This window comes from Equus caballus, chromosome 7 (genome assembly GCF_041296265.1).
Source record: "Equus caballus isolate H_3958 breed thoroughbred chromosome 7, TB-T2T, whole genome shotgun sequence".
NCBI lineage: Eukaryota > Metazoa > Chordata > Mammalia > Perissodactyla > Equidae > Equus > Equus caballus.
Genome location: NC_091690.1, coordinates 79,273,249 through 79,479,422, shown reverse-complemented (window position 1 = coordinate 79,479,422; position 206,174 = coordinate 79,273,249). Strand labels below are relative to the sequence as shown.

At 46.0% G+C, this 206,174-nt stretch overlaps 3 protein-coding genes across 54 annotated transcripts; 1 reads left to right on the top strand and 2 right to left on the bottom strand.

Annotated features, from left to right (window-relative positions):
- The first annotated feature begins 15,001 nt into the window (after positions 1–15,001).
- On the top strand, positions 15,002–23,847 carry CYB5R2 (cytochrome b5 reductase 2). 3 transcript variants are annotated; one of them, XM_001500244.6, is made up of 9 exons: positions 15,002–15,183; positions 16,255–16,398; positions 16,652–16,724; positions 19,314–19,420; positions 19,686–19,815; positions 20,448–20,531; positions 21,209–21,294; positions 22,455–22,554; positions 23,395–23,847. In XM_001500244.6, the coding sequence occupies exons 1-9, from the start codon at positions 15,163–15,165 to the stop codon at positions 23,565–23,567; spliced, it is 918 nt and encodes a 305-aa protein (XP_001500294.3). In that variant the 5' UTR covers positions 15,002–15,162; the 3' UTR covers positions 23,568–23,847. The 3 variants fall into 3 exon arrangements, with proteins under 3 accessions (XP_001500294.3, XP_005612180.1, XP_070130771.1); XM_005612123.4 differs by lacking the exon at positions 15,002–15,183 and adding an exon at positions 15,386–15,681; XM_070274670.1 differs by lacking the exon at positions 15,002–15,183 and adding an exon at positions 15,411–15,621.
- PPFIBP2 (PPFIA binding protein 2) lies at positions 21,461–167,651 on the bottom strand. Of its 50 annotated transcripts, none has more exons than XM_005612125.4 (28): positions 167,274–167,592; positions 135,530–135,626; positions 123,638–123,852; positions 94,325–94,417; positions 89,936–90,049; positions 78,807–78,938; positions 69,316–69,498; positions 65,415–65,507; positions 60,624–60,735; positions 58,141–58,202; positions 56,910–56,985; positions 55,710–55,813; positions 53,812–53,879; positions 52,126–52,183; positions 51,034–51,075; positions 47,939–48,077; positions 46,712–46,744; positions 46,148–46,289; positions 45,388–45,516; positions 35,374–35,524; positions 34,986–35,097; positions 34,663–34,751; positions 34,227–34,349; positions 32,878–33,003; positions 31,997–32,185; positions 30,685–30,861; positions 28,386–28,451; positions 21,583–27,220 (listed from the first exon to the last, which is right to left on the bottom strand). In XM_005612125.4, the coding sequence occupies exons 1-28, from the start codon at positions 167,343–167,345 to the stop codon at positions 27,149–27,151; spliced, it is 3,069 nt and encodes a 1,022-aa protein (XP_005612182.1). In that variant the 5' UTR covers positions 167,346–167,592; the 3' UTR covers positions 21,583–27,148. The 50 variants fall into 50 exon arrangements, 46 of the variants coding, with proteins under 46 accessions (XP_070130731.1, XP_070130733.1, XP_070130740.1 ...); XM_001504712.7 differs by having other exon boundaries at positions 135,530–135,629; positions 167,274–167,450; XM_070274627.1 differs by lacking the exon at positions 167,274–167,592 and adding an exon at positions 145,912–146,088 and having other exon boundaries at positions 135,530–135,629.
- A 1,962-nt stretch (positions 167,652–169,613) lies between these two features.
- Positions 169,614–196,719, bottom strand: OLFML1 (olfactomedin like 1). The gene is made up of 3 exons (XM_001504711.5): positions 196,019–196,719; positions 192,462–192,750; positions 169,614–171,944 (listed from the first exon to the last, which is right to left on the bottom strand). The coding sequence occupies exons 1-3, from the start codon at positions 196,145–196,147 to the stop codon at positions 171,154–171,156; spliced, it is 1,209 nt and encodes a 402-aa protein (XP_001504761.1). The 5' UTR covers positions 196,148–196,719; the 3' UTR covers positions 169,614–171,153.
- Positions 196,720–206,174: the final 9,455 nt, after the last annotated feature.

The following is a 206,174-nucleotide window of genomic DNA, read 5'->3' as shown; positions in this document are numbered from 1 at the left end:
GGCTTTGCTTTCCCTCTGATCCCAGGGCTCCTTAGAGAGCCACTTTCTAACTTCACATATTTCAGTGAGGCCATATCTGAGATTCCTTTTCCTCTCACCTTCTGGGGATTAGCATGCAGCTGCTTGAGTGGTGAATGCAAGCGTCCATGAATTGGCCAAAGGTTCTCCCCAGGTAAGAGGCCCCTGAGCCTCCCTTCTCTCCAACTAGCCATGACTGCCACAGCCTGACTTGATTGTGTAATTCGCAGTGTTAGCTAGGGGTTGGTCATAGATGTTTCTGTCATGGGGTACAAAATTTGGACTGAATTTTTTTCTCTTTATAAGTAGAGACATGGGAGTGGGGTGATTCAAGAGCCACTTCCAAGTTTGTCCACTGTGTCTAGCTTCACAATGGAGGCCCTTTCTTCTCCAGAAACCTACCACTAAAGAATTGTCTGTGGGCCAGCCTTTCTTTGTTTCCAGCCCCAACAAGACTTAGAATGAGCAAAGGCCATTTAGGAAACTCTTCCTGAGGCCCACGTCCACCTGGTGCCATGCTGGGCACTTGCAATACAAGGGTGAGTCAGACACCATCCCACAGGGTCACCAGGTACCTCTTTTAGGGGAATTCAAGCACCCAAGCTCCATGTGCCTTCCTTCTTCAGGGGATCTATTTAATGCTCCTTTTGACTTATCAGACAAGGTCCATCAAGTGCATTATAATCCACCCTGCCTCCTACTGTGGCCTATGAGTTGGCACCATTGCAGCTGCCCATCTGCTTCAGTTCAATTGGCGTGTTCATTTGGCCTGGCTGCCTGATACAGGCCAAGGGCCGCCTGCTTCCAGGGTGTGCACAGTCACAGGATGGGGCCTGTCATCCAGGTCTGTGATCAGCTCTCACGCTGGTGGCCTTGAAACCTTACATCTCTGCAGCACTTCATAGACTCCTTACTTATACACTTGCCTCTCACATTGCCCCTGTGGGGTGAAAAGGTGAGGACACGCCATGTTCAAAAAAAATAAAAGAAACTGAGACTTCTGAAGTTGAAGTGACAGTGACACAACTGCTAGGTGAGACAGAGCCTGCACTAGATTCACCTTAAGTGCAGTAATCTTTCTGCTGCCCCCACATTACCTGTCTCAGAGAATGAGCCAATAATTCTACACCATTCTGACGCCATGTTGCCCTTCCCTACCCTATGATTAATCAATTGATTCATTCATTCTTTCAGATGATCACATGCAAGTCTTCACTGAGTACCATCTTCTTGCCAGACTATCTATTAGGCTCTTGGGCCACAGAAGCAAATAAAACTCAACCCCTGATTCCTAGCTTAGGATTTGAGAACTGAGTGCAGCTGCTCCCAGTAGAAGGTGATAAACTCTGTAACAGATGTAAGCAATAAGTTCAGAGGAAACGCTGAGAAGGGAGTGACGTCATAGGAATAGCAGAGAAGGGGTTACTAAGGATTAAGCATTTATGCTGTGTTTTAAAAGAATCGGAAGTTTTTCGGGTAAACAGAGGAGGGCAGGCATTCCATTCAGAGGAATTAGCATGAAGTAAGGATCAGAAAGTCTAGCAGAGGGATATTGAGGGCCAAGGGGGCAGTTCTGTGTGGCTGGTGCTTTGACAGGGAGAATGGAGGGGAAATTATTTAAAATTACAGCTTGGGTTCCAGTTGCGAAAGGCCTTATTTTGGTGCTAAAAAGGTTGGACCCTATCTTGCAGTCAAGTGATGGAAACTATTGCCGTTTGAGTGCAGAGGAGAAAAAAATTAATCAGACCTGTACTAAAGAAAAGTCAGTCTAGCAGAAGTCAAGAGGATGGCTGGATAGAGCGAGAGTGGAGGCAGGAAACAGTTGAGGGGATGCATAGATATAAGAGCCCAAATAAAATATGATGAGGACTACAAGAGTGACAATGAGGAGAAAGTAGGTTCACAGAATCAACAAGATTCAATGACAATTATGTTTTAAATGGAGGAAAGAAAAAGTCACATGCACACAAAAATGACTCCCAGGTGTCTAACTCCAGTGATTGCATAGCTAAAAGCTAATAGTAATAATAGCATTTATTATTTATTCTGGGCCAAATCCTTTACATGCATGATCTCATACAATCCTCTCAGTAAATGTGAGAAATAGGTACTATCCTTAACCCTAATTTTACAGATGAGGAAACTGAAGCTCAGTGATCAATTCCTTTGCCAAAACAACTGGCCTAACTGGGATTCAAACTCCGGAATGTCTGAAGTCAAAAGAAACTGGTGCTCCTAACCACTATACCATACTGCCTCTACTTCTACTGTTAAGCAAAAAAAAAAAAGAGACTATCACAGCAGTAGTAGATTTGGAGACGGTGTGAGAGGGTGAAGATGAATTCAGTTTGTATCTGTTCACTTTTTGAGGTACCCATGGGATTTCCAGCTACAGATGTCCAAGGGTTAAGAGTGTAGCTTGGGATGAGATGATCTAGGAGATAGCAGATACGAGTGAGAGTTGCAGCCTTGAAGAAGGCAATTTTCAGAGGAAAAGGAGTACAAGGACGAGAGGAGAACTCGAAGAAAGAGGCTGAAAGGAGCAAGTAGAAGGGGAGGAGGAGAACCAGGAGAGAACATGAAAGCTGAGGAGAGAGTTTAGGTTTCAAGAAGGAGAGAGGGTCAATACTGTAAAATGCTGGAAAAAAGCTACTAATATAAGAACAAAAAAAAAGAGGCCTTTTGATTTGGTCACTGGAAGGTTGCGGGTAATCTCAGTAAGTCAGGATTCCATGGTCTGATTGCTAAAAATGGAGAGTGGATGGGAGGAAGCAAAGAGGCAACAACAGAAATAGATTTCACTTTCAGGAAGAATGGTCCCCAGCACAACTGCAGCCTCGGGGCTCTGCCGCCTGATGCTGTTGGGCTTCAGGAGTCATGGATACAGGTACTAATATACTAGCATGCTTCCAATAACAATTTATTTCTCAGCCTTAGTCTTCAAAGGGACTATGTTTTCTCAAAGTCATGTAGTAGGCTCCTCTTTCTTATTCCCACAGCTATCATTTCTTATAAATGTTTCTGATAATATAATTTTCTTTGACAGCTTGCCCAGAAACATCACATACCTTTTAAACCACATAGTAGAATCCACTTTCCTCTTGTCTATGTGGATAACATACCCAAATATCCCCTGAAATAATATTCTGTTTTTGGTTTTCTTTATTGGACCTTAATTGACTTTAACAAAAGAGATGCCTTGCCTTCAAGGTGGAGAGAAGTCCAATAAGCTACTGCAGCGTAACATCGCATCCTTGCCTCTGATGCATGCCAGGAGTGCTGTGCATCCCTCTCTCTAGGGATGCTCCAGAGAGCACTGGGTGCTGACTCCCTTCCTGAGGGAGGTAAGGATTCCTGCTGAGAAAGCTCTCTACCCACCGTCTCTCTCCTCTCTCACAGTGCTTGTGGGGGACTAGGGAGCTGGCAGCCTGTGGGAAATATTCTGGTTATCACCTGGTGGCTTGACAAGAGGGCCTCTACTGGAGCTGCTTTGACAATGGGAGAGGCTAGAATCTTCAGGATCCTGAGGGGCCCAATATAGACAATTTTAAGAACCTTCTTTTGAGAATTGAATGGTTCTTAAAAAAAAAGCTTCCTTTGGTTGTTCAGAAACATTCTATTCCTACATAGAAATTAAGGAAAAAGGTCCTCCTTTTATATTTTCAGGATTTGTGTTTCCTTTCTCTTTGCATCCAGATTTGAATCACTATTGGTCATGGACTGAGGTAGGGCAGGCAACTCTACAGTTTCTAAAGATCTATCTCATCCTATTTGGGGAAGTGGACTACAGTTAATGTATCATACATTCTTTATTCCTCCTCAACCCTCACCACATTTATTATTAACATGCAGTTAAAGAAGTTATATCAGCAGACAAAGTCTATCACAAGATTAAATCTACAGTTTACATATCAAGACTGATGGCCCACAAACCCCTAACTGTGATCAGGGGTCCTTGTCAGTTTGCAGAGAGAAGGCTGTGGCATAATCAGCTGTTTCAAGGGTCCAACCATCCTGAACCCCAGCAGGAATACCCTCCTGTCCTTTCCCAGAACCTCTTTCTATTCTTTTTCTGGATCATCACCACCTGGTCCTATTTTTTCTCCCTTCACCATCTGAGGAGAGCTTGCGCATTTCACCATGGTGAGCACTAGTGCTGCTGCTTGATCAAGCCCTTTTCTATTCTAGAATGGCTCCAGGGGCCCCTAGGTCTGCCTCCTGGAAGTTTCTGGGCACTATGCCATCTTTGGGATAACCAACTAGAGCCTGGGCTATAGACTGATTCACCACCCAAATGCATCCATGAACATCTATGATTGGCTCTGCCTGCACCTCCATGACAATGGAACTTTAAAAGAATAAGTTTTCTGAGTTGATGAAACTCCTTCCCATAATGTTCTCCACAAAGATGGCACTGGCCTATCTCCCCACAGTTCTCAAAGGAAGCCTTGAAGACTACTGTCTCAAGGGACGCCATATAGAACTCATTTCTCTTCATATTAGCAAGGATGTTCAATACTTTGCAGACTGGGATCATGCTCAGTGTAGATAAATTTATTTGTGGGAATGAGAGTTCTTTTCCTCTGCTGTTTTGATAATTTTTAAAAATCTATCAGTATTTGCTTGTCCATCATGAGGAAATGGAAACTATCACATATTAAGTGACAATTGCTGTTATGGGTATTTTACATTCATTTTTTTCATCAAAACTTCTTTAAGAATAATATTGGCTAATACTAATCTATAACTTATTATGTATTAGGATTTATTTTAACATTTTACATTAACTTATATAATCATCATACAACCCTACGAGGTAAGCATTATTATCAGTATCATCCTCATTTTAAAGATGGAGAAACCAAGGCATGGAAATGTTCAGAAATAATTTCCAGTCAGATCATTCGTAAATTGGTTAGAGCAGGGATATGAACCTCAGCAGTCTGGTACCAGAGTCTGGCACAGCGCTATGCTGCCTCTCAGGTAGGCATTCTTGATGTAAGCATCCCCAACAAGCAGATGATGAATCTGAGTATGAGAATGGTTGGACCATACAATGAGGATCCACACTGACCTTTGTCTAAGAAATCCTGTTAGCAAGTAGGTCCCATGTTCAGTTCAGTTCAAAAGAATTATTTTTTGAATTAAGAGCTGGCCTTTGGGTCAATTTCCTTCTCCAAGGACACTCCAAGGAACCACTGAGACACCTTAGAGTTTCCTTCTTCATCTACATTGAGTATAATCGGAAAGCTAGCTCTGTAAAGGAAGCAATCAGCAAGTAATTACCAAACACCTGTGATATGCCCAGGCAAGCTGGATAAGTACAAGAGAAGGCAGAGATACATCCCTGCCTCAAGAGCTGCCCAGTTTCACTGGAGGCATAAGATAAATGGATCCTTTTATTGATAATAATATCAATTAATATCCTCAGGATAAATGTATCCTTTTATTGATAATTATTATTGATAAATGCAATAATCAGGGAATAATGGAAGACAGAGTATGGTCATGGGCAGGAGCTGTGCCTGGACATCTGGTGGGAGCTGTTCCAGAGCAGGTAGAAACAATGGATTGGAGTGATACAAAAATGCTGCATAGAGAGGGAAGGACTGGGTCTGCTGGACAACCTAAGGAAATTTTTCTGAAAATATGTTTGGTCGACGTACTTGTTAATATTTAACAAATTTATTATGCAAGTTAAAACTTTTTGTAGGTGTAGAAGGTAATTTGAGTTTCCCCAGGTCTCATCAGCCTACGGATAGAAACAGAACCACCTTAATAATAACACTCCATGTTCCACTTATTCCTGTTCCACCTGTTGTGAAGGATCTCAATCCTTGCAAAATGCCCTTCTAATGTCCTGTAGCCCTAAGAGGTGTCTCACATGTAGTTGGGAACAAGTCTGCTCCCATGCGGAAGTGCGGTTCTTCTACCTCCCACACTAGGTCCACCAGGAACTGCATTTCCCTGCTCAGCCCTCCTCAGGGCCTCCGCCACTACACTCCTCTGTGTGCCCCACTCTCCTCCCAGCTCCACCACTGAGTTACTGGATCCCTGGTGGAGTCAAAACTGTCATGTTCTTTGGTGAAATGAAGCAGAATGCTACCCTCCATGAGCACTGCTCAGGCCCTACTGTTTAATAGGGACTTTAGTGAAACACTTCTTTCAGTTTTGATTTAAAGACCTCACATTTCTTTCCTTGGGATGAGTCTGATATTTGTACACCCCTGTTCTCAGCAGCATTATTCCTAAGAGCTAAAAGATGAAAGCAACCCAAGTGTCCATCAATGGATGAATGGCTCACCAAAATGTGTATTGCAACAAAGATCAGGCATCATCCTCAGGAGCATCTCATCCAGGTATGAGAGAGACCTGTAGAAGCATTCTCCCCATCGCCTCTCCAGTAAGCAGAATGCTCATGACTGCTGGGCAGGGTAGCAAACACCAGCGTTGAGTCCTGCTCTCTGATTTCTCTTCTTTCAGGCTCCATGCTTATCTATGTCATGTTAACACTGTCTATCTTCAGAGTAGACTATACTACAATGGTTCAGACCATTGATTTCTTAACTATAGACACATGGTGGTGCCATCCACAGACTACTGCACCTAAACAATGTGATCAGACACAAGTATTCCTAATATACTTAATCATGTATTTATAACTAATGTCCTGGGTTGTTATAAGGCTATCCCAATGCCTGCACATAGTAGGCACTCAACCAATGGTTGCTAGTAAGGCCATACCTATCACAGAAAGCTAGTCTCATTCATTATGCTCTGATTCTTGGTCATACTCAAAAATTCTAGGGCCATGTGAGTTTGCCCCTATATACAATCAACACACATAGCAGACATTCTGTTTTTTGTAGAATAATGTGTTTATTTTGAACAAATTAACAAATGTGGCTTAGGGAGGATTTGAACTATTGATATATGACTATAGTAATCTCAAGTTTTCTCATCCGAAACCCATACTAACAAGACTGTGGTTCCAAATTGATTTAATTGAAACCAAATTGACTTGAAACAAGATTGTGAACATGACAATTTAGTTTAAATGACAAGTTTGGTCAAAAATGAGTGTTTCCAACCATTGCCTTTTATTGATCATTTTAATACACCCTAGAGCATTTTATATCTCTTTTTGCATCTTGAAAAAGTTTGGTCCATTTTCCCTAATTTAAGGCAGGGGAAGGGACTGACTTGCTTTTATGCAACTCATTTACGTCCAACACAGAATATAAATATCCAAAAATAAAACCTCTAGAAGGATGTATCCAAAGGGGCTAGTAAGGATTTTCTCTGGGTGGACAGGATATGGGTGTTCTTTAGGTTCTTATTAGGCTTATTTCTTCATTTATTCAGCAAACATTTGCAAGTGTCTCTATCTGCATCAGGCATCTAGGCACAAGGGATACTTCACTGAGCAAAATAGACAAAAGTCTAATTGGGGCAGGGAGAAAGATAATAAGCAAAGAAGTTAAAAATATAGCAATTGGTGATAAATGATACTGAGAAAAATAAGTCGGAGATGAGGGATAGTGAATGCTGGATAGGGGGGTATTAGCAATTTTAAAAAGTGACATTCAGGGGCCGGCCCTGTGGCCAAGTGGGTAAGTTCGTGCACTCCGCTTTGGCGGCCCAGGGTTTCGCCGGTTCAAATCCTGGGCGCAGACATGGCACTGCTCATCAAGCCATGCTGAGGCGGCTTCCCACATGCCATAACTAGAAGAACCCACAACTGAAATATATATATATATATACACACACACATACACAACTGTGTACTGAGAGGCTTTGGGGAGAAAAAGGAAAAAATAAAATAAAAAAAAAAGTGATGTTCAAGGAAGAGCTGTTAAGGAGACATCTGAGCAAAGATCTGAAGGGGGAGAGGGTGAAGGCTATGCGTATATCGGGGATTCGAGCATTCCAGGAACAGATAATATGAAGTGCAAAAGGCCCGAGGTGGGAGCGTGCCTGATGTGTACAAAAACCAGCCAAAGGTCAGTGTGTCTGGAGAGGCATGGACATCGGGGAATCAGAGAAGTTAGGTGCGAAGGGCAGCTTGTGCAGGACTTTATGGGCTAATGTAAAGACACTGGCTTTTACTCCAAGTGGAATGAGAAGACATTAAATGGAGAAACAGGACCTAAACTCATTTTAACAAGATCACTCTGGCTACTATATTGAAACTACTGTGGGAGAGGGCAAGGGAGGAAGCGGGGAGATCGCTTGGAGACTAGGGCATTACTCAAGGCAAGAAACTGACATCTGAATGGCAGCAGTGGACGGGGTGAGAAGTCAGATTCTGGATATACATTAAAGTCAGAGCCAACAGGATTTCCAAATAGATTGAATGTGAGGTGTGAAAGAGAAAAGTCAAAAATTATCCCAGTGGTTTGCCTAGAGCAACTGGAAGTATGATGTGCCATTTCCCGAAATTCGAATTTTTGAACCGTGTGAGTTAACAAATGTGGCACAGGAAGGCTTCGAACTATTCATTTAACTATATTAATCTCAGGTGTCCTCGTCCTGAGATGACTTCCTCAGATGACTAAGATTCCAGAATTCTGGGGGAAGATCAGGAGTTTGTATCTGATAATGTTAAGTTTGAATTGCCTGTGGCCATTCAAGAGGAGATGTCAAGTGGGTAGATGGATGTACGAATGTTGAGTTCAGGGGGAAAGATCCAGCCTGGTTATATAAACTTCAGAACCATCAGCATATTGTTGATATTTAAACTTGTGACACAGAACGAGATCATTAAAGAAGCTGTCTGAAATTTGAGCCATGGGGAGCTCCAACATTTACAGGGAGTGGAAGTGAGGAGGAATTGACTGAGAACTGACCATTACATTTAGCAGTGTGGGGTACTGGTGTCTCAACAAGGGCAGTTTTAAAGGAGTGGTGGCAGTGAAAGCTTTTCTGGAGTAGATGTGAGAGAATCTGATGGAAAGAATTGGAGACGGCAAGTATAGATAACTCTTTCAATAAATTTTATCATCGCTAGGAACAGAGAAATGGAATAGCACCGAGAGGTGGATATGGATGTCAAGAGAAGGCCTTTTTTTAACATGGGAAAAATTACAGCACATATGTATGCAGTAGGAGATATCAAGGAGAAAGAAGGAACTGATAATGAGAGAAAGAGAGAAGAATTGCTGGGGAAAGTTCTTTAGCAGGTAAGAGGGGACAAGAACTAGCACATACAGGAAGCATTTGGCTAGATGGGAACATGGCAGGTGAGACACAGTAACAGGACAGAGAAAAGAGGTGTATTCTCTCTATTTCTATACTTCCTGAATTCTCTTCCACCATGGAAGAAACTTACACTTGCTCTTCATCAAAATGCAGGCTGTGAAAGACTGACCCCTCAATACAATTGATCACACCCTTCCTCCAAAGCATCATTTCACATCTCTGGGCCTCAGCTTTGTTGGCTGAAAATGGAGCACTTCCTTAAATTTGAAGTCAGGAATTGAGTTTAATTTAGCGTGGCATCACAAACAAAATGTTTTGTATGCATTGACTGCACCACAGGTTGGCGTGGTCTAGGGGGAAGAACAGTAGGCTGGAGTCGGAAACATGGGCATGCGTCCTAGCCTTGCTATTTTCAAGCCCTGAGACCATAGACAAGGCATGGAATCTCTCTGACATTCTTTCTCCACATTAAAGTGGTTATAAAAGGATCACAACAATTTCAAAGGAATGTATTCCATTCCAGGAAATGCTTTATAAACTCCATAATTCTATGAAAATGAAAGTTTCATAATTACTCTCAGAATGGAGGCTTTAGTCCAGCTTGCTCTATCTTCACTTGTTCTTGCTTTCAAAAAAAAAAAAAAAAACAAGAGACAGAAATTGTCCCCACAAACAAAACTCTGTTCTGAAAAACTCCTGCTTTTGTCCCTATAAGAGACATGGAAACAGAGGCGGGGGCAAGTTAGTGAACACCCAAACTCTTAGCTGTGTTCCAATGAATGCTTCCTTTCATTTCTTTCTTTTGGACATTTTCCCCTTCTCCCTTCCTGGAGGCCGGCCTTTCTCCTATTATATGTCTGAGGCTCGCAGCCCCAGCCTGGCAGCCACACCCCATCTGTGAAGGTGGAACTCTCTCTCAGAAATTGAATTTGCTGCCCCTACTTACTCCCTATTGTCTCCACAGCCCAAGCTGTGAATTCACAATTCCTACCTTCTGGAGGCTCTAACCCAGACGGTGCCACAACAGATGCTGTTTGGGAAGAGTTGAAGCTACTGCTGTAAATATTGGTAGGAAACTTAACTAGCATAGTTGGTGTAGCTCTGCAGACATAACTGTTCAGAAAGGATTCCCCTGGGTGTGGGAAGGATGACAGGAATAGGACTTTGCAAGCTGTTCTTTTGACTCTTCCCAAACACACTGTTTCTGGCGAACTCTGGTCACTCGTGGTGTTTCCAGCCTCTTGCCTTACAGTCTTACTCCATCAGGCCTATGTCAGTCCCACATTGCCAGGAGCATGCAAGGTTTTACATGCTATATTTTTGTTGTGCAATTCAAGGTTGAAGACATTCCAAAAAGCAAAGTGTTACCATTGCTTTATGCCCATCTGCAGTGCTCAGTGAGGAATTCTGATCAGGCAGCATCAACATACTTTTGTTTAAAATCCCTGAAGAGGAAAACCAAGGAACTTCCAATTTAAGAAATCTTCTGCCTTGGGGCCAGCCCGGTGGCACAACGGTTAAGTGCGCACATTCTGCTTCTCGACAGCCTGGGGTTCGCCAGTTCGGATCCCAGGTGCGGACATGGCACTGCTTGGCACGCCATGCTGTGGTAGGCATCCCACGTATAAAGTAGAGGAAGATGGGCACGGATGTTAGCTCATGGCCAGGCTTCCTCAGCAAAAAGAGGAGGACTGGCAGTATTTAGCTCAGGGCTAATCTTCCTCAAAAAATAAAAAGAAAGAAAAAAGAAAAAAAAATCTTCTGCCTTGGCCATGGTGTTGAGTGCTTGGAGTGGGTTACGTGCTCCATCAATGTACTCTCATAAAGCTCACCCCAGGCAACCAGATTTGTCTGCTAAGATCCTTTGTTAAGGATGACATTTTCGCATAATACACAAAGGAAAGGCGAGAGTCAGAAGGAAGAGGAAGGGATGGAGTGGTCAGGCTGCTAGTGTGGCCTGGCAGAGACAAGCTGAAGACATGGCCAGGCAGCAGGAGGCTGCTGAGGGAGGTCATTCATGTTAAAAAACAAGACCCACAACTACAGCAAGGAGAGGATCAGAACCAGAGAGGAGGGCCACCTCCTGGCTTCTCTCATCCAGATCACAGGAAATGTAGTTTTGCAATAAATCCTGGGATAATTAAATAAGCCCTAAGAAACAAAAATACAAGCTCTTTTAGTGTAATAGTTTTCTATTGCTGCTGCAACAAATTACTACAAATTTGCTGGCTTTAAACAGCATAAATTTATTCTCCTATAGTTCTGGAATCCAGAATTATAAAATCAGTTCTCTGGGCTAAAGTCAACATAATCAACCAGGCGGATTCCTTCCAAAGGCTCTGAGGGGAAATCCTTTTCCTTTTCCTTGCCTTTTGCAGCTTCTGGTGGCCACCTGCATTCCTTAGTTTGTGGCCCCTTCTTCCATCTTCAAAGTTTGTCACTCCAGTTGCTGCTTCTATCTTTATATCATCTTCCTCTCTATCTTCTCCTGCATTCTTCTTATAAAGAATATTGTGATCACATTGGGCCCGCAGGACAATCAGGATAGTCTCCCCATCTCAAGATCTTTCACTTAATCACAGCTACAAAGCCCCTGTTGCCATGTAAGGCAGTATCCACAGGTTCCAGGATTTTGGAGGTGGGTATATTTGGGGGGCCATTATTCAACCTACCACAATTTGGGCTTAACAGTGAGGATCCCGTAGATGGTTATTTGTTCAGGGGGTAAAATGGAAACAAAGCATTTTCAAGGTTAAAAGCCGAAGAAAAGGCCACAACAGCCTAGAAATTGTTTAGAGAACAAACACTGAGGATCAACTTGGTCATGGCATCGGTTCCCCCAAGGGGAATCTCAGCAGTGAGGGAGGCTTGGTCCCCCACAGGAGAAGCTGTCCTGTGGGGGCAGAGTCTCATACAGGCACAAACAGTGACAACAGACGCTCATTCTTTCTTTTTTCAGCAAACACTTGCTGAGGCCCTACTCTTTGTCAGGCACTATGACCAAGCTGGGGATTTAGAGAGTGAGACCTGTGCTCACGGTCTATTTCAGGAGATTAGTAGAAGATGAGCCAAAACCCAGGCAGCACACGAGCATGTGAGGGACAGGTACAAAGTGTGCAGGAGTGCTGAGGAGAGAGGGGACTCATGCCCTCTCGAAATTACTGGGAGCCCAGTAAATGCCTGCCTTTTATCCTGTTCCAAGATTAATAAAGGAGAATATGCTGTCTGCCTTTCTAGTAACACAGAAGGACTGTGCAGGGAAAATAGGAGAACAGAGAGTAGAGGCAAGTACTAACAAAACCACAGGAAAAGGTGAGGCACCCTTAGATCCTAAAGCCAAAAATAAAGACTTTTGATTGAATCAAAAGAAGAAAATGAAGTTTATTCATTCATTCATGCATTCATGCAATAAATATTTATTGAGCATCTACAAATTGCCAGGCACTGTTCTAGGTCTGGGGTACAGCAGGAGTTAAAAGAGACAAAGCAATTCCTGTCCCCATGGAGTTTACATTCTGGTGGGGAGAGACAGACAGTAAGCAAGTAGGTAAATTATGTGATATGTCATCTGGTGATATCTCTTACGGAGACAAATTAAGCAAGGAAGGGGCATGGAGTACTGACAGCAAGGATCGTTCCTCTCTTCAGTATTTATGAAGCATTTACCATGTGCCAGGGAGTGTGCTAAATCCTGCAGGGCAGGGATGAATTCATTCATTCATTTGTTAAATATTTATTGAACGTCATCTATGTGACAGTCATTGTGCTAAGCCCTGGGGAAACAAGGTCTCTGCCATAATGGAACTTCCAGACTAATGTGAGAGTCAGCCATTTAACAATTAAATATTCAGGATGTATAATTACAAACTGAAATAAAAGCTATGAATAGAATGTAATGTGTACATCTACTTAAATAGGCAGACCGGAGAAGACATCTCTAAGGAAGTGATGTTTGAACTGACACCCAAAGAATGGATAAGAGTGAGAGATATAAACAGTTGTTATAAACTATTGTAATTAGAGCAGTGCGGTATTGCCACAGGATTTGGGCAACTAGATTAATAAAAGAGAACAGGGAGACCAGAACCAGATTCGTACATATATGAAAACTGACATATGACAGGGGTGGCATTGCAGGTGAGTGGCCTGCAGGTATGAGTAATTCAATAAATATCACCAAGACAACACGTTATCCATACAGAGAAAACGAAATTGGATCCCGGTTTCACATCATACACAGAAATCAGTTTCAGGTGTTGAGAGACTTAAATGTGAAAGGAAAAACTTGGTCTTGTCAGAGAAAATATGGAACACCTTTATGACCTTGGGTAGGAAAAGACAGGGGCCGGCCAGGTGGCAAGGCAGTTAAGTTCGCATGTTCCGCTTCTCAGCAGCTGGGGCTCCTCGGTTCAGATCCCGGGTGTGCACATGGCACCGCTTGGCAAACGCCATGCTGTGGTAGGCGTCCCACGTATAAAACAGAGGAAGATGGGCATGGATGTTAGCTCAGGGCCAGTCTTCCTCAGCAAAAAGAGGAAGATTGGCAGTAGTTAGCTCAGGGCTGATCTTCCTCAAAAAAAAAAAAAAAAAAAGGAAAAGACAAGTAACAAAAAGCACAAACCATAGAGGCAAAAGATTGAAGATTGATACATTTGACTACATTGCAATTACAAACTTCTATTCATCAAAGAAGAAAGGAAGTAAGGGAGGGAGGGAGGAAGGAAGAAAGGAAGGAAGGAGAAGGAAAGAAAGGTAGAATAAGTTGCATGCCGGGAGAAAACGTTTGTAACTGATATAATTGGCAAATAAGAGGTCTCTACAGTATATATATAAAAGACTCCTAAAGATCAGTAAGAAAAAGACAACTCAATAGAAAAACGGGGAAAAGTCAGGAGCAGGCATTTTTTTCAGAAAAGGAATCTCCATAGGAAATAAATATATGAAAGATATTCAACGTCTTTAGCAATTAGATAATGTAATTAGGTTCACAAGCCATCATTTTACACTCACTAGATTGTAAAAAATTAAGACACCTGACAATAATATTGTGGCACCTGCGAGTGCTAGGGGAGGTGTCCACCACGCATGTGCCCGCAGTGACGTGTATTTGGGGGATGGGGGTAGGTGGGAATCTCTTTCTCGTCTTCTCAGTCTCACTCAGGCCTAGCAGGCAGGGATTTACCTTTGCCACCGGTAATGGAAGAACTGATGGGGGAAGGCGAGGTTCTGAAATGTACTCTGAAGAACCCCCATAACCGTCTATGCCTGCCATTCTGCCTCCAATTGGTCTAGTGTTGGGTCTTGTCATCTCTCTCCCAAAAGAGAAGAAATGAATTAGCGCTTTGAATGACTGTCTTCTTTAGCCGGATTACACCCTCCCCACTCCCGCAAACACCTGGCCCTGGACCAGGCTCAGAGTGGGAACTCATATGTACGTCTAATGAATATATTTATACGCTCTTTGAGGGAGGCTGAATGCCCATTTCTTACACCAGCATCCCATTCCTCGCAGTCACTCGATCGCCCCTCCCTTCCTCCAGTTCTGCCACAATTTAAACAAGCTAAGGGGCGAGAGTCCTCCGCCACGGCTGCTCAGAGCGTTTGAGGAGACGACCAGGATGGAGAAGGGGCCACGTAATACCAAAGGATGTTTCACCAGGAGCGAGGACGCCCCTGCTGCACACGGGACCTCAGGCCGGCGGTGGGAGCCCCGGGCTTGCGCGCGGCGCTGGGGCAGGGCGGGAGCAGAGCCAGAGTCCCGCGAGAAACAACCTTCTGACCCTGGGCCCTCGCGGGTCGGGTCGGCGCAGGCGTGTCCGCCGCGCGTCCCCGCGGTCCTGCGCGCGCGTCGGCCGGCCGGTCTGCGAGGCTCTCCCGTCCGCCAGGCGGAGCTGCGGGGTGGGGAGACGCGCGTCGGCCTCCCGGCCGCCCCACTTCGACGACATGTTCGGCGTCTCGTTGCGGGTGGGTCCCCAGAGTCGGGACGGCCCGACGGGACGAAGCCCGAGATGCAGAGGCGGCGGGAGCCGGGAAAAGTCCAGAAGGGCCCCGTGGCGCCGGAATGGGGGACAAGGGAGAAAGAGGCCCGGGAGGCCGGCGTCGCGTCGGGTGCGGGCGGGCCGCGAGGGGCGGGGAGCGGGGCGGGGAGCGGGGCGGGGAGCGGGGCGGGGAGCGGGGCGGGGAGCGGGGCGGGCCCCGGGCGGAGCTGGAGGGGCGTGCTGTGGGGCCTGTTATCGCGGCGCCGGTTATCTCGGCGCCTGGTGTGAGAAGAGGGCTGGTGGACCTTTCCCGAATCCCGCCGAGTCTGGCTGGTGTCGGAAACGTGCAGGCCGCCTAGCGGGGCGGGGTGGCGGGGTGGCGGGCTTGGGGGCGGATACGGGAGGCTGGTCGAGCCGTGTGTAGGTGAGTTCACAGCGGTGAGTTCTTCTGCCTTGGAGGGTGTTGATGTCCCGAGGCGCTAAGGTATTGGAGCATCCCCTAGTGAGAGCTATTCACCCCACCCCAACCCCTGCCCTAGTCGGACCTAGATGGGGGAGTTGGGTGGTGGGCCCCATCCCTGGCCCAGCTTAAAGCCACAACCACCTCTGGGAGGACACGGTGTCCATCCCCCTCTCTAGTTCTGTCTTTGCGGGGTGGGGCCTTCATTCCAGATTGTGTTAGAAGCAATGCCATCACCCGCTCCACCTCAAGGAGGAGACTCCCAGGGCTTGCACCCTTGGCTTTAGCCAGGGTGGAGGCAGATGGGCAGGAAAAGCCTGGTGACATTAGTACTCCGAGGCCATCTGCCTGGACTGGTCCAGGAGACCTGCAGCATCCAGCCTTGTCTCACTGCAGCTGACCCTTCCCTACCCTTCAGGTCCACTATAGACTCAGCCTGCCTTCCCCTTAAGTACCTTTCCTTCTGCCTAGTTTCTTTGAGGCACAGCCGAGCTTCTTCTCTGCCTTCCGTGTGGGTTGGGTGACGCTGTGCTTGAGAGTTACCCTGCCTAGGGCAGTCAGGACCTGAGGTGCCCTGCTCACATTGTGTCTGGCTAGGACCCATCCCTGCTCCTTGCCATCACCGTTATCGGGGTTACAGTGCTCCTGTTCACCCTGAAGAGCATGAACTCAAGAAGGAGACGTCTTATCACCTTACAGAACCCTGAAACCAAGTACCCACTGCCCTTGATTGAGAAGGAGGTAATTGGTCAGCCCACCCCCTCCACTGTCAGTGGGTGAAAGAGAGGAAGGCAAGAGTGGTGGGGAATGTGGTCGCCAGGAAGGCTGGGCAGTGGGACAAGCATTTCATGGCCTCCAGTTTGCTCCCCACTCATTGTGTGTGTGTGTACACGCTGGGATAGCACTAAATGGAGTTCCTTTCCCAGGCATCTGAACTGCCCAACAAGACTTCTAGAAAGCTGACAGAGCCTGCCTCTGTTTTCTGTTTTATTAGCAAATCAGTCACAACACCCGGAGGTTCCGCTTTGGACTGCCCTCGCCAGATCACGTCTTAGGGCTTCCTGTAGGTGAGTGGGGTCTGGTGTCATCACCAGGACTGGGGCCTTGCAGGCACTCTGCTGCTACCAGAAACTCAGCTGGGGTGCGGGGGTTACCCTGATAACCTTTCCTGAGACACATGAACTCAGAGAACTAGGGAGATGGGCTTGGGGACAGTCCATTCCCTTTCTCATTGTTCAGTTAGGACTGATACAAAAGTGCTATCTCAATGAGCATTGAAAAGAAGTGAGTCTAGAGTAAGAGGGTCTAAGATCTCATTGCAGGCTCCTTGCTGGGCAATCTTAGGCAAGTCCTTCCTCTCTGAGCCTCAGGCTATGAAAGAGGGTTTCCCAGGCCTGCCTGCCATTTCAGTTTTTGTGAGGGTAAAGTGATTGAGGGATGTGAAGATTCAGAAACTGCAAAAGTACTGTGCACATTGGGAGGGATGGGAGGAACTGATGTTCCCCTACAGTCGGGAAAAGCCCAGAATGTGTGGAGAGGCAGGAGGGAATCAGGTGCCTCCCACCACCATCACCTGGATTCTCAGCAGGGGCCTCATATCCACATAAGAAGGGACCCATTGTGAATACCAGCCCTAGCATTCCTAGAGTTCTGAGTTATCTCGTTTCTAGTCTGCAACACCACAGATGGCTGAGTCAGTCTTAGTGAAGTAGTAAACCTCTGCTAGGTCCACAGCCTGGGGATCCAGAGCTTTGTACAAACTGCTAGTGTTACTCTCCTGCCTGGTGGAGATCCTAATCCATGGCCTACTTGTCCTGTGTGCATGGGACAAAACCTCGACCTTACCTCTAGCAGGTGATGAAATTACACACTAGGCAGCCAGCCTGGCCCCTGAGCCTCCTTGCTGCTTCCTCTGTCTTTCTCCATCCGTGAGAGCTGTGTCAGCCTGCCTTCCAGTCCTCTGCCTGACCTGTGGGACCAGTCCTGTTAGCAATGAGGCTAAAAGAAGGAAAACTTTGAGAAAAAGAATTTCTTAGAATCTGCCACTTAGACCCACTCTCTCCTCAGCCCTGGTGTAGGCAGTGCAAAGTTAGTGAGTCAAGGTAATTTAGAGGCATCTCGGCGAGGCTGCTTTGAGGACTCAGAGATTGCAGATGCTTCCCAGCTCTGCTGAAATGAAGCTGGTTAGAGGTGGGGCCTAAGGGACCGGCTGAGGCAGCCCCATTTTCTCTGGACACACTGCCACCCCAGGCCTAGGTTGGCTGCATCTAAAAGAGCCTTTCTAAGGTTTGCAGTTTCAGATTAGTTCTCACAGGGAAGCTGCCTCAGGCATTTATTCCTGAGTATCCCTGGTGCCTGTCAATGAGCCTGTCCTTTCTTAACCCAGAGTGTTTGCACCTCAGGCTTCAATGCGTCCTCAAAGGCAGGCTTGTGTTCCAGAAGCAACTGGAAGGGCTGGCCCCTTCAGCATTCTCCTCCCCCTCCCCAGCCCCCCAAATGTCTCACTTCTTTCTGCGTATCTTGTGCGTACACAGTTTCTACTCCCTCAGGTACTCTGGCGCAGAACTTCCTCTTGCTTCTGTCTCATAGCAGCTCTTGATTGCAGCTTCTGCCCTCACCACTAACTGCCTTAGTCACTGAAGGCTCCCATGTTAGATGCAACAGAAATCTGAGCGGCCCAGCCCATCATGTGACACTGGGATGTAGTCATGATCTGTAGTTCTCAGGCCATAGCTGATCCATTCATTTCTACCTTTGAGGGGCAGAATTACATGGTTCAAAACTTTCGGGGGTGGCCCCGTGGCCCAGTGGTTAAGTTCGCACACTCTGCTGCAGGCTGCCCAGTGTTTCGTTGGTTCGAATCCTGGGCGCAGACATGGCACTGCTCATCAAACCACGCTGAGGCAGTGTCCCACATACCACAACTAGAAGGACCTACAACGAAGAATATACAACTATGTACCTGGGGACTTTGGGGAGAAAAAGGAAAAAATAAAAATCTTAAAAATAAAAAAAAAATTAAAAAAAAAACAAACTTTACTGCTTTCCCTCAGCAGAGCCATCAGGTGAGGAAGAGACAATGTTCTTTCTAGAACTCCTGGTCCATGGGTGTCCAAATCCTGGGGGCCTGCATACCTGTGAGCCCAGGCCTGTTCTGTACCAGGCAGCAGGATACAGATGAGGGGGCTGTGACTCATTCATAGACCCCAGTGATACATCCGCTTTAGGAAGAAATGACTTTGTGAAGGCAATATATTTTGCTTTAAGAAGGAAACACTCCTTTCTGTAGTTTTTAATACTCAGGCTTCAACTTTAATTAGCCCTTCCTGCTCCACAACATACTTTGACACAGTAAGCACGTACGGGCAGTTGGTTTCCTGTACGTGAAACTCACAACTACGCTATGATGGAGGGAGGGCAGGTTTACCGTCCCCATTCACCGAGAGGTGAAGTGACTTGCCCAGGCTTGCACACAGTGACAAGGGCAGGCCTAGGACCCAGGCATCCTGAGTTTGGGTTCCTTCCCTACTTGGCCCTCCTCCCATGCACCTGCCACACTATGCACCCACCTCCCTGAAGCTCAGTCCTTTACGGGAATCCTGGGTCCTGTTTAGGCCGGCCATGCTTAGACTTAACATTTGATGCCGTTTCTGCAGGTAACTATGTCCATCTCTTAGCCACAATTGATGGTGTTATGGTGGTCAGGGCTTATACGCCTGTGTCCAGTGATGATGATCGAGGCTTTGTGGACTTAATTATAAAGGTAAATGATGCCCACCATGTCCAGCTGCCTCACCCTCACAAGCCAGTTAAGGGTGGTAGGGTGGAGAAAGGACATGTCCTGGACATGGCTTTCCAGCAGTGGCATTTAACAGTGAAGCTGTCAACCTGGTGATGTCTTTGGGGTTTGCTTACAGCAATTATGAGTGCAGAGGATTTTCTCTGCATAGCTCCAGTGTCAAACGCATTTTTGAGTCGTGTGCAGCTGTGGTCTGAGGGTGTGAAAACTGTGCTGCCTTATTTTTCAGATCTACTTCAAAAACGTACACCCCAATTATCCAGAAGGGGGGAAGATGACGCAGTACTTGGAGAACATGAAAATTGGAGACACCATCTTTTTTCGAGGGCCAACTGGGCGCCTGTTCTATCATGGGCTAGGTACGGGTGGGGGCGGTGGGGGGTTCATACTGGACCTCCATCTGGGGAGGAAGAACATTCCTGCAGTTCTTCCATTGTTCTAGAAAATTCCTCAGATTTGAGTCCCATCGACTTATCCTTAAAGTCTTCAACATTCATTCACACACCCACTTTACAAGATTGTAAGCCTCATTAAGGTAGGGGAGTGACTTGTTTTTCCCTCATCACTGTATTTCCAGCACAATGCTCGATATATAAAAGGTGCCTGCTAATGCTGAAAGATGGATGGATGGATGGATGGAGTCCATGCTCATTCATTTATTCACATATTCATCATTTACTCACTCATTGACTGCTGTGAGTGGGAGTGTTCTGTGAGGCTCTATATTAACTTCAGTGTGCTTCCCTCCCTCAGAAGGAAAGGGCCAGTGATTCCCCAAGGAGGTCCAGGCTCTATTCCCACTTTGTGCACTGGTACAACAGGGCTGGCAATGGAGGCTACCCTGGCCTGCTCCTCTGACCTAGAATGGTGGAGCCACTTCCTTAGGAGGAGTCCTTTCTCCTTTCCTGGGCGTCCCAAGGAAAGTCAGTGATCTTTTGCAGGCTCTCAGGCAAGAGCTGCAGAAGTCAGATGTATCCTCTTGTGTTTCCAGGGAAGTTTTCAATCAGACCACAGAAAACATGTGAGACTGAAAAAAAGCTGGCCCATCACCTGGGAATGATTGCTGGGGGCACAGGTAAGAGGCTTCTGGGGGCTTCATCCACAGGGTGAGCCCTGAGATGTTTCTGACTTTGGAGTCATTTGATCCTATAGGGTGTGATGTGAGAGATTCCTTCCCTGGCTGTTTGAGATGGGAACTCATGGGGAGCCTCGAAAGTCAGGCTGGGGAACATGGAAGAATCTGGGGACCAGACTGGGCAGGCCCACACATGGTCCCCAAGGGCTCCTGGATCCTGTTCAAGCCTGACTCCCCTTCCTTTGAAAATGAATGCCTGAAAGAAGAGAACAAACTTGTAAGGAGACCTACAACGTGCCAGGCACCATAATAGTCACTTTTAAAACTACCACATTTACTCTTCATTAATTCTGTTTTACAAGTGAGGGCACTGCAGAGCTCAGACGAGTACCTGACACACCCTGGTCAGACAGCAAGGGCACTGGGTGTGACATCCAGTTCAACTTCCAAAACCAGTGCTGCTTCCGTCTTGCCGCATGAAAATGAGAAAGGGCTTTTGATTTATTGTTGTGTTAGAAGGAAAGACCAAAATGAAGGGCAGTTCCTCACTTTGAGTTTTGGGGACAGAAGTGAGAAAGGTAGAATTGGGGCCAAGGAAAACATAAGCTGCTACAGACCAGGGACTGTGGGCGTCAGAAAGGGAGGGAAAGCTGGCCTGCCCCCTAACTGTGTTCCAGGGATTACCCCCATGCTGCAGCTCATTCGCCACATCACCAAGAACCCCAGTGACACGACCACGATGTCCCTCATCTTTGCCAACCAGGTCAGTTCTGCTGAGTCAGCCCTGCGCCAGGAGGGGCAGGATGGAATGTTTGCTGAGCATTCATTCCTTCCCACTGACGGAGCTCAGGCTGCTAGGGGCCTGCGGCCGTGCCAGGGCTTCATAGGCTCAGCTCAGGCAAGGCTGAATCCAGGCCTGTTTTTCCATGTTTTTGTTTTTTTTTAACTTTCTGTCTCCCCAGCTAACCCTATGCACTAAACTTTTCTTCCTTCCTTAATAGATCGTTCTGTGTTTTTCTGAGTATAAAATCATAGATGCCCTTGGTGGAAATTTTGGAAAATACAGAAGCATATATTTATTTTTTATCTTGTTTGTATACATGCTATATATTTACAGTTATATATATATATATTTGTTTTGTTTTGTTTTTTCACTCAACATTACCACATAGGCATTTTCTTCTCATTAAAACTCTATAAATATTTTCATCATAGTCTATCAAGTTGTACCATAATTTACTTAATCTTCTACATTTAGGTTGTTTTCAGTTTTCACAGTTATAAGTGATAGAGTGATGAATATTGTGCCTAGGCTTGATGACTTTTAGATTATTTTCTTAAACAGAATCCCAGAAGTGGAATTACTGGGACAAGCATTGTGAAGTTTTAAGATCCAGGTCTTCTGTGCACTATCTCTGAGCCTGTGACAAGTTCCTTTTGGCTTTGGCTCCCTTTTCCCCAATGAGGCTCCAGCCTTTGTTTTCCTCTCCTTTAACTTTCCAGCCGTTGTGTTCTATATTATACTATGTATGTCTGCCTTAGCCCCTCACATGCCCTGCAGAAGGTCCTGGGCCCTTACTAAGCCTGTTCCAGGGGGTCTGCCATGTCTGGTGCTCAGTATGGATGTAGGAGGTAGGGCTGGGACCTCTGAGTGAAGCCACCCCACCCTGTGGGCTCAGCCATGGCCTTCGAGCTGGAGGGCAGACACTGCAGCTCTGCGGGAGCCTCCCAACTCCTCCACCTAGAGGAGAGGGTTTGCTGTGCAGGAGCCACAGCAGAGCTCTCCTCTGTCCTGGGGGTCTGCAGCGAGCACTCGGCTAGAGTGATGGCAGCTTGGGCAGGAATGTGCTGACCTGTGTGCTCAGTCTGAGGAACAAGCAGGATGGCCCTGCAGGGGCTTTGCTCATGTTGCTTCTTTTCTAGACAGAGGAGGATATCTTGGTGAGGAAGGAGCTTGAAGAAGTTGCCAGAACTCATCCAGACCAGTTCAAACTGTGGTACACCCTGGATAGGCCTCCAGTTGGTACGATCCCCATTGTCCCCACTGTGGGTCAGCTCCAACCCTTGACCCACCTGAGAAACTAGTCCCTAGGTTTGTTGGTTTGCTTTTTAGGACTGAGCTTAGGGGCTGAGACCTTTGGCTCTGTCTCCCTGTGGGAAATGCAGGAATTTGAGGGAGAGAGGATTTGGGACAACCTGCTGGTAAGGGCAGTCTGGGGCAGGTGTCTGATATCTCAGCAGCACTCCACACACTGCAGTGAACATCAGGAGGGACACTGAAGCACTGGGTCCTGCAGAATAGCTATCCTACACTGCATTCTACACGGCATCCCACAGCCATCACACACACTGTCTAACACAGCCATGGACCCCTTCATCTGGACAGCCGTTCCTCACATGCTGAGCCCCAGTCAGCACCCAGCCACAACCATGCACACCACACCCCACATGGCCACCACCTTGTCAACCAGCCCACTGCCCAGCAGAGGGCACTGCCTGACTGAGCCAGTCCATAAACCCCACAGCACACGGCCCTGCACAGCTCCCGTTCACTGCCTTGATTCACACCACACCTCAGTACATCGCACCTCACTGTCATGATCCCCATCCTCGCCAGTGCTTACTGCAGGCAGACACCAGCAGTGAGCCTGGAATCTGAGGAGAACACTGAAGAGGGCTGCCTGGGCACCCCCATGTCCTCCACTTCCCAGCTTTCTGCAGGTAACAGCGGTGCCGACTTCTAAGCCATGGAGAGCAGCCTTGCCTCCCTCTCCCTGGTGTGAGGGAGGGTGGGAGGGAGGCCAGGGGTCAGGAACTTGCCCTTCCCCGCCCCCCAGCTTTTTCTGCTTCTGCTTAATCTCAGGCTGGAAGTACAGCTCAGGCTTCATTACTGCTGACATGATCAAGGAACACCTCCCTCCTCCTGGGAAGTCAACGTTCATCCTGGTGTGTGGGCCTCTAGCCCTGATCCAGACAGCTGCTCACCCTAACCTGGAGACACTGGGTTATACCAAGGACAGGATTTTCACCTACTAGCACCTCCCTCACTCTTTGCAAACTTGCCTGGTCTCTTTCATCTGTTTCAAAGTGAGTTCAGTTTCAGCATGTTAAACTGGCATGTGTTCAAAAGTGCCCTGTGATGTACCCTTGGGCACAGTAGCACTCCTCTCTGTTGGGTGAGGGCCTAAGAAGAAGGGTTCAAGGAGCTGGAGATAAAGTGGCTTCTGAGGCCTCCTTGCTTGGGAGGCTTGAAGGAACTCCATTTCAGTATCTTTTTCTCTAGTTTAGTGAAATAAACTTCAGTACAAAGCAGACAGCCCATGAGGTGTGGCTCTGTGGGGGACCGACTAGGCAGTTTGAAGGCCTGTCCTCCATATCAGTTGGCTTTTGTGTGTCCATGGGAGGTCAGAACTAGCAAAAGTGCCAGGGCAGAATTCCAGAAGAATCCAAGTGGGGTCACATCAACTCCCAGTAATCTCTCTTGAACCTCGCTCTCCAGAGTGTTCTGTTTTTAAGCCTACTAGAAGGCTTAGGCACCCTCCACGTGCGCTCTTCCTTCTCTTGTGGGAGGCCCTTGAAATGGGAATGGTGTTGAAAACACACACATCAGGGCAGTAGTAAAGCCATAGGGTAGTTGGGCTTCAAGAATCCTAGACTCCCTGTACCTTGCACAACAAATGGAGGCAAGGGGCACATTTTTTTTGTTTGTTTTCAGCATCCTCTAAATGCCAGGCCCCATTCTGGTATGCCAGGGTAGGGGTGGATACGTACAGAAGCTTCTGAACTTGCAAACAGAACTAGGTCCCAGAAGCTATTCATTAAATCCTTCATACCACTAAACCCGAGTGATACAGGTAACCACTATCGCCTCTGCCGTTCTTGGCCAGGATGATACGCTGCCGCTCTGTGTTACCTGTGAGTAGGTAGAACTGCTTTTACACTTTTGCGGTTTATTTCATATAATTCTCAGAAACCAGGGATTCTGTGGGGATTTTGTTCTGCAAGTTATAGATGAGGAAACTGAGGGTCAGAGATGAAGTTACTGTCCCCAAGTCATTCAGCTGGTAGGGAGCAGACCTGGGCCTGCTTAATTCCAAGTCATTCCCTTTTCACAAAAACTGGCATAGTAGCAGCATTGCTTGGATCTCTCTCTAAACGTGTATGTCTGTGTGTGTGTGTGGGGGGGGGGTACAGGAGAGAGAGAAGAACATGGCTCTAGAGAACTCTCTTACAGCCGTACAGTGTCCACAGGATGCCAAACCAGGGATGGCCTCACAGAGGGCCAGCAGAGTGGGGGTGCTGGGAGGCGGCTAGCCGCCATCCATCTGCTGGTGAGCTCATCCTCAGTGAATCCCCTACTTGGAGAAAGAGGCTCTGCTGGGCACCGCACACAAAGTAAGACCTTAATCCTCAGATATTTTTCATAAACACAAATCTTACCATGCTTATCCCCTTTCACTGCTTTTCACCCTGGTCCCCACCTGACCGACCGCCCATGTCTCCAGGACAAATTCCAGGAGGCTGGTTTACAAGGCACTTCTTGATCTGGCTACAGTTGACCTCACTAGATTTTTCCCTTCTCCAAGCCTCCCACTCTGACCCTATTCTCTGGCCCCATGCTTCTCAACTCAAGGTGATTTTGCCCCTCCCAGGAACAACTGGCAAAGTCTGGAGACATTTTTGGTTGTCACAGCTAGAGGAAGGGTGCTGTTGGCATCTAGAGGGAGAGGCCAAAGATGCTGCTAAATGTCCTACAGCCCATGAACAGCCCCCACCACCATAAATTATCCAGCCCAAATGACAACAGTGCTGAGGTTGAGAAACTTCGGTCCAATCACACCCACTTTGGGCACTTCCTAGGATGTGCCGGGATGTTTCAGGTCTGCCTCCTGGAGTGCCTTTCCCCCCGGCACCCTTGGGGAACCTGATTCATCTTTCAAAATGCAAGTATCACCTCATCACTGAAGCCTTTTCAGTCTCCGCCCCCAGCCCTCCATTAAAAATGACAACTTGCTGTTTTGAGCTGTGGAGACTTCTCCGGAGCATCTGTAACGTTCAGTGCACTCGTCTCCCCCACTAGACCATCACCAACTGTGTTTCTTGGCATCGTGCCTATATCTCTAGCCCTCCTTAGCCCAGCATGGAACATACTTAACCTGCGCATTTGAAGGAGTGAGTGGCTGGGAACATAGCAGCATGGGGACCAGTATTGGGTTTTACTCCTATCTGTATAGGAGCCCACTTGTGGCAGGTGCTTGCTGAGTGTGCATTGAAGGTGCATATGGTATGGGAGAAAGACGACACATTACTTCGAGGTGAGCTCGGGCTCAAGGGCAAATGGCACTGTAGGACACAGACCTGCAAATGAAACACCAGTGAAGGCTTCCTGAGAAGGTATGTCTTTTCTGGGCCTCAACAGACAGGATTTGGCCTTGTGACAGAGACGAGGAGGAAAAGACATCCCATAGTGAGGGAAAAGCAGGAGCAGAGGCTGGAGTGCAGGTTCATGAAGCCTGAAAGAGTCAGAAAGCCTCAGGTGCTGACTAAAGTTTTGAACTCTACTCTGGTAATTCTGGAACTGAGGAGTTCTCAGCAGAAAGCTAACAGGATTAAAACAGAGCTTTGGGAAGGTCAACTTTGGGGATGGGGTACTTTGTCTGGAGGAGACCAGCTGTGGAAATCAGATGAGGCCTAGGGCCAGAGCCTTCACAGGGAGGAAGAGGAAGGGGCTGGTCACTAAAGGGGAAGATTGGTTGAGAGGGGACTGTGTGGGCGACCCTCCCTGAGGGAGGTACCAGGCTTGTCTGGGAGATGGTGAGTTGTGGTGGAAATGACTTGGGTTGCCCAAGGGCCTTCCACAAGGGGGAGCTGTTTGATCATCTGAGGCTGATGGGGGGAAGGCTTTGGAGACTGTTCTCCATGTGTCAGCTATGGGGGAAGGAGAAGGCCCTGAGCGCGTGTTTGCTGGAGACGCCTCTGCTCAGATGCTGGAGGCCTACAGCACTGAGGAACCGGAGACACCCACTGTAGAGGAGGGTAGACTCAGGGCAGCCAGGACAGTGGGAAGGAGTCTCACTGCTCCTTCCCTCCTCTCACCCTAAACACCCTCACCTCAGCCAGGTTTCTGTGCACTTGGGAAATATGTGCTTCTGTATGGAAGCAGCACAGGAGGGGCTCCCTAGTATCATTCCACCCAGTTCAGTCACTACAGAACATTTTCTCAGAACCTTCTTCCAGCAGAGCTTTTATGAACTACTAGCCCTTCCCCTTTGGTGTAAGAGCCTTGTAGCTGTTACCAGGAACAGCACAAGCCATTGAGTCTGTGCTGATGTCACATTGCCCTTCCCACAAGAGTGGTCTGCAGTCCACGTATGAAAGTACAAAAGGTATAAAAGCTGTGGTGAGGAGCACAGCATGGTTGAAAACACATAGGGACACTGGGGCCCCCTCCTGGACGTCTGTTCCACAGCCCCGCTTCACTCCTGCCAACACCCATGTCCCAGATGCCCTGCCAGCCACAGCCTGGGCTCTGGAGGTGGCTGTGTTCCAGTTCCCCATTGAAGCAAAGGCTCAAGGCCCCCACACGTGCCTGTCTGGGCTCTCAGCCATGAAGAAAGTCATCTCCAGTCCTCACAGTTGGGAGCAACCAGGCGAGAGTCATTCAGCAGCTGGTCCTGGCTCAGCATAGTCTGAAAGGACACAGTCAAAGGGGCAGTTGAACAGGGTTTTGGTCAAGGCTGCCTACGTGGGAAGCCACGTGGGAAGCAGCAGGGCACTGGGTGTGGTCCCATCTGACAGTACCCTGTAAGTTCATGGTGTCCCAGGGACCCCACGTTTTGAGTCAGAATAGACGCTATCAAGATAAGGATAGATTGCTCATAGCTTAGAGGTAAAGTTGCTATGTCAGGGCCACCAAAGGTCTATTTGAGGTGATAAGGGCAAGGCTGGGTGGACTCATTTCAGTGTGTGAGCCAAGAAAAGAAAGTTGAATAAAAGTGATCCTGTTTGGATTAAGAGACCCCCCTGGTCTTGCCCTTGGATACAGCTTTCTTAATATGCCTCGATAGATCAACAAGCAAAGCACAGTGATGGGGGCCTCAATGGGGGCAGTCACTCCAGCCAGTGGGCTTAGTGATGGGGCAGTCCAGGAACTAATGCCCTTGGAAGGTATACCGCCTCAAAAATGTGAACCTTCTCTGTCACTGGCCTTTTACTGCCAGCTCTAGTCTGCCTGTGAGTCTTGCAAGGAGGATATTAGCCCTGCTTTTCAGATAACTAAGCCAGGGCTCAGAGAGAGGACTTGCCTGCATCCCAGGGCAGGGGCTTAAACAAGGTTGGCCTCACTCCAGAGTGGCTCCTCTCCCCCTGAGACCAAGCTGCCCCCCCATGGTATGGTCTGTCCTCAGTGGGGAAGCCAGGATGTGCTCACATTCCTGTGATATCCAAGGAGTCAGAGGCGTAATAGGAAATACGTGTGTCTCATTAACAGAGAGGGCAGAATAGTGTCCCCAGGCCAAAGATGACTAGGCAGGTGACCCAGAGCTGCTGATTTCCTTACCAGCTCTAAGCCTGGGAAGAGGACCTGAGATCTAGCTTCAGCTCAAGCCCCATGACCCCTCCCAATGCCCTTGGCAGCACAAGGCCCAACAATGTGCCAACAGAGGCCTCTGAGCCACTTTCTCTCTCAGGACTGGCCCCAGCACCAGCACCATCCTTTGCTCTACCCTAGCAGAAGTGCTGATGATATAGGCTCTGTAGTAGGGACAGGGCTGTCCCAGGCCTTGTGCACGACCACACCAACCAGGGTGCTTCCCTGACACCTGTCCTACTATGGAGAGAGGGTCAGAGTCCTACCGTGAGGCGGTGAATGTCTTGGGAGAGGAGCCCTATCTGCGTCACAGTGCCTTCTGAAGGAGCCATCTGTAAAATGGGCAGCAGCCCAGTCAGCACACACAGACTCAGCTTGTCATTTGCAGAGATGGCATGCAAGTTCTGTCCTGCTCAGGCATGCTTCCCTGGAGGAGTGGGCAAGGAATGGGCCAGGCCCTGAAGAATGACAGGTGAAGCACATGCTGCTTCTGCCCCTAGGGGAAAACAGCTTTTTCCCTAGGGGCACAGTATCCCACACTGCCATGCACACACACTCTGGGGGCCCCACTGCAGTACCTACACTAAGGATACACGGGGCAGGGCACAAACAGGCATATCAGAAACAGCCCTTTAGCATGTGTTCAGTGCTCCAGCTATTCCAGGAGTAGAGAGGAAGGGATGAAGGCCTTCAGGATGCTGAATACACTGGCAGTTTCTGGCACCAGCATGACTCCAGACCCTGATACCCTGGTATAGGTATAGGTGGGCATCCTCAGGGAGCTGCTCATGGAGCTTCCTCACTGCCAGGACCTGCCCTCACTCCCCTCCTCAGGTAATGCTGGCCTGCTCCTTCTTCCTTAAACCTATTTAGATTGTGTAGATTTGGAAGCATCCTCTGAGGGCATCAAGTATAACCATTTTACAGGCAGGAAAACTGACACAAAGGCCAAGAGGCCTTGCTTGAGACTGAACAAAGAATTAATGAGATAATTCCATTCAGAGCTGGAAAACCGGAGCATGCATGGATTCTCCCCAGGACACGATAAGAAATAAGGGACACAGCTGCCCTGATGGTGGCTCTACAACAGCAATGCCCAGGTGTCAGCCTTGAGGAGCACCTGTCATGCAGAGGTCCTGGGCACTGGGATCAAACACCGGCCAGCTTGTGTCCACATCTCACTACTGAACTTCAGGGAAGGCCAGGAGGCCATGGCCTGAGGTTACAGGCCACGTTTGAAGCTGCTGGTAGTTTAAGAAGCAAATCTTAGCATGGCCTCCATCTGGGACAGAGTCAGAGAGCCCTCTATGGGGTCATCAGGCCCTGCCCCAGCCGCCAGTTATGATGCTGCTATTATGCTTCGGCAGATAAGGCCCAGGAGGACCCAGTGGAGCCAAAAGCTGCCCTGGGACAAGCAGGAATCTGCTGAGCAGGAGCCCAGACTGCCAAGGTGTGTCTCTCCCTCCCTCCTCGGCCAGACAGGGCCCATCTGGAAGACCCATTATCAGTTAGTCAGCCTCTAAAGCAGGAGGACAGGTCTGTTCCGGCGCTGCCAACAGACCAACCCCCAAGGGTTATGGGCCAGCTAGTTCAATAACAGAGAAGCTGGCAAAACACATGGTAAGAAGAGGTCTTTCCAGCAAGGCCTCCTTCTTGTCTCCCACCACCCCCTTCACTAGGTGGCTCATGCCGCTGAAATGGAAACCAACTTTGGGGTCTGTACCGCAGATGTGATCTACAGTCAGGATGTGCGCGAGACATGAGGTTACCCTCGGCTTCACAGAGGGAGGTGGAGCCTGAAGTGGTGAGGCCAGAGACCTCTTGTGAAGGACCCGGAGGTCCCTCATTACTCCAAACCCTTGTCCACGACACTTGGCCAATCCTGCGTGTGCAGTGGCTCAGTGCTGTCGGCTCTCAAGCTGCACAGTGAGCAGGACTCCTCTCCAGCTGTGCCCAGCTGTCTTCCCCAACAAGATTAAAGATATGCTGCACTGTTTGCTTTCTACATAAATATTGTTTTTATTACCAGAAAGAAGTGACCACCTCTGTAGTAAGGCACAAGACAGTTACATTGTCACTGCAACAGAAATCCCTGCTGCTGTCCCTTGGGTCTCAGCCAAGACTCTGTGGCCACAGGCCTAAGGCACTTGAGATTGTCCCTTAACTGAAACACAGCGGAGGGGCCTGAGAGCTGAGCCTCTTGGGACCGTCCATGGTCTCTGGACCTGTGTCCAAGTCTGTGTGTTTCCACTGGTGCTGAAGACGGACATTAAGAATTACTAAAAATGTACGCGCATCTTTAAGTGTTTTTCCTCCTGAGTCCACCTTTGGCAACAGTCCCCAAAGCCTGGCCCCTTGGCAAAAGTGCAACTCCATACCCTGGCCACCCTCAGGGTTCAGAGAGAGACTGGCCCAGGGGTACACAATTGCTGGAATGTTCTCTGCGAGGCATGCACTTGTGCGGGGGGTGAGGTGCAGTTACATGGTGACACACATGGTGTTACTGTGAGCTCTCAGTGTGCACAGAGAGGACAGGTGACAAGGGCATCAGCTAATCTGTCCCACCTGGTCCAGCCCATCCAGTTCAGGGGCATCAAGGGGGCTGAGGCCCCGGTAGCCACTGTAGACCCTGTGACTGTCACCAGTACTGTCACTGGGCTCCATCGGGCAGATGTAGTCTGTCGATTCATCAAACTTCTTTTTTCTTATATTTCCAAAATGTGAAAATCCTAGTTTCCTTGGCTAAAACACAGCAAATGCAAGATCATGAGAAGGAGATTATCAAGCTGGTGTGCAGACATGACTGACAATACATTTAAGAGCAGCCCCATGAGGCAAACTGCTTCTAGAAAAACTCTGTTTAACAAAACAGAGCTCCTGAAGCAATTTCTATGCTGGGCAAAGATCAACAGATAAATAATCTTGAACAAGGAAAGCTGCTTTTCCAAGACTGTGTCTGAACCTCATGCCCTTCTGTCCCAACTGATCATGTTCCTATTTCCCCAAGGGGACGGGGAATTCCTAGAGGATGCCACATTAGAAGACCTGCCCCACCACAGCTGCTGCCACCACACGGGGGAGCACTCCCTTCCTTCCACTCATAGTGCCTCGTGCCCTCAGGAAGCCACACTGGACAGCCCTAGGTGGCCCTTCCTCCTTGCTGTAACTTCACCCAGCACTGTGTCTGTTTGTCTGCCCCAGACACGCTTCCTGTCCTGCTCGCCTGGGGAAGTCTGCATTCTAGCTGGACCTGAGGCATCACCATGCTGCTGAGGACAGGGCCAGTCTGGGCTCCAGAGATTCGTCAGTGGGCCTGCAGTCTGGGAAGGCCAGGGTCTGAGGATGGTGTGGCTCAGGCAGATTGAATGGGCTTTGTGGGATTCAGAGACCCCCAGTGAGTGGTGCTGGTACTTGATGACCTCAGGACCTCTGGACAGCTACAAAGCTACCAGGGCAGCTGGCAAGAGGATCACTGTCTGCGTTGGCAGGACAGCTTTGACAAAGATCCCCCAGGGCAGTGTGGCATGAAGATGGGCCTGATTGAAGAGAAGCAGACTCAAGAATTCATCTGCTTTGTAAGATAAGTCAAGGCAGTATTGGGGTAGAGGACAGACTCCTAGCTGCCTGAGAACAGATGCTTCCTACACATAGTTTCTGTGTAAAGAAACCTGCACTCTCTTAGGCTCAGGAGTGGCAGGGAGCTGGCCTGACAAAGATTAACAGACAATGAGAACAAGGTCCCAAGGAAGAAGCCAAGAGCCTCCTTGTCCAGGCAGCACACCCTGGTTTGGCTCTAGGTATTGGGTCAGCTGCTGCACAACATGAGCGCCAGAAGGGAGGCTTCTGTGACTACCCCAGAAAGGGTATGGCAACTCACCCGGACTTTGGCTGTGGTGGTCAGTGGTGTGTAAGCTGGTGAGGTCATTTTCTCACGCTTTTCCTGTTCAGCCTCAGGACCAATCAGGGCATTGAATTTGGTGGTTAGGTGGCGCCTGAGGAGCGTCTTTTGTGGTGGGATATTGAGAAGCATAGCCAAGGTGTCCCCAGTGAAGCGTGGCTCCAAGATCTAAGAAGAAACCACAGACAAAGCCACTCAGTGGTGACCTCAGATAGCTCCAGGTAGTGACACTGAGAAATGGGCCCCTGTGGGCCCGGGTATCCCTCCAGGGCAGGGCTGAAGCTCGTCCACTTATACTGTGTCCCACTCCTCTCTCTACCTGGCATAGGGTCTGGCTCTGAGGAGACACTAGCACATTTATTGACTGACTACCTCATTTTCACAGACCAGCAGCGAACTGTGACCTGGTGGATAAGGCTGTCTCCCAGGGTCCACTCTGGAGGACATCCAAGCCACCCCTTCCTCATTTCCCTGCTGACTCTGCCACTTGACAGATCTGAGTGACAGTACAGATCCTATCATGACAAGCAGGAAGTTATATTTTGGTGCCCCCCGGCCCCCACTTCCCCAGCCCTCATGTTCCTCTGGCAGCAGGCGGAGCTGCCTTGTTAAGGGTGGATTCTCATGCAACCCCTTTGTCCTGGAATCCTCTGGGTCTGCTGCCAGGGAAGTCCTTTCAGAAGCCATTGTGTGTCCATGAAGTCTGTTAATTCTTAACCACAAATTATCAAAATACTTTGAGACTTCAATTTATGCAAGGGTTTCAGATGAACTATCAGTGTTTTTTCTAGGATTTATGTCTAGCCCTTAAGACATCAGTTTGCACCAAGACAGATGGGCTAGTCCAAAGAGCCACTCACAATGAGACCTCCGTGGACACCACTCCCACGAAGGTTGGGCGCATACTCCGCCAGGTCCACGGATCGCAACCACTCCATCACCCTGTGGTTGGACCACTGCACAACTTCTGAAGGAGAAAGGTTACTCTGTGAGAGGGAGAAGGAGAGTGTAGATGTTAGGTCTAACAGGCCCTACCATGGTTCTCCGTGGAGACAGCCCCTGTGAATAAGCCTGCCCCAGATGCCTCGCCAGATGACCCTCACGTCAAATGACCCAGGCAGCCAGACCAGCTGCCTGAGAGCCTTCCAAGTTTCCAAGGAAAAAGAGCTCTCCAGTGAATCTTACAGGACCCTCTACACTGAGATATCTGATTCCAGAATCCTGTTATTCCCTAATTCTCTGGTTAACTTTGGAACTAATAGTCCCTAAAGGCATATAATCATTCATTCAATGATTCAACAGAACTATAAAGAGGACTATCAATTATGAGCTGAGTGTCTTATAGATAAAAGATCTTCCTGGTGTGGGCAAATATTTTAGGAGGGCATACATTAAGATCCTTGTGCCTAAGTGCCCTCAAGTGGCATCTGGGTCTTGAAAATGCCCAGCACTGTGCCTGATATATAGAAGGCATTCAAAATATATTTGTTGAATAGGGGAAAAAAAGGAGATGGAGGGCAGAGATATGAGATTTTAATCCCTCAGGAAGCTAAATTAATCTTACAGCAGGGTTAGACTTAGTTCCTTAGAATATAGGAGATGAGGTATGACTGATAACCCTTTAGCTTGAGGGCCCACCAAAAACTCCAGAGTTCCTGGAAAATATCAAGGATCCTCCAGGATCTGGGTTGCCATGTTTACCTACACTATTTCTTCTCTAGCAAAACCTGCTCATGGATACCCTGTGCACCTGGCACTGGAGGTTGGTTAATTTTATATCTACCAGTAGGGAGAACTACTCCAAAATGTCTGGCTCCGTATGGGCTCCTCCTTCCTCTCCTCTCCTCTGCCTACTTTGACACCCATCTTTCCATTTCGTCTTTCCCCTCCCTCTCCTTTGCACCATTTCCTCCTCTCCTTTCATCACTATGATGGCATTGAAAGACTCGCTGCTATGACCCTCTGAACCACAGCATGTGTCTGCCAAGGAAGGTGGGGGCTTGGAGGTCTAGTGGCTGTTGTGGGTCATATTGTACAGGGCACAGAGGTGTTTGGGGCACCTGGAAGCACTAGCAAATGAAAGAATCCCAAGCACTGTGGTCTGAAATGCAGCCATTTCATGATGATGTCATCCTTGTTTTCTCACACCCAATCTTACAGGTGTCCTGGCTCAGGGCTACCTGGATGGGTAGTAGTGTGCTGCCCTCACCTCATCAGCTGGCCTCCGGTGCAAGCAGTGGGGGTTGAACTTGTTGACATGGAGCACATGAATGGCACATTTGATGCTGAGATGATGTAGTTGGCTGGTGACTTTTAAAAAGAGTAAATCATTCTGGAAGAGGAAAGTTTTGGTTAATGAACCAGAGTTTCCAAAGTGACAAAAGACCCCTGAGGTTCCTTCCCAGACCAAACACAGACAAGTCTACCACATCTCAGGAAGGTGCACATGGACACACCAACAGCTTTTCTTAGCACAGGGGTTTGTACTCTGCTACTTGGGACCTCTTTATGTGGCAAACGATGCTATTTTAAGACCTTAAAAATATGAGGGAGGTGGTGGAATCAAGTTTAAAGTAACCACTATAGGGACACCTGAGCTGAATGCCCACAGGGACAAGTGAAATATTGAAAGGAGAAATCCTCACCACAGTTAAGTATTGCAGCATTCGTCCATCAACTCTGGATTCATGAAATTGGTCTTTGTATTGGGGTAAGCCAATATCATCGAGCCAACCTACAAAAACAGGAAGAAACAAGTGTGTTAAGATTCATGAGAATGGGAGAATGTGGATGCCAAAAAAAAAGAAGTCATCAAATTATCATTTTGAAGCTCCAGCTGTATTCCCCATAAGGTTTAATAATCCATCTGCCTTTCCCAAGAAGACAGCTGTCTTTGAAGTACTCATTCACAGGGAAACTCTGTCTACCCTGAGGAGCTGCCAGAAACCTAACATATGCCTGTCCTTACGTGTCACCCAAATGTGGTCTAGCAGTGCAGACTTCTCCTCCTGCTTGGTGTTGATGGCTTTCACTGCTAAAACCAGCTTCTTCCTGTGAAGAGGGTGCTTGATTCCTAGCTCCTGAAATTGGAATATGAAGACAGATGTGAAATTTTGGAAATCAATTTGGCCCCCAGAGGATGCCGTGTCTGAGTGTAGACATTCCACCTGGGTGGAGTGTGGCAAGGGACCTCTGCACAGCCCCCAGGGATGAACTTGGAGTGACAGAGGGAGTCTCTTGGGCTCCTCCATCCATTGTGTGTGTTGGGCAGGGGGTGGAGGAGCAGGGGGCCTCACCTCCCCAGGCATTGGTTTGGGGAGAAATGGGAGCTTTCTCACCCAGGGCTCAGCCCTTACCTTTTCCATATCCTGAGGGGTAGCTGTCAGTAAAGTGTGGCCAGAAGTCACCCACTGCCTGGCAAAGATCACGTACTGACCCAGGCCGAAGTCCTCCAGCCATGTGCACACCCGCTCTGTGCTCCACTGGGCGAAGGGGGCATTGGCGTCACTGGGAAGCAGGAGAACAGCATGTCCCTGTTAGTGGGAGGAGCTGAGGCTCGATCTGAACATAACAGATCCTCACAAAAAAGGGAAGTACATTTCAACAAACAACCCCCATCGTGGGATCTTGTTGAGCAAAATTCTGCTACAACACAATCAGTTGAGGTTTGACTCCATTTGACTCTGGAGTTTCCTGTGATAACGCCTGGCCTCAATTTCAAATCTGCAGCTGCTGAGAGCATGGGGCAGCTATATGATCCACATGAGGCTGTGTTTATGTGTGCTGTCAGTCCATGTGCACGTGCACATGTGCCACAAGCCCTGAGTCCTGGCCCATCAGGATGAAGATCCACAACTGAATCATGTTTTCAACAGGATTCAACACCATTTTTAGGAAAACACTTAGAAAATAGGAAAAGGTGTCAGTTCTCTAACATGTAAAAATAAATAAATAAAACCACCAATTAACATCAGCTAATACCTTATTTATTAATGAAACACTAGGGGCATTCACATTAAAGTCAATAAAAAGACAGTATTTTTTACCAGTACTAATAATACTGGTCTGAGAGTTGTAGCCAATATAAGAAGAGATGAAATAACACAAGCAGTATAGCTATTAGAAAGGGAGAAATAAAAGAAAGCCATTCTTTTCAGATGATATGACTGCCAACCTAGGAAACCCAAGAGAACTCAGTAAGGTAGCTACTGATATAATACTCACACACATAATATTTATGACATACACAAATCCACAACTTTCTTTCTTTCCTTTTTTGGTGAGGAAGATTGGCCCTGAGCTAACATCTGTGCCAATCTTCCCCTTTTTGCTTGAGGAAGATTGTCGCTGAGCTAACATCTGTGCCAGTCTTCCTCTGTTTTGCATGTGGGTTGCCACCACAGCATGGTTTGCTGAGCAGTGTCTAGGTCTGCGCCCAGGATCTGAACCTGTGAACCCTGGGCCACTGAAGTGGAGCACATGAACTTAACCACTATATCACCAGGCCGGTCCCACAAATCAATAACTTTCTATATACCATCAATGCAGAGATACTAGCTTTTCTTAAAATAACTTAAAAATCCCACTCATAGCAACGAAAATTATAAAATATCTAGGAGCTGCATTACATTACAAGGACTGTGTGGGTCTTGTGTAACTGTGTGTGGGGATTGGGGGGCGGGGGGTGGTAACTGTAATGCTTAACTGAGTGACATAAAGAAAGACATGAATAAGTGAAGAGCTAGATCACGTTCCTAGACAGGATGACTGGGTATCCCAAAGCCATCAATTCTTAAAGACATCAATTTTTCATTTAAAGTGTGAATATACTGGCACACTTAAAATCCCAATAGAGCCTTTGGGGGGGGGGAGTGATAAACCAACTTTATATTCATTTTTTAAAATAAACAGGGATTTATGGAATACAGAAGACTATTAGAATACTACTAATATAGAAGATATTTCAAAAGATTCCTTCCAGGAAAGTACCCCTAAAATGCTAGTTAAAAAAAATTTTTTTGAATGCCTAGTTGAGTTGTTCTTTAAGTGAGGAAATTCCTTAACGGGCCAGAATGACAAGAAAGCCTCCTTCTAGAACAGATGCTACAGATGACCTGTACCCTGGAGTAGGTGCTGGTCACTCATTGCCTGGAGTGAGGGTTTTCATGAGCCACGAATAGGTGTAGATACAGGTTTTGTGAGACCTAGAACTTATAAAATTTGGGGAGCCCTCTTTAAGAAAAGTATAAAACTTAAATATAAAATTAGGAACAAAGTGAATATTTAAAATGAAAAAACAAATCACAAAAAATTACAAATTGGATCAAATGGAAAAACATGATGAAATCCAGAAAAATGATATATTTATTAATTAACTCCTAGATATATCTCTAACTAGTTTTTTACCTTCATATTTTGGGTACATACACTTTCATTCTTTTCCATATGTCAACAACACTATAATATTTTCTATGAGAACAGGAGGTTACGTCTTTCTTCTAGCATGATTGATCAATATTTATTTGTTATTATGATAGTTTTTAAAAATTTTTCCATAATTTATAATTGGTATTGTCAAGTGAATTTTTAGAATCATCAAATTTAGGAAAACCTCTATCAAGTGTCTTTTAGATTTGAGCTGTAAAATTACATAGCATTCAAGTTTTCTAGTGCTCTTGGAAAATCTTAAATATTCTCTCAACCGATAACATTTATTTGATGTCCCTGTGGCTGTTGCATATTATGAGTTTCATGCGATGTTTGTTGATGTCAGTCTATTGTGCAAAATCAGCAAGAAATTTTAATCTTTTTTCAAATGTATTCATATGATTCACTCTATATGGACAACAATCTAGGAATCTATTCACTATTTTTGTTTGGAATTTATCTCTTGTTCTTAGTGAATTACTGCTTGTGGTATGATCTGTAATTTTTTTGTTTATATATTTTTTCTTAATGGCAGAATAATTTCTCTTAATTTTGATACTCATTTTCTCACTGTTATTTCATATTCTATTAGATTTATTTCATTCATTTTCTGATTTCTGGGAATTAGGAAAGACAAACATTCTCTCTATCATAGGGATAGTTCAGTTCTGAAAGGGAAATGTATTTTTGAGATCATAATTTGAAAACCTCTGTCCTGTAGACCTTTTCAAAACATCCCAGAGCTCTGATGCTCATCTTCAGCATCTTCCTATCTCCTACTTTGTGAACTACCTTCACCCTCCTAAGCCAGTGCTGTTCTCACAGCATCAGACCCAGCTTCTCCATCGCCTCAGGTTCTCTCTGTGACAGGGTCTCCCATACTCTCAGCCAGGGCCATGGCTGAACACACCATTAAGCAATTTAGAGATGAAAGAGAAGGTACCTTTCATGTACAGCCAAACCACTTGTTTTATTGACATGAACCAAAAGATCTTTCCAAATTTCAGTTAAAATGTGGCAACTGAGATTTATCAAATACACCTTTCCCGTGGTAGAGGGAGAATATATGGTGGATTTATCATTGTATACACTTCATTAGTTAGTGTATTTCTGACAAGGGAAAACTTCTGTTTTGATTAAGCATCCAAGAGAACCAAATCTGCTTAGGATTTTACAGATCTGAAGACTGGAAAGAATTTCCACAGACTAGCTTCTGGTTTGTACATTTCAAATGTTGTTTCTTTTCCACTACCCCATACTGCTGATACTGAGTGCCAGGGGACACGTTCATACTGGGACATGATCTCAGATTTTGCATCTTTGTATCACAATGCTGGGCAAAGTGGCACATTGGGAAATACATGTAATCCTGGAAGCCATTTTTACATAAGACAGCTAGTTAACTAAACCTAAGTAAACTTAACTAAAGATGAAGTGGCTGCAAACCACATACACATATCCTACTAAACCAAAGCTAAATGGATCCCCAACTCAATTTCTTCTTAGCCAGATCCTAAAAATACCATGGCCACTCCAACATCACATGACAGAAGAGAAGGTGTAGACCAAGGGAAAGTTGGAGTAAAGAGTCAGCAGACTTAAGACTGGTTGTGTTACTTAACCAACTCTTATGGGATGCAGTAAAAGTGGTTCTAAGAGGGAAATTCATAGCAATATAGGCCCACCTCAACAAACATGAAAAATCTCAAATAAGTAATCTTAAACTATACCTAAGAGAACGAGAAAAAGAAGAGCAAGCCCAAAGTCAGCGGAAGGAGAAAAATAATAAAAATTAGAGCAGAAATAAATGAAATAGAGACTAAAAAAAGCAGTAGAAAGGATCAATGAAACTAACAGCTGGTTCTTTGAGAAGATAAACAAAATAAACAAACCCTCAGCCAGACTCACTAAGAAAAAAAGAGAGAAGGCTCAAATAAATAAAATTAGAAACAAAGAGGAGAAATTACAACAGATACCACAGAAATAGGATTATAAGAGAATACTTTGAAAAACTATATGCCAACAAATTGGATAACCTAGAAGAAATGGATAAATTCTTAGACTTATACAACCTCCCAAAACTGAATCAAGAAGAAATAGAGAATCTGAATAAACTAATCACAAGGAAAGGGATTGAAACAGTAATCAACAACCTACTAAAAAATACAAGTCCAGGACCAGATGGCTTCTCTGGAGATTTCTATCAAACATTCAAAGAAGATTTAATACCTATCCTTCTCAAACTGTTCCAAAAAATTGAAGAAAGCATAATGCTTCCTAATTCATTCTATGAGGCCAACATCAGCCTGATACCAAAACCAGACAAAGACAATACAAAGAAGGAAAATTACAGACCAGTATCACTGATGAAAATAATAGATGCAAAAATCCTTAACAAAATATTGGCAAACCAACTACAGCAATGCATTAAAAGGATCATACACCATGATTAAGTGGGATTTATAACAGGGATGCAAGGATGGTTCAACATCAAAAAATCAATCAATGTGATACACCACATTAACAAAATGAGGAATAAAAAATCACATGATCATTTCGATAGTTACAGAGAAAGCATCTGACAAGATCCAACACCCATTTATGATAAAAACTCTGAATAAAATAGGTATAGAAGGAAAGGACCTCAACATAAAATATCTAGGAATAAATGTAACCAAGGACGTGAAAGACCTATACACTGAAAACTATGAGACAGTGAAAGAAATTGAAGAAGACAGAAAAAAACAGAAAGATATTCTATGCACATAGATTCGAAGACTAAACATAGTTAAAATGTCTATACTACCTAAAGCAATCTACAGATTCAATGCAATCCCAATCAGAGTCCCAATGACATTCTTCATGGACATAGAACAAAGAATCCTAAAATTTATATGGAACAACAAAAGACTATGAATAGCCAAAGCAATCCTGTGAAAAAAGAACAAAGCTGGAGGCATCACAATCCCTGACTTCAAAATATACTACAAAGCTATAGCAATCAGAACAGCATGGTACTGGCACAAAAACAGGCACACAGATCAATGGAACAGAATGGAAAGCCCAGAAAGGAAACCACACATCTATGGAGAGCTAATCTTTGACAAAGGAATCAAGAACATACAATGGAAAAGAAAACTCTCTTCAATAAATGGTGTTGGGAAAACTGGATAGCCACATGTAAAAGAAGGAATGTAGACCATTAACTTACACCATATACAAAAATTAACTGAAAATAGATTACAGACTTGAATGTAAGACCTAAAACCATAAAACTCCTAGAAGAAAATATAAGTAGTACATTCTTTGACATCGGTCTTAGTAGCATCTTTTCAAATACCGTGTCTACTCAGACATGGAAAACAAAAGAAAAAACAAACAAATGGGACTACATCAGGCTAAAAAGCTTCTGCAAGGCAAAGGAAACCATGAACAAAATGAAAAGACAACCCACCAACTGGGAGAAAATATCTACAAATCATATATCCAACAAGGAGTTAGTCTCCATAATATATATAAAGAACTCACACAACTGAACAACAACAACAAAAACAACCCAATCAAAAAATGGGCAGAGGATATGAACACACATTTTTTCCAAAGAAGATATATAGATGGCCAACAGGCACATGCACAGATCTTCAACATCACTAATTATTAGGGAAATGCAAATCAAAACTATAATGAGATATCACCTTACACCTGTCAGAATGGCTGTAATTAACAAGACAAAAAATAACAGCTGTTGGAGAGGATGTGGAGAAAAGGGAATGCTCATACACTGCTGGTGGGAATGCAAACTGGTGCAGCCACTATGGAAACAGTATGGAGAGTTCTCAAAAAACTAAAAATAGAAATACCATATGATCCAGCTATCCCACTACTGGGTATTTATCCAAAGAATTTGAAATCAACAATTCAAAGAGATTTATGCACCCCTATGTTCGTTACAGCATTATTCACAGTAGCCAAGATGTGGAAGCAACCCAAGTGCCCTTCTACAGATGAATGGATAAAGAACATGTGGTATATATATATATATATATACAATGGAATACTACTCAGCCATAAAAAAGACAAAATTGTCCCATTTGCAGCAACATGGATGGACCTTGAGGGTCTGATGTTAAGTGAAATAAGCAAGACAGGGAAAGACAAATACGGTATGATTTCACTGATATGTGCAAGATAAACAAACACATGGATAAAGAGAACAGATTAGTGGGTACCAGAGGGGAAAGGGCTTGGGGGTGAGCAAGAGAGGTAAAGGGGCACATATGTATGGTAACAGGTAAAAATTAGACTTTGGTGATGAGCACAATGCAGTCTATACAGAAATTAATAAACAATAATGTACACCTGAAATTATGTGATGTTATAAAGCTTTATGACCTCAATAAAATAATTGAAAATAAAGAAACAAAAAATACTTATGAAAAATTTTCAAAACACATGCCTTGTCAACACATTGATTGGACCCTCTCTGGACCCTGGAAGGGGCCCATGCAAGTAAGGGACCTTGCAGCTTAAGCTTCCTTACATTCATGATAAATGTGATGCTGACCATGAATATGGGAGAAAGGCAATAAAAAGGGGCCAGAGGCAGGGAAGCAGTCTGATTGGAGACTCTCAGAAAGCCCCCAAGGGCAATACACTCAGGAGACCAACTCTGACAATCCCTCCAACAAAGATGGGATCCCATCATGTGGCTTCAGTGTCTGCCTGATTTAAAGATTACATCTACTGCTTTTTCTTGAAACAAACAGAACTCCCATTACATATCAAAATAAATCCCCAAATAGATGATTTTAAAAGTTAAAACAGGGCCCTGTCCCATGACGTAGTGTTTAAGTCCAGTGTGCTCTGCTTTGGTGGCCCAGGTTCACAGGTTCGGATCCTGGGTGTGGACCTACACCATTTCTCAAGCCATGCTGTGGTGGCACCCCACATACAAAATAGAGGAAAATGGGCACAGATGTGAGCTCAGGGATAATCTTCCTCAGCAAAAAAAGAGGAAATTTGGCAACAAATGTTAGCTCCGAGTGAATCTTCCTCACCAAAAGCAAAAAAAAGTTTAAAACATTATTTTTTTAAACTCACAGTTCAAAATTGTAGTTTAAAAAGATCATTGAAAACTTGTAAAACAAAATAATGAAAGAAATTACACAGGAAAAGTTGATGAATCTCATTATACATAAATCTAAAAATTCCATATATCAAAGTAAAACTGCAACTTAAAAAATAACTTGTCACAATTATTAGACATGGCTTCATATCTTAATATATAGAGAACAGATAGAAACCTTTAAGAAAGACATTAAATAACTAAATAAAAGACATTCATAACTAAATAAAGATGGGCAAAAATGCAGACAATTCACAAAAGAAGAAATAAAATGACAAACATATGTAAACTAAATTAACAATAAAAATGTAGTTTTTGAAGGTCTATAAAACTGAGGAAGTTTAAACAAAGAAAACCTATAAAGACTTAATGCTAAGAACAAGGTTGTGGGTGTAACAGGCACTCGCTATACAGCAGTGCTGACTGGAATATAAATCAGTAAAACCTTACGTGGGGGAAAAAAGACAATAAAATTCATTTGTCTATAACCTGAGAGTTCGTTCCTACAAAATGTCATTATCAAATGTTAAATTTAAAAAACAACTGTTTCATTGGAAAAAAGAGGATTGGGCCTGGAGACTTTCAATAACAAAGTACTTTTGCTATAGGAATATTGGTGACAATATTTTCTTAAGGCTATATCTGAATATCTATAAATTATAAACACCAGAGGACATTAGCATATAATTATGTCAAATTTCTGCTTAAGAGTATATAAAGGCCTTTCTTTTCCACAAGCAAACTCATTTTGTTACCACAAGCACTGTTGTGATAAACATTACAATCTCCTCAGGACTTCTTCATTTTCATTCCCTTTATCATCCATTGTCATGGGTAACAAAGCACAAAGACGTCTAAACAAAGCAGCCCTGTGGCTGTAACTGCAGTTTTTCCATCTGGCAGAGAAAGTTGCTGACATCGGTTACCCGGTGCCAGAATGACTGGCAGAATGTAAAGGGCTCCCTAACCATGCAGTCCTGCTCTGAGAAAAAAGGCCCAAGGGTCTTAGAAAAGTTCTTCTATACTGACCAATCTTTCCCCTTCAAGAATCAGTCCCAAAGAAGTAGCCAGAATCGGAACAAAAATTAATTATTCAAGCTTTATTTTTTCATTTCGGAAAAATCAGAAACATTAATGTCGAAATTCTGAAAATTGCTAAGTAAATTTGAACATTGCTATCATAGAATATATAGGTCAGCTTTCTTTGGCTCACTTTCTAATGGCTCTGAGTTGGTCTCTGCCTTCTCAGACCTTCTCCTTAGATTCTCTTGCCTCTGAAAGCTGACAGTTACTGAGCAGTTCCATTTGTGCTGAGGAGAATGAACAGTGACTCCTTGATCCCAGGGGAGCAGGTGCAGGTACAGGTCTACACATCCTCACCTTTCTCTGCAAGGTATCTGGAGGATAGATCTGGGGACACCCATCAAAGCACAGACGGATCTAGAAAGGCTGTGTGTGTGTGTGTGTGTGTGTGTACAGGGGAGCACCTGGCAAAGCCTAGAAACCTGAGGGCGGCAGGGTGGGGAAGGGGGGCGTGCATCCACGTGCTCTCTTCCACGGTGCAGGTCTGTGAACAACAGGTGCACCAGGGACACACTCTTCTTCCTTCGTTGGGATCTAGACTGTATTGTTTCTGAGAATTAATATTTGAGTTGTGCAAATCTTGCTCAGCAATTACCTGCACTTGGCACTGGTGTATGGCAATCTCAAAGGGATGAAATTTAAGAGAATGAAACCTTACTTTTCACTGTTTGGTTAGATTTAAAATGTCACAATCCAACCCTGAGGAAGGCCCCCAGAAGCCTGATCTTGGCTGAGTGACTGAGACTTTAGGAGATATTCTGCTGGAGATGATGTATGGGAGGGATTATCCGAAGGGACCAGAGGACATGGAAAGGGAGTTCTCCAAAACACAGAAGTAAAGATTCGCCTTGGGCAGGTCTGAAGGGAGACGCTCTTCTCAGAACAGGGAGATCTAAGGAAAGGGGTTGAAACTAGGAACTGGATGGAGGGTGCCCGTCATGGCAATCTCTGGAAAAGTTTAATTCTTTTATCCTTTTTCATTAGGACATGATGAGACAGTCATGAGAAACTTCCCATTTTCATCCCTTTGCACCCTCTTCAGTCAACACACTTCAGGAAAGTTTGGTACAATGTATTATGAGGTACAACAGTAGGTGCTGCCTGCTCCAGCGACACCTTCTGTGGAGGTCTGTGTTGAGGAGGGCACTGACGCAGAGGCAGGAGAGAGGATGCTCTTTCCCAAATATACCGGAGGAAGGGGAACCTTGAATGGCTGACAGCTGCCCTTGGGGTTACACATGCAGTAGTTCATATAATCTTCATAAGAACTTTTACAACGTACTTGTTTTTGACCCCCTACTCCACAAATGAGGAAACTGGGGCATAGAGAACTAATGTAGCTTGGGTAACTTGGCTTAGGGCTCACTGCTAGGAAGTGGGTGAGACCTTAAGAACAGGTCTGTCGTTCCAGAATCTGTGTTCTCAGTGGCTGCACCAGAGCTTCTCAATCCAGCATGCAAAGGCACTGCTGAGAATGATAGAGATGTGCAGAGCTGCTGAGGTCCTCAGAGAAGGCAGAGGGTCCACCTCCACCCCAGCCACCTCTGATGTAGGGAGCCTCTTGTCTTTTTCTCAGTGTACCTACAAACATGATGGTACCTACTCATGTCAAACGGGAAAGGTTGAGAAGCTCTGCACTAGGGGCTCCTGCTTTCCATCTCTGGATGCTAGTACCCACTCCACCCTGGCCAGGATTTCATATAGATCTTTGTAGATGGACTGGAAGGAGCCTTACCTTTTCTGACCCTTGGAGTCTCTGGTCCTAGAGAGTCGTGGCCCTGCGGTTGCCCGGAGGCCACCTCGTCGAAACTCTGCCATCCCGGGTGCATCAGTGTTGAAATTTCCTGACTGAGTTCTTCGGATTCTGTGTGGAGAGGCATCCATGGAGACTGTCAGGGGACAGTCTGCAAGCACGAAGTCACCGCACCCCCTCCTACACAGGGCTACGCAAGACAGACCTAGAACTCTTGATGGCTCTGCCTCCTAGTGCCTCCCCAGAGGTCAAGGATCATGACCTGAGACAAGCTCCTTGGCCAGATCCAAGCCTCAATTCTAATCCTGCCTCTAGGATTTGGGCTACTCCCCATGGGCATCAAGGTTAAGGCTGATGCCTGGTAGGAGGCCCCAGTCTTCAAAGATTTCTCAAGACACAGACTGACCCCTAAGAAGGAAGAACTTGGTCTCATCCATGTGTCTGTCCTAAAGCACATGTGGTGTAAGCTGCAGAGAATGTGTTCAGGGTCTGAGGGATGGGTGGGATGGATGCCTGGAATGAATGACATGTAAGGCAAGAGGCTATATTTAATAGATGCCTTTCATAGTTCTCCTTCTCTGGGCCCTAAAAAATAACTTGAATTCTTCTCTCTAAACATGACAACTTTGTTTTCACTGCTGTCCCAACATTTAATTGAACAAGGGTTTATGCAGACTCTTTGGCCAGTCAAGAAGAAGAGTAATTCCCAGGAATATAATTATGATCATCACCACCAACTTACTTTCCCCAGAATTTCTTGATGCCTTTGGGACTCCGTTTACCATCTGGTGTCAGGGGAGACTGGGGGCCCGACTCAGTACCAGATGACGTGGATGAGAGGTCATTGGCCATGGCAGTGTCGTCCCAGCCACTTTCTGTGTCTCCTGAGATTGAAAGAATGTAATGATGTGTGAATGAGAGGAAGGGACATACCCTCTAGAAACCTTCTCCCCGAAGCCTAGGCCATCTTCCAGGGAGAGTTGGGAGGAGTCTGCCCAGCTCTGCCTTTAGGGCAGAACTTTACACCAAGACCTCAGTAGAGGCTCATGCACTGTCCAGGTTCTGGCTCTGAGGAATCAGTGAGCTTAAGGTTTCAAATCTTGGTGAGCTAATGTTTTCGAATTCTAAGGGTTTTGGGTCCCAGTACTGGTAGGTAACTCCAACAAGGAGCTTGCTCTCTTTTCCCCAGGGGAGATGCGGACATGCAGGCAGGAGGGGGACCTGCTGACTGTTTGGGAGGGGAGGGTGTCAGGGTAGGGAAGCAGGGGCTTTCTCACTCTCCACCTCACCTGGAAGGGTACAGTACCTAATACAGGGGCACTGACACTCCGGCCGCGATCTCCAGCCAACCAAGAAGCAGAGAAGCCACATGAAGAAGCAAGAGAGGCCAAAGTCCAGCCCACCAGAGTTATAGGGAGGCAAAGAAATAAACAAAAGAGTCATCGAGCAAGAGAGAAAAACTCAAACAGAAAGAAAAAAAAATCCCACGAGGAAGGATAGAGGGAAAGGTGACTGAGCTCGGCCCACAGGGTCAGCGCAGTGAGGAGGCCTCATGTGAGGGGACCAAATGCTCCTGGTGCCACTTCCTGGCAGGCTGAGGGATCCACATGCAGGGAGAGGGAGGGAGAGTAGCAGGGACTGAATATACTGGGCCACACGCAGCTCTTGTGCGGGTGCTGGGCTCACTTAGATCAGACTAGAATAGTCTGAAGCTGCTGCAAGTGCATAGTCTGAGTGTCACGAGGACATTCTCCATACTCATCCAAGGGCTTATCTGGAGTTCCTGCAGCCAAAGGCAGAACTGGCCAAGGGAAGAAGCCAACACCTGGGCTGGGACAGGGAAGAGCCAGGGATGAGAAGTCAGGGGTAGGAAGAGCTTTGCCTGGACCAGAACATTCCTTCCTGGGCCACACTGGTCTGCTGCTGTTCAGAAAAGATAGCCTATGATACATGAAAAGCAGCAAAACCCTCCATGGTTTCAGGTCCTAAACACCAAAAGGATCCCTGTGGACTGACATCCTTGCCCACTGGCCACTGCCTCCATTTCTCTAAGGAAATGCTCTCCCTTGGAAGAGTGCATAATATCATCCTACTGGTAATAGGGAGGCTGCAGAGAGGAAAGCAGAGACAGGAGAGAGAGGATCAGGACGACAGAGGAAGGAAGAATGAGGGACAGGAAGCAGGGAACAGGGTGTCTAAAGAGGAGAGAAAAGAGGAATGATGGGAAGACAGGAAGGGGTCAAGAAAGGAGAAATTGAAAAAGAAGGAAAAATAGAGTGGACTACTTGCAGCTGGAAAAAAACGAGGGTGGCCACACACCCTAGTTTGCTGGGGCTCTAAAGCGTTTACTGAAGGAAACAGAGCACCAGTCAGTGAGCCATCAACTCTGAAAGCAGGACGACTTGTCCCATCTACCCCACCCCCACCATTCTCTGATTGTGGGCTCAGTGGTGGGCACAGGGATCTTGTGCAATAATTGGAAATGCTAAGGCTGCTGCTCCGGGGCTGCCAGCGTAGGGGCCTGGACACTCACTCAGCTTCAGCAGGCTGCTCCCTGCCGGGTCAGGCTGGGAGGCAGTGGAAGTAGATTTGGCAGCCTCTCCATTGGGCGTGGCTCCTGAAAGCTTCCCAGGTAATGTGGGGTATTTGTGCTCTACCAGGAAAGGACTGTCCTATGGGAAGAGGAGAGAGAGAGAGATGCTGAATTAGCCGTCAGTCTCAGACCCATCCCAGTTAGGAAATCTTTGGATGCAGGAACCACTCCCTGTTCTCCAAGAGCCATTTTTCACTCAGGCCGACTCAAAGACCCCTCAAAGATCATTTAGTCTAGGACAGGAAAGGGGACCAGAGTTCCGAGAAAGGAAGAAACTTCCCCAAGGCCACACGGTGAGATAGGGACAGAGTCAAGCCTAAATCCAGAGCTGCCTGCAACTAGCCCTAAGCAGGAAGTGAGGCGTCTTGCAAAGGAAGACACTGCCATTTAGCCTGCTGCTCAGAAGCCCAATGAACTGACAGCCATGAACTACCCTTTGAGTTCTTTGAATATATAAATCAGAATTCTAATCAAACTATACCTATTGCTTCATTACATATTTATATTATATAATATTATACATTATATATTAATTTTATTTATGGATTATGATAATAGTTATTTTGAAAAATATCAGGTTAAGGCAAATTCAGAAGACATGCGCACTCTTGGGGAGATGACAACAGGAAACAGGCCAGAGAGCTACATGCTCACACAGAGGTCCCTTAGGAACTTGGGATCAGAGTTTGCATGCGGTTCAGCCCCAGTGCAAGGGGCCCTGTGCTCAGACCCTGGACGTGAAAGGGTCCCAAAGAAAGAAGTCGATGTAAAGGGGAAGAGGAACTGCACTTAATCGGTCAAGAAGGATATAATGGCCCCTCAACCCCAGTGGAATGCATTTGAGTGAAAATAAGAGAGAAATTGAAGTAGCATTACCGAGGGAATCAACTGCGGATCACTTGATTGGACCCAGAGGAAAAGTAACACGAAAGACAAAACCAATTTCAAAACTGACAAGTCAAAAAAGTCATAGGAGGTTTCAGTGACTGAGGTATCTTTTGAAGTCTCATTTAGTAAAGAGCCCAGTGCCCAATAAATTTCTGAATTCAGTTTGTTTATAAATGCCTGTCCTAGAAATTGTTTGAAATCCAACTCATTCGCTGAACACGGAGTACTAACCCCCTCTTAATAAGCTCAGAAAGGAGAGACATGGGAAAAGTAGACTAAATTCTCAAGGAATTCTGAAAAAACTGGCTAGTGAAGTAGAAATAATCAGATCCTTGAGAGATGGAGACTACACAGTTTTTAAGTTCATGATGACTCATGAGGTCAAGATTGGACCTGATCAGACATGTGGCTAAGAATTCCAAATGCTAGTCCATGCACCAGCTGCTTCATAATCACCTGGGACACTTACAAAAACCATATAAATTCCCAGGTTCCACCTGATCCCACAAATCAGCCCCCCTGGGAGTCTGTATTTTTATCAAGCATTTCAGATTACTCTGATGCACAGTCAGACCCAGGAATCACTGACTGTAGGGAAGGCAGCATTCAAAAAGCTAGAGAACTGAAGGGCATGACTCCACATTCGATGTTATACAGGAAGTACGGCAGAGAGGAAGGGCTCTCAAAAACAGATTTCCGGTTGAGTCATCCCACATGCCCACCTAAGACAGGGCAGAGACCACCAAGGCCACCGAAGTGGGCTGCCCTGGAAGCTCGCTGAGGAGCTGAGATGTAAACAGGGCAGTACCTAATCCAAGGATGGGCTTCAAAAGGTGGCCCAGACCTGTAAGAAAGACAGAACAGAAAAACAGAAGGAACTGAGGGCAACAGAAAGGGCTCTTCACTCTGTTCAGCCCAGAAGAAAAGCTGGAAAGGAAGGACTCACTGCCGGAGAAGGTCGTGCAATGTCAGGATGTGACACAGAGGAATCAGAAATGCTTGGATCCAGGTCTGCTTCTGCTTCCCCAAGAAGAATAAGCCTGGTTATAGGGAAATGGAAACCCCAGCCAGAGAGCAGCATGTAACTGATGACCCAGCTGCCCTAACTTAGCACAGAGAGAGTCAGCACAACAGAGTAGGAACAGCACAGGCTTTGCATCAGACGGATTGAGGCAAAACTCTTTCTCTTTAGCCTCTCAGAACCTCTGTATTATTGTTTCTAAATAGGGAACAACAATTCCTGCCTCAGGCCTAACACACGAGGACAGCACATAAATAGAGGCACAAAAAATATCCTGTGCCCAGGGCCTGGAGTGACAGCAATGACTACAAGAGCAGTCCCCAGATGAAAGAAGGCACAGGTCAGACCCCATCTAGAATGTCACATTCAAGTGTGGTCCAGGGCACAAGTTAGAGGAGACATTGAGAAACCAGTGCTGATCCTAAGGACCCTGGATAGAAACTGTAAAGGCTTGTGATCTGTGCACATGAGAAGAGGATGTTTAACTCAGAGAGGGCCAGAGAGACTTAAATTCTAGAGCTGGGAGGAGCAGGGCAGACTGACTTATTGCATGGGCTCCCGAGGGAGAGCCAGGATCAGCAGATGTACATTTTAGGGAAGTCCAGAGACGTATCGAATAGACAGAGCTGGAAAAGAATACAGGGGGGATCTTACAATGGAACGAGCTCTCAGGCCCACAAAGCAAGGGCCGGACACCAACGTTAGGGATGCTGCAGAAAGATTCTTGCACCTGTGGCTGAGTGCACTCCCGTGTTTTTTAAACACAACACATCAGCACAGAAAGGATGAGAGCTGTCATATTCCTCTAATTGTATGCTGAGATCATAATATCCCCCTTCCCAGCAATCAGATCTACACTGCCTTGTTAAAGATGAATTTCTCTGAGCCTATAAAATGGAGGAGATAAGAATAAATCCTACCCCACAGATAATGGAGGTGAAAGCACATTACACAGCTGGGTGCACATGTGAAGAAAATGGGAGAAGAAGTTTTGTCTTTCCTCTTGCTGTCTTACCCCCTACAGTTAACGTATTTTAAAGGTACAAAAGCTGTAACTCATCAAATGAAAACACTCTAGCAAACAATGTAACCACAAATACGTGACAGGGACATGCAGGTAATATACCTTGGGTTCTACCACTGGGGAGAGTTGGTTCCCATCGACAGACTGTGGAATGGCAAGAAGGATGTCAATTATGTGGAGAGAAAGAGACCTGTGTTAGTCACAAACAACAACTCAGGACCCCCTGCCTGCTTAAATCTACAAGGCTCATCCCCTCCCTCCCCATGTTTATGCCAGGGAACCAATATCCATGAAGGAAACACAGCCCACATCATGGACGGATGCCCAGGGCAGCTGCCAGCAGTCTAATGGGGGGAGCAAGAGGCACGTGACGATGGGAGCAAAGCCACTGAATGGGCCCGTGGCTCTGCCGGCTCCAGCCTTTATGGTGTTCCATTGTATCACGAGGGCTGGTGCACTGCTAGAGACCAGAGACTGTGCCGCAGGTCTCAGTGAAGGGGCTCTGTCAGGGCGGGACTCCTTGGTCTCCAACGACCTCACTCAAGACCCTGCGACCCTCCCTCCAGCACAGGGGTATTGACTGCTCTTGTAGTCATTACTGTCACTCCAGGCCCTGGGCACAGGATATTTTTTGTGCCTCTATTTATGTGCTGTCCTCGTGTGTTAGGCCTGAGGCAGCCATTGATCAATGGCTACCCCCTATAAGTGGCGACAAAGCCCTCCTCATATCTTTCTAGACTCTCAAAAAAGCTTCCTCTCTCCATCCTGTAAATCATTCCTTAACTCGCTCCTGTGATCATCTCCTGTATCCACATTACTTCCTCATTCAAAATCTCTGCAAGGCTTCCCAGTGCTCTGGGGATACAGGGCCGGTATTCAAGACCCTCTCAGGCTTGAACTGATTTCTGGCTCTGAACTTACCTCTTCCTGCTCCCCACCACTTCCCAAATCTGCCTGTGCCTGCCTCACCATCTTCTCTTGCCAGCTCCAGGCAGCATTTCCTGACTTGCCCTGCTCTGGGATGCCTTGGGCTGCACCTGACTGGTTTTCTCAAAATCTTCATGTAATTCCTGCCTCCCCATCAACTTTATAAAACCCTCTACAAAGTAGGGAGCAGGACCTCTCCTGTATATCCCAGCACTGCTGGGCACAAAGAAGTAACTCGGTAATCTTTACGGATAGACATGGGCTGACCTTATCCACAGATTCACTTCTCAGGTCTTCTAGACTACAAGAGAGTTTTTTCTGAGCCCTGGAAAAACACAAAAGAAAGTGAAGAAACAGTTACTAGAGAAGGAGGTATATGGTATCTATCGTTCATGCAGAGTTTATTCCAAATGTTTAACCAGGAGTCTCTTAAGTGGGCTTAGGGTCAAGGTCAGGAAAAAAACCACACTCTCCTCATAACTGTTACACATGAGATGAGGCTGGCCCATCTTGGGGGAATAGTCTGGTCTGACAATGTGTTGGCGAGGGCATGAGAGCATCGCTTAATTCCAAATCAGAAGTCCTTGGCATTCCTTGAAAATCTAGAATACACTCAATTCGAGCCTCAGTGGGAGCTGACTGTTGTGTGGTCGTAAAAGAAGACTCGCAGTCAAAAGAGAGGAAAGGTGCCAACACTGCCTTGTCTGTGAGCCTAAGAGTAATCCAGGGAGGAGGGAGCTGCGCCACCTCAGAGTGGAGATGAGCACATCAGCCTCCACAGCTCCAAAGCATCACCTGCGAGGATTCTCCAACCCTCTGCTCTGGCTCTGTACGCCCTGACTAATCTGCTCAGAGGGATTTACTTTCTCATGGGCTGTTTTGCAGAGAAGGGCACCAATTAGATAGAGAACAGGCAATATCACCAGTGGTCACAAGGGTTACCTTGCGATAAGTCTCCTTGGCAGTGATATTTCTCAGTTTATACGACTAAATCAGTATCTGGTAGTACATTAGTCTCTTGTGAGTCTGGTCAGTATGAGTTACTCAATGCTGACTTCCTCCTGAGTGAACGCATAAACCAAATTTCTTATTCTACAAAATTAACTGGGCAAGTGTTCTCTTGTACACTACCATACTTCTCTAGGGCTAAAGGCTCAGGGGAACAATGGCTCTCTGGAAAGTGGGGTTCTGAGAGTGTAGGAGCTCTAGAGACTCAGCACTATTCTGGGGAAGCTTCCATCATGCTTATGACCATCTTTTTCAGACACCTTGGCTGAAAGGCAGCCTGTTCCTGGCGGTGGGGCCTCCATATCTCCATTACAGGGGGCCTACCTTGGAAATGAGTTTGAAAATGCTGACATAGGGAACTAGAAATAGGTTCATTTTAGAGGGAACCAGTGGCAGCCAAATGACTCCATAGGCCGGCCCATTATAAGTTCATTGCCATGTGAAGCCTCCCCAACACAAATGGACCAACTTCCCTGTAGGAGAGATGACTCCCCTTAGATGGCCTGGATTGTCACAGGGCTAGAATCACCCTGAGACCAGGAAGCCTCCTTCCAGAGAGGCTGAGAGAAACAAGAGACACACGGCACAGGATGCTCTCAGCTCCAAGGAGCCACTGGAGGGCACAGACATGTTGCAGCCACCTCTACTTTGAGGCTGCAACCTCTGGCTAGATCTCTTCTCAGTGACTATGACCCAGACCCTCAGCCTGGGTCCCTGGAAGGGACTCTGCGGCCAGGGGAGGTAGGCATGGTTCATGAGTGCTCCATGGTTTGGGCCCCACTGTGGCCACTGCCGGGGCCTGGAGTGATGCCCTGACAATGGAAGGGTGGGTGTGCCCAGGACATGGTGGCCGTGCTCACCATGCACGGCCAGTCCCTGCCATGTCAGGACCCCGAGAGGAGCCTGAGGGCACAGTGGCTCCAGGGAAATGCTCGGGCCTCCTACCTGGTTTCCAGTGATTTCTGCGGTAGTGGAGGTGGCCCCACTGTGGGAGAACTACATCTCGGAGGCATCTGCACCAGAAACAAAGGAGTCACTGTAGAAGACGGTTACTGTGTGGAGACCCCCCACATCCTTTCCCCTTCTTTGGACGATTCCTCTTGAGGAGTTACATTTCTGCCCCTGGGTACAGTCATGGTGGCTATGTCAATAAAGGTGGTTTGCTCTTTCAAGATGCCAAGGAGGTGGGCATAGTGAACAACGTGGGCCAACCTGTCTCTCCTTCTTGGGCCTATGTTCACATCCTGGAAGTAGAGCCCTGAGACCGGAGTCCCTGGGGCTCTGGCCGCCCCTACCCTTTCTGAGCTTGGTTCTTCAGCTTGCCTTTCATTCAGTGAGCAACTGCACACCCTTTCAAAAACCTTCTTTTTTAGCGTAGGTTAGCCAGAGTAGTTTGCAATGAGCAACACTGTGATCGACATAGTCACTCAACAAACAGGAGCAAAATCTACTGCCTGCCAGATTCTGTGCTAGGTCTGGAGCAAGCACTTCCCACACCAGGAAGGCAGATAAATTAATTACGATAAAAGATCAATGTAACATGTGCTATGGCACTGATACCTAGAACATAATATGGGGATACAGGGGAGAGAGAATACTTCTCATTGGTGGGAAGGTTAGGAAGGCTTCAGAGGGGAGAGCACTCGAGCTGAATCTTGAGGAATGAGAAGGGCTTGGCAAAAAGGCAAGAAAGGCAAGAGCATTACAGGCGGAGTGAACACGAGCTAATGGTGGTATATAAGGACACAGTTTGGTGTCTTCAGCGTTGCACTAACTGCAAAGACCACCTCTTTTCTCTAGAGCCCAGTACCTTTTTGGGCCACTACAGGAAGAACCCTGGCATTATAATACAGTTGTTAAAAGCCTGGGCTTTTTGGTCAGATAGACCTGTGTTGAATTCCAGGTTCTGCTATCCACTTGCTACGTGACCAAGAGCAGATTACTTACCCTCTCTGAGCCTCAGCTTCACCACAATAAAATAAGGATCCCAATGGGGTGTCATGAGGTGTAAACGAAGTGAGCTATGAACAGTGCTCATCACAGTGCCCACGCAGAGGTACCGAGCGTCAGTTACTACTATTTTATTATTGTGAGTAATCTGGAATGCTTGTTCTGATGTGATAACGGGGTCACTTGGTGACACTTTTTCTCTCCCCTTGATTAAAAAGGTTGAGCTGGACCACAAAGATCCTTTTCAGTTTGACCATTCTGGAGTTTCACAAACCTTTTAGATTCTGGGCTGAAGCCCCTTCTGCACGTTAGATCTGTATCTACGAGTTTATTTGCTATTTGTATCTAGCCTACGTCCAGAGAGATGCAAATAATAGGATCAAATTTTAAACAAGCAAAAGAGAAAGAAAATCTGTATGCTGGTTACAGCGGCTGGAGGGGATGTCTGAGAACTAGGCGTGGACCACTTCAAGAGCTGCAGTGCTCTCTCTAATTGAGGAAGACACACTCATTCATTCAGCAAATATTTGTTGAATTCTACTGGGAATCAGGCATTATTGCAGACCCTGCAGAAATAGTGGTAAAAAAACGAACACCACCTTTGGTCTGTGCTTACATTCCAGAGAGGAAAGACAAAAAAAAATATAAGCAACTGTATTAAAAAAGAAAATTCCTATCCTTGAAAGGCCAGTATCCACTATGCTGTCCTTGTTGACCAGATGACAGGCCCTTTCCACCTCAATTCTCTCCCCAAGGCCTCTGGGGCAACTCTATTGATTTAACTTTTCACCTGTCAAGATTTATACCTGACAGGTACCTGCGAGATTCTCCCTCAGCCTCAGCATAAGCTCCTAGGGCCTCCTGAAACCCCACAGCATGGATGGAAACAGCACCTCTGGCTTAAATAAGTCTTCAGGGCCTTTATTTGCAGTGTTCCACTTTCTGAAACTTCCTTCCAGTTCTTCCTCATTGATTGAGAGAGTTCTTTCTGAAGGCCCTGAAAGCATCAATGCAGAGGATGATCACCACCATATGATCTGTTTAGAAACCTGTAATTGTACCACAAAACCCTAACATTGTTTCCCAAAAAAACACAAAAGGGACATTAAGAGTGTAATTCGGAACATTTTTCAGGGCAGTGGAGCAGGGACTGCCTTAAGGGTCATCTCAAGGTGAAAGCTCATGTGGAACAGAGAGACGGTACCCCCTAGTATTCCTCTCCAACCTTCTCATTCCTTGGCCACAGGCAATCAGGCTCCAACTTGACCCAAAGTATTAGAGAAAACATTGCTGCAATGTGTGTGTGTGAGGCCAGAAGTGGCCCTGGGTGGCGACCAGTCAGTCATAACCCAGGCTGGGACTCCGCTTCTCCCCAGGATGAGGCAGAAACTCAGCCAGAAGCCAGAAATCAGAGATTGCTGAATACCCTCAAAGCAGCCTTCTCCCGTGTAACATCTGCTTCCCGGAATCTGTGATGAGAGCCCAGGTCAATGGCCTGAACAAGGCAGGTAGCCTGGCATATGCCCCACCAGGCCCATAAGAAGACTAACGCTGCATGCGTGTTGCATCCAGTCTGGGCAGCAGACATAAACACATACGGTTCTCCCTGCCCTGTGACTTCCTGTGGGGAACCAGGTACCCAGAGACTCCAAGAAGATCTCAAAGCACTTGGAACCTACTGGGGGAGCTTGTAGATTCTCTGGGAGGCAGACAAGATCTAATCCCCAATGAGGGTACTGAACTGATTTGCAATCCAGGTTTGACCACACTGACTGAATCTGAGGGGTTTCCTGGGAAGATACAGAGAAAATCTTCAAGGGTAGGGATTCCCAAGGGCTCAAGTTGAAGGCTTTATTTTCTTGGTGATCTGGATAGTCCCTGGGAGTTCTGAACTGACTGCCATTTAAAATTTTTGGAAATCAACAGCTGCCAATTTGCCACTATCCAGAACACTCTAACCAGCTCCATTCTCCAGCAGAGAATCTTCTCCAAACGAAGATGAAGAATCTTCTGGCAGGACTGCCCCTAGATTTAATACAGCAGATGGAATGAATGTCTTTGGGAGAAAATGGTAGGCTCCCCCTTGCTCTTACCTTGAGTTACCATCACAATCTCCTTCACCCTTCGGTACTGGTTTAACAGCCCTGTAAGCTCCTCTATCCGACGGTCCTGTCACAGTGCGAGAAGCATATGTCAACACCACCACTGCCACCTCAGGTGATTTCATTTTGGGGCCCAGGCTATGTTCTGGGCACAGTGAGAAGAAATGCTGTGTGGAAAATGGAGTGTTCCAAAAGGAAACACAGTGTCCAGGCCCCTTCCTGGAGCCTGGGTTCTCAGTGGTCTGCTTCCTAGGCAGCTGCAGGCAGCACTCTTGCATCTACCTGAAGGCTATCAGTCCAGCTCTCAGCCATAAAACAATCCCTGCTGGACGTTGCCTTCAAGAGGCTTACACATTTCCAGAAGGAGGAAACTCACTGTCTCCCTACCCTCCTGAGGTAGCCATTGAAATTTGCCTCCTGATCTGGGCGTTGCCCTCTGGAGCTACACTCATAAAAAGACTCAGATAAAGCTGTTGTACATATTGCAATATCCTCACCTGTTCCTTAGGAGTCTGAGGTTTCTTCTACAACAGAGGAAATTCCTAGAGGGGATTATTTCCTTTAGCAAAGGCCTAGGGACTTGGGAGGCCACACAGATTTTCACGTTAGACAAAGTTAGGTGTGAATTTTGGCCCTGTCATCTACTGTCACCCAACCTTGGGCAAAATTACTTAAGCACTTTGAGTCTCAGTTTCCTCAATTAAAATGCAGGGTTGTGATCCTCACAGTTGATATGAGGTGCTCTATAGTCACAGAGGCAGCTGTTTTATGATTATGCAGGAAGAATGTCAATTATGCAAAGAATATATGAAGACACAGTAAACTGAAACACTGCATGCTGCCCAGTGTCTCTATGATGGGTCTATCACTAGATCGTGCACTTGGGAGATTGGTGGACTGTTCTTGAGTTTTTCCAGGAGTCTAAGCAGCAGCTATGACATTGGCAGTAACCACAGTGGTATTTTTTTCCTCACACCAGCACGGACAGGCACAGCCTTAATTTGCCTTTGGGAGATTCCATTTAGGCAAAGTTCCCAGGCATCAAAGCCAAAAACAAGTGGCTGAGCCAAGTCTCTGGTAGACAAAGGCTGTTCTTCTGACACATCCCTGAGCCACTGGCCTGATGGGCATGGCCCTGTCCAAAATATCAGAGACAAGCAGGGACCAAACAGAGCCAAGGATGTCAGCAGGGAAAGGACAGGGCTGCCAATGACCGTCTTACCTTATCTTCATTGGCAACAAGCAAAGTTTCCATCCCCATTTTCAGACGTTGAATTTCTTGGTCTAAAAGAATTTAGGTGTAGAAAGAATCACTTACATAAATGCAGACAACTATCCCCACATGCTAAGATGTGAAGACTTTCCATGTGAATAAACTGACATGGTCTCCTTTATGTCTTTAAAGAACCCATGATGGTGTCTGACATAGAGTCAGTCTCATGAAATATTTGTTGGAATACTCAGTGAAGGGAGCTAATATTTTGCCTTCTCTTTATAGACATTTGTGGGAAAAAATCAAAATGCCATTTGCTCAAAAGTGACACAGAAAAACCCCCAAATATTTCACAACCAACAGCTCACAAGAAAACAAACATTCATCCTTTATAACTTGAGTAGGCATATACCTGGGCTGCTAACTAGTTTTAGGGAAAATCATAAAGTCCCATGGATTGTAGCAGAGGAGAATTTAAAATAAGGGGAAAAAAGTCTACAGCTGAACACAGACTGGAAAAGTGACTATGTAAAAGGGTTGGATGCTTGGCCTAATTTAGAGGTATAGTCAGAATTGACTAACAAATCTTTAGATGCATCTATAAATATATTAAAACAAGCCCTACGGTTAAGGAAAACAATCTTATTTCATCATAAACCTAAAGAACTTCCCTATGGGATGAGGGATCTGTGTCAGTCTGTGGTGAACAACACATGGCATTCTCTCACTTTAGACTCAACAAGGACTCTCTTGACTTCTTCCCAAACTAGTCTAGTGAGTCAGGTCAAAGGCCAATGCCGAAAGGAGCTGGAGGTCATTCTACCAAATATTTGTAGGTCTAGAAATTGGCACATAGTTAAGTTTTCCCAAAAGGACCTACACCCATCCCCAAATTGGGTATTGCAAAAAGAGAATAAGATGCCTCGATAAAAAAGTACAGGAGAAAAGGGAACAGAAGTATAGGCACCCCATTTCCTTTTCGGATGCTTGCCACATCCAACAAGAATAGGAAGAACAGATTTATAGGCTTTGTGTGAATAGTTGTAGGGATTCATTTTCAGAGGAAAGTAAGGATCAGCTCTGCAGCCCAGTTTGGGGTTAGGGGGAAGCCGTAAGCTCCAGATGAAGACTGGCAAACCTTGATGCTTTGGGCAAGACCCAACTGAGCAGCAAATGACCAAAAAAAAAAAAACCCAAACAAACAAAAAACAGCTCAAGAGATGTCTGATGATGGAATGGCATAGAGCCTGGAAGGCTTAGACTGTAAGGAAGCATGGGGTGCTGTGGGAAGTCTGCCTGGCCCAGAAGTCATGGCCTGGAGTGCTCTCTGGCACAGAGAGGCTAGAGTATCTTAGGGAGACCCAACTTCCACATTAGGCCCTGGAAGGTAGATGACACACTCAATGACCTAGAAAGACACTGAGAAAGGCTGAGCGATGGGATGAGCATATTGGTCACTAATTTCTATCTCCAGCTTAAGCCATTGTTTCATGGCTACATGGTTTGCCATCTGAGTCAGGGATCCAAGCTAAGCAGTGCTGAAGCGAAGGCGAGACTCAGTAGTGGGGCCAACCCACAGGGCTACATAATCTCCCCCAGCTCTGCAGCCTGGTGGTAAGAGGAGAAGTTAGAAGGTGTGTCATCATTTTGTATACAAGGCAAATAGCTGTAAATATTAAATATGTGTTAAGAGTATTTGAGGATTTATCCTCTATTTTTAATCAGCAAGACTGGAACTCCTCAAGGACCATTCACTATTTTTTCATGTATTCAATAAATACTTCTTAGGAGCCTATCATGTGCCAAACACTGTGCTAGGCTCTGCAGATATGGTCTTAAACAAGACAGACACAGTTCCTGACCCAGAGTGAGGTCAGCAGTCTGTTCAAAGAGATCTCCCCAAATATAACACAGATAAATTATAAAAAGTGCTATGAAGGAAACAAAGAGTGCTCAGTTAGAGAAAAATAGGATTGGGGGCACCTACTTGAGGTAGGGTAGCCAGGAAAGGTCTTTCTGAGAGGTAACATTTAAGTTGAGATTCAAAGAATGAGAAATAACTGACTTGTTTCTGTAACCTTAGGGCCTTATACGAGTATCAGGCAGGGATCCATTAAATGACTGAATGAATTGCCACAGCCTCCCCTTTAGTGATGACACAAAAACAAATCCTTTCAATCAAGTGAAAGAGTAAAAACTCCAGAGGTGGCTGCACAGAGTTTCAATGATCAGACTGCATCTGAGAAAAGCCTTCGGAGCTGTCTTCTGGACAGGGCAGGGGTTCATGGCAATGATTCCGCAATAGAGCTGTGCTTTATGGGCCATTCACGCACACACATGCATGCATCCATTCACTTGGACACGTTCACATGCATACACATGTACATGCACATTAGCATGCCTACTCACACCGGCATACACATACTCAATCATAGACACACAGAAGAGAGGGCCCAGGGGCCACTGCATTCTGTCACAGTCAAGCTAGGTACCTTTTTCTGCATGGTTGCTGTGGAGAGCTGCAGTCCGGGAGAGCTGGCTGTGCAGACGCTCAATTTCTGCATCCTTCAGGGCCACCTGCTCTTGAAGCTGGGCTACCTCAGCCTGGAAGAACAACAGAGGATCCCTACTAACAGACCATGATAAAGTGCTTCAAATCAGAGCCCAGGACCAACGAGTCCTAGGACATGTTAGGAAGTTAGCAGCAGAGGTGCCAGAGGTCAGCAGTCAGAGGTGCTCACTACCCTCCCCACAAGGTGGAGCTCTGCCGAATGAACTCACTCTTCCTGGCCAATCTGGACCTGCCCATGGCGCTGGCCATCCACCTGCTTTTTCTCCTGCATCCTCTTACTTGACCAGGCTATTTCCCTGCCCTGCTCTCTGAAGCCCAAACACCACTGAGGTCCGAGGAGCTGCAATTGTGTGCTCCTCACACAATGGGAGGGCTGCCCTTGATCCAAAGATGGATATTCTCTTTCTGGACATGGTCTTCCTTCTCCCAAGATATTCCTGCAATGGCGTGTATGCACACTTGTAACAAGCGTCTGCATCTTTCATTTTTCCACCCCATACAGGAAACACAGTGGAAATCAAATCACCACCAACAGACAGAGTGAGGCAAGAGTCCCCTGCCTCAAACACTCTCCCAGCCTTTATGCATAGTCACTGCCTCTGCCCAACCTCCAGGGACCTGTGAACCCTCACCCACATGTAATTACATGCAAGCATTCAGATGGGTTGAGCATACATACTTTTATAAACAAAGCATGTAAATACAGCCACAGAAGTGCATACACACATTCATATATGTACACACATGGGGAGCTGCATTGGGTGGTTCCCACATCTCTACTAAGTACAACAGTTAAATTTCACACATAACAGGCATGGTTGTCCATCCCTTCCCATAGTCATTAGAAGATCAGAACTGTGGAGGTGCCATCCCAAAAGGCACACTGGCTTTGGGGGTCAAACTTGGATTCTCTCATTTCCCAGTTGGGTGACCTTGGGAAAGTGAATTAACACTTCTGAGTCTTGGATCGTGTATAAAATAGGAAAAATAGCATTTACCTCATGGCGCTGTAGTGAGGATTAAATAAGATAATGATCACAAACAACTTAGCCTAGTGTTTGCTAGGTAGTAAGTGCTCAATAAATGGTACTACTACTGCTGCTCTCATCTACTCCTTCTTCCCTTATAGATAATGAGCTAGTCCTCTGAGCAACAAATCAGACTAAGAAAGGGGGTGAGAACTGACCCCCAGCCAGTCAACCCCCTCCCCGTGTGGTAGCCCAATCTTGTCCCTCCTTCATCTCTCAGGGTTATGCAATGGGCTTGTCCTTTCCCACTGAGGCCCGAGTTAATCTCTGAACAACTCCAAGTAAGCAAATGAGCACAGGCCCTGCTGTTGGCTCCTCCACCAAACAGGCCTTGCATTCAGTTTTAGGACACACTGACGGAGCACCCACTCTCCATCGGCCCCTGTGCTCACTGCTTTCTTACATCAAACCTCAATCCTCATAGGAAACTACGGGAGGAAGCAACATCCCTGCATGTCACCGGGGAGAAAACAGGAGTGGTGCAGGACTCAAGTCCAAGTCACAGACCCTTTCAGTGCCCAGGCCAGGATGCAAACCCGCCTGCTCCAAAGCCAGGGCTCCACTCACCCTACCCCTTCTGCATCTGAGTTCAGAGCTCAGATGACAGCCACTCTTATAGGGCTTGGGCTCCCTGAGCCCACCTCGAGGGTTTCTGAATAAAGTTTCCCTGACATTCCCCAAAATGGGACAGAAATGACCACGTAAAGAAAAAAAAGATGGCAAGGGGTGAGGTTTCCTTACTCCAAAGTTCCCTGTGAGCCACTGCCTCTCTGCCCTGGTTTCCACCCACAAAGGCAAGAGCGCCAAGCCCAGCTGTGCCAAATTGCTTGCTGAGACTCGTAGGCAAGCAGCAGCTTTTCATAGCTCACTCTGGGCCTCAGTGCCCATGGGCTGACGATTAATGGCGTCAGTGGCTTCTGAGGTGCTTGGCCTTGGGACTCTCAATCCAAATGCCTTTCATTTCTACAAGGGCCAGACTATTCTTGGAAGATATTCTCGTAAACTTTCTTGCACCTTCCACACCCATTTCTCCCTTTCTTTGCAGACAGGGTGAGAGCTGGTCTCTGTTAGGAGCCTGGATGCCTGATGCTCATCCGCAGTGGATGCCAGTGATGAAGGCCTACGGAGGCGGAGCACAGAGCATGGCATGATGAGGTCTCTCTTCTCCCAGGCCTGCCTCTGGGTGAGGTCATCTATTTAAAATTCTACAGGCCAAGTGGCAAGGCCCAACCTTGTGTGTGCCAATTTCCACAGAATAGGCCAGAAATGACAGGTGTTCCGTTATCCTTAGAGTGGGAGCTGTCCCCATAGCTGGGAAGTCCACCACAGCCCAGAGGCTCTCTACCTGACCATGAGGGCAATGTGTGCTACTGCCAAGGCCACTGAGGCTAGGGCTGGGTGGCAAGAGATCTGAGACAAAGACATGCAGACTGGTGTCAGGCAGAGGTGGGCACTCTGGCTGCTGGGCCTCATTAAACCCAGGGACCACAACCCACTGTCGCTGCACCAGAAGATCAGCCACCTTTAGGGACCCAGAAGCTTTACACAGAAAACTAAAGAACTTTCAAACAGTACAGGTTTTTACTGCAGGGAATCAGGATGAGGTGGGGGAAAAAAATCATGAGTTTTAGAATGACACAGATCCAGATCTGAATCTCACCAGGGCCACTCTGAGCCTCAGTTTCCTTACCAGTAAAATGAGGATAATAAACCAATAAGCCTTGCTAGGTAGTTTTATGCATCAAATGGGAAGATGTGTGCAAAGGGGTTGATACACTCTGGCACATAGGAGGTGCTCCACACCTGGTGGTTATTAAATAACCCGCCGTATCTCGAAGATCTACATGCCAAGGCAAAGAGCTTAGGTGATTTAAAAAGAAAAGAGTTGTTTGCTTTTATAGGAGAAGGTGTATGCTAAACTTCAGGGGTTTCACCAAGACAGGACTCGCTTGAGTGGAGCACTCTGATAGAATGTTCTGAGCTATGTGAGGAAAACACTGCTCCTAATGGTGACTGTGAAGCATAGAATGTATAAGGGTACAGGTAAACAAAAACGGGGCTGTGGATAAATGTGTTTGGATTGCCTACGATTGGTGCTGACTAGCTGTAAGACCTTGGGAAAGTTACTTAACTGCTCTGTGCCTCAGTTTCCTCATCTGTAAAATGGTTAAGAAAATTATTTTATATTTATGTAATATTATATAGATATAAACATCATGTTCAGAATTTTCTTTTAGTAGTGTGATTTAAAACTGTATATAAATTATCAACACTGGAAATTAAGAGAGAGAGAGGGAGAGAGAGAGACTGACCACCCCCCCCCCCAATGAAATGCCTGGAAGGAAATATTAATAGTGGTAGCTCCTGGGTGGTATATGAGTGATTTTTATTCCTTTAATATTTTTATGGTTTAAAAATTCTCTATAATGAGTATTAACTTTTTATGATTATAAAAACAATAACTTGCAGAAAAAATAAAACTAAAAGTACAAACTAGAAGTTAATAAAACTCCAATAAGAAGTATGTTTAAAAACTCTAAGAAGCGAAAATGAGGGGCTGGCCCCGTGGCTGAGCGGTTAAGTTCGCGCGCTCCGCTGCAGGCAGCCCAGTGTTTCGTTGGTTCGGATCCTGGGCGCGGACATGGCACTGCTCATCGAGCCACACTGAGGCAGCGTCCCACATGCCACAGCTAGAAGGACCCACAACAAAAAAATATACAACTATGTACCGGGGAGCTTTGGGGAGAAAAAGGAAAAAATAAAATCTTTAAAAAAAAATAAAAAATAAAAAACTCTAAGAAGCGAAAATGAAAATGCCTACAGGGGCCACCAGGTAGCACCCATGGGTGGCGCTGCAGAGACCTTAGTGAAATGGCAGGTGTGCACCCCACCCAGAGGCAGCCCTGCCCAGGCTCCCTCAAGCTGAAATGCTGCTCCAGGATTGTTAGAGCTTCCTTCCCCACCCTACTTCCCCCGACCCCACCCCACCCCCCAGGGCAGCCTAACTCTATTTTAATGTGAAATTCTCTGAAGCTTAAGTGACAGCTAATTTGACACTTTTAAATACAATGTTCTGGCCAAAACAATAATTGTGTGGGCTGAATCATCTCATCTATTAGAGGAAATGAAGAAAGAAACAAAGGAGGGAGGGAAGATATTTATTGCACAAAAGAATTTATCGCTGGCATCCTTTAAATAGCAAGCTCCCCAGTTCCACAGAAAACATGATTTGGTTAAAAAATATTCAAAATATATATCATTTTTTAGAAATACATTCATTGCTAAAAATAAAGCATGCGTATTTTTAAAAATGGATTATTAGGGGGACTGCTAAATGTAAAATGATGCAGCCAATATAACACTGGCATTCTTCTGCCTTAGGACTCAGCACTCACTCACAGAGCCCCTTCTTGGCCCAACATGGGCCTGGTGGTGCCACGGGACACAGCAAGAGGAAAGAGACTCAGTTACTTCAGCAGCACATAATCTCACAGGCTTTCCCCATGAGAAGAGCCCTCCTGGATCAAATCTGTCTGCTGCACCATCTGCCCACTGTTGCGAGTGCACGCAGTAGGGTCAATTTGCAATTCTCAAGCTTAGGCTACTGCAAACCCAGAGCTTGATCACAGACTCTCCCCAATGGACATCAACACCGCTCCGTAAACAACAGAACAGATTTTTACCTTAGTGGCCTTCAGCTTCCACTCATACTGATTCCGTTCATTTTCCAACTCTTCCACCTTGATTTTGAGGTGCCTGAGCTCTTGCAGTAACTCCTAGAGGGATGAGAGAGAAAAACGAAGTTCTGATGGTTAAAGAGCAGCACATTCCCTGGATCTACAGCCCTGGTTAAGCTCATGCACAGAAGATGCCAGAGGCGGGAGCAACCACATCACGCTCCACAATGCAGCACAAATCTTGAAACATGGTTCTCATTTCAGGAAAAGCTGTGTGGCCGTTAAAGAACAAAGCCAGGGAGTTTCAGACATAAGAAAGAGAAAACTTTTTCTTATTTTTAGAACCTGTTCTGCCCACCCATCTCTGACATCTACCTCCTCTGCAGGGTGTGCCCAAATCATGCACATATGTGTAGGGGGCAGGACAGACAAGACTTGGGATCTGGAGGAACAGAGATGCTAAAGGAGGCAGTTTCTTACAAAGCAGCAGAAGAGGCTAGTTGGGAGCATCTCTCTGTGCTGGGGGTCAAGGAACCTAAAGAGGGTCCATGATCCTGGAAAGCTTCACAGAGGAAGTGACAGCCAGCAGGAAAGAAAGAAAACAGGAAGGGAAGAAATGCCAAGTATCAAATGCAGAGGCCAGTCTGGGAGTTCCATTCAGGGGAGGGGGTTGGTTTGAAGTAAGGAGGGAGGGAGCAGGCATCCAGGGAGACGGCAGAGGCAGGGGCCAAAGGGAATAGGCTGTCGGGCTGGAGCAGAGGATGAATGGCATGTGGTGGGATATGCGGCTGGGAGGAAGAGGGGCCCTACTGAAAAGGCTTTTAGAGGAGAACATCAGGAGTTCTGCTGCCATTCTTTGGACGGTAGGGAGCACTGAAGGTTGCTGAGTTGGGAAGTGATATTTAAACAACTTGCCCAGGGTGAAGCTGGAATTCAGGCCCATTTCTTCTGACTCCAGGGCCCCTGCTTTCTAAACTACCCCTTCAGTAAAGACAAAACCACTAAGCACCCTTGTCCCAAACCAAGATTCCTTTAACGGACAATTGGTCTTGCTAACTGGTTCCTACCAGAAAAGAATTAGCATAAAAGTGATTAGTTCCATAGACTTTCTGAACTCTAGACTCATATAACAAACTCCCTACTTAAGATCTCCACGTGGATGGCACATAGGCATCTCACAACTGTCATGGCCAGTGCAACTCTTAATTCCCCCTCTTAGACATCCCTGTTCCACTAAGTGGCATCTCCATCCGCCTCATCACCTGTGCCAGAAACCTGGGATCCACCGCTGACATCTCCTTCTCTTTCCCCTACATACACAATTCATCCCCAAGCCTTGTTAATTCTACCTCCAAGGAAATAACTTGAATCTCCATTTCTCTCCAACTCTACCACCACTTCTCTGATCTAGCAGTTAGTGTTGATAGCCTGAATGGTCTCTTCATTGGATGCTCCTTTATCGTCTTGCCCTTCTTGAATCCACTGACCACCACAGCATCCAGGGGACAATACAATTAAAACACAGATCTGATCCCAGCACTTCCCTGCTCCTCAAAGCTCATAAACTTGAACTCAGGACCAACACAGCCTGGGCTGACTCAGGCCCTGCCTGCCTCTTGTCTTTTTTTTTTTGAGGAAGATTAGCCCTGAGCTAACTGCTGCCAATCCTCCTCTTTTTGCTGAGGAAGCCTGGCCCTGAGCTAACGTCCATGCCCATCTTCCTCTACTTTATATGTGGGATGCCTACCACAGCATGGCATGCCGAGCGGTGCCATGTCCGCACCCGGGATCCGAACTAGTGAACCCCGGGCCGCGAGAAGCGGAACATGCGCACATAACCGCTATGCCACCAGGCCGGCCCCAGTGCCTGCCTCTTGTATTACTATCTCTCCCTGGTTATGCTCGAACCACACCGGATACTTTTTAGGCCCTTACAATTGCCACTCCCTCTGTCTGGAACCGTCTGCAGGTTTATTCCTGCCCATCCTTCAGGCCTCCCCTGAGCAAAGCTATCCCCACCTCCACATTCCATCAAGCTCCCCTGCTATACTCTCTCGTGGCATCCTGTATATCTTCTACATCATTTGCAATTAAACGTTAACTAGTATGACTGCCAGTGGCTAGTTCTCCTCCTATATTGTAAATTCCGTGAGGAGTTTTGCTAACTCCAAGTCCGTTTTGCTAACTTCTAGCTAGTAGGTCTGCATTATTTCTTGATGAATGCACACATGAAATTCAGGTCATCATTTAACATGCCTGGAGTCTTTGCATTCTGAGACAATCCATCAGGAAGTTACGCTGCTTACAACTGAATTTTGTAAGGTGATATATTAATATTTTCTTACAGCTGAGGTCAGTATTTGTTGATGCCCTTTTAAAAAAATGTCTTCTAGGGGCTGGCCCCGTGGCCGAGTAGTTAAGTTCGGGTGCTCCGCTGCAGGCGGCCCAGTGTTTCGTTGGTTCGAATCCTGGGCGCGGACATGGCACTGCTCATCAAACCACGCTGAGGCAGCATCCCACATGCCACAACTAGAAGGACCCACAACAAAGAATATAGAACTATGTACCAGGGAGCTTTGGGGAGAAAAAATAAAATCTTTAAAAAAAAAAAAATGTCTTCTAAGCTAAGGTTATTGCATCCAAGATCCGCAGCATTAGACTCTAAGGCCTGTTGTGACCTGCAGCAGATCCAAGGTCACTTTCTGAGAACATTTCTGGCCCTGCCTAAGGGAGCGCCAGGTCTGCTGAGGGCAGGACCGGAAATGTGCAGGTTATTGCCCAAGGGGCTGCCACTATGGGGACACAGAGCCTGATGATCTCCAGGGTCTTGTGACCTCTTTGGCACGTTCTCCTCCTAAGCTGTTTGTTGTCCATCATCAGCTCTAAAAACTGGTGTAAATTTTCACTTTTAGCAGTCTTTCTAGGTTACCCCACTCAACATGGGGCACACTCCAGCACCCTCTCAGGAGTTTCCTATCCAAATCTACACTTATATCTTGACTCTCACTTATTCCCCTTATCCTTTAACGTAGACAGAAATTTTCCCCACTGAGCCCCTCCCCTAATGCCTAAGTCTGGGTAGAGATCTTCAACATGTTCTATAGTTGAGTTTGGATCGTGGTAACTTCCGACAGAACCAAGGCAGACCCTCTGCAGTGCTCATGGCTACCATGACATTGACCTTCCCTTGGGCTTCTAAGTCCTGTTCGATGGCGGGCCTTGGAGGCGCAGGCTCATGTCTGTGTAGCTACCATCACCAGGCCTCAACCAGGTCACACAGGACCCAGTCACACCAGTGTGAGGGGACAAGTCCAGAATCCTAGTCAGATATAGCCCACAAGGCCCAGAGGTCATGAAATCCCTCTAGCATGTTTATGTAGGGGAATTTTTCATGGAAATTCAGAAGATGACTTAATTGTCACAGCAAATGGAAACTTGTGTTCTATTTTCTCACCAGAAATAAACCTCTTTAAAAATAAATTTGAAAGAATTCTTTCATGATGCTATTTTTTTCTTTAAAAAAAAAATCACGTGACATGAAACTTCATTTAATCTCCCAGCTCAGGGAGAAGAATCAGTGTCTGAATTGTACATAGGATGGGGAATTCTGAGGCTTCCTTTTGTATAAATGCCCATCACTCAGGGCACCTGACAACCTCACTCCCAGCCCAGAGTGAGATGAGAGCTGCCGCCTATCCGAGTGTTGGCCTCATTTGCTCAGACTTGGCTCGTGAGGGTCAGAGAGCTCAGCTCACGTCCTGAGAGGGTGAGTCCCAAGCTGTGCCCAGAGGTAACAACAGATCCATGTTAAGCCACGGCACTCTGTTCTGGTTAGGAGAAACCCCAGCCCCTCCACCAGTTAAATGCCCCACACACATGCTCTGATATACTTAAGTGTGGCTCCTACAGGTGACCCCTCCCCACAGGCATTGTCCTGGCTGCAGGGCTGGGGCTCGGCCGCACCATCACCAGCCACCACCTCCTCAGGGTTGTCCCTACTGAGTAAGAAGCGCTCTTGAATCTGCCTGTGGATGTCCAGCTGCAGCCTACACATCTGCTCCTGCAGCTCACTGATCACATTCAGAACCGACTGTAGGAAGGAGAGAAAGGAGAAAAAAAGCATTCAGGGTCAGTCAGCTCTCCGACACAGAACTCCTTAGGAGAGTAGCATGGAGGGGAGGAAGTGTGCAGAGAATGAGCGACAGGTGGCACCCTACAGTCACTGTCCATGACCACCTGGTTTCTTCACAGGAAACAAAAGCCATGGCATTTTTCCTGAGGCCTGCCCCATCCATAGGCCTGTCTTGTAGTTTGAACAAACCCCCAGCAGCTCCTTTATGCCATCCTGGGGGATCGTCCCTCATGTCAATCTCTGAGGCATGGAGTCTAGCAATAGCAGAGATGGGTGCACAGATGGACACATCCCCTCTACACATACGCCCATGCTACACATGCCAACTCCACCCTAAACATGTCAACATCCACACACAGGTGACATACACCACGCTCATGCATGCTAATATATCCCCAACCCCAAACTCTCCCTCACACCCTATAACAAACCTGACTCCTTCACTTCCCCCTCCAAACCTGACTTCTTTGTAGCCTCAAGAACATTTTGACCTTTTATGGCAACTTTGAAAAATAACTGCAACTCTTGGAATTCATACTTCCTCAATTCTGAGTTCCTTTCACTAGCAGCTCTACTGGGCTTTCCTTTGTCTACTCCATAGACACTTAGTGTCCCTCTGCAGAGACCCAATGGCTTTCACTGGTGAGTGAGGAGAGACACACAAATAACCACAACAAGGTGGAAGTGCTACAGCCAAGAATACCACAGTGCTCTCAGGGAGCAGTGAGTGACATTCTGCCTGGGTCAAGAGGAAGGGAGGGGGTGAGTCTAAGTGATGTCAAGTAGGCACATTCTAGACCCCCTGCCTGGGTGTGGGAATAAAGGAGATGAAGAGTCATGGGCCTGGGTAACAGGGTACATGATGGTGCTACTCATGGCAGCAAGGAACCTCAGAGGCTGGGGAAGACCATGGGCAGCCTGTGCGGCAGTGATATGACTTTAAGGGGGCAGTTGGCAATAGAGCAGAACAGAGCCATGGCTGGGTGGGGTGGCAGCCAATTAAACTCTTTAGCCCCTCCCTGCCCACCTTTACTGATACTCTAAGCTCTGCATCTCAGACTGAGAGGTCTGCCCACTGGTACCATGGGAACCACCCAGGCATGCTAGAAAGAGGTTTCTACCCCCAATAGTGACAGTGCTGTCTAAAAGAAGAAAAGGTCCTACCCCATGTCTTGATGTTTTGTGAACCTCCTTTTCCAATGTAGAAGGGAAATTGAGAGTCTGCATGGCAGCTTGGGGCTAAAAGGGCACTGGGATAAGGCCCGCATGCCAGTCTGCTCTCCTTTCTGGTGACACCATTCAGAGTGGGATAGCCGCTATGCAGTCATTGCTGTCATTAGCAGGTCCCTGGCCTTTCAGCCACTCTCCCCTTGAGCTGGCTCACATGAGTTAGCCCACAGACAGCCCCAGGTTGTCTTCCCCCAGGGTCATCTGCTAACAAGGTATTTCTCTACTGAGACCAGAGGATTGGTTTGAGAAATCAAGGTGATTCTTGTGAGCCTGAGTAAGTGCCCTGGACCTCAGATCTTCACCCAGCTGCACTGCTCCTGGTCCTGAACCCTGATGGGACACTGACCAATGGACTGGGACCATACCGGTCCTCTGGGTTCTCACCAGCAGTCCCAGTACAGACCCTGGGCTCTGACTTGGCCTTTGCTGTGTCCCTCTGGATTGTGAATCCCTGGCTGGCTTAGCTCAGATGCTGACAAGGGTAAAGGGTTCCTGCCTGACTGGCCCCAGGCACTAGGAGTCACAGCCTAGCTCTATCTCTGCTGCTCCTGGCTTGGCCATCACTGGGGGATGCCACATGAGAAAAAGACCAACTACATTTAGTTTGTTCATGCTTTTTCTTCTGAGAAGACTCAAAGTCTTTTAGTGCTTTAATTGTTTAGCAAGTAGGTCCCTAGGAATACTGACGAGGACTGAGAAGCTGGAGAAGAAGGAATTAAAGAGGGAGGAGAGAGCTGGAATCAGCAGCCTCAGGTGGAGGGATCAGCTAAGCACAGAAGTGAAAGCAAATTGCGGTCCAGGTAGGTTTCTAGATGAGAAACAGGAAGTTGAGGGAGATCCTCCCTAATGGGCTTGATCTTCTATGTAAGGGAAGAGACAAGGTTGCCTGGGAAAATGACACACCAGTGAGGCAAAAGCAGGTACAGATTTAGAATAGTGACTGTGAGCCATGACTGACGGTAAGACATGAAAAGAGGAAAGTTAGGGTGGAGAAAAGCAATATGAAGGGGAGGGGAGGATGCAGCCTAGGCTGGAAGTCAATTAGAACAAAGGTAATTTTTTTTTTTACATCTAACCTTCCAACCAAGAACCTGGGGCAAAAGGATGGTGGGTTAATCAAGGATGGAGTCAAAAGCAATTCCTCAAGGTAACAACTGACCATCATCTCCCCAAAGAGGGAGACGGCCTGTTAGAGGCATCTAAGCTATAATGGGCGACAGCATGATACAGGGAAAAGCGCATAGGCTTCAGACTCGTCCAGCTGCTGGGTTTCATTCCAGTCCTTCAATTTTTCGTATGTGACCTTGGACAAATTATGAAACTTTTTCAAAACTTGATTTTCAAATTAGTAGAATGAGGGTCTCACTACCTCACAGGGTTCTTGGGAGGATTAAATCAAGCGAGACTCAGGTAAAGCCCCTGGTGGGGTGCCTGGCACACAGGAGGCATCCCATAATGTGAGTTCACTTTCCTGCACTGCTTCTCCTTTTGCCATCAAGTGTTTGCTTCATAAGAAATAAAAGAAAGTGGAAGAACCACAGAAAACATCTGAAGCTCACGGGGCACAGTTAAGGCCTATGTGACGTTGATCACTGACAACAAAAGCCCAGCCCCTCCGCACAGCCCTGGCATGCTCTTATTGGTTGCTCTTTTCCTGAATCCCTAGTCTCTCCAACCCCACTGGCCCTGCCTGTCTTCAGGCCTGCTCTTCTCTCCTACGTAAGTTTCTAGAACTTCACTGCCCTCTCCCTTCTCTTGTTCCCTCCATCCTTAAACCTCTCAAATGAAGAGTCTAGACCTGCCATCCCTGATTTTCACCACCTCGTTCCCTGCCCTCGATCTCCAGGAAGAAAGCTCTGTCTCCACCATACGAGGGTACCATTCCTCCTCTGTGCCCCGCCCCTGGCCAAATCACAGGTAAGTTCTCTGTCCTCAAACTGCTTGGCTCCTTCTTGAAGTGTTTCATTCCTCACCTTCAGCAATTTTGCACTATTCAGGTTCTTCTGATGGCTCTTTCACTCTTTCTAATATCCTATGTATCACTCCAGTCTGTGTAGGTTTCTATCCATTCCAATGTCAACTGATCCATATAGTTTTTATTTGGCTTCCTGTTATCACAACGTCAAGGCCTTCTATATCAGCATCCAAATTAGGGACTAACTATGCTAAACAGGCAGGAGGGCTAAGAGCAGATTACTGCTGCCTTCTACAAAAAAATCTTCCTAGAGTTAGTCCTTAGGAACTATTCTTTATCATTTAGGTACCGATATACCCATTTTAGCATTCATCCTATATTCCTCCATCTTATCCACAAGACTATCCAAGCAACATTTTTACAATGCCTCGCTAAAGTGCAGGTTTACCAGTCTACCATGACGAGACGTATTCCTGGCCAAACCAATGAGGTCAATGTGACATAACTCACTCTTAATGGACACGGATCCCTACTTTGCCTTCCAGCTTCTCACAAACCATCATAGGGCTGACCCCAAACTCAACAGACTAAATATTATAGAATCCATCTTTCTTTCCCATTTTGGAAAAAAAAAAAAAAAGAAGAAGAAAATGGTTCACTTTCCAGTTTTCTAGCAACTCACTTGCTAGAATTTTCCTGATTCATTAAAATTCACTTACAGCAAGAAGTTTGGAGACTGCTGTCCTAACTTCTTTGCGCCTATCAGAGGCATCAGTGGAATTGAGCCCATTCTTTCTTTGATCTTCTTATTGAGAACGTAACTTTCTAAAAAGTCTTTCTATTGTCCTTAGTGTGTCCTTTTGTTTGGGGTTTGCCCTTCCTGATGCTGTTCATGCAGGTGCATTTTTATTTGTTCTTTCTATCTTTTGTACAAGCCCCTTTGAAAACTAGTTTCTCTCAAGGTACCTCTAAGCTCTTCCTTTTTACTGGTATTATTCGTGAAACTGTACAGTCAGACTTATATTGTTAAGTAGTTCAATATTCATGAGTCATCTTCTGTTTTATTTCTGAACTTTCAAAGTCATGATTTACCAAAGTCTACAGTGCGTGTCTATGAACTCTCCCCTCCCTCACTTTCATGAACTCTCAAACAACAATAACCACCCTCTTCAAGGGACCCATCACTTTTACTTCATAAACCAGTTTCTCCCTTTGCTTCACCATTAGAGCTACAGTGGCATTTTTCTCAGTTTCTTTCTCTACCCTCTCGCTAGAAGCTATAACAAGTGGGGAGTGGGGTGGGGGAGATTTTTAGGAGCTATCCAAATTGCTGCTCCCCTCTCTTGCTGCCCCTTGTCTGCCCCAGTCAATCTGGGGACCTGTATCAGGAGCTCATCTATTTTCCTCCTCTGCTCAGTGTGACTATGTGGTGCATCCCTACATTTCGGGGACACTCTCCTCTAATTCTCCCTATACATGTGGTGATGGTATTTTCCAGTCTGTCTATCCTCAGGCTCAGCATTTCAACTTACTTTTGTAATTCTTTTTCTCCAGGGCTAGCCCATCTCCCCTCTTAACAGGGCTGTTTCTCTTATGGGCAGAGCCTTTTGCAGCTGTGTTCCATTCTTGGGTGCCACACCATGAAGTCCAGGTGACATTTATGAAGTTCTAATTGCTGTTCTGTGTTGTAATCTCAGCCTGCTTTGTTTATTACTCCTGTTTTGCCGACCTTCACAGTTCTTTTTTATGGTTCTTTGCTATGTGAAACTTCTGGGCATCTCCCATAGTCACAGTCTTTCCCACCCCACATACCTGTTAAAATTGTTCACAATTTTACTTAGTTCTTTCTCTCCCTCTTCCTTCATGCTCAGTTTGACACTGTCCTTGCACTCTTACACATTGCGGGTGAGACTATAACCTCTATATTCCATAGGACAATTTGGAAATATCTATCAAAATTTCAAGTGCATGTACCCTTGATCCATCAATTCCACTTCAATATCCTCACACATGTACAAGATTATTCAAGCAGCATTATTTGTAATAGTAAACACTTGGAAACAACTTAAATGCCCATCAAAAGAGGACTGGTTAAATAAGGGCATAGTCAGAGAGTGGAATAATACGCAGACATAAATACAAATGAGGAGGCTTTTTTAATGTAATTGGTATGAAACAACTTCCAAGACTGCTAAGTTGAAAAAAAGAAAAGGTCTAGAATAGTGTGCATTTGTGCAAAAATGGGGGAAAGAATACTTATGTGTGTGTATGCGCGCACGCGCGTGCATGTGTCTCCACATAAAATTTGCTTGTCCATGCATAAGATACCTCTAGAAGGATACAAAAACTGATAACATTCGTTCCTGATTGCTGGCTGGGGGACAGGCGTGGAAGGAGACTCTGCTGTATACACCTTTTAGAACTCTTGATTTTTGAATTGTTGAAGTATACTTCCTATGCTAATAAAAATGAATAAATAAAATAAAATAAGAACACAAAATATAAAAACTCCCCTAGTCAGGCCAGCTCTCCTCTGAGCAAATACAATCTTTCCAGCCCTTGGTCTGTACTCCAAGTTTATCGTTCTGGTCGCCCCGGTTCAGAAATCAGAATCCCTCCCTTCCAATTCTTCCCTAACAATTGGAAGAAAGAAGGGATGATAACACTACCCGAGCTCTAAGATATTTTCTACCAGAAAATCCTAAAGATTCTTTCTGGTTCTCTTCATGTTTGTGTATTTCCCTGATCAATTAGGCTGACTTCACTTCCCAGCACATGCTGGATCGTTGCTGTCTCTTTACAGGCTGCTCTGGTGCTACGTGCGTGCGTGCCGAACCCTTTGGATCTCACAAAGGGATCCTGTCACAGGCTTTGCTGCATTCCCGGCGCTCAGGGAAGCCAGACTCCCTTCACCAAGGAAGAGCCCTCCTAGGGACACACCTTTGATATGGCACACCACTCAGAAGTTTTCCTTTGCCTCTGGATCTCTTTCTTTCATGTTCTATCCTCCTAATTCTGGTATTTACTTTCCATGTCAGTCACTCTTCTGCAGTCCTGCTTTTCAGTAGTAAACCTAAGTGAACCACTCTTGGGTCCCCTGAAATGACCCAGAACCACTGCAAAACACTCACAAGAGAAAGGTAAATAGGAAATCCAGTATTCACCATATCTCATTTGGGTGCCACTAACTGACTCCTGAGCAAGGCTGGCTGTCAGGATTGTCTCTATTTGACAAGAAATCTGCACGTTAAAGTCCTCAGGTTTATAGACAACCATCCGTAATCACTTCCACAACTTAGAACAAGCAGCAGGAGATTGGCTTAGCCTGAGATCAGAACCAGACAGAAAGAGCAGTCTGCATGCTCTTAACAGCATCCTTTTTTTATTGAAACATAAAATGGAATTTGAGGATAAAGCCTGAGCTACATGGAGGAAGTTTATTTCAGATTTGCCTACCTTAAAAAAAAAACAAAACAGGTCCTGCCTTTTCCAAACCACAAGGAATCAGGCCTCAGGCTAAACACATTCACTAGAAAAACCAGGAGCAGTGTAGAGGCAGCATTCCCTTTATTCATGGAGCTACAACCTCTAGTGACCTTAGCTAGCTAAATGTCTCCCTCAAAATAAACATCTCTGTGCACGTGAGAAAAGTGCAGCTTAAGCAGCACTCTGCGTGGTTTTAAGCCTCTGCTGCTCCAGATAGTTACAAACGGTGGTGGAGGCTCTGGGCATACCAGCAAAGATTATGTTCAATTACAAGCACGAGAAATTTGTTTCAGGTCATGTGGCTGTTCACTGATTATCACAGGTTTGAACAGTCTAAAAAATTCCTCTGCATGGAAACCTAATGTTTGTATTAGCAACTGGGAAGGGCTGTTATCTGGTAGGACTGAGGCTAGCAGCTCAGGGTCCATGTTGCCTCATGCATGAACAGCCTAATGGAAAACAAAAACCAAAAACTCAGATTGAAAAACAATCCTTCAGAAAAGACAGAAATAAAGCAAACAGCAAAATGACTGCTTTAGCTATACTTGGCCCAGAAGTGGGAGCTGTCCTTCCTTCTCATCTTTCCTAGAAAGAAACTGAGCTGCCCCAGCTTGGTACTAACGCTGCTCTCTTCCACAGATGGATTGACTTTCACACTCACACACCCACATGTGTGGTCCATGCTCCCTATAGTGACTGGTTCAGAACCAGGCACATGACCCAAATTGGCCCAATCAGACACAACCCTGGGGATTTTTCTGGAATCTTTGAGAAAGAGAAACTCTATCTCTCTGCAAGGGTTGCCAGGCTGGTAAAATCTAAAGCTAATGGCCATCTCTGTCACCAAAGGGGAGAACCTTCCTGAGAATAAGTCTAAAACAGAACCAAGTGATACACTGAGGCTGATTTCTAATGACATCGTGAGGTCACCTGGATCTAGTAATACTGGACTTTCAAAATCCTGGATTATTCAAGTTGTGTGATCTAATAACCCTCGATCCTTTTTTTTTTCTTTTAATTTAAGTGGTTTTGTGTTGTCACTATCACTTTAAGCCTTCTCACAGAGTTTACTGAATTCTGCCCACAAAGCCTTAATGTATGTTCACATGTAATCACACATCTTAAAACATTGGTAAAGTAACTCTAAACCTGGAGAAAATTCAATTGCTTCTTTCTCAACATTTAATAAGCAGAGTCTATTCAACTAATACTTCACACAGATAAGTTTTCAGTCTGCATGACCTTTGCTATATGCAAATAATGTATGTAAGTCTACATTTCCATTTCCAGCATGCTTAACAAGAAAGTATTACTATCTCCATTTTACAGAAGAAGAAACAGAGGTCTGGGAGGTTAAATTATTTGCCTAAGATCACAAAGCTACTGGGTAGCTGAGCTTGGATTACAGCCAGGAAATCTGATTCAAGAGCCTGCACTCTTAATAACTAGATGATATTGTCCTCTGTTTAATGGAGATACTTTCTTTTGGCAACGATACTTCTCACTAATGAACATGTTCTCAAAAGTAATGCAAGGCATATGGCCTACACATTAAAAATGCCTCAATCACCAGTGTTTACCCAGTAAACACAGAAATATGATAGGTTTCAGTACACAACGTTAGCACTTAATAGAAAGAAACAATACCCATCTTTAGATTTTGAAGATGCCTAAATGGAGGAAGGGAATGAAGATAAACCAAGTACCTACCAAATGCAGATACTATGATAGGGACTTAACTTTTGAATTTTATTTGGACTCTACCACACAGTTACCCATTTTATAGAGAAAGAAATTGAAGTCCAAAGAGATTAAGTAGCTAACTTGTTAAAGTTCAAAGAGCTATTAAGCAGTTAGGTCAATAATTGAGCAAAGCTGTTTGTCACCCTAAAGCCTATCTTCTTTCCACATCTCACATGGCCAGGTGCGAATACAGGGACTTGTAGGTAGAGGCACACGGAAGGTGGCTATCTAAGGTTAAAGCAGGGAGTTCTCTCTCAAATAAGGGACCTCTGAGCCTAAAATTCATCCAAATATTTATCCAAAAAAGAAGTCTGGCATGCTCTAGACAGATGGAAGGGCATATGGAACCTGAAAACAAAAACGATATAGGAAAACATTCTCTTAGAGAAGGCCTGTGCATGGGCTCAACCATATGGCCTATCAGGAGAAAAGAAACACATCATCTAAGGGTTCCATCTGGGTCAACGAAATGCATATCAAAGAATGTCTCCAAACTCCTTGGATATAGTGGCAGTGGCCTGCTGGGCAGCTGACTTCATCCAAGTACACCGTCCTTACCTTGGCTCTCACGGAAGACATCTTGTGTCCCTCCACATCTTGTCTGATGCTTCCCCCACTACTGATTCTCTTTCTATCCTTGTCAGCAGCTTGAGGGAGGATAAAGCTTTAGAGCCAAAACTGGGTGGTTTGGGTACTGCTGAAATCTGCAGCCACAGCAAAACCTGATAACTTGGTATTAACAGATCATTGCATCTCTACTACATGTTTCTGGCACCCAGCAGTTGCCAGGCTTAGCGTTGACCAGATGGCCCACGTCCACATTAGGGGAGTGTTGCCTGGTCTCAGCTTAGTATAGTATGGGTCCCTGGAGAATTTGGTACATCACACTCACCTCTGCCTTTCTCTGCTTCTCCTCCTGCTCTCTCTGTTCCTTCTCCATGCCAACTAGCTTGAGCTTCAGCTCAGACACTTCAGTCATCAGATCAAGCTTCTGGGTCTCAAGAGATGTACGACTTAGCAGCTCCTGCAAGCAAAAAACAGATATCAAAGTCATAAACCTCCATGGCAACAAGGACAATGCTAGCTCCAGCCACACAGCCTAAGGCAATCTCTAAGTTGTGTGTTGGACAACACAGAGTTGAGATTGCTGCATATGAGCCACAAGGCTATTAGGGACAGGCCTGGGCTGATACTGGGTCACTCATGGGTAGCACAGCCCCTGCTACTATCCACTGTGCTCTGAGAGACAATGGGAGCTACATTTCTCAAAAAACACATTTGTCCATAGAAACCATTATTCTTTATTTCCTAGCAGAGAAAAATGGAGGGGTCTAGTCAAAGAGCTAAATTTCTCCATCTCTATTTTTAAGGCAAAGCAGCAGGTGCTCTCCACCAGAACAAACAAAAAAACAAGCTTATGTTAACAGCATATTATGTTAACATAACATAATATATATCTTATATTACATGTTATGTTAACAATATATTTTTCAAAACCAAAATTTCCATATCACCTCCTGGGCTAAATCAGTGCTCAGCCCAGTCTTCAACACATCCCAGTGTAAGACCTCACTGCAATGAACCCAGAAGGGAGCTGGAGCATACAGTAGATATGCAATGAGTATTTACTGAATGATTATATTAGAATTCTGTTTATGTGATATGGATCTTTCCCGGCCACTATGGGATGTAAGCAAGAAATTATTCTTTCCTTACTGTGAGGACGGACCAGGAGAGGTCATTAGTAGTCCTGCCACCACTTGAACAGTAGTAGACCACAACCTGCCATTAATATATACACTTAATAAGACAAAAAATAAAGGTGAAAGGCAAAACACCTGCTCAGAACTACCAGGAATTATGAAAGACCTCAGAAACCAGGAGCATTTCCCAAAGTCCAGGGGCAACGTTTCTCCATTGGCAAAAGGCAATGTTCCATGAGCTCCAAAATCCTGACACATGGTAGACACTGGATACACAGATCCTAGCAAAGAGACTATAATATGGCAACTGGGAGAGTAATCAGGCAAATGAGCAGATAGAAAAGATACAATATCCTGCCATGGTCTGAACATTCTGTACCATCTTGGGCAACCCAACCCTAGCACAAGAGTGGTGGTCTCAACATTCTGACCCAATAGCTGTGATTTCACATATTCTGAGCAGTCTTCAGATCATAAACCAAACCAAGTAGGACAGAGATTTTAACTTGGAATACATGATTCCCCAGGCCAAAGACCCTCAGTACCTCAGAAATCCAGGCTACACACCGTCCATCTGCTAATCTGAGGGGATGAGTATCTAGAAGTCACCAGTTCAGCAAAATGAGCTCACTGAGCACTGGGCTGAGGAGGACAGCTCTTCCTGGGCCAGGCAGACTTGAAGCTGGCATAAAGAGCAGAGGCAGCAGCATTGCCAGCCAGAACTGTGGGCTACTTGGTCACGAGGAGTCAGCCAGATAAGTGTGTCCAATATAATGGAGAGGGGAGGACATCAATTCACCGAGCGCCTCCTCAGTGCCAGACACTGTGGGGTATTTTACCTACATCCTGTGAATAAACCCACTCAGTGATTCGATAGGAAATAGTTCTTCTCGATTTTACAAATGAGGAAACAGACACAGAGATTAGCCTGTCTTGGCCACAGACACATGTCAGTCAACAGCAGAGTTAGTTTTCAAACCAAGCTTTGTTTGATTCCAAAACTCATTTCTGTCTAATGCATCACATTGTTTTCCAAACAGAGGAAGAAGTCCCAACTTTAAGGGTAATCAAAAATACACGCCAAGAAAAGCCAATGAACAAATACTCACTGGGCCCAGGAAATAGCCACTCAAATGATCAAGATTTTGTTGAGCACATACTATCTACTAGGGCCTGGTCCTAAGGCTATGCAGATTATAAAAGACCCTAAAATGTTCTTCCTTGGGTGAAGAAGATAATTTCTGGGTCTTGAGTATCTTAAGATATAATCCCTGATACCACCCACTCATTCCCACCGCCTTCTTCCTCTTCCCCACCTTCCTCTCTGCCTCCACCACTTCATTCTATGTTTATCTCTCCATCCTTTCATCTACCTGCTTTGTTCCAAAAATGATCTGAGGAGGCAGTTTGCAAAATAGACAATTCAAGCTAAAAAACAAATCATAAAAACTAAAGCAGGTAGGAAAAGAAGTTGAAGCCAAAGTTCAGTTGGTATAAAACTCACACCCTAAAGTTCTATACACAGCTAGAGATAGACTACAATGTGTATGCGAGCTTCCCAGCCACCAGTGCAAAGGGAAAAAGGAGCAATTCTACAAATCAAGGTCCATGAGATAATAACAATTGCTTTGGAGTACTGAGAACTGAGAAGATATGCTTGCATGAGACTTCAATCATTTATTCAACAAATATGTTTTAAATATCTACCAGATGCCAAGGCCTAGGGATATGACAAAAACACAGCCCCTGTTGAGTGCCTGAGTATCTTAAGACAATATTCATGCAGTTTGTCTACAGACCAGCATTCAAGTCACTGCCTTCATGGGGTTCAAAAAAGCCTCAGAATCTATCCCTCCTGAAAGCTAAGAATCTACTCAACTTCCACTATTGCCAAAACCCCTCTAGCTGCTTTAACTGCTGGGCTATAATTGATCACACCATGTTGCAGCTGACCAGGATAATATTCTACTTGGTTGCACTAAAGTTCCAATAGCCATTCCAATCGGTCATGCCAGGGTTCCAATTGGTTACACTAATATTCCAAGTGGACATTCCAGTTGGACACACCAAAGTTTTAAGCTTAATTTCATATAGTCCACCGATAACAAAACTTTTACCTACTTTCTCCTAGCTTATATCTATTAGCATGTGCCTTTACATTTCATTATCATTACCCCTCATCCTTGTCATTAATAAGTACTGTCCTACTCCCTGAACTCAAAACCAGCCATCAACAAGATTACGCCAGTCCAGTTCCACTTTCCCATCCCCAGGCCTGGCATGGCCTCCAGCCAGTATTATGTACTGTAACCTCTATCATATGTGTCCTAGTGGGATTTAACTACCCTACATTCTCAACTGCTCCTTCTAATTCCAGCATAAACTGAATTTTGACTTTTGTATGATACAACACATCCTTCTCAGTCATCTCAAGTGGAGATCACTCTGCTCCAACAACCCAACTTACTCCAACAACAACTTACTACAGAACACCTTTCTCCCTGTTTCAAGATTGCTTCCAGACCATTATTTGTCCCTATTGATCGTCTACGTCTGCCCTCCTCATTCAGTTATATCACACTCTCCCCGAATATCCAGAACTCAAGACAGTCTCCCACTTTCCTTGAGGCTTTTGTCTTTTGGTCAACAGATTCTCTTCTTACTTTGGGTGCATTCCATCTCCTCAGTAGCTTCAACATCCTTGTTAATCAATGTTTCACTCAGTATCCACTCTGGCTTCATGTTTCTTGACCTCACCACCAACAGGCTTTGCTTCTACTTCATTTCAGCTTCTTCACAGGATGGCCATAACGTGGCCCTCATCTTTATCCAGAATGCATTTGCTCTTCTAAAATCTTCCACTCAAATTCTCTCCTCTGGCCACAATCCTCTCACTTTTCAACTGTCCCGTTTACTCACTCAAATAATCTTTAATTTCTTCTTCTGTGGTCACTAGTTACTTAATAAACCCCTATTTTCCTAGTTTATCAACTTCCTTTAAGCAATATTTGCCTCCTTATCCACTCAATACCTCGAGGTTAGTCATTTCAATTGTATCATATCTGCACCAGAAAATCCCTCATCCAACTCATCCCTGCCCTAGACCTAAAGTGCATTTGTTTTACCAGAGCCCAATCCATGCCAAACCTCAGTCTTTTCCCTATGTTTCTACTCCCCATGGCCCGAGAATTGCTGGTAAAAGTCACTTAATGATGCCAATTGGTTTCCATACAAATTTACGCTATCTAGTTACAGCTGATCTTCTAATACCGCCTGGCAAAACTTGCATCCATCTCTGGCTGGTTCCTTTCAGAGATTGTTCCAAATCTTTTCCATACTCCTCAAGTCTTAAATGCCACCCTATCCCTCTGCTCTCCTCAAATAACCTCACAGATTTACTGAAAAGATTTCTTTAAATCATCTGATCATTACTCGAAATTATATCCTTTCTATTTCATAGTTTTCCGGAATTGTCTCTCATTAATATCTCTGAAATCCACATCCGAGAGAAAGCAAGCCCACGTCTCCTTCCCAAGGTCAGTCTGACACAACTGCACATGGCCACCTTCTCTGTCAGGTTCTTTCCCCTTTAAGAACTGTTGCCTAGCCTGTTGCCTAGCCCAGTAAGTTTCCAGGTTGCACATAAAAAGCATACGTTAGAGAACACAGTGATTCTAGAGTTTGCTCCTGAATTGCCCCATCTGACTCACCTTCCTGTTGTTGACCATTTCTGTCTCTAGACTCTTCACGCCATCCTCACACAGCTTGATGAAACCTCAGGTTACCTCCCTGGTTAACCATTAGCGTTTAGCTTTGTTCTCTGAGTTCTGGTCCTGTTTCTCCCACTAACTGGTAACTCAATGACGCTTACTCACATGGTCCTAGGCTTTCCCTCACCTCTGTCCTGCCTTTGAGGAAGTTCCCACCGAGTCTGTGCTGCTTCAGGGGAGGACCATTAATCATCCACTCTGACAGGCATTTAATCTCTCCCTCACCATCAGCTCCCATTCCTCAGGCTATAAACATGATCAAATTTCTGACATTCTAAAGAACCTTCCCTCCTGACTTTGCCTGGGCCTCAAATGACCACCATCAACTCTCTGTGCTCTCACTAGGCAACTGCGTGCTCTGTGCATCGTGTGTGTGAATGCTGGCTCTCTCTATCCCCTCCTTTCCCCTCCACAGCCAAGCTCCAGACGGAATAATTGAACCCTGGTGCCTCTTCTTCCTTACCTTCCTGTCACTTCTCAACAAGACATCTGTATGTCTGCAACCCAGCTTCTAACTTCACCAGCCAGGGCACAGAAATAGCTCTAGGGACCAAAGTCCAAACATTCAGATGCAACTTACACTTCTCAGCTCTCAACCGACTCACCCTTCATCCACTCAGCAGTATAAGCTACTCCTTGCCACCCCATCTTGCCTTTCGGTTTTCCTGACCTTTCTTTTTTGTTTTCCATCTCCTTTGCTGGCTTCCTTTATTCTGTCTACCCTTAAGAAAAGCATTCTTGGATGCCTAGCTCTCATCACCAAGACTGGAGTTATCTCTGGATCCAGCCTGTTTATCTGGAGCACCAAGGCAAGGCTTGGCCCCTCCTCAGACCTGTAGGGAGGGATCCTGCTGGAATCTCTCGGAATTATACGGCTACCATAATATGTGGGGAGGCAGGGGGCTGGAGAAAAGCGGCAAAGGGTTCATAAAAGCATGAGAGCATAATAGCATAACTGCTGTCCCAAGTGTTTCAAGGTTGCCTATGCAAATGAGAGAGGGGAAGGGATTAGGAGAGGGTGGCATGGGAGGTGGGTGGTTTGTTTCTCTTACTATGAATGACCATGAAACTAGGTAATGAAAATTTAGGAAAAAAAACAATGAATAAAATTATCACTTACCCCTCTCACTTTACCACTACCAATAATCTCTTCCAGAAGGACAAATACATGAAAAAAAGCTTACGTCTGAGAGAGAACCATCATTTCCTTTTTCCAAAGCTCAGTCTCTGACTGGAGCCGATAAAAAGAATTTGCCTTTCAACTTATTCTCTCCTTAAAGGGCCACATCTTGAAGCAATTACCTCCATCTTTAAGTGTGGAACATAACCCAGGGAGTTACTGGCCAATGACAGAGGACCGGAGCCAGACTGGCAATCTGAAACCAGAATGAAAGAATGTGCCATGGAAAGACATGAAAGGAAAAATGTGTCCCTTTGCCCTTTGAAGTAAGAGGCCTAGGCCTTACTGCGAAGCCTCTTTCATGAATAACTCTTTGCAGACAGAGGGGCTTGTAATCAACCTGGGTTTGAGTCCAGACTCAGTCCCCATTAATAAATCATGTCTCTGAACCTCAGTCCCCTTATCTGTAAGAAGGGGAAAGCATGCTACTTCACAGTGTGGTCTGGAGATCCAACACCAAATGAGATACACTTGAGGAAAGAAGTTATTTCTGCCTTATAAATCTCCCAGGAGGAGTTTTAGGGAATAACTGACAAATCCCTGTTTTCTTCACTCATGACTCAAGTGTCTCGCCTCCTTAGACAGATCTGTGCTCCCACAGGACTGTGTGCATAGCTCTGTTTAATATTCTTTTTGAGACAGAAATACCTCCTTAAAGGTACTCTTGGGAAATTTATCAGCTGGGTGCTGATGACGCTCTGTCGAGTTCACACATCTGGGCCCATTGTTCCCTCACTCAACTCAGGGGCAGAAAGTGGGCCTGTGTCTTAGGTCTGTATCCTCCTGCTCAGTGTCTTGACTTACACTGGCCATTTGTGCAATAGTTCAATTTTAACCAAACTGGAATGAATGTACTACAGCTTTAAGAGGCGGGCAATGTAGAATCCACATTGTCATCTCTATTCTCTATAAAAAAGAACACAGGTTCATTGGCTTTCCCAGATCAACAGCAAGTAGTGAATCTATAGAAAGTCATGTCCACTGACTCCAAATCCCCTAAATTTGTCACTCTCCACACCTCAGCTAAAAGGTAGCCAAAAGAAGGAGGCTACCCAACAGCCGGAGCTCTAGGTCAGGTAGGAGGACTGAAATAGTACCTGGTGTCCTTCGAGGCTTCCCAAAAGCTGAGTTGTGTCCTCACAAGAAGGTTTGCATCTTGTCTACTCTTTGGCACTGAAGATTGTTTCTGCTGTTGACATTGATCACACTGTAAGTAACCAGTCTCTGGAAAGTGCTCCATTTGGCTGCCAGCCCTGTCTAAAACTCCTTATCCACTAAGAGCATCAGCTTCTTCCCTGAAACCGTCACCCTCTGGAGAAGGGTCAGTGATCAGGAGCAGAGGAGCTGGCTGTGCAGGAACCTACTAAACACCACAGAGCCCACGGAGGCCACTTTAGTAAAAGCCACCAGGGACTTCAAATACAGCAACAGACCATGGGGAACCTTCCCTGTGACAAGAGATTTTGTTGCCAACATGGTCTTAGCCAGTCACAACAAGGAGGATGCTGGTCCATGCCTGTGTTCCTGGGGTGCTATTCTAGGCCCTGGGCTTGGACAGCTTAGTGTGCAGCCCTCAAAGATGCAGCTGGGTAGCTGGGCAATGCCTTGATCTGCTTAAGGAACAAGGGGCAAGGCTCAGCCCTGTGAGCTCTAGACCCACATCAGTGGCTCAGACTATCCCAGACTAGTGAAAACTGACTCTGGCTCTGGCCCTTTGACGATCCACTTGTACATTACCTGGGAAATGTCTCTTCCTAATGGGGAAGGTTCCCTGGGGAATTCAGACATGCTCAGTGAGACTGAGACCATATCTGAGTAGGTGCTCCCATAGGCAGCCCCAAGAGATGCTCTTAGCTGCCCCTTCCCAACCTGCATCCTGCAGTGGGCTGCAGACAAGAAATATTTTGCCCTCAAATGTGTCCATAAACTATGGGCCACTCATATGGACCTACCTGCGTGCTGATTCTGTTTGGTTCTGGTTTTCCTGTCTACTCCAAGGGTCTTCATGCTCTCTCTTTCTAGAGACTGGATGGGTTAATATATAGAAGAAAACAGATGGAGCTGAGAGATCAGTGCTTAGCAGAGGCCGGGCGAAGCCAGGCTTGGGGGTGTGTGGCTCATGAGTTGGGTGGAGAACTAACTCCCTCCCTCTTGGGCTCCTGGAGGGAGGCCAACACTGGTCAGGAGAGCAGCTGGTGGGAGACACAGCTCAGTGGGGTTTGGAGCCCATGGAAGCACAGAGTTGGGCTATGCTGGTTGGGTTTGGGTTTCTTTCAGTCTCCCTAGCGCTATTCCAGCCACAGAGGGGCCGAGTATAGACTGGAGGCTGCAGATTAGAGGTCTGTGGACCAGGTTTGGCCTGAAGGTGTGTATCATGTGGGTCACACAGTATTTTTTTTTATTTAAATTAGTTGCCAACGTCTTTAAAAAAGAAAGACATCTTAAATCTGGATTTCTAGCTTCTTGCAAAAAATGGGAATATCTAGCAACACTGGGCCTACATGGGCAGTTAGCTAGAGTTGGTAGTGGCTGCCTCCTTTAGACAGCAGGCCTTCAGTGTACAGCGTCAGCAGGAGCAGCACACCCGAGGGAAGCAGTATCAATGGGCAGTCAGAAAGTCCTACGTTGAGACAGTGAAAGGACCTCTTCAGAGCTCCTCGAGCCTTTGAACAGGAGGCCAGGATTTTCTCAGGGCAAAAATGGTCTCTGAGAGCTGGTGGAAAGAAGCAATCCTTTGCCTCCATTTTCTGCCTCAAGGTCATGAGTCATTTTTACTCCCACCACGAGAAGCCAAGAGCCCTCAAGTCCAGGATATCACAGTGAAACCAGGCAAGTCTCTGCCTGCCCCCAGTTCAGAGGACACATACGTAATCCAAGCCACAGATAGCATCGCATGGACGCCGTGGTGCAAGAATTAAGTGTTTTTTCAAACATCATCAAGAAGATTTCAGGAAAGTATTAACATGGACAGCAGAAACATTCAACTTGGGATTTGGAGCTGGGAACCCAAAGATCTCAGGCTCAGACACCACCAAGCCCAGTAAACACATGAGTGGGAGCTGAGGATCAAATGCATCCTATGACATGATCTCTGAATTTGCCAAGACAGGAGTATTCCCCATGCCTTTCATTTTACCCGTGAAAGACTGAGAGAACACAGTGAAAGTTATGGGCATAAAAACAACTTGGTTAAGTTTAAGAAGATCTTTAAACTCCAGAGGTGGCAAATAAGAGCTACCACATTGCAAGGCCAAGGCATCCACCTCTATGGTACATGCAAACCACATGCCCGCTACCTCACCCAAAGCACATAAGAAAGAAGATTGAGAATAAACAAGATATAAAGGGTAACTGAGCTTAAGATTTTTTCAAAAGTCTAAAATCCAGTCCAAGGGATAATGCTCAGAAGGACAACACAGCCTCCCCCAGGTGGTGCTGGGAACCAACATCAGACTCCTTGGCACAGAGACTCTGAAAAGAGAGTGGAAACACTGCCATGGAGATGGGTCCAGGGCAGTCCCGGAAAAGCAGTCATGGTGGGTGGTCAGAGAACTCAGCACTACAACGCAGCCATTCTCTGACCTCTGATGACACGGTCACTCGCCAGGCACTGTCTTCCTGAAACATCAACTTTCTGACATTTTTCTGACTTGTTCCCTTCCACATGCAAATTTTCCTGGTCTCTTTCTCAGTTTTCTCGTAACACTCCATCATCTTCCCCCCTCACGCCCACCTCAAAACCACACCTCGTGCAGCCTTTAAAATACAGTCTAGTGGGCGTCCTATGCACTCCAGGTGAAAATGCTCTCCTCCTATTTGAGATTTTTTCCATCAGGCTAATTTCTTTCCTGGGTCTTCAAAAGGAAGATCAACTTTAATAAATAAATAAAAAGACAGACAGACTCAACTTCTATTGCAACTCCAGATTTTCAGGGCATACGATGAGCAAGAGAAATGGCACATGATTTAAATAGAAAATCAAACGGACCCAAGAAAGTGGTAACTTATTATTCAGCAGTGAAAAGATAATGAACTAATAACAGCTTCCGAGCTGTTGGAACTAGTTTTTATAAATATTTGCATAAAAATACTGGCTTACTTTTTTTTTTGTTCTTCAAATGCACTCAAACAAAACTAAGAAACACCTGGAAACTAAGGCATTTATTCTGAGACCAAAGGTCAAATTCAAAGCCTGTGTTCATTACTATTCTGTGGAGAAACAATCTGAATTTTACGTTGGATCACTGCAATAAAAAAAAGTTAGAGCTTGGGGGAAAGATGATAAGAAGTCATCTAATTGGACCCACTCATTTTTAAGGAACTAACTTGTTCCTAAATAGTGAGCACCTTTTCTGTGTCAAGTGCTGTACGAGGTGCTACAGAGCACACACACATCCACTTCAGTCACGGTTTATTTTTCAAAATAGCTGAAAATGCAAGAATGATGCAAGTAAAGGAAACCTATTAATTAGATATATATTAAAATAGATTTCATAAAATAAAATTTCTAATTAGCTTCTCAACAGATTCTAAAAAGACTTTTGATAAAAACTTGACACCCCTCCCTAAAAATTGCAGCTCATTATTTACAATAGGGTAAAATTGTTCAAGAGTAGAAGAGTCAATTATGATTCACTCAAAAAAAAATCTATAAATAAGAGTAAAGACAACTATACAGGAAAATTTAAAAATGAAAAAAACCTCACTCTCTGATGTTAAGCATACAAAATCTGAGGACTAAATTGTACCTCTGGTGTGAATAGAGCTTTGCAAATTATATGTACACATAACAAGGAAGACGGGAAGGAAAGAGCAGAAGACATTTAAGAGATTCTTTTTTTTTTTTTGAATGGTAGGAGAGCAGCTAGTTGTTTTTTCATTTTGATATGTATTAAATTATATTAAAATATTATTATGTAATAAGTTTTATCAAAGAAAATTACACAGAGTCAGAGGGGAAGAGTGAGAGGGAAGAAAGGGGCACAAAATAAGCTGATTGACTTTCTAAAACCCCAGATGCCACCCACAGTCAAACTGTGGTTCATGTGAGAAGATGAGGGTGACAGCGCCAGCAGAGCGCTCCTTCTCTGAGCCAGGCCTAGAGAAAGTGCCACCTGGGAATCTGTCTAACCAGCCCAACAGGTTATTCATCTCAGGTCTCAGGCCAGCCCTTCCCCACCCTCCCTGCTCTGTAACTCTCAATGTTCAGGCTGGTTTCACCTGCTGTATAAACAACACAGTGAGCAGTCAATCCTACCCCCAGGCGGAATGCGAAAGTAAGCAGTGAGAGCTGCCCTGGACGCAGAAACGGGCTTTAACGTATGAGCTGCTGTAGAACCCAAGGACCTGCAGCCCCACCAGGCCTTACCTGTTGAAGCATCTCTTCAGCAGCATTGAGTTTCACCTGGTGTCCTTCCAGACACACTTCCAGGTCCCGAATTTTCTCTCCTTGGGCTTCCACTTGGTCTGTGAGGACACTCACCTGTTCCAGGAAATAAAGCAATGGTGGAGGAGCAGGAATGGCTCCCCGCTGGAGGTGAGCCGTGAAACCACACCACTGATTCTCATAGAAGAAGAATGGCTTTTCTTTTTGGTGGGTAGCAGGTAGGGAAAGAGTCCTGGATGAAGGAAACTCCAGTTGTTTTCTTACCTTGCCAGGGAGTCTCAGTCACCGCCTTAATGACGTTGGTCACATTTCCTGCTCTTGACAGACTCAAGAGAAAAACACCCAACAGCCATGAGAGCTGCCTCCGGGCTGGACTCTTGCTCCTTATTCCTCTTCTACAGCTCAGTCAGGCAGCCCCGACCTCAAGGCATACCTCAGCTGGCTTGCCAGGGCTTCTGCCACCTCATGTGGAAGAGCAATCCAAACTTCTGTGGAAACTAACCAATGACCTTACCTCTCTCATAAGGCTGTGAGGACTGCTCACCTATCAGGCGAGTGTTCTGAAGCAATTAAGGAATGCGGGACGTAAAGGGCATGTATTAGCACTGACAAAACTTGGCTCCAGAAAGGTTTTTGTGCTTCACAGGCCAAAACATGACTCTAAGTCATAAACATACACAAGCCGCGTTGCACATACAGTGGCAGGAAGAAAGTCATCTTTCTGAAGAACTCTGAGGATATCTATTGGAATTATTAATAAAAATTCATTTACAATGTCATTTAAATTATACCCTAAATATATACTGAGAGGATTATCACAGCCTTCTGTATTAGCGAACTGTCTACGATCCTTTTTCTTTTTCTTTATTAAAGAAAAAGTAGGAAGATGAAGAAAGTAAATGGGTGGCCTCCAAAAAATAAAGAAATCAATGACTGGTAAATTGAGAGTCTCTGGACTCGGTTTTTAACCAATGGTTGAGTCATTGCCATTTAAATATAGATTATCATAAATTTTTTCTCAGTCTATAAAGGAATGATAGCTGGAGCATGAGTTAATATGAACTCAGCTATGAGTGTTTAAATAAACTTTATGAATTATAAAGCTCCCCTTTACAGAGGAACCAACCTAAATTAATATGGCTACTTTAAGCTTTCCATTTTTATGTTCTCATGTGATTAATGAACTATTGAAACATTCCCGGAGTTGATGCATGCTGTGCTAGCATTTCAATTATAATCTGAAAATGGACACCTGTTAACTAGGCCCATCTTGAACACAAACCTTTTATGGTTTTTCATTTTTTATTCCTTGTTGCCCAACACTATCAGCAGTACTAGCCTTTTCAACTACTAACTTTCCTTTCAAAAGGGCAGGATTCCGGGGGCAGCCATTGCTCCCCAGGTTCCCAAGTTTCTGTTTGGGAAGGATGTGTTATGGTTAATCCTATTATGAGGATTAACACTTGCATAGTCTGCACCACGCCTTGGGGCCACGCGCTGGCAGGACCCAGAGCAATAATATGTGATCTCTAGCATTCTATAGCTTGGAGCTCAGCCTGGCCTAAGACTTAAGAAACACAGGGCGGTAAGGTCCTTATGAACCTTGATACTTACCCTAAGCATTATGAATGCAGAGTTGTAGAAAATTGGGACAAAATATTAAAGATCTTAGAATGTGACCTTCATTCAATAAAAACAAATTTTTTGGAGCCTCTAAAATTATGCTCAGCATACAGAAGTATGGGGGGGATACAGAAGTGAAAACAAACCATACGATCCTTGCCTTAAGAAGTTACAGACTAATGATGATATAAAAGATTTTGGTTTTAATTGGTTTTACCAAATCCTGGAAATAAAGTATTTTGTTGTGTGTGATTTCCCTTGTTCTTTCACAAGCAAACCCAGGAAAACATTCTGGGCCAAGGGCTCCAATTAATTCAGTCTAGCTGAGCTGCCTTGTGAATTAAGTAAGAGGTTCTACCACGCTGAGGGTCTGTCTAACCAGCTCCATGGGGCCACCGTGAAATAGCAGTGATCACATGAGAGCAACTCTGAAAGTCTGTCCCCAAGCTCCTGGCAGAAAAGAAACCACTAGGATCCACTTCTGATTTGTCTGATAAATAGCTTCCCAATTGTGTTAGGATTATTTAAATAAGAATTATTCAAGAATTAGGAATTTTAGAAAACAATGAGTCAAAGAAATGATCACATAGGACTTCATTAAATCTCAATCCTCTAAATAGGAATGTTATTTTAGCCAGGAAGTTTCCTGGTTCAAAAGTTTGCAATTTCATACTGCTTGCTGCCAAATTCTAAATTGGACCCTCTTTCATCAATCATGTCATTGGGGTAGAGTTTCAAATTACACATCCCTCAAAATGGCTGCGCTATACTGTGCTGTAGATGTAATCTGGCACCTGCTTCCTCTCTGAAGGCAGTTCCCACCAGGCTTCTTTGAGATCACCAACTCCAGCCACAGGGCCCCTTCCTGTTCTTCCCACAAACCAAGCACACTCCTCCTTCAGGGTGTGTGCTGGACCGACCACCTCCTCTGCCTGGAATGTGCTTCTCCAGGTGTCCATGTGGCTCTCTCCCTAGCATCCTTCAGGTCTCATCCTATGAGGGAGGTCTGCCCTGACTACACAATCCGTATCCTGCTTTATTTCCCTTCATAGTATTTATCGCCGCCTGAAATATTTTGTGTATTGGTTTGTTTATTATCCACACCCACACCCACACAAACGGAAACTAGAGAATAAGGGTTTAGGAAGTTTGCCTGTTTTCTTCACTGCTGCATCCCTAGCACCTAAAACCAGTGTCCACCAAGTTGTAGGCACTCAAATATTTTATGATGAACAAAATCAACAAAGTGAAGCAAAAAAAAAACTAGGATGCAAAATTGTATAATTATATATTTGGTCTGAGCCTAATTATTTAAAATAGGGGCAGGACGGGGAAAAAAAAGGATAGAGAAAAAGGCCAAAATGTTAAACTTTTTTACCTTTTCAAAGTTTCTAAAATTATCATTTATTTCTCTTATAGTCATAAAATGAAGTGAAATGAATAAAAGAAATAAGGTAAAATAGAAGGAAAAAAACAAACACACTGTAGCCTCTTAACTCTAGTGCTAACTCTGGTGCTCGAAAGTTCCAGAACCCTACCTGCCTCCTCCTCCATTCTACTACCAGTCTTGTCCAAAACCCTTCAAGCTTTTTTTTTTTTCCTGCTTTTTCTCCCCAAATCCCCCAATATATAGTTGTATATTTTAGTTGTGGGTCCTTCTAGTTGTATCATGTGGGATGCCGCCTCAACGTGGCCTGCCAAGTGGTGCCATGTCCACACGCAGGATCCAAACCAGCGAAACCCTGGGCTGCCCAAGCGGAGCGTGCGGACTAAACACTCAGCCATGGGGCCGGTCCCCACCCTGCAAGCTTTTTAAGGAGCTAGGATTGGGATGTTAGCCTTACTATTCTCCAAATCGTCAATCACAGTGTCTGATGCATACCAGATATTGATGCTTGACTGATGCAGGTGAGAGCTAACACAGCAAAGAGCCCCTACTTCAGCAAAAGTCCTCCCATAAGAATGCTCAACTTTATGTCCTACCAAGGAATGCAAGTTTTCAGAACTGAAAATGTTCCTTTGACTATCATTCTCCGTGGGAAGTTTTGGAGTTCTTCCCTTCAAAGAAAGGAGTCATCAAAGGCTTATTAGCCCATGTTACCAGCTCCAGGGGATTTGCAAGAGATCAGTCTACATCCAGCTCCAGATGATTTGGGCCTGATCCCATTAGAATCCACCCTTAGGCCTAAATTGCTCATGGTTCTGTTTTATTAGAAGGACACATCTTATCTCCCTTGTAAGACTCCTGGGCTCCTGAAGGACAGGGTCTCATTAATCAGCCTGGCCACAGAGCTTCCAGTGTATAGAAGCAAGAGCTCGGTGTCCATGATAAATAAATGAATGTATTCATGGCTCCCAAAAGCCAAGTCCAGAGTTAAACTGTGCCCCTAGCTGCTTTCTGCTTTGTCTCAGGAAGTCTTTTTAAAAACATATAGTAGGGGCCAGCCCCACGGCTGAGTGGTGAAGTTCGCACATTCTGCCTTGGCAGCCTGGGGTTCACGGGTTCAGATCCTGGGTGCAGACCTACACATCACTTATCAAGCCATGCTATGGTGGCATCCCACATAGAAGAAATAGAATGACTTACAACTAGGATGTACAACTATATACTGGGGCTTTGGGGAAAAACATATACTATGGGAGCAGGATAAATTCAACAGAGAAAACCCCTTGCACTTCCCTCCTATTTAGGGCAGCTACAGAATGGGAGCTAACTGGATAAGCTGGTTCCCACCAAAAAAGACCCACCTGTAATATGAGGGACTCCTTATCTCCTTCTAGACGTGCCAAGCGTTCCTGGTACGTTTCATTACTAGCAGCACCGTGGTGATTTACCTGGGACTAAAGGGAAGAAAAAAAATACACTTAAAAGGTTGGAAAAACATCTTACCAACTTCCAAATGAAGTATGCAATTTGTGAGGATGGTTTCACTGATTATATGTACAAAACCACCCACCTAAACAGGAAACCACAAGATTTCAAAACTACTACAAGGTGGACCAGACCAGATGCCATTGATAGGTGTGTCTTGAAAGTTGGCAAAACCACAAAACCACCCCCTGGATGACCTCACCCTTGGCCAGGAAGGTCTTGATGCAGCTTCAGAACCAGTGGTGCTTGACTTGACTGGACACGTTGGGTCTGGTTTAGCTGGAGGCACAACCTGCCAGAGGTGCCAACAGCAATAAGGGTCTACTCTTTGAGAGACTGGGGAGCGGGTACCATTCACCAAGGATCTATGTGGGAACAACTCCTGCACAGATCTTGGTATCCCCTAACTCTCATGCCAGGGTTCTCCAGAACCAAGGCACAGCTTACAGCACAGAGGCCTGTCAGAACATGGCTCACACATGGAGGGTAGGGGAGGCCACCTGCACAGCCCTTCAGCTACTCACTCGTCCCTTCCAGAAGTGGCCAATTCCACCCCTAGTAAGGGCTCTGGCAGCCAGGCTGGCATGCTGTGTTTCTGCAGAGCTAGAGCTGAGAGAAGCAAGCTGAGAAAGCTGAGATGAAACGTCTTGAGAAGAACCCAAACGACAGCCAGAGGGATCTCAAAGCAGGGGGAAAACACAGGAAATGGAAAGTACCCAGAACTATGGAAAACAGAGGAAAAGGAGAAGATTTAAAATGGCAGGTAAGAGGCAGGATCTTATAACATGTCCTGAGCTGGAGACAGGAGCTGCTGTCACTTTCTGGGTGTGTCTGACCTGGTTGCAGGCATGGAGAAGGGAGGTAGCTGCTAACAGAACTGAGCTGGCCCAACACTACCAACACTCCCTTCTTCCATGCTAAATGGAATGCCCACCATAGACCATCCAGGGACCTGGCAGTCTGAAAAAGTAGACCTTACTGCTAAATGGGGAAGTGACAATCATAATAATCTGAGCTAGTCCAGGGAAACTGATGTTTCAATGTTCATGAAGCAGGTATCTTCCACTCCAAAGGAAAGTCATGATTGTGCAAACAAGGGGGTCAGAGAGGAGCCCAAGCACAGGGGCCCAAGGGTGGTCCCCTTCTCCTGAGTCCATTCCCCACATTCCAACATTTAAGATGGGCTTTCCAACCCCTCCCTATTAAGAAAGGGCACCTCCTTCCTTCCCTTGTCTCACCTCCTCCCCAGTATACTGCCCAGGTGAGGGCGGGTGGCAGAGCCAGTCTTGGTCCCAGCATTCTCCATCCAAACCTGGAGTCTCACTTGTGAGAGAAGCACTGGCTGTTTGTTGAAGGTGCAGGGGGAGGGTGAGCACAATGGCCATTTCCCAGGGTGGCTGTGCCAGGCACAAGCTAGATAGGACACAGCACCTTGCCATACCACTGCCTTTTAATCCAGCCTCTCTCCAGTCTGCATCTTGTTCATTGTTACGGAAGCTCTTTCATACCATAGACAAAGGCCTTAACAATCACAGATGGCTCTTTGTGTTGATGGCAGTTTATAGTTGTTACATTAATTAATATTCCAGTCCTCCCATGGTCAAACTCTGATTAGTATGCGAGGATATAATTATAACCTACATTTTCTCAGAACCTGACAAGAAAAGAGAAGAAAATAATTCTTCTGACCAAAACCTCACGAGGGTGATTTTCAGGGGATAAAGAAGATAGAAAAGGACTCAGGCACCCATGTGAAGCTCTGCATGTCCAAACCCAGTGCCAGAGTCAGCATGTGCATGTGGCACTCAGCACTGGCAGCTGCCACTTCTGCCAGTGAAGCTGAAGAAGAGAAGATCAAAGGGAAAACTCCTTCCACAAGACTCCAGAAAGCCACCACACCAACTGTGCCTCAGTCAAGGAGCGCAGTGTGCTCCTCATTATAATAAAAGATCTACCCACACAACCACCCAGAGAGGTGGCTACTTTTACTAGTTGACCAAAAAAACCCACAAAACTCCAGTAAGAAAGTAAGTTGACATCATAAGCTCAGTTAATACACAAAATGCATGCCATTGAGTCTATAACACATACTAGAAGTAGACTGCAAAATCTGGATCCCCTCTAGCAGCCAATGGAAAAAGGGAAGCACAGTGAAGGAAAAGATGCAGAGATCAGTATGGCAAAATCAACTGCTTGCCTAGGAGAAGCAGAACTCTTCCTATGGAGGGGAAGAACTTCCGTTGTTTTCACAGACTCTGTGTAACAGGATAAACAACATCCATGATGATATCCTCACAGTAAACAGAGCCCAGTAGAACTCACTGCTTTCCTGTGATGCCCTCAAAGTAGGTCAAAGGCTAATGGAGAACCAGAGCCAAGGGCCAAAGCAATTCTATGGAGACCAACTCAATGTGGTCCCAGCACAGTGCTGTAAATACACAGCAAGCACTTATGTAGCACTCACATGTGCCAGGCACTATTTAGAGCACTTCACATGCATTAACTCATTTAATGTTTCCCACAATCCCATTAGATGGGTACTATTTTTATTACCATTTTACAGATAAAGGAACTGAGGCACAAAGTGTATGAACAAGGTACAAATGGATAATTTGCGCAAGTTTTGTTGTTAATGCCGAGTCGATTCTGACTCCCAGTGATCCTGTGTATAGCAGCTCAGAACCCTGCCCAGCATTTTTGTACCATCCTCTCACCATCTGGCACTGTATGAGACAATGCTCCACTGTCATTCATAGGGCTTTCATGGCCATTTTTTTTCAGAAGTGTCCAGGTCCTTCTTCCTAGTCTGTCTTAGTCTGGAAATTCTGCTGAAACCTGCCCACCATGAGGGACCCCACTGGTATTTGAAATACTGGTGGGATAGCTTTCAGCATCACGGCAACACACAGCCACCACAGTATGACAGCCGACAGACAGGTGGTGTGGTTCCCTCACCGGGAAGGGAGCCAAGGCCGCAGCAGTGAGAGCACCAAATATTAACCACTAGACCACCTTGCCCAAGTTACTGTGTACTAAATTAGTAAACTCTGTGTTGTTATAACTTAATTGAGGAGCAGATCAGTACAAATTTTGTTTTATATATTGGGATTGTATGAAAATTCACTTAAAATAAGGTTTGAAACCGCTGTCTGAACCTCAGTGTCCATTAACAGAGGAGTGGCTAAATAAACTACGGTTCATCAATACTATGGACAATTTGTAGCATTTTAAAACATGGGGTAGATATTTATGGACCATCACAGAAATAATAGGCATCCTGGATAGTGATAACAGCCAGATCCAAAGAATCATACGGGGCGATAACAGAAAACAAAACTCTACAACTCCATAGGTATTGATAAAAGTATGAGAATAAATAGATCCAGTGTCTGGAAGGTTACATAACAACACTTACCAGTGCTCTCTTCTGGGGAAATGTCTGGGCTACAAAAAGTTGTGGGTGGGAGGTTTGGTCAAGGTGAGCTTTTACTTTAACCATAATATTTGAGCTACTTATAAAAACATTTTCCTAAATAATTAAAATACATTTTAAAATCTAGAAGCACTGAGTTCCTAGAACAGTGGTTCCTTGTACATTTCCCTCCCACAACAGACTTGAGGACACCTCCTCTCCCAGCAGTCACACTGGCCCACGTAACAGTGATGCTCATGGCAGAAAGGGTCCTTCTCTTTCCCCAAATCACTGTTGTAGAATAACAAAGCATCTTCCTCTCAGTCTACCAAAATCACTGTTGTCCTCTAGCAAGCTTTTGAAAGGTATTACACAGCAGTGAAATGAAGATAATGTCCCAGACAGAAGTCTGCAGTATCACCATCCTTTGCTTTTGGTGAAGTGTAGAGTCGTATGTTTTTACAATCTAGATAAGATTGACATCTTCTCAAGAAAACTGCAGTCCCTTAGCAGGGGACTGACCAGGATAAAATGTCACCTCCACTTGGAGAAGAACCCGAAAGCATCTGTGAACAGGGTCAAGAAGAATATTTTAGAATCATCATGCTGAATGCCAACATTCATCAGCCAAAGGTGAGGGTTTGGGTGAAAAAATGTATTCTCCTTATTCCAGTAATTGGGCAACAGGTTCAAATGACTTCCCAATGTCATTCTTGGATTATAAAATGGCTGTATCATCAGGGCATAAAAGGCCACATGGTTATGAAAATGTCATTCCAATTATTTAGAAATGTGTCTAAAAAGAGAGTTGGGACACAGCTCTGTTCTGTCTTACTTTAAAAAAGAGCTTGTTCTGTCAGAAGGTACACCTGTTTCCATAATCCTAAGAATGGAATTGTAATAGAAGGCTTTGATGCATGATGAGATCATACATCAGGATGCCTGAGTGATTCAGGTTTGACAATCTCTGAAAAGTCTTATCCATCTTCTCTACTAGGTAAATCAGTGAGAGCGGTTGCCCAGCTCTCCACGCATGAAGTCAGAGTGAGAGAACCATGCCAGCTTCTGCTGAGGAAAAGGAGGTCAAATGCAATTATGAAGGATGCTAAATTTCTATTCCTCCCCATTCTGGAATGGCAAGTGAATTTAAAGGAGACTTCTACCCTATGAAGCATGCTCATCCTATTGATGACTATAAATAAGAAAGAGGTCCTCTTTACTCAACTAATGATGTTAGCCCCTAGGCTAGACCTGTCCAATGGACTAATGATGTGCTATGGTATGATATACGTAGATTTGGTCAAACTTTCTCCTCTTCTATTTTGATGGTTATTTCTACAAATGTGACAGGGGCAAAATGAATCTTCTCATCCAAACTATCCTTAGTCAGAGCTGTTCCTGAATCTGTAATTCAGGTTAGTTACCTGGTATATTATGAGGGACCAAGCGATCTGTGTACTCTGTGGAGATAAAATGGCAACTACAGATTGCCATTTCCATGTCCTCTTGCATCTGAAGAATTCCACAGTGAAACGTACTCCTTCTCTTGTATCACAGAACCAAAGCAGGATGGGGAGTTCTTCTTGTATATATATCATAACTCAGAAATTTTACCCAAGATTACTGAAGCCAAACCAACTTTGCTCCATCAAAGCTTTGCTCTCAAGAGGCTGGGCAAAGTCTTGGATGCAGTAATCCATCCTCTAAGACCCAGATCTCTTGCAGGCAAATATAAAACACAGCCCAGAATTGTGAGATCAAAGTCTTCCCCAAGCCTTGAGAATGATGTTGCTGGGAATCCTCAGGAACAGAGACAACACAGCACCTTGACCCTTACAGGTTATGGATCTGTTTCTAGAAGACCCAAAATGCTATTGCTACTGGTGCTCAGCAGGCCTAATATACAGCTCCAGCAATCAACAGCCTAAGGTGGGACTACTTTCTTAGCCATCCCTAAGTGGAAGAGAGAAGCTTTAGGATGACGTAGCAACCACGCAGCGTGTTCCATGGTTGGGGGTCATGGAGTTGGTCATGATAGTTAATCAGCCTCAGAAATTAGGAGGGCAGTGAGAGGATGGGGACAGGACTGTGTGTGTCCAGGAAGGACAGGACTGACCAAAAAGATTGCAGCATGGATAGTGTCTCTACATAAAGGTCAGTTTAGGCTATCTAAGGACACCAGCCAATCTAAACTGAGTCCTGCCCCTACCTCTCCCACAGGTCAGTGAATAAGGAGTTTACTCTTGGTAAGTTCCTCATGCACAAAGAGCTGGATGCTAGCAGATTCAAGAAGTAAAGTAGGTTTTCAATATCTTGGGGAACATTGCATTTTAATGAGGGATGAGATTATTAGGGGATACTTAAGGCTGAGAAAAGAAACTTTATCACTATTTTTTTAAAAACTCAGACTAGGTTTTAACTTTTTACCCTTGCTCTCTTGCTAAGGAAAGGGAATGGAGAATACCAATACAGACAGAGAATTTTCCTGAACCCTGGAATCTATTGTCTAACTGTCCAGAATAGACTGGGATCATCACCTTTACTATAACCATGTGGCACAAGTGAGGGCTGCCATCTTCTTAGAGATATTCTCACCCCTCCCAGCCACCTGATCAAAGCCTTGATGGCTGGAATCCTTCCTCTCAATTTTTAAACTTAGGAACATAAAATGGTAATGGTTGTGCTAGGAGGTTCTGATGTTGTCAGTGACCATGTCCTCTTCCTTGTAGAGGAAGTTGGTTTGCAGCAGGAGTTAGCTATGAAGCCAATATGCATAGAAACACAAATGAAAGCCAAGAAATAGAGACACTGGTAGCATTCTCATCCCTGGTTCATGCTCTCTAAAAGTAGCAATATATCCCTGCCCTTCTTATTGGTCCCCTCTTGGCCTGCACAGGTTTAAATGGAGTTTCTGTTACTTGCAACCAAAGCCCTGGCTAAAGCATTTGTCTCAAAGGGTGATCAATCGACTAAAATTTACTCCTTTGGAAACAGACTTACCAGAAAGAACTCCCTGCTATTTGGATGTAGTACTGAATTACAAAGGAATTCTGCCTACTGTTGCTGGGTTTGCTTGAACTGACAATTTTTAAGACAGAATTGTCAGTTCTGAGCCAACCATATTTAAAACCAGGATTATCAAGGGCGAATGGGGATATCCTTTGTGACCTAGGGTGTGTCTGTGTGGGATGTACTGGGATAAAAAAGGCACACTATCTCCTTTGTGTGTGGAATGGATGGCTTTCTATCCACCACCTGTTGGCCTCCATTCTTATTTCACACATACAGCAAGAAGGTTAAGACAGGGAATGATAGAAGATGCAAGAAGCCCATGGGCATCAACTAGGGGTGTGTGTGCAGGGGGGATAAAGAAAAATAAGTTAAAACACAATAAAATAAATAGGAAGCTGAAGTAGGGCTAAAAGATGTAAGGGTGAATGGGATATGAATACATAAAGGATAATAAGAACATGAAAACAAACTACCGTTTAAGAAGTTATGTTGAAAGAATAACATGTCCTACAGAGCTGTACAAATGCCAGGCCTGGGAGCTGAGAGGCCGGAAGCTGCAGGTTCCCTTTTCCCATCCTTTGCCCAGCTGGACCTCAAGGCAGCAGATCCCTGGGGACTTTGTTGAAGGGCTTCCATATTCATGTACAGAATTCCTACAGCCTCCTCCTCTGCAAGGCACCACGCTCGCTGGAGAATGAGAACGCGGAATGATTAGGAGGCGGGGCTGCACTAACCAGGTGCCATCTCAGGTAGGCCAACTCAGCTGGGGCTTCACATGCTTTAAATAGAGAAAATGATACCTCACAGAGAGACACAGAGGGTCAGTCAGGTAATTAAACTCAAAAACATGTGGGAATAAAGGTGCAGGAAGCTCTTTATAGCAGGATGCTCTAACATTTCCTCTGTGTGATATAAACAGTTTTTGAATGATTGTGGAAATACGGAAATCATTTAAATGGCTTTGTTTAAGCTAAAAGACCAAATCACAGTTAGAAGCTGTTCATCCCTTGTACTGACAGTTTTAATTAAGTCATTCTTTTTGTGCAAGAGAACAAAAAGAAGCAACGTTTCTGATCAGGACACCTATGAAGCATCTGTGAAGATCTGTACAAATAACCCAAGGGAACGATACCAAAATACTTTCAGGCTGGAAAGAAAAAAAATGTCTGAGCGACACATAGAACCCACTGTTAGCTAAGAGCCCTGGAATCAGGCCTGTGGCACAAACAGCTGAGGACGTGTTCGCTTTTCCATTGTCCCTGAAAAGATGCCATGTTTTGAGTCACATCTAAATGGCCACAATTTTTTCCTCCTTACGAGCATTTTACTACGTACTATAAGTACTATGTGCTACAAACATGTTTATTATGAGCACAGAGAGACTTTCAATAGCTAGTAATGACCAATCATAAAAAGCTGAATTTTCATTTTTGTTCCAATCTGGAACTCAGGTCAACTTTAGGTTAAACATGAGCCTTCCTGCCAAATCACCCGGGCAGCCTCCTCAGAGCCATCACTCTCTGACTCTAGTGGCTGGTCAGATTCCACGATGCCTGCTCACTCTTGGCCTGGCCCCTCCATTGTAGCTTGGCCAAGAGACAGTCATATTAGGTCTCCACAGAGTTCTGGATGCTGTCAGCACTTGATGCCATGACTAGGGGCCATGGAGAATCCCCAGGAGTATGACTCCTTCACCGCCTGGCCAGCATGTGCCAAGAGAACACGGCCTCCACATACACTCTGGAACACTCTTAGGGATGCTGGGTGAGGGTAATTCTGCAGCATTCCCTGGCTGGCATATCCCGGGAGACCTCGTCAGCATTGAACTTCACTGAACACAGGGAAAGAACTGATTCCAGAACAGTCAAGAGGGGCAGATGACATGGGGGTGTCATTTGGTATGCAAGCATGGAGTGTGAGAAAAACCTAAGACAGTCAGCTTCCCAGTGTGACAGCTCTAGCCATCATGTTATTCAGAGCCAAGAGCTGCTTCTCAGAACTCCTACCTTGGGGTCCTCAAAACACAGCTGCTCTCCTTTTTCTGATATCGAAGTCTGCAGGCTTCACCAGGTAGAGTCACATTTCCTTCAGTGCTTCTAATAAGCTATGGATTCCAGTTCCCTCAGGATCTTGGCCACAGTATAAACACTGTCCCAACTGATCAGATCATGTTAAATTATATGATGGCTCCTCGCCTGTAAATACACTGAGATTTTGAACACAACACAGTGGATAAGCCTTGGCCCTGAATAAGTCTTGGGATGGTTCCCTCTTCTTTAGTCACTAAAAACATAGATGACATGTGTTTCAGCTAAAAAAGAAAACAAAAGAAAATATGTAGTATTTCCAGGCTGCCTGGTCAAGGGATCTTATCAAATCCAAAAAACCAATTTCAAGTGAGCCATGGCTTCTGGGCACAGGGCAGATGTCAAAGTCACTAAGATTATACTTTAAGTTCAAAAGCGCCACTCACATACCAAGCTTTTTAGAAACCTAGAAAATGTAGACCTTAAAAATAAGAGGACCAAGCAGTAGGAGTGCTTATAAATAGAAAAACCTTCACTAGATTCTTTGGTTAAGGAGTTTAAGGGCTTTCCAGCAGTTATTATAAAACCAGTTGTTCCCGGAACCAGTTCCACTTTTTCTAGGAGAGGAATAGTCAAGCTAATCTACTATTTTTGGCACAGAGTTAAAGAAGTTTCTTCCAAATGCAGAGTAGAGTGCAATCAGATCCTTAGCTACCAGGAGTCCAACAAGAGATCCTATCCTGACCTTGACCTCCTTTTGCCCTCCACCTCTTGGTTTCAAGTATATATAAGGGGAAGTGAGGTTGCCATTATCAAATTATCTAAATGTCCACCTTTAGGGAAGAGCAAAGCAAAGTTCATAAATAGCAAATGAAACAGCTTAGTTGAACAGTGTTCATGTAATCACGCTTCATTCATCTATTCAATGACTCAATTCTTGAACACCTACTAGGTACCACTCTCTGTGCTAAGTGAATGATTTAGTCCCTGCTCTCAAAAAGCTCTGTAGTCTTACAATGAGATGTGATATGCATTGTCATAGAATTGTATATAAGCCAGCAGCAGTGGCATAGGGGACAAACGGACTACACCTTAAAGGGAGAGGAGAAGCTTTTTAGTAGAGTCACCACTTGAATGATTGAGTCTTGAAAGCTATGAAAGTATTCCCCCAGGAGAAGGGGAGAATAGCATCTTTGGAACGAGTCTTCCCAATACAGATAGTCTATCCATGAAGCCACATCACTATCCTTCAGACATTCTGATTTCCCAGAACTAACACAGAAAACAAAGGATACCTTGAAGACAGTCTATCTATAAGCTCTCCAACCGAGGAGCTGGTGTGATGCACATGAGGGCTCCTGAGTCATCACCCTGGGGAGCAGGATTTGAAGTGAGAGAAATGCATTTGATTTACCAAGATCTTGCTCCAAAATTACAGCCTTGGATAACCTTTGTCCCTGCTAAATTCTCTTGATCAGGTGGCTGGATGCATAAGGGACCTACAGCCCTGGGCTATAGGAGAAGTAGGTATTTGAAGTGTGCTGGTAGCTTGTGAAAGGATGATATTAAAGCCAGGAGGAGAGTAAAAGCAGGAGGCTCTTTGAGGGATGCTTTTTCCTCATCTTGCCAACTTCAATAGACACATTGACTCATTATTGTTAAAAACACCTTCGGAGACAGAGGGGCAGCATCAGGTGCTGGGGTTGAGGGTGGAGGGGGCGCTGAGACTGTTTTAGTTCACCTGAAGGCATCAGAAGTAAACTGACCAGTTTCTCTTGGACTGCCTAGACCGTCTCTCTGAGGAGTCAACAATCAAATAGGGATGAGAGAAAGATTCATAGGTGGAAAATATGGGATTAGGTGAGGGCCAAAAGGAGGAGCTGGTCCTATGGTCACAACAGTGCCATTAACCCTACGAGATTCCCAAATGGGAATGAATTCCAACAAAAATGGACGGGAAAGGCTGCTTGGGAACTAGGGGCAGTAAGAACAACATTATAGAATGAATTTGAAAGCTGCCCTTTAGGGACAAAGCCAGCATGCAGCAGGTTTGGGAGTGACTAGGAAGGAGTAGAGATGGTAAGTTTTTAGCCTGCTCTTTCAAGATTCCTGATGGTGAAAGGAAGGTAAGTTATAAGGCAGCATGGAGAGGCAAGTACAGGGTCAAAGATAGTTTTGATTTGTTTTTTCCTAGGAATCGAGAAGAAGTATTTTCTGCCAAAGACAAGGGAGAAGTGGGCAGGGCAGAGTTGAAAGAAGAAACAGAGGAACAAGAGGAGGTGGAAGAGGATTGGGTCAGGAGGACAGGATACTGGGATAGCCTTGGCCAAGAGAAAGGATCCTGGCCCATGAAACAGAAGGAAGTTGAAAAATGATGGCTATGAACAGTTACACTTTGTGGTGAAGGGGAGGGAAGACGAGGGATTCATCTATTTGTGGCTATTTTCTTTCAATGAAGTAGGCAGTGACAATAGTTGAGAGGGATGTAAGTCTGGGGACAAATGGAAAGGTGTGAAAGAGCTGCTACAGAGAATGGGAGAGGAAAGAATGCAGGGACGAGGCCAGGGATCCCCAAGCACTGCTGCCAGCCCTCAGAACCACCAACGGCTGTGCTGCTCTGGAGGATCCACAACCTGGCAGCAAATGACCCTGGTATAATGCCGCTTTGTTAAACCCTGCTGGGAAAGAGGCCTGAAGACCTCTCCAAGGAGCTGGCAGACAGGAGTCACAGGTGCTAGAGGTCAGAGATGACAAAATTCTACTTCCTAAATTATAATGGGGAATATGATGGGTGGGCATGTTGAGTGCATTGGCTAAAAACGGGAGTTACCTATAGGAAATTACGGACAGCTAAAAGCCTTGAGTAACCATACCCACTGTCATTCTCCTCGTGGTCTTAAAAAATCTCTCTGCCCAGAATCCAAGGTTGGGCACATGGCTCTCAAGTAACCAGAGGCTGTTAGTTGTGGTCGAGGTCATCATAACACTAACTAACACTAACATAACTAACACTTATGGTGCATTTTCTAAGCACTTTACATATATTGAATTATTTATCCATATTTTATAGTCAAGGAAATTGAACTCCAGGGAGGTTAAATCAATTGTCCAAGGTCACATGGAGCTTGATATGAACCCAGGGAGTTGGATCCAGGATTTGTGCTCTAAGCCAGCAGGAACAGCTTTCACAGAAGCTGCTGCCTACTTCTCTAGCTTTCACTGCAGTCCGACTTGAAGGCAAGGCAAGTCAATATCTGTAGCTGGGATGCCTGTGTGTCTATTTGTCATTGCAGCTCTTCTGGCCCAAGCGGCCAACCTACTGGACCAACCATTTGAGCACCAGATGACACAGAATAAAGTCTCACATTAGCAGGCTTGAGTTAATTTCACATTCTACTGCAGAACCCAAGCCAATTGCATGGAGGATCCATGGTGATTCTATTTTCTCTGTGACTTTGGGTTGCAATTTGGCTTAAACACTGAGAGTGCTAGAAGCCAGCAGTAGTGTGAAGATGCTGACAGTGCTGGGATTTCTGTTCCTGAGAAAATAAACTCCAGCTCGGAGGGCATGGGTGGGCCCCACAGACCCTGCCTGGAACTATTTTTAGAGACTCTTTCCCGACCATGTGGGTTGGATCCACTGATCTCAAAGCAGGGCAGGGGTGAGCTGTTTGTGAGTTAGTCAGGAACCAAACAGCTGAGAGGCAAAGACCCTCTGGATGTTTGTGACAGAAGATTACCTTGTCCCTGGGCTTTGTCTGTTGGGGAAGGAGCTGGAGGACCAGCCCTGGTCAGCCTTCACTCTTAGCCACAGCCAAGCTGGCCAGAACCAGCAGCCACAGGAGCCTCTGGTTACTCACGGTGGACCAGGTCACAGCTGCCTCTTCTAGATATTTGGTTTGAGACCTTGACCTAGAACATGGAAAGGGGCCTAGAGGTGAAGGAATGAATGGCCTGAGATGCATTGCTAGGAGAAAACCAAACTGGTCCCACCTGTTCCTTTTCAATTTTCCCTTCCTGTAATGGCCAGTAGCAGTTAACATTCACTGAATGTTCCCTGTGTGTGTGGTACTACACTAAGCATTTTACATACATCGTCTTACTTGATCCTCACAAAACCTATATGTGGCAGGCACCATTATTCCTTATTTTACAGACGAAGAAGTCCAGGGTTTGAGGTAATCTACCTAAGATCACATAGCTAGTAAGTGCGGCAAAACCAAGATTCCAACCCTGGCCTTATCTCAAACTGCATGTTCTTAATTATAATAGCACATAGTATCCAATCTCCCAAAGGCCACAGAACAAGGTCTCTTTTCTGTGCAAATGCTTCCCCTCTAGCTCTGTGCCTCCTTGGCTATAGGCATCGCCCTCATTGCCCCCAAATTCAAAGACTCTGTCTTGCTCTGAGGCATTGCCCTCTTGGACCAGTCAAAGGGTAAAGGCTCCTGGCCTGTGTGCCAGGTCACACCTCATCCAGCCACCTCTTCTTCTAGAACCACCCCTGCCCGGGAAAATGAAGGAGACAGTGATTCCACTTTCACAAGCCTGGGCTGAGAGAAACCTGCTCTCTAGGCCACCTCGGCTTGAGGAAGCATTTGAGAAGGGGTGGGTGAGCGGGGCGGACAGGAAATCCTGAAGACCCAGGCTGCAGGAGCCCACTACAGAGATGATGACTGAGGGAAAAGAGGGCCTTGATGGAGTCAGCTGAGTGGGTGGGAATTAGGGAGAAGGAGGACATTGGGGAATAAGCTGAGAAAAGGGAGGGGGTATACTTGGGAGGTCAAAGTAGATATAAATGAGTAAACGATGAAATTAAACAGCTAAGTGTTCAGGGGGTTGCAAAAGGTCTCAAAGGCCAGCAGGCGGAAGAGCCTGGGTTTTCTCTTCCAGACTAAGGGCAGGGGCTGGGGACTTATGATCAGGGTCGCAAGAGAAAAGGGATTTCTTTTTTGAAGAAGATTTTAAAAAGAAGAATCTGGCAGGAGTGTTTCGGGCAGAGAATAGGAAAGATTCTGATTATACTGCCTAGGACATATCTGATACTTTGTGCTTTGTTTTCTTTTAATGCTCCTTAAAATTCTAAAAGTAGAAGAAAAATATTTGTTTTGCTATGACTCATCCTCGGGGTGGGGGTGGGGGGGGGGGGGTCTGAAGTCTCCTTGCTCAGAGCTTCCCTCCGCAGACTTCCAACTGTCCAAAGGAGCCAGAGCTCACAGCCTGGGTCTTGGGACAGAAAGAGCCTTCTTACATTGCATCACAGGCAGAGTCAGTCCCCGCACAGACAGAACTTCTGCACAAGGTACAGAGTTACATTTGCCCCAGTGGCTGGGACACGGCACAAACGATCCCAGGCACATCTCAGCTGGAAGACCACCTCGTTAAAAAGCTTCATTTTGGATACAGGAAAATTAAGACTAAGTGATGGGAAACGCAGTTCTTACCTATATCCCCCCAGTATCTCCTCAATGAAACTTTTTAAACGCTTAAGATGATGGATGGAAACTTCTGCCAGAACGTCTGGTCACCTCAGCGTGCTGTCTCGGAGCTGCGATGCCCCATTCCAAAGCTGAGCAGGGGCTGAGCACAGACAGGATTTCTGCTGGGTTCTAAACCAATAATTGCCTACCTATTTGGCAGAAGATATGAGGAAAGAGAACTGGACTGGGAGAGAGAGAACAGGTTCAAGATCAGGCTGCACCGCTAATAGCTGTAAGACTAATAACCATGAGCTTCTTAGCCTCTCCCGGGCTTTGTTAAAGGAGGAGTTTGTGCTAGTTGATCCTGACAAGCCCTCAACCTCTCTACCTTTGTTCAGCTGCCTCACTTTTTACAACACAGCTTCCCATACACCACATCACAGCTACAGTAATTTTCTTAAAATACAAATTGGATCTCCCAACATATCCCATGTCACTTCCCTGCTACAAGTCCCCCTTATACAAACCACATTCCCAGAAACCCTTTACCACAGCCTTTGCTGTCCTGTGTGATCTGGCATCCGCCTGCGTCTCCCCTCCGTCACTGAGCTCAGCCACACTGGCATTCTCTTAGTCTTGAAACTGCGTGGCTCCCTGTTGCTTTAGGACCTTTGCACATACTATCCCCTTTGTCTGGAATGTTCTTCACCTCACTCACTCCTACTTCTCTTTCAGATTTCAGTCAAGTGTTACTTCCTCAAAGAATGCTCCCTGACCGCTCCTTCTCAATCTTCAATAGCCCTCGTGGGCCTTCCGTTGTTCCTCTCTGCACTTAGCAATTTGTAATTTCGAGTCTATTTACTGGGACTGTTTAACCTTCATCTCCTGCAATAGATGGGAGATGCCCAAGAGCAGACACTGGTTCTACTTTGCTCACCACTGGACACCTAGTACCCAGAACTCAATAAATACTTGCTGAATGAGCGCTGCACAGGGCACACACAAAAGCCAGCAGGCCCAGTGTTTGGTTATCGCGGTTGGGGACGTCCAGAGCTGGACACTTCCTGTCTCTCTTGTTCTTCCCCAGTTACAATGTCAAACCTCTTATCTGTCAGCTGCTTGTGCCCTTCCTGCCTCTGAAAAACATTCAGCCTCAGTGTGAAAATAGATGGAGACCCATCAGAGCCAGTTTAAAGACGGTCACAGAAGAGGAAGGAGCCTGAGTTCTGTGGGTACAGATGCTACTCCAGAGCCCAACATGCTTTCATCGCTCGCTCACACCACACGCTCATGCTCATCCCCTAAAGAAGGGGCACGAGGAACTTGCAACCTAAACCCCCGGCCTCAGAGCCTTCAGAAGAGAACTCCCCGAGAGCCTTCCCCTGGAGACAGAAGCTCTTTCAGCTGACAGCCAACCACTGTCCACACTGGATAACATCAGGACAGAGAATCAGCTCAACAACTTCTGAATTCAGTGCATTTGAATGGCAGCAGCTTCCTCTCTGTGTCCTCAAATTGAAAAGCAGGGGACACCTTGTTCTGGTCACGGTGCTTGGAGCCTCCAACGGTTTAAGTGCCAAAGCTAAAATAACTAACTTTCCTCACTCCATTCTTGCCTTTCTGTACAGAGGCTCATTCAGCAGAATATCAGAGGAGAAACAAAGACAGCTGACTGTTTTCTCCCCAGTGTCTATAATTAGATTCTCATGGAGAACTTGGCCACAACAGGGCTTTGCCGGACAAATACCTCCCCCCACGTCACCTCCCCACAAAGTATCTCACCCCTCACTCATCTCCACGGAGACCCAGACAAAGCAGCCAGTCACTTACCCTCTTCAGCCACGCAAAATGCTTGTAAACGTCAATGTCCCCATCCATGCTGGGCACCCATTTCAGCAGTTAGATTCCTTGGTTGAAAAAGCCCTTTTTCTGGCTCGAGACCAAACTCTCTCCTCTTCCTTGCCTCTGCCCCCTCCCCCTCAGAACGTCAAGCTGTGTTCAAATTTCCCCACTTCCCTGGCCTGCGTCCTTCAGCCTTTCCCTAAACAGTTTCAGATACACAGCAGCTCAGACCAGCCTGTGCTGCTCCAGTATCCTCCCCCACCGCCCCCACAGGCACACACGGGCACCAGCTCTGGGATTCAGAGTCTGCGGAGCAATCAGACCCAGCAAAAAGGTAGGAAAAAAAGAGACTTGGACAGGAGTTGTAAACACACCACACACACACACACACACACACACACACACACAGGAACATTCTTTTCGGTGATAATACCAGAGGCTGCCAGAGGGAAACAGTCTTGAAGAAAATTCCTTGTCTGGCTTCCCCTTTCTGGAGTGGCTGGAACTCATTACCAAGAGACCCCGATTTCCTGTCTCTGCTCCATTCTGCATTTACTCACAGGCTCCCAGCTGCTCTCAGTTTATTTGGGACTGGGGAGAAGACTAAAAATAAGCGCTGCTCTTGGAGGAGCCGCTGGTTCCCACACACAGCCTGACCCCCACCCCGAAGCCCACGCCTACCCCTTTTCCAGGCCGGCGTCAGGCTGTGCCCTGAGGAAAGCCTGTTGTTTCCAAAACGGAACAGACTCGGAACCAGCTCCAGTCTGGGTTCTTGTCACTGCTGGGGGTTTGTCGTCCTTGGCGCTGGTGGCATTATCCCCAGAGACAGACTGCCGCAACCTCGGAGACCTCTGCCACTCGCCCACAAGGGGGAGTCTGGCTCAGAGCTGCTGTAAGCCACCACCACAGGGCTTCCTGGGGCCGCACTCTGTGCCGAGATGGGGTACAGCTTCTATCAAGTCCCAGACCTGCCTCGCTGGCTGTCCCCTACTCCAGACCAGCTGCTTCACAAGCCAGGAAGAGGGAAAGGGTACGGCCACTTCATGTGTGTGTGTCCCTGAGACTTAAGGAGAGCTCCAAGCAGGAGCCTTGGGAAGGCAGTAGCTGGCAGACAGGGAGCTGTGTCTGTTTTCCTTTTGGCAGGTCACATGCGGGCTTTCCAGGGTGGCCTCACCAGCACTTCCCAGATGCTGCCCCCTACCTCTTTTGTGAGCTCCCCTAAAAACAGTGTTTCTCCCTTGCCCAGCCCTTAACATGCGGCCTTTGGCTATGAGTGATTATGAAAGCGATCTTTGATGTGGGCGCAGTGGGAACTGTGGTTACATGCAAGGGTTCTGAGCTCTGCTGCCATAAATGACTTGCAGACGCACATCTTGTGATTGTGTGGGCCTTCCCAGTGCCCTTGGGGGTCACCAGGAACTCCCAGCCTGAAGAGAAGGCTGTCAGCATACCCCTCGGCAAGGCATCAACATCTACCACCATGGCCCAGAAGCATGGCCGGCCGAGACAGCAGAAACACGTCTGGCAGCACAGTCCCTGACAGGCTGGCCTGGCTAGCCCACAGAGATCACAGAGGCAGCAGGAGGAGAGCTCCGGCTAACAGCTGGCATGAAAGGAGGAGTAAATTCCCAGAGACACACCCAGATCAGAGGCCAGAAAGGAACCGCAAGCTCTGCTGCACATGCCCTGAGCTCTAGACCCTTCTTCCCACCTCTGGCCCAGCTCCACCCAGCCAGGGTTCCCTCCCCAGAACTATGATAGGATATGTTCACGGAGAATACCTCTGAGGTTGCAGGAGTAGGTGGGCCTTTTTAGTTTCTTCTGTCTAAAAGCCTGGGAAAGTCAAATGAAGAATTTATTCGGTCAATACACATTTGCCCAACATCCAAGGCAAATGAAACTGACTTCCTGCCCCAGGCAAACAAAGAATTACCACGTGGTATGTGGTAAAGGTGTTTCTGGGGCTCCAGGGAGAAGAGGCAGGAGAGCTGACTTGGGAGCTGGACTGGGAGAGGTGGGGCACAGTCCCAGCCACTGCTCCCCTTGGAGGGGGCTCAGTACCCTGTGGTAGGTTCCAGTGCTAGAGAAGGAAAGAGGTGACAAGGCATCAACATGGCTGCTTCTCAGCCTTGCTAACTCCTACCTGCCCATGGGGAGCAGCTCAGGGGCAGACCCTCCTCTTATTCCTCCCCAGCACCCACGTTCCTCTCCACTTCGCCCCCTCCCTGTTGTACTGAACCACAGCTGTTTCCATGTCTGTCCTCTGCACCAGACTGGAGGACTGCGTCTGAGCCCTGATTCACTGCCCTAACTTCCATGCCTAGCACAATTCTTGGCACATAGTAAGAACTTAAACATTCTCTGAATGAAAGAATGAGGCTCAAATGGTAAGACTGGCAAGACAAGACCAAAATTCTACTTGGAGAAAATGAGTCTTGAAGGCCTGTTTCCCCAGAGTAAAGATGCTCGACTCAAAGAGGAAAGGACAAGGCCAGTTTCATCTATTAGCTCAACTCCTGCAGGACGACTGGGCAGGAGAGGGAGGAGAGGAGGGAGAGAGGAAGGAGGGAGGGAGGAATCTGGCCAAGTTGCAGCCAAATTCTTGACATATTTTTATAGTATCCTCAAGTAGCAATTCTTACCTCAGCCCTTTTTTTAAAAAAATACCAAAGTACATTTTATTTATATTGTAATTCAACTCAAAAATCCACAAAATAACACTCCAAAAGACCCAGGAGCAGGGCATGTGTGAGTGGCTGGTGGGCTAAGTGAGATGCGACAGAGACAGGAGCAACAGGCATCTTTTCACTCGCTAACCCCCAGGGGGCAGCTGGCCCAGGCAGCTCCATCACCATGCTGGCGAGGCAAACTGATGACTATGCCACCCCACTCAGAAGGTCAGCCAGCCAGGGGCACCTCACAGTGGTCCACAGATGGGCTTCAGGGGATCATATAGGCCTCTGAATATGTTCATAAAATATATACAAAGTACTATTTGTATGTATAAAATCGCTATTTCTCTCAGCAAGTTTTCATCAGATTATCAAAATGATCCATAACTCCCAAAAGATTGGAAGCCTGGGTTTTATCTGGCCTAAGCAGTTTCTCTGAAAGGTTTAGGCTGCCCTTATTAAGGCAGAGGGTCGGGGGGTTCCTGCCTCCATCATACTGCTCCCGTAAGGTAGAGTCTCAGGGATTCCCCGGATCCATTGCTGAAGAGAGAAGTCCCCAAGAACCACACAGGGTAGACAACCAGGGATCATTACAGCCACTCTGACAGCCCTCGGGGCCTACCCCAAAGCAGCCCACTCACCGGCAACCAGACATAAGTCATTACTATCTGGAATATGAGGCAGCCAGCTGAGGGCAAAGGGCAGGAGACTGGGAGACTCAGCATTTGGGGGGTCAAAATGCAGCTAAGAGGCCACAATGGGAGAGTTTGGACAGGGGAAGTCATGCAGCTTGCCCTCCTCCTCATCCCAGGGCCTAGAAGGGAAACCCAGGAGAGTCATCCACCTGGCTGGAATCCCATGTATGTGTGGGAATGACTGGGAGTGGGGTTCCCAAGCAAAAAGGGTTTTGCTCCTCTTGCTGGCTGCCAGGATCAGCAGCATCTAATAGGGCCAAACTGTGGACTGAGAGGTGTCTGGTGGGTCACATGCCATTCTACCAACCTATCACCTGCATCCTGAGCCCTGGCCTCTGAGCCACAGTGAAAAGAGCCAGGACACCCCTGGTAAGTGAGATATAGGCTTGTGTCCTTCAGTAGCTGCACTGTGCAGTGGGTCTGCCTCTGGGCGCGGAGCTGGGAAGGGAAGAGCCCAGCCTGAGGACACTGCTACTCTGGGCTGGCAAGCAAGACCCACTTGTGAAAAGGCATCCTGGCCCCCACAGCCCAAGTCCCCATGGTGCACAAGCACAAGAACCCACCTCCAAAATGGGCTAGAACAAGAGTCAGCAGACTTGCCCTGTAAAGGCCTCAATGGCAAATGTTTTACGCTTTGTGGGCCACATGGTCTCTGTCATACTCTCAACTCTGCAAAAGCAGCCACACCCAACACGTAAACCAATGAGCGTGACTGTGTTCCAGTAACACTTTATTTGTGGACACTGAAATTAGAATTTTATATCATTTTCACATCACACAATATTCTTCTTGTGATTTCTTATCAATCATTGATAAACATAAAAATCATTCTTAGCTCATGGAGCATAAGAAATAGGCAGCGGGCCAAACACAGCCCATAGATTGCTGACCCCTGGGTTAGGACAATGCTTCCCCATCTATAATGAATCTCCTGGGCTGGAAGGCACTCTTGTAAAAATGCAGATTCTGACCCAGCAGGTTGGGAATGGAGCCTGAAATTGGGCATCACTAATAAGATCCCTGGTGATGCTCATTCTGCTGGTCTCAGGACCACATTTGAGTAGTAAGAGGTTGGGAAACCACTTTCAGAAGTTTCTTGAAGCACAAGGGTACTGAGCAAGTTTGCCTGGAAGCACGAATCCTCTGGAGCCTGCCTACCTACTAGCGGGTGCCTGAAAGGGCAGAAGGCTCCTGGTGGTGTGGCTCTGGCAGGCCTTCGTTGCGGGTGGAGAGTGGGTGGGTGTCTACATGCTCAGACCTCAAGTTATGCTAACCTGGCAACATCACCCCCATGTCCCCTGGGCCTGAGCAGGAAATTTAGTGGGGAAGGATTTATTTGCTCATTCACCAGTGTTTGCACATACTTGGTCATTTATAAACATTGGTTCTTAGGGACTGAAATAGTCTCAAGTCAGGTCTGAAAGGAGCCAGATCTCTAGATCTTAGTAGGGTACAATTTACTGTGGGGGGTGGGGGAAAGCCAAAATCCAGGAAAATTAAAACTGCTAAGTTTACAGTAGCTAAATGCCCCCAATCTTGGATGCTGTGTCAGGAAAAATGTATTCAAAATCTCCCAAAGTACAGGAGGCTTCTCTAGGGCAGGGCCCGGCAGCTAGGGGTGGGGGTTGGGGGGTCAAGAAACGCCTCCTGGAAGGAGGGAGCCGTCCTAATATCATCCCTCGAAAGGCACTAGAATTAAGGGGTTGGGGGAGGTCTTCTCACCTTTAACAACAGTACACCAGGCCTTGCTCCCAGAACCAGCCCTCAGCCCTCTGGTCTTCCTCCCTGACCAGAAACAGTGGGGCCTCCAGGCCTAGCCTTTGTCCAGTGGGTTCCAAGAAAAATGGGAAAGAACTCTCTTTGCCAGCTGACCCAGGTATACTGTCTAGCAGCTTCACTAGTGGGAGGTGTTTATGTCATCTTTCCAATTAAATTAAATAAAGCTATTTTTCTCCTGTAAAGCCCATACCTTCTCCCTTGGGATTTAGACTTCCCAGAATTTGTCCCTGGCTCCCACCTAGTGGCTTCTTCCAGTACTGCACAGACACAAAGAACCCCACCCAGCCCCAGCCCCACCCAGGGCGTGAGTCCATCTGGAGGGAAGCACAGGAAGGAAAGCTCTGACACCTAAGACATTCTGAGCTGTCATTCCTGTTCACACCTATAGGGAGAGGGTGAAAAACACTGGAAATTGGCTCATATAGGCTCAATTTTTTTTTCTTGAAAAATAAGCACCAAATTTCCCCTTCTCTCTTCTAACATCCAGAGAAAAACATTTTCCTATAAATCCCTTTCTGTAACTTTTCAAAAGGAATATGTTCAACATGCACATATCCTGCCCTGTCTTTTGTTCCAGGTCCTGGGTGGAGAATGGAGATCCAGAGACGAATCACATGGCAAGAGAAACTCAAGCTCACAGTTTATAATTCATAAAACAGCTTTCTCTCCCCACCTTTTTTGCAACTCCTCTGGCTTTTCAATATGGTAAACAGATTTGCTTCTTTGGCCAGAGTGAAAGCGTGGAGGCTGAATCTGGCAGGAACACAGGTACTTTGTCTGAGGAGCTGGGAGCTGAAGAAGCCGCCATATGTGACAAGGTGCTTGAACTGATGAGGGGAGTGGCCGTGGGCCGCCTGGGCCTGGGTCTCTTTCTTTGTTTCTTAAGAGACTAGTTAAGAAGGTAACTTAGGTCACCTGAACCTATGGAGGATGTCAGAGATGAGCATATATCCTAGATGGGGCCTCATCTCCCAGCCCAGCCAGGCCCAGCAGAGGCTGCCCATTGAGGACATCCTGTTCCACTGCTCCTGCGATGTCGGCCTCCACTGAACCCTGACACAGGCAGCTGCACCTAGAGAGGCTCCCTAACCTGTCTCCACTTTGGAAACCTAAAGGTCTAGACTGAGGAAGGCAGAGGCTGGTGCCTACCAGGAGGGTGCTCAAAATAGCCCCTACACAAATGACAGGACTGGAATGCTTGGCCAGCTCTTGCAGACAGATTGTCAAACCAGCTGTCATTTCCAGTAAGAAAATTGAGTCCCAGAGGAGGGAAGAAGAGGTTCACCCAAAGCCACACATACCAGTGGCAGAGCGCTGGCCTTTTAACTCATTCCTACCTCCCACACTGCCTCACCCCGGCTCAGTGCACTTCCATCCGCCCAGGCACAATGACCAGGACACCTGCAACCTCGCAGAGAAAAGCACGGGTTCCTGCTGGGTGGCCAAGGCTGCTCCATGAGCCCAACTTCCAAACAGAGGCCCAGAGTGCAGCCCCTCTGCAGGTTCTCTGCTAACCCCTCTCCTACCCTGGAGCCTGGGCTCTGCCCTGACTTGCCCTCACGCTGCTGCTGCTGAGTTTGCCTGCCTTGCCTTGGACTTCATCCTGAGCCCCTGAAGCCTCAGGTCCTCACCAAGGAGCCCCCTGACCCACATCCAAAGCTACTAAATAGCAGGACAGACTGGCGCCTTGTAGGAGGTGAGGGGTCTATGTGTGAGACCATTAGAGAAGCACCGAGAGCTGCTCCATCTGGAGACTCTGCTGGCTCTGGTATCTTTTGGGCATCGCCCAGAGACCTGCATCACTGGGTCCACTCCCCCTCACTAGCTGGCTGTCCCCAACCCTGCAGGGCCCACTGGAAGCTGGCAGACTAGCCACTCTATGGGCTTCACCCTCCAGCTCAGCCATGGATGTACCCAACCGGCATCCACTCAGCCAAGCCAAGCAGGAGTGGAGGAGCAGTGACACCACTTCCAGGCCAAGAAAAAGCCCCACTCAAGGGACAGCCAGATTCCTGGAAGTGGTCAAAGTGCCACCAGCCCCTTCTTGTCTGTCAGGGCCACTGATGAGCATCTTTCTCCTTTCCAGCCTTCAGGACCATCTGGTGGGATTCAGGGGTTCTTGACCAGAAACTGCTACTCTCTCCTTGAGGGCATCATTCCACACTTCACCAGAGGTCTAGGAGGCAGCCACAGGGAGGGAGGGGAAGGAGGCTGCCACTTTCTGGAACTTGGCTCCATTCCTATCACAGGAGAGATGCCTCAGCCATCCAGCCTGGGCCTCAGCTCCATCCGCTATGAGTACTGATCCTGAGCTTGGCCCTGACTGCCAAACATGAAAGCACCAAATTTTCATCCCGCGGGTCACACTGTTCTGCTGTACCACAGCAGAGGACAGCCTCACTGATGCTTCTCTGCAGGCAAGGCCCCAGTCTGCCTTGAACTCCAGGAAACTTTCCCTATACAAGAACCTCATCTAGAGTTCCCTGGTGCTCCACCAGACCTTCTGGGGATGGGCCCAGAATTCAAGTAAGATACTGCTCCTAGAACAAGGAAATTGAGGCTCCTTGTTGCTTTCCTCAGAGAAGCCCCAGAGGGTGTCCTCAGCTCAGAGAGACCCACACATATCCTTCCAGGCCTGGAGCCCACCTTTCCCCATTCTCCTGGTGGCCAAGGAAGGCAGGACCCCGTTTTAGGCCCAGAGCCCTGGAAATTCACTCACAACCTAGTGCCACTGAATCCTGGGCAGGTCTCCTCTACTTGGTCTACAGGATGAGTTTGGTCTGTTTATAACTATCTCTAGGCAGAGTCCTTGCTGCTGCCAACCATTCTGTGCCCAGCCTTGCCAGCACCCAGGAGAGAAGAAACTAGACCCACTGTAAAGGAACACAGCTGCCTACAGTCTTTCTGACTATGATGCACTAGGAACCAGGAACTCCCTCTCCATTTAAGACCTAAAGATGAGGGTTCAGAACTAGCCTGACTGCTAGTTGTTCTATTCTAACACCAACCTCTCCCCGACACCCACCGCTGCCTCTCCAGCAGCCCGTGTGTGTGTGTGTGTGTGTGTGTGTGTGTGTGTGTGTGAGTGTGTGTGTGTGCGTGTGTGTCTACCACAGATGCCAGCACCTGTGCCTGAAGAACTAAAGTCCTTGATGAACGGCAACAGGAGAGGATTCTGTTTCGTACCAACGATCCTCCCCTCTCACCACAGCTGATTGGCCTTTGGGTGGACACCTGACCTGAGGGCAGCTGATACATAGCTGTGCATAAATCAAAAGTCTTTAATTTCTGTTTCTTTGCACTTAACATTTCTTCATAGGCCTGGAGGGCTTAGCTCAAAAATTATGAGCTAGGTGAATCAGATTCTCTCCTTCAGGAATTTGAGTTAACACACACACACACACACACACACAAGGAGAAAACACAAAAAGAATTTGTCAGTCAACAAGAATCAAACCTCAAGGACATGTGGCAGTTGCTCTGAGTTATCTTCCTAAGGGTAATTCATTTCCCCCACTTCATCATGGGTCCTTCCTGACAGAGGCCACCTCCCATTATGGTGAATAAAAGTGCCAATACTGGTTTCCCAGCCTCCCTTGCACCTAGGGTATGCACATGCGAACAAATGCTGACCACTGGGACCATACGAGAAGTTGGCTGGAGGATTTTGAGAAAGATTTTCCTTCCTAAGGAAAGAAAACCAACATGTCCTACCTCTGTACATGGTTGTATCTGTGCAAGGACACGTTGCCTGGAGCTCCAGTAGCCATCTTGCAACTATTAGGTGACACACCTAGGGAAAAACCAATCCCCTGAGGATGGTGGGGCAGAAAGATGGGACGAGCCAGAGCCCTTGAGGTCATCCCAGAGCCACTGATTTAACCCTGGGACCCCACCCCCCACCATCCTCTGGATATCTTGTTAGCAACATATAAACCTCCTATTGTTTGTTACTTTACTGGAGAAAAAATCTGACAGATATGTCACAAGGCAGAGTTGGACCATGTCAGACCAATGTATGACATAGCAGTAACTCTGAGGTATATGGCAAAGCCAGTGTCTATAGAGGAGAATAGCGCAAACACATGAGGGATACACAGGTATTTTGAATGAAAAAGCACAGGACTGCCTGCCTCATCCCTCAAGCTCTCTTACTAGTGTCAGTTCCAACTCTAAGCCACCTGGCTTATTTTTTAAGTAATTCAAGTGAGTCTCAGTGGTTCAAAGAAGTGCTCCTCAAACTTTTTATTGTGCATATGAATCACCTATAGAAGGCTCAGTGGGTGAAGGGTGGGGGGGGTTCCATATTTTTCATTTTTTCAAATTTTATTTTTTAAACAAGCTACCAAGGGATGCCAAAGCTGCTGGTAGACTATAATGTGAGTAGCAAGGGATTCTAACTAAAAGTCCCAATCTAAAGCCAATCTAAAAAATACCAGTCGGTTTGTTCACTGCTCTGGATTCTATTTCCATACAGATAAGACCTCCTAAGGAATGTGAGTGCACCCAGATTGTAAAACGACTTCAGGTCTGCAAGACCCAAAATACACACAGACTTCTCTGTCCAGAATCAAAACCTTAACTTCCAGCCCTGGGATCCTGGAATGTTTATATGAACTTTTGACCCCTCAAAAGTACACCAGGCATAGGTTGCTGATGGCCATAATTACTCTAAAAGATTCATGAATGCAACAAACTGTTGGGAAAATCTCTCCCAAGGAAGGCATTCTCCTAATCATTGTAAATAGCCCCCAAACAGACCTGCAAATCTGAAGGCAAGCTGTTTTCTGCAATGCGTCTTGCAAAAACCAACAACCAAGTTGACTGCCTTTGGATCAAAAATATTTTTTAAGAATCTTTTTCCAGTAAATTATAAAAGTTAGATCCATATTTCAAGCCACACACTAAAAATTCTTGCAGATGAATTCGAGTTAACCATGAGATACAAAATCAAACAATAAACCTACTGGAGGAAGTTACAGCTGAATATTATTTGATCTGAGGTTGGGAAAGGCCTCTCTAGAGATGAAAGAAAAAGAAGAAACCCAGACAAAAAAGACTGATAGAGCTCATTATAATCCTTTCAAAGTCCCTATCTCAAGAAGCACCATAAACAACATTTTAAAACAAAATGAGGAAAACAAATGCCACAAATAAAGCAAAGGGCTAATTTAAATATATATTAAAAAGCACTACAATCCTAATAGAAAAAAATTACAGAATATGAATAACCCAGGGTGGGGTAGGCAGACCCAAGGAACCCACAGTGATCTCTGAGGTGTATGGGGAGAAAATGTTAGAACTATTTTTTAACCTGTCCTTTAAAAGTCTCTATTTGGGACTATGGTTTGTAATTTACATATATGAGGACAATACTGTGTATGTGAATATATATATAGGGAGGATGAATTTTTTTTCAGATAGGGGTATGAGATCAAAAGTTTAGAGATCATGGGGCTGGCCCCATGGCCGAGTTGTTAAGTTCACGCACTCCGCAGCAGGCGGCCCAGTGTTTCGTTAGTTCGAATCCTGGGCGCGGACATGGCACTGCTCATCAGACCACGCTGAGGCAGCGTCCCACATGCCACAACTAGAAGAACCCACACCGAAGAATACACAACTATGTACCGGGGGGCTTTGGGGAGAAAAAGGAAAAAATAAAATCTTTAAAAAAAAAAAAAAATTTTAGAGATCATACTGAAGAATAAGTACTAATAAACTGATGAAAAAAAATGTTTAACATTCCTACTAAACAAGGAAATACAAAAATGATAAAAAGAAAACATTTTTCCTATGGAATTAGTTAAGCTGGTTTTTTGGTTCTTTTGGTAAAGAAGATTCACCCTGAGCTAGCATACGCTGCCAATTTTTCTCTTTTGTTTCCCTTGAGGAAGATTAGCCCTGAGCTAACATCTGTGCCAATCTTCCTCTATTTTATATCAGGGTGCCGCCACAGCACAGCTGATAAGAAGAGTAGGTCTGTGCCTGGGATTCGAACCCTCGAACCCAGGCCACTGAAGCATAGCGTGCAGAATCTTAACCACTAGGCCACAGGGCCAGCCCCCAGTAAAGCTGTTTTTTTTAATCTTAGTGATTGTTGTTGATCACAATGTACCTCAAACCCTGCCAGTGAAAATATAAACGAGTAAAATCTTTCTGAAAAGTGGTTTGGAAAAAAATGTATCAAAAGGCTTAAAGAGATTAATACTTTTGGATTAGATTTGCCAGATTTATCAACCGCGTCAGACATACTTATAAAAATTATTCATTACTTATCTAAAACTCAATTTAACTGAGCATCTTGTATTCTGTCTGTTAATCCTACTTTAACTCTATAATTCTATTTTTAGGACTTTATTCTAAGGACATATCTAGAGATAAAGACAAATTTCTGGACAAAGACATTCTCTGCAGTAATGCCATATATTAGTGAAAGATTAAAAATAACTTAAATGTCAGTATTAAAGAAATGGTCACATAAACCCAGGCACATCCACACAAAGTAAAAGCCCATAGTCATTGTAAACTATACAGAGAAGAATAAAAGTGAGCCGTTTTCTGTACTTTGGGCAGATTGGGCTTTTGTTGGGGAATATACTTCAGTGAATCTCTTGGTTCTGTGATGGTAAGGTCCTGGGCAGAGGTGAGAGAAGGCATTTAAATTAAGAAGGTGTTAAACTGCTCTGCAGCCTGATAAAAGGTTCAGGGAACAGTGGAGAAGGCTCTGTCTGGGAGTTTCCAAGGGGCCCCAGGCACATGGTGACAGGCCAGCCCAGGACAGAGACAGTCAACAAGTGACTCTCAGAAAGGGATTACGGCTGATGGACATCAGGAGTGTGACATCCGGTATCCAATATTGGGTTTTAAGTTTTGTTTATTGCATTGGAATATTCCTCATATAAGTTCACCATCCTTTACCTGCAATTCTGACACACAAAAAAGCTCTAAAAACCAAAAGTTTTCTTTTTTCGTTTTATTAAAAAATAATGTCGGTGTCTAACTTATTTGGCAGCAAAACCTGACTTGAACTGGCAGGAGAATATTTATAGTCTTTATCTCACTTCATGCAAATATTCATAAGTTTTGCTGAAAAAAATGTTAATGTGTCTCCTACCCTGTAGCTGTTAGAGAAGGTATATATTATATGATACACATGCACTGTCTCACCTCCCTAAAGTTTAGTAAGTTCTGAGTTCTAAAACCCATCTGGACCCAATGGTTTCAGATTGAGGGACTATGGACCTGTAATTTTCTTGAGGCTTCATAAAATTTTCTTTAAACACTGCAGCCTGAGTCAGTAGAGTGAGCAGGAATGGAAGGAGGGATCAGCGTCCCTGCCTGGGGTAAAGTGGGCTGTAGAAAGCTGCAGCTGGCCAGAGAGGTGGGCAAAGAAGGTCAGAGATGATTGGAGAGAGGCCAGGATCAGCATCGTAAAGCTGGAAGTACAGTAACAGCTAGAGAGTTCCTGATGGAACGCGAGGGAGGCAAAGAGGAACTCTCTGCTGTGGGAAAGAGAAAGAGAAAAACTACTGAGGTGACCCCCCACTGCAACTCCCAATCATGCTTAAAAGTGAGCAGAAGGGCAGATGAGGACTCAGTCTGTTATCAGCACAAGTCTGAGAGGACCACCAAGGGCTGTCTTCACCGGGGAAGAGATGAGGAGCAGGTTTTCAAGCCTAAACTACCAGACCCACCTGAGACCCATCCAGCAACCTTCTCCACCATCCTCTCTGGGCAGCATCTGGTTCTATTAGTTTCCCAGTGCTGCCTTAACAAATTACCACAACCTTAGTGGCTTATAACAACACAAATGTACTATCTTACAGTTTTGCATTCCACTTTAGAGACACGAAGCATTTCTAGAGCAAGGAGGTCTAAAGAGTAGGTGCAGCAGTAAAGGAATGAATGAGGTGACAAGGTTCTAGTTTGTTCTAGTTTGTTGTAACAAACAAGGAGTAGGGGGTACAGCCAAGCTCCAATTATAAATTTTATATATATATATATATATATAACTCCAATGTTGTATGTTATACATATAATCCTGGGGGAAAAATCTTCATATTTGCTCTTCTGTGGCCCAGAATTTCCCCTTCTCAGGAGAGAATGACTGGGCGCACAGGTGGGCTGACTGTGTAGTTTAAGTTGCTGGACTGGGCTCCACCCTCCTGCTGGGAAAGACCACTAGTGGGGGTTGGCCAAAGCAGGATGGGAGGCCAGAAAAGGCTAGAAGGTGCGCCCGTGAAGTAACAGCCCCAGGCAGCAGTGGCATTCCATAGGCTCCATGATTACATTCCCCAGTGGTTCCCCAAACAGGCCATGGGCCTACTTACCAAGCTGTCCTCGAACCACTCCTTTATGTAGGCAGCTGTGGGGCCTGGGATCTGGCTTAGGAGGGATGCTCTCTCCTGAGGATGGTCCAGCATCTCCAGGGCCAGCCTCAAGTCCTCGACGAGATGGAGCACTGGGAAGGGGTTCATGTAGGAGGCCGGGGAGGCCAGTCCAGGCTCACAGGTACCATCGCTAATATCTGCACCTGTTTTAGTGCCTGGAACAAGAGAGATGCAGGAACCTCATGAGAAGGGTGGATGCCATGGGCAAGGAACTGGTGAACAACAAAGGTAATGAAAGAAGAGGGGGAAAGGATGGATTAGAAGACCACCTCTGTCTCAGCAGAATCACTTACAAAGTGAACTTTGCAGAACTCATCTTTAATCCTGGGCTGGGCATGATAGGAAGAGACCTGTCAGAGGTGGATAACTGTGCCCATTGGAACTGATATATGGAAGGTCCCACCCTCACACAACTGAGAAAATATAGCCAGGCCTCACCCGTGACCAAAAACACGCTAGCTAAAACAATGAGATGCCATTCTTCAGCTTTTGGATTAATAAACCTGCTTTCTTTTAAGTTAATGTGGTGGACCGTCTGCACAGATGGCCACCAAAACTTCCTCCCATCTTTCTATGTGCATTCCATTCCTCTCATCATGGGGTGGTTCCGGATTCTGGGCTAGCCTAGAGATGCTCTGGTCAACAGAATGCAGTGGAGGTGACACCGTGCCAGTTCTGGTGACGGTCTAGTGAATTGGAATCTGTCTGGATCCTCCCAGCTGGAAGATCTCTATATTCCCTTTAGCCTGTATTAATTACTATGTACAGCCTCATCGCCTCTACCCATTATGGGCTGTGAAGTCTCTGCAGGCAGAGTCCCTGTCACAGTCAGCCGAGTTCTGAGCATCATGCCCCTTGCCCAGATGTTGAGGGGGAATCTGACTGAATGTCTGCACATATGCTTGGATGAAGAGCTAAGAGGAAGAGTGCTCAGATTGCCTCAGAGATCTGGGATATTGGGGCAGCTCTTTCTAATTTGATATGTTCCAAATAGGACTCTTTTTGCCTTTCTAAACCCCACCCCTACTTCTTAAAAAAAGTCTTCTTTGCATAAGTACAGTAATATATTTTTCAAACCAAAACTGGGGCAACACAGTCTGACAAAGGATTTCTGTGCCTCTTTCAGCAATTAGAAACATTTTAGAAAATATGGTTTAGCCGGTGGAATTTCTAGGGCATTTGGTTTGTTTATAAGGCAAACAGGATAAAATATTTGAAATCAGGCCACTGCTGGAAAATGTGGGCTGTAGGGCCACCACATCCATGGTTACCCTGCCGGCCTGCCATCTAATTCCCAGTCCCTCCATTCTTCTAAGAGCCAATTTCCTACTTGCCACGGCAGTCTTTGGAATGAGAGACCCACACAGAAGGAAACAATTACAGTTTGATTGCTGGTTTGCTTTCTGAAAGTGGAGGATAGAGGGAATCATGGCTCACAACCCACAAACAAGTCCGTGACTCTAGGGAGCTAGGAAACTGCCCGATGACCCATACTTTGATGTGTGCTCAGCAATTCTGGCTCCTACAAATCCAATTTAGGATTGACTAGGAAGGGCCACAGCCAAATTGCAGGGAAGAAAATAGACAGAAGCAGAGCAAGACTCCCAATCTCCAAATAATGGCTGAGCAATCTTTCTCCATCCTGGACACATTCCAATACACACACACACACACACACACACACACACATTTATAAATGTAGGATAAGTCAGGCCAGGGGTAGATGGAAAGACTGAGATTTTCACTAACTTTTTATCACTCTGTGGCCTTGGACAAGTCTCTTCCTTTCTTTGGGCCCCTCCCAGACCTAAAGCCTTGAGATTCTTCCCTACCGTTCAAATGGTGTGTGTATGTGTGTACATGTGTATGAGTGCATGTGTATCTGTGCCTATTTTTACATGCAATGTGTGTATACATAAAAGACTTTAATTTCTATTTCTTTGCAATTTATATCAACACAGGTTCAAAAAACGGTCCAGAATGGTGAAACTCCTAAGGCCCAGCATTAGCAAAGGCAAAAATTGCCCAGAAGACTCAATTCCACATTCCACACACATTCCCTGTAGATGATTAGCTTCTGTGGAAAAATTACAAGTTGTTCAGTATAGTAAAGGAGGGAAGGCTCATAGCTCACTCAATCAGGAAAGCCTGCCAGTACAACTTGTAGATCAGAGTGTGAATGGCGCCCCCTGGGATTGTGCAACTTAGCAGTCCTGGGTACTACAGACAGAAATTATAGGCCTTCTCAGTGATGAACTTAAATATACAAATCCTAAGCATGAATTTACAAAACCAAATCCCACAGTGCGTAAAAAAGGTAACACACTGTGACCACCTCCCTTGGGAAATGACAGATCAAACAGCCCCAAACAGGGAATAAAAAATAAAGTAATGATATATCAGAGCAACAAAGAACATACAGAGAACTACGCCCCAAACAACTAGAGATGGCAAGTCGTGTTCAAGCACACATAAAGCATTTTTTCAAAACTGACGCCTGAGGAGGCCATACAGGACGTCTCAACAAAAATCAAGAATTGTGGGGCCTGCCTGGTGGCAGAGCAGTTAAATGTGCACTTTCTGCTTCGGCAGCCCAGGGTTCGCCAGTTCGGATCCCGGGTGTGGACATGGCATTGCTTGGCAAAGCCATGCTGAGGTAGGCATCCCATGTATAAAGTAAAGGAAGATGGGCATAGATGTTAGCTCAGGGCCGGTCTTCCTCAGCAAAAAGAGGAAGATTGGCAGTAGCTAGCTCAGGGCCAATCTTCCTCAAAAAAAAAAAAATCAAGAATTGTTATTGGGGGTACTATTCCTGTCTCCATATTTCCGTGAGAGGGGAGGGTGGTTTCCACCTGCCTCCTCTCACTCAATTTTTCCCCAGTGGAGGAAGGCCTCTTCTGATGACAGAGCTGAAAGAAGGGATTTTCTCCGGAGCTGCCTGTCCCTGGATGCAAGCATTGTCCTCCAAGGAAGCTTTCTGAGACCAGCTCTGCCTCAGCAAGGTGGAACTCTGTAGTTTGGGATTAAGTTCAATTTTGGGTGTAAGTGTGTGTGTAGGATGGGTGGTATATTCAAGATCCTGATTGTGGCTTCAGGTGACGCTAACTTTCCTAATCAGCAGAACTAATGATAAAGCTGATATTTTAGTCTCCTTCTGTCTGACCCTTTTGTTCCTCAAGTGGTTTAAAACTAAGGAGCGGAATAAAGGGATGCTATATATTGATTATTGTGGTAAACAGAATAATGACACCTCACTACAAAGAGGTCCACATCCTAAACCTGGAATCTATGAATGTGTTATCTTACATGGCAAAAGGGCTTTATAGATGTGATTAAGGTTAAGAATTTTGAGATGAGGAGGTTATCCTGGGTTACTAATCACATGAACTCTTAAGAAGAGGAAAGCAGAGGACTTGCTCAGAGAGACGTGACGTGAGGACTTGACCTGCCATTGCTGGCTTTGAAGATGGAGGAAGGGGACTGTGAGCCCAGGAAGGTGAAAGCATTATAGCAGCAATAGGGCAGGCAGTGGCAGAGTAGCTGTACAGAGAAAACCCTCCAAGAATACCCAAAAATACAAACACACGCATACACACTTTTTTAAGCAACTGAACTGAAAGAAATCTTCAGAGCACAGAACTTCAGGGCTAAGAGAGCATTGGGCTGGTGTTTGCCCTGTAGGCCACTGCCGATTCTGATGGCCTAACGCCTGGCCTGCAGTGGGCCACTTGAGGGGGACAGGAGACAAAGCTTAAGGCCTGAGCAAAGAGAGAGATCAGGTGGAGACGTCTGCATAAAGGCAGGATGCAAAATGGCCATACTCTCAGTAAACTAGAAAAACCCACCCCATAGAAGGACACTTGGCCTTGAATCTGGGATAGGAACCCACAAACAATTCTGCGTTTTAAAACAATAAAAGAGAGGTGAGGGAAGCACAGAAAGAGTGAGACAAGTAGAAATCAAAAAATAAAATAGTTGACGAATGGTCAGATGAATTAATCATCAAAAATGTATACAGACTAAACTGGCCAGTTAAAAGACAGATATTGTCAAATTAGTTAAAAAGTAAAAGTGTATCTATATTCCACTGGCAAAAGATACACCTGAAGCAAAGGTACATTGAAAAGTTGGGAGAAAAAGGATGGAAGATGATAATATCAAGAAAATAATAACCAAAAGAAAGTTGGATCAGACAGATTAACATTAAGGCAGAATACTCTTTAAAGCAAAAAGCATTGCTAGAGATGATGAGGGTTATTATATGATGATAAAAGCATTCACCAGGAAGATATAATTCTAAAAGCATATCATCTAATAAAAAATACAGCTTCAAAAATATCGAGCAAAACAGCTAGAATTATAAGGAGACAAAATCCAATATCTAGTAGAATAATTTTAATATACATTTCTAAGAAACTAAGATCAAGCAGACAAAAAAAATCAGTAATGATAGATAAGATGCAAAAAAGCTAGAGATGATGAACAAATATAGAACATTGTACCTGACAACTGGAAAAAAGCACATACCTTCTGAGAACACACGGAACATCAGTAAATACTGACAATGTTGTAGTCAAGGCCATAAAGCAAGTATCAATAAATTCCAAAGAATAAGTATCAGAGACCTCTTCAACCACAACACAATTAAGTTAGCAGTCAACTTAAAATATACGTTGTTGATAGTTTTTTCAGTTTGGGTTTTGAAAGAGAACAGATACATTCAAGTAAGTAGAGAAGAAAATGATAAAGAACAGATGTTCAAATAAGTTAAATAGATACATAATGCATATTTATCTATATACACTGTGATGGTTAATTTTATGTGTCAACTTGGCTAGGCCATGGTACCCAGTAGTCAAACATTATTCTTGATGTTTCTGTGAAGGTATTTTTTAGATAAGATTAACATTTAAATCAGTAGACTTTGAGAAAAGCGGATTGCCCTCCATAATGTAGGTGGGCCTCATCTAATCAGGGCGAGGCCTTAATAGAAAAAGACTGATCTGGCTGGAAGAAGAGGGAATTCTGCCACCAGATTCCTTTGGACATGAACTGCAACAGTGGCTCTTCTCTAGATCTCCAGCCTGCCAGCCTACCCTCTCTATACTTCAGACTTGCCAGCTCCCGTCATCACATGAGCCAATTGCTTAAAACCCATCAGTCAGTCCCTCTCTCAGAGCTCTACGTGTGAGTGCATTCATACAAACACACACACACCCTTATTGGTTCTGTTTCTCTGGAAAATCCAGAGTACTACATACACATATTTATCTATTTACAGAATAAATAATATACACAAACACACAACGGAGACTGACCAGCAAAGGCAAAAGCCAGTTCTTTGGAAATAATGATAAAAAAGATAATCTCTTGCAAGATTGATCCAAAAATAGAAGTCATGGTTAAGCCGTATTAGGAATAAAAACAGAGATAACAAGTATAGCAGATCTTAAAAAGATAAAATACGATAGCCAACTTTATGCTAACAAATTGAAAACCTCAGTAAAATGCACAAATTTCTAGAAATATATAACTTGCCAAAGCTCAATTGAGAAGAAATTAAAACCTGACTGTCCATAACTATTGAAAACAAAGAAAATCTCCCAACAGGAAAATACTAGGACCACAAGGTTTTACAGGTCAGTTCCTAGACCCACAACATAGCGAGTATTTAAGGAACAGATGATATTTACAATTTTACTCCAACTCTGTGAAAGAATACAAAATAAGGCTATACAGCCATAAAGGAGTCGGGGCAGGGGGAGGGAGCTCTGCTAGCAAGAAAAAAAACAAAAATAGAATGATGGCTGTTGAACAATGCTTGCCACCATGGGCCGCTTCGACCTCTTTACACAAAGGGCAGTCTGACATCTCAGCACTACTAGACGCCTCCAAACTTCCACTCTCACTCTCTTCGGGCCAAAGTCATAGCAGGGAACTTTCAACCTGAATCCTGAACGGGAAACAGGCAAGTTAAGGTTCTGCCACTTCGTTACTGATGACTGCTATATGCTCACACCCCTCAGAGAGGGCGTGAACAAGACCAATTAACTGTTCAGAGCATGGACTCATCACCAGCCTTTAACGTCACAGCTGAAATCATTCATAGGCCAAGGTGAATCATCTCAGTCTTGACTAGAACTTTCTCTGCCCCCAATCTTTAAATCTTTAAAAAAAAAAAAAAAAAAAACGAAATCCCAGACATTAATCAAAGTTGGCAGAAAGGCCCAGACAGAGCCACCTCTTTTTTAATTGTCTTAAAACAGACTCCTTTTAACTATTTCTCATTGATGGGTACAGCTTGCAGATAACCACAGAAGTAACCTCCTGCCACAGCAAAGAAGGAAGAATAAGTGGCCTACTGTGTTGTGACCAGGGGGTTCTCTGGTCCTATTACAGCAGTGGCCTCACAGAGCAGCCCACAAATCAAGGCCTATACAAAATTAGCGTATGTGGCAGTTGCTCTGGGTCATCCAGAGAGACGTAATTAGGCAATGCATAGTTCAATTTCAATTGTCAACAATATAATTCAATTATGGTATTATTTGTAGGCTGCATCACAGGGGTTAACCAGGAGAAAGACCAGATCAAAGGTTAATATCCTACTGGAAGCTACAATGGTCTTTTGTACCAGAAACAATCATTTTTTACAAGGATCCTGAGGTTTTTAACAATCACTTCTTCCCAACTTTCTAGCATAAAATTCTAGGGTTCCAGTCAAGTACAGTCACACCTGGGATACACCCACTCAGGTTTCAAGAATTCAACTTTACAAGGAGTTTCATGTAATGGTCCTATTTCTGCTTACAAGGCATTTCTGTTTCTCACACCCCAGAGCCGCTGAGCGCCTTGAGATGAGAGTCACCACACTGAGGCTCCTGAGGTGCATGTTTGACACTTGGGCACCACGATGTCCCCTCTGAGTATTTCTGGGCTGATTGCTTACGGGAGTGATAATCTCCTGTATTGTCCACACTGTTTACAGTGATTGGAGGAGGGGGATACATTTTTGCATTAAAGGTTTAATTACACAAACATTAATGTCACATGTCCGAAGGATACTCTTTACGGAAAGAATTTTGGAAAGTGAACAGGAGCCTATCATACTATAGAGTAATCAATAAAGGGAAATAGCTTGTTATGCAGTGTTATGATTATGAATAATCATTACTGAAGGACTTATGTCTGTTTTAGTAGGAATCCAGGTTGTTTTTGCATAAAAAGTTGCTATTTGGGGCATGCAGGAAGCCCGTTAAAATTTCTTCCATTGAAATAAGTGGTAATTGTGTTTTCATAGTGAGAGAATACAGTCCTTGGGTACTCATTTGAGTACTTTAACAGATGCAAAAGCAACTGTAGTATGGTAGTGGTGTTGGCACTACTTGACGACGTTGGACTTCAAATTATACTCATGCATCACTTAACAACAGGAATGTGTCCTTAGGCCATTTTGTCATTGTGTGAACCTACACAAACCTAAACGGTATAGCCTACTACACACCTAGGCTATATGGTACTATCCTATGGGACTATCGTCCTATATGCAGTCCGTCTTTGACCAAAATGTTGTTATGAGGTGCGTGACTGTAATTAGAGAATAGAAATAAGGACAGGACGATTTAAACGTTCACACAATAACGTAATTTCTGCAGGATCTGTGGTATTATGATGTGGTGCCACAGTTTTCAAACTTTCTTTTAGGGGGCTGCCTGGTAGCACAGTGGTTAAGTCTGCATGTTCCGCTTTGCCAGCCCAGGGTTCACTGGTTCGGATCCTGAGGGCGGACAGTGCACCGCTTGGCAAGCCATGCTGTGGCAGGCGTCCCACATATAAAGCAGAGGAAGATGGGCACGGATGTTAGCTCAGGGCCAGCCTTCCTCAGCAAAAAGAGGAGGATTGGCAGCAGATGTTAGCTCAGGGCTAATCTTTCTCAAAAAACAAAACAAAAAAACTTTCTTTTAGCTGTGGCACTCTTTAAGCAAAAGAAACCTTTCTTGGGACATGTAAGAGAAAGGAGAGCAAAGCCACTCTGGCTAAGGGATAGGGCGCAAGAACAGAACTGGACCCTATTCCCAATGAACTCTTTTCTTCCATAGATAGCCCCACAGAGCCCCCAGGGCTCTAGTACACATCATCATAAAACCAAGGCAGGGGGCCTGCCCGTGGCCGAATGGTTAAGTTTGCGCGCTCCGGTTTCAGATGCTGGGTGCAGACCTGGCACCGCTTGTCGGGCCATGCTGAAACAGCGTGCCCATGCCACAATTAGAAGGACCCACAACTAAAATATACAACTATGTACTGGGGGGATTTGGGGAGGAAAAAGCAGGAAAAACAGAAAAGATTGGCAACAGTTGTTAGCTCAGGTGCCAATCTTTAAAAAAAAAAACAAACAAACAAGGCAGGAATGAAAGAAGCCCAGAAGAGACTTGGATGGCCCTGGACTCAAATCTTAATTCTGCCATTTACCAGCACTATGACCTTGGTGGTAAAAACAATAATGTCAATACTAATATCAACAAAACACACAATAGCTTACACCAATTGAGCACTGACTGAGTGCCTTATTTGCATTAATTTAATCCTCCCAATAACTATTATCACCACTCTCTTATATGTGAAGAAACTGAGTCCCAGAGGGGTCAAGGAATTTGCCCAAAGATCCCACAGCCAGCAGTAAGTGGCTGAGCTGGGATTCAAACCCCAGCAGTCTAACTCCATAGTCCACATTAACAACCATAAAAATTCCTAAACTCGTTGGTCCAGTTTGGCCCAACCATCTCAAAAGTGAGGATGGTATTAATCATCTTGAGGGAAAGTGTCCTGCTCAAAGGCATTCAATAATTATCACTCTTTTCATCGTGAATAGCCTAGAACATACGCCTCCCAGATACTCACTAACAACCTCAAGGTTGAAGTATCTGTCAAATATCTCCTGTCAAACATCTGTGTGAGGCAATTACTACTTAAGAGATGGTTCACAGGACATGGCAACCACCAAGTCTTCAAAAAAATTAGTGATTTGTTATTCCAAAAGAATAAGCCAAACAAAGGCACACACAGAGAAAATAATAAGTGAAGTTTAGTCTGCAGCCACATAGAGGATATGAATAGAAACCAGTAACTGCCTCCTAACCCATGAAGTGAACCTATTCACAAAAGTAAATAAAATATACATGTGACAAATATTTATTAAACACCTATTATGTGCTGCAGACAATCGAGGCCCTGGAGACGGAGCGGCAGAGCCCCTGTCCTCATGGAACTTACATTCTGGTGCAGGAGGCAGAGATTAAACAAAGAGATAAATATGGATGCAGTAGGTCAGCGGGTGATAAGTGCTATAAATGAATATAAACAGGAGACAAGGACAGAGAGCAAAGTGGAGGAATGCTATATTAGAGAGGGTCGGGGAAGGCCTCTCTGATAAGGAGACATTTCAGCTGAGATCTGATCTGAGTGAATCTGGAGGACAGCATTCCAGCAGAGGGGACAGCAAGCACAAAGGCCCTAAGACAACCAGTGCATGTGGCTGAAGAGACATAAGCCAGGAGGAAAGTGGTAGGAGATGCAGCCATAAAGGCAGCCAAAGGCCGAATCACTTAGGACATTGCTAGCTGTGACACAGACTTCAGATTTTATCCTGAGGTGGGAAGCCATAGAAGAGTTTTGGGGAGAGGAGTGATATGATTTGATGGATGTTTTAAGGATTATTCTGTGGAAGATACTCTATAAGGGGCAAAAGCAGAGCAGAGACCACTTGGAATATGATGTCTTAATCTTGTAGACGCCAGGCAAGTCTAGCGAGCATGCACAAGCCTTTCATGAAAGCCACAAAACTCAAATGGGTGAAACAAGGGCCTGAATAAATAAGAACTTCATTGTGTCCCTAGAGAAGACATAACATGATAAAGATTTTTGTCCCTCATTAATTTATCAAGAGCTAATGTTTCATAGTGCTTACTACATGCGAGCACCGTACTCAGCACCTTATAAGTATAAGCACAGCAACCCTCTAAGGAGAGTACTATTATTATTCCCATTTGAAATATGAGGAAACTGAGGCCCAGATCATGCAAAAAACTTGTTGTAGAACTCAGATTTGACCCACGCAGTCTGACTGGTGCTCCTCCCGACCAATATGCAAAGAATGCCTTGGAATGTCTTAGACTGCCTCTTTACAAAACTCTTGCACCTGTTCCAGACAGACCAGCCCAGGGAGCCCTTCCAGAAAGAACCTGCCAGGATGGAGGACTAAGAAAATGGAAGAAGGAGGAAGAATTTTGTGCTGGAAAGGTAGGATGAGTCCCCTGGCTTCCACACACCCACATCCAGGGCCCCTCCCTCTAAATCCATCACAGATCCTCACAGCAGATCCTGGGCCAAGGCAAGGCCCTGAGGATCCAGCCATGTAATCCTCTCTCAAAATCAAAGGGGATTTGCCAGAAGCATCATTTTAGGAATGCCTGTGTAGAGAAATTAGGAGGCAGGCAGAAGGACTGACCCTGCACAAGGCTGCCTTCTTTAGGAGGTATCTCATTCATCCCTCACAGCCATCTAAGAGCTCTGTGCTCTGCCAGGGGCTCTCTCAGAGTCTCCACATTGCTCCTTGGATGGGGACTCAGAAGTGCTGACGACCTGAGCCAGTCTAAGAGTCTTGACCCTGTGGCTCTGATCTTGATGCACATGAGCCCCTCGGAGCTTCTAAAAAGATTGCTGGAAATCCATGCTCTTGACTGTTTCCTCTCAATAAGGACATCCCAATCTATGGAGCTTCTGAAAAGCGAGACATTAGTCAAGGCTCCAGAGTTCCCTTCTGTCCACTGAGAAATTAAGAGCCTGACGGATGACAGCTACAACATGTTATAATGCCACCAATAACATGAAGAAGCTTCAACACACAGACAACTTCCCCAACCGCAGACGCGAACACCCAGAACCCTCAGTGAGTCAGATGTATTCTGCAGGATGGCAGGAAAAGCAAATGCCTGATAAGAGGTAGCATCGGGTACACCATGCACGTCTGGGGTTCTGGCCGCACTTGGCCCAAACCTTCCTCCTCCAGGTGTAGCTCCACACAATGAAGGCAAAGTCCCGAAAACACACACGAGTCAGCAAATAAGGCCACTGACCTGTGTCAGGTAAGGACAGAAAGACCTGTGTCCTTTGGGAAAGATTTTCAATGCCAGGTTTGTTCTAACCAATCCTGGCTACAGTTGCTCCCATCAAGGAGTTAATCAGCCAGAACTGCCCACTGGCAGTCTTTTCCAATTAACCAATTTTGCTGGATCTTTTCTAGAGAATGTTCCTAACTGGCTAATGCAAACATGAAGCCAAACAGTTGAGATGGATGCAAAACAATATGGCATAAAGAACATTCTTTAGGTGATGAGTTGAATTAATACAAAACTGCCTCCTGATTCCCAAACGCACCGAGCCCACCTAGGGAAGTGAGCTGACACCTGCACCAGGTAGCAAAGTCTGCTAGACTTCAAGTTTCAACTCGACTGTGATCAGCCATGATGAGCTCTGAAAAACTTACAATAAAATCAATCTCACTGCACCCAAATTGCCAGGCAGCCAGGATCCAAACTGCAACAGAGCTACAGACATGCTAACATAGGGGACATCCACACCGTCTCAACAGAGACCTAAACTCATGCTAGACATCAAAGATTCTACGAGTTTGTTCTCTTAAAAAAGAGATGGCATGCACAATAAAATAAGTCTAACGAGGAGCTTCTCTCTGTGCTAAGAAAGAAAAGGCAAATGAGAGAAAACAGTTTCTCAAGTGTGGAGGACGAGGCGTCAGTCATTCGGATTCCCTGACCATACCTGCAATGATCCCGTCCATCTGTTCCAGGGCAGCTTCCAGCGCATGACTAGCATCAGAAGCCATGACTCCTTTTGCCCGTTCAGTATCTTCCTTCTCCTACTGAAAATTCAGATACAGAACAAAGGAAAAATTACAGAGAGTTCCACATTATGCACACAAGACCGCAAAACCCTCTTATTCCATCATCATACAGCGCATTCTCCTAAGAATCCTAGTAGCCAGCCTGTGGTTTCTGCCATCTCTGGCCTCTCCCTCCTGGCATGAGTGCTCTTTTTCCACAAATCTTTAGTACATGATTCCATTCACTTCTGTAATTAGAAGCCACTAGGGCTCTCCAGAGTGACCTGTAGCAGCAAGACGGCGAATGCCACTCCTTGTCATCATTATAGTCCCAGGCTCCAGAAGCTCCAGCCACCATTGGGGAAGGCTCCCCTACATGTCATGTGGGGGAAGCGGCACTGCCAACGAGGACTCTATCAGGGTGTGCTGTGCAGCAGTGGGGATCAGGATGGTCCAGCACACATTTAACTGTCTTATATCTGCATTTGTCCCACGTCTGCAACACTTTCCCTGGGCTGAGATCCAGGCTGAGAGGCCTCAACTGCCACTTCTACTTCTCAAATGGTCAAATGTGCCTGGCCTAGGAAGGCTGTGGGCACACTGTCGCAGGGCAAGTACTGTCCCAGGAACCAGGAGCACTGTCTCTTATTATTTTAGTTCTACTCTACCCAGCACCATTCAAGGTGCAGAATCCTACCTTATTAGCCTGGAAAACTTCTCCCAGGATACAGAGTCCAGCCACTCATACTGAATCTCCCCTCTGCTCGGAGAGACGGCAATTAGTTCCATTTCTGGACAACTCTGCTTCTAAGAAAGGTCTTTAAGCTAAACTGTCATCCTGTAGCCTCTTCTCAAGTTTCTTGCTTCCCACCCCCTCCCTGGGTGGCAGGGAGGACTTACAACAGGACTTGTAATCCTAAAAGACTTAACTCACGTCTATACTCATTCAGCAACACCTATGCGAGTGCCCAACGGGCATAGGTGCTACGGAGAACAGAGGCCCAGCTCCCACAAGCAAGAATAGCACAGGTCAGGAAATAAGGTCCTGAGGCTCTCGGCTCATTTTCCCTGTGAATTTGCACCTTCAGAGTGAAGAGAGGAAAGTGATCAGCCACAGAAAAGTGGCTTTGGAGATGCTCTAGATAAGGATCTTAGGACAATAAAGAACCCCACTGGACTGTATCAGACAGTAGCAGTTAAATAGGCCAGGTTCAAACCCAGCTCTGCCGTTTACTGTGTGAGCTGAGCCTCAGTTTCCCCATCTGTAGAATGGGGACAGTAAGAGAGCCTAACTCATAGGGTTGATGTCATGACTAAATGAGTAATTAATATTTTGTAGAAAATGCTCAGTACATTCTCTTGCACATAGTAAGAGCTCAATATATGTTAGCTATTTCTGTTTGTAAGTGAGGAGATAATCTCAGGATGCATTTGTGCCAAGAGAGCTCACTGGATGAGAGACTTTAAAATGGGGTAGGCTCAGGAGAGTGAACCCAGCTAAGCCCAGGAGGTTGGCTCCCCTGGAGGAGGCAGGCACGCAAAGAGATAAGCAACTGAGTTAAGCAACTGAGGAGGGGGAGGGCAGGGACTCACAGGTGCAAAGGCCGAGGAAGGGCCAGGAAAGGGCACTGAGCCTCAGCAGGCCGAGAGCCATTGCACAATCAGCTCAGGGGCATGAGAACAGAGCTTGCGGATGGGTGGGAGCCTCACTGGCACGTCAGGACTGTGGCAGGAGCCAGGCAAGGTGACAACGGGGAACAGAGCTGCTCAGCAGTGAGGTGGGCAGCCCAGACGGCTGCGGAGCAAACGAGGGGAGCAATACAAATCTTGGGGTCTAAACGGAAGCAAGCCTGCTGGAGACGAAAGAAGAGGTGGCAGGAAAGGGGGAGGGAGCCAAGCAGGGCCATATTCAGCACATTCACACCTGTTCAGCCACCTGGGATCTTAAAAGCTGGGAATACTTCCCTCTGAGGACTTCCCATCACTCCCAGGAAAATTTCCAAACTCCTTATCATAACCCACGAAAGAGGTGCAGTAGGATCAGGCTAGGCCAAGCCCACATGGCCCTCCCCACTGCTCCTCATGCGTCAGCAGCACTGGTCCCCTGTCCGCCCCCCAGCACAGAGGGACCCTTTCCTCCTCTGCAAGTTTACACCTGCCATCCCCTCCGCCCTGAGCTCACTTCCCCAGGTCTCTGTATGACTGATTTATTCTCATCATTCAAGTCTCACCTGCAAAGTATCTTCTCAGAGAGGCCTTCCTTGCACACCCTGATCTAAAGCAGGTCCTTCACAGCACAGCAATTCCAATGTCTCTCATCCATATATTTGTTTCCTGCTAACTGGCCTTGCTAACCCTCTCCATGGAGGCAGGGGGCCCTGTCTGCCTTGTTTATCCCTGTGTCTCCAGGACCTAGCAGGGTGCCTGGCAAAAGGAAGCTGATGAGGAAACACTTGTGAATAAAATGATGAATCCATAAAGCCAACATTCCCTGAACCCTGCTGTACTGGGCCCTGGGGGGATATTGATAAATCAGACCTAGTCCCTGTCCCATGGACCACACAGTCCAGTGCAGAAGACAGAAGTATGAACAAACAATTATGACACAGGGTGAGGTGTGCTGAAAGAGGCAGGTATGCAGTTTCCTTGGGTCTTGAAGGATGAGTAGCAGCTTTCTCAGGAGATAAGGGGAGAAGGCTATTCCAAGCAGAGGGGGCGGTGCAGGAAAGGGAGAGAAGCATGTAAGGGCAGGATTGGTTGACAAGATTATACAGGAGCATCCAGCTGCTCCAGATGAGTCAAAACCTTCCACGGGATTCACATAAGCCTGACAAGGGCAATTAATGAGAGGAGCTTGGGAATCACACCCACTACTTCAGGGGTCTGGGTACCAGTGCACAACAAATCAACTGGCCTCAGATGTAAACACAACAGAGATTTTAGAAAGAAAGATCTCATATGTCCGCAGACTGGCCCCATCTGGAGCCTTACCACCAGGGTGAAAGTGGGAATGCAGTTAGAAGGTGCCAAGCCCAGACTGCCCAGGCTGTATCTCCTGCAACAGAAGGGCCATAAATGATGGCCCATGGGCCCTCGGCCCAGTGATGAGTTTGTACCTGGCGAACAGCAAGCTGGGTGGACCCGTGGGAGCTGGCATAAAGAGAAATATGAGTCAAGGGTGTATCATATTTACAACCCAGGAGCCTGGGGCTGGTAAGATTGGGAGCACTTGGGAGTAGGGAACCTGCTTTGGGCAACTGATGAGCTCAGTTCTACACCAGCTGAATCTGAGGCAATGATAGGACACCTGGCTAAGAACGGGCCTTGCCAGCCTCTGTTACAAGGTGACTGTGAGGCGTCAGTGGGGTACAGAAGGAGCAAATATACCATGGGGGTGACACCTCCTCTCCCTCTGTGAACACGGACACTCTTATTGGAACAGGAAAGCTGCAAGGTCACCAACCATTCCCATTCTGGCAGCTAAAGCTATTTTCTTCCCTCCCCACTGTTGAGGTTAGAGCTCCCCGTCAGTAACACACGATGGGACAATCCCTGCCCTCCAGGAACGTGGGGTCTCAGAGGAAAATGTGTCCTCTGGCAGCATTCAGTGTGTCTAGTGTCTTCCATGTCTCTTCATCCCCACAGAGACACAGCACCTCCCTCAGGAGCCTGGGTTCATCAGGGATGTAGGGCTTAAGTGCACGAAGCTCCAGAAGCTTGTGCCAGGAGGCCTCCTGGAGGGAAGTGAGGTGAAGAGGCCAGAGTGCACATCCGGAAGATCCAAGAACCCAAAGCTACTGGGAAAGAGCCAGAATCCCTGGCGAACTCCAACCAGACAAGCAAAATGCAGGGCAACCTCGAAGCAGGTGGTGGGAGTGAAACTGAAACCATGTTCCCGATCTATGAGAGAGGAGCTAGAGCAGCAGCCTAGGGGCCTGACACAGCCTGGAGGACAGAGGATAGGCACTGGGCCCCGCGGCCTTGAAGGAGGGGTGCCCACCAGCCCAAGAAGGAGAGGAGCAGGCAGAGGAGGCCGCTGCTCTTAAAGTGCTCAGTAGTGACAGCTGTTATATTGGCTGAGAGCATTTTTATTCTCTCTGGACACTTAGACTAGTAACAGTTTGAGCTTGATGAGCAGGCAGGCTCTCATACCAAGAAACTGGCTCATCTCTCGCTACAAAGATAAGGCAGGGAATGTTGTTTAAGAAAAGGTGTGGTCTGCTCATCATTCATCCTTCCCTCCACCCACAGGCCTCTCTAGGTGCTGTCATCTTCCTATCTGTGACAGTGTCTGAGGCTGAGGCTCCCCCTAATACAGGACTTTACCCTCCTCTTTGCTACCAGCCAGGGGGAAAATGACCCCGTGGCTGTTGAGACCAGTCAATGAAGAAGCAACAGCCAGGTTTCAGGATGACAGTGTCTGGTGATAGATGTCATGGCCAACATGAACTGCACCCCACAAAGGCCAGTTTGGCACATTAAGTTTGATCAGGGTGCAGGATCTGTACGTGTTCTGAAGTAGAAAATAAGGCACAGTTAGCTGCCCATCACCTGCTGCACTCTGAGGCAAGCAGGGATTTAGATACTGTATCATACTCTTGTGTTCAGCAAAGGAAAAGCAGGAGTAGGCAGGAACCACTGATTAAGATAAGTCATGGCCAAGTAAGCCTTAACTTATCCCACCCATAATAAATTATAAGCTTCCATTCCACTTTATAAACTACTTTTCTCTCAGTAAAAATGTTTAGGGTTGCAAGTGCTTTGGGCAGTTTCACCCTCTGGAGGGAGGAAAGAATGAGGAACAGATCAAAGTCCCCAGCACCCCTGCTCCTCCAGGGTCTCCTGTGCCAGAGCTGGGCCTCAGCAGCTGCATCCAGCTGGGGGCCAGTGTCCCCCAGTAGAAGGCAAGGCCCAGGAGGGAACCCTCAGCCAAGAACCCACCATCACCAAACATCTCAGACCATTCCCTTCCCTAAACGGCCAATGGGTGGTAGAGTCTCACCATATCACAACAACCAAAACCTTTTCCCCATAATTTACAGGTCGCCCATAAACCACAGCTGCCCTTAAATGGTTATTTTAAGAAATAGCTCTTGCTATCCATCCCTAAGCTTTGTAGACAGCCTCACAAAAGGATATAGGAAACTTACTTCTTTGGGACCAACAAGCCATTTCCAGAATTTAAAAAAAAAAAAAAACGGATGGAGAAAGACAAAGGAAATTGATGGCAGTGCCTAAATTCTCAATCACATCCCATATCAACCAATAACAACTTTCTTTTTAAAGGACAAAGAAGAAAGCACATAGGTTTATAGCCAGGCAATCTTGAGTTAAAACCTGGGCTCTGCTCATGCATAATGACTGTGGGTCTTCAGACAAGTTATTTAACCTCTCTGAGCCTCAATCGTCTCATCTATACAATCAGTATAAAACTAATCAAACTGTTATGGGAGAAAGTAAACAAGATAGACCTCAGGTAAATACAGCATACTGAATCCAAACATCTAATTTAGCTACCCACTGGAACTACAGTAGAGGAATTTATTTTGAAAGACATAAACCCACAAGGACATGGAGAATGTGATAGGACATCAGGGAGATGCCAAGGCAACAGCTATGCAGCAAGAGTAGAAGGGCAGCCGGTCCGCGTTGGAGCGCTTCCAAGAGCTCTGGGACAGAGTTCTGCCATCACATGAAATTAACACAACACCTGATGCATCTGAACATCTTAACAGGTTTATATAACTGGTGAAGAATTTGTTTAATTCAATGATAAGAAAATAGAAAACCAGGCAAATGACAAAAGGACTCCACCGAAACCAAAAAGAGTCATCACAGACCTCACAATGAAACACCACACTCTGATCTAACCTGAACTGTACTGGCATTCAGAATGGGGGACGGAAAAGTGCTTGTGAGAAGTGGGGGTAGCACTGGAAACAGAGCTGATTCCTCTTCCAGAGTGGGCACGCATACGTCACTAGATAAGGACTACTGAAAAAAAATAATAAAGTAGCAGAACAAGCATTTTTTTCAGCGATATGGATTAAAAAAATACTAAAAGAATTTTAAGTGGCTGCATCTGCGGAAGGACACAGGCGATGGGTAGGTGGGGAGCCGGGTGTTTTAACAAATGGTACACAATTATTTGACTCAATTGTGTAGATATATAGTAGTAATAAAAATAAAAACAATCAAAAAGATTAAAAGAGATCATATGTGTGGCGAGCCCAGCATAGAGTAGAGATTCAATTCATGGGTGCCCCTTTCTCTTCTTGGGCAGGTATCTGTTAGCTGCTAGCTAAGAGTTTATCCAGGGGCGGGCCTGTGGTGCAGCAGTTAAGTTCACACTTTCCGCTTCGGTGGCCTGGGGTTCACTGGTTCAGATCCCAGGTGTGGACATGGCACTGCTTGTCAAGCCATGCTGTGGTAGGCATCCCACATATAAAGTAGAGGAAGATGGGCACGGATGTTAGCTCAGGGCCAGCCTTCCTCAGCAAAAAGAGGAGGACTGGCAGCAGATGTTAGCTCAGGGCTAATCTTCCTCAAAAAAAAAAAAGTTTATCCAACATTATCTCCCTTAATCCCCACACACCACTTAGGAATTATCCCCCCCACTTCCAGATGAGCAAAGAGATTAGGCAATTTGCCTGAAGATCTAATTTACCTTTTAAAATGGACCCAAGGTTGGGGTAGGGAGGTATACACAGCAGTGACACAGGAAAACCAGGCAAGAGATGAAGGTAGTATGGACCAGAACAGAATGACAGTGGGAGATGTTCTAATCCTTGATATATATCGAGGGAAAACCAGTAAGCTATACTGATAGATTGGACATGTACATACGAGAGAGGAGTCAAACACGGCTGTGTGGTTTTCACCCTGAGCCTCTATCTGGGAGAGTGGGGAGGACCGCAGGAGCAAGAATGTGGGCTGGGGGTTGGGGTGATGAAATCAGGAGACTGGTTTTGGAAATGTTTAGTTTAAGATATCTAGGGACACCTAGGAAGACATGCTGAGTAGGCATTTGGAAATCCGAGTCTGACGTTCAGAGAGAGAGGTCTAGGCTAGAAGATAACAATTTGGGAGCCTTCTGCATAAAGATGGTATTTAAAACAACTAAACAACTGCAGGAAGCAACTTAAGTAGTACAGACCAAAAAAAAGGAAGAGGTCCCAGGACTCTTTAGAATATTCCAACATGCAGCTGTCAGGGAGAAGAACCGACAAACGAGACTGAGAAGCAGCAGCCAGGAGAACTGAGAAGGTGGTGCCCTAGAAACGACTGAGAGGTTCAGGATGGAGGATGCAACCAGGGGTGCCAAGTGCTGCTGAGTCAGACCAGAGACTGTCTTCTCTTCACACTCGCTGCTGGTGACTTCATCTGCTCCCACAGTCTCACCTGTCCCTGCGTTACCTCATCCGAGAGACTGCAGCAGCCTCCTAACCAGTAGCCCCACCTCCAGGCAGCCCTCTCCATTCACCCTGCAGTAAAGATTAGCCTGACTCAATGGTCCTCACACCTTGGTGTGTATGAGAATCACTTGGAGAGCTAGCTAATGAAGCACAGAGGCCCAACTGAAGTCAGAATGAATGCAAACACAGCTCCCCAACTGGTACTCTTCTGCTTGGAAAGTCTCAGGGTAGAGTTCATGCCTTTTACCGGATGGACTCAATCTACTCGGTTCCAACTTTAACTTCCATCAAACCCTCTGGCAAACCTCTGCCCCATCCCAAATGTCTTATCATCAGTGGACAGATTCTGTTAGTTACTTGACTGAACCAGTTGCTTCTCTGCGTTTTGCCCACACCAGCAGCTTTCCCTGCTAAATTCCCATCTTCTCTTCAAGCCAGTTCTTCCAGGAAGCCGTACTTGATCCTGCCCACCTACCTGTGGTCTCTGTATCTCTTTAAACTTGCAGAAAACTCCTGCAACCCTTCCCTGTGTCTGAGAGCCTGAGGGCATCCATTCTGAAAGCCGTGAAGAAACTTTTACAGATTAACCGGTAAAATAAAACTATCCATTGTCAGTGGGAAACTAAAGCTTGAAACAGTGGGCGCTGGGCAGGGGAGGTGGCAGCAGGGGGTGCCCTATTACCCCCACACACCTAACATCCACCTCCCTCTCCATGTCCTCACATTCAGCACCCCAACAGATGGTCCCCCCAAACTGCTCTCTATTCCGCATCAGTGATGCCACCACAGTTCCCAAGCCAGAAACCTGGGAGTCATCCAGGCCTTCCCTTCTCTCACCCACATCCAATTGGTCACCATGTCCAGTAAAGTCTCGGTCCTCACCCCCTCTCAGATCTGTCCCCTCATCTTAAACTGTCCTGCTTCAGGCCCATCAGAGTGACTGCAGTGGCTTCTGAGCTGGTTTTCCTGCCTGCAGCTTCACACCCACACACACCCCTCATCCTCACACTGCTGCCAGGACCACAGGTCTATTTCACAAATCTCATCAAGGCACCCCAGTACTTGTCCAACCCTTCACCAGCTTCCTGTCACCCAGGAAACGACCCAGAGAGGAAGTTAAGGGCCGAGGAGACACTCAAGACTGTATACTCTGTAGTCAGGCCTGCCATTTGGATCCAGGTTCTTCCCAGCATGGGCTATGCCCCTGGACAAGTTCCTTAGCATCGCTGAGCTTCATTTTCCCCATTTATAAAATGTAGGGGAAGATACACACATTGTGGGATTGTGGGCATTCAATGAGACAGTGTACGTAGAAGTCCTTTGTACATAACTGGTGAGAGTTCATAACCATGGCAGTTACAGTTCCCTCACCCAATCTGGCCCCACCCTGAGCACCAACCATTAGATGCAACAGTCAAGCTATTTGCACATCACTTGATTTTATTCTAAGCCTAGGTTAGTATGCAATATTTTAGCCCAAACCTCCACTCCATCTGCTCAATTCCCACTCCTCAATTCCAGCATCATGATTCCAGGGATCCTCTCCCAGCTCCCAGATGGAAGTGACTGCCCCCCTTCCATGACAGACTTCTCCTGCAGCACCCAGAACTCTCTAGAGCACTGGCCACTGATGTGGGTGACTCCTTTGTCTGAGTGGTAAGCTCCTCATGGGCAGGGCCACTTCTCTGAGCCCAGTGCTTAGCCCAGGACCCGGCACAGAGAAGGCTGTCAGCTCAGGTATGTTGAATGGATGAAAAGAACCACCTATCTACAATGGGACAGACACATGATAGACATTCCCATTTCAGAAGGGAGAAAATGGAAGAAATAATGAGGCCACTGGTCTAAACTAGAAGCTGAGAGGCTCCCAGGGGTGAAGAGAAGCAGCACACCTGGCCTGAGAGCAATGGCAGGGCCCACAGACACTGACTTTGTCTCAGGACTGAAGGACAAGACCACAGGCATTACCTGTCATCGGGTCAGAGGGGCCAGACACAGAGAGACATCCTTTCACGACCATGGAGAGTCCTAGCAGGACAGAGGGCCCAAGATGCTGAGAAAGCTGCTATCAGAACTGCTGAGTGCCTTTAGTGAATACCTGACTTGAATAACAGCGAAGAGGTGGAGCCTTGATTTCTTTTGTCACTGAATAGAAGCTTAAGTAGCCTAAGAAAAACTGCACAGGAGAAAATAAAAGAAAGCCATGGAAGGGGAACAAGCACGCTTAACTTGTCCCTGTCTAATCACAGCATCAGTAACTCCCAATAATAAACATTTGTTTAAAGCTTTGGCTTCAAAATATTTTTCACACACAAGGCTTCTCATTCCCACCTAAACATCCCGGATCAGGCCGTTCTGATTAGTCAGCCAGTTCAGCTGAGACCAGAAGGGCCGCGATCCATCAGAACTGCTGAAAGGGCCCTGAGCCCAGGTGCAGGCTGGCAGTGCTGGGTGGTGGCAGGGGACGAATGCAATATTTCTTGCTTAGCGTCTTTTACCCGCTGTGGCAGGTTAGTGAGTCGTGCGCACTGGGCATTCCCAGCCACTCCCTGTTGGACAAGTTCCAAAAGATCCCTAAGAACACTTGTGCTGGAACCCAGCTCTACCGAACCTGCTGGAAGGAGTCCTTTTGCTTTTTGGACCTTCCATTTAAAACCCAGCCAGCTCCTGTCACATGTCACTGCTCCTCCACCAGCCTCATTTGGCACATCCAAACCCAGATGCTTCCACTTAAGCATTGACCCAAAAAGCTCAGGCCTTTCTCACCAAACCACAGACCTTTAAACAGGATTCCATGATCCCCAACGGCAGTTCCACCAACATGTAATAACAGCAGGGGACGCATCACAGAGCTGAACACCATTCGCTAAAGAATGAACGAATAGCACCAGATACTGACACCTCACCTCCAGGTGCCGTGGGGCCGGCCTCCCTCCCAGCTTAGCTGAGCCCCAGACTCAGGAGCAGGAGCGACATCCTCCCTCCTACTTGAAATGCAGGCTTCTTAAGAGAAACACCACTCCAAAGACAGGAGCATGAGACACCGCGAGCCCAGCCCACAAGGAGGAGCACAGGGTCTGGCCAGGAAACGGGTGTGAGAGAGTCTGAGGCTGTCACGGCTCACACCCACACAGCACATCTGACCTGGGCTTGAGTAGCACTGAAGAGCTGATGTCGAGTTTCCCACAATGTCTTTGCTTAGTATTTTTAAACACGTGCTTTACCTTCCTCTGACTGTTCTCACCTCCCATTTCTGCTCTTGACATTCTGTCCCCAAGCAGGTCCTTTTGTTCAACTCAAGGGCTCACTGTGGTAAAGAGGCCACAACAATCCATAACCAGGGCCATGGACCTTAACTTTGTCCTCTCTATCTCATTTAGTCTTCCTGGCCATCCTGTGAGGGATATATTGTAATTATCAGCCCCATTTACAAAAGAGGTAATTAAGACACAAAGATGTTAAGATATCGCCCAAAGTCACATAGCTGCTGAAGTCCTCGCGTGGAGTCCAGTCTGTGTGACACCTAGGTCCCTGCTTGCTCTCCCCTACACACTGCCTTGCCCTTCAGATTTGCCCAAAGCAGTGAAGAGCTGTGTGTAGGGAAGCTGGTTTCCATGTCCAAACCAAACAGAGCTCAAAACTCCTGGAGCCAAGAGACTTACTGCTAAAACCTCTCTCCTGCGTAGCTTATCTTCATAGGGACGCTGCCCACTGCCAACTCCTTTCATCTCTTACAAGATGATATTTTACTTGAAAAAAGATACACCTAACAGAAAATAATTGTCATAAAAATACCCGACCCACAAAAAGCAACATACATATTTTTTAGATTTGTTTATTCATTTCAAATACTATTTGCCCCCTATTATCTGCAAAACTCTGTGGTAGATGCTGTGAGGAAAAAAACGAATGCTAAGACTAAGTTATTTATCTACCAAGAGCCAAAAATCTTTCGTCTCTCATCCACATCAACTAGAATCTGAAGGTCACATGTAGAATTGGGCCTCTATCTGGGATCCATGAATCAAAGCCAATGAACTTTGGCTTTTGCCAGTTTGGACTTCAGAAATTCATAGATTAATTAACAGTCTAATTTTAAAGCAGTCATGGTATTCCTTTGTGAGAAGAAAAACATCATTTCCCTGAACTCCCCAACAACTCTAAATTAAATTCAGATGGCAATTATCTGCTAATGTCAAGTCTACGATGTCACCAGCTCAATGGGCAAGTAATACATAAAACATCACGTGGAAGTTAGTTTCAAAGACAAGCTGAGTTTCAAAACTTGACCATTTGCTGATCATTTTATGGACAATAAGACTCACCTCTTCATCCATTCATTCAGTAGATGAACATTCAAGGGGAAGATTATAGGTGCCTGGCACCACAAAGGCCTGGGGATTCCGAGAGAGAGACACACGTACCCCAACAACACAGCCTGAGGTTCATTCCCAAGAGAGGGAAGCTCAGCACGTTCAGGGTGTGGAAGGAGGAGGAATGAGTGACAGTGCAGGGTGGGAAATGCCAGAAGGCTTCACAGAGCAAGTGAGATTTCTCCAGATGGGCAGCAGGCAGAAATCCAAATGCATTGCAAGAGGAATAAAGAGTATACCCAAAGTATGAAAGAATCTAGAGGGGAGCAGGGGTGGTGCATAGAGCTCTGTGTGTCCAGAGAACGGGGAAAGACTGGCAGCAAATGAGGCTTAGACCAGCTTGTGAAGGGTCTCTCACCTAATCTCACCCGTAGAACTTGGCTTTATTCATCAGGCAATGGGAACCACCAAAGGGAGCTACCTGGAAGCCACCACTGTCCTGCAGCAATAATGTAGAAGGATGCAAGGACCTGAGGGAGGGATTCTTCTCAGATGACCTGGCCGGGCTCTCTAGATTCCCTCTCCCTGTGTATAACCAGGCTATGGCAGCCTGACCTCTCCAACTGCCCACCTCAGGAACCCTCCGGCACCCTTCCCACACTTCTCTAACTCAGTTTCCCCTCTCACCAACCCCTCATTCTGGACAGTAAGGATGGAGTCTCCCTACTCCAGGTCCATCAGCTCTACTGCATGTCAGCAGTCAGTACACAGGATCATCACCTGAAACTCCACCTCTCTCTCTCTAACCACCCCCGCAGCTTGCACTGAACCTGCTCCCCAGCTCGCTCTGCCTCTCTGGTCAGGACTTGCCCTGACTCTCCCCCTGCCTGGGGAGGCAAGTTCAGGTGTCTCTTCCTCCTCCTGCTCCAGGATGCTAACCAACGCATACAGCACCATCAGACACTCGTGCACCCAGATCTTTAACCTCGTGTTTCCTTCCTCTCAGACTCCTCCTCAGCAAGCTACCATGCATCTTTCTTTGGTGAGAACTGGAATCCCTCAATTCCCTTTCTCTCCACCTCAAAACTCCCCTCTGCCCTTGGATCCTCTAATCTATCATCACTGAGGTCCACCCTCTCAATCATTCCTTCTCTAAGCTGCATCTGCATCTCTCCGCCTATCCTGCTCCTTCCTCTAAAACCACAAATATCAAAGCCTCTGCTATCATAAAACACTTCCTTTGTCCCTGCATCCCCCATGGCTACCATCTCATATTTCTCCTTAGCTTCACTGCCAGAGCGCCACCTCCCATTCTCTCTGACACCTTCTGTTGATGAGACTCCCATTTCTGGGCACTGATGCGGCGCTCTCATCTATCAAGCTACCTCAGCTCTAGTCTTTGCAGGGCAACATAGTGTAAGCTGGAGAGTCAGACTGCCTGGGTTAGAACCCCATTTCTTTTTAGTTGTTGTTGAGGTCACATTGGTTTATAACATTATATACATTTTAGGTGTACATCATCATATTTTGCCTTCTGTATAGACTGCATCGAGTTCACCACCAGCAGTCTAGTTGCCATCCGTCACAGTGCACACGTACCCACTTACCCCCTTCGTCCTCCTCCCGCCCACTTAGAGCCCTATTTCTGACATCATTCGCTGTGTGTCCTAGGGCAAGATGCTTACCCTCTGTGTCTCAGTTTCCTCTTCTGTAAGATGAGAATAATAACAGTACCTATTTTAAAGCGTGGTTGTGAAGGTCAAATTAGTTAATACAAGTAAAGCACCAAGACCCGCAATCACTGTCGGCGTGGATTGCTTTCTTCGGCATCTCATCTGTGCCAACACCCCTGAGATACTCTCCTCCTTTAGCAATTGGGACAAAGTGCTCTCTGGGTTCTTCCAGGTCCTCCTCCTTCATTAAATGTCCTCTCTCAGCTTCCACTCACTACCCAGAGGCAGATTCTGTGATCAGTCTTTTTTCTTTCTACAGTCTCTCCCTGGACAATCCACATTTCATCTCCATCTTCATGACTCATAAAAGAGACTGCTTTTGTAAGCTCCAGACCAAAATATCCAAATATTCATCGGCATACTGGCAGCCCCTGAGATTCAGCGTGATCAGAAACTCTCTCAGCATGATCCCGCCCTCGCTTGGCAGCTCCTCGCCTCCTTGAACTACATACCCTGCATTCCCCTGTGACCCTTCCCTGACCCCTCCTTCACCTTCAAACAGCAGAGAGGTCCCTGTGGATGGGGAGGGACGCTACTCTCCATCCCACCCTTCCCACTCCAGCTGCCCCAGCCTGTGGTCAGGTATAGAGAACCAAGGCAGTGAGAGCCTCCTCTCACCTGAGCAACCCCTCGCCTCCCCTACAGCAGTCCAAACTCACGAGTCCGGCATCCAAGGCATTACTTAGCTGACCCCAAATTGTCCTGGACACATGGTGGTAATAATAATGGCTGACATTTATTAAGCACTCACTGTGCACTGAGTTAAGCATTTATATGCATCTCATATCTTGATATTATCACTGTTATTATCCAAATTGTACAGACAAGGAAACTGAAGCTTGGAGAGGTTAAGCACTTGGTCAAATCACACATCCAGGAAGCAGTAGAGACGAGATTTGAACCCAGACTGTCTGACTCCAAAGTTATGCTCCAAACCAACCAGCAACACTGCCTCACCACACCTGGTTACCTCCAACCGCATTCTTCTGGGTTCCTGATACTCCAGCCAGAGAGCATTTTACTGTGCCTTCTTCATGCTGTCCCCTCAAGTTAAAGGTCCCTTCTCCAGTCTCTGCCCATCCAAACTAACTTTTCAAGGCCCAGATAATTCTCCTTCCTCTATGACAGCATCCCCACCCCTCCCCGTCCAAGAGACCTTTGCTGAGACCCACAGCACTGCTCACACCTTCATTTAGTTTGTTTCATATTGCCATGGGAGTACCCAATGGGAGCACACTGACATTCTCTCTCTCCAGGACCTCCTCACCTGGGGGCAGCTAAGTATCTGACTGGTGAGAATGAGAGAAGGAACTGAGCATGTGCAGCTTAGCCCCACCCTTCCCTCTCTGTCCAAAGCCGCCCTGCCAGACGGAAGTGGCCTGCCCCAAGAGGAAGCCTGCATTCATCCAGGTCCCTGATAGAGGGAGGGATGCTAATTCAGCAACAGGATGCATTGGGAACCCTATTGGCCACATTCTCTAAGCACCTTGACTAGCCCTAGACATGAAATCTTGTCTCCATCTGTGTGACTCCGGGTCTTATTTTTCAATTGTTGCCAAATTCAAAGAGTATATAAGTAGTACAAACAATCACCACATCGCCAAGCCATCCTGAGTTACTCTCAGTGAAGGACTGGTCAGTGTCGGTCTGTGTGGCACTCTGGTGACTGAAACACTGTCTCTGAGGGTATGAGTACTGATCACTGGCAAGAAGGCCCATATCATCCTGGGGTGACATCACTACCATCCACATGGCACCCTCCGTTTGGGATCCTGGCTCCCCAGCAACCTGCAAATGACCCTGTAATTCACTTTCCTAGGTAGGGAAATGCCAGGAAGGCAGTCTGGGAAGGCAGGCATTTGTGTTGTGGCTGCTGGACAACGCCTGCCAAAGTAAATTAGCCCATTGGTGTCTGGTTTATAGACTAGCCTAGTCAGTTTGGTCAGCATGAATCAGGCCCCAGGCCACAAGCACCCTTCAGTGAATGGATAATGAGGGTGTCTGACCCTGCAAACAGCACCCCTAAGGAATCCTCACCTCCACTCTCTCCCCTGTCCACACCCCGCCTGCACCCATGGCACACAGACCTTACTGCACTGACAGGAACCTGCTGGCAGTGTGTTTCCTCAACCCCAGAACACATCCTTCAATGAAAGCTACCCTCATTCTCCTTCTCACAGCAGAGAACACATGCATGCACACGCACACAAATTTACCTCCAGGGAGGAATAAATGGACATCAAGTCATTCATTGCCTCAACCTGAGGATAGACAGAGTCAGAGAAATGCTTCAGATGCAACCTGAACCTGAATAATTCCAAAAAGCTTCATCTCAAAAGCACTGCCTAAAAACTACAACAGGCAAGGGGTCATTGTTGAAGCTGGGTGATAGGTAAGGAGAGCCATTATACTATTCCTTCTACTTTTGTGTATCTTTGACTTTTTTTTTATAATAAAAGATTTTTTTTAAACCCCACTACTTAAGAATCTGGGCTTTTCCAGAGGGGAACACAGGCTTCTACCTTCCCTTGCTGGGGACCAGCAGAACAGAGATTTGAAGCTAAATTCTTGATGTCTCATATGGTGCTGTCTACAGTGCCATTCAGACTCTCTGAAGGTCCTAACATCTGACCAAACTCTCATCTCATTGTCGTTCAGATCCTCATCATCTCTCACCTGGATTGCCAAAGCTGCCTCCTCTAGGCTGCCTACTTCTAGCTGACCCTTCTTCAACCCATCTTTCCCAGTGCAGGCAGGATATGTTCCATAAAGCTCATGACATTACTCCTCCACTCCCAAACCCTCCATAGCTCCCCACTGTTTCAAGAACAAAGCCACATTCTGTAGCTCAGCCATCAAAGTCCTCCAGTAAGATCCACCCTGCCAGCTGGACTTCCCACCATACTCTCAGGTCCAGCCACACTAGGCCTTCCAACTCTCTATATCCAGAAGGATTTTCCTGTTTTCTCTATTTCCTCTGTTTGGGATGCTTTTGTCCATCTATACTTTCAAATCCCACCCATTCTAAGGCTTTCTCCAAATGCATCAATGCCAGCAAATTTTCCTGACACCACTACCTCCAGTGCCTGAAGGTACTGGATGCCTCCACTCTGCTCCTGTCACACTTGGTACCCACCTTTATCATCTCACTTACAGCTCTGTTTATATGATTCCTCAGTATGTCTGTCTCTCCTTCTAAAAAAGATGCCGGAGAGTAAGGAGTACGTTCTGTTCACCTGTCTATCCTCAGAGCCCAGCAACGAACCTGACACAGGTAGACACTCAGTAAATGTTGGCTGACACAAAATGTGAAATGTGTGTATACCTGAGTGGAAAGCAAAGGGAGAAGAGACATGTGAGAGAGATAGAGCTTAGCCAGCTTTCTGAATAAGGTAGGGAGTGGTCCACAACAGCCTCTCCTGTCTCGCTTTCTCCATACCTGAGGCCCCTTTCTAGCAGCCTGACAGTTAGAGGCAAAGGCAGCTCTGCCATAAGCAGAGTTTGGCCATGCTTGGCCTGGCCTGAGCAAGAGACATAATTGATGAATGTAATTATGTTCCCAAAAGACCAACAGGAGAAGAGGATGTAGCTTTCCCTAACAGATGATAAAACCAGGCATTTCTCCTCATTCTATTATTTTAGAATGCTAAGCAACAAGAAAAAACACAGATCTGAATTGGCAAGTTTTCTCTATCATCTAGAGTGTTCGGGGACCCCCTGCATAGCTTTAGCCTGCAGCCAGCTACCTTCTGCGAGCCTCCCAAGCTGCCTAGGGAGGAGCACAGGCCCTAGAATTTGGCAGGCTCTGGGTAAATACTAATTGAATTAATCAAAATTTATTCTGTAGTTTGAACCTTCACTTCAACATTTGTTGAACAGTTTAATTTTGAATCAATGCAACAGTTTTCCCTTTGCATTAAAAAGTTTAAACCAGTAAGAGACCAAAGAATTTCCTTCAGGACAGGCTGTGTGCACTGGCAACAACAGCCTGGCCTCGGCCTCTGTCAGAGGAGAAGCGGGCTTCCTCTGCAGGCCTGGGCAGGAGCGTATTAGCAGGGAATTAGCAGCTCAGTCTTCACTGGACGGCTGAGGGCCACACGGGAGTCAGATGAAGACACTGCACAGAACCCATTGCTGCCAGAGTGTCCAGACTACAAGGCAACAGCTCAGACAGGACTTTTCTGGGCTGAGCCTTTGGACAAGGCCAATCAAGCTTCCTCCACCAGCTGGGCCGCTTCTACCTTCCTCTCTCCTGGTCGCTTGGCAGGACCAGCAGCAAGTGCCTCTCCATCCCTCACCATGACATTGAACCTTGTCCACTAAAGATTTTGGAAAGATCCTGTCATGGGCTGAATTGCGTCCCCCTGCCCTCAAATTCACATGTTGAAATCCTAAACCCCAGTACCTCAGAATGTGACTATTTAGAAATAAGCTCTTTAAAGAAGTAATTAAGTTAAAATGAGGTCATTAGGTGGGCCCTAATCAATCTGACCGGTATCCTTATAAGGGCACAGACAGATACAGAGGGAAGACCATGTGAAGACAGAGGGAGAAGAGGACCATCTAAAAGCCTTGGAGACACGGCTCAGAAAAAAACAAACCCTACCAACACCTTGATCTTGGATGTGTAGCTTGCAGAATTGTGAGAAAATAAATTTCTGTTGTTTAATTCACCCAGTCTGTGGTACTTAGCTGTGGCAGCCCTAGCAAACTAATATACACCCCTGTCTGATCCTGGACACATGGCTGGGCAGGCTGGGCAAGCTTATCGGAGGAAGGCAGCCTCTTCTCCATAGGCTTGGGCCTCTGCTCTCATCCACTGGCATCTCCCTTCCCTCTCAGTCTAAGGGAGACTGCTTCACATCTTCAGACCTTAAACAACAACCAGGTAAGGACAGTTCCTAATGGTCCTTTATCTATATTCTTTCTAAGTCAGCCGCACCTGGACACCAAGACCATTTAGTGAGGCCAGACTTTGGTACACTACAAGGAGGAAACCCCAAGACCCCGCAGCCTGACCAGCTGTCAAGCTGCATTCAAGGAGCCAAGAGCCCTGGGCCCAGCCCTCTTCTCTTCAACCCAATTCAACAACTCCAGCTTACGACGGGGGAGGGAGAGACAGAGCTGGGGCCCCTAACCTCAGGTCACCAGTCACAAGACACTTGCCACTCGGATCACTTCCCTCACCTAAGAGCACTTAAGCCAGAGAGTGGTTAAGGGACTTTCCTAAGAAAAGTGATCCAGGAATCCCCCATCTGCACACACAGTCCTGCAGACCAAAGACAAGCCAGCTGGAGACTGCATTAGTCTCCCCTTCCTGGGCGCCCAGAGCTCTTGTTCTGAAAGTCTGTCAGTCTGACCCCCGGGGAGTGGGAGCATCTGCAAAAGCTCCTGGGTGCCTCTCTCCCATCTTTCTCATCTCTTCTTTTCCACAGTGCAGGGCCATTATGTTCCCACAGGAGATACCCGAACATTTCCTCAGCCTCAAAGTGAAAGGTGTAGAAGTCTGTGTGATTCAAAAGGGCCACAGAAGCGGAAGGCAGTGCCAACACCAGAGTCCCCACGCCTCAGCCCAGTCCATCCCTGAGCCTTCTGTCACTCCTTTCTCATTTCCCTGAGGAAGGAGAGGAACTAGATGCAATAGAACAGTCCAAACTTTGGAGTCAGACTGACTTTTGTTTAAATCCTGGCTCTACTACGTAAAGCTGGGTTAGTTTTTTTCTTTTTTTTTGAGGAAGATTAGCCCTGAGCTAACTACTGCCAGTCCTCCTCTTTTTGCTGAGGAAGCCTGGCCCTGAGCTAACATCCGTGCCCATCTTCCTCTACTTTATATGCAGGACACCTACCACAGTATGACATGTCAAGCGTGCCATGTCCACACCCAGGATTCGAACCGGCGAACCCCAGGCCACCGAGAAGCGGAACATACGAACTTAACTGCTGTGCCACTGGGCCAGGCCCAAGCTGGGTTAGTTTTGACCTTGAGTAACATGCATTAACCTCTCAGGTTATTACGTAATGAAGATAATACCACCTGCCTCACACAGGGCTGGTCAGAGGGTTAGGAAAGAGGACAGAGGAAACCACGCGGCTCAGTAAATATGTGACACCCGGCCTCTCCCCTCTCAGAGAACATGCAGTATTCCAGAGACACATTTAGCTAAGACCCTAATCAGGGTCCCTTTATGAGGGCCTAAATGTTAGGATCAGGGAAAAATATGACATTGACTCCCCTTGAGAAGCTGCCAAATCTCTGGGAGCTGAGCCTCAGTTAGGTGGACGCTGTGGGTACAAACACAGTGCACCTGCTCTGAGATTTCTGTGACCCTCCAGTATCTGACAGGATGGCCAGGGCCACTAGGCTGCCCAGAGCAGAAGTTTCCTGTCAATCACATGCCTGCTCTTACAGCCCCTTGGCGCCTTCCTCAGCCATTCTGCCAGAGTCTCACCAGGCACCCCATTTAGGGTCAGCAAGCAGGCAGAGTTTATGATGCTCATGTGCCATTTGGGTACCTGGGGGCAGGCACCTGGCAGAAAAGTCACAGCTTGGGAGATGGATTTGGGAGACCCCAAACACGGAGGCTGAAGCTGGGCTCTGGGGGTGGGGGAGAGGAAGGGCCAAATCCTGACCACATTCGTAGCTGGTTTCAGCCTTGAAGCAGGAGGTTCCCGGTCCCAGGTCACTGACATCGGGAGATCCCTTATTAACTCAGAGGTGGCCTTAACAGAAGACGACCAAGTTGTACTTGTGTCCCAGAGAGGCCAGAAATTACTCCTAGTGGACACCACCCTTTTACAGAACACCTAGAGCCAAGCAGGCACTGACTCCTGGAGGTACTTAAGAAAGGTTTCCATGCACAGTGTGTAACAGTGATGCCACGAGAAGCATGTCTCAGGTAGCATGTAGGATCCTCCTCATGAACACCACTCCTCATTCACTTGTCACTAGGTTTATTTAAGGACTAGATTTGTGACCCTGGAGCACCCCTTAACAGTTCTCAAAGTGCTTGTGATTAGTAAGCAGGACATGGGGGTAGAGCTTCATCCCACCTGAAGTCCTCTATTAACATGAGGTCCCAAGTTACCGTAGTCCAGATGCTACCCTATCTGGCACCATGACCTTCCTAGGCGGTCTCCTCAGGCTTTCTCTTTGGGCTGAGGGAAACCTTCCCACTAGGAAGCATGAAGGATCCCAGGTCCACCCTGAGGACAGAAGCAGGTGCCAAGGCTAGATGTGGGTCCTAAGCTCTAGAAGGGAGGCCAAGCTGGACAGAGGATGGGGCCCTGGGCAGACCTGATCAGCAATAAGGACTGGCTAGCTCTACAAGATAAGAAATAACTCCAATTTCAGCAGATAGCCACCACCAGCACCCACCTGCTCAGAGCCTGACATGCCACTGTGGAAACAATGCTTTCCTTTCACACAGGTACCCCAGCACCCACTCCACACTCCTGCACAGGCAGGCTCCAAGCAAAAGCTTCTTGAACTGTGCCAGCCCCTCCTTTCCACCCCCACAGCCCCACCTGGGTTACTGCCCAAGGTTCTCTGACTCTCATCCCTCACCCCACCCTTCCAACCCACTCTAGAGCACCATCTTGCTTAACATCCCTCTAAGGCTGACTCCCTGGGCTCCCCAACAGGTGTGGTGGGTTGCAAGTAACTTGTCCCTAATGATAAAGCAACTAAAGCCAAAACTCTTTTTGTATAAGTTAGAGAAGATTCAGGGTTATCTTGCCCCATTCTAATATAATTTATTGAGTGGGAGAGAAAATAGAGGAATCTAGCCATGAAATCAGCAATTGCCTATAGCGCTCAGCAAGTAACAGTTTCTTTAACACCAGGAACAACTGTGCAACTTCCAACTATTTTAGAGATTTACTTCCTAAATATGTATGTGTGTGTACACATAAATATTTACTGGGGCTGTGTATCATGACAATCTGGCCACATCCACCAAGTGCTTCTCACAGGTTAATGTCATCTGACACATGAAGACTGACCATCTTCCTGCCTCAACATGAGGAGCTGGTCTTTGTAGTAAATTTAAGACTGAATAAGCTGGACTCTCAACATGGTGGCAAGAGACAGAACAATATGAGTCTGGGGATCAAGTAGGCTGGGCATAAATCTCATTTCAGCCACTCACCAGCTAGGGAACCCTGGGAAAGTCACTTATCCTGAACCAGTTTCCTTCTTGGTTAAAGTCCTAAAAGGCTCCCATGAGATGTAAGCAAGCACAGATGACTCTTGTGCTCAGTGCCTAATGCATAGCGGGTACTTAATAAATGATGATTTCCAATCCCTGTTCCCCATTTAACCTCACTTACTCTTCAGTTCAAGCCAAACCAAACCACTGGCTGTTTTCCACACATGCTGCTTAATTTACCATCCCATGCCTTTCTTTAGGCCTTGCTGTTCCCTCTGCTAGAAATGCTCTTCACCCCATAGGAATGGGTGTCTCAGGTCCCTGTCTTTCCTTCAAGACACACCTCAAATGCCACCTCCTCAGCACGCCTGGTGCCCCAACCTCTCCTTTCTCTGAATTTTCACTGTTTCCTCTGTGGTTATTACTGTCTATTTTGAGTAAGGGGTACATTCCTTAAATTCCACCCAAGCAAGGAATGTCTTACTCATCTCATGTTCCCACCATCAAAGTTCTCAGCACAGAGGATGCTCAAAAATCATTTGGGGACTGAAATAATAAATGAGGTCACAAGTCTGTTTACTCTAGAATACTTAAGAATTATGCTCTACCTCTGCTCCTAAAAGGGTGCGTTTCTCTAGATCCAGTGGGCCAATTCTGACTTTGGGGTTTCCATGGCCTCCCTTCCTACCACCTTGCCAGACTCTCCTCCCTGCCACCCAGGCCAGGATTGTGTGCCCCTCAGGCATCCATGTTGCTTAACCACAGCACTCTCCATCCTCCCATCCACACCCCACCCAAAACCTCAACCTACTTGAACAAGGCTCTGCTGCCCACAGCTCTTCCCTGCCTCCTCCTGGGGCTGGAAGCTTGTTCTGTGGCCCAGGCTACAGACAGACAGTCAGACTTCCTAGTGTTGTGCCCAATGCCCTCCTGGCTGACTCCCTCCTACACTCACCATCGCCTCTTGGTTGCTGTGAGCCCAGTGTCTCAGACCACATGGCTCTGGTTCTCCAGGACGCTGTGTTCTTAAACTCTTCAGGAGGTGTCCCATGAGTCTGTCAAAGCCTTCATGCCCTCGTCAAGTGGCGGGGCCAAAGTAGGCATGAGCAGAGAACACACACAGCACAATCACTTCTTCGGGATCATAGCCTCAGAGTTTCAGCCCACAAAGGCATTTCCTCAGAGCCTTTCTCTCCCACAACCCATTACTGAGTGGGACTTCAGCCTGGAACTTGAGCTAGAGAAGCTTCCGCCCAGCTTTACAGCTGCCCTTCCCCAGCCTTCCACCCTCCTTCCACCTTACATTTGCTGCAAGTCACCTCTCTGCTCAGAAGCCACCATTTATCCCCCTAAAATCCTACAGCACTTTGAGTTAGACCTATTACCTTTGAGCAAACCCTGCCTCCCCTGTTATTTCACAAACTCCTCTCTTGTCAATACCACTTGGACAATACCCTCTTCAGGCAGACTCCAATACACACTCCAAAACAGCTGCCTGGCCCTAGAGGTATGCTTCAGTTATTTGGAATTTCTTACATCACATCAAGCTGAAATATGCCTTCTCTTTAATTCCCTCTATCGTCACCACCATGGACCCTCAACTCTGCCCCCTCTGAGTAACACAGAACATGGTAGCTCCCTTACCCATCTGAAAACTGCAATCACAGCCTGTTGTCTTCCTGTCTGTCCCAGGTCCTTCCAAAGCTTGCAGGACAGGGGCTCCAGCTTTGCAGCAGTAAGGGTCCTTCCTCCACCTGCTTCCAAAGTGTGGCGCCCAGGGTACAACCTCCAGATATAGCCAGTTTGGGCCAGTGCAGGGAAAAGTAGGATGATCCCCCAGCAAAGTCTAAACTCAGGACTTCTAATAGTGCAGCCAGGCTAAGCCAATTTATGTGGGTTTTTCCACATGGTCGGGTAGGAGACACACCAATTGATTTTTGGAGCCTGAGGGCAGGACTTTGCGCTTACCCTGCCACGTCTCATCAAGCTGGTCTGGGCTCTGAGCTCTGTTTGTCACCCTTATCCTGTACGTTGGTGACCAGCCATCTGAAACCAGGCTGTTCCCCACTCTGCTGTGCACTTCTGCTTCCTGGACCTTCCGCTCACCTTCACCATGGCTGTGTGACACCTTTCTGTGTCACACCTGGAGGCTCAGAACGTGTTACCTCCCCACTGAAATTTCAGAATAAGCCCTCTGGATGATGTAAATCAATCCTCTTGACAAAGTATTTTTGCCAGGCTTCCTGAGATGAGGATGATAACAATAATATTACCATTTATTGACCACTGTCGATGTGTTAAGCACTGTAGCCAACATTTTATATGCATCACCTCATTTAACCTTCACAAGAACCAAAGGAAATAAGCTTATTATTGTTCCCGTTTAACAGCTAAGGAACTTAAAGCTCAGAAAGGTAGAGACTTGCTCAAAGTAGCAAGAGCTAGTCTGTGTAGAGCCGGGATTTAAATGGAGGCCTGTCTGATTCCAAGTACACATTCTAGAGCTACCAGAGTCCTCAGAGATCAGGGAGGCTAAGTCCTCATGGTGGAGAAACCACTGCCTTCCATGCTGGAAGGAGCGGGGGTGGGCAGGAGGAGTCAGTTTCCTCCTCTCCAGAAGCAGGACAATAATCCCCGCCTGAGGCATTGTGCAGCTCCAGTGAGCTGGGCAGCGAAAACCTAGACAGACACACAGGACGCTTGTTGTTGTTACCGGGTGAGCAGCGTTGCATCAAAGAACCAGATGTCTTGGCCGGTCGCAAGCAGAGCTTATGTAATATAACTTTTTCATGACATCCCGTCAAGGTCAAGTGTCAGAGCCAAGAACTATTTCTTTGCTTTAGTAAAATGTTGAATTGGAAAAATCTGCCTTTCCCACCCAAATTCAAGTTCTAACTTCTCCCATCCCCCTACTGTCATCCTCTTTCCCCAATTCCCCGCACCCCTACCCACCCCTGGTTGCTTATTGCATTTGGAGTTTGATATCACATGCCCCAGTAGGCCCGAGATAGTCCTGCCATCCCAGGATCCCCTCCAGTTGAGCATTTGTCCGCCAACTTTCACTCTCAAAAGTGTCCCAGTTTGGACAATAAATTAAATCTAATATTCTGGAATCTTAAAAGAAACATATATCGCTTTACTTCTCTGGCACCTGTTTCCCTCTCATAAAATGAGAATAACACTACCCACGTCATGAGACAAACCCTTTGTAAAACCCACCAAAGCCGAAAGCTCCACCCTATCCTTCTCTCTGGAGGCAGCTTTCTGTGGGGCCAGTCCGCTACGCCTCTGTTGCCTCCACGAAGCAGTCCAGCGAGCTAGCTATTCATGCGAAAACATCTTTGATTCAGGGAAAACAAGGTCTTGCGCTGGTGGAAGGAAACTGTTGGCCCTGAAGAGAGGAGTTGCCACGTATGCATGCAGAGAACAGAGGTAACCCACGTTTGGTCTACCTAGTCTGAGCTGTGGCTCTGCCCTTCTCTGTCCCCTTAATCCCTACAACAGACTCTCTCTCTACCTCTCTTAGAGAAGTTTGCTAAGACTTCTTGGGACACCCCAGTACAGTCACAGGAGTGGCCCTGCCCAGCCGAAAGGCCCAGCTACATCTGAGTGGTACATTCCAACCACACACACAAGTCACTGTGGATTTATGTCTTTACCCGGGAGTCAGAGCAGGAGTTCTGACTATGCCCGCAGAACACTCCCAGTGACCAGCAAGCACTGGCTATCCCCAAGCAGGCGAAGCAGCCCTGGGATTTGAATCGCTTCCTCCCCTATGGCTGTCCTCACCAGCAGGAGGAAACAGAGATACCAAAAGCAGAGCCACCTAAGAATGTCACAGCAGCTATAGGCTGGGAGGGGCTGGGAGGCCATGATAGGACCCATTCCCCATAGCCTCATCTGGGTTAACAATCTCTTCCTAGAGATTTATTAGTAGACTGTCCCCATTCGCTCCTGCTTAAGTTGTTTCTGAGACATGGACAACCAAATCTCAAGTCTGCAATCTATGGCTGACCCTGATACTTTACTGTGGCTGAGCAGTAAAAAATCAAAAGACGAAAACTCAAAACAAAATGAGGTAGAAGCTTGCCAGACCCAGATACACAGCTCAAAAGAGCTAAGAGGCTTGACAAGTTTCCCCTCAAAGTTGAATCCCAGCATTCCTTGTGTCTTTGTTTTCATTTGATAATTACCACATGCCAGGCAATGATCTAAATGTTTCACCCAGCTCTGCTTAGCACCCAGCTCTCCTTAGCAAAGGAGAGCTGCCACGGCAAAGGCCATGGCAAAGGCAGAAGTCATCCTGCGAGGCAGGAGGCTGAAGAGCCTGGCCAGGCAGAAAGGTGTGAAAGGGAGGAGTGAGGAGGGGAGGAAATCCACCCTCAGGGCCACTGAGTCTCTTGGCAGCAGGGCAGATCCTAGATATGGTCCTGTCTTCTCATCTGACAGCTGTGGCCCTCACTCAACCATCTGGATCCCTGACACCGGCCCAACACACAGGTCTCCGCTTGGAAAAGGTCCTCACGCCTGGTTGCCTTCCCCAGATTAGCTCTCACCACCACCCCCACTCCCGAACTACACAGGCAACTTCTTGTGACTGGTTGGACGTGTCCCTAAAAGTTTGTCTGGGAAAAAAAAAAAAAAAGGTGTTTTAGTCTTGGAATACATCTTGACATGGAGCTGACAGATTGGTAGTTGCACTCCCAGAAAAACCATTTAATACACACGTACCCACCCTGAACACTAACAAGTGTAAGCGTGCCGATACCATAAAAGCACTCCCTACTTCCCATCAGCCCACGTACAGTAGGCCACAGGACAGAAAGGACGCAGGAGCCTTCACACCCCCATTGGCAATGGCTGCCAGTAGACACTTCCCCTCTGAGTCCTTGACCTATAAGACTCCAGCCTTATCTGTTCTGCAGACTGAATTCCTCCCAAACCTGGTCTTTTTCCCATTTTTCTTGCCTAACGGAATCTCCATCTGGACCTTCTGGCAGCTCTCCTCTGGCCAAACCCACTGTGCTACAAAGGGTAGAGCCCCAGGCTAGAGGGCCAGGTGGCCTGGGTTTTGCACCAGAAGCTGGGTGACCCTGGGTAGGTTTCTTTGGGCGTCACCATCCTCATGGGTAAAAATATAAGGGGCATGCAAGAAACTACCCAAGGCTCTCTCCTGATTCCAAAGGAATCAACCACCCTCATTTCCCTTCCCCCTTCCAAGAAGCTCCTCCATGCTCTCATGCTGCTAACAATTGCCTCATTCTTCCCCCAGCAAACTAGCACAAAATGTCAGTGTCCAATTTGACTCTTTTCTCTCTCCCTCAAATCCAATCAGTCCCCAAATCCTGCAGGGTTTCTTGGCAAGCTCACTCGCCTATTTCCTCCTCTCCATCCCTACTGGATTGCTTTAATTTAGGTCCTAATCTACCCCAATGGGTTATTCCAACAGTGCATTCTCACAAGTTTCTTCCTGTCCCTCCAACCTGTCCTTCCCAGCCCTGAAAGCACAGCTTTCACTGTCTTTTCCATACCCCTTCAATGTCATCAGAATTAAATTTAAATTCTTTAGCTCCACTTTCAAGGCCTTCCATGATCTCTCCCCAGCCTGAGACTCCAGCCTCACCTCTCCCAATGTCCCCTCCCCAAGCCACATTATGACTCTAGCCATGTGGGCCACGCCTGGTTGGGCTTGTCCTAGTCTTTCAGGTTCTGCTCTTGTTCCTTCCCTCATCTCTGGCACAAAATAACCTGCCCCATTCCCCCTTTACTGAGGCAAACACTGCAAAGCCAGTCAGCTCAAGGCCCATGTCCACCACAAACTCTTCCTGGAATTCTGCTAAGTGTAGGGCTACACACAAAGGCTGATGCAGCCCTAGAGGAACTAAGAGTTTGGAGGGGGTACGGACAGACATGCAAATAAAGTGTCTAAGCACCAGAGCAGAGATCTATATTTGATGCTATACAAACATAGTATTACAGAGCAGAGTGAAAATGATTTAGGGGTGGAGAGAGGAGACGTGTTTCAAGAGTTTGATCTGGGGGCCGGCCCCGTGGCCGAGTGGTTAAGTTCACATGCTCTGCTTTGGTGGCCCAGGGTTTCACCAGTTCGGATCTTGGGCGCAGGCATGGCACCACTCATCAAGCCATGCTGAGGCGGCATCCCACATGCCACAACTAGAAGGACCCACAATTAAAAATATACAACTATGTACCGGGGGGCTTTGGGGAGAAAAAGGAAAAATAAAATCTTTAAAAAAAAAAAAAAGAGTTTCATCTGCATCCCGAAGGATTAATGAGTTCATTCACATAGAAGCAACCCAAGTGCCCATCAACTGATGATTGGATAAAGAAGATGCAGTATATATGTACAATGGAATACTACTCAGCCATAAAAAAGACAAAATCGTGCCATTTGCAACAACATGGATGGACCTTGAGGGTATCATGTTAAGCAAAATAAGCCAGACAGAGAAAGACAAACACCATACACGGAAGATAAACAAACACACGGATAAAGAGAACAGATGAGTGGTTACCAGAGAGGAAGGGGGTTGGGGGGTGGGTGACAGGGGTAAAGGGGTGCATATGTATGGTGACGGATAAAACTTAGACTATTGGTGGCAAGCATGTTGCAGTCTATACAGAAACTGATATATAATAATGTACACCTGAAATTACACAGTTAAAAACCAATATGACCTCAATAAAATAAAAATAAATAAATAAAATAAGAGTCCATTCATCTCACAGAGCAGAGATTAAGGGGCTTTCCAGGAAGAGGAAATAGCGTATGCAAAGGCAGAAAGGCAGAAAGCCTAGAAATTGTTGAGCCACTCAGTTTGGGGAACACTGGAAACAGCTGGGGAACTAAATGATTGCCTGCCTCTGCAAAGCCTTGAATGCCAAACAAGGATCTTAAACTTTATCCTTTCAGAGAGGCAATCCTAACCCATCTTGTCAAGACCTTCCATCCACACATGCGTTACAGAGGCCAAGATTACTACACGACATGGAACATGGCGATTAAAAGCATCATGCACAATGAATGCTCAGTTCTCAGTGTGCATAAATGTGTATGTGACAGAGAGAGGAAATGAAAGCGAGAATTAACGAGGAGCACCCAAGCAAGAATTACCCAGGAGCACTAAACAGAAATCATAAATTTCCTGAAGACAAAGCTGAGTATCAGCAGCCCCCTGAACCTCAAAAGTCCTCGAAAAGCTCTGGGTCTAAAACAAAACAGATTGCTCTAGGACAGCGCCTCCTAGATTATTTACCAGGTGTGTGAGTTAAGAATGGCCTAGTGAAGATCCCCAAGATCGAACAAGACCTGGCTTTCAGAGTATACAAATGATACAGCCCACCCTTCTGAGACTACCTGTGGATTCTGTGAAAATTGAGACCCATCGGTGCCATCAAGTGTTGAAACCAAAGAATGATGCCAGGAAGCATAAGGTGGAACTGCTCCGAGGAAGCAGGAAAGATAGTGACTCGGAAACACACACACACAGCTGCCAAGCGTTTCAGCCTGGTTGTGCCCACACCAAGTGGTGACAGTGTCACGTCTTTTTTTTTTTCTTTCCTGAGTGTCACCTCTTGAATGGGGGTGCACAGCCTGGAAACTTAACAAACGTTTAAATGCCTCATCGGTTGTGTCCACTTTAGCTCTTCCTTCTCACATTTTGGAATCGGGAATCCACCAGAGGATTTTAACAGGGGAGCATCATCAACAGATTTGTATTTCAGGAAAAAAAAATTTCCGATGGCTGACTGAAAAACAACTTCCAAATTTTACCCCAAATGTTACAGTCTAAAGGGCAGGCCATTCCTTGTCCAAACATGAATTTTCCCAGAATTGTTCCTTCCTCCTCACGTCTCCATTGTCCAGTGGGTCTAGAAACTGACACCGCCCACTCCCTGGGGCTCTGGCCCACTGATTCTATCTCTCTGGAGTCTCTCCTACCTGTCCCACCCTCTCAGGCCCAACATAAGGCCTCACCACTTCTATCCGGATTGACCTTCCAGTGTCCTAACTGGCCTCTCCACCCCCAAGTGTCTTTTCCCTCTGGTCCTTGCTGCCCGCACTGCCAGAGTTCAGGACGGCAGTTCCCACCTGGCCTTCAGCCGAATTACCTGGGGGAACTTCATAAAAACATCCCCAGAGTAACTTTATTGGAAGAGTTTAAAAGCTCCCCAGGTGATTCTGAGGCATAGCTAGGTTTGCAAACTTACTGCTCTTAATGCTGGCTATCCACAGTCAAGGGATCTCACCACTGGGAACTTCGCAGAAATGCAGAATGTCAGGTCCCACCCCTGACCTAGGAATCAGAATCTGCATTTGAACAAGATCCTCAGGCAATTCTTAAGCTTGTTAAAGGCTGAGAAGCACTGCTCTAAAGTGTTGCCTGACCATTCATTCCACAAACATTTACTGGATTTTCCCCATTTCAGACTAAGCCTTGGGAGGTTGGGAGGGTCAAGAGCCAAGGTCCCTGACTTTAAACTCACAGAACCATCAGTCGACCCCTGCTTGAAACCCATTATTGATTCCCATGCTTTCAAAGTCCAGACTTCTGCACCTGGCCTTCATGGCCCTCTGGGGCCACATTTCATCCCTCTCACCAGCTTTATTGTCGACCACTCACCAGAGGAGCCAAGCTGGACCATTTGCCACTTCTCATGGCTAGCCTAGCCAGTGCTTGACTGCCTACACAGCTCCCACAACCCAGGTCACCCTCCACCCACCTCTGCCTGGAGAAACCCAGGAGAAATCCTTTGAGGTCTATCACACACACATCACCCGCTTCTTGAAATTATCCCAGCTTTTCCCTGCTCAGATGAAAGACAGGAATGCCCACAATTCTTTGCTCTTACCTCCTTCATAGCCTTTATCTGATTCTACGCAGTCTTAACATCAGTGCACCTGCCATAGCTACCCTACTAGTAAAAAAGAGACCAGGATTCTCAGTTTGTTTCCTCAGTAGCAAAAAGCTAATAACTGGCACATCCACGAACCTCAAAGTAATAATAATAATAATGTACTAAATAAAATCATGGATGAATGCAGTAAGTGAAAAAGTCACCAATCTCCCTCATCGTCCACTTCAAAGTCGTTTAAACATCAATTTAAACAGAATACAAATGGGCTGCCTCTCTTAAACCCAAGAGAAATAATCTCTAAATCAAATAACATTTTGTGTTATTTGGAAACACAGAGAATTTGGAAACACTTCGGATCTGTATCATAATCAATTAAGGAACTGGGAGGAGACATGAAGAAAGAGACAGGAAGTAGACCAAAATATGGAAAGGGAGATGGATCTATACCAAATATCCAGCTGCTCGAAAAATATAAATAAAATTTGTTTTGTAAGAGGATTAAACACTGGCTAGAACGACTCTTTCAATCCTACCCAAACTTGGAAGTTCTGGTCTTAAAATACGTAATCTTATTTTTACCTGAGGAAAAGCCAGGGGTCTGGAGACAGGATGTCCTGAGGGAGAGGAGCCCACTTTCAAACAGGACCATCCCCCCTTGCAGTCTAGAGGGACGCAGTGGCCTGAGATTTTGACAGGCATGTTGGATTTTCGCAATTACAATGTAGAGTTGGTCTCAGCCAAGGCCCTGTGTCTGGACATACGCTCTGGCAAACACATTTGCTTGGGCAAACAGACGGTAAGCTTCCCCACCACCTTGGCCTCTCTAGATTATGCGGCTGCTCCAGAGCTCTATCATACCACACAGAACTGAGCTGACCGACCACCCTGCGCATCTCCGGGGCATCCTGGCACCTGTAGGGCCGCGAACTGTCCCTAGATCCCGGGCAGGGTTGGCTGGAGATTCGGAGCAAATCCACAGGAGTTATACCCTCCTCCCATCTTCTAGCCAGAGAAGGGGGGGAGGGTCCCCGTCCTCGAGCCTAGGACACACTCCGGGACCCATACCGGCACTGACCCGCACGCCCCAAGTGGTTCTTGGATCTGGGGGCTCTCTGTTCCCCAGGCAATGCCCCCTGCGGGGACTCCCAGTCCGGACAGCGCAGCGGGCCTGGGGGTGTGGGGAGAGCCCACTGACCTGGGTGCAGGGCTCCTCTCCGCGCGGCTCAGGTGTGCGGGCCGCTCCCGTGTCCCTCCCACCTTCGAACATGAGGGCCGAGAACCGAGCTGCAGGCCACTGACCCACCGACCAACTGACCCACCAACCAGCGGACCGACCGGCAGCGGCCGGGTCTGGAGCCCACGTGACGGGGGCGGGGACCCGCGGGAGGCTCGTCCCGGAGAGCCCGCTCCCCCACCCCCTCTGGGACGGCCCCTCGGCCACTCCTCCTCTCTCTTGGGCACCGTTGCGGCCGGTAGGGACCGGCCTTACAATCACGCCTCTTTGAACCTACTTCAGCCCCTATCCCGCCCCGGCTTCGACCCCTACCCTGACCCTGACCCCGCCCCCGCCCCCTGGGCAGTGCTCCGAGTCTCTCAAGCCCCGCCTCTCTCGGGAGGCTACGCCCACTCCCTGGAGCCCTCCCCGCTCCTGTCACCTCCCCCTCCAGCACCCTTCCGGGCCACCTTCCACGGGGAGGCCACCAGGCGGTTCCACCTCCCAGTCCCCTGGGCTTCTCTAGCCCTTCGGTACCGCTCCTCGGTCTCAGAGAATGGAAGCGAGGAAGCAGAAAGGGAACTTGAATCGACAATTACAAGTAGAGAAGCCGTGGAAAAAACGTATTAGAGGCACACGCAGCGCAGCAGCCCAAAGGTGTTCGGACTTCCCCAGACCCCTACGATCCCGTTCAAATTGAGGTGGGCCCGAGGGCAGCCTCATTCCTTGTCTCTGTGACCCCCTCAGTTTGGAAAACTGAGTCACACCCTAGGGTCCGGTCGCTTGAACCACGCGACCTGGCGTGGAGGTCCCTCTAGCGGTCGGTGCCAACCACAGACACTGGAGCCCATTCTTGTGAACAGCCGAGGGCAAGAAACACTCCCCTGTGCCCAGCACCAAGGTGGGGTTCCGTAGGCTCAAGAAAAGCTTTGGCGATGTCTGACCACAGGAATGAATTCTAGAATCAAGGTAGGACTGGGCCCTGGGGACCCAGTTCAATGCCTTTCCCCACTGTATGGCCTGAATCCCATTTGGTTGTACTGCTAGGTTGTTGCCCTGCCTGGGCCTCCGAGGGCTAGTTGCTCAGTTCACCTGATTAAAATCCCTGTGGGCCTCAGATGGCATTGACACCAGGGACTCTGGCATAGTCCCCAGCTCTGGCAGGAGTCACTAGCGTCCTGGCCTCAGTTTTTATCTAAATTTCTACAGGCTGGAGTGTTGACAAATCCCACAAGACACATCTTTCAAATTGCTCTGGTGGTCTGAAGTTACCAGGGTGCCCAGAAGACTTTTACCTGTGAACAAAATTTAAGCCACACTGGCAAATATGAGACTCTGGTCACCACAGGAACCCGTCCAGAAGCAGACCCAGGGCGAAGCCAGCAGAGGAAGGCTGGGGCCCACAGGAGTTGTGTTACAACAGGACACACTTCAGTTCTTTCACTTCCTTAAAATAGCAGCAGAGAGGCCTTTGTTGACTGAGGCTGTCACAGTTCACACGGGTTCATGGGTGTTTCCAAGTCGCACATGTTATTGTACCAGTGAACCCACTTCCCTGACCCCGGCCCCTAGTCTGTTCTTAAAACTATACAATTACTTTCAAAATATTACTTTAAAAAATAGTGTAACTGACTTTCAAGCTTATTGACACTTTGTAACCACCTTGGGAGAGGGGACTTGAAAAATACTGCCTGGGTCCCACCTCCAGAGGTTCAGATTTAATGGTCTGGGGGGTGGCCTGGCATTAGGATTTTTAAATGCCACTCAGGTGATTCTTATGTGCAGTAAAGTTTAAAAACCACTGGTATAGGTCATAGGGACTTCAACGCTCTCTAAAATCCGTGGGGAGCTGAAAAGTTCACCTGAGAGAAGCCCAAGGAAGTGTTCACAGGCCTGCATGCTGGCCAGCTCTGGTTCGCAGGAAACAAAGTGGCACATTAACTGGAGCTTCCCAGAGAGAAAATGTCTTGACCTAAAAGAGTGATTCTAGCTGCAGGAATCTAAGGCACCAGAGTGGGTTACTAATGGCAGGTACGCCCTGCAGAACTGTCAAATGAAAGCATACCACAGATGAGAGGCAGACTGCATGTTACAGGCAACCTCTCCTCTAGCCTCCGAAGGAAGTCTGTGTGCAGAAACTGCACGTAATTCCACTCGCTGATGATTCCACACCGCCCTCCTCTGTGAGGCAGCCCACATGCCTTTTTCCCTGTGAAATAGGTAATGCTATTTTACCCGTGGGGCAGGTAATGTCCCCAAACCCATGGAGTGGGTAATATCACCATGTTTATTTATTCATACCTGCCTCATTCCACAACGGACTTGGGCTTTCCGTATCACTTTATTAGAACTGTGGGCAATTGTGCTGTATCCACGGGGTGAGTAATTCCATTCTGCCAAAGATCTACTCAAATGCTACGGGGAAAAAACAAACGAACTCTCTTCACTGCCTGTGGTCCCAGGCTGGGCTTGGCAGAGTTGCGAAAACAGCTGCAAATGCACAAAGCAAACCCTCTCATGTGACCAACCTGGAAGGACAGAGGCCTTGGCACATGATACAGACTGGCACCACAGCCTGCACTTGTGACCCAAACAGGCTGATTAAACAGACGCGTGGGAAAGATTTTGAAGAAGCCCCTCTGGACAGGCACAGCTGCCTTCTGTCCCCTGCGCCACATGGCACGCCTGCCGTGGCAGGGAGTCACTTGCCTGCTATCTGGCTTCCATCCAGATTCCAGAATATTTACCAGGGGCCTCTGTGTGTTGGGAATGGTTCACAGTAAACCCAAGCATAGGCAGCCCTCCCTGAAACATCGATGCTGAGGGTTTCTAGGCAAATATAACCTGCTGAGGTTTATTTGCTGAGTGTCAGTTTTATTGTATTTCAAGGAAGAAGAAAAGCGGGGGAAAGTAAGACAAGATGAGGGTAGAGGTGGGGTCTTCACGCTTAGGCTGGTTTTCTGGAAGAAGTAGCTTTTGAAAGGCCTTTTCAAAGGTCTTGTGCAGACATGAAAACAGGCGAAAAGGACAGATCATTATTTTTAGCCTGAAATAATGAACGTATTGCTTGTAAAAGGTTGAACAAAGAAATATACAAATTTGATACTTCATTGGGCAATGGGAAGACTATGAGCTTTGCAGTATTTTCTAGTTCCATCTTTCATTTTGTAGCTGTTACTTTGAATGGCTCATCTAAACTCTCCTCATCTTTAAATGGGAATTATAAAGAATTGTTCTGCATATCTCACATGAGTGAGATGAGAATTAAATGCCGTGATGTGGGGGCAAACACTTTGTAACTGGAAAGTGGTGTTCAACTGGTAACGTTCCTATGTTATTATTTTATCTACCTACCTTGGCGGAGGGGCAAAGCTAGGGGAAATGGAGCTTAAACATCAATAAGAAATAGTACTTTCATTGGGCAAAGAAAAATGGAAGAATATCAATAAGCATTTGTGAAAGAAGAAAGAGCTTCAGCAAAAAGGCCAGAGGAGAGAAAACCCAGGAGTATTAGGGGCTGGTCTACATTTCTAATTGCTAAGGAAGGGCGAGAGTTAAAGTAAACGCTAGTAAAAGAAAAGGCTGGAAGTAACAGGATCAGAATGTGGAAGGCCTTGAGAGCCAGGAGGTTTGGATGGTTAATGGAAGTTGTTGAAAAATTTCTGAATGATAGACTCTCATCTAAGCTTTTGGAAGATCCCTAAGGCCATAACATCTGGGAAAGGATGCATATGCATTCCCACTTCTGGACCCTATCCTTGTATGTGATTGGAGGGACACTATATTGCAAAAAGGTTGTGGCCTCAATGTCCTGGAAAGCAGCATCCGTGGCTGTGGTGCTGTCCATCTCAGCTGTAAGGCATTACTCCAGAGGCTGCTTTCTCTTTGTCTGGACTTTGTAAATGATCTGGTTTCCATCATTCCAGGCATAGAGCTGCTTATCTCTGGGGTTGTAATGGATCATGGAGTGACTTCTCGGCCGCCTGGGGAAGAACAATTTGGGCAGATCCTCCTCATTGATAGTGCCCAGTGGATCATAGACACAGTTGATGCGATGGGGGCCATGGCCACCAGAACTATAAACCACATAGAGAACCCCACACAAGAGGAACGAGGCTTCGGCATCCTGGCTTCTGCATGGAGTGTCCCATGAGTGTTCCACTCCCAGTGTGCCAGGCTCAATTTTTGTGATAACCAAATGCCCTTGGATGCCTGGCCCTGAGTGGATGGCCCAGAGCCCATGCTCATCCACAGCCAGGTCAATGTAAGTCGAGGGGGAGTGCTGGTAAACCAGTGCTCGGCCTGCCCCTCCTGGGAGCAGCATTCGATCTTCCACTGTCCTCTTCTGCAGATTATATTTGATTATCTCATTGGGAGTCCCTTGGTTGTGAAAAAATAGAAAACCTTTGTAGATCACTTGGCCTGTTCCCTGCCAGGATTGTGTTAGGATTAGCTTCCGGGGGGCTGGCTTGGTGCTGTCCTCCACGAATGCCCGTATGTTTGCAAATTCCCAAAAAGTGTTGCCTCTGGATCCAATGAAGAAATAAACCTTTGGAGAGTCGCTGACAGCATCTTTCATCCAGGAGCCATCTGTGTCCGTAGTCTTCTTCACTATTTTCAGAGACTTTATGCCCATTAGCATGTTGTCACAGCCTAGCCAAACAGGAGAAAAAGGACAGGTTACTTTATAAACATGTGATGTTTGCTTTTCTCACAGATTGCTTTTTTTTCCCCTTTAGTGTCTACAATAAAATTATCACACAGAGGGCCGGCCCGGTGGCACAGCTGTTAAGTGCACACGTTCCGCTTCGGTGGCCCAGAGTCTGCTGGTTCGGATCCCAGGTGCGGACATGGCACCACTTGGCAAGCCATGCTGTGGTAGGCATCCCACATATAAAGTAGAGGAAGATGGGCACGAATGTTAACTCAGGGCCAGTCTTCCTCAGCCAAAAGACGAAGATTGGCAGATGTTAGCTCAGGGCTATTCTTCTCTTCGAAAAAAAGAATTATCACACAAAGATCAATCATAATTTATTGTAGGATTCAATGAATCAAAGAATTAAATGAATAAATGGATCTCTGTTCAGGGAGTTGCCATCCAGTTATAAGAGTGAGCACTTTCTTCAAAGTGATAGAAACAGCTATTGGCTGGGTCAGAGACTCTGTCACCCTCTAGAGCATTGGGGTTGACACAGTGACAATAACTTAGGTGTGAATCCACCTAATTCAATTCCATTTACCAAGATTTTATTGGGTATCTACTGTATACTTAGCTTACAATGCTTTCCTGGAACAGTGCTAAGTATTAAGAATGAAAAATATAATACCAACCTTATACCTTGAAAAGATCATCTTCTAATGATGGCTTCTGGTCCTTAACACTACCAGAACATTCTAAGAGTTCTACTCAACCATTCATTTATTTATTCATGAATGCATGCATGCATCTAGTCAGCAGACATGGGATACCTACAAAGGGGAAGATCCTGAGCTACGTGTCATGAGCTGGGGGTGCAATAATAAATTAGAAATGCTTCTTGCTTAATAGGTGCATGACTGACTAGAATATAAAGCTTAACGTGAAATTTTTACAAAAGAAGGACAGAAAAGGGAGATGTCACTTGAGGCAGGGGAGAATCTGCATTTGAATTGGCCCTTAAAGGATTATGAGACCTGTGGGAAGAACATTCCTGACAGTTAACAAAACTACACTTGGGAAAGTCCTCCAAGATTAGAGTTAGTAAAGTAGTGTAGAGTTTCAACCAATGCAAGCTAAATACTTGATATTGCCTCAAACTATGTGCTTAAAACAAAGTAGTAAATTGAAACCAGCTCTGTGCCTGGAACATTGAGGGTGAGGCTAAGGAATATGGATTTTATTCTATAGGCAGGTAGGGAGCTATTGAAGTTTTTGAGCAAGAGTGAAACATAGTCAAGGCTGCTCTACAAGATTCATTAAGCTGGCAGTCACACATGTGATGGATATATGGGAAAGAGACCAATAGGGAGGGCCTTTCTATAATCCAAACAGGATGATAAAGGTCTAAACTAGGTGGAGGAAGATGAAGCGAAAAGAAGAGGTTTACATTTTTTTAGCTCCTCACTGCCACTTCAGACTATTATTCTTCCACTTTCACGCAAAAATCCTTCCTGCTTTGTATCTCAGACTATCAGTTCCTTCTAGCCTAAACCATTGACTGTAGTCCAGGACACTACTCCATATGCATCAAAAGCCTGAGCACTTCAACCTCTTCAACTCCATGACAACTTACTTTCAAACCACTTTAGCAACCCCCTCCCATGGCCATACTCTGGGTCCCCCCATCCCTCAGAACTGTTCTGTATTAGAAATCTAGAACTCTAATATCCTACTCTCTACAACAACATCTTATCCTTCTATTTCTTACTCCTTTGCTCTCACCTCCTCTGCTCTTCCATTTCCTCATGCCCTCCAGTCCCTTGACCTCTGCTTTCTCCCAGGCTGTCAGCCCTCTCACCCAATAGCTCTCTCACCAACACCGTCACCCACCAACCCCTAGTTATTCTACAATATCCACTCTACAAAAATCCCCGGTCCTGGATCGGTTCGAACATCTGCCTCCGCCTTGGAGAGTTGTGTGTTGGTGGAGAAAATCTCACAATGGTGCATATTAGTGCCACTACACACAGGAGTCTCCAACCTCAGCTGAGCCCTGTGTAGTACATACTGTACTGCTTTCCATGGTTAGCCCCCCATCTTCCACAGAGCAGCTATCTTAAATCTCCCCCCACCCAACCACTCCCTTCATAACAGCAAATTAACTCCTTTGAAAAAATAAATACCCTCCACTTCCTGTTCCTCATTTATAAACTTTCCTCAGTTGTTCCTAACCTTGCTATCCTCCCACACATCTCAGAAGAGACCTTGCCATTCCTCCTGTCCAAAACAAATACATTCACTTGTGCTCTGGTCTCATCCTCTTCCGGCTTCTTCTAGACTTCCTCCATGAATTATCCCCTTTCTATTATCTTGGATTTCTCCTTCACTACTAGTTCTTTGCTTGTAAACATCTTGCTTATATTAAAAAAATAATTCTTTCTCAATTAGGCACCCTTTTCTAGTTATTTCACTCTTTCCGACATTTTGTACAGCAGATTCTCCTACAGAAGTCTATACTCTCTATATCTACTTCTTCATCTCCCATTCTTTCACTTCACCATAACTTTCCAGAAACTACCCTTCATAATGTTACCAGGGGCTTCTTAACTGAAAACTCAGAACTTTTGTGTTCATATCTCACTTGACCTTTCTGTAGCATGACAGTATTGATCAGTTCCTCCTTCTTGAAGATTTCTTTTCCCTGGATCTTTGTGTCACCACTATCTCTGTCTGTGCCTCCTACCTGTTTCTTCTCTGACAGCTTATGGCAGAGACAATGTCTGTGTTCAACAAATGTCATTTCATTTTCCTCTTCCCTAGTAACGCATTCACAGCCTCCGTTGTAGTTAGGCTGCACCCATCAACCTGGGTTCTGTCTAATGGGATGTGGATAGAAATGGTATAAGCCATTTCCACCTGGCCCTTAAATATTCTATCTTCAAGATGACCTTAGAGTCTTGAAATTCTCATGGTGACCAAGTTAAGGAGGATATAGGTCAAGATGAAATTAGTTCTACTGGTCATTTTGGGAAAAGTGGGTCATCAGTTCTAATTATGGACTTGTTGAGACTACTTGTTAGACAGTCAATTGTGAGGTGAGCAGCGTCATGGAGGCAGGGAGTGGTGGCTTTACTAGAAGCTTGAGGAACCCTGTGGGTCTCCCTCAAATCCCACCAAAGTCTGTATCATGGGTAGGAGAGAATGGTCTTAATAAGAGCTGGGAACTCTGTGGGCCTCCCTCATTGACTACTGCACAGTGAGGTGGTGGAATGATGTCAGGTATATAACAGTCTCTCAAGGAGAACTGAGCACTCTGGGGGCCTCCCTCAAGTCCTTCCAAAGGCTTTGGTGTAAGAAGCTGGAAGTGCCAGTGAGTTGTCATTTTCTTCTTAATAAATGCTTGGGTTTTCTAGGCGAACTGGAGGCCAGCTAGAGTCAGCGAACAAGAAACAGGGTGAAGAGAGAGAAATGGGACACAAAGAAGAAAGGTGAGCAGCCAGAGAAGTTTCAGAGGTTCTGAGGTTAGTACACATTTTAGCAAACTGCTTGTTACTGCCAGTGTTTTGAGTAGCAGTTCTACCTAAGTTCCTTAATGAATTCAGCACCCACTACTATCCTACCTTTTCTTGTCTCCTCAACCTCCACCATACCCACCTCATTCTCATATGATCTTGCCTCTTATTTCTCTGAGAATATAGAAGCAATCAGAGAACTTTATCATCTCCTGAATCACTTCAATAGTCTCCTACATGGTGGCCACACTTCCATCCTTGACTCCCACAGTCCACTTCCTGCAGCAGCCAAAAGGATCTTCTTAAAATGTAAGTCATATCATGTCACATGTCTGCTCAAAACCAGCGACTTCCCGTCTCAATCAGAGTCAAGCTCAAGTATTTACCTTCCAGGCCATATATGGGCTGTCCCCACACTGCCTCTCTGGCCTTGTCTCCTACAACTCCCTCACCTTGTTCATTTTATTTAGCCATACAGATGTGGATCAAGGCTGCTCCAGAGAGAGAAGCCCAAGGCATCCTGGCCTACATGCCAATCTATATCATCTTCCAGGAAGTATAAGGCATCCTGACCTCATTCAATCTGATTTGTATCCAAAGTTATAGGACCACCGGATAACAAGACCCCACCTATACTGATACCATTTTAATGACTTTTTTACATGATCTTTCCTTTGTCTTGTAAAGAAATAACTCACATACCTATGCCTTATAAATTTAGCCCTACCCTCAACCATTGCAGCTCTTCACTGTCCGTGGGTGCTGTCCCCATGCTTGTAGTTCTTTACTGCCTATGGGTCATGTCCTCATGCTGCAGCTCTTCACTGCCTGTCCCCATGCTATTCTCTGAATAAAGGAGCACTAGTACAAGACCTTGAGAGCCCAAGAAATCTTTCTTTCAACTCCTTGGCTCGCCGAGCCCACATCACTACTGGCATCCTTGCTATTCCTCAAATTGTGCCAGGCATACTCTGCCTCAAGAAATTGGCACTCTTGGTTCCCTCTGCTTGGAACCATCCTCCCCAAGATATCTGCATGACTTCCTCCCTCACTTCCTCTAGGTCTGTTCTCAAATGTCCCCTGATCATTAAAGTCTTTTCTGACCACCCTATGAAAAATGGCAACCCCCTTCTCCAGCTCTCCATAACCTCCTTAACCTAGTTCATTGTTCTCCATAGTGCTTATTATCTTCTATCTGACATATTATGAATTCACCTGTTAACATATTTATTGCTTGACTCCCCTCAATAGAATGTAAACTCCATGAGGGCATGAGCTTTGTCTTATCTGTTTCATTTATTACTGTATATCTTGCCCCCAGGATAGCAACTGGCACATCATAGGCCATAGTTTGCTGATGAATGAACAAATGAGTGAACGAATGACTTTTCAACCACTAAATCTAACAGCCAGTTGTACCTGAACCCATTTTCTCTTCCTTCCCTCCTGCTCCCTTGAATTTTGCTGTGGTTCTTGTCCCTTCTCACCTACTCACAGACCTCATACCTGAAATTATCTCCCTTCTCCTGCCTCAATAGTCTCTCCCTCCCTACTGAATCATTCTCCTCAGTAAACAAACAGGCTGTAAGATCATCCATCCTGGAAAATCTTTCTAGTGTGACCCCAATCCTAGGTTCCACTTTATAATAAAACTCCTTCAAAGAGGAGTTTCCTCACCTCCAATTATCCCCTAAACTGCTCTAAGCAGCTTCAGTTCTCTGCTGGTCTAAACTTCCCTGCCCACTCCACTGAATCAGTTTTTGTCAAAGTCACCAACATCCTCCATGTAGCCAAATCCAAGGGTCAATTCTCAGTCTTCATCCTAATCAACTTCTCAGCAAAATTTGATTACTTGATCACTATCTCCCCTTGAAACTCTTTCTTTTCTTGATTCTGGAACACCCCTCCCCTTGTTTGTCCCTCGCATCTGTCTGGGTTTTTTTTTCTTGGCATCTGCTGCTGGTTCCTTCTCATCTTCTACCTTGAAGTGTTCTGTCCTCAGACCTTTTCTTTTCTCTAACCACAGTCACTTTCCAAATCTCCTCATTCTATCTCATGGCTCTGAAAATCCTGTGAATTCTAAATATTGATGAATTCAAAATTGGTATCTGGAATGACATCCTATCTGGATGTCTACTTAGCCCGGAACTCATGTATCCAACTGCCTACTCAATGTCCTACTTGGATCTTTTCAAACTTAACCTCTAGAGAAGAACTCTTGCTTTTATCCCCAAATTCTCTTTCTCCCTACTCTTCTCATTTCAGGCAAGAACCATCAACCAAGTTTCTTGCCTAGAAGTCATCCTTGGTTCCTTTCCTTCCATCTCCCCATCACTAGCAAGTTCTGATAGTAAAACCTACCTTTAAAATATGATGTTATGTTTAAATTAAAATCGTCAAATACATCACTCTCCTCCTCTCCTCACCTCTTCTTCCCCTACACTCGGTGAAGCCTCACCGCCTGCCTAGACACTAAAATAATCTCTAATTTGTCTCCCTGATTTGACTCTTGTTTACCTACAGCATGTTCTCCACAAAGCTGCAGGAGGGATCTGTTTAAAAACATAAATTATGTGACTGACCTGCCAAACCCTTTCTCCCATCACTCTTGGAATAAAATTCTAATCCCTTACTTGAGCCTGAAGGACCACCATGCTATGGCTCTTCCCTGTCTCTGGGACTTTCTCCTTTCCTTTCCTCCTCTTGCTCACAGTGTTGTGATTTCATTGGCTTTCTTGCTATCCTGGGAGCATGTCAAGTTCATTTCCGCCTCAGGGCTCTTGCATGTGGAATTCTTTCTACCTGGAATGCTTTTTGCTTGATCTCCTCACGTCTGCTCCCACTCATCCTGCACATCTCAATTTCAATATCATCTCCTTTAGATGCTTCCCGTGACTACTGTATCTAAATTTAAAATGACCTACTATAGCATCTTTCTGATTTCCTTGAGGTCACTTAGCACATTCTATAACTATCTTATCTGTTTTTACTAGCTCTTGTCCTTCTCCCCAACTAGACTATGAGCTCCGCAAAAGGAGGGCCTGTCTTCCTATTGACTGTTGTATCTACTGCTTAACTCAGGGCCTGTGGGTTCATACATATCTATTGAATTAATGAGGAAAATAGCTTCATTCAAGCAGATGTTTTTCTAGGGTCTAAATAGTGCTGCACATCCAGAGTTCTGACCACAGGCCTATCTTAACTAAATAATAATTTGTAAAGCAATTTAAAGCTTTTAAGATACTTTCAAATCCATTATTTCATTTAAAAATCTAATACAAGGCTCTCAACAAGGGAACATACGGCAGGAGTGGGGTTGGGGAGCAAGCTTAGCTGAGAAGAGCTGAGTCCCAGGAAAAGTCATTTTAGTGGGCATGTCTTCATTGACTGCTCCCGGTGGCCTTGACTGGCCCACAGTGTGGCCAGGGCCAAACTTTGGGGCCAGTTGTTGAAGTCTCTCAGCCATCAGTTGCCATCATATCCCCGTGTTGACATGCTTTGCCAGACTCAGGGATTGCTTCCCTGTGGCCTCTGGGTCAACTTTATCCTGGTTGACCTGGATTATAGGAAGTGAACCCCTGGGGAAGGCAGAGAAACCTGGGATAGCTGGCACCCTTAGAATAAGTTTCCAATATCTCAGCATGGCACTCAAGGTCCTTCATCCACATGGCAGGAGGAGCTAACAGAAGGATCCCCCTCCACGCTGAGCTTTGGGGGCTATGGGCTATGATGTGGAAGAGGGAGGAGTGGGGTGCCCTGTTTACCAGGGCCCAGGATATCTTTTTTCATTTCATAAACTGAATCTGTCTCATATGAATGCTCTGCTTTTCCTGCATTCACTGGTGATCACAGAGAATGAATGAATGAGGGTTTAAGCCTGTATGTGATCATAGATACCTTTAGTGGGGAAGAGGGTGGGGGTTCCATGGGACATTAGAGAAGCTCAGAAACTGTTCCCTGTTGCAGAATGAGTGCAAAGTTTCAAGAAGTTAATAAATATCTGCAGATATGTATAATATTCTTGGTACTATGATAGGTACTTTATTTACATTAACTTATCTAGTTCTTACAATAAGCCTAAGTGGTAGGTATTTTAATCTCCATTTTTCAAGTGAAAAAAAAAATTAAGGACAAGGTTAAGTTACTTGCATGGGCCACATAGCTCTGGGATCCTCTGAGCTCAGTGTGAGCTTGGAGGCAGGGCCAGTTAGGATACTTGCAGTTAGCGCCAGGGTCAAGGTGGATGGGTGTATGAGTGGGAAGGGGTGGAGAGTGTGTGAGTCTGGGTGTGCCTGGAGAGGGATGGGTGAGAGGGATGGGTGAGAGCAATGGACTCCCTGGGACCTAATCACAGGGTGATATGAAATCTGCCTTGACTAGGAAGCCCCCAGCCTGTCCATCCCTCTGGGAGGAAAGTCAGCAGGCTTGCAGCCCAGCTACAGAGGGACTATGTCTAAGAACAGACACATTCAATGCCTTACCCATGAGAAAATGTTCATTTAAAATACAGCAGAAACTAACACAAACATTCTTCTTTCTCCTTTTACTCCTCCTTTGTAATGCAGAACCCTTGGAGAAATAGCAAAATAAGAGAATGTTGATAGATGGTTTGGATCAAGGAAACACAGTTCCGGGACGAGAGAAGCAGAGAATTTTTCCTTGTGCTCCCCTCTGCTTCTCCTATCCTCTCCTTTGAAGATGGAACCTGGGACTGGGAGTCAGAGACCTGAGTGGTCTGTACTAGGTCTCTTTTTCTCTATGTGTCTCCCTAAAAGTCCATTTGTCAATCCGGCCTTAGCTTTCCCAGCCATGAAACAAGGGGTTTAGGCTGGATGCTTTCTATAGTGTTTTCAGGGCAGATATTCTATAATTCTTATAAATTCTGCTTCTTTTGGAATTTGGGGAGAATATACTTACAGTGTTTGAGTAAAAGGGTAAGTTAAAACTCCATGCTGTGCTTCTCTTGAAAGAGATAATTAGCAGGAGGAAAAAGCAGAGGAATGATAGGAAATAAATTTAAAATCTCTGAGTCCAGCCAAGATGCAAAGCATTTAACAGAGACAATGACATTTTGCAAACCAGAGAATGAAAATCTGCGATTTCCTCCTCAGGCAGAATTGCAGACAAGCAATTAGGACAGAATTTGGCCCAAGGCCTCGCAGTGAATTCATATACAAATATCACTTATTTGATTCTTTTTAGTACTTTTCCCTTATTTAATAGCAACACTCTCTAGACTTGGTGAGACCTGTCCCTGTGTAGGGGAGTGACCCCTCCTTCTGGATGTTGGTAGAAAATGGACAGGGGGTTAGAGGTGGAGGAGTGGGTGACAGGGAGACAGGTAGAGAGTCTGTAAGTATAATCTAGATGGGAGATATCCAAGTAGTGATGGGCATGAAAAAATGGGTATGGATTCATGAAATAGAAAAACAGAGGTCAGGTTTTGTTAACTGATTAGATTGAGGGAGCTGAGTGACAAACTGGACTCCAGATTGGGTTGACAGAATGCATGAAATAGCAACAAGGAAGGAAGAGCAGGTTTGCTTGGGAAGAAGAGTGATGAATTCATTAAAAAGAAGAGAATTCCTATAAAACCATGAGTATGTTTGACTGCTTCTTGAAATTCTCTGTTATAAACCTTGACTTTTTCAACCACCTGAATTGTATTCATGTTAATAAATATTTGTCAATACCTGTCAAGTGACAGGTACGACGTTACACACTGGGATGACAAAGATGACACCTCTTAGATGAGTGACAAGAGATTTTCACATGTTGAGGTTCATGGGGTAACTATTCTAGTTCAAAACTGATTAGGTTTGAGCTAAAAGCCTGATTTATGGCCTATCAAACATACATTGTACATCTGCTCAACCATTAAGTAAAGAATGCACTCTCTTAAAATAAGAATGCAGACTTCTCCTCCTACGCCCTATTGGTAACACCAGGATCAGTCCCTTTCCTGACCTGCTAATTTGCAACTGAATAGCTCTTTGAAATTTTGATGAGAATGTATCCCGGGTGTGTTTAGTGTATGTTATTTCTTCTAAAAGCTTATAAAACTGTACTGAAACTATGCTTCTCCGGACCACTTTCTAAGGCTTTCCCAGGTTATAATCCTCACTCTGGCTCAAGTAAACTCGCCTTATTTCTCTTATCTATAGAAGGGTTTATTGATTATTTTGTGTCAATGTGAGTAATCAATTATAAAGCTTCAAGAAATTACGACAAAATTGTCAATGTGGACTTTGTTCTAGAAATTAGGGTCGTTTCATACTTTTTGCACACAGTATAAGTTTTAGATATCTCAGCATGGCACCCCAGGTCCCTAATCTGACCTCCTTTGTCACTTGCCCTCCACACTGGACTGATGGCTAGTCATCAAATTTGCCATGGCCTCTCACAAGTTTTAGACTTTGCCCATACTTTTCCTTAGCTCACCTTTGCTAACTTGGGCTATGTCTACTCATCCTTCAAAGCAAAATTCTCTGACTTCTGCAGAGCTGTTAATTGCTCTTTCTTATGTGTCCAGAACATTCTGTGCTACCCTCATCCATGGCAGTTATAGGGCTGAATTGGAACTGCATATTCACTTTGTTTCCCTGCAAGCACTTTAGACAGGAGCTGTGTCATACTTGTATTTTTATCCACAGTGCCTGGGACACAACACATATCCCCCCTCACTATTCAACTCTTACTGCTTACTCTCCAAACTCAGGAATTGGTTGGATTCAGATAATGCAGTATTAGTCAGTATCCAAACTTGCTATCCCAATTCATGCTATGCCAACTTAGAAATCAGATAGCAAGAGGTACATATGGACATTAGCAAGTGCTATTTTACTGTCCAAGAGCCTGGGTGGCTGAAGGCAGAAAGGCAGGAAGGCCAGCTTATATGAAATGGTACTCAGGAAGCCATGGGAGGATTTGGCTTTGCAGAAGGGCTATGAATCCAGGGGGAGGGTGTACACAGGGCCTGGCATACAATAAGTGCTGTATACGTTTTGGTGAGTCCCACAGAACTCTTTAGTAAATCCTATCAAAGGCTTTTCTAACTTCCCAATACTAAATTCAAAGTATTCCGTGGCACCCAGTACAGAGCCCTGACAGCTTCCCTTGTTGGTGATTAGCAATAGATCGTGGGGAAAAGCACAGACTTAAGGCATGGCTGTGTGTTGCTCAACAACATCGAGCTGAGAATTTCACTGGCGTGCATGGAAGCTGGAAGATGTGTGAGTCCAGCCTGCGTCCACTATGGGGTCTCTACAGGTGCAGTCCAGCAGCTTGGAGTCCAACACAGTCAACCTCCTTCAGATGCATCCTACAGAGGAGGCCAGCTTTCCATAAACCTCTTCCCATAGTTGATTTTCTTCCATAGTATTTATCTTCTATCTGACATATTGTAAGTGTATCTGTTAACATATTTATTGTCTGAATCCCTTCAATAGAACGTAAGCCCCGTGAGGGCAGGGCTTTATCTAATCTCTTACATTCCTGTTGTGTGTCCTGTCCTAGAACAGCACCTGGCACATATTACAATTTTTTCTGTTTTAATTATGAATATGGTAAATATCAACAGATATAACCTGCATCAACAAAAACTCTTTGGGATCCTGAATAATTTTTAAAGATGTAAAGGGTTCCTGAGACCAAAATTTGGAGAACTGCTATCCTAGAGAATCCAGGCTGGTCAACACTCGTGTGAAGTGAAGCATGAACTGGGCAGTCGTCTGGGGAATTTCTGATCAAACAGCCTGTGTTTTGCATCAATTATCTGACTGTTGCAACATCTTAAGCATTCCAAGGTTATAATTATGAACTTCTTGCTTTTATTTATTTTTCATTTAAAGACTGAACTGGTTTTTGTTTGTTTGTTTTCCCGTAATATTCTTACCAAAATAAAAAGGATGGAAATGTTCTCAATGTCTAGGCATGGTACTGCCATTCTTCCATTTGCCTGGTTAGAAAACAATCATTTTGACATTTCGCCATGGATTCTTCCTGTGAGATAAATCTCACTTCATCCTGTTCTCTTCATCCTTTCTCAAAGTGTGACAGGCTAGGGTCTGCTTGCCTCAACCTGAACTTTGCAGTGGCCTTCTCAGTGGTTCTTCATTCTTTCCTTAAAACAATCAGTCACACTAATGCCCAATCCACTGCATACAGAAATTTGCATACTTAAAAACCAATCTCGATTACTGCCCATTTCCAGGAGTGTCAAGACTAATAGCCTTAAATGGATGCCATTAGAGGTTCTAGTGGAAGGGTGGGCTCCAGAGCCAGATTTGGAACTGCTTTGGCCAAAAGAATGTGGTAAAATGACCAGACCATGGTATGCTTGTGCCCTCTTATTCTCAGGCATCTGCCTCCATCATAATGGCCCAACTTCGCCTATTGAAACATCAGAGGCCACATGGAGGAGAGCCGAGCCCTCCCAGCCAAGGTTATCCTCAACCAGCCATCCCCTAGGCAATGAGCCACTAATTGCAGATGTATGAGGGAGCCTGCCAAGAGCAGCCAAGCCTGGCCCAGACCAACAGATCTGCTCAGCCGCCCTCTAGACTCCTGAGAAATTATCAATGATTGTTGTTCTAACCCACTAAGTTTCAGAGTGGTTTGTTATGCAGCATTGTTGTGGCAACAGATAATTGGATAAATGATACAGGATGTGGGGGAGGGTATTGTGAGCAGATACAAAGGCTGAGATGACTTGAGTGTGTCTAGAGGATGGTGCGTAGTCCTGGATGCAGCAGGAATGTGGGAAGAAGACAGTGCTGCATGAAACATTCTGAGCCACAGTTTCTTCATCTGAAAAGAAGTCATAATAGTATCTACCTATCAGGGTTGTCATGGGCATTGGACAAGGTGACAGACAAAAGGGCTTAATGCAATCCCTGGCAAATAGTTGCCTCCACTTTCTAAGAAACTTCTCCACAAGGTCAGAAAATATTGATCTCTACTCTGTTCCAGGCACTGTGTAAACTTGGGGAACACAGCACGAATAATACCGGATGCATGAAGTATATTTTATGTTTCCAGAATAGCAGATCAGGTACAGCAGAGAGCATCAGGCAGATGGGGACAGACAGTAGTGGCACAAGACAGAGCTGAGACACGTTCAAATATGCTGTGTCCAATTGTTAGCTCGATATCTACTTTTACGATAAAAGTAAATACAATATATAGAGTACATATAATATTTATAGTTTTTATTTAATTAACAAGTATTACTTTCATAAAGAAAAATAAAACAAATCATTTAAATAAAGCTAGGTTGGGGTCAGGTTGTAAAGGTCTTTCTTTACGTTATTTCATGGGGTTTGCTTTGCCCTCTAGGTTGCTGTTGCCATCAAAGTTCATAAAGCAATGACGTGTTAACACTATCAACATAACCATGGTGGCAATATCAGATAAAGCCCTGAAAAAGGGAGAGACTGATTATGGGAAGATCAGTTAGGAGGCTCTTGCAGTAATCAAGACTAGAGATGATGAGAGAGTAGTGCAGATAGAAAGAATAAATTTAGAAGATATTCAGAAGGAAGAATCTACTGGATGTGATGAATGGTCACATGAGGGCCAAAGGGATGCTCCTGAGATTTCTAGCACAGAAAAGTGTGTGTGGAACCCTTCTGTTAACTGAGAGACTAGGGGAGGAAATGGAGGAGTATTATTGTTTAAAAGTAAATGGAGAAAAGGCAGAGAATTAAAAACTAAGGAGGCGGAAGAAGAAAACGGACCCTTATTGGCCAGGATTTGAAATAATGATTTAAACCAAACTGTTCATGAGTAGGAATCATCATAAAAAAGCAATCAAGAGACTGGTATGGTCTTCATGTGTGTCCCACAGAGAGCTCAGAAAGAACTGAGACTTCTGGGCCCAGGCAACTAGTTTCAGAACAGGGGCTTCTACCAGGAGTGCCTCTGTGACAGCCCTGGAGATGGCCTGCCTGGCTCCAGTCTCCCCCTCCTACGCACACTCAACCTCTCCTACTGCTAGTCTATTCTGTACACTGTGGCCAGATTGACCTTCCTAAATCCTTCATGTGAGGACTGACACTCTCATGCTTCCCACTAGTAAGCAGAATGGCATGATGGAGAGAGGTTAGTGTGTGTAGGAGTCAGCCTGGCTTGGTTTGAATCCCAGCTCTGGCATCAATTAGCGGTGTGACTTTGCACAAATTGTTTATCCTCTCAGTTACTGATTTCCTCATCTATAAAATGGGAGAGAATTATAATACCTATCTCACAGGGTTGTTATGAGAGTTAGATGATATAATCCAATAGGATATACCAAATGCTTAAAGCCACACACACACCAGCACTGTCACAGTCTCCTGCATTTACACCTGTGTGTAAACCCTCATGCCCCTCCTTTGTGGTAAATACATCTGTTGCAAATTAGAGTTTTACATCTCTTAATGTTTTGTTCCACTCATCACAGACTAATGGACCCTGGGAGCTGGCTCACAGATAGGTTTTATTTGGCTTCCAGTGGTTTCTTTGTTCACTTATTTGTTTTGGATTTTGTTTTGTTTGTTTTTAATGGCTTTGAATATGGGACCTGCACATCATCGACACTACCTGAACGGATCCCTCAGGCATTTAAATTTGCAGCAACAGACTTTCTTCTTTGAAACATGATCTAACAAAAGATATGAGTTATTTAATTCAGCAGGGAGAGGGTTACTTGAGGTAACTTGCATTCAGCCTTGCAATAAAACGAGCTGGACTAAAACAGGAAATAATATAAAATATGCTGTAATGGCTTGTTTTCACTACCTTGAGAAATGTTCTTCACAAGCTATTTACAAGTTAAACAGAGGTTAATACTCCTATCCACACAAGAATGCAGCCTGTGGAATCTGCCAAAGACTATGAGTTGGATAAATCCTCAATCTGGGTATCAGAGGTAATGATGCTTTGCCATAAATTGCCAAGGGCAATGCAAAATTTCTTTTTCCTAGTAAAAGTTGCAGAGTCAAAGACTTGGAATGATTTTTAAATATAAGTTAGATTGTTTTCAAGTAACTTTCACTCACTTCATTCTATGCTGTGTGTTTGTGAAAGAGAAAGAGTCGGGGGAGAGAAAGAGAGAGAGTGTGTGTATTAGAGTTAAGATTCTAAGAATTTTATCTAACCCCAAAACATCCCTGGGATTGTGGCCTTCACCACATGAGCATCATTTGAGGATCACCTCTAGAAAAAGGCTAAATATTTGAGAACAGCTCTATAGGAAGTGACTTAATTACAGAGCAACTCTATTTATTATTCCTGGTATTTGGCTGTTTGTAGTTGTCTGAGAAATATTCTAAGAATAAATGAGAACCATTTAGACTGATGTTAGAATTTTCTGGAAGTCTTCTTAGACATAATGTAACCACGGGCTCTCTAGGACCAGTTCAACTGATCCCGTCTTACCAACAGAGTAATTAAGAGTGGTTTTTCAGGAACTGAGACCCTTCGTCCAGTTCAGGCCAGTTGAGACCACCAACGCATCAACTGGGCCTCCGCAAATGCCTGTTAAGTGATCTTTCCGACATCAAAGGGCTGAAAATTCCACCCTCAGATCATACTAACACCACCATTTTGTGAACGTGCATCCTGTGGAGAGGCGTGAAGCTTGACTACACTTGCACAGATCATCAATTACCTCACTTCTTCTTACTTCCAATCACCTATCTCCTCACTTTAGAACACCCTGTCCTTCATCCCATAAATTTTGCCCCAATACCTGGATTGAAGAGACAGATCTGAGATCTGATGCCTCCTGTCTCCTTGCAGATGGACCTAGCAATAAAGCTGATTTCTTTTCCCAAAAGCGGATGTTGTAATAATTGGCTTTTTTAATGTGCATTGGGTAGGAGAACCCCATTTTTGTGCAGTGACAATAAGGTTGACTTTTTTCTTTTTTTCCTTTTATCTTTTAAAGATTGGAACCTGAGCTAACAACTGTTGCCAATGTTCTTTTTTTTTTTTCTACTTTTTCTCCCCACATCCCCCCAGTACATAGTTGTATATTTTAGTTGTGGGTCCTTCTAGTTGTGGTGTGTGGGAGGCTACCTCAGTGTGGCCTGATGAGTGATGCCATGTCTGCACCTGGGATCCGAACCGGGGAAACCCTGGGCCGCAGTAGTAGAGTGCACGAACTTGACCACTCAGCCACAGGGCCGGCGCCAAGGTTGACTTTTCCAAGGAAGTTCCATCATCCTTTCCGTACAGGTTTTCCAAAGAAACTCTCTTTCTAAGATAGCATGTATGTATGAATGAAACTCTGTGATGTAACCTCTGGCGACCCATTCCTAACCCATAATCCCAAGGCATTTGCCCATACAAGGGTGCTGACTTGAGTCTTAAGGATTTTAGTGAAAGTTTCATAGCTAGCTCAGTCCCTGAGGCTAAGGTTAGAAGATAGGAAGATAGGAAGCTTATAGGACGAAGGTGGGTACAGGTAATGAGTTGCACCAGCTGGGCCCAGCAGAATTTTAAGATGGCCTCTAAAATGCCCAATACCTGCTGGACATGCTCTACATAATCCCATTCCCTTGAATGAGGGCAGGACCTGGCAATATGATAGGATAGCACCCCATGACTAGGTTACATTATAAGATAAAGCTAAAGGGATTTTGCAGATATAATTAAGGTCCAAAATCAACTGATTTTGAGTTAATCAAAGGGAAGATTATTATGGTCAGGCCTGACTTAAATCAGATAAAAACTCTTAAAAGAAAGACTGAGCAATTCCTGAAGAGAGGGACTCTCTTCCTAGCCTTGAAGAAGCAACAGCCACATTGTGAGCAGCCTGCAGAGATGAGCAGCCTCTAGAAGCTGAGGGCCTCAGTCCTAAAACCACAAGAAAGTGAGTTCTGCCAAAGCCTTCAGTGAGCTTGGAAGAGGACCCTGAGCTCCAGGTGAGAATGTAGTCCAATCAACACCTTGACTGTACCCTCATGAGACTCTGAACAAAGGATCTGGCTAAATTGCCTCTGGACTCTTAATCCACAGAAACTCTGAGATAATAAACGTGTAAGCTGTTTTAAGCTGCTAAATCTGTGGTGATTTGATACACAACATTAGAAAACTAAGATAGGAATGGTTGTTAACAGAAATGGCCAAAAAAGTGTGTGTGGGGGGCACAGTATGTAAAATACAAATCCGTGCATGGCTGGGGAGTAAATTGGCATTCCAAAGTCTATCCTTGGGCAGAGAACCTCTGAAAATAGTAGGTCAGGGGAGTGCTAATCACAAGTGTGATTGTTTGCACGTTTGTCTTCCCCTAAACTAGGCTCAGAGGGGCCTCTGCCATCAGTATTTCTTCTACAGGCAATTTTTACAGCCTCCTCCATGGGAAGCCCTGACCCAGGATCTGTGAACACAGAAATGAAGACATCAACATGTTCATGGTCTGGTTGAGGAGTCAAATCCACACAGAAGAGAGTGTCAGTGCTCCCTTAGAGGACTGAATGAGGGACTCCAGAAGCACTCTGCCTGGCAGGGGGCATTCACAGAGTATCCACGGCATTTTTGAGACATAAAGGGTAGGTAGGAAAAACAGTATATATACATTTTAAATGCAACTGCATGTAGGTAAGTTATAGAGAAGAAGCAGCTAGAGCTCAGCTTGGGCCACTTTGTGAAGGACCTTCCCATACAAAAGGTTAAGAGATTTGAATGGATGTTTTTGTTGTTGATAATTGATGGCAAATGACAAAAAAGTTCTACACAGAGGACTAATACGATCCATTTTGTGTTGTGGGAAGGTCTGTGTGACAGCAGGTAGACTGTGGGAGGCAAGACCAGAGGCAAGAGAAGCAGCAAGAGAGCTCGTGCAAGATGTGGACATGTTCTACTCATTCCTCTATCCCTACTGTGTAGCCGACGGCCCATCCTACAGCACAGGGCAAAAAGAGTTTGTTGAATCATAAACTGATAAGTCATCAAATGAGGGCTCCAGAGGCGACAGGCATAGAAGCCACAATCTACGAAAGTTAAAAGAAAAGTTTTCACTCACCATGGAGCTGGGAGAGCAAATATTTCAGGCCTTCCAGGTCTGAGAAATGAGGGAGAGGATGAGGGTTGAATAAGCAGCAAGTCCAGACTCAAAACCTCTGCTAAGGGGAAGGCTCCGTGGCCGAGTGGTTAAGTTCACGCGCTCCGCTGTGGCGGCCCAGGGTTCGGATCCGGGGCGCGGACATGGCACCGCTTGTCAGGCCATGTTGAGGTGGCATCCCACATCCCACAACTAGAAGGACCTGCAACTAAGATATACAACTATGTACAGGGGCGGGGGGCGGGGGGGTTGGGGAGATAAAGTAGAAAAATAAAAAAGATTGGCAACAGTTGTTAGCCCAGGTGCCAATCTTAAAAAACAAAAAAAAACCCCAAAAAACCTCTGCTGAACTCTAGCTGAAGTGGAAAGGGCAAACTCAAGGCCTGAGGGGCTTAAGGAGTCCAGGGACCAGGAGCAGCTCAGGGATCCAATTCAGCACCACTATTCAGGCTTGGGGTCCTGAGCCCTGGCACTAAAGTTCAGGTACATTCTAGCTCAGGCCGTATTAGCACCCAAACCTCCCCATCAGTTTTTTAGGCAGCCTCTATTCATCTACTGCCTCATCCTTGCCCTTCTCCTCCCTTCCCTCACTTCATGCTTACCCTTAGTTTCTCCCTCTCAGAGGATGGTTCATCTCAAGATAATGTCAGGGCTAAAAAGGATCACCCATTTGACCAACTTGATAATTAACTACTTCATATTATAAATACGGCACTCTCCTGACTGTCTTCTGAATCAGAGATAAGATGTTCTTTTTTCTATCAAAGCCTAATAACCCCTCTGTCTGTGCTGACATCCTTCCATCCATTCATTCATTTGTTCACTTAGTTATCCACTGACAAATATTTGTAGAACATAGACACTATTCTAGGCACTAGGACAAGGCATTGAATGCAAAATGCAGGATCCAGGCTCCCAGAGGGCTGACTTTCTAGATAGAGAGGCATAAAATAAGCAGTGAGCAAATAAGTGAACTAGAAGATTTCAGAGTAATAAGTGCTCTTCCCCACCCCCAGAAGAAATAGTAGAGTAGGGACCAGTCCAGTGGCGCAGTGGTTAAGCGCACACATTCCGCTTCAGTGGCCTGGGGTTCACTGGTTCAGATCCCGGGTGCGGACATGGCACTGCTCACCAGCCATGCTGTGGTAGGCGTCCCACATATAAAGTAGAGGAAGATGGGCATGGATGTTAGTTAGCTCAGGGCTAGTCTTCCTCAGCAAAAAGAGGAAGATTGGCAGATGTTAGCTCAGGGCTGATCTTCCTCAAAAAAAAAGGAAATAGTAAGTAATAGGTAACTGTTCCACAACTCCTCATGGGTTTCTTATCTCAACATATTTCAGACCAACCACCCAATGACCTAAGCCAAAAACCCAGCAAGCATCCTGGACTCATCTTTCTCATTCATTTTTCACTTTTAATTGTCAGTCACCAAGCCATGTGGATTCCAACTTTCAGTGGCTCTCAGATCCATCTGTTCTCCATCTCACTGACACAGAGTGCAGACATCGTCACTTCTTGCCCAGTTTACAGCAGTATTTCCATGACTGGTCTCTCGTCCAGTCACGCCCTCTTCCTTCACATCATACCCCTGCTTAAAATTATCTAATGGTTCTCTAGTTTCTCCAGGCAAGTTCAACCTCCTTAGCTTAGCACGCAAGGTCTTTCCTTATCTGGGTCCTGCTGAACTCTTTAATCTTGTTTCTCTACACTCACCTGCCCCATACAGCTTTCACTCAACCATATCTGCAGCTTGACATGTCCAAGTGTTACGTGCTCTCATGCCTTTGTTATGTTGTACCTTCACTGGCTCTCCCCTTGGCTCATCCTCTGATATCTTTGTTCAAAACTCAGATCAAGTCTCACTTCATTTAGGAAGACCCTTCTTCTAATGACCCATGGAGTTCTTACAAGGATTACAATGAGAAGATATGTGAAACCACACAGCACAATGATGGCACTCAGTTTATGTCTTGTTTCCCTGATTGAGTTTCTCTCATTTGAGGCAGACAAAATTAGCATATAAATAAAGTTTCCCTATTTGCAATGAAACCTTCTCAGAATATAGACTCTGAGGTGGGGGAGCTGTCTTCCTCCTAGTTTTAATAAAATGATTCATTCACAGGAGATTTTCCTTTTCATTTATGTTTCTGTTGCTTGATACTTTTATTATAACTTGATCTCCTAACCATTATTATTATTTTTTTTGAGGAAGATTAGCCCTGAGCTAACATCTGCTGCCAATCCTCCTCTTTTTGCTGAGGAAGACTGGCCCTGAGCTAACATCTGTGCCCATCTTCCTCTACTTTATATGTGGGACGCCTGCCACAGCATGGCGTGACAAGAGGTGCGTTGGTCTACACCCGGGATCCGAACTGGTGAACCCTGGGCTGCCAAAGTGGAACGTGTGAACTCAACCACTGTGCCACTTCATAACCACTATTTTTAATGGCTTGAAAGTGATTCTGATAGATCACAAGACAGGAGACAAATCCCCTGGATATCACCACTCTCCTGACAGCACACACAGTAATAATTCACTGCAGTCCCCAGCCCTGAGGTTTGTTATTGCCATTTCCACTTTCAGACTATTGCCTGGCACATTTGCATCTGCTCCCTACTCCAGGGCACTGGGAGAATCCAATCTGCCACTCTCCTTGGGAGGATCTGGGACCATACAGCCCCACCAAACCAAGGTCTAGCAGGAGATGCCTTTCCTGGGCTGACCCCTGGCACTGTAGCCCTGACCTTCTGTGGGGCCTTTAGGAACATCCTGTGAAAGGAAAGCTGCTTTCTGAGAATGGATTGTCCTTCAGACACCTGTTCCCTGCTAAGGTTTCTCTCCCAGCACATGCACACAAGAGCACACATCCAGGTCTCACTTTCATACTCGGTCAGACCCCTACGTGTGCTGAGTCTGTGTCTCTGAGTGTGAGATTCCCGAGAAGGGGTAGGAAAAGAGGCAGTTCTCTTACTTGCATTCAGGAGAGTCCGGATCATTTTCTCTTCTTCAGCTTCTTGGACTAGCTCTTCTGCCAGCGTCTTGTCCTCTGACTCTCTGCACCCGTCCTCTTCCCGCAGGTACTCTAGGTAGTCAACCTCCCGTTGGGCACGCTCAACTCTCAGTGCCAGGTTATGCACTGCACTCTTATACTCACTTGTGTAGGTCTGACACCTTCCCAGCAGAGCAGATATATTCTTGGAGAACTCTTGGAAGTCTTGAATGTATGCCCTCGTTGCTTCAGTACATTTTTCCAGTCCTTGCTTCAGTCAGAAAATAAATTCCCAAATTATTGCTAGGTATTTAAATTGCCCAAATAATATAAGTAGCTATCATTCATAGAAAAAGATTTTAAAAAATACAAATAATTAAAAAGGGGGAAAATAAAAATCACCCATAATTCTTTAATTCAAAGTACTATTGATATTTTACCAAATTTTCAGTTTTCTCTTGCTATATATAGTTATACATATAGACTATAGTCATGCATATATAAATACATATTTTAAATTGTGATTTCACTATATGTATCTTTTATAACACATTTTTATTTTTTTAATTTTATTTATTTATTTATTTTTGAGGAAGATTAGCCCTGAGCTAACTACTGCCAATCCTCCTCCTTTTGCTGAGGAAGAGTGGCCCTGAGCTAATATCCATGCCCATCTTCCTCTACTTTATATGAGGGACGCCTACCACAACATGGCTTTTTGCCAAGTGGTGCCATGTCCGCACCCGGGATCCAAACCAGCGAACCCAGGGCCACTGAGAAGCAGAACGTGCGTACTTAACCACTGTGCCATCGGGCCGGCCCTATAACACATTCTTAACTTGCTGATGTATTGTGAACATTATTTCAATACCAATTAATACATAGCTATACCATAATTTTAATGATACAGAATTCCACTGAACTGATATCCCATTATTTATTCTATTAGACTCTTTTTGATGGATGTTTATGTAGTTTTCAATTTTTTGGCATTTAAACAATGCTAAAAAAATCTTTGTGTTTACATCTCCGTGTACTTATCTGGTTACTTTCTTAGGTTTCTAGAAGTAAGCTCCATCCCCAGCACCTGGCACAGGACCTACCACACAGTAGTACTCAATAAATACTTACTGAATGAAAGGATAAATGAATGAAGGATGGAGATGGGATTGCTGAGTGGAAGAATATGTATATATAAAACTTATTTGACAGTTTAGGAAAATGCTTTCGACAAAAATTGTAAAAATGTATACTCCAAACAGCAGTATGTAAGACCGTTCATTTTGAAAGGAAGAAGAGCGAGTGAGAGAGGGGTGAGGGGAGAGACGAGAGGAGGGGTGAGAGGGAGGAAGGACAGGAGGGAAAGAGAGAGAGCTGGAGACAGGGAATGAGAGAGAAAGAGAGAAAATAATTCCCTAAATCTATCCTCTTTTTTCTCACCCCTCTGATACAAATCCCTCAGGGTGGAGACAGTATCACTTTGTTGCTAAGTGTCCACACTGGCCAACAGTGAGTGCTTCCCGGGACTTGGCTTCCCCTCCAGGGCACCGCCACCAGCGTGGGAAGATCCGTACAAATCACATCCCTATCTTTTTCAAATCCATGTTCACAGCTGTGAAAGTATTAGTCTGTACTTTATACCCTTGTCTGCAGACAAACTCTTCAGGTAGTGAGGAAAAGTTGCAGGCCCTAATCCCAGGGCACGTTGGTGCTAAATGCAGAGGGCCCATGGTTGAGCATAATGCTGGCACTTGTAAGGAGGTGAGCCTGGAAATGAGGTGTCTCAGGAGACAACATGTAACGCAGCGGTAAGAGGCCGCTGGCCTGGCAACATCTCATGCACTGCGTCCAGGCCTCGGCCTGCTGGCTGGACAACGTTAGGTGTAGGGACCTGAAATTGGCCACCCCAAGATATCTCTCTTTGGCATCACGATTATTTGAAGCTGACTGCTTTTGATAAACTGGGACAGGGAAGGAGGCTCTGAGGACACGTTTATATTTGTAGGGTAAATCTCTATCTGTAAAAGGTGCCTCCCTCTCTGTACCAGGAAGAAGAAAGGAGATGACCTTCTCTCTAGAAACTCTTAATCAATACCAAAGCCAAGCACTTAAATCTGCATTTTATTGTGCTTGTCTGGTAACCTCCTGTAACTGACTTCCCTTACCCTCCCAAAGTTGGCATCTCCTTAAAGATTAAGCATCTTTCTTTAGGCTGGGAACCGATTGCAGCGCTCATATGTGACCCCCCCCCCCCCCCCCCCCCCCCCGCCCACGCCAGCCCGAGGCAACACACCTGCCACCCTGCCGCGTTCACTGAGACAGCAGACCTATCTGCCATTTCCATCAAGAGCTGTGCTGACAGAGCAGCCTCATGACTATTGTAAAAGGGACATTTCAATCATATGTGAAACACCCTGTTTGGGGGTATATAACCACTCTGTTCACCCCACTTCTTCCGTGCCCTTTCTTCCTTCGGGAAGAAAGGCCACAGGCCATGGTCCTCATAAAGCTTTGTTTAATTTTCTCTTGCTATTCTGTCTCATGTGAATTTAATTCGTTCTCCGGCCAGACGAACCCCCATTTGGGAAGAGGAAATGTCTTCCTCCCCTACATAGGAAATGTGCTTAGCCTGCTCTGAGGAATTATTTTATCCTGACTGTAACTAGATAGCCAAACAATTTGGACTTGAAGATTTCTCAGGAAAATGTTGAAAATAAGTATTGAAGACCAGAATGTCTTTGAAAGAAGATAATTCATCAACATTTAATTTGTACAAAACCAAGGCATTAAGCATGAAGTAGTCAAAGTCAACACCAGAGGTATGTCAAAGGCTGAGGTGGAGGGTTACAGTTGTCCCTGGGAGCCTGTCTGTGCTGCAAAAATGTTGGGTTTGCAAGTTTTAATGAACTGGCAGCTGTAACATCTGGAGAGGAGGCCCCCAACACTTTCTCTGTTTTCACACTGCTGAAATCGGCTCATTCCTAAATCCAAGTCCAGTTCAGCGAAAGAAGCTGAGACTTGGCCTCTGGGTACAACAATATCATGACTTTTTACAGTAACCTAATGGTTTATCATAAAAAGATGAAAAGAAAAGCTAACATCCTCTATCATCCTGATACAGTAAAACATAAGTGACCAAAATTTTTAATTTTCATATTTTAAAAATTGAACTATCAAATAATAACATTTTGGACATTTATCTCCATGCCAAGCAGTGTTCTAAATCTGGATTAATTTACTAAATGTTTAGAATAGCCATGGGAAATAAATTCTATTACCATTCCATTTTACAGATGAGAAAAACTGCCGGATCAGAGCTCAAAGGGAAGACCCGCTCAGGGCCTGGGAGTGGGGCAATCTGGGCTCTGGAGCTGGTGCTCTACACCATGAGACTATAAAAAATTTCAAGTGTAACTTTAGCAATGTAACTAGCATTCACTATCGGGAAAAATGTATCCCAGTAGATAGGGAAGCGTGGATAAGGTAAAGCGACTTCCAGGAGGCAGGTTCCCTGGATTAGGTGCACAGATGCCACCTACCTCCAAGACTCGGAAGCGCTGGTAGATGTAGTGCACCATGCCCGGGTCCTGGGCACACTGTGGCGGGGGCAGAAAAGCCACGAGGAACAGAATCAGGAAGGCAGAAGCTCGCTGAAGGGACAGCATCATCCTGGAAACCACTCGAGGTGGAATCTTCTAGGCTGTGCTTCTTGAAGAAGACTCCAGTGTCCAAGTGGTGGTCTCCTGCTTTCTAGACGCTGCCGTAACAAATCCTCTAAAAACTGCCGGAGAGCAGAGTCCGCTTGTTATTCTACCAGATGCGTGATCTCACTTTGCAAGCTGGTGATCAAGTCCAGCTGTTGGCAAGCTGGTCCCTGGAGGCCTTGCAGGCCGACTTGGGGTAGAGAGCTCCCTCGGTCCATCCGTGGGCATCACCTTTGACACACACTGGCCCTCCCAAGCCTAGTGGTGGTACCCTATTCCAGGCCCGGGTGAGTGTTCACTGGGGTGGGGGCGAGGAGGGCTTCTCCCCTCTCCCCAGCTCTTTCTTTTTTCCTTTTGCTTTCTTTCTCCCTAGTGGACTCTGCAGTCCAATCACAGGCCTGACCCAACACACACCACCCCCAACTTCTCAGAGTTGGAATCTCAGTTTCATCTCTGGCAAAATTTCCCAGGATCGTTTTCCCAGAAGTCCTGTTGGGAGGAGACCCCACCCCTCCTCCAGAGTCTCTTTGCATTCCTGCAGCTCTTAAAGGCACAGTAAGGAAAAATGAAAGCTCTGATACACCCCTGCCTCTGAACAGCCAGTGCACAGGGCTGATTGCCCTTTGGGGAGAGAAGCACAATGGGCTACAGGCCTGGTCACCCAGCACTGATAGCTGAAAAATCTGAAGACGGAGCTCAGAAGAGTTTTGTTAAGAGGCACAGCAGCAGCTATGGATGCTTCCAGAGCCAATCCATCAGGAAATAGGACACCCGTGTAAGGAAGTCCTTGAGGTTCTCAGTCCCCAGTGGCAAAATTCCCTTCACTTGTAGCTGTAGGGCAGCAATACATAGGACTCAATTCCCGCAGGCCTGGTCCAGATGAAGGTAAATCACATCCCTAGGGCAACGTGGGAAATCTTCCCATTTTTTGCCTTTGCTGTCCAGGCCTTTACTCAACCTCTCCTTCCATGGGTGGGCCCAGGATACCCAGGGTTCTTTCCCAATCACCTACCAAAGTGGGGAAGGTTGGGGCATCTATGGGATGTGGGAAGAACTCTGGCCATGGGTCAGAAGATCTGGGTTTGCATTTGGTCCCTGCAAGAGACACTAAAAGACTGTGTGGCCCTTGCACACCCTTGTCCCCATTAGATGTTCCTCTCTACCTCTCTTCCACGTGACCTTAGTCCCTAATGGTTCCTCCCTATTCCCTTGGCAAAAATCACAAACAATGGCTCCTCATCCTTAAGAATAAGTCCTCCTGTTTCCAAGAACCATCTTTGAACTATTTCCCAAACTGGCTGAACTTCAGCTAATCCCTCCTCTTAAATCCTCATAAAAAGTACTGCCTGACTCATCCTCTTTCCCCAAGTGAGAATGCTCTTTTGGAAACTTCTTGTGCCTGGTGATTTAGAGCAAAGTCTTATGCCAAAGGTACTCTGGTTGATTTTCTTCCTCGAGCACCTCAGGTCCTAACTTTGAGAGTATGAACTAAAACGGATAAGGTCAAGTGGAGGAAAACTCTGATTGCATCACAATTAACTTTTGGCAGGTGGCATCGTGGGTAATCCTTTTCTTGGTTTTCTACAGCATGTTTACGTTATTTTTACAGTGAAATACACATTCAATACGAATGAAGTCTAAAGAATCATTGGAGCGTCAGTGAGAATGCGGTGGGAGGTCTCCGTAGCAGCACAAGTCTTCGGGCTGCTTCCAGGGCTGTCGTTGCCCCCATGTCTCTGGAGTGGACTTCAAAGAGCTTGGCCTCAGAGCCCTTCAGTCCAGTCCTAGGAGGCGTTCCCTCTCCACCCCCTAGTGACTCAGGCCCCATACCGCCGTCTCTTCAGTCACCAGCTTCGTAGGGACAAGCCTGGCCTCTCTGCTCTAACCGCCCACACCTGCTCTTAGTTGACTAACTTTACTTTTCTGATCCCAAAGATGGCAGAGCCCACAGCTGGCTCCCCTAACCCATTAGGATTGATGAGCCATCCTGCAGGCTCCAAGTGGAAGCCCTCACATTCTTGCCACCAGAGGTTTCCTAAACAGAAATTAAATCACTTTGGAAGTAGTCACAGCTTTGACTGACATACAGCAGCCAACTGTGGCCATCTTCTTCAGGGCAGGCCTTACTCAATGGGTGCTGTGTTGCAAGGATGAAAAAGATGGCTTGTTGCACCTTAGTCTACAGTTGGGATAAAATCGTTTGCTTGGCTCTTTGCCTTCCTTACATTTAACCTCTGGCCTTGACCATTGCTGTAAGCTCACTAGTGAGGACAGAGGCCAAGCACAGTGACCTCCTTTTTCTCCCTAGCAAGTGCCTGACCCTTCTGCTTTCCTGTCCTAGTGTCCTGAGAGAGGAAACTTAAGCCCTTTGACAGCCACCACTACTTCCTCAGAGTGGTTGGATCTAGGTCACTAGTCCTTGATCTGCAAGCCCAACTCTGTGTTGACTCTTTTCCCTGAATGACCAGTCAGAACAGGACACATCAATGCCAAGACCAGTCAGTCCATCGGGGCTGATCTCATCCAGCTTTCCACGTCCTCTTAGAATTCTCCCACCTTAATCACTGGCAGCTCCTTTTACTGCTGTGCCCCCATATTAACTGACCCCCTGACTTCTAGAGCCTTCTCTGCTCCCAGTAGCCTCCATTTTACTAAGAGATGCTGGCCAACTCTGAAAAGTCTGTGAGGAGGAGACTCTGCCTTCTTGAGGAGGCAGAGCCCAGCTCAACAGAGTCCCATCTGGGACACTAGAATTCATCATTTAGATCAGAACACGATGTCTCCTTCTCTTTTTTCTTCTCCACTCTTTCTCCAGCTTTTTCATTTTATCTTTTATTCACCACTCCCGCCCCCACCCCCAGCCCCAATAGCTCTTTGCCTTAATGTCATCCTCCAGTCTTCCAACATTTTACAAGAAATTGCATTGTTTACTGCCTGAGTGATTAGAGCAGCCTCAAATTCCCTGCCTATGTCTCTTTAGATAAAACATTGGCTGATTTTATGCCAGAAGAAAAGCTCTTTACAATGTGACCTCAGACAACCCCACTTGCTTCAGCTCTTACCATTCCCCACATTCAACCTCCACAAGAGCCACACCTAATTGTCCCCAAACTCCCTATAAAATTTAACATCATGGTATCTTTGCTTATGCAGGTCCCTCAGCCTGGGTGTCTCTCCCTTTTGTAACTAGTGAACTCTTAGTCATCCTTCAGGTCTTCCTTTCACCTCCTTACCTCCATCCCAGGCAGAATCACCCTCTCTTTCCTCTATTTTCATAACACGTTGAAGTCCGGATCTTGGAAATTTGAGGGGAAGGCTCAACTGGACATTGGTGCTGTGGTGGAGAGGTGGGCTGGCTTCTTCTGGGGCAGCTGTGTGGAATGAGGATGAGAAGAAGTGGAACCTTGATATGGGCTGAATTGTGTCACTTGCATTCAATTCATATGGTGAAGTCCTAACCTCCAGTCCCTCAGAATGTGACTGTTTATGGAGATAGGGCCTTTTAAAAGGTGATTAAGTTAGAATGAGGCTGAAAGAGGGGGCCCCTAATCTAAACTGACTGGTGTCCTTATAAAAAGAGGAAATTTGGACACACATAGAGATCCCAGCAATGTGCGTGTACAGAGAAAAGACCATGTGAGGACACAGCAAGGAGGCAGCCATCTGCAAGCCAAGGGGAGAAGACTCAGAAGAAACCAAACCTGTTGATGCTTTGATCTTGGTCCTCTGGCCTCCAGGAGTGTGAGAAATGAATTTCTGCTGTTTAGGCCACCAAGTCTGTCGTCCTTTGATATGGCTGGCCCAGCAAACACATGAGCACCCACTGAGTTGCAGAAGGAGGCAACATGGGACAAAATGGGGAGACACTCCAGTGGGGGTCTGCAGATGTCCCTGGCAAGAGGTAAATTGATAAGGGAATTTCTTGGGTGATAGACCAGTGATTTCCAAGTCCAGGCCTGAGGCTTGAGCTCCAAACCCTATTTCCACCCGCCTACTGGACATTTGTACTTTGATATAGAATAGACAACTCAAACTTGGGCTATTTCTATTTATCTTTCTACTTAAACTTCCTTCTGTATGTTCTCTCTCAGCAAATAGCACCATCATCTACCTACTTCTAAATGCAGAAAGGTAGGAATTATTCTAGACTCTTTCTTTCTCTTAATCTTATGTTTATTCAATTAGTCACCTAGACCTATTAATTTTATTTAATTAATTTATTTTGTTTTAGGACTGGCACCTGAGCTAACAACTGTTGCCAATCTTCTTTTTTTTTTTCTTTCTGCTTTTTCTCCCCAAATCCCCCCAGTATATAGTTGTATATTTTAGTTGTGGGTCTGTCTAGTTGTAGTACGTGGGACGCTGCCTCAACGTGGCCTGATGAGTGGTTCCATGTCTGTGCCCAGGATCCAAACCAGCGAAACCCTGGGCCGCCGCAGCGGAGCTCACGAACTTAACCACTCGGCCATGGGGCCGGCCCCTAGACCTATTAACTTTAACACCTAAATATATATCCATTATGTCCCCTTCTCTTTCATCCTTTTATCCTACTTCTACTTTCTTAGGGCTTCTTTATTTTCTACTTTTTATTCATTTATTCAACAAGTATTTTGGGGTACCTGCTGTGTTGCAAGTATTGGACTGTGCACTAGGGATAAAATGACAGACACGATAGACACACTCCGTGCCCTCATAAAGGATGTAGGGGAGACAATCACGTAGATGCATAGTTGTACTGGCTTATAATTATTTTAATTTTTCAGTGATGGGGGTAGTACACTGAATGCCATGACAGCATGAAGGTGGAGCACCTGAGCTCTGTGAATCAGGGAAGACTTCCCCAAGGAGGTGATATCTTCCTGAGACTTGAGGGATGAGTAGGAATTAGCTCTATAAAGTGGATAGCAGGAAGGCAAAGTGGGAAAGGCTCTAGGCAGAAGCAATAGCACGTGCAAAGACACATAAATGAGACCTTAGTGGACCTGAGGCAACAGACGAAAGTTCTGTATGAACTTCCAATGACTGAATGATGGGGCTAGGAGAGTATTGCAGGTCAGGATCCCCAGGAAACAGACTCTGAGACCAACTTGCCTGCAAGACTTTTCTTGGGGTGTACTCTCTGGAGCAGTACCTGAGGAGGGGTGAATGAAGCATGATTGGGCAAAGAGAGAGACTACACTGCGATGTAGTTGTAACACAGGACTCAATTGATCCCACAAGAAACTCTGGAACTAGGAGGGCCTTTGGATATGTCGAGAACTGAGGCAAGGGGACCACACCTTGGCACTCCCACATCTTGCAGTCTTTGGATGAGGGCTGTTCCTGAGGAGGAAGGGTGTATATTCAATCTTGGGTGAGGCAGCTTCCTTTGGCCGAGGACAATGCCTGGAGAGGTACTCAGCTGTGAGCTGTTAATGGCAACACTCACACAACTTGGTGAATGAGTGTCCTTGTCCCAAAAGATAGACTTGGGCAACATGCCACAGCATCTACTTCAGCAGGATAAGCAGAGGCCAGACCTCGCCAAGTTTGTAGGGTGTGCCAAACATTTTAGGTGTTATAGTAAGAACAATTAGAGAGTTTCAAGTAAGTGAGTAACATACATAGCTTTGCTTAGAAGTCTTGATTGCCAATTCCTCCCCAGTACAGTCTAAATTCCTCAGGCTCAGAGAAGGATTTGCAAGTAAGTTCCATCTAAATTAAGATCTATATAGCATGAACAAAGGTAGGCAAAGGAGCAGGGGGTGTGCGAGAAACAGTCCCGATGGAGAGGCAGGCACACTGACAGCAGTTTAAGTTAAGCGTACCTCTGGCTGGCAAGGCTGCTTCTCAGAATTGAGCAGCTTTCTTTGGACCCAACCTCTGCTACTCCGCTTACTCTGCTTGTCTTTGCTACATGTCTCCCCCTCAGTTCGCAGCACCGTGTTTGGACACACACTCTTGCCTATATGAACTCCTGAAATGATGGCACCTTTCCTCCTGGTCTGGGCTCATATTTGCCTCCAGAACTTGTCCGTTACCTAAATCATGCTCCTACCTTGCCACCTGGACAAATCACCTGACAGCTTCTCTGAAAGACACTTGGAATTTGGCATGGATGATGTAAGAACCTCGGCTCCATTGGAAAGGCCCACTTAGCGGATTGTAGCATTGGCCTGAACTCTTACAGTATTTTGAAGGGCTCATGCCCTCCAGCCTTAGCGAGCTGGACATGTGTGAGGTCATTTCACTGTGGTTCAACATATCCCCCATGCCTGTGAAGACCACGTCCTCAAAAGTGTCAGATTTACAGGGTATGCAGAGCTCTGGACATGACCCTTTATTTCTCTATTATTGCTAGAGAATGAGATATTCTTCATGAACAAATTTTCAGAAAACACAAATTTTCTGCTGGAAAATGTCAAAACATTTTTTTAACCTTAAATATTTTCATGGAAATCTTCTCATTTTGAACTTTACTTTTTAAAGACATTTATTATTTTCTTAATGACATAAGGTGACATTATGAAGATTAGCTATTGTATTGTGTCCAGGGATCTCACAGAGATTATTAAAGTACGTAGAGCTATTCACCTTGGTACTTACCAGGTGAGGACAGCTAGAGATTTTAGTTCTTGGATCTGCTTTTTATATTTTCTCTGACACTTTCCCTTCTCCTCTCTGTCCCCATCCAATCCTTTTTTAAAAAACAGACTTATTCTCATGGCGTTTCGTAGCATGTGAAATAGTTAAATTTAGACTCAGGCTTCCGAAATTAGCTGAGGTGCCTCCTAATTGTATTACTCAGCTGCTCTGTGTCTCCGCCTCTCCTGGGATCCTGACATGTTGCAATAACTTGTCCTGGCTGGCCTCTGCAATAGCATCTGTAACTTAATTTGGGCTCATTATTCTGATTTCAATCTGCAGCACCATCCCAGACCATGGCTCCTGGAACCCTGTCCTCTAGGTTCATGGGCCTCAACAGTGTGTAGGGGCACCCCACCCCAGTGACCCCAGTAGAAGAGTCCTTTGGGACCTGCTCAGACAGACCAGGGGTGGAGGACAGACTTCACCCTGTCTTGGAAATGTCACTCTGTTCTCTCCATCTCTGAGGGTTTCCCCAACATTGTCTGCAACCCCCACCCCCACTGGGATTTGCCCCAAAGTTACCCCAAGGAAAGGACAGTTTTAACAGGCAGAGAAGGTTAGGAAGGACTTTTCAGGGTCTGAGGGTTGTCTTGTTTTTTCTTAGGCTATAAAGAATTCATCTTCCCTGAATAGTGAGCATATTTTCATCCCCATGAAGTCCTAGAGGCCGTTCCACATTTCAAGGAGGAAACCATCTTCCTTTCCACCTTTCCCCGACCCAGAGAGACAGCCAAAGAAACCTGAACCCTCCAGCCTCCACGGTGGGTGTCCAGGGAGAACTTTGCAAGGATAATCAAACCTCGAAAATTTGGACCACTTTGGGTAGGGGAGGGGCACCGAATGAAGAAGGGGGCCTGAAATACCAAAGTAATTGTTAAAAAAAGTCAAGGCTAGTACCTTTCAATACATGGGAAAACCAAAGCTAGACTCTTTAGGAGACTGGTTTTAGTGCTAGAAAAGAATAAGAAGAGTTTATAAGTGTGCCAAGTGATGGCTACCATGTCTTTATGGAAGTCTTGAGCCAATGTGCTGCAAAAATAAGAGGATATGGCCCTGCCCTCGAGGAGCTTATAATGTACCAGAACTCACACTCACACACACACACACACACACACACACACATCCCACACAACTAGAGAGCAATATAAGAGAATCCAGTTGTGAGGATCGGGGTTGCTTGTATGTGAACACGAAGTGCTCAGGGGACTTGAAATAGTCTCCTTTCCTAGGTAGTGTAATTTTCCCCTCAATGTATTGATTTTCTTATTAATTTGCTCCTCTCGTCTTTTCAAATCTTTGGATTATATGGAAAAGAAGGAGGTAGGAGTGAAGCCATAGGGAGTGGTCTGTGGAATTCCATGAGGACTAAATGGTGTTTCAGGATGTAATAAAAAGGAATAGTCGTATTGTAGAAGAGATTTAAATTAGATACTAAGAAGAGTTTTCTGACTGAGAATTTTTTGGTAAGAGGTTATTGAAGCAAGTTTCTATTTTTTGAGTGGTTAATGAGATATTTGGGGAATCATTTTAAAACCTTTAGAGATTTGTGTGAGAATATAGGGAGTCAGAAGAGAACCCCCAGAAGTCCCCATAAATGTAACAAAAAAAATGACAGTCATATATAAATGCTTGTGATATCGCCAACCATTGTTGGATACACTTTAGCTACTTTTTGACTCCACACACCCTTTGCTGTGTCACCAACCTTTCCATTTATCAATAACGCCATAATTTGACATGAGTGAGAAGATCCCACGATGCTCCTTTCGCCCCCATTCACCTCTTCCTACCCTCCTCCCTCACCCTTGGCCTGAGTCTACTCAGTGCACAGTCTTCTCAGTTCTGGCCGTCCTCCTCCAACTCCCCAGTGCTGTACTAGAAACGCCTTCTGGCCAGAATCCTCTCAAGTGGCTGGCAGTGGTGCTGTTCCCTGCCTGAAGCAAAGAGCCAGGCTCTGTCTCCCCGCAGCCCCTGGACCGACAGCTGCCTGCCCAGCATTCGCCTGGTGGAACAGTCATAGCCTCAGTGTGCCCTTTGAAATAAAAACCATGCGCACCAGAGAGTCCCTAGAACTCTCAAAACCTGCCATTGTGATCATTCTAGTTTGGCTTTTGAAACCCACTGGGGCTTACCTAGGAATTGATTCTCCCTGGAGGCCAATATCTGGTCCTACCTGACACTAGTCAAATGCCGGACAAGCCAGGTGTGGCTGGTTGCGCTCAGATGGCCTATTCAGAGTTTGTTCCTACAGTACTTGGAAACCACATTTCTGCCAAAAGCTTCTGAAGTATTGCTGATATTCACTCAGCTTGGGGAGGGTTTGGGAGTAGAGGGTGGACAGACTACAGAGGGGAGACGGGTTAATGAGCCACACTGATGGGGATAAATGGCCATGATTAGTGTCTTCTGTTGGTGTAAAAGGTGTGGCTGCGGCTGGAGAAGACTTGCTGGCCAGGAGATGACATTATGTTGCCGGACAGTCACCCGCACAGGACTCCTTCCTAAGTAGGCCCCAGGGGTGGGGCTGGTCAGCACATGTGGGAAAGTTGGCTCTTACACAGGCTCGGTGTCTTCCCCAGCATGGGACCTATCTTTGTCTCTGCTGCACAGGTTCCCCAGAGAGTTCTGCAGAGACCTATGAACATTGAGCCCACAGAGAACAGAGCCCCACCCCTTAAAGCTGAGGGGTTACCTGCTGTCCTCAGAGAGTGCCTGCTTGGGTGTTATCAGCTCAATGTTCCAGGCCCAAACGTTGAGTCAATTTCTTGTAAAATATTTGTTTGAGCCTTAGCCACTAGAGGGCAGAGGCTCTTCAGACACCTCTGTCCTGATGTTATCAGGAGCACAGGGCTGAGCCGGCATGAGCCATGGACAAATCAGTGAGCTTGCCAGGATAAAGATTTCTCCTGTAGCCTGAGGCTAGGGATTATAGGCTGTTGCTTGAAGAAGTTAGGCCAGAGAAGGTGGCTCTCAGCATCCTCCCTTCCCGCCCCTGTCTATGAACCAACCACACAGACTGCCTTTCTCTCTTTTCTTCATCTTACACCTACTTCTTCACAGAGAGCTCTCTTTGCCCTCTCTCCCTCCAGCTTACTTGCAGGACCATGATGAGCTCTTTGAGGCTATATTGAGAGAATCTGTACTGATATTTAATCCCAAATGGAATTTCCTCTGCTTCGAGAGTGCCAGTCCTGGCCACACTAGACATCATTGATCGTTAAAACAGATTTAGGAAATTCTCAAAATCAAATTCCTCTTAGATCATTTGTTAAAAATGGAAACCCATGGAAAAGGGAACTGAGAAAAAATAGAAGGGGTGAGGAGAGAGCCAATGTCCTCTGGAAATCATAACCTTCCTCCAGGG

What these genes read in the sequence shown, in the direction of transcription:
- CYB5R2 (XM_001500244.6), top strand. Translation starts at nt 15,163, where the DNA reads ATGTTCGGCGTCTCGTTGCGG. An exon ending in TGTTCGGCGTCTCGTTGCGG is followed by an intron (nt 15,184 to 16,254) that starts GTGGGTCCCCAG and finishes GTGTCTGGCTAG; the next exon opens with GACCCATCCCTGCTCCTTGC. An exon ending in CCTGTTCTATCATGGGCTAG is followed by an intron (nt 19,816 to 20,447) that starts GTACGGGTGGGG and finishes TTGTGTTTCCAG; the next exon opens with GGAAGTTTTCAATCAGACCA.
- PPFIBP2 (XM_005612125.4), bottom strand. Translation starts at nt 167,345, where the DNA reads ATGTTCGAAGGTGGGAGGGACACGGGAGCGGCCCGCACACCTGAGCCG. An exon ending in CTGAAGAGATGCTTCAACAG is followed by an intron (nt 78,939 to 89,935) that starts GTAAGGCCTGGT and finishes TTTTGCTTGCAG; the next exon opens with GAGCTGCTAAGTCGTACATC. An exon ending in GAGCAGCCTGCTGAAGCTGA is followed by an intron (nt 46,745 to 47,938) that starts GTGAGTGTCCAG and finishes GGTTGGCTGGAG; the next exon opens with ATCGCGGCCGGAGTGTCAGT.
- OLFML1 (XM_001504711.5), bottom strand. Translation starts at nt 196,147, where the DNA reads ATGATGCTGTCCCTTCAGCGAGCTTCTGCCTTCCTGATTCTGTTCCTC. An exon ending in AGCGCTTCCGAGTCTTGGAG is followed by an intron (nt 192,751 to 196,018) that starts GTAGGTGGCATC and finishes TTCTGACTGAAG; the next exon opens with CAAGGACTGGAAAAATGTAC. An exon ending in CCGGACTCTCCTGAATGCAA is followed by an intron (nt 171,945 to 192,461) that starts GTAAGAGAACTG and finishes CTGTTTGGCTAG; the next exon opens with GCTGTGACAACATGCTAATG.